A 220,827-nucleotide genomic window follows, 5' to 3' on the forward strand; every position below is an offset into this window, starting at 1 on the left:
TCACTTAAAAAGTTTATTAAAATCCGAAATTCAAATCGACTACACCCCCTTAGTTGTTTTACAAGTGCTCATGCACTGGACGTCTTGTGTTCGGTTTTTCTCCTTCAAGTATCATTTGTTTGAAAATAAATATTGCATTGAAGGTGCTGTGTTTGATTTTTCTTCTTCCAAGTTCAGTCCTTAATCTCTCCCACTGTTGGAAGTGATGCAGCGACACTTTGAGCAGTGTTGAGAAACCACAAGGAAAGAAATTCAAACTTCGGTTAGTCTAGAAGTACCAGAACAATATCATCGAAAGAAATTTCGTTTTAACGTTATACAAAGGTTTTATTATTCCAATTTTATAATAATTAGTAGCCATATCTAACCTTTCAACTTTGTAATTCTTATAAAACCAAAACAAAAGAAATCAATACCTACTAAGTGAAGTGCATATCTTATATATCCAGTTAAGAAATTATTGTTTTTTGGATTTTCAAATTAGGCCGAAAAATATGAAATGATAAATATAAAATATATTACCATATGTGGAAGCGGTATTATAGAAAGGAAAAAAAAAAACAATAAAACCTTATAAAAACAAATAAAATATGAGGTGGAGTATGCTTGTTGACATAGAGGTTAAGCCATTGAATTTAGTTTTAATTTTAGTTAAGATACTAATAATCTTTTTCGAAGATTATGATGAAGTTTTTTATTTTCTTTTAAAGTGTTGTCTTTTATAATCCACTCCACATTGAATAAATTGAAATCCCCGTTAGTAAAGGACAGATTCATTGTCTTAAATTCAGATTGACAACTTTTTTTTTTTTTTTTCCAATCAGATTGACAACTATGTAAGGCAATAAAATCAGATTCTAATATATCGCCAGAAGCAATATATTTTCTTGACGCTTTGCAGGAAGATTGACATTTCCCCTAGACACGAATGATTCCTATCAACATTGAAGTCGTATCCAAATTATTATCGACATGATTAATATATGGTTGATCGAGGAAAATGCTTACGGATTCGTTAAACCATTTGATGCCGAAGCAATGTTCGACAAAAATAATTATTTGAAAATAAATTCTAATGTGAACTTGCTTAATTGATTATAAGATGTAGACAGTTTGACAACATAAGCAACATAACAAGAGAATGTCACCACTTATAATAACACAAAATTAAACTCCAATTATATAAATAAAAGCCAGGGAGACTACATTGTTCAAATCGATTAACACGATCAAGAAACAAGTTTCACTCAAGAACAAGCAATCGTGGAGGATAGTAGCTTAAAATGAAATGCAGTATCCCAAACGTAGGTGAAATTGAGTTTATCACGGGCATAGATTGGATGGACATTTTGGAGGTCACACTGGCTACCAGATTTGCTCAAGATTTCAGGATCAATGCCTTCAACAGTTTTAAATCCACGGCAAGATAGCTTAGTGTACAATCGAGTACAATCACAGTCATTAGAGATCGTTACGTTCCACTGTTTCTTGTTTTTGACTAGCTTCCCCGTTGCAGACTGTTTAATTGAAAGGAACTTGTCCTCCCTGCAACGTTGGCTGTCACCTGCAATGTTATGGAACATATATATAAGAATAATGCTACATGAATTACAATCGTGGCCAGAGTATTAAAAGTAACTGGAACAATTAAAAAGTACGTTATTTTCTCCCCAAACTTGTAAGGAGCTACTAATTTCTTTCATGAACCTTAATTTCAACCATTTTTAACTTTAATTTTAATCGATTATCCCATAAACTTTTATAATAGACCAATTTTTTTCCTGTACCTTAATTTTATAATTGCAAAAAATTTATTAGTTTTATATTCCTAATATGGATGGTATATTGTTTTTCTTCCTCTTCCCTTCCGCCAGTTGATCACTCCATATACTTTTGTTTGAATTTTACGATTTAGGGGGAAATTAAAGTTCAGGGGAAAATTGTCCAATTATAAAAGTTCAAAGGAGTAATCGGCTAAATTAAAGTTCCGAAGGAAAATTGACAGCTCCATATAGTGAAAATTGAAGGGTTTGGATTGCATACAAAAAATTGAAAATTGAAAAATGCATAAATCATTCTAGATACTGATAACTGGCAGCTGGTTTATGCCTTAAGCAATATTTCAAAGAATTATAGTGAAAAATGTGGAAGTGGAGCTTTAGCTCCTACAATGAGACTGCAAATGAAAACCAGGCCGAGGATAGTAGCTGCCATTGGACTGGAGACAAACAAGAATGTTTTTTTATTTCTTGGCTGGCCTTGTTGTTTGATAAAAATGTTTCACAACAAAACCCAATTTATAAGAACTTGTATGGTAACAAAAAGGTAGAAAAATTAATGCATGGTAAGTTATATGGTAAAACCATTGTACCAAATAAAGAAGAAAATGCAAGAAGGGTTGTAATTAAGGCTCCACGATAAAATTTATTTCAAATTCATTGTCTAGAAGGGATGTACTTGTACATATAGAAGTAAAAGTATTTAATAGAATATCACTCCTAAATATCTTCTTGGATTCTCCCTGTTTAATTCAGATTTTAAATCTAAAATAACTCTTTTTTACCAGTATAAATACATCATTCTATTTATAGGTTCATCTATGGTAACGCAATTATTACATACTTTATTCTCTAGCCCACTAGTTGAGTCTTAAAAATTGCTTACTAACTTAACCGTCAGAGAGCCTTTGGTTGGTACCCCACTGGTGCCTAGGTTGTCTTACGATCGTTTGCTCTTTTACAGGTAATCAAGTTTGTGCATCTCCTCCACTCAGTGGTGCGCGAATATGGTTCCAACAATATTCCATATAAAATTCGTGTAGTCTACACATATTTTTAACATATTATTGAATAAATAAATAAATAATTGTAATAATTTTTCTTTTAAGATTATTAAAAATGGCCAAAATTTTCAAAGTATTTGTTTAGCAAAGTTGTTGGTCAATAATATACGTACATATTTTTCATGTACCACAACATTAACATCCGAATTTTACTAACTATATGGGTGTATCAAACATATAATGATAAATGTTAATGTATTTTACATGTACTATCGTATTTAATTAGACACATAACTAACGAGTTTGATGATCAATATTTTATTATAAGCGATATGACTATTCTAAACTATTCGAAGCTTAAACGCAATGAAGAAAATATAAACATCCAAAAATGCATTTGTAGAGAATGAGATTAAAGATGCATTTGCACCATTTTAATTACAAATTGAATAACTAAAGTGGGATAATCAATGGGTGTGAAACTAATGATCATTCTAAACGCAAAATGATCGATTTTTCTTCTCTCTGCCTTAATGGAGAGAGGTTGATTGGGCTCTCCATCTTTCTAGTGAATTCTCACTTGTTCATATGTTAGCATGCTAAGTGCTTAATTTCTCCTACTCCTTTGAGCTTAATTTTTCTTCACATGTTTACTTCCAGGTTTTATTTTTCTATACATCACCTGTTCAAATATTAGCATGCCAAGTGCTTACTGAGATTGCTTAATTTAGTTTTATTGTCAATTTCTAGTTCCCTTGATTTTCTTCGTTATTTTTATGTCCTGGGCTTGCCAAGACTTTGATAGGATTTTTCCCTTCCTCTATCAATTTTTTTTTTACAAAAAAACAATAAAGTGATTAGATTAATATAAACCAAAATATTATTAGATTACATTATCGAGCTCCAAAGAAATGAGTAGTTCTTTATGATTCATGAAGGAAATAAAGCATACTAAATCATTTTTTTTTTGTTTTTTGAACAAATGCATATAGTTTTTTTAGAACACATTGTGTTATTTTCTCTCACTCCTTGCGATAACCTCGAACCTTAGAACTCGGATCGGGCATGTTCCTTGAATACGAAGTCTTGGATCTCGAAACTAGATCTTGGACTCAAGGTCGAATACAAAATCCAAACACCAAACTTGGACCTCATACACTTAAACCTAGATTCAGGACTTCGAACTTGAAGCGATCCAAACCCAAACCCTGAATTCTTCTTTTGACTCCTAAACCCGAATCCCTAATGCTAGAGGTGGAGTCGTACTGAAGAACACTCTATCCTAAAGGGTTCGTCTAGTGGGGTAGATGAAATTGGATATTAGGGATATAATTGGATTGATAGGGATTTGTAAAACAGAACTTGTAACATATGTGTAAAGATGGGTTAGGTAACCCACTGTATTGCAAATTCATAACTCATAATGTCCAGTCTTATCCATCTCATATTTTGACACAATAAACAACATACTAATCTGTTTTAATTGGTTACAACTTATTCCATCCAACCTTTTGGGTTAGGACTTAATTATTGCTTATCCTTATCACACTTTTATTCTTGCATATGAAAGTTACTTATCTTGCGGCTCCTTTAATAAGAAAGATCCTCATTTTTCAAAAAAAATGAGAACACCATCTTGACTGTTAGATTTGACTTTAATAAAATTGTGTGGTTGAGATTGTGTGACCTGTGATTTAATCTCAACCACATAATTTCATTAAAGTCAATCCAACGGTCAAGAAAATATTCCTATTTTTTTTAAAAATAAGGATCCCTCTTGTTAAAAGATTTCTTTTACATCTAGTCAATAAACGCACTTTTAATTTGTTGAAATCTGAAATTTTACCTTGTCACAATCCAAATTTGAATGAAAAAAAACACCTTTTGATAAGCTACTCGATAAAGTCGTTAAAATGACTTTTTTTTAAAATATTTTTTGGAAAGAACATAGAAAGTGTTTCGTCATTCAGTACTATAGTTTGGTAGCATTCCTCTTTATTTAGAAGTGAGGTTTCGAATATCGTGGATGACAAATTTGATATCAAATTAAGTTACCTATTATGTGGATTAACCGAATTTTATTTTTCTTTAATATAAAAATATCGATGTACTTTAAAGAAAAAAAAAAACATAGAGGTGTTCCGCCACATAAATGATTCTGGGTCCCGAATCACTTTCCATATGGGTCAAGGCACTAACAATAATGATTGTACCTAGAACGTATATATTTTAAAATAATAGAAAGCCTTTGACCAAATAAGGGCTTACCCAGTTTCCACCCAAAAGATTGGAGGAGTACCTCCCCCGAAGACTACAAACACAATTGAGACCTGCCTTGGTTGCCTAGTGATCTTATAATTCAGACATTTGTCTTGGGTTTCTAATATTTTAATAGCAACTGAACATATAATAAATAAGGTACGAGCTACTTCGTTTGCATCCAGCAAATATATGCTGGTCTGTAGTTTCTTTTTACAATCTTTTATGGCAACAGTATTTTGGTTCATGTTCATTGAAGAAGCCAACTAGAGGTTTAGAACCATTATATTTTTGCTTTTATGATCTTTGATGAAACCAACTAGAGGTTTAGAAGTTAGAACCATCATATCTTAGAGAAAGTTGAAGTTTCACTATAAAAAAAAAATTGACAATATATGAAGTAACATAATTTCTTATAAACATATGAAATGTTACTCATTTCCTCAATGTAGGAATTCACTCTCAACACGCCCCTTCACACGTAGTGAACTTTCAAACTTAACATGTGGACAACATACAAATCGAGTGACATGGAGCACTTGTGACTGTTGGCTTTCACACAAGTGTAAACATGAGATTCTTGGCATGTCAAAATTAGGGTGAGTGCCACGTAAACCCTGACATATATGTGGGCTTCACACAAATTGAGTGACCTATGGTACGTTCCACGTAAGCCCTGACATGTCAAAATTTTAATTTGTTGATGAATATTTATTTATATTTATTTCGCCATAATTTACATGTCTGCAATGAGACAAGTTGCTCTAACACCATAAAGAATGTTGAGATTCCCATTAAACTAATTGATAATATGGAAAGTAATTCAACTAATTATTGGTGCATACAAGGTCTCTCATTTTTCCGATGCTAAATTCACTCTCAACAATTCTCTTCTAAACTACTTTAATTTATTCTACTTAAAAACTTTCTCGTAACTTAGAAGTAAGGGATCGAGTACGTTGTCTTATGTATGATATGTTGTAAGTAAGAACTTACACTAAATATTACGAAGGGTATATGCTAGTGTTAACATTTTGATATTCTTTTGGTCAAATGAGATAATTTAGTAAAAAGATGAAACAAAATTGGAAATACAATACAACAACAAAGAAAACACGAGAAAAAACCACAGAAAGGCCTAATAAAGAAGGATTGGAAGGTTTGGCTTTGTCTTTTCCATTGAGCCCTCCTCAATGGAATTGGATTGGCTTTTTGTGCGCAGAAAATGACTGGGAAGAAATTGGCATTGGGATTTCGTTTTTATGTAAGACGGCAAATGGGACAAGTGGTGAATAAAAATCCTTTCTGGCCTTTTGTACACAAGGCATTTTTAGTAGGTTTTGACATAGTCGTTCGATAATACTTGAAACTTATCTTGATATTTTTTGTTTGGGCAAATGCTATTCACAATCTCAGAACTCTCCGTTCTTTTGTGAATGTAACTAAATTGCGGGGGTGCATAACACATTTTTTATAGTTCATATTAACTGTTTTTGTGAATGTTTTACGATAATGAAATATTGAGTTTCGAATGCAGAATGACAAATTGAGTGTGCGAATAAGAATTAATTTTTGTTTTTAGCAGAGTTTAAATATCATAATTTCAGTCCAACTAATACTGAGACATTTTGTGATAAAATCTCATACCTATTGGATTGTGCATGTGATAATTAACAAGTTGAGGACGATATCGATGTTATTGGAAGCGGTAATTCGACATGGTATTAGAGCTAGAGAGCGGGCCAGCACTACCATATGATGGGTGGGTCACCTTGGCCTTGTGTGACGATGATGGGTCCCTTGGTCACGTGTGTTGTGTGAGTCCCCTTGGCTCCATGTGGTTGTCGATGTGTGGATCTCCCATGTGTGACCCACTAATGGGGTCCCATGAGGGGACGTGTTGAATTATCCCACATCGGGCAGAGACAGAGAAAAAGAAGAGTTTAGACATCTTAATCTCAGTCCAACTAGTATCGAGGCATTTGTGGTAAAACTCCACACATATCGAACTATTCATATGGTAATTAACAAGTTAGGGACATTATCGTTGTTATGATTCAACTAATGCTGAGACTTTTGTGAACTTCACACATATAGTACAATACAAGTGATAATTAACAAATTGAGGCAATACTAATATTATAAAAATGAGTCTTCTGTCGTCTCTCTCATAATTTGACTGTATCTTCTTGTAACATGGATTGCTTTTCAAGACTAAATTAAAGTGTGACACCATGAAAGCGAAAAGCACTCACTCACACGCAAGCTTCCCCAGTTGTTTCTTCTCGTCCATAATATTCTATCCACCCACTATCCCACAAACATCACAACCACATCTGATCCAACCCCATTATTAAAACCAAATCTGCAGAACTTGTAAGAGACTCCGACCCCATCATTAAAACCAATACAGAAACAAAGAAACTGCAGAGGAAACTTGTTTTTGTTTCTTGTTCATTTTCCATGTGTGAAGGTATGCCTTCTCTGGTGATTCTTTCATTGCTTTGCTATGGGCTGTACTGGGTAACTCACAGCCACGAGTCATCAATCTCAGTGGCTTCATTGAGCACCGAAGAAACCCTTTTTGTGAATAAAACAGCTGCAATTGGAGCTACAGATGATGACTTTATCTGTGCCACAATTGATTGGTGGCCTCCTCAGAAATGTGATTACGGAACTTGTAGTTGGGGCTCTGCTTCTCTTCTCAATCTGGTAAGCCTATTACATATCCTCCTTTTTTTTGTGCAATTTATGTCATGTGTAGTATACTATAGTTCGAAGTGCGTAGTAGTTAGCACTTTATTAACTTGCCAACCAGTCATTGCTTCAACTCTGCGTATCCAATAGAGGTCTCTGTTTTCTGTGTTCTGTATAGTTCAAAGTAGTAGTAGTTAGCATTGTATTAACTTACTAACCACAACAGTTAGTCAAATACTACCCATTTTGGTTTGAATCTCCTAATATTCATTTAACAGCTGCTGCACTATTAAAATTTAATTTGACGGTAGTTTTCCGCCGTACATTGATTGACGTTGTTGCTAAACCTTTTCCTGACAGTATTAAACCGCAATTTATCTAGAGAAAAAAAAAGTGTTGAACCAGCCAATGTTTGTAATGGCCTTCTCAGTTTGACCCTTAAAAGTTAGAGGATTATGATGTTAATACCTTTACTTTTTTTTTTAGTTTTACTTTATTAGGGAGATCAACGAGAGCAAAACTATTACAATAATATAAGAGTTAAAGAGTTTCGAATTCAGAATGCATGGTTAAAAATTTAATACTTATGATCACTACAAGTCTACAGTAACACTCATATTTTAGCTTTATTCTTTTTGGTTATGAGTCCAGATTCTCATCGGATCTTCTTTGTAATGATCTGGAGATTCGTGAATCATGTTCGTTCATTATACATCTTACGGTCAGAAATCATTTTAAATATTTTTATTTAAAAATAAACATAAACAGTACTTGATAAAAACTGACCGTACAATGTATGATAAATGGACACGATTTATAAATTTCCATGATCCTTACCAAAAAGATCCGGAGAGAGGATCCTGTTGGTTTGGTTATGATTTGTCAACTAGTACAACTGACCCACCCAAGATGCTGTTCTCATTTCTTAGCACGAAATTGCAACTTTCAGAAAAAGGTTATGCACGAAATTGCAACTTTCAGAAAAAGGTTAAGAAAAAGATGATGCTTATCAAGAATCATAATATCTCTTTTATTTTTTTGGGCAAAAGAAACAAAGAAGCATAATTCCCCCCCTTTACTATTACACATTTTTTATTCTTTTTATTTAATTAATTATTTCATAACTATATTATTTACTAATTCTAATATGTATTTTCTTGTTTTTCAATTGTTGGTAGGATCTTGACAATGCTATATTTTTAAATGCTATAAAAGGTAAACAAGTCATTGCTTCAACTTATACACACAAAGACAATATATATAGGGGTTGTGCTATCCACACACCATTTTTTATTTCCTACACACCCCTTATTGATTTCTGTATCTTGATTTTCTTCAATTTATTCGATTCGACGGTCGAAAATTAGAAGGGTATGTAAGAAGTAAAAAATGATGTGTGGATATCACATCCCTATATATATATTATAGATAATCCAAAACAGTCTTAACTAACAGAAGTGTTTAATTCCATTATTTTGTTGCAGCATTTTCACCCTTGAAAATTAGGTTGGGTGGCACTTTACAAGATAAAGTCACATACCTGACAGATGGAAGTCAACCACCTTCCACCTCATTTGTCAAAGATGGTTCACAATTGTTTGGTTTCTCTCAAGGTTACTTACCAATGCCTAGATGGGACCAACTAAACAGTTTCTTCAACAAAACTAGGTATAATTTCCCCCTTAGTTATACTTAAATCTTCTCATGAAACAATATCACTATATTAATTAACCATAACATGATATAATTTTTTTTTTTTGAAACAGGGCTATTATTATTTTTGGTTTAAATGCACTCATAGGTAGAAACATAGACTCTGATGGTGCTGCTACGGGTGCTTGGAATTCAACCAACGCAGAATCCTTAATAAGATATACAGTCGACAAGGGATACACAATTCATGGTTGGGAACTTGGTAAGAACTTTTACACATTTTATTTGGTTACTTGCGATATTCGACAGGGCTTAACTACTTTAAACCACTTGAGTTACAAGTCTTTTGCAAAATTTGTACACATTAATTGTCGGTACAAATGCGCAACTAAAGCTATACTTGGAATAAATTTCAGGAAATGAACTGAGTGGGAATGGAGTTGGAACAAAAGTTTCAGCAGACCAATATGCAGCAGACACACACACTCTCCATGAAATACTGCAGAAAATTTATGCAGATTATGGATCAAAGCCACTAGTCTTAGCACCAGGAGGCTTCTTTGATGCCAATTGGTTCACAGAATTTGTTCATAAAACTCCTCTTTCCCTTAAAGTAATCACTCACCACATATATAATCTTGGTCCAGGTATATTAATTAACATAGCTAATTAATCTGCGCTTTTCAAAATCACATTCCTTCTCTGGAAATTCAACTTGTGGAATGACAATTTGCCTTTTTCTTTGTCTCGTATTAACTAAGGTAGTGCTGGAGATCTCGTTGACAAGATCCTGGATCCAGATGTTCTCGATGGTATTTCGCAGACCTTCAGCAGCCTACAAAACCTTGTTGAGACATCAAACACTTCAGCAGTGGCATGGGTTGGTGAAGCCGGAGGTGCTTACAACAGTGGCCATAATCTCGTTACAAATGCTTTTGTGTTTAGTTTCTGGTAATCAAACTTGTCCTCGAAACTGATTTCTCCTTCTTTAGTCTTTACGTATGTGATGAAAATAGGTTACGTAATTTTTTTACCAACCAAACAGGTACCTAGACCAGCTTGGTTTGGCAGCATCTTATGACACCAAAACATATTGCAGACAGACATTGATTGGTGGAAATTATGGGCTCCTTGACACCAACACCTTTCAACCAAATCCTGATTATTACAGTGCTCTTCTTTGGCATCGTTTAATGGGAAACAAGGCCCTGTCCACAAGCTTCTCTGGGACGAAGAAGATACGTGCCTATGCTCATTGTTCAAAGAAGACAGTAAGCATTCATTAAACTGGACAAAATTTCACATAGATCAAACATAAAGGTTATGCTTAATTAGCTAGTCCGTTAAGCTAAGGTTATGCTATCACGTGGTTTTTTTTCCCTTCTGTTGTTTGATTCATTAATCGTTTCTCGCTAATAGTATCAGTTGTTAGGAGACTAACCTAATTAAGTAATTGATTTATGCAGAAAGGAATCACAGTGCTCCTCATCAACCTAGACAGTAACACTACGGTTCAAGTCCAAGTTTCGACTGATAGTACTGGCAGGCCTGTGAGTTCTGAAAGCCTTCAGAGTTCGAAAGATAGTGATGATGTAAGGGAAGAATACCATCTAACAGCTCAAGATGGGGACTTGCAGAGCAAAGTAATGCTACTAAATGGGAAAGCACTTAGTGTAGATTCATCTGGGGATATCCCACCCTTGGAACCGATAACAGTCAGGCTATCAGATCCAACTACCGTGGCGCCATTCTCTATTGTATTTGTTCACATTCCAAACACAACCATGCCGGCTTGTGCATAGAGGCTTTTGGTGAACAAAGGCTTGTAGATCTTTTTATTTTCATACAAAGAGATGAATAAATAAAAATAAAAGAATTTTAGAGGATGCAACCACGTTATAAATTAAAATTAAAAATTTATTGGTATATCCCCTGATGAATCTACAGAGAGTATGATGTTTATATAGAAGAGTTTGAAGCAATCATCTTCGCCGGCTTCGTTTTACACCTTCACTCCTTTTATGAAGTTCGGATGCACTCAAAGCAACTTATAACGCATTCTATCTTCAAAGCGATAAATGGTGGTGTACTGCACTGATTATATATGTTGATACATAGTGGTCACATGAGATGATGCGGATGAAGTAAGAAGGTTCTAGACGTCTCAGGCAACTGAATTTGAAATGAGAGAGCAAGGTAAATTAAAGCATTTCATGTAAAGGAAGTTGATCTTGATATATTAAAACATGACATGTTTCCGTGGACATGTCCTCGTCTTGGTATCCCTCCTCATTCTCCCCCTCTTCGACATCGGAGAGCTAAGATTTTACGGGGAGGATGAGCTTGGGGACTGGAAAGTGACACGGAATGGCAATGAGGTTGGAGAGTGCGTTGGGTGAGGTGGTTGAGAAGCGGATGAGAATCATGAGATGAACGTCTGTGCAAGTGTAAAGTAATTGCTCTCTGATTTTGGTTTGCAATGTAGGTGATCTATGTGATGTGGTTTGCAATGTAGGTGATCTATGTGACTTTTCCCATAAGATTTCTCTCTTTGGGTTAGGTTGCATTTGAGCTTTTTGACCTGAAAATAAAGCTAAAAACTCCAAATTGTACCGTACGTGTGGGGGTAGATGCAGGCAAATTGGTAAGTTTGAAATTCTCCCATTGTAAAGTTGTTTTTTTTTTTTAATTTTTTTCTTAATTATTACAAACGATATTCCTATTCTAAGTTACATTAAAAGAATGAGGGGAATTGAACCAAACGCGCTATGAATTGAAGAAGAAAACAATATCCACGAGAGCAATCTACTACTTCCACATAGTAAATATACTTAACCTATCATTTTTTTCTTTTCCTTCCAAAATTACTAAGTACACAAAACACATTTGCCAAGGAGAACAAAAAACCTCACAAACTTTCCTAGTTTTCAAAACGTGTAATTAGTTGTTGAGGAAAGCCGTAATCATGGAAGTTTCCCACGTAAACTAGGAACATATTAAAAGCATCCCTATATATAATAGATACCGATCGAAAAGGTTGATTATTTACAAGTTTACGAACCAAAATTAAGACCTCATGGCAAGCATGCTCTGTTCTCTTGCTCTCTTCGTCTGCATAGTCTGTTTTTCCGCTTTGATTCCGCAGGCCTCCCCCGCCCCATTCCTCTTCCCGGAAGCTCAATCCACCGTCCTCCCCGACCCTTCAACCTTCTTCGCCCCAAAACTTCTCTCAACTCCACTCCCCACCAACTACTCTTTCTTCCAAAACTTTGTCCTCAAAAATGGCGACCAACCCGAGTACATCCATCCCTACACCATCAAATCATCCAACTCCTCCCTATCTATCGCATACCCGTCTTTTTCCTACACATCTACCATCATATCCACAGCCCCGTTTGAACCCGATCTCACCATATCTGCCTCGAAAACAAACACCGGAAAAGCTCCAAACAACAACGACCACCATGTAATCTCTGACTTCAATGATCTCAGTGTGACATTGGACTTTCCCTCCTCCAACCTCCGCTTCTTCCTTGTCCGCGGCAGCCCCTTTCTTACCGGTTTTCTTTATCGCCCCTCTGCGCTTACTATATCAACTGCTCATACAATTGTCTCATCATCACCAACTAGTGGCTCAAAAACCAAGTTCATCATCAAGCTCGACAACAATCAGACATGGCTAATATACACATCCATTCCAACCGATTTCTCTGACAGCGGACCATCCACTCTAACTTTTAAAGCTTTTTCCGGGATTATTCGATTTGCTGTAATACCGGATCCTGACCCAAAATCAGAGGCAATTCTCGATCACTTTTGTTCTTGTTACCCAGTTTCTGGTGCAGCTGTGCTCCAAAACACCAATACTTTGACATATAAATGGGAAAAGGAAGGTGGAGATTTGCTTATGCTTGCTCATCCTCTCCATATTAAGCTTCTATCCAATGCTACTGTTTTGCAGGATTTTAGGTATAAAAGCATTGACGGCGATTTAGTTGGTGTTGTTGGCGATTCGTGGATGTTAGCATCGAAGCCTATTCCAGTCACTTGGAATTCTGTACGGGGTGTGCAAAAAGATTCGTTCCCCGAAATCATATCTGCACTTCGTCGAGATGTTGACGCTCTTAGTTCAACAGAAGCTTCTACTACATCTTCATATTTTTATGGGAAATTGGTTGCTAGAGCAGCAAGGCTGGCTGTGATAGCCAAGGAGGTAGCTTGTCCTGATGCGATCCCGGCGATCAGGACATTCTTGGAGGAGAAAATAGAGCCATGGTTGGATGGTAGCTTTAGTGGCAACGGATTTTTGCATGATAAAAAATGGGGTGGACTTGTTACCAAGCAAGGATTAACTGATCAGGGTGCCGATTTCGGGTTTGGCGTTTATGCTGATCACCATTACCATCTGGGGTACTTTATATATGGAATTTCCGTGTTAGCAAAGATTGATCCTGCATGGCGGCAGAAGTACAAGTCTCAAGCTTACTCGCTCGTGGAGGATTTTCTCAACAAGGATGAACGATCGAATCCAAATTACCCGCGTCTGAGATCCTTTGATCTCTATAAATTGCACTCGTGGGCAGGTGGGTTGACAGAATTCGCAGACGGGAGGAATCAAGAGAGCACGAGTGAGGCGGTCAATGCTTACTACGCAGCTGCTTTGATGGGAAAAGCCTATAAAGATGCGCAACTTGAGGCCACGGGATCGCTACTCACTGCCTTGGAAATACAGGCAGCTCAAATGTGGTGGCACGTAAGAGAGGGCGGAGAGAATCGAATTTACCCGGAAGCTTTCGCAAAGGAAAATCGAGTAGTGGGAGTTTTATGGGCGACCAAGAGAGACACCGGACTTTGGTTCGCTACCGCGGAGGCAAAAGAAATCAGACTCGGAATTCAAATGCTGCCTGTTTTGCCAGTCACCGAGGTTCTGTTCTCCGATGCAGGGTATGCCAACGAGCTCGTGAGTTGGGCATTGCCGGCGCTCAATAGAACAGAAGTCACCGAAGGATGGAAGGGATTTGTATATGCGTTACAAGGGATTTACGACACACAAGGCGCTTTGAAGAAGATTAGGAGCTTGAATAGTGTCGACGACGGAAACTCCCGGAGTAATATTTTGTGGTGGATTCACAGTCACAGTAGGTGATCAGCTTTGTTGCATGACATTTTTTTCCTGGGTTTAATTTTAGTATGTTTTTTGGGTTTTAGCTAGATTCAAGTTCTTTGTGTAACGAAATTGAATCAATTACAACTCATTGTTTATTTTCTTTTCGTACTTGCTGTCGTATTTTAACACGAGAATTGCAATGTTGTTCATTGTTGTTTCATCTGATTGCTGGAGATCATTTAAGAAGGCATACCAAATAGTATTAGACTAAAGTTAGCCATAATAATTAGATACATAATCTAACTCGTCCATTTATGTGAGTCGAACGTAAAAACTTTCACTTTGAAGTATTAAAGTATCGGTAGACTGTAGTGTTAGACCAAGTCCTCCAGCTCATGTTTAAACTCTAAAGTGCCTGCCATCATTACAACTATAGTGGACATGTGCTTGCTGCCCATGCTGCAACACATCAGAGCACATGAGGTCTGCTGTCAAGGAATATTGCAGCTAACGTGCAGTATTCCTTCTGTCCTTCCTTCTGTCCAGGTTACTGTCCTGATCTAAATAATTCACTCACACTTACAGCCTTACGGGAAGGCTTTGTTATATATCCTACAAAATGACAGTTAGATGTTTTATATACATCTTACACACACACACACACACAATAAACTAAAACTGGCGTGCTTGCTGCCCATGCTGCAACACATCAGAGCACATGAGGTCTGCTGTCAAGGAATATTGCAGCTAACGTGCAGTATTCCTTCTGTCCTTCCTTCTGTCTAGGTTACTGTCCTCCCTGCTGTCCATGAGTCAGCAATCACATGTCCACTATAGTTGTAATGATGGCAGGCACTTTAGAGTTTAAACATGAGCTGTGGAAATTCACGTGTGACCCATAAGTGGGGTCTCACGTGCGGGGGAGTGTTGGAACCCCCAGTCCCACATCGGACAGAGGGAGAAGAGAAGAGTGATTTAAATAGAAATACCCCTCTCTAATTAACACTGAGGCCTTTTGTGATAAAACCCCACACTTACAGCCTTACGGGAAGGCTTTGTTATATATCCTACAAAATGACAGTTAGATGTTTTATATACATCTTACACACACACACACACAATAAACTAAAACTGGCGTGCTTGCTGCCCATGCTGCAACACATCAGAGCACATGAGGTCTGCTGTCAAGGAATATTGCAGCTAACGTGCAGTATTCCTTCTGTCCTTCCTTCTGTCCAGGTTACTGTCCTCCACGTGAGACCCCACTTATGGGTCACACGTGAATTTCCACACATCGGCAACCACGTGGAGCCATGTCGGGACTCACCCAATCACGCGGGGCCAATGGGGACCCACCCAAACACGTGGCATCTTTGCCCTACGTGGACAATCACGCGGGGCCAATGGGGACCCACCCAATCACTTACAGCCTTACGGGAAGGCTTTGTTATATATCCTACAAAATGACAGTTAGATGTTTTATATACATCTTACACACACACACACACAATAAACTAAAACTGGCGTGCTTGCTGCCCATGCTGCAACACATCAGAGCACATGAGGTCTGCTGTCAAGGAATATTGCAGCTAACGTGCAGTATTCCTTCTGTCCTTCCTTCTGTCCAGGTTACTGTCCTCCCTGCTGTCCATGAGTCAGCAATCACATGTCCACTATAGTTGTAATGATGGCAGGCACTTTAGATCATTATTCAAAGACCTGTCAGCTTGCGGGGGGCTGTTAGACCAAGTCCTCCAGCTCATGTTTAAACTCTAAAGTGCCTGCCATCATTACAACTATAGTGGACATGTGATTGCTGACTCATGGACAGCAGGGAGGACAGTAACCTGGACAGAAGGAAGGACAGAAGGAATACTGCACGTTAGCTGCAATATTCCTTGACAGCAGACCTCATGTGCTCTGATGTGTTGCAGCATGGGCAGCAAGCACGCCAGTTTTAGTTTATTGTGTGTGTGTGTGTGTGTAAGATGTATATAAAACATCTAACTGTCATTTTGTAGGATATATAACAAAGCCTTCCCGTAAGGCTGTAAGTGTGAGTGAATTATTTAGATCAGAAATTCTATCATGTAGTACTAACCATAAGTGATGTAAAGAAAAGACTACGTTACATGCATCAAAGGGGTCAAACATACATATAAGTAGCCAAATATTTTTGTCACTTAAAAACTAAAGTTTAGTCATTCTTTTTTATTTCTAAGAGAAAAATGTTAGGTTCAAATTTCGTTAGTGATGAGTTAGATACCAATTATTATTTAATAATGTTATTCATACCATGTTTTTATACCATATTTCTATACCATCTTCGGTGGCATCTAATGTGGACAGCCATATCATTTGAAAAATTTGCAAAACCCAAGGAAATGAAGGAGAAAGACTCCTCGTATACCACAATCATCATTTAATTAACTATTTTTTCTTAATTATTAGTTTATTAAATAATGAACTAAATTTAAAAATCTGATTGATTCAAATGATGTAGCTGTCCATATCAAACATCACATAAGATGGTATGAAAATATGGTACAAAAACATGATATGAATAGCATTCCTCATTATTATTTGTCTTCATCTCTTGTATAAAAAAAAAAATAGGGTAATAAAATAAAAATAGCCCAAGTATTTGAGAAAATATATGAGGCAGAGCGATAGGAAGCCCAAAGACAGAAAGCTCGGGCCCAAACAAACTGGCCCGCTTATTCTTTGTAGATAAAGCGCTAACAGTCTCTCCCTCTCTCCCTCTCTCTCAGGGAACGTTAACTGACAGAGAGCAAAGATGGGTACTCTGCTCAAGTTCTACAGACCCTTGTTTCCATACTCGAGTCGGACGATTCAACTCGAAACGCAGCGTTTCCACAGATTATTCAAGCCCAATAGGAGAATTCGCTGCGTGGCTACTTCCAGCCACTCTCAGCCGTCTATTTTAGGCGGCGGCGGCAGTAAATTGGGGAGTCCAGAATCGTCGGAGCTATGGCTGCACAACACAATGAGCAGGAAGAAGGAGCTTTTCAGGCCCAAAATCGAAGGGAAGGTGGGCATGTATGTGTGCGGAGTCACAGCCTATGATCTCAGCCATATCGGCCATGCGCGCGTCTACGTCACATTCGATGTTCTCTACAGGTCCATTTCTATATGATTTGTTCAATTTCTCGATTTGGGTTTTTTTTTAAATGCTTATTTTAGTGACATTGTTTCGGGAAATAGGCAGATATCTTAGGCATTTGGGATATCAAGTCACATACGTTCGGAATTTCACAGATGTTGATGACAAAGTAAGTTTATTTTCCCAAATTTGAATATTTCCAGTTACGAAATATTCGGGCTTTGGTTATGGGTGTATTTGAATAGTTTGTTCGGAATTTAAAGTTTTCGACTGATATTACCTTTGGTATGTTTATGCATCCTGTTCACTTTGTTTTGTGTTACGGAAGTTGGATGCCAAGTACCGATTACTTTCCACATTGGTATTATTACAGGATAGCTGAGAATGCACTTTTCAAATTCTGTAGATAATTGCTAGAGCAAATGAGTTGAGTGAGGATCCTATCAGCTTGAGCAGGCGTTACTGCGAGGAGTTCAATCGAGATATGACCTGTCTGCATTGCCTGCCTCCTTCGGTGGAACCACGAGTGTCGGATCACATGCCACAGATCCTTGATATGATAAAGCAGGTATTCTTTTCCACCTATGCTTCAGAATCTATTAAAAGTGTCACGTTAGGCTTTTAGCATCTTGGTGGAGTTGTTACAAACTTATAATTGTATTTGTGTGCGTTATTAATTTTCGAAACAGGGTTCTCTTTCTCTTACCCCATTTCTTGATTTGCTTCCTGTGCAGATTATTGAAAATGGATATGGGTACACTGTTGATGGGGATGTTTACTTTAGTGTCGACAAGTTCCCAGATTATGGACGTCTATCTGGGCGAAAGTTAGAAGATAATCGAGCTGGTGAGCGGGTTGCTATTGATTCAAGGAAAAAACATCCTGGTGACTTTGCCATGTGGAAGGTAGTGTCTGTAGACTCACAGAAAGTGATGATAATGTATGCGCTTGCTGTATATGAGATGGCATCCTTATCATTTTATTTACATCGACAAGGCTGCCTTGTTCTTAGAAGTTTCATGTTCTTACTATAAAGCATTCATTTGCTTGTTCACACATGTACACATACTGTTGTAAAATATGTTAATATTATGACTGGGAAGGAATTAATCAGGTGAGGATTCTGAATGTTTGCAGTCTGCAAAGGAAGGAGAACCCTTCTGGGACAGTCCATGGGGCCCTGGTAGACCCGGCTGGCATATCGAGTGCAGTGCAATGAGTGCTGCTTATCTGGGTTACTCTTTCGACATACACGGTGGAGGGATGGACCTTGTGTTTCCCCACCATGAAAATGAAATTGCGCAGAGTTGTGCTGCGTGTAACCACAGTAACATAAGCTACTGGATACACAATGGTTTTGTCACCATTGACTCAGAGAAAATGTCCAAATCCCTTGGAAACTTCTTCACAATTCGGCAGGTAAAAAGCATTCCATACTGTTTACATTGGTCAGAACATTTTTTTTTCTCTGAGAATTTTTGCCACAACTTTTATACAGATCAGTACTCTAGCTTTTCGAATGAGTCTTTCTGATTACTTTTCTAATATATATTATTCTTCTTCCAGGTTATAGACCTCTACCATCCATTGGCTTTGCGACTTTTCTTGTTAGGGACCCACTATCAGTCTCCGATCAACTACTCTGATGCGCTGCTTGAAAGTGCTTCAGACCGGATTTTCTACATTTATCAGGTACCCTAGCATCCTACTTGTCTGGGTAAAGGATAGAAGAAACCTCTCTCTCTCTTTCCCTTTGTCCAACCCAAAATTGAATGCTGATTGAAACACCTGAACTTTGTAGATCACAGTTGATCTTTTGTCAGGTTCAGTCTGTAGTGCTTCTTCAGATGTAGTTGCATATTTGCGATAATGTGTTTTAGATGCCAACAGGATTTCGAAAGATGTTTAGAACTTTTACCTTTACAGATTTTTTAAAATTTGATGTTTGATGTCTACTTATCATCGATTAATGTGTTGATTTCATTTTGTTTTAATCAAATTTACTTTCCGTTGCAGGCATTACATGATTGTGAAAGTGCTCTGAGCCAGAATAATGGGGTAACCCTGAAAGATACCATCCCTCCTGATACACTGAACAGCGTCAACAACTTCTATAATGTTTCCTTAACGTCAATGTCAGATGATCTTCACACTCCTGTTGTTTTGGCTGCACTATCAGACCCATTAAAAACCATCAATGATCTGCTACATACTCGTAAGGTATGGATGATACACCCGTTAAGTTGCGATTGAAATTAATTGAATGTGAAACTCCTAATGTTTAGGATGCGGGTTTTGTTTGCGAATACAAATAATTTAGGTTTTCAGAATTACATATCAAATGAAAATTCAAAGCTTATTGAACCCGAGCTCCTATTTCTCACTAATGAGGTTAGCTGTTTCTCTCGCAAGTTTTCTTGATCTTTGTTTGTAATTTATAAATTCATACAGGGGAAGAAGCAAGAACTGCGGATGGAGTCGCTGGCGGCTTTGGGAACGATAATTAAGAATGTTTTGAGCGTTTTAGGTCTGATGCCTGCAAGTTACCCGGAGGTACAGAAGTCGGTGCCACAAGAAATCTAAACAGGGTTCTGTGACAAGCCCTGTATGCCGATGCTTCTATGAGTTGCTTGGGCTTATCGCAGAACACCTATCTTTTCTTTTGAATACGGTTTTTTTTCTTTCGACAATGCGTGAACTGTTTTTATGCTGCAGATTCTGCAGGAGCTGAAGGATAAAGCCTTGAAGCGTGCAAAGTTAACCGAAGATCAAGTATTGCAAAAAATCGAGGAAAGAAATGCAGCGAGGAAGAACAAAGAGTACGAAAGATCAGATACAATTAGAAAAGATTTAGCTGCTGTGGGGATTGCTCTTATGGACAGCCCAGATGGAACGACGTGGAGACCTGCCGTACCTCTTGCAATTCAAGAGCAGCAGGTTGCAACTACTTGAAGCAGATCCCGCTGTGAGCAGTGTCATAATTCTTTAGTATCATACCATGTAGAATTAGGGCATATACAATTTTCTCTCCAATGCAATTCTGAAAAAAGTAGGCTTTCACTTTCCGAATGGGAATTATACGATTAAGCATTCATTCAACAAAGTTTTCACCGTGAGGCGGTTCCCGATTTTTATAGCTTTATCAACGTTGTGAATTTCAAATACAAATTCAAGAAGGGTGAAGCTTTGATATTATTTACTAAGTAAAGAACGCATGAAGTTCATCCTACAAGGTATCTTATGCTATTTCCCACTGCAGTGGGCGGTTTAAAAATTCCAGCCGATGTTCACACATAGAAAGAATGATTCTGCACATCCTCTGCGACCCTCGCAGCACCCTCGGTTGAACATAAGTATGAACATGATGATTCAAACACCATTCTCATGTTCAAGCAAAAATTGCATGTCCAGATCAGTTTGTCTTCTACCGAAAGATTTATATCCGCTTTGATCAAGCCAAAGAACACACCTTATCTGGAAAGTTGAAAGAGTTCAATGGCAATTGTCAACACGATATGCATCCATCAAGTCAAAGATTGAAGCATATACTTTTATATCAATTTGAAGTGTCGTGTCCTTTGCTTTATCTTTTAATATTTTCTTTCAAGCAAGAAGACTGAAGGCCATCCATACTTTTATTATTTCCCCACAATCTATTTAAAACTAAAACTGAGGCAAGTTCAGGCAAGATAGGTGATATTTTTGTACAAAAAATAAAAAGAAACCAGAGGATGGAGTAAATTTACCTTGTCTAATGCTACCGCAGCAAAGGCGGTTGTCATCTATATAAGTGGCTTGGATACCCATCATCCATGAACCCACTGATACATCATCATGGGCATAAGTCTTCAATGATGCACTGCATACGAAAGGAAACAGAAATAAGTCCAACAAACTCACTCTCCCAAGCCACGTTGCAATAGAACCTAAGCATACTTGATAACATTGAGAGCCCTTTTCCCCAGCTATAGCACTCAGAACAAACCTGTTTATGTTTATATACTGAGCTAAGTTCTTGGATAGTATAATGAGGGAACCACCCGCATGTCGGAAGTACCTGAAAGGGAGAGAAATGGTAAGAATGATAAACCAAATCTACCAGTACATAGAACTGTCAAATTTAAACAAATATCTTCTTAGCCTCTCAGTATATTGTACATGTTTACCAGATATATACAGAATTGTCCAACTTGTCAATGTCTTTTAATATTAAGCATAACTCGCTCTTGGACAGTTATATTTCTTTCTCATGTCAGCATTAAAACAGTGAAACTGAGAATGTTTTATCCAGGACTAAAAGTCCAGACATGACATAATTCTACAAAAGATCACAGACAAAAACAATCTCTCTCTAGATATGCAGAGGCTCTAGTACGAAGCAAATCTTAGGCCATCAGATTTCTTTCCATCGTGACGATTAAAAAAAACACTCAAATGACCTCCTTGTGTTGGCGCTTTACTAGAGCCAAATCGTGGGTGTGTGCGCACACATCTGGATCAAGTAATCAACACATAACCAAGCATTAAATGCCCACTAGATGTTCTTCCATAGGTTCGATCACTTACGATTTCTGATCCCCAAATTTCCACCAGTCAGGTTCATACCAAGACTTTCCCCTGCATATCAAAACACTTGTATAACCTTACAGACCACAAGATCTACATATATAATTGGAAACAATATCAAGTTGCACGAAGGTATAGGATGGTAAAGTATATACTCTTCAGCAATCACATCTCCTGACTTCATGCATCCGATATAAGCACCATCTTGAGCACGACGATGTTCAAGAAGTCCAATCAGCCCCTCTGTGTTTGGTCAAGAAAAGATATTTTAAATGATGTATGAAAAGTTCTGATGATTAAGTTGATTCTAGTCTTGAATGTTCTATTAAGTTTATCAGAGATTCAGAATCGAAGTTCTACCAAGATCAAGATTGATATTGTCATCAACTTTGACATAAAACTCAGCATCCCAATTCTGAACCGCAGTACTGAAGAAGAACTTTGCTTTCTTGGGCATCTCTTCCTGAGCCTCCTCATGACCTTCCTAATATGATAATGTTACAGTTTGAAACTATGCATTTCTCTCGTCAATAAAATCTAAGTTATCAAATATACAAGAGGAATCCTACAACCATAATTAGATGCTGAACTATTAGTTATTACGCATTAACAAATATTCAACGTAAGAAGCCACTTAGTACTACGGTCTAGTGGTATTTTTCTTCACTTATTAGTGAGAGGTCTTAGGTTCGATTCTCGCCAAAGGCGAATTTGACCCACATTATTACTAGTCCATTGTGAGGCTAAACGCGCCCCCCCCCCCCCCCCTCTCTCTCCCTCCCTCCCTCCCTCTTAGTGTAGATAATATGGTTTGTTCAAAAAAAAATATATTCAACGTAATACAATAAAAGCCTAATCACAACATATGGACATAACTTCCACTATGCATCCAATAAACTGACTTCCAAAAATTTAGCTAAAGAATTTCCCCACATACATTTAATTGGCATCACAAGTTACAATTGTGTGGCTACTACAGTCTTGGTTAAAAGATTGAACAGATGTGTTTTAGTAACCCTGAGATTGTATTGCTTACAAGAATTAAGAAATCCTTCGTCGAACGACTTTCCTTATCAATATTCTGATCTAAGCTATCACCCCGATTGGCACTGCAAGTTAAAAGCACAACCACAGGTACAACACTTTAGTATAGTGACTCTACCAAGCAAATAAATGAATAATAAGAATCAGGAAAGCATAGTATTAATATTGAGATTAAAGTTCGAGGAAAAACCTCCGACCAATTACAAAGCGTATAACTACTCCTCTTTCTTCTAGCTTCCTCAAAGCATCACCTGCAAAGGCCAATAGGAATGTCCAATAGTTGTTAGTGAACAAGTTTAATTTTCCTTAAAATGACCGCAGTAATCACGAATCCACAATATCTACCACCTCAGCTACATACACGCAGGTGTTGTTGAACACCGGGTGTTTACCATGGTCAATTCAATTCAGTTAACCTGCATTTGCTGCCTGATATATCCCAATAACTACACCTAAATGATTGTCTTAGTATGCATATCTAACAGCTTTAACTTGATTCGTACCGTACAACTTATTCTAGCATCCGGTAGTCAAAATAGGCCAAGGGAGTGCCTGAATGAGCACTATGGGATTATGACAAATACCTTGACTTTCACAAAGAGACTACTTTAATAGGATGAAACTTAAAACTCAAACCAGAGGAGTCTAAGTAAAAAGATTGAGAATCAACACTTAATCTGAATTCAAGCGATGCCAGCATAAAGTTTAATCAGAGAAGGAACACATGGTAAATCTGTATAAATTGCCATCAGAAATTCCAACTGACCTTTGGGCATCCAAGACCCTCTAAACATATTTCGGTTTAAATGACTACCAAATCCAGTATAAACTCCAACAACAGCGAGCAATCGGCCAGAAGAAGACACCTTTTGTTGCAAGTGGTTCTTGAGGTACCCTTGACTCTTGGCCAGTGTCAAGTCCATCTCAGCTTCCACAATCCTCCTCTCCAGGTCCCTATAAATCAGTACCATTATTACCGACACTAAAACTAGGCACAACTCAAATAAACCGAATAAAGAGAAATGAAAAGTAGGAGCATACTTGCATCCAAGCACTGCTAACTTGTCTTCTACCGTAAGAACCTTTGGTCTCTGAAATATTACAGAAGTATTATCGAATTAAAGACAAAATTCACCAATTTTCACAATTTTTCATCTCGGCCGGTTGGATTAACTTGGGGATCAAAATCGAAAAATGTAAAAACTTTTACACTAAAGTTTGAAACAAAAGAGCAGCGTGCTCCACTCTACCCCCAAGTTCGAATCCCGCTCCCGTAGTTTATATTAAATAACTACAAAATATCGAATAAAAAAATTTCTGAAATCAAACCTGGCCCAAGTTCTTCTTTAGAAGATTAGAAAGCACAGTTCTGTTCTCCGCATCCTGCCACAACCTGCATTTCCCAAACAACAAGTCATCAACTTTGATAATTAATTACCATTAACTATTAACACGATATCGAACCACTAAATCGTATCAGATCAAACAGAAAGCTCAGGAATTTGAATTCGAATAGTAAATTTTGAAAATCAAGGCTGAAAGAGTCCAATTTTTGGAAACAATTTTGAAACGCACCGGCCGGCGACGTAGAGCCAAGCGACGCAGGAGAAGAATGCCATGAGAATGGATGGCTTGGAGGTCTGCAGGGGCTTCGATCGCCATCGCCGATCTGATTTCGTCGTCGTCGGCAAACCCTCCATCACCGATTCCGAATCAGCAGAGAGGAGACCGCGAAAAGACTAGAGCAATGATTTGGGCGAGATATTAGTGATTCGGACAGGGATTTATGAAACTGACGTATCAGATTATATACAGAATTTGGAAGGCATCTGAATGCTGAAATATAAATTTTGAAATTTCGGAGAGATAAAGAGACAGAGGTTTGGTTGGAAATTTGGAGCGGTTACCTTTTAGGGCCGATGACTTAGGTCTGGGCTTCTGAGTGGTCCAGTTCAGTTTAATGCTGGGCCTCCCAAATTTTATGAGTTCATTTTTTACAAGAAAATTCTAATTTTTTTTTATGTGTACGATATTCTACGCTTTACATTACGCGAAGGAGAGATGTTTGAACCCAGAATGCAATGGTTTGAATTTGAAGAGAGAAGTTTTAACCACTAAGTCAATTCACCATTTGCTATATCCTAAGTTATTTTAATTTACATGGAAATTGATCCAGACTTAGGATGGCAGGTACAGTCACACTGCCATGAACTCACATATCATATTGCGCTGGAGTGCTCAACATATGCAAGCCGGCCAAGAAGCGGTGTTTTTGGTGGCAAAAAATAAGCAAAGCGTAAGAACCTACCATTGGGAGTAAACAAGCCCTGATATTTCACATCTATTTCTGGTAAGTAAATGCGTCATAAAAGTAAAGAGTTTAACACCTAATGCGAGACTGGACGTCTGCCAAACTTTATTCTCATTGAATTGCAAGTGGAGTGAGCAAAAATTAATAACACTGTTAACTACGACCGGCTGGTTTGTCCGCAGCACAAGACTAAATCGTCAAAACGTTTATGGAATCAAAGACAACGCTAAAGCATCAAATACAGAAACAAAAATGTCTTACGAACATCACGGTCATAGCCAAAGGAGAAAAAATGTCAGACCAATTCGTAATATTTCTGGGAATTTCTTTCGTAACCATAAAGATACAGTCTCCCAGCTTCTGAACAAGAAAATATAAGTCCTCCATTGCAGAAAGGGTTCCTACTTCTCCATCTTTCTCTAACTCCTAGCGGCACCAGGTAACAAACTTGCCAGCGATGGAACCCCTTGGTTTCTCATTTCTTCTTGTGTTCGCCTCATTTCTTCAGGATCTGTGGTCAATATAAAAGATACTTATTGAGGAACTCTTACAAACGTATACTCTACCAAAGTATACTACCGTAAACAGGCATGACAAGACAAAAAAAGGGGATGAATATGAAGGGCATTTGTAATATCAACACAGATGGCATTCATTGGTATCATTGGACGAGATGAAACCACAAGCAATCCACATACAGAAGCAAAACAATCAGAAGTTAAAAGGTAACAATCAAGTACGTTTTAATTATGTACAGTCATCTAACGAGTAATAAGTCAAAATTTGAGTAAGATAAGAAAATATGTTTTAGCTATATGCCCTAGCTCTCAGAAAAGAATTCAGGCATGCGAGTCCATATGGATTATATTGATGAAAGTAAAATCTAAAGCAAATCAGAGCCTTAACCCCACGGATGGAATTTAAAAACCTATACCAAGCATAGATCACTTACCCATGTTCTCCACTAATTTCGGCATAAGAAACACGACAATTAGCATAAATCCAACCATCAGTCCCATGGGGCTCTTTACAAGAGCCATTATGGAGAAGGGTTCTCTTATCTGCAATGAAACAAACATGACATGAGGTGAAAATTTCATAACGATACAGAAATGTGGTGAAACATATAAAGAAGAATGAGAAAATCAAAACCAACCTCATAATACTGTTCCTCTCTCAATGGCTCCAAAACAAACTCATTCAGTGGCCTCCTATTCTCAGTCAGTGCTGCCTGAACCTTGCCTGGGTTTCTAGCACTAACATCAACTCGGACCTTAACATTTTTACAAAAATGAAAACATGGGGATATCAGATTTGTGATAATTTCATTTCAACAAGTATAAAAGAGGCGCTTATATAGAAGAGTCTCACTGGAGAAAAGAAATAGCCTATCGCAGACACTTCGATCAAATGAGTCCCCGCAGGCACATTATGGCTTTAAGAACACATGTTAAGGAAATATGGTATACATAATAATAAATATATCATGTCTTGATTTTCTCTTAGGGGATAAAATATCATACACATATACACAAGGCAAATACAAAGCATCAGAAACATACTTATCAAGATAACCAAATAGGATACAATGAAAAAAATCCATCAGGCCTCAGAAAGGTAACACTTTGACCACCATTTAGTATGACTTTGATATTTGATATCTTTCCGTAAGGTGCAAACCCTTTCACCCCGAGACCTGCATACAAAATTTGTGAGTTATACACACCAGAATGCAACGTAAAACAACTTTTTGCTTGGAAGAAATTAAAGTTCAATATCGGTAAGTTAAGTGTAGAGCGTAATTCAGACTACTAACTTTCCTAGAACTAACACAAATTTAGCTAGCAGTCCACACTGGAACCACTCATCCAAAATTAGGGTAAAAATCCTTAGCATCACAAACTACCTGAACCGATCAAATTAACACGAAACGAGTCCTATTCCACAAGCCCTAATCAGTTTACATCTATCTCCTCATCCCAATACAACAACAAAGCAATCAAATTTAAGACCTTTCACAGCCTAACCCTTCCTTTTGAATTAGGAATCAAATTTAAGACTTTTCACAAACTACCCGAACCGATCAAATGAATTTATTTGTTTCAATTAACACGAAAATTTCACCAAAAACTGCAATCTAAATCACAAATTTTCAAACTTTTCTGTAAAAACAAATGGGTAAAAAAATACAATCATCAGGAAGGTAAATTCAATTGAAAGACTTACTGGGTGGGATCTTTACTCGGCCATGAATGGTGTATCCATCGGCAGAGCTGCAACAGATAATTTAATTAGAAATTTGAAGAAAATTAATTTCGAAATCGTCGATGCATCGTAGTTAGTTTGGGTAAAGAGAAGAACTTTTCAATCGTACCCGGGAGAAATTGCGAGCGACGAAGAGATGAGCGAAAAGCACAACTGTAGGAAAAGCACGAGAACCACCAGATTGGATCTCCAGCTCCGCGCCATAACGAAACACTGAGAGAGCTTTTGCGAGAGTTTCAGAGTGTTTGTGTCACAGAGAGAGAGAGAGAGAGAGAGAGAGAGTTGAGAAGGATCTGGTGTGTTACGGAATTTGCTAAATTGTTGTAGCCGGCGAAATCAGGTCCGTACTTGTTTACTCTGATTGAATCCGTATTGTGCAGAGAGTTCTTCCAGATCGCAGCAATGACAACACGCCATGTTAATCACTCGAAATCCAACTTTTTTATTATTCTTTTTTGCTCAATGTAGGTGACATGGCAAAAATTGTACAAAAAAAAAATATATATATATATATATATATATATTATAAATACCCGAAATATTAAGCAGAGTGTGAATTATCCATAAAAAATTATGGCTCTGCTACTTAGTTGTACAAAATATGACAGGTAAAGACTTATAAGCAACAAATGAGATGAGTAAAGATAATATCCAGCATCCATCATTTTATTCACTAATAAAGTTTTACTCGTCTCGTTATGAAAAACTAATGTTAGTTACTCTTGTCAACTTTTCTTCTAATGTGCTTATCGATTTAGAATTGATAGATCCATTATAATAATGATCGACTGATTCAGGTAAGACTTTTTAGTAAATCAAACAGAGTCAATAAACCTAGATTATGACCTTGGACTTGTTTTTCAATTGTTCTTGCATTCAACTTGATATATTGAGGATGTAATTACTTGTTTTGTTCTTGAGAGTCGATCATGACTTTAGAAGAGCTTCAAAATCAAGCCTTTCGTTAACAGTTGACTTGCTAACAAGTGTTTCAAATTCGGGTTGGCCATTCTCCACCCGCTAGCAAACGCTTTGTTAACAGGTCCACCCGCGTTGATGGTGACCCGTTAACAACCCAACTAACCATTGGCAGTGCGCGTGAAATGAGATTTTATTTTGAACCCACAATGGTTTATTACACTTCAGGGCTCCACGCTCATTGCCCATGATGGTGAAAAACAAGTATGATAAAAAAATATATATTCAGTGCCTTCTCTCCCTCTCCACAAACCAACCGACCCATATTGAAGACAAACTTTCCTGCCCGTAAACTCAACAACTTGAAGTCCGTTCAGAACGGAAGAGAGAAAACGGCCCCATAAAAGAATCAGGCTTCCCAACAAATCAGTCTTCGATAAAATGCTATAATCCCAACTTTTTCGAGCACCAATCCGAAAGGTTAGCTATTACAAATCCTGCAAATACCTGCAACATGCCACAGAAGCAACAAAAAGAGTTCATAGATGCAACAGGACATAAGTTCGAATACATATATTGCTAGTGAGAGATCATTTTCTCCGAAGGTGAGTGTGAAATGCTGAAACCAAGCGCCTTCTGGAAAAAAGTTTTACAAAGGTACTTCACTAGTAACTACGGATGCTAAATAATTCAAAAATATAATGCTTATTCATGAAAGCATCATACCTGAGCAGAACCAAGTATGTAAACTACTGAATAATGACGGCCATGGATGAACATGTCAGCAACCATAGCAAGGGGGATGGTGAGCGACATGCCCAAGGTGGCAACGAGTGGAGTTGTCCACACAACACTTAGTGCCCTGTCAGAAGTTTTTACTTATTGGCCGAATAGAAAAGCGGAAGATTAAAACAAGAAGTCTGTGAAAACGCAAGTGTGAATCGCAGATTGAAAATTGATTGTTTAAACATACCAGAAGTAGTCGGAGAGTACACTTCCAATAAAGCCGTTGGCAATAACAACTTCTTCCAATTTAGCAGAGTGAGGAATCATAAACTTGGACTCAATGCCCAATGCTGTCAACGGCCAAACTGGAAAATAAAAGAAAAATTAGAGAAAATAATGATTCAATCAAAGAAGTGATGGATTGCCTTTCACTTTCATGTTTCCACCAAGCTAGCATTGTGCCTTGCTTGATTTCAGGAAATCAGAGTCCACAAGAGAAAAACTGAAAGGAATCATTAATACTTAAGCAACACTTACTAAGCCACCATAACGATACTAGTGTAAACAATCCAATATACCCAAACAACTTTTGCACGTCAACCCTTTCTCCTCCTTCGCCCGCAAACTTTTTAAGAAGAACTGTAGCATTGAGAGTAAAATGAATGTTAATATTATTGTCAAAATAATCTATGAAAAATTTGTGCCAAGGAGTAAATGAAAAAGGATATCTCCCAACCGGTGAATAGACCATATGACATGGCTGAGAGAAGACCAAACATATCTCCAACAAGAGAGCGTTTCCCGTTGCTGAACAAAAATATTGACTGTCAATCCCAAAACACGCATTACAAAGAGCAATTTGATATTATATAATGGCATTGTTATGTAAAAAGAGATATTTTTTTCTTCCATAAAAAAAGAGATAAATATAATGTAAGTTATGATAAATTTGACGTAGACAACAGATATTGACTGATTAAACGTACGCGGCACTCAGTTGTGACTCATCCGTAGCCCATGTTTTGCCCAGAGTTGTCATAGCTACACCAGCCATGCTAACAAAGACAGCGACCACCTTTGCCACATTTAAAGAATCTTCGCCCAAGAATGCACCTACAAAAAGAGTAAAGAGTCCTGACGTCGAGGATAATACTGTTGTACTTGCAACACTTGTACGCGCGAGAGCAGCATTTGAAAAATACTGAAACAATAAAAAATAATCAATAAGAATTTTCTTGACATCCTTCACAATAATTTTGAATTATCAATTCAAAGAAACATATCTCATTTCTTAAACACATCTTGGACTCAACATCACCTAAAAGTCAATGGAAGTATATTCTTGAACAAAGTAGCTTTAGGAAGTTCCTTACCTCCGTAATAAACCAGAGAGGGGCAATGTAAAACCCATAAGTAGCAATTTGCCTCGTAGTAACCTCTTTATCATGTTTCAGCACATTTAAATCATCTTTGTATTTAGAAACCAAAGCCTGTTCTTCCGCATGAGGTGAAAGGTCTGCATCACTGTCTTTTCTGGTCAAGGACCCATGAATTTCCAATTCAAAGTCTTTCACTCCATTGAGTTTTAGAGTAGAACTAAATCCAGCAGAAAACTCATTCATGCTGCTTTCTGCATTTTTACCACTTTTAGAGGAGCGGCGTTTTAGAAAATTACACAACCAATCCTTAATGAATGCTATTGGGATGTAAACTACCATAAGAGAAGCTCCAAGATATGTTACTGCAAATGGCTGCTTATAGTCCGTAAATATACCCTGCAGAAGTCACAATATTGGTCAGCTAGAACCAAACTGTGCACAGTATTATCAAATATATAGGTAAAGACAATGCGCCATATCAAAGAACTGTATAAAAAAATTTCTATAACGCGTGACAAATTTGCAGCTTAAAATCCGACTATTCAGGTAGATATGTGCGGAAAGGTTTCAGTTGAAGCAATTAGATGCACTCACAATCATCTGCTAAAGGGATTCAATTCACCACAGCTTTTAGGAAGCAGCTTGAATTTTGAGCTGCATTGATAAGTGCATTATTTCCTATATTTTTATGTCAATTATCCCTAGGTTTTGTTAAGAAATTGATTTTAAAAGAGCCTTATTACTTTCCTTTGCTTAATTTCAGCTGATCTGTGCACTTAGAACGTTTTTGGGGATAATTTGACTTTCCGGAGGAGTTTTGATGTAAGGCCAATTGGAGGAGAAAGCTAAGAAGCTGAAAATCGTTGTGTCCAACTTTCATATTTTTCCATGGAGCCAAACGCTCCAGTTTTGTAAATCATTCCCGCAGAAGTTGCATTCCCGTCAGAACTATGCAGTTGTGGGAGAATGAAAATTTGGAGGCTTTTCCGATTTTTCCTAGTGACGTGCAATATATGCTTGGAAAGCTTAAGACATAGAGCTATAATTTCCTATTTTTCCAGAATTTTCCAGAAGCTAAATTGAACCCAAAACTGGCGTGCAACATAGGTTACGTGCTTCCCAAAATTTCCTAGTTGGTGTCATTAATTGTTTAGGAATTTGATTTGTTTTAGGAGAGTTTCTACCAGATCTTTTAGGGTTTTTCTAGTATAAATAAGGCGTCATAAGCTCTCCCTATGTATGACCGCAACCACATACCCACCACTCACCATCACCGCAATTCACGAAGAAGAGTTTAGGGACGTGCCTTGCCATGGATTCCTCGTTCTATCTTTCTTTTATTTTTATTTATATGTGTAACTAAGTTATTTTCTAAAGTTTATGACGAAGCCATGACATGAATATTTGAGAAGTACTTTGTTAGTTGCTATTTGATTCTATGTCATAGTATATTCTTAATCTTTATGCATATTTTATTCTAGATTCAGATTTCTAATGATTGGTCACCATTAGGAATTTTGCATCTAGATACTTAGAAAAATCAATTAGGTTTACTGGAATTAAGATTAAGAAGAGTAGATAAACCAGAAAGGATAACCAATATCAAGCTAGTCCTACTTGGTTGACATAATTCTTCCATGGAGTTTTTATGTGTTTAATTATATGACTAACCAATAGGATTTAGTTATCATGTAGAGATACACAAGTTGATGTATGACCACAGGCTACCTTAGAAAGAACAACCTTTAACATTGGCATGGTAATGGGATAGTAGTTCGCTATAGGAAAAGTAAGTACGATTGTTGTTGGTTGATTCATAACTTACACTTCACTATTTCTCACATTATTTTTCTGTTGTGTGTTTATTTTAATTAATTGTCTTTTACTTTAATTGTTAATTTTAGTCTTAAACAATTATTCAATTCAATCTATCCTTTATTTATTTGATTAAGCCTAGTGTGATTAGTCAGTTAAATTAGTACTAAAGAAATCCATGTGGAATCGACCTCGCATTTGCATATCTTACTACAATTGATTCGTGCGCTTATGAGTTTAATTTGGTTTAAATTAATCTAGTATTTAGGTTAGTTTAAATGCACATCAAGCATCACTTCCCCCACGGTCAAAGATGATCAAATAGTCACAATTGTTTACTAATAGAATTGTATTTGGCCACCACATAAACACCAAGCTAAATTCAAGAACAAAAAAACAAAGTTTGGCTTACCAACTAATCAATCAAAACTTTCATTGCTAAGATTGAGATGAGAGCATGGAGACTCAAAACAGTTAAACATAGAATGTTTAGATTCAACTCAGTCTTAACCAACTAGGCCAAGGCACAAAACTCAAAAAAGGTTCAATCTTGGTGCGCATTTCGCGTCCTTCAGTCCCTAAGGCACCACAGATAACTGCGCTTATGCACTTGAATGCTCTTTCTGTTCTGTTCCAGAATATGCTATATTTAACATTTCTAACGGCTGTCCTCCAACAAAACCTTTGCTTTTCACTATGCTGGTTAAACCCAGAACCATTAGTTATACCCCATGGTTGCAATACATCAAGGGGACGAAAACGAAGGAAAAGAACAACCTTTACTTACTAATGTTTTGATCCCTACTAACTCATGAACAACTAAACTAATATCTTCCATATGTTTCCTCTATGGGTGAAGCACTACGACGTCGTCTTAAACAAGTTCAAGCTAACATTCAATCTTCTAATAAAGTTCATCACTTGGGTACAAATCCTTAACAAATTCCAATCATTTCCAACCCAAATAACTCACAAAACCCATCCGAAAAAGTCAAATCAGATACAAAATGCATTACCATGAATCAAATTTGACCCAAAACTCTAAAATTAAATTACTAAATTGCATATTTTCAAATTTGGAAAGAGTAAAAGAAAGGACAAACCTGGGTAACTTCTGCAGAGGTGACCCAAATGACAACAACAGCAGCAATTAGGAACAACCCAGCTCTGTACCTCCACCCCATCATAAACCCAGCAAAAGCCAGATGGACAAATCAGAGGAATTTCAAAGATCTGATCGGTTGGTTGGTCCTCCTCCTTAGATCTTTGATATTTTGGCCCTGTCACCGACCTATAAGTATTGAGAATTTGAGATCTTGAGTGCTGGGTGACAGGGTCTGGCGTGTATTTAGGTGAGGAGGAGAGAGAAAGGCCCGGATGGGGCGGGGCTGCTCGTTTTCTTGCAACAAAATGAAGAAATCCGGAAACTTTGGGAAGAAAAAGAAGGGAGAGGGAAGTTAACCAAAATAGAAATAAAACTGAAAACGTTTTGGTTGTTATATGTCCCGTTCTAAATTCAATTTTAATTAACTCCAAATTTTCATAATAATTAGCGGGGGGAAAAAAACGTTTTTCATACTAATTAACAAAAATTGAAATATTTTTGTTAATTAGTATAATCTTTAACAAAAATTAAAAAAATACTAATTAACAAAAATATTATTTTTTATACCACAATCTTTAAGAAAGTATCTGCGGAGGGGTTAATTTTGTTGAGGAAATTTATTAAAACTTAATTGGGTATTTTTGATAACTAAAAGATTTATACTACGTTCGCAACTTGTATGTTAAAAATGAAATTAGAAACCTATAAAATAATAAGGTTTCTTTTCCAATAATATTAACGTTATTATAATTATTTTAAAGTTGTTCATTGGTTGAGAATTTTATGCTCTTTAACTCTATTTCCATCTCTTCCTTTCTCACTTTCTCATGTCCAATCAAAAATAAACTTGAAAGCTATGGAGGACCCTCATGCTTTTAGGGTCTGTACGGTGGACTGGTTGTGTCACATCCCGGTCCGGGACGGATCACTTCTCGGGCCCGCTCCACCACCGTAACATGATATTGTCCGTTTTGGGCTTACCATTCCCTCACGGTTTTGTTTTTGGGAACTCACGAGCAACTTCCCAGTGGGTCACCCATCATGGGATTGCTCTAGCCCCCTTCTCGCTTAACTTCGAAGTTCCTACAGAACCCGAAGCCAGTGAGCTCCCAACAAGACTCGTGCTAGGTAGGGATGGGAATATACATTTAAGGATCACTTCACTGGACGATGTGGGATGTCACAGGTTGGATGGTTATGATCAATTACAATGGACTTAAGTCAAGTTCTTTATTTATTGTGTCAAAATATGAAATAAACAGATCAAATATAAGGGGTTATGAATTATTTGGGTTATCTAACCTATATTTATGCATAAATTACAAATCTTATCTTACGTGGTCCTACTAATCTAATATTATTCATAACTTCTAATCTCATTCAACCTATTAAACGGACCCTTTTTGCATATTCCTAGTTCCCATAGGATAGCTTCAACTAGAAGAATCTGATTTTTTCAACACAAATGGAAACAAATTAAATATATGGGCAGGACTCCATATAAAATGAAGACGAAAGATACTCAGCAACAAAATCATGTAAATAAAATAATGGCAACACTTTTTTGAATTTTGTAGGTAGAAAAGACAGTACGCATGACAAAATAAAATGGCATTTATAGAGAGAATGTTGTCATTTATAGAGAGAATATTGGCATTTTTAATAATGTTGCAGGCAGGAGAGAATATGAATATAAAATAGTAGACAAATATATTCTTCTTACCAATAATTTCAACGTGTACACAAATTTATCATGCATTTTTTACCTAGTAGATAAGTTACCAAGTAAAGTCAATTCCTCTTCACTTATTACCAGCTGATTTTGAAGTTTGGATCCTTTTAGAGTATCTTTAAAGGTGGAGTCAACAATTTTATATTAGCAATAACAGTAAAACAAACAGCATTAGTATTTTTCAATCAAATTTCATTCCTATGTAGCATGATATGGATTAATAGTAAAGGTAGTTGCTGTCAAATTTAACAACAATTTCAAATCTATTTTTAGCGATAAATAAATATTTTTGTCTTTATTATTTTTTTAATTCATATTACAATATTAAAAGTAATAATGTAATAATAATAATTCAAATTTGACATATCGCTTGATGAACAAAATTAAAAAAAAAAATCAAATTGTCACATAAGCATTCAAATTTAAATTTTATGTTTACAATTTGACATCTATTTTGGAGATGGTCTTATGTATTGTTGACTATCAAAATGAAAACACAAGGTTAGACAGTTTTGTTTCTCAATTATTCTAATTTGTTCCTACGGAACCAAGGTCGAAAAGCTTGAAAAAAATTAGTCATTCATAATCATTGGTGAAAATTTCCTCATAAAACTATAGTTCGTTTGGAAATATTTTTAAAATGACTGAAAGTGTTTTTGTAAAAGTGTTGTTAGAATCAATCCTTAGTAAAAACGTAACTGAATCCTGAAAAACACTTGAAGTGCTTCCTGGAAGAAGCACGTCTTCCAGGAAGCATATTAAGTGCTTTTGGAACATAAAAATATTTTCTTTAAAAGCGCTTTTAGTTATTTTGAAAGTATTTCCAAACAATCTCTTAAGAGTTAATAATTGTTTTTAGAAATCGAATAAATTCGATCTAATATACATAAAAGGATGAATACAATAGTAGTTACGGTAGCTTTTGCGGTAAGAAATGCCTTAAAAAATCAGTAACGTGTGGCACTTCGAGTTCCTTGCCTTCCAATCCATAGCAAGTCAACTTACCTAGTTTTGAATTTTTGAAATATATTTGAATCATTTTGTTACCTATATTCTAGCGAATTACAAGATTGAATAAATACGAAAATTATTTCCCAGGAATTCAATGTCTTAATAGTTTTCTCATGGGCTGGAGTTAACACTTTGAATTTTTGGGCATAAGCCTTTTTAGCCAAGTTTGATTTAAATATAATTTTTTTAGAAAAATAATAAAAAGGCCCTCATAAAATATTTTTTTAATTAAAAACTGTTAGACAACTTTCTTTACAGACAACAACGCTTGCGCAGATTGGGATCGTATGAGATCAAAGCTAGCACAGGGGAGTGGAATGTGGAGAGCACACAACATTGACTTATCGCTGGAAAAATAACGCAAAATTCGATGGCAGGTGGGAGACCGTGAGGCGAAATTTTTACAGAGAGAGGACGGGTGGTTATGGGGCGATTCATAGTGGTGGGAGTGTTAGCTTTGGAAGTCGGATGGAGTCAAGAATTGATAGATTATACGGATAAACTAATTAAACTGAATCTTTTGCTAATGATGCAGAAATAGAACAATATCCACTATGTTTTGCATCACCATTACACACAACCTCTGGAAATCTTTTCAAACGAGAACTTGACCCTTTAGGTGCTTCAGAAACCTTTCCGTCTACAAAGAATCCTTCTCTTTCATCATCAGTGTATGCATCGGCAGGAAGTTCGAGATCAAAGTTCTTCTGAAATTTCTTGCATTTGGATTCCAACAATTCAGAGTCTCCTGAACGGCCTTCAGATTGAGCTGGATAAGAGCATATCGGTATGTTCCTAACTCGAACAAAACATGAAGGTGACTGTATACTTTCAGCGGCTGAAACAGATATTTGAGTAGATGAGCTCCCACTCCCAGTAGCCAACAAGCCTCCGTCTTCAGCCGATGTTTCTCAAATTCATTCCTTCTTGTTTCATGCATTAATTTCCTTTGTCTTCCATAAAGCAGATGGAGGTCCTGAATCTGGATGGACGGAAGACATTTCTTTGGGTTCGTACCTCGCTAAAAATACGCTTATACAACGAGATTTTCGACCGTTGAATCGATGATCAAGAATTGACTGTTAAATCTTTGATCAAGAATTCAATAAACGAGATCTAAACTCTATACAATGATTTTCTACTACGGTACAAAATCCAACTTCAAGGTGATGAACCCCACAAAACCTCTGCAACAACAGAGGCAGCCTCTGCATCAGAAACAGAGGCCTCCCTCACTCTCCTCAATATTTCCATCTTAAACCCTCTTTTCTCACTCTGCTCCTCCAACCCGTGCCCAACCTCCACCAGCACTGCAAACCCCGCTACGCACCTCGAAAAAGGAAACTTCCCCTCTCCTTCCTCCATTTTTGTCTCCAACCTCTGTAAATTCATGAGCTTCTCGATCAAGTCCTCCCCAAGCATCAATTCGATCACTTCCTCTCTCCCCAGAAACGCAATTTCAAGAACGCAGTTCATCGCTGCCGCTCGAACCGCCATGTCATCCGCCCCCAGGAGGCTGATAATTCTTGGGATTTCTCCATTGATGTCATCCACCAAAGGAGTTCTGATGATTTTCACCAGCCAAGTGAGAACTTGAATCGAACAGCTCGAACCCATTTGAATTAAAGCTCGAACGATCGGACCCATTAAAACCAATCCAACAAAAACATCTTTGTTGAATTGAACCAGAGCGAGAACAGCGAGGGCAGCCCGGTCTCGAACCCGATTAGAAAAACTTGAATCACAAGTAATAAATTCAAGAATTGAAAATACCTTTGCTCTCAGAATTAGTTCTTGGTAATCTTTATCGAATCCCTGGTTCAATCTGTTCTCTAAAATCATCAATGCCTTAACTTTCCAATCGTCCTCCGAATCCTCCTCCATCGTTTTCACGAAACCCCAGACGTTCTTCCGATCGATGTGCGCCTGAACCTCCGCTTCCACGGCGTACCCAATTTGGGAAATCTTGTAATTGGTGACTTGGCGGTGGAGGAGGGACCGGAGGCCGTAACCCTGCAGCTTTTGGAGCTTTTCGAGAAGGGTTTTGAGGTTGCTGAGCAGCTGGTTGAGGGTGAAGAGACTTGGGTCGCCGGAGATGATGGGGTCGGCCTTGGTTCCGAGCTCGAGAAGTGCCTCAATGGCGGCGTTGATGTCGTAGTTGTTGTATATGATTGAAATAGGGTTGCTCTGTAGGTCTTTGGAAGCTTTCTTCAGAGATTCTAGCAGCGGATGAACGTGGTGGTTATCTTGCTCCTCCGCGGCGTCGGCCATGGTTTTGGTTTGCTTGGGTTTGAAGTTCTGTGAGTTACAGGTGTTGGTGAAAGAGCCTAGAACTACCAGTCTATGAAGGGCAGGAGCCGACCAACCGTTCAAACCACACATATGGGACTTTCATTAAATTTTGAGTGGAATTAATTACTACTTATTTCCGTGATTATTTTTCAGTAAAACCAATCTGGCTGTCCGATAAGACCAAATCAATCTGGCGGTGTAGGTTGTAAACTAAAAGGTTGGAATTAAACTGGAGTTTTAATTGAATGGAAATTAAAATATTAAAAAAAAAAAAAAAAAAAAAAAGGTCGGATGCGGGAGAGAGTGGAGTGAAAAAATGCAAAAAAATTTCTGTGCAAAATTTATTTAATGCTCATAATTTTATTTTTGGATATTTTTTCTTTCAATTATGCATGAAAGAGTATAATAATAATATTTTTTATTTTTGATTGATAAAAAGGGGAAAGGATGGTTTTTTTTTCTAGGAATCCGGAAGATTCCGTAATCGTGTCCGTTTATTTTACATCGTACGGTTAGAAATTATTTAAAATTTAAAATTTAAAATTAAATATAAATAGTACCTAATGAAAATTGACCGCACAATGTACAATGAACGGACAAGATCACGGGATCTTCCGGATCCATAAAAAAAAGATCCGTGCCAGATCATTTTCCGATAAAAAGAATTCTAATAACATATAATATAAATTATATGGAAATGACTAACTGTGAAGGTAAAGGAGGTTACCGAATTCAACCCACATGCCAGCAACTAGAGAGAGACGGTGGTGAAATGGGTGCATAATTGTATATGCTCCATGGGTCTCTCTCGTTTACATGGAATGAGAATAATAGACACAGAGATGCACACTATGTTGAACATGAGGTTTTCCCCATTAACTATGCCTTACAAGAAAACCAAGTGCTTGGCCCAAGGGTCAGTGGTATGTGTTCGCTAGTGTTCATAATTTGTCTACCATCAATTATTTTGGTTATTTTATGAAAAATCTTTGTCAACAAATGACCAAAATAACAAAAATATCCTCAATTTAGTAAACAATGGGTAAAAATAATTGACAGAAAAAAAGTGGTGGATATAATCACTAGCGAAGCTACAGAGGAGCAAGGAGGGGCGGGTGCCCCTCCGATCATCGGAAATCGCCACTAAGAGTGAGAATTTCGCCCCTTCAATCTTCTAAACCTGCTGATATAGGTGCGTTTCGCTACTGGGTTTTGGTTTCAAGGGAAAAAGACAACCTGGTCTTGTTTAGACAGCATCATTTACCTTTTATAAAACTCAGTGTTCCTTTTAATGAAACGGTTCAGTTCGGTGGGCTCCTTTAGTTTCTTTTTAATTTTTAATTTTATTGATGTGGTTTTCTTTCCCAACCGCACTACCAGCCCACCATTTTAATTCTCTTCCGTCTCTCTCATTTGTTTAGATTATTAAAAAACAAAGGTTGACGTTTGTAATTGTTCTTCTTTAATTCTTGTTATTATTTTCGGTATTTAAAATTATTTCATCTTATTTTCTTTTAATTCTTGAGAAATGGTGACTTTGAGGGCTTGTTTCAAATATACAAAAGTTTTGTAAGGAAAATATTATTAGTGTTCCTATTATGTGAGAGTGTTTTTGATATTACTGAGAGAGATGTTTACATTGCGAGAGATGTACAACAGTTGTGTGATAGCTTGATTGTTTATATTGAGAGGGATGCTTTTGTTTTTATTGACAATGAGTCTATTATGCGACATTTCATGACATGAAATCTTGCCAACAATAATTACAACTTGTTTGTATTGACAAACTGTGAACAACATTAAATTGTCTACTATCTAAAATGATTTGATTGTCTACATTTTTGTGGAACCTATTACGCTTTTAAATTTCGCCCCTCCTCCCGAAAATTTCTGGCTTCGCTACTGGCTGAAAATTTCTGGCTTCACTACTGGATATAATATGATTGATAAATATGCTACAAGTAAAATGAATGCAATTTATATAGCTAACTAATTTTTCTGTGCATTTACAATAGAAAGAACAAGGCCATTAAGTTATTAACAATTCGACATGTTAACAAATTAAATTGTAAATAATCTGAACTACATGTGACTTGTAAGATTTTCTTTTAGGTTTGACTGATAACTTAAATCTAATTTATATGTGCAAATAATGAATAATTTATTTGTTTTTTCTTATACTTTTTCGTGTAATATTCATGTGAAAAATATCACAACTTCAACTCAATAAAAAACAATGTAGGACGATACAAATCACGTATCACGGACTTTATGTTGTGCAACCCACTTGAGGTTCAAATAAATCCTTCCAGATTTAGCAATGTCTAGCTGATAACAGTCTTGATATTCCCCTTCCATCAACACCCTGGTTAGTGTCATGATAACTCTTCCTATTCTATCCTGCAAGAATAGAAGAATTTTTTTTCAATGTGAGCTTTACCCTGCATCGTGTTAGTACTAGTCTACTCGTGTTTATGAGACTTGTATATTTATTGATATTATGCTCTAAAGTATGAAATCAATGTTAACCATGTTATGATATGTAGATGAGTACCACTGTATGATGATGTTACAATCGTGTCTTATATATTAAACAGGTTAACACAATTAAACTAGTACGGAGAAACATTACCTTTCCAAAAGTGTCATGGTCCCAAACTTCAACCATTAACATTTCATGCAATGCATCCTCCACCATGAAGTCAAATGTTTGATTCCAAACTGGATTCAAATTGTTCATTACAACCTGAAAAACCATAAGACAATGATAAATTGAAATTAAGATACAATTCTGAATTAGAGGTTATTGACGGACTCCGTAGCGATTTCGGCATCTTTATCTGCCCTCTAAATGAATATTTTATGTTTTTTATATTCAGATGAGAAGTGCGAGAAGTTAAAAAGAGGTGTGAAAATCACGACCCAAATCATTACAAAGTCAAACAAATTTGGGAACTGAAATCTCACCCTAGTTTTGGCTTTGGCTTCAGATTTCTTCATAATAAGAACAACAAAAGGGTCGGCCTTCCCCATAAAATCCACAACTGGTAAGTCTTCTGCAGATATCACTGTGACAGATAGCACTCCTCTCACAAACACATCCTTCTTCTTCTGGGCGGCTGCTTTTTTCATTTTTTCTAAGTTATCTGCTCCACTGGGTTCAATCTTAAGAGCCTTTTCCAAAGAGGTCAACGCAAAGTCGTGGTCGAACGGGCCTACGATGTTACCGTCTGTACCAAAAGGACAGTATAACAGCTCCAAGTGCACCTAAGGCAAAGAACATATGTGCATTTTAGATTTATAAACTCTACTAACCCTAAACCCTAAATCCTAAACTCTAAACTGAATGCCGGTTTCCACTAAGTCAAGTAATTGGCTGGTTCCAGACACCGATCTAAAATACTTTTCACATAGTCGATATTACCAAACTTTGATCAAATATCAAATATCAGAAGATTACTGTAGATTGGTTATCGGTACCAACTAATCTCTTCATTTTTCGTATGCAGATTCGCTAATTATCAGTGGTTTGGAATTGCTGAACACCCCTAAAATGTACATTTTTTTATAGGGGAGTCATTAGCTAATAGCCAATATCAGTTACTAATCCACTATCTGCTACATTGTCGATTTGCCAAATTTGGACCAAATATCAACAAAGTATTGACAATATTGTAACATGTGTTGGGGATGAGTACTCAGTACTGAACAATCCTTTTCCATTCTTGTATGCATTTGAAAGTAAATCCCATTCTAACCTGACCCCTGTATTTAGCATCTCTCTGGATCTCCAAATCCTTCACCAACTTTAACCACAGATCCTTCACTTTACCAGGCTCAAGCTGACTCAGTTGCACTTGAGCACAGCCAATGAGCTCTGCAGCCTGAAGTCCTTCGTCGTCAAAAACTCTTATCGTCAAGTTTTGAGTCGATGTATCTTCAACAATGAACTCAAAGTGCTCATTCCAGATTGGATTCAAATCGTTGTCCTGTAGTATATGATAAATATTTTTACATATTCAGATAAGGGAAAATCATACATACTTTAGAGAAACATGAGCTGTCTTACAATGACTTTGCTGGTTTTCATTCTGTCACGAAGTGGACGTATGAATATCACAGCAAAAGGATCTGATTTTCCAACAAGGTCCTTGTTTGTCAACTCCTTAGCTTCCACAAGCTTCACATCTAACATTCCGACTGGCTTCAACTCCAAGGCACTGTCACATCAACAAATTTTTAGCCGAGGAATATAAACTAGCAGATGGAATCTGAAACTTTATGAATGAGAAATATGTTCAAGAAAAAATCTACAGTTTGAATTAAGTATACCTATAATCTCCAGGTATTATCGGTATAATATTACGTACTGGCCAAGTTATACAATCTTCAATAGCATCTCGTATCGTTTCCTGAAATAAAATGACAATTTCATTACATAGCAACGTCAGCATGCCACAATTTTTCATGCAGAATGTAGAAATCACGGGGGCCATTAAGGTTCTGATAGTAAGAGAAACTAGGATACACAAAGGAAAAAACTTGCTCAAACCTCAATAGCATCAGAAACGCCGGGAATAGATGATATATCACCACCAGAAATTTTAAACACAAAATCCAGCTTTTTCTGCAGGCATAGGCACAAGAAATATGATATCAAACGATAATACATGAACATAATGTCATAATAAAACTTAATAAATTGTCAGTATATGCTTTTCATTTCCAAATATGCATGACATCAAACTATAGTACAGAAACTTCGGTTCCCAAAAGTAAAAGTATGCCGCCTCAAGAAATTTTACAAAGCAATAGCAGTAACTTATCACACACCTTTTCTCTTAAGGAATAACAAACAGCTCCAAAACAAGGGAAGTCACCGACTAGTGGTTTGAAGATTAACCTGAAAACCCCAGTGAATCCAATATTTTTCACCTATATGAACAGTCCGAAAAAAAAGACGATAAGGCATACTTCAATTTCTAAGACATGCATGTCATGAAACCTTCAACTTCTCAGACATGTCATGAAACCGTATGTTTCATTTACCAAACAAACAAACCTAGATTTCACTGAAGAAAACTACACGAGAAACATTATTATATTTATTCTATTATAAAAGCAATATTAGGGAGGGGAGTCGAATGTATGATATCAGGAACAGGGTGAATACTCTTAATTACTTCTTGAGGTATAAATTTGATGAGCATTACCTGTACAGGTAGTGCAAGACCAACTCTGGTTTTAATATCAAGCACAATGTTTGGATTACCATCCCACTGAACCTCCAACTCCATAGTGATTCCTCCTGCCTCACTTTCACCTTCAACGATTGAAACTCCTAAGGGGTACCAACTACATGTATAAGCATCAACAACAAAATCTAATCGGCGTATAAGACCATCTTGTAAGCATGAACCCTACCTGTGAATTGTGGAGCCACTGTGCCAAGGGTCAGTTTAGAGAATTTGAGTGAAGACAAGACCATTGGCCTGTATTGTTCGAGTATCGGTTCTACATTGCTCCTTATCAGCTCTGATGCTGCCTACTCCATCAAAGTGCACCCAAACGAAGGAAGATTTTGACTATTAAAGAGGTGAAACAAAAAGTGTGCGTAAAAAAGAGCAGAAAAGAAAAATTACTTCATCAACGTATGGCCAAATCTTCTCAAGATGGTGGTTAAGCCAATTCAACTGTAATTCACAAAGATATTCTTGTTAGCATATAAAAATCTCATGATAGTTTGAGTTCTAATGATCATTTAATATGATATTAGAGGTTACAAGAGGTCCTTGTTCAAAACCATTTTTTTTCGTGAAATTGTGATATATATTCTCGATTGCTCTAATTTGTAACTTATAAAGAAGGGGATTCAACTTCGATGCAAGAGAACATGCACACAACCCTAGCTAACTGATCTAATCTACATATGCTTCGAAGTCTTTTGTTTCTCGTTAATTTATAAGACATGGAGTAAAAATGCACCTATGTCTTTTTCGCGCCCAACCCTGTCTTTCACCCACCTACCACCCATTCGTATTGAAGGACATACCCTACCATTGAATATATAGCAATTTGTCTCATACAAGCGATACCGAAAGAGGAGAACTGAACACCCAACCTATACTGGATGAGTAAATGAACCACTTAAGCTTACAAATTGAAACTAATATGCACAAAAGAAACTTGCCTTACAAAACCAACTTAGAATTATTTCCAAAGGATTAACATATTTTAAATTTTGAAATATGAGACGTGTGGTTCATGAGTCAGGACATGCAAACCCAAAAGGCAAACATGAAGAGAAACACAGAAGTTAAGGTTTGTGAAATAAACTCAACTTCTGGCGATTTGTGAAGACAAGCCAAGATGGATAATACTGAGGTGGAAGAAGCTTTCTGGAATCTTGCACTGTCATCCTTGCAAACGCAGCCACTGTCTTGGCCTAATAAAATAATAATCCACATTAACAAAAAAAAATAAACAAATAAACAAAAATTAAAACCAAACAAACATGCATAAATAACAAAGACATTTTATCAAAAACAATAATAACAACAATTTAATTGTGATTTAGTTTACCAAATCAGAACGAAATTTGGATCGGATTCTCTCTGCCCGAGCAAAAGCTACGATCAACCCAATGCCGATGGCAATGCCGATTATCAATCCAAAGAAGAATTCCATTATTTTCCTTTCTATTTCCGAGATTATGACGATGGAGCTTCTTCGGATTCAGAGAAGGGCCTTCTAAGAACGGAGTAAATAATTTGGTCCAACATGATTGGATTGGATTGGAAGTTGAATGATCAGAACATTAATAATTGAGTGATTAGTTTGATCTGGAAAGAAGGGAGTGATATGGTGTTTTCAATTTTTTTTTTCCACTTCTATTTTTTTTGGCCCCAAAAAATGAAAACTCTTCTAATAACCGCATCTTTTGCATTAACATCAATTAAGGTGTCAATTCATTTTCTAAATTTCGGAGCAAAAAACAGATAAATTCATTTCCCAAATTCACCATCCAAATTCTTTTTAATTTTGAAAAACAACGATATATTCATACTACTTAAATAAATATTTCAGTTAAGTCACACAATAAGTATGCATTAATAATTAAATTTCTATCAAACCCTTCAACTTCATGAGTCTAAACAAAGAAAGATTTTTCAATGTGCCCGAAACATGAGGCGAAACACAACATATCGTTATATTGTATGATAACAAGTGGTGTTCTGTCTCATGTATTAGGTACACTAAAAAATCTCTCATAAGTTCTTAACTAAAGACCTCCCACTTACACGTGGGAAATAATCTTAATAAATTCCTACCAAACTCTTCAACTGCATGAGTCTAAACAATGAGAGATTTTTCAGTATGCCCGAAACATGATGCAAAACACAACATATCATTATACTGTATGGTAACATGTGGTGTTCCGTCTCATGTACTGGGTACACTGAAAAATCTCTCATAAGTTCCTAACTAAGAACCTCCCACTTACACGTGGGAAAGAATCTGAATTTTTAAGTCAAATGGTATTATTCACTTCTAAATGAGATGTCTTAGATTCAATTTTTAACAAAAACGAATTTGAATCATATTATTGCTAGTTTATTGTGAGACTTATCTCACTTCCCCACCATTAATATAGATAACATCATTTGTTAAAAAAAAAAAGTCAAGATTTTTCTTTTTTATATTACAACAAAAAAAAGGTCAAAGGAGCTAGAAGTGCAGCGCCATGCCATCAAGAACGATGTGAAAAACTCATTTTAATTGCCAGCACAGGCGGATTTGGATCATCTCCTGAGCTAATGGAGAGGATCCTCATAACCAATCATCATGGATCATTGGATTTTTATTCAACGGTTACAAACAGAGAGGTCCCTTTAAAGTTATAATGATTGTAACCGTTGAATAAAAATCCAACGACCTACGATGATTGGTCATGAGGATCATTTCCATTAGCTCAGAAAGGATCCAAATCCAGCACAGGCTACCGCCCACGGACGAATAATCTTTTGTTGAAACTTTTGGAACGTCAATCTCCTTTTTGTTATTCGTCCTAATCGTGTAATATTAATCGGGACACTTGGCGTAACATGCATGCATGCACATACGTTACACAACAGGCAGCACCCTACTTTTTTGTTTTTCTTTTTCTAAGGAACTCGTATCGAATCTTCCTGACCATCTTGTGACGGATCTTAATTTAGTCGTAGAATTTATTCCTGTTTTCTTGTTTACATATTTATATATACTCTTAATATTTTAAAAAATATTAATTAGTACTACACTTTTATCTTTATTTTTTAATAATAAATCTTATGTTTAATTCTTATTAAAAACAAATCCAAACCAAATTATATTCTTGTGTTAGAAAAAACGCTTCCAAACAAAGTCGTCTTAGCACAAAGCAAGGTGTGAAATGAACTAATTAAAGGTACAAGTACCTAAAAAACGCCAATCGATTAATTTATTCACTAATTAAAGTTACAAGTTCTATTAATAATAATTGGACACGTGTTACAGCTCTACATTAACCTCTTCACACAAATTCAATTTAGTTTAACTATAACTGATTCGAAGTCTGGTAGACATCTCGGATTATGATGTATCACATATGTAGTTGTGACAGGTTGATTGTTTAATTTGTAGTATAGTGATGAGTGTATATCAAGCAAGCTCTAATACGAGATGAGGTCACATAAGTAAATTCACTTACAAATTTTCAAGAGAAATGTTAAGAAAGATCTTTCATAAATCGATATTTTATAGATTGTCTGTTGTTTCATATTTTTAGCACAATATCTTTTAATTATGAGATTTAAAAATTTCATAAAGTGTCCTGCTTGAGAAAGTCACGTACCAAATTTCAAAAAGAAGTTATAAATAAAAGCCTTTTCTCTTTCCGTCCAGAGAAATCGCACACTCGCGGAAAAATTCTCCGGTCTCTCTCTAATCACTCTCTGCTCCGTCATTGTCAGCAAATCACCATAACCGTCTCGCTCTCTCTCTCTCTCTCTCTCTCTCTCTCTATAATCTCCATATCTGTATATATAAAGCTGTGAGCAGAGCACTCTGTTTCAGGCTCTGTGTAGCCGATCAAGACCGTTGCAATGGCGGGAAACGACTGGGTGAACAGTTACTTGGAGGCGATCCTTGACGTCGGTCCGGGCCTCGACGACGCCAAATCGTCGCTGCTCCTCCGTGAACGCGGCCGTTTCAGTCCGACTCGTTACTTCGTCGAAGAGGTCATCACTCGCTACGATGAAACCGATCTCCACCGCTCCTGGGTTCGGGTATGATTTCTATTCACAACGCCGTTTCGATTGTTGATTCGATTCGGTTTTTTTGAAAGTCTCGATTTTCCGTAATTTTATTGATTAATTTTTGCTAATTCGGTGGTTTTGATTTCAGGCTGCGGCGACGGCGAGGAGTCCGGAGGAGAGGAACACCAGGTTGGAGAACATGTGCTGGCGGATTTGGAATTTGGCTCGCAAAAAGAAGCAGGTTCTTTTATATAATTTTATTTTTTTCTTTGGAAATAATTTGACTTTTTCTGTTGTTGAGTTCATTGTATTCAGCTGCTAAATGCTTCAATTGTGTGTTTGTTTGTTTGTTTGTTTGTTTTTTCATTCGTAACTGAGCAAATGAAAATAAAAATGGTAAAAAATATTAGAAGTAGGACGAAAATCGGATCATACAAAATCGGATTTTGCTGATTACATTGAATGAATTTTGTTCACAGTTAGGATTTTGCCTTATTGGAACGAATTGTGGGGAGGGTTTGAACCCAAGACACAAGAGGTTGAGGAAGAAGGCCCTAACCACTTGGGCAATCGATCGGTTTGCCTCCTTTGATTCATGTTAGAAAAGAAAATAGGAGTTGAAATCATTTCCTGTTGCTAACTATTGTTCCATTTATTGAAGGGAAGACTTGTGTTTGTGAAAAAGAATAAGTGATTACTAACAGGAAGTGAATTTATTTTATTATTTACTTTGAGGAGGGAGGTGGTTTAAGTTTTTGGCTTTAAAATGTTGGTGTTTGCTTTGCTAATTGTAATTGATCAGATTGAGGGAGAAGAAGCTCAGCGTGTGGCCAGACATCATCTTGAAAGGGAACGAGGCAGGAGAGAAGCGACTGAGGATATGTCAGAAGACTTGTCTGAGGGAGAGAAGGGAGACACGGTCGGTGACATTTCAGCTCATGGTGGTGATAGCACTAGAGGAGGAAGAATGAAAAGAATCAATTCTACTGATGCAGTGGAGAACTGGACTAGTCAACAAAAAGAACAGAAATTCTACATGGTGTTAATAAGGCATGAGCAGAACTTTTTTATGCATTTAAACTTTTAAACGTTGATTTCATCAACAAGAATTCTTCATGCAGCCTTCATGGCCTGATCCGTGGTGAGAACATGGAGCTTGGTCGTGATTCTGATACTGGTGGCCAGGTAACTTTTGGGAATATAAATTGTTATTTACAATATTGATCTTGACTCAGTCGATGACTATTGAAATCATTTATAAACTGGAATTAAAAAGCTTCCTTATTACTTGCTTTGGAGTATAAAGGTTTTCATCATTATCAGGTCAAGTACGTAGTAGAACTTGCCAGGGCCTTAGGTTCAATGCCTGGAGTTTATCGGGTTGATTTGCTAACAAGACAAGTGGCAGCTCCAGATGTGGATTGGAGTTATGGGGAACCAACTGAAATGCTGAATCCATTACACACTGAGAATTCAAAGGAGGAGCTTGGGGAGAGTAGTGGAGCTTATATAGTCCGGATACCATTTGGCCCAAGAGATAAATATGTTCCAAAAGAACTCCTTTGGCCTCACATACCTGAGTTTGTTGATGGTGCACTTACCCACATTCTACAGATGTCTAAAGCTCTGGGAGAGCAAATTGGAGGTGGGCAACCAGTTTGGCCCGTCGCAATTCATGGACATTATGCAGATGCAGGTGATTCTGCTGCTCTTTTATCTGGTGCCTTGAATGTCCCAATGGTATTTACTGGTCACTCACTTGGACGAGATAAGCTTGAACAACTTTTGAAACAAGGACGTCAATCAAGAGAAGAAATAAATACAACGTACAAAATAATGAGACGGATAGAAGCAGAGGAGTTAACCCTAGATGCCTCTGAGATTGTTATCACAAGCACTAGACAGGAGATAGACTCACAATGGCGCTTGTATGATGGCTTTGATCCAATACTAGAACGCAAACTAAGAGCAAGAATCAAAAGGGGTGTAAGCTGTCATGGCAGGTTTATGCCTCGCATGGTTGTAAGTATCTCATATTTTTCTCTTCATAGTATTTTTATCAAAATTTTGGCCTTTTTTTCTCTAAAAGGACAAATATTAAGTGATAGAAATGTTATTCTTACTAACTATCAGTTCCCCCCTGTTTTGGTCAGGTAATACCTCCAGGAATGGAGTTTCATCATATTATTCCACATGATGGCGACGGGGATGGTGAAGGGGAAAGACATGATGATAGTTCTACTTCTCCTGACCCGCCAATTTGGTCGGAGGTTATAACTTTTCTTTCTTCTCATATCCTCCTTGCTTGGATTTTAATTTATGATGCTCCTTTTCTGTATGGTTGTTCATAACAATTAATCGATTGAGATACTTGTTTTTCTTGCAGTATATATTTGGTTATGATGTTAAAACTAATGATTTTGTATCGGCAGATCATGCGTTTCTTTACCAATCCACGGAAGCCTATGATACTTGCCCTTGCCAGGGCAGACCCTAAAAAGAATATTACGACCTTAGTCAAAGCATTTGGAGAGTGTCGCCCACTGAGGGAACTTGCAAACCTTGTATGTTCAAATTCCTTAACTGCACCTTCTTACCGGTTATTTCATAAGTCTGCTGACAGCAAGTATATCTGTATATGAGGCTTCCTTTGTTCACGTTTTGTAAATAAAAAATTGTGCTTTATATATGTGTTGTTCAGATACTTATACATTCTGTCATTACAGACATTGATAATGGGAAACCGTGATGACATTGATGAAATGTCCAGCACAAATGCATCTGTGCTTCTTTCCATTCTTAAGCTGATTGACAGATACGATCTTTACGGTCATGTGGCATATCCGAAACACCACAAGCAGTCTGATGTTCCTGACATTTATCGTCTGGCAGCAAAGACAAAGGTACTTTTATCTTTTATTAGCAGTATTACAACTAGATTAACCACCTAAAAGGTGCATGCAGTTTGCTTGTAGGTATATAATTTTCCCTGAGCTTCTGGATGTTTATGCACAGTCAGGTTTACAGTTGTACTAAATTTGGCTAGGCATGCTTCTAGAGATCACTTCTTTGAGTTATAAACTTATAAATTATACTGAGTGCATCAGAGGGAGGGGAATGCATTGCATACTGAATATCTTGGTTATAAACTTATAAATTATAATGAGTTTTTGTTGTATGGCGTAAATGTCACAGGATAAGAACTTTGCAGTTTCAATAATTTTACATGATATTCAGTTGTTATACCAAGAAAGTTATATGGCTCAGTTAACAGTGATGTTGTTGATTTCTTGGCAGGGTGTTTTCATCAATCCAGCTTTCATTGAGCCATTTGGACTTACTTTAATTGAGGTACATGTCTCTACATTATCAAAGGAATACATTTCAGATGTTAATTTATATAAAACCAAACAGAAGATTCTTTGTTGAATAGGCAGCAGCTCACGGCTTACCTATTGTTGCCACACAAAATGGGGGTCCTGTTGATATTCATCGGGTATGTCTACCTGGAAAACATTCCTATTCCATTGAAAGATTTTCTATTTTGCTTTTGGAGCTGTGTTGAGTTAAGTTATCGATACTTTTATCAATACTAATTACCGAGTTCGGACAACTGAATTGTGACAGGTTCTTGACAATGGTCTACTAGTTGACCCCCATGATCAGCAGTCAATAGCGGATGCCCTTCTGAAGCTTGTTTCGGACAAGCAACTTTGGGCAAGATGCAGGCAGAATGGACTGAAAAACATTCACCTTTTCTCATGGCCAGAGCATTGTAAGACATACTTAACTCGCATAACCAGTTGCAAACCAAGGCAGCCACAGTGGCAAAGAAATGAAGCTGACTTTGACAATTCACAACACGATTCACCTAGTGATTCTTTGAGGGATATACAAGATATATCTTTGAACTTGAAACTCTCACTGGATGGCGACAAAACTGAAGGGAGTGCTGCTCTTGATAATGCTTTAGAGACTGAAGACCGTGCTGCTGGAGGGAAGATTAAGGAGCAAAATGCGGTTTTGACATTGTCAAAAGGTGTTTGTGAAAAGGCTGGTTCCACAGAGAAAGCAGACAACAGTTCTGGGGCTGGTAAATTTCCAGCATTCAGGAAAAGGAAGTATGTTTATGTAATTGCTGTGGATTGTGATACAACCTCAGAGTTTACTGAGATCATTGAGAAGGTTACTGAGGCAGCAGAGAAGAACAAAGATGCAGGACCTATCGGATTTATACTATCAACAGCATTGGGCATATCTGAGATACATACTCTTTTGGTCTCAGGAGGTTTGAGTCCTTCACAGTTTGATGCTTTTATCTGTAACAGCGGTGCTGAGCTCTACTATCCATCTTCAAGTTCTGAGGATAGTCCTTCTGGGCTTCCCTTTGTGGTGGACTTAGATTACCGTTCACACATTGAATACCGCTGGGGAGCAGAAGGTTTGAGAAAGACGTTGGTTCGTTGGGTTGCTAATTTCAACGAAAAGCTAGGAAGCGAAACTGTTACAGAAGATGTATCAGCGTCAACTAACCATTGCTATGCGTATAAAGTGAAAGATCCAGCACTGGTAATATCTCTTGTGTGTGTCTCTGTTACGGATTCATTTTTATACTTTTTTGGTATTTAGTGTTGCAAATTGCATATGACTACATTAATCCTTTTGGAGGTCACTGCTTCAGAAGAATTTTGGCGTTTTTGACGTCGCTTATGTCATGACAGATTCCCCCTGTTACGGAACTCCGGAGACTCATGAGAATTCAGGCTCTCCGTTGCCACGTTATATATTCCCAAAATGGCACCAGGCTAAATGTTATCCCTGTGTTGGCTTCTAGATCACAAGCTCTCAGGTATATAAATGCATCCCTAAGAACCCGTGAGATCCTATTTTTCTTTTGTTTTGTACACTGCCAAGTCTTTTTAAGGATTAAATAGCATCTATAGTGTCTTCGTCTTCTTCGTATAACTGACATTTAGTCTCCAGGTACCTGTATGTCCGCTGGGGCTTGAACTTGTCAACTGCTGTTGTCTTCGTGGGAGAAAGTGGTGACACGGATTATGAAGGCTTGCTTGGTGGGCTACACAAAACTGTGATACTGAAGGGGGTTAACAGTGGCGCTCGTAAGCTTCATGCCAACAGAAACTATCCTTTAGAACATGTCTTTCCAGACGACAGTCCCAATATGGCTCAAAGTGAAGGATGCTCCCAAAATGACATAAGAGCATCATTGGTGAAACTAGGGGTTCTTAAGCGGTAGAAAACCCCGAATCATGCACTCTTGTGTTCGATTCCATATTCTCTATACCTTTCCTTTTTGAACTGCAAATCACACATCCCTCTAAAATTCTTATCGATATTACTTGTATTGTCGTTGGCATTTTTACTCTAGCAATTCGGATGCCGGTTTTCAGCGCAAACCCTCCTCTGCTACAATGTGAACCGCTTATACAATTTTCTAGTTTTGTTCAACATCAGAGGAAGTTGTGCTGTTATCTGGTTTTGTTAAGCATGTATAAACATGTTGATGTTGGATTTTCTTGGTTACTAAAATGTTTGTGTGTAGACGTCTGCATATCTTTTGAATAAATTGTTAACCAAGCTTGAACATATACAGAAGAAGAAGATAACAGACTTAGAGAGGGGGAGACAGAGAGAGAATACTTGGAGAAGAAGTAATCTGTTTGTTTTGATTCTTTTTCATTAACTGTTTACATCATCCTTATAGTATATATACAACTAATGTTGCTTACACTATAAGCTAACTGTTTAACAAACTACTAACTACTTGTCTAATCTTATGACACTTGTCAAGAGTATAGCCCTTAGATTGATTACTCCTTACATAAATGTTCCCACAATTCATCTCTTATTGGTTTCTTTGCACCAGAGATTTCATGTTGGCTTGACGGTATTTTAAATCAATTCCTACATAACACTACATGATTTTATAAATACGTGATTGACTTGAAATAGCATGGTACTGTAACTGCATATGAGTTTTCTCATCATGAATGCCTAGTGTGCAGAGCAATCCAGCCATTTGATTATTCTAGTACAGGCTCTATTTTTAGGCTTGGGCCAGCAAACTAGGTTTCCTTTTGGTCCCTAATCCCTATTGATCTTGTCGAGTTCGTTGCAGGCATGGCCACGCGGTTTGGCTGTTTGCATGGGCATGTCTAGGATTTCCATCACTTCATTCTTTGACATTACTTTAAAAAAGATAATAATTGTTCAAAATCTCAATAAAGATAAAAATCGATGTATTTAGAACACAATCAAATAATTTTTTTTTTTTTCAAACGATATATTTTGTTATATTAGCTAATGATGGGTTGAATCAAAATCGTCATGTACGAGTTAAACTCTTTTCCACCACTATAGTAAAATGTCACTTGCCAGTCAAATAATATTATTCTTTCACCTAAACCATAACATGCGTATTTGTTTTTTTATATAATGATATATTGACACTATGAAGTATGAAAAATACATTGATATCGAACTCATTATTTACAATATTCGAACTCTAATACACATACTAAAATGAAACATATCAATCCCGTCAACCACTCATATTATAATGTATACAGAAACATATATTAAAAAAGGGAATCATTCTTCTATTAATAATAATAGCAAGTTGAGAAAATATATGAGGAAAAAATCATATTAATTATCCTACATGTGAAACCAAACTAATTACCAAGACTTTAGTCATTGCCTATAGGACTCACAGTCTTTCACTCAACTTCCACTTCTTCTTTCTTCTCCTCCTCATTCCACCATTGCTATCCTACCAAAACCTAATGACTTAACTCAAAATTTCCTTCTCTTTTCTCATTTTCTTTCAAAAGAGAACATTATTTAAAGGCGGGCAGTGTGTACGGCCAGATTGTTTGGCCATGGCTGGCTCTGGTTACAACAGCACTTGCTTGCTATACCCTTCTCTTTTTCTCATCATTTTCTTCTCTTTCATGAACCACCATTTCCACTATTTCCCAATTCCTCACAACTCCACAGTTTCAAACCACAAACGAGTCTCCGGCAAGTACTGCAACAACGATCTCCAAAATGCCAGCAGAAATAGTACTGCTCTTGATCATGGGCCTACTGTAAGTTGGACAACCTATATATATATATATATGTATGTATATATATATTCAGAAAGCTAGCCAGTGAACACATTCCTTGTGTGTGTGTCTGTCGGTTTTTCTCTAATGCGGGATAAATCTTCCGATATGTAAGTAGCAGGTCGATCGCTGTGTGATTCTGCTCATTCTGCAATTATCCAGCAAGATATTTATATGCATTGAGAGAATTTCTGAAACATATATATGTATGATTCTACTCCATTGGTCTTATCACATAGAGAACCAAAAAAAAAGATCTACAGAAAGTATATAAGATCAATATACATTGATAATTTTATTTTTCACTTAGAAAATGTAGTGATATCGTTTATATGACATGGTTCTAGTCTTTGTTGAGTCTCTTGGCCAAAAAATGAAAGGAAAAAAATAAAGAAAAATGGTGGGTTTTACAATTTTGTTTTGTGCATACATACAGATGCAAGTGAAGAAGAACCAGTTTGAGAAAATAGAAGATGGGATGGCAAGAGCAAGAGCCGCGATACGAGAAGCTGCTCGATCAAGAAGCTATACGTCATACAAAAACGAGGATTTTGTTCCAAGAGGATCGGTTTACATCAACCCTTATTCCTTTCATCAGTTAAGATTTTCGCCTTCTCTTTTGTTAGACTTGGTCTTTGGGTTTAACCACTTTGGGTAAAATTCATCCAAGATTCTTAGTCAAACCGGAGCAAATAGCCTCCTAATCAGTCGCTATAAAAATGCTTCATTTGTTTTTTCCCCCCCTAAAATGTTCCACTAGCCAAGGAGATACGGAAAATTGAACAAAACCCCTAAGTAAGAATCCACTAGCAATCTGAAAATCCATTAGCAATTGAGAAAATTTCTCAGTTTGATGTTTGAATGATAATAAAATAAAAAACCTTGCACCATGAAGTTAAGGATGTTTTTATAATGTATCACAACTCTACTTGCTAGGAAACCTAACTCAACTCGGAAATAACAAAATACCAAAAGTATCCTTGAATCTTTGAATGTTGGCAGTTATAGTAAACGAAGGAATTCAATTGGACAAAAATGCCCATATGTCACGGCTATGTGGTGAGTTCAACTTGTAATACCGTTCTCTCTGAAGCGATTGGTCACATGCCTAACTCAGTCACTTGAGCCTATAAATTGCAATGCATGAGCCTTGCCCTCGGTTTTATACATATTAGCTGTTCCTTTGATCCGTTAACCATCTGTTCTAAATTCAGAAACATTAAGCTGGTTCCCAATTAATTCATAAAATTTGAAAATACCCATTCTGTTTTTTGGCGCATGATGACCTGGGTAGGGCTTATGAATTACAGATGCACCGGTCACTTGGTAAAATTTGGAGTTTGTGTATAAATTAAGAGGCTAAAAAAGTAAGATGAGAGTTGATCATTTTTCGGGTTTTCCCTAGGTGTGCCATTATTAGGGTGTGCAGAAACATAGCATGGGTGTTGTAGTGGTGCACCATAGGCATTAACTGAATGAGCTTTGCCTCTTTTGTGCTTACACAGTTCTGGCTCAATTTCTCACAGACTGAAATCTTGCCCTATTTTGTATAAGGAATAAATGTTTTGGATTTACAAATGTTGTACTTAGATGTGGACTTACGAGCTGCAATTTTTCATCTGTCACAACCTTAAATTCTTCGGTCTAGTTCTGATCGACTTGTATACTGTATAGGATTCTGATTTACAGAGGTCCCCCATTCTGCTAGGCCTTTAAGAATAGTTTTTTGCAATGCATGCCTGCATGTGACATTGCATGCAGAAACATAAGCATGCATAATTTGCAGTTGCAGACTCTCCATGGATTCTAGGGCGGGCATCAAAGTGGCAAAATGCTTTTCTAAATTTGCCTTGTTTTCAAATTGTTATTTACTTAGTAGGTCGATCCTTCTTCAAGGATAGTTGACATTACATTCTGAAATTCCAAAGAATAATCGAACCACTTTTTAAACTTATATGTTAATTACCATAATTTTTCTTTCTTTCTATAATGTGGTTAACCACATTTTTTTTTAAAGGCGGGCTTGTCATTGATATTTTTGACACCAAACACTTGTCGATATGTCACCAATAAACTTGATTGCAAGTGTAGTTCACTTCAAGTCACCGCACTGTAGAATGATTGAAATTATAAATTTCTACAATTGATTCAAATCCATGCGTGCACGTTCACAATTACGAACAAGGTGTTGGCAGACTGGCAACAATGTTGGTCATTTGTAAAGTTTATTGAAATTCAAGCAGTAAACTAACTACATTGGTTTTGCACTTAGAATTTGAGTTTAAAATCTAGGATCTTGGGCGTAGCCAAAAACCCTAAGCACCAAATGGTGATCTTACACCATAAGGTAATCAATTTTGTTAAATGGGATTAGAAATGATATAATTCACCATATATATGGACAAGCATAGGGATTGTATGTGCAATATTGAAGCTTTTTTCGAATTGATGCGTATAGTTTTTCTTGCAGTTATATCAGGTGCTACATATAGTGTACTGTTTATTATTTACTTAGACTCTTAAGCATATATCATCAATTAATATCTATAAATTGATTCATTATCGTTTTGTATGTATGATATGATCTTTTAGGAGCCACATAGAGATGGAGAAAAGATTTCGAATTTGGTCGTACAAGGAAGGAGAGCCACCACTCTTCCACCAAGGACCGATGAACGACATTTACTCCATTGAAGGCCAGTTCATGGATGAAGTTGAGTTGAGTGGGAATAGCCCGTTTGTGGCGAAAGACCCTGATGAGGCCATCGCGTTTTTTCTTCCCATCAGTGTTGTCAACATTGTGAGATACGTCTACAGGCCTTACACCAGCTACTCTCGTGTCCGGCTCCAGAACATTGTCGAGGACTACATCAGAATCATATCGAAGAAATATCCATACTGGAATAGAAGCAATGGAGCTGACCATTTTCTGGTCTCTTGTCATGATTGGGTATGCCACTCTTTCTTTCCACCTTTTCAGTTTGATTTTATAGTGATACCACCAAAACTTTAATTGTGATTCAGATTTCATCTCATGTCTCTTAACCCTAATCAATAAAACTATTTGCACCATATTTACTGATGATTGCATCTACCCAAAAGGAAAAACTCAATTATGTACGTGAGTTTCACATGATTCTTGTACGTGTATCGCCGTGATTAATGATCAGTAAATTTGGTAAATATAATATCACTCAAACGTGAATACTAACACATTTGAATTTGAAGACTTTATTAGTTAACGATACTCATAATTCGATTGCATTTTCAGGCACCTGATATTTCGGCTGGACACCCTAAAATTTTGAAGAACTTAATTAGAGTACTCTGCAATGCGAATTGTTCAGAAGGTTTCCAACCAGTCCGAGATGTCCCCCTCCCCGAAATCAAAATCCCGTTTGGAAAGTTAGGCTCTCCCCTCCTTACCCATCCCCCTAAGAACCGTTCAATCTTTGCTTTCTTTGCCGGCGGTGATCATGGAGACGTAAGAAAGATACTATTCAAGCACTGGAAAAACAAAGACAAGGAAATCCAAGTCCATGACTACCTCCCCAAAACCTTAAACTACACACATATAATGGCGCAGACCAAGTTTTGCATGTGCCCTAGCGGGTATGAAGTTGCAAGCCCTAGAGTGGTTGAGGCCATATATGCAGGCTGTGTCCCAGTGATCATTTCTGATTCCTATGCGTTGCCGTTCAGTGATGTGCTTGATTGGTCTAAGTTTTCGGTTCATGTTCCGGTGGCAAGGATACCAGAACTGAAGGAAATTTTGCAATCAGTTTCTGAGCATGAATATGTGAGAAAGCAAAAGCGGGTCATGCAAGTGCAGCGCCATTTTGTGATCAATAGACCTGCTAAGCCATTTGATATGTTGCATATGGTGATGCATTCAGTGTGGATTCGGAGGCTTAATCTGAGGCTGTTGAAGTGATGCCAATTAAGTTTTTTTTTTGGGGGGGGAGGGGGTGGTGGTGGTGGTGGGAGTATTGTACAATTATGCTAGAATTTGTACAATTGTGTTTTTGAGTAAATAAAGTTTGTACTATCTCGCAAACAACTGCGCTGCATTAGTTATTTAAATTTTTTTTTTAGAGAATATTAGTTATTTAATTAGCAACGTGGAAAAACAAGAAATATTGATCACAAAATTTGTTATAGGCAACCAACAATTTTTGCGGAAAATTGAAAAGTTATTGCAACACCGTACGTGCATTTGTACGTTTTAGGTCATGTACCTTCAATTGATTACCATACTTTCGATGATTACATTTCACTATGGGCTCTCATATTTTGTAGGTAAGTGTGAACTAGATATAAGTTTAATCTCGTCGAAGTTAAAAGTTATAAAATTATATATTTGACTTGAAATTTGTCGGTGAAGGTTGTACTAACTCTAATACATTATGGAAGGATTGAATAAATGAGCTTTTTTTCTTTTCTTTTCCCCCACGTAAGGCCTTCATCATAAGGTTAGACTTTAGAAAAAAAAAACTTAGTACCTTAGAAATTCAATGACTTAAGTTGTAATGAATAAAAGGCACCAAAAACAAAAAAACTTGTATGAAATATGGCCCAAACGGAAAACCCAGGACCCAATCCTATTATCAAGCTATCTGTAAACAATGAGGAATCCTATTCAATTAGGTTGTCCCTAAACAAAAAGGAATCCCAGACTCTTTCCTTTTGCTCTTGTCCTTTGTATCAAGAGATCAGAGTTCTCTAACTGAAACGTTATAGTACAAAGTTTCTTGCCTTTTCGTCAGCCTTCAGCCATATACTATGTCCTCTGGAAACTACGCACCGGAGAAACGACCCACACTAATAGAATGGCTACTCCTCTCACTCTTCGCCGTCTTCATATGTTTTTTAATCTTGGCCATACCCCTTGAATTTTTAGCTTCGGTGGAAAATCCCAAATATAGCGTCTCTGACCGAGTTCAACTACACAACTGCCACCAACAACACTCTGTACTACAACCTTAACCTCGGCATCACAATCAGAAACCCTGACAAACGGGCTACGTAGACTACCTTGGCATCCAAGTAATTAACTGCACACTACCAAGAGACGACGTTTTCGGTTTCGACTTTGAGCAGCTCAATAGTACCGTTTCATCAGGGCCACAAGAACACCACCATCTGTTTGGGCCCAAAATAGCTTAGTTTATAGTTGTTCTCGGTCCTGTAACATTCATCTAAAATCTTGACATGGGCTGTCTAGTTAAGGTTGGCCGAATCTTATTACGAAAAGGACTGGTTTAGATAAGGGTGAGGTAGTCAAACCCTAGTGCAACAAGAAGTCTTAAAGTTAAGGATGCTTAGAATTAGAGCAACTCCAACGTTGTAAAGGCCCCCTAGGGCTATTCACTATTGAATCCACCCAGTGAACAATAACTGCCCTTACTGAACAGTAACTATCTTTTGCATCTCCACCCCTACACTGAATAGCTTTGGCAATAGGCAACAAAATATTAGTATTTTTTTTAATTAAATAATCGATCTTTCACCAATTCTTACATTAATTCAAATGGGAAGTGTGAAAGTTTCAAGTTTTAACATTAATCTATCAAGTCAACCAAGAAAAACCCGTTAGTCTTAATTTTCAGAAGAAAAAAAAAATCAGAAAGGCAACAATCCCAACAAATAAAATAGCAAAAGGGTTCGTCAAGCTGATTGATTTCGCTTCAAGGGTTTGTCGAATTTGATATGCTTTCCGCATGATTTAGCTGTTTTCTTAGCTGGGTCGTCATTTTTTCTTCTAAATTCTGTTGGGGTTTTGTAAAGTTTGGAAATTTCAGGGATTTTGGTGGGTTGTGTCGATGGCGGATAGAGGCGATTCTGGGTGGTTCTGCATGGGTGGGAAAGTGGTGGGTTTGGGTGTTTGATGGTATTTGGATTTGATTGTTTTAGGGTTTGTGAGAAATGGGTTTGAAAGCTGAGGATGGTAAAATGGAGGCCTGGGACATCTACAAATCGAAGGTGAGGAGGAAGAAGAAGCAGAAAGCTAATAGGGATGAGCTAACGTCGCCCTGACGTCATCCTTGCATAATACCCACTCCGGGCTCTCGGGCCAGCGATTCTCCACGGGCCCTATCGGGCTCAATCGCCAGCTTGGGCTAGACCTTCTTACTCGGGCGTTTTGGCACTGTTTGATAGCCAGTCTATTGGGCTATCAGCTCCGATGGAGCTGCTCTTAGGGGATGAATCTGGTTCGTTAAGGAGTTTGGTTCAAAGTCCTATAGGGGTTAGGATTAGCCGAAACCTGATCAGATTGGGCTGGGGAGTTCTAATCCAAGTAAATTTCTAGCTCGACCATAAGGGGGTTCGCTGCTATAAATAGAGAGGGGAGTGCGTCATTCAGGGTCTCTTGAAATCAATACATAAATTGCCTTGCATAAAGCTTCTCAACAACCTTGAGATTTTTTCTTCTTCCCTTTCTTTTTGCTAACACATCTTCAGTTTGGATAAACAACACTGTGAAGGTAACCGGTGACATCTTCAGTTTGGATAAATAGCACTGGAGCCGTAGAATTAGCCGACTAAGGAGCTCTTTCAGTTTGGATAGACATCACTGCTTCGAGATCGAATGGTTATTTATCCAAGTCTAGGTCAACAAGGATTTTCGAGTCTTTATTGGTAGAAGTCATCTCATCAGCCTTCTCGGCGAACTGAGGTATTACCAGCTTACTAGGCTCGGCACATTGAAAGTCGAGTTTTATTTTATGATTGGATATTCGCAAGTATATTTAGAGTTCAGCATTCTGACAGTCGAACCACATTTATAATCAAGACATTTATCTCTTTTGAGTATTTGTGTCTATACAGTCTGGTACTAGTTCCGTGTACTTATATTCTCATGAATATAATTACCGAGATCGTACCCGGCATCGACGATTTGTGACTTCAGGCTCTAGAACCCGAAGGCAGAGACGTGTTCCTTCCTCGGCCGCAGTCGTGAGATCAAGAAGTTAGCAGTGCGCCCAACGCCACATCAACATAATTATTCCCTGGTTGACGAGTTGGCACGCCCCACACACAACCGAATGACGCACGCAGGCTTGGTATTTTTTAGAGTCAACACCATCTTACAGAATATAATCATTCGGGGGCAGCAATATTTTGTAGGGTTCGGGGAACGTGATCGGCTTTCCAAGTTTAAATCCGAGACTACTGCCGACGTGTTTAGTATTCACTTGCAGCTTGCTATTCAGGCCAAATTATTTAAGTTCTTCCTTGGTGAGAGACCTTACACTACAAATTTGGACTGCATGTTAATGGTTCCTTTGATGACAAGATCTTTTTCAATGCGAACATCTGTTGGTCGTGGTAATTTCAATGCTACAAAATGCTTCGATTCGTCCTCTTGATAGCCTTTACAAATGTAATTTTTATTCTATTTCTTCTTGTTTAAATTTTTTGTGGATAAAGAGAGTTTTATTTTCTGATGTATGGATGATCAAGGTTTTCTCATTTATTGTGGGGTAATGCTATTATTACCATATTATTATATATAGACTGTCTTTGAGATTTCAGGGCCTCTGTTGAAAAATTTATAAAGGGGCCCTTCTTAAGATTGTCTTCCAAAATATTTTTACAATATATTGATGCTAGAAATCAATAACTAAAACTGAAACAAAATTTAAAACTCACGCTAATTATCACTTCTAAATATTATTATCACTACTAATTAATAAAACACAATTTTGTTTAGAGACCCCTTAAATTTTAGACCCTGTTCGGCCGATCGCTCCCCACCAAAATCGTCTCGGATTATGCCATGACTTTTATACCACACTTATTCTTTCACACTTCATTCTCCACGCCATCTCCTTTCTCCTCCCATTCACACACAATCTCCTCCTTCATTCCACTCTGCAATCTCCATTTTTTTTTGAAATTTTATTTGGCTTCTAGTTGACAATATTTTTTCCCTTCTCACTGTTATAAAATGAAAGTTTTAGGAAGGTAATCATACATAATGTATGTATGATGAAATAATATTTGAAATCAACCAAGTAAAAAAATCACAAGACACATTTTAATTGATTTTAAATTAAAGTGCATGAAAAATCAGTAAGTAAAAAATTAAAAATTTCTCAATAAAACACAAGAATAACAAACTGATTTTTTTTGAAGATAAAAAATGGCTCTCTTCACTCAGGGTTGCTAAAAATGTTTGCTCTCAAATGATGCTTGATGCAGCAAAAACAACCAAAACCCTTATCCAATTCATACCATATTGTTGTACCATATTTTCATACCACTTTAGGTGGCATTTGATGTGGACAACCACATCATTTGAATTAATCAGATTTTTAATTAGGTTCATTATTTAATAAACTAATAATTAAGAAAAACTAGTTAATTAATTGATGATTGTGGTATATGAGGAGTATTTCTCCTTCCTTTTCTTAGATTTTGCAAATTTGTCAAATGATGTGGTTGTCCATATCAAATGCCACGTAAGGTGGTATAGAAATGTGATATAAAAATATGATATGAATAGTATTACTATAACATCCCACATCGACCAACGGAGAGGGGGTGATGTGCCTTATATGTACATGCCCACCTCCATATAGCACGATGCCTTTTGGGAACTCATTGGCTTTGGGTTCCATCGGAACTCTGAAGTTAACGAGTTCGAGTGAGAGCAATCCCATGATGGGTGACCCATTGGGAAATTTTCGCCTGAGTTCTTAGAAACAAAACTGCGAGGGCATGGTCGGGGCTTAAAGCGGATAATATCGTGCTACTGCGGAGCCGATCTGGGATATGACATAATAGTATCAAAGCCATTATGTCGTTCAGTGCGAGTGTGCGGACGAAGACGTTGGGCCCCTGAGGGGGGTGGATTGTAACATTCCACATCGACCAACGGAGAGGGTGTGATGTACCTTATATGTACATGCCCACTTCTGTATAGCACGAGACCTTTTGGGAGCTTCATTGGAACTTCGAAGTTAAGCGAGTTCGGGCGAGAGCAATCTCAGGATGGGTGACCCACTGGGAAGTTCTCGTGTGAGTTTTCAGAAACAAAATTGTGAGGGTGATGTGCCTTATATGTACATACCCACCTCCATATAGCACGAGGCCTTTTGGGAACTCACTGGCTTCGGGTTTTATCGGAACTCCGAAGTTAAGCGAGTTCGGACGAGAGCAATCCCAGGATGGGTGACCTACTGGGAAGTTCTCGGGTGAGTTCCCAGGAATAAAACCGTGAGGGCGTGGCCAGGGTCCAAAGCGGACAATATCGTGCTACGGCGGAGTTGGGACTAGAATGTGACAGAATGGTATCAGAGTCACTCTGCCGTTCGGTGAGAGTGTGCCGGCGAGGATGTCGGGCTCCTAAGGGGAGTGGATTGTAACATCCCACATCAACCAACGAAAACGGGGTGATGTTCCTTATATGTACATGTCCACCTCCATATAGCCGAGGCCTTTTGGGAGCTCACTGGCTTCGGGTTTCATTGAAACTCCAAAGTTAAGCGAGTTCGGGCGAGAGTAATCTCAGGATGCGTGACCTACTGGGAAGTTCTCGTGTGAGTTCCTAAAAACAAAATCATGAGGGCGTGGTCGAGGCCCAAAGCGAATAATATCGTGCTACGACGGAGTCAAGATTAGGATGTGACAGAATGGTATCAGAGTCAGTTTTCCGTGTGGTGCGAATGTGCCGACGAGGACGTCGGGTCTCTAAGAGGGGTGAATTGTAACATCCCACATCGATCAACAGAGAGGGGGTGATATGCCTTATATGTACATGCCCACCTCCATATAGCATGAGGCCTTTTGGGAGCTCACTGGCTTTGGGTTCTATCGGAACTTCGAAGTTAAGTGAGTTCGGGCGAGAGCAATTCCAGGATGGGTGACCTACTGGGAAGTTCTCGCGTGAATTCCCAGAAACAAAACCGTAAGGACGTGGTTGAGGCGTAAAGCAGATAATATCGTACTACGGCGAAACCGATCTGGGATGTAAAAATTACTCCAAAAATAATGAAGAAAGATATGATTTCTTTCCTTCTAATGCGCTGCTAGTTTTGCCGACTAATATCACTCGTGCATGCAAGGACGGTATGCGGCCGCATCCCTGAAAGACCTCTAAAAACACTATTTATAATTTTATATACAACAACTAGAAGACTTCAAACTAACTTTAAATTCCAAAGAATTTAGATGACTTGAATAAAAAAACAAACGATTTGAATTTTAATTAAGTAAAACGTGCAAACTTGCATGATTCATGCCAAAGCCTAGCTGACCCCAACTTTTATTTTCAAACTAAATATTTGGCATTGTTTACATCTTATAGTGTTCCATGTGTAAATATGTTAAGTGAATTAACAAATGAAAAACAAGTTACCATATAAGAAAGTACTAATTACAAAATCTCACTAGATTAAATTGTACTTACACTAGTAGAGCAATTTAGATAAAACAGGTCCACCGATCAACGTACACTGTAGTGTCTGACCCAATAATGTATTATTATCTAAAAAAAAACTGACACGTGACAATATATTATTACACCATAAAATATGTGAACCATAAAATATCACATGATGGTAAACCGTTATATATAAGTCGTTTTCCGTCCTTCTCTTAGAGGGAACCATTGATCTAATGGGTCCCACAATGTGGGCTCAATCCATCAACGGTCTTTCCCATACTTGGCTGATTTGGGAAGGAAAGTAGAAGCAAAATCATTAACTCCACAAAGTTGGAAATTTGGAGGGAAAAATTAGTTATGAAGCGTTCGAACCAACCATGACTTTTACACTTCTAGTCACGTGCACGGTCAACCCGCCAGCAGATGATCGGCTTCTCTCTCTTTACCGTCGAGGGCTAAATCCGTAAAATTCTACGCTCGTACACTTCACGTTCTTCCCTTCCTCTCCTTCAAATATTCAAAGAGCCACAAACAGAAAGAGAGAAAGAAAGCGCGAGAAATATCAATATTTTCTCGGAAAATAAAAATTCTTGGCATCCAAACAGTCGATTCAATTCCTCTAGAGAGAGAGTCAAAATAGAGAAGCACTTGATACTAATTGAGATGAAGAGCTTCCATGCGATGTACTCCTCTGCGTCCGTACTGCTTTGTTTTTGCATTTCGTCGATCATCGCCGTCGTGGTGATCTGCGGCCACCATTTCGATTCTCCGGTGATAATATCCGACTCCAAACAAGATCGGTACACTCCTTTATGGATTCCGGTGGTGCAGCTCCGAAGCAAGCTCAAGGGAGCGTATCATCGCCTCGCCATCTCGGATGATCCATCCAGTACTATTCAACGATTTCACAGCAACGACTTCGTAAATCAGACGTCACTAGTAAGTTTCGTCAATTTATCGTCCAGTCAAGAATTTGAACCGCCATTGAATCAGGTTTTTCTCCTAACTTTTGCATTGTAATTTTCTGTAGTTTTTAGCTAGCTCAATTTTCTGCTTCCGACATTAAAACTGTTATTTCTGAAACTTTGAAATCAGTAATTTAATTTTATTTTTTGTTACTCTCTGAAACGATCGATCACAGAGACACAAAATCCCCAAAAGGAAAGCGAGCGGAGAGCAAAAGCTGGAGCAGGGACTCGCCCGAGCGCGAGCTTCGATTCGCAGAGCAGCTTCGAGTCCGAACAGTTCGTCAACACCAAACGACGACGTACTATTTCCCGGTGGATCAGTCGTGTATCGTAATCCCGGCGCGTTTTATCAGTAAGCTAGCCTAAGCCGCCTTCTTAATTCGTTTCATAATTTCCTTTTCCGATCAAATTAGTAATTAAAATAAAAAGAAAAAACTGAACATCTCTGGAAAATTGATCGTCGTATTAATTAAATATAAAGCTGTTAAACTGCATGCTTTGCTTGAAAGGCACCTTTTGGGTAGCTATAGGGTGCGGCATAGGGGTGTGGAGTGCGCACTCATTTGTGTTCTGCATCGTACCACATACTCACTCCCCCGTATACTCGATTGCTGCTGAAAAAGAGGGGAGTCATGAACTGGAGATAAATTTTTCTGGGTTCCGTGTTCCCCACAAATAAAGGATTAACAAGTTCTGCGAAGCCGAAACGTATTAACTAAGATAATTTTTCTTTTTGCCAGGTGTTGGATGATGATTAGTTATGACCACGTGTTAATCCTTTATTTGTGGGTGAACACCAGCTCGCCAGTGTTTCCGGAACCTAGAAAAATTTATCCTGGACTAGGCGAGTATATATGTGGGCTTTCCTTTTATATTTATTCATTTGCTAATGGGTAATGTTAAAGAAATTAAATTTGAAAAATTAAATGATGTATCATCAATAGGAATAAGCACGTTTATTAACATTTAAGTAATAAACCAACCATCAACTTTTATATCTTTTAGTTTTCAAAATTTTGTCTACAAATTTAGTCTCCCTAGCATTACTCTTTGCTAATTGAAATTTAACTCTTCCATCCAATCAAATTTGGTTGACTTTATCTTCATACATGTAATTTATAGTTAGTGTACTATTTTTTAGTACAAGTTAGTGTATTGTTAGAGAAATCAACTCATTCAATTTTGGTTGAATTTAGTATATTATGTGAATAAATATAGTCTAAAGCGTGATGTGCACAGTCACATCAGTTAGTATTTTGAAAGTTAATCTAAAAAGTTCGGTGTCTCTAACATTAATTTACTTGTAAAATTTATTAACATCTATGAGTTATAATTGGTGTAATCGATAAAAGCATTTATGATTATGCCATGATTCATAATTAGGAGTAGGATTTAAATAATGTTGATGTTACATGTTCCGTCAATGATTCCGCAATAAATGTAGGATTATGACTTTTAAACTATGGTTTAATTAAGTACCCAATTTAAATTAAGGAAGTTAATAGCTTAAGCTACCTTCATATCATGTGCATTCATGGAATCATGGAAGAATGTGAATTGACGCATCTACCCTTCAAAGTTTTTTGTATTTCAACGCATGCATTTGGACTGCAGGAGCTACACGGAAATGGAGAAAAAATTCAAAGTGTACGTGTACCCGGAGGGGGACCCACCGATGACCCACGACGGCCCATGCAAGGACATATATTCCATCGAAGGGCGGTTCATACACGAAATGGAGAATGGGGCAGCGGGCAGGAGGTTCAAGACCGAGAACCCGCAGAGGGCGCATGTTTACTTCATGCCCTTTAGCGTGACTTGGATGGTGAAATACCTATACAAGCCCTTAACCTACGACCTCACCCCTCTGAGGAACTTTGTGTCCGATTATGTAAGGATGGTTTCTGTGAGGCACCCCTTTTGGAATAGGACTCTTGGGGCGGACCACTTCATGCTCGCCTGTCATGATTGGGTTAGTTTCTCTCTCTCTCTCTCTCTCTCTCTCTCTCTCTCTCTCTCTCTCTCTTTCTCTCTCTCATGCCTTTAATTGATTTGTTTTGCTTCTGTGATATGCTTTGGTGATGAGAACTTTCTTGGCATGCTTGGATATATAGTTATGGGGTAGGAAGGATGTAAATGACGTTTTGGTTTGAAGTTTCTGTGGCTACAACTTGAGGCATGGGGCAGTATAAAAGTGGAATGGTCATCTAATTAGTAGTGCTCTGCAATGGGGCTGAAAAGTCTTGGGACCTTAAGGAAGTTTCTAAATTTGGGCAATATAGATATCATCACACAACGGAGAAAAAGAAACAAAAAAGAAGGTCCTATTTGGTATGGAGGGGTCCTATTTGGCATGGCCCCTTCCATATTATCTTTAAACTTACTGAAAATAAATTAACCAAAATTGTTTGAAACTAAGAAAAAAGAAATCGGTATACCACTCTCATATTATCATAAATAATTTTTTGAGAAAGATCATAATTAGTAATTACGTAGTGAAGAATATTATATTTATACATTCAACGCCATTGTTTTATTTTTTTCTCAATATTGCCTTTATAAAAATAAGAAATGTTGGTAAATTTGGTAGTTGATAATAAGGGTGATGCTAGAAAAGCATCTTGTTAATTTATATTTTGTAAGACATATAAAGTGGCTGTTGATGGGTGTATTTCAATATTAATGATTTAAAGAATTTTAAAAAGTTGACCAACCATCAACAATCACATTTTGTGGTTTACAAAGCGTGGTTTAAAAAGATAGTATCTCTAACGTTACTCAGTTAAAAATTGTCAATTGATATCTAAAATAATCATCACGTACTCACATCCTTATCATTAATTATTAGAAATTGCGCCAATGAGAAGACAAAGTGCATGAGGACTAGCTTAAGAGGACAATTTACATATAACGGGTTCACAGACAATTGTGGTGTTTTAGTCTAATAATGACTTTTTATGTGGAGTGAAACTTACACATAGTAATGCATTATTGGACCGAAACATCACGTTGCCGGTGAAATGGCTTCATATAAGTCCATCTCTTATCTTAGAGTCATAGTTTTTCCATTTTGATTTTGATGATTGATATGCAAAGTTATGTAACAAATAAAAACTGAAATATTTGATTAATTGGGTCAAGATAAAAAATGAAATCAAACCGAAGATAAAAAACTTGGAGGGGGAAGGGAGGCATAAAGTATTTGCTAGTTTTCATGATAAAGTGAATTGTTTTTTATTTTACAAGAGATTAAATGAAATTTTTCCAACTAAATATTCTCAGGCACCCCGTGCGTCAGAAGGAAACCCACTTCTCTTCAACACATCAATCCGAGTCCTCTGCAACGCCAACACCTCCGAAGGCTTCAACCCTCAAAAGGACGTTTCCCTCCCTGAAATCCACCTCTACGGCGGCACAGTCTCCTCCAAGCTCATCTCACCGCCACCGCCCAACACCCTGCGTCCCTACCTTGCCTTCTTCGCCGGCGGCCTCCACGGCCCGATAAGGCCCATCCTCCTGGCTCACTGGAAAAACCGCGACAAAGACCTTCAAATTCATGAATACCTCCCCAAAGGCCTAGACTACGACTCTATGGTGCTCAAGTCCAAGTTTTGCCTGTGCCCTAGCGGGTATGAAGTGGCCAGCCCTAGAATTGTTGAGGCCATTTATGCCGAGTGCGTGCCGGTGATTCTATCGGAGCACTATGCGCTTCCGTTTAGCGACGTGCTGAGGTGGGAGGCGTTTTCGGTTAAGGTTGAGGTTTCGGAGATTTCGCGGCTGAAGGAGGTGCTGATGGGTGTTCCGGAGGAGAAGTATGGGAGGCTGGTGGAGAATTTGAGGGTTGTGAGGAAACATTTTGAGTTGAACCAACCGGCTAAGAGGTTTGATGTGTTTCATATGATACTGCACTCCGTTTGGCTTAGGAGAATTAACCTTAGAATTGCCTAGGTAATTATCTTCTTTTGTTTATATTTAGGATAGTGCTATCCACAGACCTATTTTTACCTTCATACACCTTGTTAATTTATACATACAGAAATGAGTGCAACTTTTAATCAGTATTACTATCACATTGTACATCTCATCTGATCTCGTAAAATTGAGCTTCGTACTCACCTCACAAACCCGACGCTCTATATAGCAGCCTCTAAGTACACAAGGCATCCCCGTCGATGTGTCGAATAAAATACTTGGATGGAAACAACAATTCCTTAGTTAATTAGTCTCCATTAACAATCACAATGTGATCAATTTACAAATAAAAGACAGAGTTCAAGTGCACAGGGTATACGAAACTATTGAACTACATTTATCAACCACAATATTGCTGATTACTTTTCTAGTTGAAGTCAGACACAACCACTTTTAGCAAACCAGTTGTCGGCGAAGACGGTTCGTAAATGTGGTACAAATAGCAGCATTTGCTTCTCATGAATAGTGATGGTATGCATTTACTGAAAGGCATAACCTTCTTGGGCACTAGCAGAAGCATGGAAACTTACATACTGCATGTCAATGAGAGTGCACACAGTATCAAACATGAGCCTCGGGCCGATCCTTGCACTCTATAGTCACCATTGAATACCCTTTTCCTTACAACTCTCAATCCAAACCACCGTCTTCCTACTCTCCTACTCACTATCTAACCCCAACAGTGTCCTTTGGGAGCTTGCAAGCCCCAAAGTAAGGTCCATTAAAGTTCCTAAAGCAGGAGCTGGTGCAACCTGCGCTCCACATTAGTACGCATGGTGCCCTGATGAATATTGTACTTATTATCTTGGCCTCCTCCCATAAGCCCAGATGTCTTCACTTCTTGTTGGTATTTGGGTTATTTTCCGAACGGGCTGAGGGCGGTGGTGGCACGGAGGACGGTAATGAGGTGGTCTTCAACGGTGGCAAGGTTTTGGGAGCCATCGATTGTGCTGTCAGTTGATTGATCAGAGACTTCAGCAACACATGCCAGGCGGGCATTGTGGCTCCAGGCATGGCCTTCTACTTTGTTGCACTGGAGATCCGCCAGTGCGAGGTCTCCGAGAACAGACCCGGCGGTCTGTCCCGGTCATTTCAATGGTGGTGCGCTCGCTAGGGTTTACAATGGTGTGTTCAATGTTGGAATCCCACATCGATGGGTGCAAAAGAAAATAATGGGTTTAAATATGATTGTTCAACTCTAATTAATATCGAGGTCTTCTGTGATAAAATCTCACATGATAGATTGGGCAGATGATAAAATTAAGAATAGTATCGGTTCGAACAAATTAGGGCTGTTGTTGGCATATCGCTTGGCCGACACGTTGAGAAGCCAAATGAGATTTATCAAGTTATCTTTGTTTCCCTTATGTCTTCTTCCAAGTTCATGCATATAGACTTAGTTAATTTCCACGTAGTTTCCTACGGTCTTCGATCCCTTTTTGCGCATGGGAACCGTCAAATAACCGACTCGCGTCAAAAAAAATCAAGCCAAATGAGATTTATCAAGTTATCTTTGTTTCCCTTATGTCTTCTTCCAAGTTCATGCATATAGACTTAGTTAATTTCCACGTAGTTTCCTGCGGTCTTCGATCCCTTTTTGCGCATGGGAACCGTCAAATAACCGACTCACGTCAAAAAAAATCAGGCAAAAATAACTCATTTTTGTCTTTTGATAAACTTTAAACTAGCTTATTCCAGGATAATACTAGTTATATACACACGCTAATGAGATATCTCAACTAGATGTAACACGTTATTTGACAATTATATATAAATGTTTACATGCGGTAGGCGCAAATATAGTTGACACACGTAACCAAATTATGTTGCAAGAATCTCTCATTTCCACTTTTGATACACTTCAAGCTACCTCATTATCAGATAATATCACATTTGCCATCTATTATCCCAACTATTATCCGTCGTTTGTTAATATGTATTTCTTTTCATCTAGCATCAACCCTAAGGCCTATGGTTTAAACATACTACTATACATTTGCGAATATGATATCCATAAATCAAATTTGCAGAAAATGTAGATAGTTGTAAAATGTGGTGAAGAATATTTGCATATTTGCGCCGTAATTACTAATTATATAGTTAATAACGTGTATAACTAAAGCACTTTTAACCAAAGTTGGGCTCGTTTGGTAGTGCTTTTAAATGATTGAAAAAACTTTTAAATAAAACATTTTTGGGTTCCAAAAGTACTTAAAGTGCTTCCTAGAAGAAGCATCAGTTATGTTCTACTTCCAGAAGCAAAGTGTGTTTTTTTTTTTTTTTTTTTGAAGGATCCACTTCCATTTTTACTAAGGATTGGTTCCAAAAACATTTTCACCAAAAACGTTCAATCATTTTAAAAGCACTTCCAAACGAATCATTAACCAGCCGTAATTAACCAAATTTTCTAATTAAGGTAACCTAATTTATCTACCTTTTGATCATTGTGGCAAACTGTCTTACTCATTTGTCTACCTTTCAAACCTGTTTCCTAACCCTCACAGTACGCTAGCAATTTAGTCAAAATAACGCAATTCGAAACCATAGCCGCTGATTACTGACGTTTAGATGGAATACTAAGTCTCAAAAAATTTAAGATATAAATTAGTTACAAATAAACTACAATATACTAGAGAGAGAGAGAGAGAGAGAGAGAGACTTGTTGAGAGACTTCATTCGAAAATAGCCTAAAAGCGCTTCTAGATCATAAAAGAAATTGCTTCAGAAGCATTGAAACACTTTTGACAATTTCTGGAAGAGTAATAATATTTGGCTCAGTTCATCATATTCGGTTATCGGTTATCTTGTGGTCAGAAATTAGTTTGAATTTTTTATTTAAAATTGAAACATAAACAATGAAAACTAATCGCACGATGTACGATAAATGATTAAAATGAATTGATCCCTAAGATCCTCACAAAGAGAATCCAAAAAGATCTTTATCCGAAATATTTGAACGCATATTTCTGATTACATTCCTAATGAAGGTTCAGTCTGATTACATTACTTATGCGTGTCAGACCTTGGAACATGGTCCGGTTCAGTCGGCCTAGCCTGCAATAAAGAACCGAACTAAATATTTGATTTAACTTCAAGTTCTATCAGTTTTGTTCAACTCCGAAAAGAGAGAAACTAATAAGAGGAATGTTTACCCAAAAAAATGAAAAAGGGAAACTAAGAGGAAAAAATAAACGAGGAAGAGGTGAAAGGGAAGAAGTGAAAATAAGAGGTAGGAAGGGAGAACATAGGAAGAGATCAACAGCGAATAAATCCACAAGTATTAGAAAATGATCGCCAATGTATTTAGTAAACGTATTAGAAAATGATCAACAACATAATCAGTAAATGTGATTGTCACTATTCTAGCAAAAACGCTTGCAAAGAGATGGATAAACCAGTTGATTTGCCTAAACAGAACTGCACCACATCCAGAGAGAGAGAGAGAGAGAGAGAGCTTGGGAAAATAAATTGAACACCGGAATATCAAAAAATTTAACGGGAGCAAAAGCCTATAATTGACTTCAAGGGGAGCAAAATGGGGGTAAATGATAAATGAGGGAGTACTGGCATTTGCAACTGTATTGGATTCTCTTCCTCACTTTTACTTACTTAAACCCTAAACCTAGCTTTTATCATCTTATTCCTTTTTTTTTCCTTTTTCTTTCTCTTTTCAACTCGGTTCCAACAGTTCAAACAGCCTAAATGTCATAAAAACCCGACTAGCAGTTTCACCCGATTCCGCTGGGCCAACCAATGCCGACATTGGCACAAAAGACAGCTACGAGTCTAGGACCCAGGCATCTACGAATGGTTGAACCATGGTCCAACATTACCATTCACATGCCCATTGCTGTGGATTCCGACACCATTTGGGATGAGCGAAGGAGGCATTCCAACGGCCATCTGGGGTGGCGTTGAAGGATATAAGCCATGATTGTGTTGGAGGGCGTGAGGGCTCACAAGAGGACTGCCGGATGGACTGCCTTTACGCTGCTGCTGAAGGGTATGGATCTGCCTGAGGCCTTCTTCATGGATGCGTGAAAGTGTTTCCAACTCCTTCATTGATAGAGCTTCCAAACCCGCCCCATACAGAGGAGCATGTCGGGACATTTCTTCCTGAAGTGATGCCTCGAGGGTGTGAATATATTGCTGCATGAGATAAGGAGACGCATTAATCAAACAACAGTCTGGCATTATCCCGAATAGAAGATAAACCAAATATGAAACTTAATAAGCACCGAAGCTAGCTTCTTCTGGTGATATACAAATAATTAGGAGAAGGGAATATTAAGGTGATCATGAAAAAGAAAATGAAGGGAAAAAAAAGAGCATTGGCTATTTTGAGGGCAAAAACCTGGCAGGCCTGCAATTTTGATTCCATCCCATCAATATACGCCTCACACAGAGCAACCTGCTCTTCTTTCTCCCGTTTCTCTCCTTCTGTTTGCCCCACTGTTTGTGTCAATCGCCGTACTTCATCTTCGAGAGACTGTCGAATTTCCTCTCGGGTTACATTCTCTGTGGCATACCGTTTAAGTTCTTCATCAAATCTTTTACGTGCACCTTCAGCGCTCTTCAACCTTTCAGCAAGAGCATTTTTCTCCTTCACCAATTTCTGTCACATTCATCCATTGCAGTTAGAAAAGGGTATGTCTTGGTAGAAAAGCAAAAGACAAAAACATCAAATCAAGAAATTATCATAAACAAGGGTCAATCCAAATGTCATCAAATAATTACGCCTACTAATATTTTCTGTGAGTTCAAAATGAATGAATACTCGCAAGACTTTGGCATGAAAAACATTTAAACACGCAGCTTCCATAGACGAAATCCCTATTGCACGATCCAAAATCATCATTCATATCAAGATGTCAACTCAAATGGCATGCAGACAAAAAATGAGCCCATAACATAATAAAAACAAATATATGCTTAAAAATTAAAAGCTAAACCCAACTTCTGAAGCATCAAATAACCTGATATGAGAAAGAGAAAGCCTTTTGAGAAACTATTAAATACAGAAGAACACCTGCTTGGATAAAAGGCTGTGAGGTCATTTGAGATGACAAGACAAAAAAGCAAATTTGATACCTTCAATTCATCACGTTTTCGGGACTTCAATTGAGAGAGTTGTGTCTCCGCATCATGAAGGCGATCCTGAAGCACTTTCCTCTCTGTAGTGAGCTTTCTGATTTCATCATCTCGCTCAGAGCGGTGCCACTCAAGCTGACTCTCAACTTCTTGTATTTGTTCGGATAGTTCCTTCTTTTCTCGAGCAAAGCGATCAATCTCAGCCTTCATTTCAGACTGCCACATCATGACATGCATCAATTCTAATATTCTCCGGAAAAGAATAAACAAGATGCAATAATCGTAGCCATATCACCTAAGACAACAAGTACCTTAAGACGAGTGTTAGTGGCCTCAGATTCACTCAGTTTTTGCGATATGACAGCTTTTTCTTTAACCATAGTAGCATTTTCGGCTTTCTTTTCTTCACGCATGCGAATTATTTCATCTTCACTAGCACATAACTGGTGCCACAGAGCAGCACGATCAACATTTGCAAGTTCAGCAACCTCCCGCATCATACTCAGAACTGGTCTGATAATTTCTTGTTCTTCAGAAGCCAGCATCACCAAGATATCCAAATCTAGATCAACTTCACGGTTACTATCTGTAGTGCTAGTGGCTCGATCTACAAGTCTCTTCAGCATTCTCCCTCGATAAGTCTCGTCAGCATACCATTTCAATAATAATGTATACAGCATCTTCACAAATCCCTTAACACAAGGATCTCTAGAGAGGGCCAATGCCTCAGCAAGACCAAGAACTGAAGTAAAATCGTCTCGTTGGACTCTCAGCTGTTCATTGGCATCTCCCTCTGCTGCAACATCGGTCCGCTGAAAATTATCCCCAACAAATCTACCATCAAGATTCAATCTTTGAGCAAGGCGCCTTTCCAAAACCATGGCCACAGAATGAGCCACAATGGCACCACGAGCTACAGCTCTCTCAAATGTTTGAGAGGCTTCAACTGCCAAACAAGGTATGGATAACATCTCAATCAAGATGTAAATGTCAGAAAAGAGACAACTCGAGCGGAAAGCCTGCTCATCCACCGGATGAAACCGTTCAGAAATCGGTCCATGTTCACCAAACAAGAAAAGACCAGAATTCAATGTCGAGCAAGTGTCACTAAATTCATCATCACAATCAATATCTCTAAGTATGGTTTCAGCAACATCTCCCCAGCTATTTACAGTTCTACTCAAAAATTCAAGAACACAAGGAGAAATGTTGACACCCAAATTCTTTAGCCTAACACGGACAGATCTGACCTACAATAGAGAACAAAGAAGGTTACGCATGCGAAGAGAAAGGAATGCAAAAGTAAATACAATAATATAAGTGGATTTTTTTTTTCCTTAGAATAATGTAGTTAGGTAATTATTCAATCAAGAATACGTTATACACATACGGCTTCAGGGAGGTGTTGGCACTGGGATGCAGCTTTAAATATAAAATCTATGGTTGCAACAAGAGGCTCATCATTTGAATCCAGCAAAAACTCAAAAGATTGAGATAAAACTCGTTCCCACACTTCACTGCCACAGTCCAGTTGACTCAGAGCACCAAAAACCTGAGAATTACGATAAAGATAACTTAAAAGAAGAACAATGTAGCAATAGACTTGTGCAAAGGTGCACATGCTAGCTAGATTGCTTTCCATAATATATGTAAGATGCTTTGTATTAAATAGATATAAAAACACATCTGGGGAAAGCAAAATATCTTTGAACGACAATAAGTAAATAAATCTTACAGGTGTCCGCAAAGCAGGTTCTGCATCTGGCTTTTGAAGTCGTTCTATAAGTGCAAAAGCAGCAAGTGGATGCTCTGAGTGCTCAACCAACTTGGGCACCAAAGCAACAAGATCAGACTGCAAATGCTTTGGCGCTTTATCCAGTACAAGAGCGATCTTTTGTGCCGACTGAGGCCGACGTCTTGGTTCAGGACAGCCTTGTGGAACAGCTCCATCTAGAGCTCGCAACGAGTTTACAATCAATCCTAAGAGCTCCTCTGATTGCTCTGGCCACTTGGTCTGAAATTCAATTTGTTAAAACAGGTCAGTACTATCACTTAAGCTGCATATCAAATACTAGATCAACAATGTAATGCACCTTTGAGCGAAGGGTCACATTTTCCAACACCCCGGCGGATGTTTCTGGAGGACAAATTGGTTTTCCAAGAACAGTTTTTCTAGGTACACCAATCCCAGTCACGTCAGAGCTTTGAACAGCCGAAGAGCTGCTGCTAGTTTCATCAGCGCCAGTATCCAATCTTTCACATACAGATTCTGTAGCTCCATTTTCTCTATCGGGTTGCAACGGACTAGCAGCTCCGCTTCCATCTGGAGACTTTGAGTTTGTATCAGACAAGTCACCATTAGAAGTCCCTTCTGTAGGTTGGCAACACTCAACCATAATGTCCAAAAGTAAATCAATGATAGCCTGCTGCAGAACTTTGACTCCCATAAGCAAATTCATCAAACTAGGGGAAGATTCATCATTCTTTTTGACCTTCATCCCATCACTGCTACCAGAAAGCTTGGTCGGAAGAAGCAGGCGTTTTACTTTAGCAGGGTCATCAAGATAAACACGGAGCCCAGTCAGAAAACCAGCAATAGCACCAGCATCCATCAGAAGTTTTTCTCGTAAAGTGACCTGTGGCTGTGAAGGATTATCTCCGTATGTGAGGTGAAATCCAGCTCTAGAAAGTAGGTTTCTAAAGATATCTTCTTCATCACCACCAATTCCTTCACTGTCTTCAGAATCAACAAGCTCATCAGGATCTGTTGTCAATGCATCCTGATCATCCTCCGAAGCAAAAACCTGACAGGCAAAATGCATACCAGTAGGCAACCACCATAAAAGAGTAGAAGGGGAAGACCATTCTTAGTCAAATTGTATTGCTACAGTGGCAAGCTAAAAGATAGTGAGACGTATAAACTGACTGCTTAAGTTAAATGGAAATTTTATTGCTCAAGGCAGAGACATTAACAAGGTTAAAACAAAAGGAAAACTAATGAAAGGGGTTTGAAAACTTTGAGTTTTAACGATAAGGACAGAATAAAGGGTAAAGTGAATAGTACCAGGATTGACTTTTTACTGTAAAAATGTGGTTTTTCGTTAAAGTGAACAGTACCGTGAGCTTTTCGTTAAAACTCCCTAAAACAAATGTACCCTTGTTCTAAATTAAATGTTACGCCGACAGATGAAGCAGGCAAACTAACATCAACCATCCCATGATAACAACATAAATATATCTCAAACCATGTTAGAGAAGACGTGTAAAAATTAAAGAACCAAACAAATCTTCCCAGAAAATTAAAAAAATCGGTATCAGCACTTAAGAATCAACAAACTTGAACATCAGACAGACAGTATAAATACAACCATGATTAGCAGGCTGTCTATAACTGAAATATGCATGTAAACACTAACCTCGAGATCTGAAAACTCAAACCAAGGACAGCAGTCCAATATTTCGCAAACAAAAACAACAGTATCACGAACAAGAAACCCTGCATCTGCTTCCAACATATCCGACACCTTCATGAATTGTAAAACAGAATTGTTCCAAGTCTTTGTACATATAGATGACTCCTTCCACACAGTTTTAGCAGGGTTCTTTTGATTCACAACAGCCATCCTGTATCTAACCCAAAAGTTTTTATCCAGATCACTACCAACTGACTGGTCACTCTCCAAATAAATACATATGGTGTCAAAGGACTCATATACACCTGCATCACGGAAAACAAATGTCGGTAAAATTAAGAAATGCAAATAAATGAGACCGCCTTTTTAGTGGAGAATATGTGTGACTGCTGCATACCAATTCGAAGTTCACATCCACCAGCTTGGAAGAATTTGCTAAAGATTTTTCGGGTCTCCATTATTTCCTTAAAAGACAGGAAATTCTCCACCTTCCATGTGAAGGAACTTCTTTTTCCGTTCTTATCAATCTGCGAACCAGCATTGCTTGACTCAGTATCCTGATCAGTAAACTCTTGCATTATTGATGTCTCTTTCAATATAAGGACCTCCGCTGAGAATACAACAGTGTCCAGAATAAGAAACCCTGAATCTTGATCAAAGAGACTAGTAAGCGTCACAAATTCACGCCAGCCCCAGTCCTTTGCAGCTTTGGAGTAGCGATTCTGAGACTCCTTCGTGACAGACTTCTCCTCCATCCTCTGGTTAACAACAGACAAACGATGGCTCACAAAACAACTCCAGTCACTAGAAGTGTTCCGTGAATCAGTAACTTCCAGAAACACTGAAAGGTGGCATGGTGGTTGAGACTGCCCTGATACCACCAAAAATATGGAAAATTTTCATCAGTTCACTCTCTGAAGCACAAGCTGGATAGGTTTTATGTTGTCTACCACATTAACAAAATTTTATCATTCCACCATATGGCATTTCAAACTTTTCATGACATCCACAATCCTAAGAACTAAATAAGCATAGCATAGCTCAAGTAACATCGAGGCTTCGAGCACAACGATCAGAGTAGCAGAGTATAAACAATATATGCAAATTACGGTGGTTTATGCTATCTTAGATAGCATTAATACATACCATATTTGCAGTGGCCCATGATGCCAAGTAACTACAGATGCAGCTCCATACGTTCAAGTGGTGGGATAATAGGGAAGGACATGTAAAATCATTTTCAAATAGGATGAATAAGGTACTACTAATCCTCAAATATCTGTATGAGAATGTATCACATGGTTTCATAGCTTTGCAACATATTAATTCACAAAAAGAAAGAGTTATTGATTGTTACAACAAATTATTGAGAATAAAACAGAGAATTCTCTTGTGCATTAGCGAAGCATACCTCGGGGATAAACAATGAGCCGACAGTCCCGATTTCCAATCTGAAACCTCCTGCTCTTGATGCAAAGACCCGTTATCTTCCTCTTCTTTAAAAGATCCTTCAACCTAGTGAAGTTGTCAATCCTCCAATTGAATTTCCCCATGTGACCATCCAACTTCCTTGCCCCACTACCACTCCTCCCCATAATTAATCCTCCATTCTTCGAAAAGCTACTAAATTCCTTTATCACATGAAACGATGTACTAAACACCGCAGTATCATCCAATAAAAACCCCGACTCAGTCCCAACAAAATCCGACATCTTCATATAATCATTCCACCCCAAACTAGTGTTATCCCCACTCTTATTATCAGCAGCAAACCTCCCATACGAGTCCCTATGCATGTGATTAGTCCCAGGCTTCTGGTTCAACACCGACATTCGAAACAAACACCAACAACTCCTATCAGACAACACAACCGTCTTGTCCGTGTCCTTGCTCTCCAAACACATTGACAAAAACTCCACGCCGTTCACCGAGCTCTGGTACACACTAATCCTCAAATTACACTCTCCAGCAGGAAACACCGGGCTCATTATCTTCTGAGTCTTAATCATCTCCTTAAACAAACTAAAGTTTTGAACTTTCCAAGTGAACTTGCCACTCAACACATCAGAAACCGGTCCGGCCACCGCAGAACCTGACATCATCGAGCCGGTGGACGATTGGAGCTCATTGTTATTGTTATTACTATCTCGCGTAAAATTAACGGACTCATTCAATATCAAGATGTCGGCGGTAATCAAAACGGAGTCGGTATTGAACAAATAACCTAATTTCGAATCAAAGACAGTAGAAGAAGGCGTAAAATCGCACCAACCGTGAGATTTCTTCTTGCTCGAGAACCGATGCCAAGAATCGCGATGAATGGTCTTAGAATCGTCGGCGAGGTTGACGATGGCGAGCCGATAACTCGCGAAACAGTCCCATTTGGACGACGAGGTGCCCCGCGGGTCCATGATTTGGAGGTATATCGAGATGTACCCCGGCAGCGCCTGTGAGTCACCCTTAGGGTATATTAGCAACCGGCAATCGTATCCCCCTACCTCGAAGTACTTGCTCCACAGTGCCCTAGCCTTGATTCTCGGAAAATTCTGGACCGTCCATCGGCAGACCGTCGAGTACTCGCCCCGCCGATCGACGGTCACGCTCTCCTGTGCCCCCCCGCCGTCCCTGGACCCCACGGAAAGGTCCTCCAGCGCCGCCGCCGGTATCGACGGAAGCTTTTCGGAGGCTCCCGAATTAGGCGATGAGGTGGCGGGCTGCGAATGGTCCGCCGAAGTGGATGCGGCGGAGGAGCAGGAGGACGACGACGACGATACCGCCTCGGACGATGATGAGCTCTGCTGCTGCTTCATTAGGGGTTTCGTTTCGTTTCGTTTCGTTTCGTTCGCGTTTCTCTCTCTCCTCACTCTCTGGTTTTTGTATTTTTTTATTTTTATTTTTGATCAATTTTAGGGAGGAGGAGAGGATGGTGTGTGTGGTGAGAGCCTTGAGAGGGTACAAAAAGAAGAGGAAGAAGGGAGGGCACTTTGGACACAAAGCGGCGCATTGTAGTTAACCTGCGCCGTCCCTCTGCTTCCCTCTGCTTCTCTTTACTCTTTTTGTATTTTTTTTTTATTTTTTTTATTTTTTCCTAATTTTTTGCCTCTCTGAGGTTTGGCTAGTTGTGATCCTCTACGTCCAAGTTTCATTTCGCTACGTTAGAAGACCGTTGATCTGGTGGCTATTTGCACGTGCGATGGGGCCCACGTGGGTCATGGGGCCAATCGGGGGCTATGACTGCACGTGCTTCGGGAAGATCCGCTGGTGCCCGGGGCTGTTTTTTCTTTTCCAGCTGCATGGGGCCACGTCATCGTTTCTAATACTTTTTGGACCGGTAATATACTCTTGGATTTTGCCTTTTTTTTTTTAGCTTTATTTTCACTACTTGAGAATTTGGTGCGGCGACCTTTTATGTTTATTTATTATCGAAAATGTTATTTTCAATCCAACACAAAAAAATTTTGTTTTTTTTTTTTTTTAACAAATATCTCATTAATTGATAAAGAGGCATTTTAAATACATATCATTTCTTCAAAAAAAAAAAAAAATACAAATCATGAAAAATTCAATTTCAAAAAGATTCTTGCAAACCATATCTAAAACTATTATTATAAAGTATCACTAATCGTCATGTAAGGAGTAAACAGCAAAGCACTTGTCTAAATTCATCGAGAACCGTGCAACTACACAAATTAATAAAATTATTAAACTTTGTGTCATAGAAGATAAAAAAAGAAAAAATTGTTAACAAAACTAAAAACAAATCCTCGTATATACTTTTTTGTTTGATTATATTGAACTAAAATGTTAAACATAAAAAGGTAAAAAAGACCTCCCATATTTTTTTGGTCAAATAAAAAAAGACCTTCCATCGTCCCATGTCTTTCGTCACACACTGATGTCTGATGTCGACTCTCCTCATCTTCGACCAGTGCATATGGTGAAGGCATTGGACAGTCGTAAGAGGAAATTTTCCCTTTCATATTTTGTATTGTATTTATGAATTTTGTTACGTTCTAATCTCAATATTACATTTATGAATTTTGTTACATTCCAATCTTGATACACACTAAGGATCAATACTTGACCATCCTATGAACCGATTGAAAATCAAACCAAGACCAAAAAGACTAAAACATAACCAAATAAGATATAAATTAATATTTTTGTTTATTTATGTTGGGTATATTCAAAGCCCAATTATAAGTCTACTATTAACCCAAAGGTTAAGTAAACCCAACTTCAGGCCTAAATATGTTGAAAGCCTTATTTCTTAGATTTTTTTTTTCACCTATTCATTTGTAGGTTAGAAAAATATATATTAAAAAAATTGAACCAAATTGAACCGAATCGAACCAAATCAAATAATAATTTTGATTTGGATTTCAGTTTTCTCAAAAAGTCTAATCGAATGAAACCGAACCCATCCTTTCATTGCACAAATGTGAGACAAAAAATTGAATATGAAAAGCTGAAAATTGACAAATTTCAAGTGGGAAAATGAAAATATTCAAAAGCATAGAAAATTTGAAATGAAAAAGCCCTAGTTGCGCTAAAAATAAAACCCTGGGGAGAGATAAATAATATAAAATAACACTAGGTAGATTAAATTTTAGATCAAATATACTAATTATATGATGTGTCACCAATAAGTTGATTTCTCTAGCATTACTCAACAGTATAAGAGAATATTTTTGCTCACCACCATAAGCTATCGTGTATGCTCACCAAATCATTTGCCGCATGTTCTTTCACTTAACATTGGTTAATTTTTTTTAATTAAAAAAATAACATTTAGTGCAAAAGTTAACTAGAGCTACGTGAAAGGACACATAACAAATTATTAGATGTATAATGAGTATACACCATACTTATTGGGGGTGAGCAAAAATGCTCCCACAATATAATAGCGTTTAAGCCACGTGTCAGCGCACAGGGTCGATAGATTTGTGAAAGCTCTGTAATCCCAAGTGTGACTCGCACATTTCCTTCACCAGCATCTAACTCGGAGCCCTGACTCAGCCCCAATTCCTCCGAGTCTCTGACAGTTGATTTCCCGCCTCGCCGAGTCCGACCCGGTGAACCACTGTAAGATCGCCTAAATTCTCGCTCTATTACTCTAATTTTCTGTGTGTTTAGCATTTAGCCATGAGATTAAGTGGATCGTTTTGACCTTGGACTTGGATTATTATAACTGTTTGGATGCCGAGAAAAGTTGGGAACGTGAAAGAAAGTTAAATTGTGTGTTTAATCTGTATGTTAGGGTTAGATTAAGAAAATTCAACGGCAAAGAGCGGCTTTCAAGTTCTTTATTTCTTAATTTTGGGGTTGTCGATTGTGCATTTGTCTGTGAAATTGTGAGTTTGTAAAGATTTTTGTTTTTTTATAGGAAAACTATAATTTGCTCAAGGTGTGATATTTCAGCACTGCCTACTAAAATTACACGTTTTGATACAATCACCATCTCGATGGTCCGATGGTGAGTGTATATATATTCACATAATTATATCTGGCCGTCGAGATGGTGATTGCATTAAATACACAGTAGAGTCAAATCTGATATTTTCACTCTTTTACAATTTTGATTTTACTACTGAGTTTACAAAAATGGATGTTTTAAGATTTTTGTGTTGTATGCAAAATAGATTATGGTTTCTATGGTGGCCTTTTGGCAACTGGGTAGTGTTACTTTTCAGTGATTCCGTTGTGCCTTAGCTTGAAAAGGGAGGAGGGTTGTGTTAGGCGCGACGGAATCCTAACAGAACCCTCCTCCCTTTTGTTGTTATATCACATATGTGTTAGACATGGATCCTGAAAACAAAAATTTCATCACATTTTTGTTGTTGTATAGGCAACTGGGCGCTCTGCCGGTATTTGACGAAGATGTTTTCTTTAGGTTTAATGGTGCCTAAAAAGATTATGCTTTTATGATTGTGATTTCAGATGGAAGAAGTTTCTCTCAACACCGAGCCAGTCTTTGACGAAGGGGATGACTATGAATTGGAGGGAGATTTTACCGAGCATGATCATGGAACTGGGGAAACAAACAGAAAAAAGGACCCCGGAGAACCTACGGTGGGTTTGGAGTTCGATTCATTTGATGAAGCATATGATTTTTACAATCTCTATGGTAAAGAACAGGGCTTTGGCATCAGAGTAAGCAATTCATGGTTCAGATCAAAGAAAAAAGAGCGGTATCGAGCAAAGCTAAGCTGCAGCAGTGCAGGTTTCAAGAAAAAGAGTGAAGCCAATAATCCAAGACCCGAAACAAGAACTGGTTGTCCTGCAATGGTCATTATCAGGCTGGTGGACTCCAAAAGGTGGAGAATAGTCGAATTAGAGCTTGAACACAATCATCAGGTGAGTCCACAAATCAAAAGGTTTTACAAGTCGCATAAGAAAATGATTCTTGCTGCCAAAAGTGCTCAACCGCCCCCAGAGCCCGTTACAGAAGTTCATACTATCAAGCTGTATCGAACACCTGTTATGGACGTTGGGTGCAGTGGATACTCAAATTTTAGTGAAACTGAAGGTTTGAATTCGATTGATCTCTCTAAGCACTTGGAACTTAAAGAAGGAGACACTCATGCAGTTTATAACTACTTTTGTCGAATGAAACTGACGAACCCTAATTTCTATTATTTAATGGATCTTGACGACGATGGACGCCTGAGGAATGTGTTTTGGGCTGATGCCAGGTCCAGGGCTGCATATGGCTACTTCTGCGACACGGTCGCAGTAGATACAACATGCTTGGCAAACAAATACGAAATCCCCCTGATTTCATTTGTTGGCGTAAATCACCATGGACAATCGGTTTTGTTGGGCTGCGGCTTCCTTGGGCAAGAGTTGGAGGAAAATTTTGTTTGGATGCTCAGGGCATGGCTCAAATGCATGCTAGGGCGCCCTCCACAAGTTTTCATTACTGATCAATGTAAGCCCTTGCAAAGTGCAGTGTCGGAGGTTATCCCGAACGCTCACCATTGCTATTGTTTGTGGTATATCATGCAGAGAGTTCCAGAGAAATTGGGAGGACTGAGGGGATACGACGAAATCAAGAGACAATTGCACAAAGCAGTCTATAATTCCTTGAAGATAGCTGAGTTTGAAACTTCATGGGCAGAAATGATCAAGCGGCACGAACTAGGGGATAATAGATGGCTTCAGACATTGTACGAAGATCGGCAGATGTGGGTTCCGGTGTACTTGAAAGACACATTTCTTGCAGGAATGATCCCTATCCGAGAACATGAGAGCTCGACTGCATTTTTTGATGGTTATGTGCATAAGCATACGTCTTTCAAGGAATTTGTCGATAAGTACGATCTAGCTCTACATCGGAAGCGCATGAAAGAGGTGGCGGCGGATGTGGAGTCGAGGAGTTCAAGCTTTGAACTAAGAACGAGATGTAATTTCGAGGAACAGCTACGTAAGGTGTATACGAAGGAAATTTTCAGGAGGTTCCAGTTGGAGGTTGAGGGCATGTACGCCTGCTTCAACACAAGACAGGTGAATGTGACTGGGTCTATACTAACCTACATTGTCAAGGAACGGGTTGAAGTTGAAGGAAACGAGAAGGAAGTCCGATGCTACGAGGTTTTGTACGAATCAACACAAGTTGATGTACGATGCATCTGCAGTTTGTTCAACTACAAAGGTTATCTATGCAGGCATGCATTGAACGTTCTTAATTACAACGGCGTAGAAGAAGTCCCTTCGCGCTATATTCTGCCACGGTGGAGTAAAGATTTCAAGTGCAGGTATCTTCTCCATCACAGCTCGAGTGATATAGACGTGTATAACCCAGTGTACTGGTATAATCATCTCTATAAACTTGCCCTTCCCGTTGCGGAAGAAGGGGCACAATCGGAAGAAAATTATAAGACTACCTTACTAGCATTGGAGGAGTTATTAAACAAGTTTCATCTTGTAGAGGATAACCAAGTGTAACAAAGAACGGTATATGATAGTACTGTATGCAAATATCCTCTTGAAAGATGACTCTGCTGCTTCTTTTGAACTGCATTCATACGCTCACTCACTCCTACACACAGAAACTTGGGCAATACCAGAGCAGTTAGGGAGTCTTTCTAGTGCCTGCGGCAATTGCTATTTTGTAGTGTATATAATGTGCAAAATAGGCAAAACCCATGAGTTTCACAAAGTTACGTTTTGCTGATGAACACGAACTAAGCTCTTCGGTCTATTAATCAAAATCACAATACAAGAAACAACTAGATAAAATATGACCAGCCATAAATATAATAAACTCATCAAGCTATGTTTTCAAGAAACACACAACCTAGCGGCCAAAAGATAAACAAGAAAATACAACCTGAACCAGTTCAAAACTCCCACAGGCTACACACACAAATGAGCAATTTGAAATCACATAAACACAAGAATCTGACAACTTACGTCTGTGGAAGTTTAAATAGAAGAATCCCATATACCCAGAAGAGGAAGAAAACGAAGCAAAAGCACGTTCCAATTTCACTTGTTTGTCATGCTCACTACTTCAAGCAGGAGGGTAGTGCGAGGCCATGGCAAACGAAAGCCAGCACAACATAAATTACTACTAGCACAAGGAATATCAATGCAACCCTGCAAGATTCAAAGCACTTGGTAAGTGGGGGCAGACAAATAATGCATTTACATGAATGAAAAATACTCTTGCCATAAAATTTACGATAAACTGAGTTTGAATATATAGTCAAATTGACTTGACAGTCAAGCAATCTAATATGCCAGAGTATCTGATAGAAAACATTACCATTACACAAAAGTATAAAACGCTCTTGCTAGACAATATAACACAAGCTGTGGTATCTATACATAGCTGAATTGACAGTCTAGTCTAGCAACATAATATTCCATACTGACAGACATAAAAACATCACCGTTGCATAAAACACTCGTGCCAGACAATCTAGCACAAACTGTGGGTTGAATACGTAGTTGAATTGACAGTCTAGCAACGTAACATGCTGGACACGCTAGCTTTGTAACTTTACCATTACATAAAACACTCTTGCCAGATAATCAAACACAAACTGTGGATTGAATACGTAGATGAACCGACAGTTTAGTAATGTGACCGTCTGACATGAAAACGTAACACATTGCATAAAGTACATACAACTCTTTAAATCATAAGATGAAAAGAAAAGAAAAATTGATAATTTCGACGTTTCTGTAGCTATTGAATTGAGCTTTGAGTTTAGAAAACATACGTGAGCTTAACATTTTTCCACCACACACTGGTTCTGAAACGGCGAGCTTGCTTTCTGAACCGGAAGGTATTGTCTTGCATATTAGCAGTTTTATCAACCAGCAACTCCAAGCGATCCCCTCTATCCAAAACTTTGTCAATGTTCTCAATCATCACATTTCGCACCTACAAATCCGAAAACTCAATAAGAAATCAAACCACAATCGATAAGAAAAAGAATGAACAAACTGGATCCACATTCCACGATTAAACTTGGTCAATTGGTGACAAAATTGACATCTTTCTACCTGGCTCATTTCGCCTTTGAGTCGATTGATCCTATCGGCATTAGGATCATTGGAGTAATACTCCATCTGCTGGCTCAAAACCCTAGAAAACTCATCGTTCATGCCGTAAGCCTGAGCCGAATGAACAGCGCGACCGTAGGTCCTCACGAATCTCTGATGGATGTCCTCCAGAAAAGCGAACGGCATTCTCCCTGCACCAAAAATCGAACAAAATTAAAAAATAAAATAAAATAATTGAAAATTGGGGGAGGGAAACTGTGCGAAATTGTGAATTGGGTCAAACAAAACGACGACGTACGGGCGGCGGTCTCGTCGGCCATACAGAGGACGGTGAGGCCATCGGTGCGCTTGACGTGGAAGATGTAGCGATCTTGAGAGTAGGAGACGTGGGTGTCGCTGTCGCCGGGGATTTTCTCGAGGATTTGTCTGGAGATTGTGCTCGCGTTCGTCGCCGTGCCGCTGAACTCCGCTAGCACCACCGATCCCCGTGCTACCAGCGCGTACAGTATCGCCATCTCCCCGCCACCACAACCACCGCCAAGATCAGCTCAAATCTTTCTCTCTGTCTCTCTCTCTCTCTCTCTCTAGTCTCTCTCTCCAAGAAATTACAGTAAGCTACCGACGGCGACCGACTCTCTCTTTCTTCTCGGTAAGATTAGCTCAAATCAGCCATTTTTGGTGTTCAAAAATCGAAAATGAAAGGTTTCACTCTCTCGCTTTCTCTCTCCATCGCCCTGTTAACTCGCTTTCTCTCTCCATCGCCCTGTTAACTCGCTTTTATTTTTTATTTTATTTGATTTGGCAGAAATTGCTGAAATTGTGGATTATTGAATTATTCATAAAACAGAAAATACAGCAAATGACATGTGGACTATTGATTGATTGAAATATAAATCAACGGTCTAAAGTCATCTGAAAAAGATTTGCTAAACATAGTAGTTGTAGTTTTCATTCTTACGTGGATAATTCAGTACCGTTGATTGAAGTGAGTTGTACAGTATATAGAAGGTTCTCGCATGACCTCACGATGAGGAGAAAAACTTATGTAGTGTCACTCAGCAAAATTCAGTGACAAGACAAGTTCAGCATAAGTTTTTCTCCACAATGAGATAAAAGGTGTATATTTGCTCAGGTTTCACATTATTGATTATCGCTAGGTAAGTGTGATTTTAATCAACATAATTTTTAAAGTTCATACTTATTTAATGATAATCAAGAAAACGAGTACAAATTCTCATATGATAAGAGTGCGTGTGACAATCACGATTCATGCTAATAACACTTTCCAATGACCAAATCACTTACGAAAACAGTCAACATAAAAATTAAAGTTCTTATTTGTTAAAAAAAGTAGTTTTTATGCATTATTGAGTGGTTTTCCACAAAACAATTCGAACTTTTTTATTTAACATTTTGAAGTCTTTATACTAAAAACACTTATATCCAAAATGACAATATTGCTTCCGAATTAGGATTGAGAGCCTCGTATGAATCAATAATGGATCGGCTAAGATAGAAATCAGTCTAGTTCAGTTCAAAATTTAAGCAAATGAATTCTTATTGTTAATTCTTGTGAAGTTCATCCATTTAGTGAAAATTAGCTCATATATATCCCTTCAACAACAAAACAAAACAAATTAATCATATTCATTAAACAACAACAAAAAAAAAAATATTTATATTGATATATTTTTGGTATAATGAAGGCGTACGGGCGGCCAGCTCATGGAATGGATGGCCTCAATTCAAGCAGAAAGGCGGGTTTTTGGATGGTCCCATGCTTTTGAAAGTGTCATGTGCCGGCCTTTATATTTCAGTTTTCCTTCTCAAATAACCAGCGTGCGCCCGCCCCCACCCCAAAAAACATCCAAAAGGTCCTTGGATATTTTATGGAAGATGATTTTTTTTTTTTTTTTTTTCTGTTTGAAATTGGCTTTGGTAACTTTTATGTGTTATCCGTCTTATGGTCGACATGTATATAAAAAAAGTAAATAAATACTTGATAAAACCCCCATGGGAGGACGATTCCAGCTTTCTAGTTTCTTTTCTCAGATGCCTTTGTTTCATTTTACAAGTTCTACTGCCATCTGTCGCATTCTCGTCTTTCTTTGTAGATATATTTGCATTTATATTATGTTCTATCACGCGTTATTTCTACGTCTATATGTGTGACTATTTCGCTCAAAGTGTTTTAAATAATAACCGCTGCATTTTTTTTTCTTTTTTTCTTTTTGTTTTGATAAATGATATTATTTTCACTTTCATCTTACTGTGGAGTTTTGAATATTACCGTAAAACTTTCCGTTGAGATTCTTGAGTTTTGAACCCCATTTGACAATGTTGTGGGTCTCACTACTATATTTTTTCACTTATTGTTTTAGTTTTCGGCTTAAATATCTACTGAGTATACATTTGTTGCTCAATAAACTGTAAAATTGCTTCCAAATTCCTAAAAAAGTTTAACTTAATGCTCAAGAAAAATATTTTTGCGAAAATAAAAAAAAATTGAACTTTTGTCAAAACACACAAGCGTTGGGAGGGCTCGACTCATGCAAAACGAGGCAAACTCAACTCACCAAAACGAGACAAACCATGGCACAAAACAAGGCAGGTTCCGCTTACAGAAAATAGGGTGGGCTTCTAGGACGCAAAACAAGGCGAACTCTGCGCATGGAAAACGAGGCAGGATACGTTGCACAAATCGAGGCTAGCCTTGTGCATGGAAGACAAGGCTGGTTCCATGCACGTCAAAACAATGCGGCCTCTGTGGACTCAAAAAGGGGCAGGCTTTTGGCACACAAAATGATGTGGACACCTCACGTGCAGAACAACGCAAATCCAAGCACACAAGACGAGGCGGCTCCGCGCACATAGAATGAGGCAAACTCCCGGGTGCTCATAAAACGAGTCGGGCTCCATGTTCTTCAAAATATATTTTTCCGTGCAAAATCTATTATAATTTGTATTTAAACACTTGTAATCAACAATTTAAAACCTAAATTTAAAGATATTTGAACCTTTGTTTTTGGTAATTTTTCTTTTATCTAAATCTGAACTACATATTAATAAAACCCTTTTTGTCAACCAAAAAATGGTGAAAGACTATTTAACAAAATAAAATTTTGTCATTTTTTGTTTAAGCTTCAACTACATGTGATTTTACAAAAACCTTTACAAAAATGTTTCGAGAAAATAAAAAAATTGCAATTATTTACAAAAACGTGGATTTACACTCAATGTTTTCAGTCGGTTTTGCAAATTCATACATAAATCACCGTTCAATCTATTTATTTTCACCTTCGCCTCACTGTGATGTTTTGAAAAATAAGGTCAGACTTTCCGTTGAGATTCTTGAGTATAGAACCCTAATTGACTATTTTACGGGCCTCACTACTATATTTTTTTTTAGTTTTCGGCTTAAATATTCTATTAAATATAAATTTGTTGCTCAATAAACTGTAAAATTGCTTCCAAATTCCTTTAAAAGTTTAACTTAATGCTCAAGAAAAATATTTTATGAAAATAAAAAATTTGCATTTTGTCAAAAAGCATGAGTGTTAGGCGGGTTTGACGCATGCAAAACGAGACAAACTCAACTCACGCAAAACGAGACAAACTATGGCACGCAAGACAAGGCAAGCTCCGTTCACCAAAAATGGGGTAGACTTTTGGCACGCAAACAAGGCAAGCTCTGGGCATGAAAAACAAGGAAGAAGATGAATGTTGGAAGGAAGCTGAGTTTTCCAAGGCGATATTTGACCCGCCTGATTCGTTTCATTTTCTTTTTATCTTTACGTTATGCAGGTGGAGAGGGAGGCAAAAAGGGAGGGGGGAGAGACATGAAATAAAAGGGGGTATATACTTGATGCATGTCAAAAAATTTGAGTTTTTTTTTTTTTTTGTTGTCAAATTGTAGATAACATTGACAAAACAAGTCCAACAAAAACAAATTATAACTATATAGCTCTAGAAAGGACTAGCATACAGAAATAAGACGCCACATATGCAACTAAAACATGAGTAAATAAAACATGAATAAAGGTTTTTCCCTATAGCAATTACATGTGGATTTTTTATTTTTGATTGAAATTTGAGTTGTTGGATTTATTCTAGTTTCATGAAAATTAGTGCAGTTTATATGCCGATTTACACAGTACCAACAACATAAATTGGTTAAACTGTGATAAGGTAGAAAAAATTAAGACACGAATTAGAAGCAGGAAAAATAGGAACTAATACTTATACTTAATTCTAAAATAAAGAAGAAGATAGTCCACTTGAAGTAGTATTTTTATTAAAAATTTCGACGTACTTTTTAATAAAAACACTTTTGAGCCGATGTTCTTTTCAATAACAATGTCCAGAGGGCTTTTAGGTCCTTCGACACAATTAATTGGGCCTCAGGCAAACATTTAAAGGTCCAAATGGACAAGCCCTTCATTTTCGGGCCTCAAATTTTCTTTTCAATTCTTTTATACCTCCAAAAGAAAAGAAAAAAAGAATCCTCTCAATTTCTTGATAAAAATAAATAAATAAGTAAATAATTAGAAAAACCTCAATTTTATGCCCAGAACAAGGGGCGGGCTTTTGGCGCAAAAAATGATGTGGACACCTCATGTGTAGAACAAGGTAAATATGGGCACACAAGACGAGGCGTCTCTGTGCACATAGAATGAGGCAAACTCTCGGGTAGGCCTGGCAATTTCTGACACGACCCGATAACCCGACACGACACGACACGAAATTAACAGGTGTTTGGGTCGACACGATAACGAATCGGGTCTTATCGGGTAACCCGATAAGCACCTGTTAAGATAACGGGTTGGGTCGGGTATACACGATACACGATAAGCAGAATATTATTTTTATAATTTTATAACCCTAAAAAAATACTGTAATAATTATATACATTAATTTTACAATTTTATACCCCTAAAAATTATAATATATATATATATATATATATATATTAAATTAACTATAAAATTTATAATAATTATAATTATTATATATACTATAATAATTATACCCCCAAAATATTAAGTCTATCTATACTAATTATATATATATATATATTAAATTTTATAAAAACTATAATGCATATTAATTAATAATTTAATATGCATGAATCATGATCATGCATTTGCCAACTTGCCGTCCTTTTTGAAAAAAAAAAAATGGAGGGAAAATGAAAATGTTAAGAAAAGTTGAAAATAAAACAAAAAAGTGAGGGAATTAGGGAAAGATGTTGAAGGGAAAAGTGAAAATGATAAGAAAAAGTTGAAAAGGAAACAAAAAAAAGAGGGAAAAATGAAAATTAATATAAGTGGTGAGAAATTTTTTTTTTTTTTAAGTTATTAACTTTTTATCACACACATGACTGTCATGACATATCTCACTATTTTTATAATGACACACGTGACACGTGATGTATGTACTATTTCGTGTACCAGTCAATTATAATTTATACGTACAAAATAAATAGATTTAAATCTACTTAATAAATATATATATATACACACACACACACGGAACTTGATTGATGGCATACGAATTCTCCAAAACTAATTTCAACGATCCCAACCGTCAAACTTGTTTGTATATGCTTTGAGATCACATCAACAAAAAATCATAAAAAATAAACATTCAGAGATCAAGTAACGGGACAAAGCTTTTCAACGGTTATAAACGAAAAATCACGATTTAACGGTTATTTTAACTCTGATTTTGATGATTTTTTATAACTACACTCCTTGACCCTATATGAATACAATGAATGAATTCGATCTTCACTTTAAAATATTTACACAAGCGGATACCACAAAATCTTTTGTTATACTTAATGAAAGTATAAATAAACTCTAAGTGTTAGTCAATCTATCGTTTTACGAATTCTCCAAAACTAATTTCAACGATCCAAACCGTCAAAATTGTTTGTATATGCTTGGAGATCACATCAGCAAAAAATCACAAAAAAAAAACATTCAAAGATCAAGTAACGGGACAAAGCTTTTCAACGGTTATAAACGAAAAATCACGATTTAACGGTTATTTTAACTCTGATTTTGATGATTTTTTATAACTACACTCCTTGACCCTATATGAATACAATGAATGAATTCGATCTTCACTTTAAAATATTTACACAAGTGGATACTACAAAATCTTTTGTTATACTTAATGAAAGTATAAATAAACTCTAAGTGTTAGTCAATCTATCGTTTTACGAATTCTCCAAAACTAATTTCAACGATCCAAACCGTCAAAATTGTTTGTATATGCTTGGAGATCACATCAGCAAAAAATCACAAAAAAAAAACATTCAAAGATCAAGTAACGGGACAAAGCTTTTCAACGGTTATAAACGAAAAATCACGATTTAACGGTTATTTTAACTCCGATTTTGATGATTTTTTATAACTACACTCCTTGACCCTATATGAATACAATGAATGAATTCGATCTTCAATTTAAAATATTTACACAAGTGGATACCACAAAATCTTATGTTATACTTAATAAAAGTATAAATAAACTCTAAGTGTTAGTCAATCTATCGTTTTACGAATTCTCCAAAACTAATTTCAACGATCCAAACCGTCAAAATTGTTTGTATATGCTTGGAGATCACATCAGCAAAAAATCACAAAAAAAAAAACATTCAAAGATCAAGTAACGGGACAAAGCTTTTCAACGGTTATAAACGAAAAATCACGATTTAACGGTTATTTTAACTCCGATTTTGATGATTTTTTATAACTACACTCCTTGACCCTATATGAATACAATGAATGAATTCGATCTTCAATTTAAAATATTTACACAAGTGGATACCACAAAATCTTATGTTATACTTAATGAAAGTATAAATAAACTCTAAGTGTTAGTCAATCTATCGTTTTACGAATTCTCCAAAACTAATTTCAACGATCCAAACCGTCAAAATTGTTTGTATATGCTTGGAGATCACATCAGCAAAAAATCACAAAAAAAAAACATTCAGATATCAAGTAACGGGACAAAGCTTTTCAACGGTTATAAACGAAAAATCACGATTTAACGGTTATTTTAACTCCGATTTTGATGATTTTTTATAACTACACTCCTTGACCCTATATGAATACAATGAATGAATTTGATCTTCAATTTAAAATATTTACACAAGTGGATACCACAAAATCTTATGTTATACTTAATGAAAGTATAAATAAACTCTAAGTGTTAGTCAATCTATCGTTTTACGAATTCTCCAAAACTAATTTCAACGATCCAAACCGTCAAAATTGTTTGTATATGCTTGGAGATCACATCAGCAAAAAATCACAAAAAAAAAACATTCAGAGATCAAGTAACGGGACAAAGCTTTTCGACGGTTATAAACGAAAAATCAAGATTTAACGGTTATTTTAACTCTGATTTTGATGAATTTTAACAGCTACACTCCTTGACCCTATATGAATACAAAGAATGAATTTGATCTTCAATTTAAAATATTTACACTAGTGGAATTTATATACTTAATAAAAGTATGAATCAACTATAATATGAATAATTATATACATTTAATATTTGTAATAGATTAGCAGTGTATGTATTATTTTTTTTATTAGGCTTTCATTTTCGAGTGTAGATATAGTACTTGAACGAGAAATGTTTTAATGTTTTCAAGTAATATTTATGTCGCAATGTGTGGTATGTGCAAATTGTAAAAATATATATATTTTTCTTAACGGGTCATAACGGGTCGGGTCACTTTACCCGTTGGGTAAAGTGACACGACCTGTTAAGGACCCGTTAAGATAACGGGTGTGACACGACACGACCCGTTAAGATAACAGGTGTTACACGAAAACGACACGAACACGACAGACACGACCCGTTTGCCAGGCCTACTCTCGGGTGCTCATAAAACAAGGCGGGCTCCATGTTCTTCAAAATATATTTTTCCGTGCAAAATCTATTACAATTCGTATTTAAACACTTGTAATCAACAATTTAAAATCTAAATTTAAAGATATTTGAACCCTTTTTTTTTGGTAATTTTTCTTTTATCTAAATCTGAACTACATATTAATAAAATTCTTTTTGTCAACCAAAAAATGGTGAAAGGCTAGTTAACAAAATAAAATTTTGTCTTTTTTTGTTTAAGCCTCAACTATATGTGATTTTAACATCTCTAATTTTTAGAAAGAAAAAATTAAAAAATATACACTAAATATAAATTTTAGCAACTGACACACCCCGACCCAGAATGTCCACTAGGACTCCGAATCGAGCTGTGCTAGCCGACACCTAGAAGGTGATGAAGTCATAAAGTGTAGTGATGTGGAAAAAAAGAAAAGTGAATAAATTAAACTAAACTAGAACTAATTAAAATTAAATAGTGAAAGAGTGTGCGGCCCTGGGAACACATCCCAGTCTCGACTCCATCTTAGCACAATATTGTCCACTTTGGGCTTACCATTCCCTCACAGATTTGTTTTTGGGAACTCAGACGAGAACTTCTTAGTGGGTCACCCATCCTAGGATTACTCTCGCCCGAACTCGCTTAACTTCGGAATTCCGATGGAATCTAAAGCCAGTGAGTTCCCAAAAGGCCTCATGATATAGAGAGGGGAGCATGTACATATAAGGTACATCACCCCCTCTCCGTTGGTCGATGTGGGATCTTACAACATCTCTATTATTTTTCCCTTATTTTATTTTTTTACTTTTCAGCTTAAAAATATTCTACTAAATCTACCTTGTTGCTCAATAAATCGTTCATCTGCTTCCAATATATTATAAAGATTTCCTTAATGCTCGCGGAAAATGTTTCGAGAAAATAAAAAAATTTCAATTATTTACAAAAAACATGGATTTACACACAATGTTTTCAGTCAGTTTTGTAAATTCATATGTAAATCACCGTTCAATCTATTTATTTTCACCTTCGCCTCACTGTGATGTTTTGAAAATTAAGGTGAGACTTTCCGTTGAGATTCTTAAGTGTAAAACCCCAGTTGATTATGTTATGGGTCTCACCACTATATTTTTTCACTTATTTTTTGTTAGTTTTCGGCTTAAATATTCTATTAAATATAAATTTGTTGCTTAATAAACTGTAAAATTGCTTCCAAATTCCTTTAAAAGTTTAACTTAATGCTCAGGAAAAATATTTTACCAAAATAAAAAATTTGCATTTTGTCAAAAAGTATGAGTGTTAGGCGGGCTTGACGCATGCAAAACGAGGCAGACTCAACTCACGCAGAATGAGACAAACTATGGCATGCAAGACAAGACGGGCTCCGTTCACTAAAAATGGGGCAAACTTCTGACACGCAAACGAGGTGAGCTCTGAGCATGAAGAATAAGGCGGAATACGTCGCTCAAAAATATACCAAAATGATTCAAATTATTGCTGGTGGCACAAAGTGAGCGTGACTTTCCAAGTGGCAATAACTGTTGTTTCTTATATGTCTACGTTTTTCATTCTTAGCTCATTCTTTCCATTTACACAAGAAAAATCTACCCTAGAACTCTAAAACTCATTTTGCTTCTTCAACCCCTAAACGTATTGACTCGGAAAATTATGGGGAGAAGTACGTTTTAATGATACAAGCGAAAGTCTAAACTTCTTTAAGCCACAAGGAGGGGATTCAAACTCCAGCGCAAGAGGACGGGCATACTAACGTGCCAATTGGACTAAGTAACGTCTGCTTGTAGAAACAGATGTTAATGTCATAGCTAAATAACGGTTAAAAGAATAGTTTTTTTTTCTGAAGAAGGAAAGCACCTTTCTTGTGGTGCAAGCCCGCAAGGGTAGTAACCGTACAGTATGGTAGTAAGAAGAAGGCTCAAACAGCCAGATTTTGAAAGTTCATATGGTATGGTAACCGAACCGATACCTATAAATTGAAAAATTGGAACAAAACAGGAGTTTTGAAACAGAAGGTAAATGTAAAACGATTGGAACAACAATGTATAAGGTTACATACTGTGTATTTCTAGGTGAAAAGAAATCAAATTGTATCCAACCAAGAATCAAAATCATCCACTTCTTTAGACTTTGTTCCGGAAATAGACGATGATTGAAAATCATGGACAGCCCTTTGTTCTTGAGGTTGAGACAGACCGCCTTGGTTAATCAGTATCGATGTTTCATTTATCAACTCATCAAGCTCATCATCAATGGTAGCAGATGAATCCGGGACTTTTCTTTGAGGTTGAATCGGCATCAGGGAAGCATCTACTTGTACAGAAAAAGTATTACGAGGCTTGAAAGCAGTTGAATCATTTATCTTGGTCTCACCAAATGAATCAAGAAGCAGATCCAGTTCCAGTTCCGCCTCTGCAGTTGATGGCTCAAATGATTTTACGCTGACTTGTGTTTCTGACTCTGGTAATTTGTGTTCATACTCCGATTTGCCAAGTTTAGGATCAGTAGGAGAATCAGATACCATAATCTCAATATCATGGTCAGGAACCTGAACCTCCTCCGAAAAATCACTGCGGGGTGATTCTTCAGGCAATCTTCGGGCTGCTTCCTCATCACATGTTGTTTGCTCCGCATACAGCTCCGGTGGCAATAGATCCGCTTCAATGAAAAGCCTCTGCGGTAAGTCAATCTTTTCCAATTGCTCTGCAAGAGAATGCAAATTCAAGGAGAGAAATGACACCTCATGAGGTGCAGCAGCATTCTTATCCTCCACAACAAAATTATCATCTCCAATCCGTGATAGAACGCTCTCCCCCCTGACCGAAAGCATAGTTTCTATCCCCTTATTCCATTCCCCGAGCAGATCATTCTCCAAACCAGGAAATGTATCCGAATACGCGATTGACTGAGACTGAGACCGCGCCTCATCTATCAGATGACAAAAGTCTGCACCCTTACTCTTTGGAACAACTACATCAGAGGCTCGATTCGAACCATCACCTGCTGGAACTGGATCTTCTGAATCTAAATCTAACTCTTCCTCGTAACGATCCCAATTTGATGGGAGGGCAGACGCACCCTTAGTAGGGTGAGTTTTCTCTTGAACTTCCTTTCCCAGCGGATTCCTTGCGGTTCCAGCCTCATTTCCCTTGCCGCCCCCGACGGCTGAGGATTTTGCTTTCGGCTTTGGATGGTACTTCTTGCTATGGTGCTCGGAGTGTGCCCTCTTCGATTTTGCTAAAGCCTTGGCGTCCATTGCCAGATAACTGGTTTACATTTACCAGAGCGAAAAAAATGAACTAATGTGAGGTTGTATTGCTATTATCTAACATATCGCGTGCGCAATTTCGACGCAAACACTAACGGAATTGGCTAAAAGGACCGATGCTCCACATTAAATCGAATTCAGATAACAAGTGTCGCGGATTTTTAATTTAAGGACGAAAGCTCCAATTCGGTCTTAGTTTAGGACTATTTCTCCAATTTTTGCATGATAAATTCTTAATAAATTAGGAAAGATAATAACAAATTCTTAGGATGTTATGGAATCTGGAACGTTTAGATACCTGGAGAGTAGAAGAGCCGCAGTCGACAGAGCAAGTAAAGGAGCGGTTTGTAGGTTTTGGGCCGCCGGAAGAGGTTGTACGGACACGGAGGGGGAGCCCCTAAAGTGAGAAGGTCGAGGCGGAGGACCGCGAGATCGTTCGTAGGTTCTACTTTCGCACAGAGAGGGGGAGAGATGAGGAAGACGCAAGAGGGGCTTTTTCCTTTCTTTCCGGCTTCATGCCACATGGGCTTTTGGGTAGCAAGTGGAAAAAGGGTTTGCGCATCACGTGGGCTTCAAAAACCGGAAGGTAGTGGGCTTGTTCAATATTTGGGAAGAGAACAATATAAGAACCTCTAGTCGGTCTGATTCAGTTTGGACGGGACCTAAAAGGCATGAACCGGAATTTTTTTGTCAAACGATAGATTTTATTAGATTAGATGTTAGATTAGCCATCGACGAAGTTCGAACCTATGCCGTCATGCAAGAGCTCAACACCTTTCCACAACCGGAATTTGATTTGGTATTTTCCGCTTGATTTTCCTTTTTTTAAAGAAAGACTTGGCTCTTCAATAACAGAGAATGAACTCCTCTTTAAAAACATCGTGGTTTTTTCACAAAATTTCGTATTTATGATCGGAACAGTTCATATTATAAATCACTATATAAAGATCATTTCTGCAAAAAAATCAATTAAAATTAAGATTGTCTAGTCATCGAACTGTATAAGAATATATGGACGAACTTGGCAAAAGAATTACGAATCATCCATCTATTTGCTACAATTGGTTTGCTAAACAATCTTAGTTTTAATTGATTTTTTTTTGCAAAGATGATATTCACAAAGTGATTTATAATATGAACGATTTGGTCATAAACACGAAATTATATAAATAGGCAGATATGTATAATAGGATTTCAATTTTGATCACGTATTATATAATGACATATGATGCACAGTCTTGTGACTCGGATACATCGGAAAATATCCCACTTTTGTGATGTTGCCTTTGAGCTTGATGCGAAAGGGGTGGAGGACATGATCAGCTCACCTGAGCAATTGTCAAGGAACGTTTCTTTTCATGTTATATACCCTTCAATATGACTCAAAGCAGTAGTCCCCAGCCTCCGACAATTTTTTCCAATCCCATGTGAACCAAACGATCCAAGTCGCAGCTAGACCACATTACTGTCAATTATTGGCATAAGAATATCCCGATCCCAAACAAAATTACAAGGAAATCAAACGCCAAATTACAAAAGTCCTTTCCCATATCTTTATCACCCACAAGCTGGAATCCATTTCATTAATGATGATGATGTATCCCACTCCAGTTGCTTTCAAATACCATAACTTGTAGTAATTTTTCTGCAGCACCCCAATATGGTTCTTGCTTAAACTTGTTTCATAACCCGAAAGCTTTTGTTCGTAGTCTCTTGTTCGAGGATCTGTGTCAGGCCTTGAGATCCATATTAGTGCGATTGCATTGCTTTTTTTTCGTTTAGGGTTCGGTCATGTTTTCGTTGCCAATTGCTTTTTGGTTGAATGCTCTAATTCTGACAGGATATCAGGATGGGCTATTCACGTGTTGGGCTAAGTGGTCACGCTCGTTCCAACGTCAGTCAATGTACATTGTTCGTATTGGGTTTTGTACACCAACACATTAGCACTTTGAAATTGCCAGAATGGAGCTTATGGAGTTAGAGTACTTTGTTGGGCTTCAAACCTTTAAAATAGACCTTTGCTGGGGAAGATTTTACAGAGGTCATATGATTTGTTACCAGAAAAGCATTGTACATGTAACATGCATCACTGATTCATTGCCATGAAAAATTGTCGTGTTAAAAGTGATTGCGGTGAAAATAGGCACAAGAAATCTGAAAATTAAACAAGTTATCGGCCTTGGCATTTTCATTTCATGCAAATCAATCATCTCAGAGATGATACTAGTGGATTAACGAAGAAACAAATTATTTGACTTGTTGTCAGCCCCACACCCCCACCCCCACCCCCCCACAAACATACAAAATACCTCCGCTGTACATTATCATCCATTTTCACTTCTCTTCCACTCAATCAGTTTCTCAAACAGCAGCCTCGCAATCTGCCTTTAAAATAGAGTGCAATCCCTCCCCTTCAATGAGGCACCCCAAGTTCCAATAACCCTAAAAAAACCACTCCAACCATGCCTTCTACCAAGCAGCTCTCAGCAACCCTCCTCATCTTCTCAATCCTTTTCTACTCATCCACATTCTCCATTGCTTGCTGCTCATGCAAGAATGCCCCAGCGCCCGCGCCTATGGCTGAAACCTGCCCTAAAGACACACTGAAGCTAGGGGCATGTGTGGACCTTCTAGGACTTATCAACCTCCAAAATGGAAGCCCGCCTACGAGTGGTTGCTGTGCGTTGCTTGAAGGGTTGGCCGATTTGGAGGCTGCTATTTGCCTCTGCACTGTGATCAAGGCCAATGCGGCAGGGCTTGTCAACTTGGAAGTGCCAGTAGCTTTGAGCTTGCTTGTTAGTGCCTGCCAGAAAACAGTCCCTCCTGGCTTCAAATGTGAATGAGATTTGGGAGCTAATCACAAACTCTTTGATGTGAGGAGTACAAAGTTGTTCTTGTGTGATGATAATGTTGCTAGTGTTGGTTGTTTATGCTCTTTCTTTTGCCATGGTTGTTCCTATTTACAGGCAAGCATGTTTGCCTATATGAATATATAATTATGAAAAGTTGTTGTTGATGTAATTTGGTGCTATGAATTAATGGATTTAGCTCATGCTTTAAATCTCATGGCATGTTATTTTATAAATTAATTAGTTTATATTTTTTACGGTTTAGATTAATTAGTTCGGTAGCTGAGTGCTAAACTAATTTACGGTTTAGATTAATTAGTTCGGTAGCTGAGTGCTAAACTAATTTACGGTTTAGATTAATTAGTTCAGTAGCTGAGCATTACTTACATCGGGAAGCTACTTTTATTGTCAATGTCTTAGTTTCTAACTTTTTATGGGCATCCATTTTCCAAATTTAGTGGTGGAGCCAAGATTTTAAGTTAGGAGTGGCTTCTCACAACTGTACAGAATACACTACAACGCCACCAATAATGGCAGCTCTACAACACGATTGCAAATCCCGCTCACACGCTTGCAAATCCCGCTCACACGCTTGCGAATCCATCTCTCAACCAGCGTCTCATCCATCATCTGAAATCCAAGTATTGATCCTTCTTCTTCTCTCTGCTTGCCTCTCTCAAAGTCGTGCTCTCTCTTTCTCTCCCTCTCTCCCTCCCTCCATCTCTATGGTTCTTTCCCTCTCTCAAATTTTCTTGCAAATTTATATTTAATTCATTGCATCAGTTTTGTGATTTAATGGCCTTTGATTGCACGTTTTAGTTTTTAATTGGAGGCTTGTTTTGAACATTGGGGTAGACGGAATTGGATCCTCTCCGAGGCAAATCCTCGCGATCCTCCTGATCCAATGACATGGGCCGTTGGATTTTAATCCAACAGCTACAAACAAGGGGCCCCTCTAAAAGTTATAATAATTTTAGCCGTTTGATCAAAATCTAACGTCCCGTATTAGTGGGTCAAGAGAATCATGAGGCTTTGCCTCCTAGAGGATCCAATTCCGGGATAGACATCAATCTATTTTAGCCACTACTTTGACGCTCAAGATTTTTGGTCTGATTTTGATGTTTCTTTGCTAGGTGATGATGGTGGTGATTTTTCAGTTCCACTCCATTTCATCAGTATGTTTCAATCAGTTGGGAGCCGTGTTAATTGACAAGGAAAACAACCTAATAGAAAGGCTAACGAGAATGAAAATTGCACATGGATGCAAGTAGAATTCAAGCTTGTCAACGACCACTAGCACCATGTGAAAAAAATTAAACATGATTTTAAACATTCTCGAAAATCACTTTAAACCATGTGAAAAAGAATAATCATTTTAAATAAGTAATGTCTAAACCATGTGAAAAAAAATTATACTGTTTAAACTTTCAGGTTTTAGAGAAACCAGTAATATGCTACATGACGAGATCCATGGGAAGCATTCTCGAAAGAACTCTTAAATGGCCAAATTGATCAAGCAAAAGCGAAATCCACCTTTTGTGGAAATTTTGCATGAAATGAGGAAAAAATAGATATTGCATTTAGTGCTAAAGTTTTAGGTATGCCACTTTCGTGCATCCTTTTCTAGCTGATGGCACATAGAAATAGAGTTATGGAGAGAGATCTGGTATTGAAAATTCAACCTGCAAAATTGATCACAAAAACTTCATCCAAAAGCGCTTCCACCCTAACCCCTGCTTTTGATTTAAGCAATGGCTAAAACGGCAATGCCAAGTGGTGGGTCCAAATCGTGTGCTGGTGCTGATGTGCTGAAATTTGATTGGTTGATCATCAGAAAATGCTGACCATCTTGTTCTATAAATAACCTCCCAATTCATCAAATCTCCTACATGCCTCATCAGTTTCTTTCCCCTTTAAAAATAATCAGTGCACATACAGATGATCCTCCCTGTAATTTTCCACGGCTTTCTTGAACTGTGCAGTTTCCAGAAGAATTAAACTGGCAGAAATTTTTCATGCAGATACAAAAACAGTTCAAGAAAGCTGTGAAAAACCACCAGCAGGATCTGAGTTGTTCATAAAAAGATTCTGATTGTCTCCTTCAAGCTTCTATGCCCTCCCATGGCTACTGGTTTTCTTCTGCAGTACTTTTGCAGGAATATCCTCATTCCAGCTCTATATAACACATACGCTTTTGTGTTTATGATGTGTTTTAGCCTTTTTCTCTCCTTATGTATCTTTGTAGGGTTGTGATTTCCGCACTCACTTTTTCTCCCCGTGTACTCTTTCATGTTTTTATTATAGGGTTTGGATTGAATAAGTCATGGAGAATCAAGGAAAAGAATGAAGGTGTACAGAAGGAGAAAACGCAAGCGTGAAATTGCAAGGTTTTCAAAAGTTCTCTACAAAGTTTATGTATTTTTTCTTCTTCTTAGGGTTGGTAATAAACTTCATGTAGATTCATGACTAAAAGCTTGCAATTCTTGTATTTTTTCTACAGATTAAACCCTCAAATTCTTGACAAGAAATACTTGCACATGAATAGTAGGTTGATCGACAACACAATTAAAGGTCAACAGTCTTGAATTCGACGGGCGTACACTCAAATTAATCAGTGTATTATAGTACCAAAATAGGCGGTTGAGTCATTTACAAAGTGCTTTTCCCCAGCTTGATTCCTCTTGAAGAAAAAAGGCACCTATGTCTATGTGAATGCGACATTCATCAAGGCAGACTATAGGCACTGAATCATCAGCTTCAAGCTTGTCATGTCCTTCCTATAGGGGCTATGGGAAAAATATGAGTCCTTTTCCATATAAGAAGGTCAATATTATTAATAGGCCGGTTTAGGGCAGATACTAGGCCTGGTTTTAGGCTGTTAGGTCTGTAGCTCTACCCAGGCATCCACTTTTTGTCATGTTTCATTTTCTTTTTGGACGCGGGTTCATGCTCTTCACGGACTCTTGCGTATGATGCATCATTGTAAAGCGTTGAAAATTAAAGTACAGATGAATGAAAATAACACCTTCCTTTTTTATCCAGATAATTACGTTTGCAAATAACACTTTTGGATTTAAACTATAAATCCTAACATTCAATAGTAAAGTTTGTGAGTCGTCACTTGATTTTATATAAATTATACGTCTAAAGAGAAGCGTTATCCGTTTGGGTCTAAAACCAAGTTACGACTCCAAAACATCCCACTCGGGCATTAGGGTTTAGAATTTAGAGTTTAGGGTAAAACAATAAGGGCAAAGGAACCATGATTCCGGGATGTCAATCCCGATCACACTTCTCCCACGGTGCAAGGAATGCGTGTGAGCTAGGTTGCATAAACAACTGAACACACAGCAGAAGGGTGTGAAGTCCTTTTGCTGAAGCTCAGGAGACATGGGGTCTTTTCTTGCCTCCTCTTCTTTTTAGAGATCAGTAATGAGTCTATCATGACTCAAGCCACCTCATATTTAGTTTTGATTTATACGAGTACGAAGAATTGTGCAAGATCAATCTGCTTAGTGACATTCGATCTTTACTTAGTTGAAAATTGTATCATTTTTGACAATTACTTTTGATTAGAATGAGTATGAAAATTTTTGCTTGACTAGTATGTTTAGTAACACTAAATCGATCTCTGCTTAGTCAAAAAATTTCTCATATTCGACAATTACTTTGGAATAACATGTGTACGAAATTTTTTAGATGACTGGTCCACCTAATGACATCCGATCTCTACTTTGTTAAAGAATATCTCATATTTGACTTACTTGACGGAAAAATGATGTGAAAAATTCAAACTTTCCATCAAAACCATTCAATTCATTATTGATCTACCCAAAATAGCCAAACTTCTGAGATTTTTTTGGATCTTGTGTAAAAATCTCATTTTGGGAAAGGAAGGTGAGTCACATGACAAAGAGTGGAAGGGCGGTCTCTTTTTGCCATCTATAGTTGACAATAAAAGGTAAGCATGCACAATATTTTGGGATTTTTTATTTGTCACTTTGACAACGTTATTTCACTTGTATTGTTGTACTTTAAAATTTGTTTTTTCATAAAAAATAGAAATTTTGATTAGGGCATTAATACTTATTATCTCACAATTATTTGCATAATAAAATGTTCTAAACAAAACAACTCTTACCTTTCCTTGCTAGCATGCACACAATTGGCAACATGCACAAACAAGAGATTGGTTCAACTAATGGTTAACAAGAGAGACTTGGCATGCTTAAGGGCACTCACTTAATTATTTAGGAAACTTTATGAGATTTGGAAATGCAACAAACAAGAGATTAATTAGAAGCTCACAAAAACTTTATGAGATTTGGTAATGCAACAATCATATTAAGTGGTTTTCTTTTTTTGTCGTTTAGTGTCTCATATTGTATTGGATAATTCACTATACCTCATGTATGTTAAAAGAACAAATGAAGAAAATTTGTTCAACTTTAAGGTAAAAGACGGATTACACATTAAGAAAATGTATCCCTTCTAATCTCCACAAAATGGTATGGTAATAAGAGCTAAGTTTCCTCATGTCTAATCCCTTCTCATCTCCCAAAAAAAATCATTCATCTCTATCACATATTCGTTGAGGATGTGTTTATTTACTGTATAAGTAATGAGAATGTCATCCTTGATTGTTCAAGTATGAGATAAACGAGCCTCTAAGTGATCATAACATTCAAGTTTGAGAATGATATCGATACATGAACAATTAGGTATGATTCTTATTCACGGCTTCTCCTATTTTACATAAGTAATGTCTTCGGTGTTAAGTCAATTTCTTTTAATCTGTTGTTAATGAAAACCATGGACTTCTAATTTGTTGTTTAATAGAGCCATTTTCTTCACCAAACTATACCCCAAGAACGGACAAGCCCATGCCAACTATTGGGATCAAAATATCAAAAGAAAACGACTCAACTTGGGCTATAAAGCCCATATTAATATAAAACTGGCCTAACCACAAAAACCAAAAACCTGTATATTGGATTGTGTTGGTTCGAAACACCATCAACTCCGGTCGGTTGGGTTGATGAGTTGAACTCCAACCCAAGGGCCCAAACTAGTGTTAATCTTAAACGATTCACAAAAGAGCAATTTGCAAATACGTACGCTTATAAGATAATTGCTACATAAGAAAACGTAGTTTCGTGATCTAAAACAAGTCACCCCTAATATTAACTACTTAGGGGTGGAAATACGGGTCTTTGGGCCCGTGGATCTAGAACTTATTACTCGGCTCTATGTAAAAGCATCCGGTTTTTATTTTTGATCTTTAAAATGGTCCAAGTTGGACCCGGCTTGTTAAAAACAAGTCCATATTTTTTATGTGTGGGTAACCCGACCAGACCGTTTAAGGGTTGTTAGGACACTTGTCATTTTATTAGTAGTCCACAATGAAACCCATGATCCATAATTTCATATCTATCAAACGCTAAAAAATAAAACAACGATCAAACTTCTTCAAACAAAGAGTCAGAAGAGTCCCTTAAGAACATTTGGTGTTCTTGATTTTGTTAGATGTAATTTTTTTTCGTGACAAAAATATTTAGAGATTATTTTATACTTTGTTTTGTTATACGACATATAATTGAAAACAGATCCGTTCCACTAATAAAAGTACATAAAATCGAACCGACTTAGACTCGTTTAAAAAGAAATAATTCGTGTGTATCCAACCAAAATGAACCCGGCTCCACCCCTAGAACTGCTTGTTGGTTATAGTAATATTAATCTTCTTAATGCCGAAAGTTTCACGTTCAGAATCTCCTCTTAATCAAAATAATACTCCACAAAACTTTAGGCTTTAGCTAGACATAGCAATGCGGTCGTGGTTTTACAGGTGCACATTCTGTGGTTTTGGTCCACAATGAAAATTAGCTCAATTTAAACACAAAACAACACGACTTGCAAATTTTAACCATTAACACAACACAACTTGTCCCCTTCCTTTTTAAACGCAATAATAAATTAATAATGGGTTCAACTGTTATCAACACGACCGTCGAGGCGCAATCCCAAACACTCGACTTTTTGTGCGTGTGTTCGTATCGTGTTATCAAAAGGTGTGCAGAATTTCGCCGACTCTAGTGTAGCGATACGGGCCACTAGTAATTATGGGCCATGAGGCCCATGATGACAAACCTTTATGCCGAAGCAAATGGTCCAAAATAGGCGTCCGATGCTTTCTCTGTCCCCGCCGTGAAGCTCAATGCAACCGCAAATGGAGACAGTTAGGTAAGACTGTTTAATATTACCCAAAAAAACAATTAAAAATATTTTTTTTTAATTTCCAGACAACAATTAAAATTAAATTAAATTAAAAGAAAAAAGGGAGAGTGCGTGGGATCGGTGGAAACGAATACTGACAGACTCGGAGAAAAAAGAGAGAAGACTTGGCGATTGGGAATTTTTGCTACACAGCTGCAGAGGTGACACGCAACGCAACGCAACGCCCGCCCTCCGCCGGCTCTGGTTAGCCGCATAGTCCATTCACCTGCTAACGTACGCCATCGCTTTTGGACTGACGACGAAGCAAAACAATGGAGGCTCTGCGGACGCCACCTGTCCGTTATGTTTTGTGAACGAGCATCGATTCTCCTCGGCTGGTTCGCCGATCCGATCGCCAAAACCCTAGCTTTCTCTCTCTCGCCTTTCCCCATTTGTTGAGAGAGAGTGGGCGATGATCGATTTCGATTCTTAGAGAGAGAAACAGATAGGGAGTTTTAGAGAGAGAGAGAGCATTATAGGAAGATCGGAAAATGCAGAGACGGAGTCCTCCGAGGCACAGACACGATGGGACTTCGCCGCTGCCGCTTGGGATGGATTGGAGTCCTCCTCCTCGGAAATGGGTTCGTCTGCTTCCGCTCTTTCTCTCAATTCCAATTATTTCAAGTTACTAACTTTGAAAATTGTGTAATTGAAGATCATTACTTTCTAATTTAAGCTTGTATTTATAATTAGTTCGATTGTGATTTTCGTATAATCCATCAGTTAATCAGTTATGGAGGTTAGATTCACTTCCTAGGGTTTAGCTCAGTTTCAGCATGCACTCACATCAACTGTTTTTACTCTTTAATAATCTCTTGTTAATTGCAACTTGTACCTTATAAAATTACGATTTTACTTTGTCAGCAAGTAATTTTATTTTTTTCGCGATTGGCTTAAGATGATCTTATAACCACTAGGAATGATAAAAATATAATCTGCAAGCAGAAGTTAAGACGGATCTACTCTTCAGTCACCATGTTACCGAAAGAAGAAAATACATTTTCGGATTAGCAACCTCTTCAATGAAAAGATCAAATTTGACCTTTTTTTTATTAACAATTCGCATTTTTGTTCTCATTTGCGGATAAGCTTGTTGCATTGTTCTTTCCTGCCACAGTGACTTTATAATTTATATAAATATATTGCCAATCATTGTTACAAATACTCATTGGGTATCTGTCTAATCCAAAAGGCTGATGTTCCTATTGCAGAATGGACGGGACACAGTTTGGCCACATGATCCTCGCACAGGATGGAGTTATTGTGTCACTATTCCTTCGTGGGTTGTCCTTCCAAAGTCAAGAAATTCAGATCCCGTAGTGGTACTCAAATTGAACGATTCTCCAGTGTTTATCTATTCCCAGGGTTAGATGTTGTTTTATATTATCTTTTAGGACTAAGTACAATTAGGAAATCTGTATCCATGGTTGAACTTTTCATGTGTGAATTTTTCAGTATCTCCTGCTGTTGCCTCGGTCCACAAGTAAATTAAATATGTTATTGGAACGTTATGGTCTTTAGGGTTCTGCAATGTTATTGGTTGCTATTATGGTCAGTTTGGTGAATAGAATGTTAAAGGTGATCCTGTAGGTGCCTTGTCGTTTCTTGTGGGACATAGCAAGTCTTCCTTATATTACAGTAAAATGTTTCTACTATGCAATGTAATCACTTGGTAATCTATGATTGTGACAAACTTGATGTCATTCGATTATAATATAGATATTCTTTGTTGCAGTCAAGATTAAGATTTATATTTGGATGAATCCAACTTTTTTTCTGTTGGATTTGTGTAACATATAGATAATAGATTGATCATATCTTTTGGTGAAATAAACATTTATACTACCTACATGCGCAATGGTTTTTTCAAGCTCATTGTATTTCGCATTTGTTCACTACCAGTCTTTTGCATGGGTTCTATTATAACATTTTAAGGGACAGTTCTACAGGGTTGAGGTTGGTGTACAATCACCAGAAGGTATTACAACTACAAATGGAGTGTTAAGAAGATTTAATGATTTTCTGAAGTTATTTAGTGATGTAAGTACTGACTTTGGATTGTCTGTAAAATAGGTATTTACTTTATGTTACTATGGTAATTCATATGAAACGACAACTTGGTTGTTCTCTAAGCACTACTTTAGGAAACGCACTGTTGATTATCCCTTTGTTAAACTAATCAAAGGACATTCTTAATATTTGTTTATTGGCTGTTACTTGTAGCTTAAAAAGGCATTTCCCAAGAAAAATCTCCCACCAACTCCACCCAAGGGACTTTTGCGGATGAAGAGCCGGGAACTGTTGGAAGAGGTAGGTAACATGAGTGTCATTCAATGGAGGACAATAAACTCACTCTAGTTTAGTTCATATTCTTAACAAGGGGGGATTACTCTTAACTGGAAAGTGTAATATTCAATTTCAACCTTCGAACATGTGTGTACTCGTACACATCTAAAAGGGTGATTAATATTCTTAAGAAGTTTCAGTTTTGTTGCAGAGAAGGTGTTCGTTGGAGGCTTGGATGACAAAGCTGCTATCGGATATTGATATATCAAGAAGCGTTGCAGTGGCGTCCTTTCTTGAACTAGAGTCTGCAGCTAGGTCTTGTATGTGACTATCTTGTGCATGAGTGCTGTGACACAACCCTTTTTTTTTGTTACACAGATTCCTTTTATAGAGTTTTAATGTATTAGTTCCTTGTCATAATACATTTCAGCGTTCCAAGATGCAAGCCAAAACACTTCAGACGCGAGTTCGCTTCAATCACCTTCCTATTCTACCTTACCTGCCATTGTAGGGAGTTCATCAATCACACCAGATTATGGAAGTGATACTGCTTATGAGACATCTGAGCTAGGAACACCAAGGCTAGGAAGGAATGACAGTTCTGACATTGGTCTCGAAGATCTGGTATTGGATGAAGATTTAACAAGCCCAATAGAAAAGCTTGTGAAGTATGGCATGACCAATATTGATGAGGGACTATTCATGGGACAAACAATACTAGAGGAGTTGGAAGGCCTTCCTAAGCATAAAGTGAATGCTAGACATGTCAATAATGTTGTAGGGAAGGATACATATAATGGAAATGCTTCTAAATCTTCAATTCTAGCTCGTAATGGAATGGAACTTTTCTCTGAGCCAGAGCGTAGTAAAGTATTCAACCATGCTCGCAAGCTCTCAAATGAAAGTGTGGGAAGTGATGCCAGTTCTCTAAGAGGTAGTGAAATGTCCAACTCTGGTGTTCCAAACTCATCTGGTGATGGTTCTCTTGACCATCTTGGAGGTACTGAGGTTTCAAGCATTATGGAAATGCTGGGCAACACAGAGTTACAACCTTCAGGTGGCACTCAAATAGTTCTCCCATTAGATCAGCGAAACAAATTGAACAGGGTTCTCTTGACCATGCAGCGAAGACTAGTCACAGCAAAAACAGACATGGAAGATCTAATATCTAGACTCAATCAAGAAATAGCAGTGAAAGATTACCTTGCAACAAAGGTATGTCAAATTAAGTTAACCATGCTCTTCATGATTTCAATTGCTAGACTTATATTTGTTTGGGATGGAGAACTTCTTGATTGTATCTAATTTGGTTATTTGTAACATGACATTTTTAAAGGACACAAATAAGTACATTTTCAATTTAAGGATATCTAATAGGAGAAATAAGCCATTATAAATAACCTGGAAGAAAGTTTGTCCCGTGCCAAGACCACTTGGAAGCTTGTCATAAGTTCTTGTTCCAAACTTTTCACTATGAAATAAATATCCAGTAATTTTGCAGTGACATAGTGTCTAACATGTTTCATATATAGATTACCTCGCCCTCACCTCCGGGGCCAAACCCTTACAGTTGCATTTCCAAGGCTTAATTGACAAAAATATTTGTTTTCCCCCTCAATGAAAACGAAAATCCATGAAATTTAAATTGTATACTTAGTTTTTATGCTTGCTTTACATAGACCTAATTATGAATTGCTGCACAAATAAATTGTTGATAAAAACTATACATAGACCCAATAGCTGTGACACTTATGATGTTATAGATTTTTACAAAATCCAGTTACAGTCTGTCGGCTGAAAGAATTGGTACACCATTTGATTTCACAGAGGGAGTTCATAGACTAATTGATTGGGTCCTACAGGTCAAGGATTTGGAAGTTGAACTTGAAACTACTAGACAGAAGAGTAAAGAGAACCTGCAGCAAGCTATTTTAACTGAGAGGGAAAGGTTTACCAAAATGCAGTGGGATATGGAGGAACTCCGGCGGAAGTCATTGGAGATGGAGTTGAAGTTGAAGTCGGAACAGGTTATTGTTCTTAAAGTTTGTCTTTTCGACTTTTATGTCTTTTCATTTTTTTGGGGTCAGTCTGTGGCCATCCTTTTTATGATCTGGATAGTTATACGATATATTCAAACGCTGCCAGGACAAGAAGTCATGTGCAGAGTCAACAAAAGATTCATCTGGTCGAGAGAAAGAGATATTGCCGCAGGAGTTGGATCCTTACAAGGAGCAGCTTGAGAATTTGTCAAAGCAATATGAAGAGCTAGAAGCAAAATCTAAAGCAGATATTAAAGTTCTTGTTAAAGAAGTTAAATCCTTGCGCAATTCTCAAGCAGGACTGAAGCATGAACTAAGTAAATCACTGACGGAGAAATCTGAAGCTGAGGTATTTTGTCACTCTTCCAATAGTATTGTTGCATTCTAACTTTTTCAAACTAGTTCTTCTTAGGTTGTTGGGTTAAATTGGTTCTGCTTTCTGTTATTGATCCAGATAATTGGCGTCCTTCCTTTTGATTATTACTTCCCTTATATTCCGCAATACCCTGGAAGCTTTATGTTTTGGTCCTAAGACAGATGCATTGATAGAACAACATGGCACATTTTCATCTTGCTTTCAGAAACAAATTAAAATTTTAATTGATATGTAGCTGACGAGCCAGAGAGTAATCTATTAGTTAGGTTTGATGTTTTTCTTGTTTTCATTTATTTTTCTATTTTTCAGAAGCTCCGCCAACAGGAAAAACAAATGAGCAAGCTTGCAGGAACTGCTAGAAAAAAATTGTTGCATGAATGCAAAGTTCTTCATCAGCAGCTTCAAGAATGCAATATCAATTTTCCTGTTGATGATTCTTCAATTCTACCAGAGGCTTCAGAATTGTTGGATGCTTCAGACAACCGTATCAGTCTCTTACTTTCAGAGGTACTTTCTACTTATTTCCCAAGTTTCTTTCGTTTGCCAACTTTTATTTTCTGGCATATGGTCACATTACAACACTTCCAAATTTGGCCCATCTTCAACAAATTAAAATTAAATTTGTTTGTATGAGAAACATAATGTGCTGCACGTTTATATGTTTCTTGCTTCAACAATCAGTTGTAAACATTCGTAACGTATGGATGGCAGCATATTAACCGTTAAATTATACTTTACCTAAATGGCTCTATATTTGACATAGTGCAATTCCATTTGAGTTTGAAGTAACTTTAAAGCATACTGATTTTTGGCTTAAGCATTGTTCCCATTCTCGTAAACCATGTCTGAAGTAACTTTGCAATAATTGATCAGGCACAACTCTTAGCTCAAGACAGTGTAGCTACTAGTGAAGTTGACAACCTCAATGATGATACGAGGACAACAGACAATGAGTTAAGGAAGATTCTGGCAGAAATTTTTTCAGAAAATGCTAGATTACGGAAACAGGTGAACTGTCTCATACGTCGTGCTCACAAAACGGATGTCCAATCTATGAAAGACGAGGTCCTTGAAGACGAACTTCACTGACGAGTAAGTAGGAAGGTGTCAGGATGAATATTGTAAATTTTGTCCGTCTTCAAAAGAAAGAAAAAAAAGGAATAATTTGGCCACTCGCATCGTCTCTTGTTGCATGTATTTCTTGCTACACGACACTTAAAGCTTGTGGTTACACGTATACGAGTCTCAAGAAAGTTTGTGCAATCTCTGGTTTACCAGAGTGTTGTATTCTTTTTTTCTGCGATGGCACCAATAAACGAAAGAGATGAATGGAAATTATTAGTGACAAACGTTTTTCTCTTCTGTTTTGGCTTAGAAATTTGAAAGTAGCTCTGCTCTTTTCCGTTGTATGCGCGTATAAGCGAATCATAATTTTGTCAAACTTTTCGGATGCCAGTCTTTCGTTTATAAACATGAACCCTACGATGTTGCTGTTTGTCTTTTGGTACTGCTGCCTTTTGCAATCGTAGTTGCAGCTTTCCTTTCATTTTCCTCGGTTAAAAATTGACATTCTGGGTTGTGACATAAATTCTTCATCGATTTGTTAAAATATCCGACTTTAGGTATTCATGACACGAGTGAACGAATTAGGGAGATGATTTCAACACTCCATATATCACTTCCCGCACTCACTCTCAAGCGGGAGGAGTGCGGAACTGAAGTGCCAAAATCATCACCCTTGGATAAATCTCCACCTCTGAATGCCTTGAATTATGAAGAATGCCTGTCGAATGCAAGCATGTACAACTAGCCTGAAGTAATGAGCTTTCCTTTTTCTAATACAAGGGAAAGAGGATTTCAAACACAAGCTCGAGTGTATGCACAAATGCTTCTAACCACGTGAGCAAAGCTGCTTTCGATTTCTTTGGTTGGCATGACGAAGCCCCACCCCTATCTACCAAATGTACTTAACGCAATCGAGCAAGAGAAACCAAAATATGTTTTGGAGCCTCTTTGCTTAGCAAAATAAATGAGCATTAGAGATTTAATTTGAATAATTTGCCATAATGCAGCAACGAAGTTTCCCATTTTAAGAATAAATCGATCTCTCGAAAACAACATTCGTCCATGAATTTTGTTCGAAATGGCTAATGTTCCTTAGTAATCTACACGAGACGGAGACAAGGGAATGGCGAGCATTGTGCAGCGGAACTCAGTCACCCTAAACATTCACGGCCATTTGCCCAAGTGAAGCGTGTCATTGTTTCTGCAGTCAACCCAAGCACAACTCCAACAGAACTGCATGAATGAAAAGAATTAAACAACTAACTTGGGAGAACTTGTAGGAGACCAGCACACTTGATGACCTAGCGAATACTTGTCTGAACCATTAGACCAACATATCACTCTTGATCTAACAGTTCAGACAGTGCTGTGCGTCAAATTTCCCATGTGAAAAGGGCTTACTTCAGCTCACAATCGAAGGCAAAGGGAAATCGCAGGGACAACAAAATTTGAATCGAAATTAAGGAGAACAGTGGGAAGTACTAGAACTACCTCAACAGCAGTTATCTAACTCGCGTGGCTCCACAAGGATGTAGAGTGGCTTTCCATTAAGCCTGCACTGTCCCTGAAATGTCACAATCATCATTCATCAAGAGCAGCTCAACTGCATAGCACTTGAGATATCAAAAGACTTACGAGTAGCATGCACTCAATACACAACAATGCTTTCGAATCTGAATATCCCTGAAGTTTTAGGTCAAATTATGATGCCGGTCCTTAGAGTTTGGTACCCGTAGGTTCGTCTTTCGCAATTTTAGATTTTAGTCTGAATTTTTAGGTCAAATTATGATGTTGGTCCCTAGAGTTTGGTACCTGTAGTTTCGTCTTTCGCAATTTTAGTGCCCTATTTATCAAGGGTTGCAACCCAAGGACAATAATCTACCTTGACATTAGCCACTCACGTAGGTCACTCGTTGAAAAATTGCAGCAATGACAAATGACAGGCCTAAAATCGCGAAAATTGAAACTAGAGGTACCAAAGTGGAACTTCTGCCAAACTACACGGACTAGAATCGTACTTTAGCCCGATTTTTAAGTTAATAAATGCGTAAACATTACCTTAACCTCAGGCAACCCAATAACGCATCCACATTCGACCACTTCAGCCCCAACACGTTCTAGAAACACAGAAATTTGTTTTGGGATGATGTGAATTTCAAGGAGGGTACCCAAGCAGTATAAGGAAGAAGATGAACAAGAAATATCAAAGGCCTCAACAGCAACCACTCACCAAGAAGTCTTATTGCTGCTGATAAGGTCCCACCGGTAGCTATTAGATCATCAATTACCAATGCACGTTCACCGGGCTGAGCAGCACCAACATGCATTTCCAGGCAGTCGGTTCCATACTCGAGCTCATACGCTTCTGAAATTACTTCTCCTGAACAAGCAGCATTGTTAAGTGAAGATTCGCGTACAGCGAAAATGAAAAATGCAAGGTACAAAATAGACGCTACATCAACAACCAAGACCTCACTTCCAAACATCCCACTGGAGTAAATTTTGCCTAAAACCGGTTGTCTATCACGTGACGAGAGAGAGAGACACAGGTTCTATATTGTGGTAAAAAAGAAAAATAGCCAACAGCAACGTCGCCCTAGTAAGAAAGGCCTTATCCTAAATGAAACTAAGCACTAAACAATAGATAAAAAGCATATTACCAGACATTAAAACTACGGCTAATTGTAAAACTTAGCGCGCTGACTGCTTAAACGATGGGGGGCAGTACTTTAACAGCCAAATCCAATAGTCCTTTCAAAGGCTCAAAGGACACTAGCTTTATATAACTACTTCGAAAGTTGATTAAGGAGTACTGAGTGCATGATTAAAAAGGTAATTAGCTCCTGGACATAAAAAATTAAAAAAAATAAAACTAAGCAAATCAAGCTAATTACAGTTGAGCGTACCCGGCAACTTTCTAGGTTTACGTAAAGGGACGAACTTGGCACCAATTGCTAAAGCAACTGAAGGACCAAACATGAACCCTCTGGCTTCCACTCCTGCAGATTAATCATAAAGACAAGGAAGTATGAAAAGCAGACCACGTAAGAATTAATTATTTAATAAAATTTATAATTAGGGTTGTCGTTATCATGCTACTATTTGGTAAACGATATCACCAACTTGAAGAAAACAGTGACTGATTAAGGCCAATAATTGGGACGGTACAACGTTCAAAACATCCTTCTTTTTAGCACTGACTGTTCATCTGCCATGAGGACAGCAAAATGTTGATGAACATCCACTCGGAGTTAACCATCCACATCAATATCTAGCTTTCTTCACTTACGTAAAGTGCCGACAGGAAAGCAAAGGTTTCAAGGAGCAAAAAGATTGATCTGTGAGAAATTAGTGCTTATCCTTTAACTCGGGAGACTTTCTCTTGCAGTAATGACCGATACAAGAATGCTATCCTTACCGCATTTGTACCGACTCTCCAATAGAGGTGGGACCCACCTCTATTGGAGAGTGGGTACAAACGTATTAAGTGTAGCATTAATCGAAACCAAAATGATGATATCTGAAAGATTGACTTTTTGTGGAATAGTAATGGTATCAGGTTGGTAATTAACATGATGGTCACACAATCAGCAGCAACAGAAATTTCTCAATTGTTTGAGAATGCATTTGAGGTTAATAGTTTTATTAATCAAAATAGACGAACAAAATCGTAGAATTTCACAAAAAAAAATCCTTAAAAATCAGAAAGAACGCATCGACAGAATTGTTTGTGAAGTGGGAAATGAATCTTCTATGTGTCCAAGCAACCAGAAAAATGCAGCCGTGCAGAAGAATGCAATCAGCTTAAGGAAATTATACAGAAAAATGAAGAAATCTGCTCTGTTTTGAGCTTGTGATCCCACTGCATTAGCCATAGATATAATTATTGAGGGGAAGAAATTCGGAAAACTATTCCACATTAACAAAAGTGGTCAAATTAGAAAATCATTCATCTGTAAAAGTGCATAAAAACAAAATAGGAAAAATTATAAACTAATTTGGCTAAGATTAATGATGTATGATACCAAAAAACAAGCCTTTTTAAGATATGGAAAATCTTCAAGGGCATCAGCAAGGATTGCAACTCCACAAATTTATTTCTCAAAACAATCGAAGTGGGGAAAAACCAGTAAAACCCAAGAGCCAAAAGACAAAGTTCCAGGCAGCAACTCATAAATTAACTAATTAAGCTCACATTTTAATATTCACAACATTAACAAACCTTAAAAAATACTTCAAAAAATTGTACATATATACAGCTGTAATATATATATATATATATATATATATATATTGAGAGAGAGAGAGAGAGGTGAGAGGGGGAGAGTACCGGCGACAACAGAGATGTCCATGTCTCTGTAGCGATCAACAAAAATGTCGACAACATGCTTGAAGGCCTTGTGATCAAGCAACAATGTTGTTATGTCTTGAAACATTATCCCTGCATACATACATAATAAATAATAAACAAATAACCACACAAATCATCAAACTTCACAAAAAAACACTGACAATCTACTTAAAAAAAAAAAACAACAAATTAAAAAATAACCCAACAAAATAAACAACTAAAAAAATGGAACCTGGTTTCGGAAAGTGAGGCACAACCCTGATGGCTTCTGATATGGCTTGGAGCCTTGGGTCTCCTTTCAGTCCATTTTCTGCTGCAAACATTCTCTCTCTCTCTCTCTCTCTCTCTCTGGTTTTTCTCTCTTTCTCTCTCTACAAATACTCGAAAGGAATGGATTCTGCTCTCTGGGTTTTGAAAATTTATGGGTTGAAATATATGTCAAATGGGTTTTGGGTTTTTGGGTTTTCGGATTTTCCCTCCTAAAATCTGAACAGAAAAGCTCAAATCTTTGTTCTTTCTTCTCTCTCTCTCTCTCGGTGAGTGTTCGGAGTAATTGCTGGCTAGTGGTTCTTTGTTTTCTTCATTTATTATGTTGGCCAAACCACAGCACTTTGGAAGATACGTAGGGGAAGTTTGATGGTGACGCGGTTTAACTGCACGTGTACTGCACGCTGCATGCCTTTTGCTGTAACGATGCACTCTCCAATCCGACGGCCACGATCCTCCTCAAATCCCACCCTCCTCGATCAATCCAGCGTAACAGTAAAATAACACCACCGGCAACGCACACTGTAACTTTGCCCCGTTTTTCCCTGCATGCACTTTTGTGTATAACGAGGTAGAGGGCATTATCGTCATTCCACATTCATTGACGGCTAACTATTGGCAGAGAATCCAGCCGCAGGAGATTTTGCAGATTTTGGATGTGGTCCCTAGGTGGTCCTGCACGCCCATCCCCTTTAACACATGCTTACCTGGCTTCGTCCAATCTTATTCCGCCCTACACGTGGCATGATCGTCCGAGATACACGCTACATCAGCGACGCATTAGTTTGTCGTTTCCTTCTATTGACCATATATTGTTACTTTATTTCTGTGGGCCCTCGTAGTGGATACGATGAGGTCACGGCTCTCAACTAGGGGAAAACATGCCCAACGCTCAATAGGGCGCGTGCTAGACAAACTATCGTGAAAAACTGTTGTTCTAACCTGTGATAGAAACGCATTAGGGACGCAAGTGGGGGGCAACACACGGAAGGAGATTGGCCCCGCGAATTCAAATCAACGGACAGGATCGCTGTTCATGTGCACGCGAGTGTACCCTCAATACAACATGATAACATGATCATTAAGCTCTTCCCTTTTCATCCACGGACCGCTCTATAGCCTACACAAACTCTCTCCCTCCCAAAGTGTCCCAAAACTCAAATCTCTCCTTCTTTTTTATTTCATTATGTTATCAAACAATATATTTTATTAGATTAAATATTAATTTAGTCATCGATAAATTTTTAACTCACTTTGTTATACAAAGGCTCAACACCTTTTCATCACTGCAGTAAAGGACCATAGTAATATCGCATTGATATCATGATTTTACGTTTTATAATGAGCAGACGTTTTTTAATACATCTCTCGTATAAGATGTATTCAGAAGAGAAATGTTAAGAACATCTCCAATTAAGGAATCAAAAAGTTCACACCAACAATAATATTTTAAAAAAAGACAACATTAGTGTTTTTAACCGAAATACTAGTGTCATGATGCGATTGACAGCAAAAGTGGTTGATGTCAAATTTGACATCAACTTTAAATCTAGTTAAAGTGATTAATAAATGTTTTTCATTATTATTATTATTATTTTAAATACTTATTATAATTATGAAAAGTAATTAGTGTAATCTCTAAAATAATAGCTTACATTTGTCATATGGGTGAAGACAAAATTAAAAAAAAAAAAAAAAAAAAAAAAAAAGTGCTACAAGCTTTCAAATTTAGACTTTATATTTAAAATTTGACATCTCATTAATTTAAATTTGACATCTCATTAATTTAAATTTTATATTTAAAATTTGACATCTCATTTGGAGATGTTCTAAGGGAACTCTCCATGAACTCTCTGTCACCTCAAGTTTTTGCCACAATGTTTTATAATGTTGGCACAAAAATTGGCGTTAAATTGTGAGATATCAAATAGTCCACAAAAAGTTCCACTTTGAGAAGTCTTGTTAGCATTTCTCTTAATGAGAAAATAAATACACATATCATAATTTTTTTTAAACAAATCATATTATCTACACTAAAGAGAAGATGATGAGCTTAATTTCATAATGGACTAGTAATAATGTAATTCAAATTATAATTGAATAATTACATTACATAACAATGGTATGGATACACTTTAAATTCATTCCCATTTCAAACCAATTTCACATGTTTTCCTCCCTCTTTACATCTTTATGATGTCTCCTCGTACGGTGCTTTTGGATGGTGGAGATCCACCGCCGTAGTCTGAGATCACATCATGGCCGTCAAAATCAAATATCGGCTTAGGGTATGATGCAAGATCTTTGCCTTTTCTGGTTTATAAGCAAAGTCAAATGCAAGGGTAAAAGGGTAAAGTGAAGAAGAAGGTCCACACGCTCCTAACCTATGGACTTGACGACCCTAATTTCCCCATGCACCAATCGTTGATGTTGTTGGTGTTCAATTGCACCCGGTCTTCCACAAACATGACGTGGAACATGTTAAACGTGAGTTCCAAATGCATATAACTTTGATATATATTGTTGGCAAATCGTCTACCAGTGAAGTTTTAGAATCAATTGTTATGTAACATCGTACCGTATGTGCTTTTTTTTATTTGTTTCAAACAACTATGAGTTTGATCTAGTTCCACATTTCTTTGTTGGTTTTGCAAAGTTATACTTGGTTCAACTCTAACTCTTGAACCAGAGGAAGGACCTACCGACCGATTTTGAGAGCTGTTTATAGTTCTAAATTGCCAGTTGACCGAGGAAGACCACACTTATAGGAGATTTTTTCCCAATTTAAAGAAATTAATATCGATTCTCCCCTCCTCATTTGAAGCTACAAAAATCCTTAGTCCAAGAGTTTTTAAAAACATTATTGATGTAAAAAAATGTGAATTAAAGATTCCACTAAATTGAACATTTCAATGGCTCAATGGATAAGCTAAGGATTTTTTTTTTTTTTTTTTTTTTTTGGTTTCAGAATAAGGTTAACCAACATGTTAATTAATCAATTACGATAAATTGAATCAGAATTTATATGCATGGCTACTTTTTTGGTGATATACATAATTACTCACTTTGTAATAATGATTGTTGACAACATAGTACTCACCTGAAGCTACGAAAAACCTTAGTCCAAGAGTTTTATAAAACGTTATTGATGGAAAAAAAAAAAGTGAATTAAAGATCCATTAAATTAAACTTTTTAATTTCTCAATAGATAATTTGATAAGCCAATGGTAAATTTTTTACGTGTTTTAGAACACGGTTAATCAACATGTTAACTAATCAATTACCATAACTTGGATCCGAAATGATATACACGACTAATTTTTTTAGTGATATAAATAGTTACTCACTCTGTAATAACTAACACTTTTACAAGTACTGATTGGCTAACCACAACATAATCTTTTACATATCTTTTGTTTCAAAAACTAAGAATTGAGTAATTAAGTAGCAAAATCTTTCTTTGGATATCAAGAATCATAGTTCTCGGACCTCTATTCCAAATTTTGTGGCTGAGAATCTTGACATTAAATGACATCCTTTTTGGATTGGGGACCTACAAACGTTGCGCATGATTTAGTTTATAATTAATTAATGAACAACTCGTGGACAAAGAACCATGAGGTTATAATGATGAAGCTTATCTTATGGCGTCACATCGTCTCAAAACCTAACCTCAACCAAATCTTCAACCTTAATTATAGTACATAATCAAGTAGATCAAGATACTGACCAGCTGTGTATTTCACTTCTAGAGATATAATAATTCGTCAAATCAGAAAATCTGTACCGTTAAAAATTGATCCAACAGCTGAAGTTATTATAACTTTTAAAGTGAGCCCCTGTTTATAGTTGTTGGATCAATTTTCAATGGCACGGATTCCTAATTTGGTAGATTAGGAGGAAGAGATCTAGAAAATATCTCTTTCCTATAAAACACATGGCTTGTTTGTTTGTTTGTATGAAATTAAAGCCTCTTCTGGTGCTTATAATTGAACTAAATTGATAATTAAACACTTGTGTTTAGTCATTATTTTCGTTTGATTTATTTAATTTGATAGTCAGTAATCAAGAGGCATGTGTTAAAAAACACCTCTCTATGTTAAAATGATAAATAAAAAAAACCGTGTCCAGCTATATACGGTAAAAGGATAAACTACTAATTGTATCTAACTGTATAAAGTAAAAGTAAAAATTATAGTAGACAATTTTCCTTCATGTGTTTCTTTTTGGCTTTTTGAAAGTTTAGAGAACATTAGTTATTCTCGCCACCAGCGTTAGGCAATACCCATAATCTTGAGATAGAAGAACTTATGCATGGCATATAACTAACACCTGCCACTGATATGGATTTATGTAAAATTTACAGATCGCACACTAATGATGATTGCTGACAACAAAACTCAAATTTTAGTGGGTTAGCACCCAAGACAGATACTTTACCAATTGAGCCAACCATTGTTGGCATTCATGTGTTTTGTCCCCTCCTAATTCCTTCAGTATGCAAAAAACATTCACTTTTAACCTGAGTATATCCTTGAACACAATAAATTATCTAATCTAATTTAGTCATGGATACGTAACGAGACGTATGTAATAAGATCATCCACCAAGCATATTTAAAAATTTATAATCAGCTACTTGAGTAAGTCACATCACACACCTAGTCCTAGACTCATAGCTAACAAAAAACAATGATCATTTCTTGTTTAGATATCACATCAAAGAAATCCCTTTTCGTTTGTTTATAATTATCCTTTCTTTCTGCGGCAACGAAATATATGGGCTTGTCCACAGCATCTTAATATATTCTTTTTTTCTTTTTTCGCTACATCTTTGAGTACGTTTTAGGAAAAGGTGTCTATTTTATTAGGGAATAGTTTAATCTTTATTAACTATTGAAGACCGAGGACAAAAAAGGGAGATCAGCTCGTGGATTTGTTAATTATGAGTGTGATTTATCCATAGAGCTCGATCTCCATGTACGAAGTGGAAGATTTGTGGGTTAGGGTTTGTTGATACATGTGATCACCTTTAACCAATCATGTGGGTTTTGGAGCTTCTACTTGCCTTCTAAATTATTAGCCATCTTGATTACGACAATGAGAGATTAAGAAAGTCATTTGCCGCAGGAAAAGTTGAGGACACGAAGTTTGGACAAGTCTCCTATCAAATAAAATGGGTGTTTAATGCTTTGCTCTAATATTATTCTCCGAGAGATATTTTGGGTCTACGAATTGTCCAACGTAATTCTAGACTTATTATTGGTGATGGTTTTCATGTTTAATAGTAAATTATTATCCTCTTTGTACTTGATTTTGGAGAAACAAATCTCTAGTTTCAAGCAAAAATAACCCTTAAACTAATGAGCTCCTAACTAAAATTTAGGAAAGGATTAAAAAAAATTAAAAAATAAAAAATCGACTCAGGTCATGTTCTGTATCCACAGAGAATCATCTAGGAGATCCTAAATATAGGGAGTGAGAAATGAGCTTCTAGTGGCTCTCTATAACTAATGCTTACTGTTTCAATATTATTTTAAATAATTAATTAATTTCTATTGGCTAATTATTGTCTCATAGTCATTATGGCTCTAAAGTAGGGGTATAGTTCGAGTACAACTTTTTTACAGAGCTCCTAAAATAACTTTTTGATAGATTAATTAAAACTTTGAAGTATAAAATAGAGGGCATAACTGTAGATTTTCTAACTATCTCACCTACAAGCTATTCAAAGTCTTATAGAGTTTATAATATATTTTTCATCCGAACAACAAAAACATGTTAAATACATATATAAATGTGGGTTCAAACCGGCACCACATTTGTCGAAGTTATCCCTTCACAGACATTCTCGTAAATAAAATACCTATTTGATTTATTTTATTTTATTTTTAAAAGAACAAATCTTGCATGCATCAGCACATGTAGAGAGTCTAGTATAACATAGGCAGGTTTAAAACTAAAAGGATTCCAGCAAGTGGCCTAGTGGTAAGGGCGCGGCCTGGGGTTCCCCAATAAACAAAAAAATATAGGAGGATGTTGGTTTGATGCTCTGAGCTGGTGAGTTTGCTTGAATGTGGTCATGGGTAGGGTGAAATTCCCAATAGCCTATTCGGGGGCAGAAGAGTTGGATAATCATGACTTGCCATCAACAGTTCCCTTTTTTATATTAAAAAAAAAAAAAAAAAAAAAAAAAAAACACTTTTTAGTGACCCTTGAATCAATAGCATAGATTAGGGGAGCATTAGACGAGCCGGGGCAAATGGGGCTAAATCAGTTGGGGCCGAGGCTTTGAACCTTAACTCAACCCTTACCCATCAATCTAACAGGCCCAATAGTTTAGGCCTAGAGTAAAGGTTGGGCCGGGATTTGACCCTTCAAGCCTCTTTATCCAATCTTTTAATTAAGTCGGTATCCCATCCAAAACCTTTTGACCTTATATGTCATGCAACTCGTGTACATCCCTCATGGTTCGAATTCATCACACGCGTCACGCCATCGCGCTTCCACGACCTATCCATTTGGGGGACCACACAAGGAGAGCAGTAGCGCCCTGCTCCTATTGCCAAATGGCGGGCAACCACAGGGTCCAACACGACGTCGCTCACACGTAAGATTGACTCTATCCAAAAGCCCCCAGGAGTCGGCGATGCCAAAGTAGAAGGATAGCGACCTTGGTCTCACTGGCATATGCTATCGTGCGCCCAAGGCCTTCTGTTTCCCTCTGCGGAAGCTTCGCCCCCCATCTTCTTCTTCCTTCTTAGATTCTCCGATCGATTTTTTTGTCTGAAAATTTGAATTATCGAGTTCTGAGGAGATCAGAAATGGTTCCAACGGTGATGGCGGAGCCCTGATGTGCTCGGCAGTTGAATAGCCATGGCCTTCTCTGCCGCCGCCGCCCGCTTCAATCTCCGGACCTCCTCTTCTCAACCCTACTGCAAGGTACTCTCTCTCTCTCTCTCTCTCTCTCTCTCTCTCAGGTTTGAATAACTGCTGCATCTTGTGTTTGGTTTCCGAGAAAATAGAAGAAAGTAGGGAAATTAGGGGGAGACTAAAATTTGGGCATGTACTGTGTAAGCTGACTAATCGTATGCTGTTAATTAGATTCAATCAATGTGATAATCTAGGGTTTATAAGTTTTGTTTCAGATATTCTTTTTAGGGCACCGAGGTGAAATTTGTTGAAATCTGGTAGCATTTTGCAGAATTGTAAGATTGCAGGGATTGATGTCAATGTGGATAAAGTCGAATTATTTAGAATTTCATGTGATTTTGTCGCTTGGGTCTAATTTTGTTTTGGGATTTGTTGCATTGCCATGCTGTTTGATTTCGATTTTGCGCATTTCATTGCATATAGTTTTTCGTAGAACCGATAATAACACAATCATTTACGAATTTTGATTGTAAATGCTGCTTGTAATTTTGGCTTTGGTTTCTAATCGAACAAGTATTTACTTATATGGGTACAACATTTCTGCAGTTGTGCTCGCTTAGGTTCAGCACAAAGCAGAACAAAGTAGCTTTTAGAGCTACCACGGAAAGGAAAGGCTCTTCCTTGAGGGTTGTTCGATCAGTCTTGAATAACAGGAAGTCGAGCATTAGTGACAATGGAGCTTCTGAACCTGCAAGGATTCTTCTCGAGAGGTTGTTTGCACAGACACAGAAACTGGAAGAGCAGATGAACAGAAATTCTCGTCATCCTCAGGATGTCCAGCTAGGATTTAACCTTGAAATCCTTGAGTCTGATCTTCACGCTGCATTGGCAGCACTGAAGAAGAAGGAAGAAGATTTGCAGGATGCCGAAAGAAAAGTTTTCTTTGAGCACTGTGCATTGCACCGCACAAAGGAGGAGCTGGAGCAACGGGAGAAAGAAATTGCTGCAGCTTCTTGCAGGTATGAAAAAATAGGGGAGGAATTGAAGCAGGCTAATCTTCGCTTATCTTCTCAGGCCTGGCATATAGAGGACCTAAAGCTTCAGCTTAGAGAGAGAGATCAGGAAAATGCGGCTGCACAGTTGGCACTTTCTTTGAAAGAAGAGGAATTGGAACAAATGAGAAATGAATTGCTGAAAAAGAGTGAAGAAGCTGCTAAGTCCAAGTCTGAACTTGAATCCAAGGCTCACCTGCTGAATGAAGCCAATGAAGTTGTCAAAAAACAAGAAGTTGAGATTCAAGGACTTCGGAAATCTCTGCATGAGAAAGAAGCAGAATTGGAAGTTTTTCAAATGCAGAGGAAGCATCAAGCGGAGAAACTAAAAGTTGCAGAGGACAAATTAGAGAAGCGGACAATGGAGTGGTTATTGGCACAGGAAGAACTTAACAAATTAGCAGAGGAAGCATCCAGACACGCACGAGAAACTAATGAAACTTTAGAGGATTTCAGAAGAGTGAAGAAAGTTCTTGCCGACGTGAGGTCAGAGTTGGTTTCATCTCAGAAATCTCTGGCATCTTCTAGACAGAAAATGGAAGATCAAGAGAAGCTTTTGGAAAACCAATGGGAAGAACTTGAAGAACAGAAGGGAAGCATTACGTCTTACTTAACAACTCTGAAAGATGCCCAAATAGAATTACAGAGTGAAAGATCAAAGCTTAGGATTGCAGAGGCTCAAAAGAGTGCGCTTGAACGTGACTTATCCATGGAAAAGGAGCTTATGGAAGATTTACAGGAGGTGTTGAAGAAAGAGAGGTACTCTCTGCATCAGGCTATCAACGGGATTTCTTCTCTCCAAAATAAGCTAGACAAGAAAAACGCTGAATTTGGGAAAATGCGCAATCTTCTGCAGGATAAAGAGTCGGAAATGGTGGAGGCTAAGCTCGCAATTCAGCATTTGAAATCTGAGCGGGATACCTTACAGGTTATTTTGGATGAGAAGGATTTGGAACTTTTGAATGCAAGGAATAAGCTTGAGGAAGTAAATAATGAAGTTGCAGAGCTAAAGATGCTACTGAACAGTAAAGAGGACCAGCTTATTCAAGCAACTACTCTGCTCAAGGAGAAAGACGAACATGTAAACATGATGCAAAATGAGTTGAACGATACGAAGCTCAAATATTCAGAAGCTGAAACTGTGGTAGAACGGATTGTAGAACTTTCTAACAAGTTGGTTATATCCATCAAGGATGATGAGTCGCTTGATGACATGAGCCACGAGTTACTGCAGCAACTATGGGAGAAACCAGCTGATGATGGTTTTGGGTTGCAAATAAAACAGCTTCAAACTGAGCTTGAATCAGCAAGGGACAGCTTAAGAATAAAAGAAATGGAAGTTCTAGCTTCTCAGAGGGACCTTACGCTCAAAGACGAGGAGCTTAAGATGGTTCTCGGGAGACTAGAAACAAAAGAAAAAGAAGTAAAGCAATTGAAAGAAGAGGTAGAAGACGCTAATGATCTGAGAAAGCTATATGCATTGGCGCAAGAGAGACTGGGGGAGAAGACCTTTGGAGACTTCGCAATCGAGAAGCTTCAACTTGAGGCAGCCCAACTAGAAGTTGAAGCTGCAACCAGTGCACTCCACAAACTTACAGAAATGAGTGGGGAACTTTTACACAATGCCAGCTTGAGCATTGAGGCTGACGGAAGTATATTCTTTCCAAATGGTTACGATCCTAGCATAAGTATGGTGGAGAACAATGAATGTTTAACGGAGGTGACAGCGGAAGTTGCCCGGATTTCAGCTTTGACTGATAAGCTTGTGAAAGAGGCTGGTGTTGTAAGTGCAGGGCCTGCTGCAGGTCAGTAGGGGTAATTTATGAGCTGGTGAGCTTATATCGTGTACAGATATGCCACTGATCTATTGTCCTAGAATTGGTGAAGTAATTGTCTGCAGTACTCACCATAAGGCATCTAATATGCAGGTGCCAAACCTATATAAACGTTGTACAGTGTGTGATTCATAAGTGATTAATGGTGTTTTTAGTTCTTAAATATTGCGTACCTTAACCTCTTTATCTGTTTTCACCTCCTTGCGTTGGACACAGCTTGGCTTCTTTCTGCGAACCGCAGTTTGACGTATGCAGGAGAACAACCTACGGAACATGGCTACGCTGTCACATTATGTCCCATGCCAAAGAAACAAAGATATATGGCAAAGAATCTTACAACTGTCGCAGGAACGCTACCGTGGCAGTATATATGTGCCATGTAAGTCCTCTCTCCTTGTTAGACTAGGGTGTAGCTAAGTTTGACTAAAAATAATGTACTTAAAAGATAAAGATGACCAGATATTCCTATTTTCTTTGTTTATATTCGATTCCGTTGTGCTACAACTTGATTTTCTTGTACTTGAAGTTATTTTCACATGGAGATTTCGTGGAGAACATTAAGGGAGTGAGACCTAAGATAATTGAAGGTCTCGTGTTTACATGTGATTTATGTTTTGTTTCTCAATTAACGAGTGAAGAGAACAAAGAGTGAAATGCGTGTTAAGGCAAGACTCTCATAGCAACCAAAAACCACATGGCAAGCATCTATTGGATAGGCGACGCACTTTTGGACACATAAGAAACACCTTGGGACGGTGATGCCACTAAAGCCACCGAAAGCTACGTCCCAAGTGCAAGAGAGAACCTCTCAGGCTCGATTGTCAGGTTGTCCTTCACCGGTTTCCCGGAAATAACCTCCATAAAATTATGGATATAAGCTTCCAAGTTTATATTAAAATACGGTAGAGATGATCAACACAAATGAGTCAATTAAAATATATACATTTATATATACATATAGAGCGAATATGTTTGCCCTGAATTCGACAGTGGTCCGGTTTGTAACGCCGTTCTCCAGCTTAAGTTAAAGAGTAAAATGCCCTAGTGATACCCAACAAACTAGTTACAGCATATACGCATGGTTGAACTTAAAACTAGTTCTGGGCAGATGAACTGTGCATGAAACTACCGAGCAGGACCGGTGGTAACACCTTCTCTGAAAAGGATATTTTTCATATTAGGAGGAATCCACGCCGGGTTTCCAGAATTCTGACCATCGGTATGCTGAATCTCATTCGGTGTAGCACCGCTCTGTTGTTTCTTCACCCTGGACCTCCCCACCTTTGTTCCAACATAAATGCCTAGCTTCATGGCTGTAAATATGCCCAATGCAACCAGAAGTGGCCTCACTGCCCAATGAAAATCCTCAAGATGTTGGTACTTCTTCACTATTCCTGGACAAGTATCAAACGTAACCAATTCCACTTCAGCAGGATCAGCTACAAAGGTTGAGTTCTCTTCCCCAAAGGTCAGCATTCCCGGGAACTTGACCACAAGGCACCCATTTGGTAGGATCCACGTTATTTTCCCGGTGGCCCACGCCCCCTTCCTCTTACGTGGCCATTCAAATCGAGGGCTCAATACATTAGCTTTCAGCTTGACAAACTCACCCACACAGTAGGACTCTGCCATCTGAAACTCTGAAGAATTTCCCTTCCAGAGAGTTTCCAGCCCTATAAATCCAACAGCTACATTACCATCACGATTGATGGAATGAAGAATACCTACTGGTGAGTGTTTCTTGTCTTCTTTCTTCAAGCGTACCCAATCACCAGCTGCCAAGCCAAAAGTGACTCGCTCCAGTGTTGAAACATGAACCCTCAGTGGGTCATGGATGCCATGGACTCTCACCAAAACAAACCCATCTTGATCTGCGTCATGTTCGACACCCACTACTGTGCCTTCTGGAATATGCATGTTTTCAGGTTTGCAGCAGTTTGGTGGCTTTCTGGAACGCACCGTGTCACCCACTTGCAGTTGATCCTTTGACAGGAACCACTCAGTGTAACCAACGCTACTCGATTTTTCCTTGATTGTTCTTATCCCAAGACCTGTCCAGTCTCCATCACTGGAGATTGTACTCTGCAAGCTGCTAGTGTGGTAGCAGTTAATATCAAATATGTAAAAGTGGTGAACGGAACTTCTCTTTATGCAATGGTTTCTTTAAAACACAACTGAGCAGAGATAACGCTACATGCATCTTCTCATATCAATTATGAAAATTGAAATGTTGCCGTCAGTCGGAAACTATTGTTGTGAAATGTTTTTTTTTCTTTCCAATTTTTACTTCCTATACAATTACAGTAAGTAGTTCATAAGGTAAAATTGCTTCCACAACCATGTAATAATCACATCATAAGTACTTAAATTAAGCAAAGATATCTATTGGAGAATAGGATCCCACATTGGGCATATGACAAAAAAAAAAAAAAAAATGCAATTAATATATTGGAGATTCCACCCCTAATATCACCGAGGCCTTTTATGATAAACCCCACACCTGATGCTAGATGATTAAGTGGGGACAATATCGATGATATTGGTGGTGGACCATGCTGGGCCTATAAAGTTTATCAATATCAAAAAGCTTGAATAGTTTAATCTGACTTGCCACAAGAACCATCAAGATTTTGTTTGTACTTTGTAAAATGCAAGCGTATTATCTAGATGAGGATGCTGTTTATGGTGGACCTAAAAGATTGCTTATACTGAGAAAAGGTGTCTAAGTTTACAGAAGTATTGATCCTACACTAGGCATAATGAAGTGACCTGCTTCTTATGCATTAATTCTTATTTGGGTTAGTAAGAAGAATGACATTATTATATGAAAAGAAGAGGAACTCCTCTTCTCAAAGACTCAGAACAAAATTATAAACATAGTAGAGGAACCATACCTTTTGAATAAAGTCAATATGTCCGTTATTAAAGGGCGACTCCTCAAATCGTACTCAAAGCAACCAAGAAGAATATTCTCTATTGCAGGAGGAAGGCCACTTGGTATGTCTGGTTTTTCTTGCTTCCCAACAACTAAATAAGATATTTCATCAACAGATTTTCCGCCCCAAGGACGGACACCAGTCAACATTTCCACAATGCTGCACCCAAAACCCCACGAGTCGGTCTCAAAAGATATTGGACCTCTTACTTCTGGTTGCCATTGTTCAGGTGCCATGTAGTTTGGGGTTCCAATCCTCCGAGTCATATCTGAGCTTATCAATGGTACGCCAAGCAATAGATAAGGAATACCAAAATCACCAAGAATTGCTTGGTCCTTTTCATTCAGAAGAACATTTGAAGGTTTAAGATTAAGAACCAAGATGCCCTTGGAGTGTAGTTCAAGAATCCCCGCAGCCAAACCAATCCCATACCTGTAAGTTGTAACCAATAGCACAAGTAAAAACCGAGCACTAAAATCTTTGGGAAATAATAAAATTAAGCATTGCTAATGGTCTAATCAGGACCCAACTAACCTCAAAACATCAGGAAGTGAGAGCTTCCCTCCTCTGAGTTGTGCCATTTTGTCACCGACGGATCCCTCATATAATCTCATGATGATGCATATCTGAGTGCACAAACCCAAATTGCTTTTAGCAAGCTAGAAATCATACAGGCAGGACCGAAATCTCCTTATAGTGCATGAAATACAAAAAAGCGACTCACCTTTCCATTGATGATTGAAGTTCCATATAGCCAACAAACACCGCCAACTCCTTGACATTTGTGAAAAATATCTTTGAGTTTATCCAACACAGTCCTCATGTTGTCTTCTTTGATTGGATGGAACATCTTGATAGCCACCTCATGATACTCATCATAATCTTCTGTTGACTGATGATGGGTTGCTAACCAAACATCACCAAAGGGTCCCCTCCCAATTCTGTGTCTAAGTTTCAATTTTACAGGTTCAATCCAAGGACTTGTCTGTTCTGAAGAGGCTCCAACAGTTCTCAGGCCATCAGAATCACGATCTAAAATCTCGTACTCAAATGAAGCAGACGGTTGGTTAGCAACAACTTGTTTAGCCATTTCTCGACCTGAATGCAAAATATTGCATAGACGTCACCGTCACAAATAAAAATTAACACAAAATCATATAAATACATAAATACACAAAAACTCCTATGATCTTCTCATCGCAAGACAGCAGAGAGTTTTTGTAAACAGAGCTATGCCACTCATTCACTGAACCAAGGGCGAAGAAGCACACTCAGATATTGCAAACTACAAGCGTATGTTAATCAAATTATTTGGGACTATATCAGGTCCCTTTCTTTCTTTCTTTCTTTCTTCATCTAGCCTACATCGATAGAGGACTCATGTTCAAAGGGACTACAAATGAACCGAATGCGAACGAAAATACACGCAATAGATGCACACACAAAGCAATTCAAACGCTGAAGAAATCAAAGGAAATGGGATGCATAAAATATATGATCACAGACGTTGTATTTAGGATTTTCATAACCAGAAAACCCAGAGAGCTAAAATCCTCACACTTCATAACTGAGCATTAATCAGTTTTCTTCCTTCATCTGTTCTTTTGACCAAAAAAAGCATCAAACTTTATCTCCCTTCAGATTCTTCAATTTTCCCAGAAAGCAGACCGACTCTGTTTGGTTACTGGGAAAATTTAACTCCACCGATTCACCTTTTCACAATTTTTTGGTAACCCATTAACGCAAAAGTTAATTGGGTTCCACCGATTTGATCATTCCCATGACAAACTAATCAAACAAGAGGCATATAGCACAATGAAAAAATTTCAACGGAACAAACAGAGACTAAAAGCTAAAAAGAATACCATAAATCCAAAAAATAGAAAGAAAGGAAGAATTAATGGAGACTAATAAATACTCACTGAAACTTGGTGATGAGCTCCAGATGAGTTTGATATGTCGACGAATTTAGAGTGAAATTTACATACGTAACACACTCAGTCTGGGAGAGAGGTCTGGAATCTGAGAGAGCTTCAGAGAGAATAAAAGAGAGAGAGAGAGAGAGAGAGAGAGAGAGTAATAATAGTATATACAACAAACGAAATGAGAACTACTTCAAGTCTCAAAACTCCTAGTTGGGCTAGAATCGGTGAAGCTGCTGGGCCCCCTCTTAATTCTCTTTTATTATCCTTTTCCTTTTTCTTTGCCTTTTGCTTTTCCGGTTTGATTCTAAGTCAAATTCCCAACAAACGAGATAAAAGAGCAGTCAGTTCTCACGAAAGCAATTTACATAAAACAAGTTTATTATCGGATAATATTTTAATTAGCGTAAAAAAAATTTACATGTAAAACTAAGTTATTAAAATAAAATAATAAAGTAGCAGAAAACCAATTCCATGTAAGTACTTTACTCAAAGATTTGTCTTTAACAATCCAGACTATTATATAATCTGATTTATATGAATTAGATTAATAAGTAAGTAAAAATAATATTTTCACAATTAAATCTTAACCGTTTATTTTCAGGGCAATTGCGATTGTGCCTTTTGCTGCACGCAAAAGAAGTTTTGACCAATTTTGTTATTCAATCAATCTTGAAGTTGCGGGAAAGAAGCGGAGGAGGAGTTTAAGAAGCAACTAATCACATTCAATTATTGGATGTTGCATTCAGAAACAAGATGACGGCAAGAAAATAAAAGATAAAAAATATTAAAAGCGAGGAAGAATTGTTGTTCGTTGGATTGTTTCGTTGGGATACACCTGTCCCACTTGTATTTTAATAAACGGTGCTGATGACTGATGGGTAAATTAGTTGTCAGACAAGGGTAAACCTTTGGAAGTGACAATAATGGTGAAAATGTTACTTTCATTTCCTTCTTCCCTGCCTTATTATAATTTGATTAAATAAAGAGACGGGTTATTGACACTTCAAAATTTTCATTCTACACTTTTCACAAATGTATTTTTCTTTATAAATATAGAAAGTTTGGAGTGTAGAATGAGAATTTTGAAGTGCTGATAACAATTCTCTAAATAAATACGAAAATACTTTATATTTTTTTAAATGTAATTTACCCATTTGTCTATTTAACTACCAACCATACATATGTATACACATGGCATATGTGTAACTGTATTATTGTATAGGGCTTACGTGCAAAACAAGATGGTTAAAACTTGTTAGTGTTGTGATTGAACACAACTGTGTGATGTTGTTGGGTAAATCTGTCGCATTACACATGCGTGATGACAAGGATAATTTATTTTTTTTTTAACTTTAAAAGAAGATAACGGGTGGTAAGTTACGATTATTTACCTATTATGGAGAAGACTCACATAAATATTTTAACCTTTTCCTGACTACGAGCCTAACTTCCACACCAACAGCAGGATAATTAATGTTTGTCACTCGATGCAACTCGGGTTCACGTTCACCTCGTCAATTTGATTAATTAAAATATTACTACTTTAATCTAGTCTACATTAAAGAAATAGATGAAATTTGTATCTCGAATAGTGACTTGAAGAAGAATACTATATCTATCAGAGCAATTCATCCCTTTTCATGACAATAAATATATTTCTAGGCTTATTGTGCGCCTTATTTATATTCAATAAATAAGATTTTGACATGTGCACAACGACGCATCGGCGAATAGATATAGGGAAAGCTGAATTTTCTACGATTAATTTTGTCTTGATACAAGCGGTAATAGAAGAACAACCGCAAATCACATGCAGCAATAAAATCCAAAGGTACATATTGCCCTTGTACCGAAGCCCTGTTCCTTTGGGCTTAAGAAAATGTTGAAACCCATAGTGATGCATCTTTGCTTAATTTTGGGCCCAATGAATAATATTATTTTCATGTACCAAATTACACATTATGCATGTATCTCTTCTGTGCACAGTATTCACAGGTATCGGAATAACAAAAATTTTATGATGCTTCAATGTAAAGGATATTCCGAACCTTTTAAAAAATTTGATTCTTAAATTTTTGTTTTTAACGATAAATACCCTAAGTATCCGATCTGCTAGAGCACATAAAAAATCACCTTGAAACAATTTCGATATTAGCATTTAGGTAAACAAAACTACCACTAATTTCTTAAAATGGACAATGGGAAAGGTGCAAGGAGTAGAGCTGACGGGTGAGTAACACATAAGAACATGCCCTTGGGAGGGAAACAACAGCTGAAAACGGCTGCTAATACCCGGTAGGCTAAGGAGCAAAAGGAGGAATCCGCCGGATAAAAAAATTCAAGGTAGCAAACATTCTCTAGAATTTCTCTTAGATTCGAACCCACAGCTGACAATACGAGCTGCAAGGTTCATTCGTCAAATTTTAAAGAATGGTTCTATCACTCACTGCTCTATTCTCCTCACCTAACACATCCAACCTGATACTTACTTATATGGATCGGGTTCACTGCCACCGAAAATCCTCTCCAACACTGTACGAATCCCATGAATCCTTTCTTCCCTCGGTTATTCAAATTACACATCCACAAAATATTGAACCAGAACAAGAAAAAAAACAGTAATTTCATTCATTTAACATACAAATATTATTATTACAATTATATAATCATTGACACAGCAATCCGATTTCCCATTTGCCCCCATTCCAATTCACACCTTACGCGAAAAACAAACCCAAGAAACTCAAAGAGGAAGGACCTTCTTCACAATCTGGTCACTGAGATTGGCAATCTGTGAGTCAAGCGACTTCATGGTCTCCTCCTTCTGCTCCTCCAACTTCGCCAACGCCTCCTGCAGCTCCGCCTCCACCTTCTTCCTCCCCTCCGCCAACTTCTGCTCCACCTCCCCCTGCGTCTCCTTCTTCATCTTCGTCAGTGCCGCGGATATCTCCGCCCTCGCCGCCCTCATGATGGCGATGCCTTGCTCCTCAAGCTGCTTCACCTCCTCCGACGTGTCCTTCACGCTCCCCAGCTTCTCCCTGATGGCCGCGTCCCTCTCGTCCATGAACTTCCCCAGTGGGCTGTAGTAGAGCTTGTCAAGCGCCACCATCAGCAGCAGGAACTGCACCATCTGGATGGGGAGGGTCAGGTCGAAGTCGAACAGGGCCGCCTTCTCGAATTCCTCCGCCAGGGACGGTGGCGCCAATGCGAGCGAGGCGGCCGCGATGGCGGAGAGGGAGGAGGATAGGGATACCAATTGGGGCTTTGTGAGCTTTGGGAGGTTTGCTGGCATTTTGGGGATGGAGATTTGGAGTGGGATTCTGGGTTTTGGGATTGGGGTAGAAGGGGAGGAGGAGATGGGGACTTTGGAGGAAGCCATGATCATGTTGGCCATGGCGGAGGGCTCTGCTGGTTTCTGTGCTGTTCTCTGGATTTTTGGGGTTTTGAGAGTTCTTTGGGATTTTTGGATTTGGGGATTTGAGGGGTTGTGAATTTGTGAGGGTAAATCTTTGGGGAGAGGGCTATCTCAACTCCTTGCCACACATTTATGAGGATTTTATGGATTCAAAGGGGGAAAGGAGTTTGTGGTGAGTGATGAGTGGTACCGTGACAGTCCCACATGAGGACCCAAAAAGTTGGCACCTTGGCCACAAATATGAAATAGCCCATCATCCAAACCTAGTCCAGGCCCAAGTAGGTTTTGAATCCCAATTATGGAGAAATTGGAGTCCATGTGGAAAACAACTTACATGCACTTGAAATATCACAATGATGACATTGCAAGTCAAATCACACTTATATATGGGAAAGCAAAAACATATAACATTGCATGATTAATTTTAAGCTGTGTAACTATGGCATCCTTGGTGTAGGTAAGTTTCTCTTGTCACGAAACTTCGAAAAGAAAATCCCTCTTTATGTACATTGACTTGGCTCAAAATCTTTACAGCTACACTTTTCAGGTGTTGAGAATTGGAGCAGTAGAAAATGAAATTTATATAAGCGGGCAAATGACTAGAGTGTAAGGCCATATGTAATTTTAATCATACTATCTAATCAATTTAGGCCCGTAGGGATAGAAACCATACTGTAGCGCTAATCTGTTCTCCAGGTATCCCTTCTACTATACCGTTTTTCGCGTTTTTCGAAACAAAACCCGAATATCTTCCTAAACCCAAGCAACAACCCACTGGCTATGCTTGGCGCACAAGTTCTTTTAGATGTTGTTCCAACAGCTGACAGTTTGGAGTATGGAAACCATTCTCCCAATAAGAAGGGCAGCCTGCTCTCATTGTGTTGGATAGAAACTTCGTCATCACAATGCGGGGACTTTGGATTCTTGATGTCATCAGAATCATAACATAACTCGTCATTCTGTTCTACGTCTTTGCCATTCTCTTCTTTCTCAATGTCAGTCGGATCTTCCTCTTGAAAGCTCAATGACCGCGACAATGACCTGCACATATTGAATTGACAAGTACACAGCACAATTGAAAAATAAAAGACCAGCAGAGAAACGCGGTTAAGAAGCAGGGCCTGGCAACAATGGTTATTATCTGTGTAGGGAACTGCAGAAATTTCATGTTTTTGTGCTGAAAATTCTTGTAAAAGAGAAATGGCAATAGGGAGAGCCTCACATCGTGTTTTGTTTTAAAGCAAGGAACCCTTTCTTTGATGATTGGCTCTTTGTCATGCTGTAGTTGATTGAAACATGCCGGACAAAATGCAGCTGCACATACCAAACAACACCAGTTGACATACATGAAGACAACACAATGTTATCAGACTCTAAGTAAAAGACATGCAGACATGGGGGAGGACGCGGGATAGAGGAAGTGAACTTGGAGTGGCAAAAACCAATTAAACAACCCAAATTACCAATGATCAATTTCAGGGACACCACACCAAGCATAATAGTAGCCAACTGGATAAATGATCAATTTCAGAAACTCAAGGGATCTGCCGCATACCTGATCACCGTCTTTGATGCCATAAAGTTTGATATGATCAGTTTCAACAAGTAGCTTCTGATTATCGTAGCACAAGCAGAAATGACCCCACACATGTGGCCTCCATGAACCATATTTAAACAAGGAACATCGTTAATGATACGAATACGGCTGTGTAATGAAATTACCAACTCAAAAGTATAAAAACTGCTAAGCTTCACATCTGAATGCTAACAAAGATAAATTTCTGTGATTATATGGTTTTGCAGCTTTTGCTTCTCATCCAAAATATTTAAATGGATGAAGTGAACATACCATGAAATTTTTCCTGGTCCCCTCTGTGGCATGTGACTGAAAACAGCCTCCACTGCCTGCTTTAATTCCAAAATAGTGGCTGTCATGGAAACTTGAATATCTGTGAAAGGGAAGATTTTAGTTCATGGAACTCGCCAGGAAAAGAAAAAAAAAAGGAAAGAAAGAAAAACATCTCGATTCATGCAATTCTCAATCAGAAAAACAAATAAATGAACCTTAAGCACAATGTACATATAATGAATTAGATATGAAGAAATCAAATCAAATGAAATCAATCATACATTGGCCCTGAAATTTTGTGCGGCGCAAATTTGTCTTTCAAAACCAAAGGAACCTTAAGAACAATGTACATAAAATGACCTCCTACATTCTCAAAATTTTCTCAGCAACCAAGCAGGCAGCAACGGGATTAACCATCGTGACAGAGAATTACAGACATGCTTAGAAAATGAAATTAGAAATTAATAGGCGCAATGCACAACAGCAACGGGAAAATTTCAAATTCCTTCCTAGGATTAGAATCAAATTGTAACTCAGAAGAGAAAATACAAAAAAATTTAGTCAGTTTTCCAAAACTTTCTCAGCAACCAAACAAGCCACCAACAATGCACCATAGATTTTCAGAAACGAGAAGAGAGAGAGAGAGTACCGAAGCAAGAGCCATCCAATTTGAGAACGGAGAGCCGGAGAGGCTCCTGAGGAAGCGCGGAGTACGACAAGCTCTTGCGGGAGAAGCCATCGACGAGCAGCAACGGCACAAACGGCAGAGAATTGGAGCGGCGAGGCCGTTCGATCGACGACCGCCCAACTGGGACAAAATCATCATCGTCAATTCTCAGCGCGCTATACGACATAATAACTCTACGAATTTCTCCCGGACAAACCCCTCAACCATCGCCTTACACACACAAAAAAAGGAGCTCCAAATTCACTAAAAAAGGACTCAAAAGTTATAAGAAAAATAAAGAGGGATTAGATTCTTAGGGAAGAAGAACACGCATTGTAAGATTAGGGTTTCGGAGCTTCTGTCGGAGGCAATTCCAGACAGAGAGAGAGAGGGAGGAAGGAGAGGGAAAGCGAGCGAGAGGGAGCTATTGCCCTCTACTTTTTTCTTTTTTTATTATTTTTTTTTTTTTTGTAACAACCAATACATCTATGATCTTAGACAACCAATACCTAAATGATCAAAAGATAATCCAACGGTCATCTTCTGCTGCCAGAATTTGAGGTGCACGAGTTTGATTCCGTAACAACTTTTGTTAAGACTAAGAATCACATGGAAAAAAAACCTTACGTTTTCTCGGAATTGGTATTGTGTGTTGTGCCTTAACAGAAACACGAGATCGGGCCACTCATTACTACGATTTGGTGATATTTCTTTTCATTTGAAAGTAAGAGATTTTAAGTTCGAACTTTGTAGATGTCGAATTCGATACCAAATTAGATTACCTATTGTGTGATTTTGCCGAACTTCCCCTCCCCTTAGTACAAAAATATCAATGTACTAATAAAAAAAACCAAAACACGAGCTTGCATACACGCACAATTAATATAGTTCCAACAAAAAACTACGATCAACAGTATATATGAAACTACATTTTGCGTTTACCGTCGCTTCAAAATTTGAGCATATGTGGCCGAAATATTGGAAGAAGGGAATATTCATGGTATACAATGACAAAGCCCAAACAAACTACATCAGCAAGCAGCTTGCCAATGCCAACTTGTGCAGCCGTTGTTTCTAACACCTGCTGGTTGGTATAGAAGAATACATAACACTCCGTTTCCAGTTAACGGTTAAACCCACCACTGAGCGGATGTCTCCGGTCTTAATACTGCACATCTCACTCCAAGAGCCTCATAATCGCAAAATCAAATTTGGTGGTGGTGTAAACAAGGGCAGCAATGAATCGTCTTCAGGTGAGAGAACTAGACATTTGTTGAATATGTTACTTCCCTATGAGCTTATAGTAGGCATACAACCCAGAGCCAATGAAACCAAGAGATTGACCGATAACATTCAACTACCAAATAAAAAAGTTAAAAACGCGTCAATTTCTAAATCAAATAGTGAAAGAGTGATTTTATTAGAGCGGAGAATAGTTTGCACTTACAATATCAAATGGAAGGCCGCCGAATAGCATCCAGCCAAGTCCAACGGTAAAAAAATCCTATAGCAGTTTAGTGACCAGAAAATGTAAGAGAGATGAAATGTTACGTTAATGAAGATATCTGTTCAATATCAGAGTCGCATATATAAACAATGTACCTTTATTCATTTATTTTCTGAATTAAAGTAACTTTCATATCATTTGATCCATTTACGACATTAAGAAAGCTCAATCAAATGAGCCATAACATAGCTACCTCAATCGCCTTACGTTTTCAAATTTCAAATTATTCACATGCATAAAAGTATGGCCACACCACCTGGAGAAATTCATAGAGGCTGCTAACTTATGTTGTTAACACATCTAAGAGACAGAAATATAGGCTACACAAACCTTCAAGTTACCGCAAATTGTCTGCGTAAGAGCTGAATTCAGAGTTGTGTTAAGGAATATGCTGTAATTCAAGAAGAAGGCTAGTATACAGGAACAAAGCAAGACCGCCTGCCAAAAGGAGGAAGAAAAATAGGAAACAACAGTGGATCTCAATCAAAACCACAGGAGTTACTTGGAAGTTGTATTTAAGTAATGCAAGAAGAATAGGCTTATTATACTTGAGTAATTGATGTCAATTGAATTCTATGAAATGCCAAAAAACCCGGAGGGAAGATGTAAAATGCTACATAGAGAAAACCTTGAAACTCATTCCGGATGTTCTCAAAACTTAAACAAACATGATGCAACAATTGCAAGTCCAAACACGTCACTTCCACCATGTATCAACTATATAACACTAATTCATGTAGGCCACATAGACAGCTGGGGGCGAAAAAATTCAATGAAGTTCTACATGAAACATGGAAGATTTATCTTGAGTTATCAAATAACAACATGAAATCAAGTATCACGTTAGAACAATATTATACTCATGGAACCCACGAACCAAACTGCAGGTAACATTACTTTAAAAGAAAACTGGAAAATATCAATAAACTAAACCACCTTTCGACAACGATGCAATAAAAGGGAATAACTGTACCAATCAATAACATATTTAAATAAGTATAGCTTATAACTTATAAGCTACCAAGACACAAAGCCATGCAAAAAATACAGAAAAAGAGCATTTCAGGAGTTGGAAGCCCGCTTTTGGACTATTAAGTGTGTATGCATTAGCAGAGAAGAGTGGCATTGGTGAAGAATGTACCATAAAACCAGGTGAAAGAAGATGAGGAAACTCGATTGTTGCCTTCAAGTCACCACTAATAAAAGTCAAAAACAGCAAAATCGGTCCGCATGTGAATCCTATCATAGAGAAACAATACCATATGTGTCACAGCTTGATTCAATTAAATGAAAATATCTATTTTTCCACAAGTTAAAAAAACCCGAAAGGGCACAAGTTGAGTCGGGATGTTTTAGCGTACCGTTACACCACATGAGGCCAAAACTATTAAGGCCACTGGATTTCCCTGACAAAAAGAAACTAACAGTCAATATCTTAGAAACCTGTCAACCAGCAAAGTGGAATCCACTGGATTTCTCCAAAGATAAAATGTTAAAGTATTACCAATACGGGCTATGGTTGCAAGATATACTGCTGTCGTGATGTTGGATAAGAAAACAACACCATAGCCATAGGCATCAAATGATAAATCCCGAGATCCGGCAACAAATGCACCAAGAACAATCAGGCCGACACTGATAACAACCTTAAAATATTCAGTTAAATGAGAAAATCAGGTAGATGGCCAATAAAGTAAAACACATAATGTAGAACCATTCTTCATCACATTCGCTCATGGGATAATACAAAACTCTCTCACTCGACCAATTCATGAGCACAAACAAAAGTGCCAACAGGTCAGTGTTCAGAACTTTCATCCAATCAAAATGTATATAATTCTTTACGTATATTTAGAAGAGCAGATTCTATACATATTATCATCAGCATATACAGAATAAGTTACATACAAAGGGCCACTTACCTTCGAACAATGGGAGATGTATATCTCTGCCCAGCCAAAACATACTCCATAACCATTGTAAATACCACGGTAGTTCTTCTGAGGGTGGTGTACATGGGAACATTTACTCCACGGACAGACTCCATGGTGGCTAGCTTTCAAGGAGAAATAAATGAACGCGCAAACATGAATCACAAATACAAGAAAGCTACTGATCAACACTAGATTACAAAATGCGTACCATGTACAGCAAATAAGCTCCTGCAAGAGGAAGGGTTTTCTTCAATGTCTTTAATGGTACAAGTGTTGTGGTGTTGTTGTCAGAAATAATCGAAGATTCACCTACTGTGAAAGAAATCATCTTCCAGCGTCTCAAGGTGTAGAGAAAACCACATGAACATATCATCTGCAGTAGAAACCATGAAAAAGGATTATCATTAGCTATTCAATATGCAGAGCAAACCATGAAGTTACGCACGAAAAGCATTCAAAACAAGGCCCACAACACCATGAGATTAGACTGTGTCTTAATTTTGATTAAAGAAATGAACTTTACACAAGAACAGCACAAGAAAGCAGGCAGCAGACTTAAATTCCGACCAAAAGACGAAAGATTAATGTAGGATACGTTTGGGAAAATACCTGAAAAAGTGTGATAACGTTTGCACTTGGAAATTTATAAGACGAGAGAGCTGCCTTGTTGAACATCACCAACATCACTACACAACAAAATGGGAACAATTAACTAAATTCACATTCTTTAAAAATTTCACACCCGTTTGGGATTGCAAATAACTTCTAACCATAAGTGCTTCTGCTAGAAGTGCTTTTATTATAAACACTTTAAAATAATTTATCTAAGTTTTTCTACAGAACGCTTTTAGCCAATCCCAACTAGGAATACAAAAAACCCAAATTCATATAAAAACAATCTCGCCCATTAAAGCTTCCAATCTCCTTCAAATATTTTGATATCCAATTTCAATTTCTTTGGAAGTTTGAAACTTTAATTTCTGGGAATCAAAAGCTTTGAAAATTACAGGATAACAGGATTAAAGGGGCGTGTAATTTACCTGCACAAGCCATGTACGAGATTGCAGCGTAGGCTCCACGTCTGGTCATGGCGGATCCTCTGAAGAGCTTCTCATCGTCGCCAGCTCCGATGAGTCTCTCTCTCTCCTGGTCCCTCGGAGGATCCGACACCGGCAATATCGTATTCTTGACCGAACCCGACATCTCTAATCTCTCTGTCGGAGTCTGTGTCTGTGATCAGAGAGAGTTCAACGTTAGGGAAAGGAATGGGACAAGAATTCAGTTCAAACGGGAGAGTCGAGGCTCGTCTGGGGCGGGTTCGAATTGGCCAGGTCAATTGGTCCCAACCCAGCGGGTCAATTGGGCTTAGTTTTTTTTTATTATTTTGGTCAAGGGAGTTTTCCTAATTTAATGAAGTTGTACTGGTTTGATACTAACATATTTTTATAAAAAGTTGGTATTTAATAAAAAATAAATTGAACTTAAAATGATGTTTGGGAAACACTTAAAATAACTTATTTTCACAGTTTTTGGTGAAAAAAACTGAAAACATGAAGCAACAAAAATGAGTTTATTCTCACAATACATCAGAATCATTTTTTTTTTCCAAAGTACAGCAATACCAAACTAGCTGCAAATGCTGCTTTCTACAACAGCTACTATTTAATCTTCATAGGAAGTTTCTTGAAGTCGTCACCCGACTCACAACAGTGCCGTCCTAGGAAAATGTTCATATCATCGGGAAAATCAAATATTCAGTAATTTGGATGGGCTGAGTATCTATTATTTTTTCGACAAAAAAAATAAGTACGTATCATTTAGTGAAATTTTTCTTTAATTCATAAGTTGAATTTTTTAAGGTTGACTTGACGAAGTGTTAATACAGTATTAATTCATGATGCTAGATTATTGTGTGACTTAACTCATATCTTATGTTATTGTTGATTTTGAAATGTTAATTTTCTTGTGATGAATAATTTTTAGCTATACACAATTGTGACTCACTTGTATTTATTTTTTTTGCTATGCAATGCAATTGGTATATAACTTTTTTTCAAATTTTATTATTATTAAGGAGATGAGAGAGTTCGAAAATATGACAATAATCTAAGAAAATGAATTCAAAACCCGAAACGTATGGATGAACTAAACACCCTATTTATTGTGATATTGGCTTACATGCTAGACCTGTCACGTAACTCTAATTGCAATATAAACAATAATGAAGTTTAAGCATCCTTAGGGGTAACTTCAAACCTCTAATAATATTGTTGAACACAATACTTCAAAGAAAGATAAGGTTTAAAACCCTTTCACATGTCTTGAAAAGTTTTAAGAGTAAAGATAACTAAGATTATGCGTAAGTTACTTAGGCCATCTCCAACCGAGGGTTGGCCAGATGGTTCATTTTAGCCCTCTAGTCCTCCAAGAAATTAATATTTTAATAAATAGTACATGGTCATATTTGCCTCCGTCTCTAACCGAGGGTCAAAGGGCCATAGGGCCAAACATAATTTATTATTTAAAAACTACAACTTAAATTCAAATCCAACGGCTAAGTGACGTCAGCTAGCCGTTGGATTTGAATTTTTCTTTTGCTATAAATAGGGTGGATATGGCTATAATTCACACAACTTTGAATTCAATCTATTTTAATTCAATCTCTTTCTATTCAATCTTTTTCAATTCAAGTTTGCAATGAATTCCAACTTTGGATCCTCTTCGAATTCCAACTTTGGATCCTCTTGGATCCTCTTCGAATTCCAACTGGGGATCCTCTTTGGATTCCAAATTGGAAGCAAAATGGGCGCAAATGAGACGAGAAGATGAGCAGTTTGATGAAGAAGTTCAAGTAAGGTGCAACAAACAAAACAGAGCAGCATCCATGGTGTGTCAGCCAACTAAGGAACAACCTCAATAGGGTGGCTCTATTGCTGGTCGCTCTTACAAACCACGAAACAGAGCGATGTCGCATGCCAATCTAATGAACAACTACTTTAAAAAAAATATGAAACAAATTTTGTGAAATAGAAGTTACAGGAAAAAAAATAGAATTTAAAATAAAATGAAACAAATTTTGTGAAATAGAAGTTATAGGAAAAATTTTGTAAATAAAAAATAATAATAAAACTATAAAAATAAAATAAAAAACAAATGCAACGCCTAGCTGACGTCAGTTAGCCATTGCATTTGAATTTTAACTTAAGGATTCATGTCGGTTATAATGATTTTTCTGGTCAGCCCTTTCAGATTCTATGGGGCCCTCTTAGATTTTACGAGCCATCTGGCCTAGCCCTCGTTGGAGACGGCTTTCGAGCTATTTTCGGCCCTCTGGACCTTTCGGTTGGAGATGGCCTTAACCCCAAATGATGTATAAAAGAAAAACAAGGTTTCTTTCTTGGTGCCCCAACTTCCCCTCATTGAAATGACATTTTTTGACTCTTTGCAAGATATAATTAAACTTGATCATTAGCAAACGAATATAATTACAAAGTACAAGTTCAAACGACAAAACTAATTATTAATCGATGGACTTCAACTTAAAGTTAAAGAGAAAAATCAAACAAAATTCCAAGCAATTATCTCATATATTCTATGTGTTGGGTTCTATTAAAAAGATAATGTCGTTATTTGAAAATTAATTTTATGCGTCTGTAACAAAAAATTTAGCTGATTTCTTTCAGATTTTGAGTTCAGCTATCATGGTTTTATGTTCTAGTTAAAGAGAAATGTTTATTTATCCGATATCAATATTAAACATTAATTATATTAATTTTGTATATAAATGTGCGATCAAATTCAAATCTAACACATCATTCATTGTGAAATCACAGGAGGAGGAACCTTGGACTCTTGACATTTTGATTGAAATGGACAAAGTTGGTTGGCTTGTTTGCTACTACACGAATCTTCGAGGAAACCAAGTTGGTGGTAGTGATCCTAATGCCCTCATCCTACATAGATCTTCGATTAGTTAGATTGAACGTCATGAAAAGGACATGATCAAAATATCAGTACTTTGAACAGAGAGTTATGGGTCTCTATAATTGAGAAGAGTGGCAGATTTAGAGAGGGAATATATGGGGGCGGCTGCCCCCACTCAACAATTTGTGGTTCCATTGTTCTTCCCAAATGCTAAGGTGGGGGCAAAATGTTCGTTAAATTTTCTCAAGGAGGTTGGACAAAACAAGCAAATGGTAGTTGAGTAATGTGTGTTTGCATCTTGTCTTAGCAAGAAAAACAAATTATGGGGACATATTTAGGATATCAAACTGCGTTAGGCTAAATTTATTTTACGTACAAATTTATCAGAAAACTTGATGATGACTTTCACATTCTTGTTCTTTCATACTTAGTAACTTTCACGTTCTTACTCAATAGTAGTCTCTGTTCCTAAAATTTTTAAATCCTCCGCTACTTCAAGGACATTTTTGTCCACAATGGAAGCACCTTGGATGTCCCTAAATTAGGTGATAGTTTTTGGTGCCTATATATGAGGGGACCTCTCAAAAAGATAAGAACATGAATAATAGTGTAAACTACTCCCACTTTTACTTGCCTTCAAAGTTCAAACTTCAAAGGCATATATGAATGTGATGCGCATGTGGGTTCTTAACATTATTTTTGTAAGGGTTGAACCAGACAGACTTTGCAAATAACATGCGATCGAGGTAAGTGACTGCTTTCTGGTTGTTTGATTAAGCAACCCTAAACTCACGTTTAGCGTGCTAAAGCACGTTTGGCTTCTTCGGGGTAAGCTAAGGTTCGAGAATATTTGGATATCTAAGTCTTCAATTCCATAATTTTTGGTCCCCTGTTCTGGTGGGAGTATGTTGGCCCCGTCTAGGTGTAGGAAATCTAGGTCAAATTAATTAAACTTTGGCCTAAGTAATTACGAATCAAAGTCCGGCTACTGGACTCTCACCATCTAGGGTGTGGCACTCCACCGCTTCGTCTAGCAGCACAATACTTGCATTGCTCTCTGGGATGTCGTACATATAATATATTACTAACACTACAATTTAGTAGTATTTCTGATTACTTATAATTAGTAGTGAAATGTCTCAAATTCGACTCTTATGAGACTACGAATAGTGAATTTGTTATCTAATTAATGAATTAATCATTATCTGATTTCTATATCTTCTACATATATGCCTTAGGTTCTTTTAGATGAGATTTTGGTCCGGTTAAATAAGGGATAGGCTGGACTTGCATAAAAAGTTTAACTTGTAATTAACAAGACGCGTCTTGTTAAGAAGTGTTCTTGAAAAAAACCCTTGTTTATCAAACGCCATTTGTATTAGAACGTATACAAATTATCATGGACTTTTATAATCCATGAACACTTTTTAGTAAAACGCCGCTTTTAAAAATCAGAACAACTGATTATTTGGAGACAGATTGTTCTGTCACATCCCAGCCCGGGCCTCTACCACATTCCGGGCATGCTCTTCCACCGTAGCACGATATTGCTTTGGCCCCCGATCACGTCCTCACGGTTTTATTTCTGGGAACTCAGACGAAAACTTCTCAGTGGATCACCCATCATGGGAGTGCTCTCACGCGCTACTCGCTTAACTTCGAAGTTCCCATGAAACTCGAAGCTAGTGAACTCCCAAAAGACCTAGTGCTAGGTAAGGATGAAAATATACATATAAAGATCATTCCCCTAGATCATGCAGTAATATATATTCATCTACTGATCACACTACTTGTGTTATTGGATTTTGGAGCCAACATATATACCAAAAATCTGTTGATCTCGATTAATATTCTTTCAGTTCCCACATTATTAGATAATTTATATTTAAGGTTTACATGTAAAACTCCGACACAGGGAATCCTTATTTTTTTAATAGATGAAGCTATATACAGCTAGAGGATCTTTGTACTTAGTAGTTAATAAAATAATTTGAATGATTAACAAGGTCAAGGGGATTGTTTGAATCATTCATGCATGCATCAACATGTGTTTGATGGTTTTTTTCCCGACATGTATATGTATAAGTTATCAAAAAGTATTAACTAATTAAACTCATGTGCATGAACTATTTAAAAAGAGTTATTATTTATTTATTTTATTATTATGATCAAATGTAGATTTTGTTATATTAGATGTTAGATTAACCACCAAATGAGGTTCGAATCTACGGCGTCATACAAGAACTCAACCTATTTCCATCACTGTGATGAAGGATCACTTGCGAACTATTTAAAAAAAGTTGCCGCTGGCCATGGTTTGTAACTTTGTTCGTATGTTGGACTTGAGTGCCCAAAAGGGTTCACTTGCTTGGCGAATATCCATAACTCGCATATGTTTTACTGTCATCTTTTATGTTACGAGTCGCATTTCTTTTAATCACTTGATATATTTGATATTTATAGATGACTTATGATATTTTTAAGAAAATTGTTAATTTATTTAATACATGTGGTGGAGTCGGGATGACTATTGATCTCTAATATGATTAAAATTTTGTAAATATGTCTTGAATAATATTTTAGAAAATAAGCTGTTTAATCATGACATTTGTACAATCAAATATGGGTTCACAATGAGGTATACAATGTACCCATGGCACAGACACACAAGTTTTGTTGATTTTGTAATATTGAAAAACGTCTCAAGTTCGAATTCATCATTGCCAAAGTTTAAAACTTCAAAAAAAAAAAAAAAAAAAAAAAAAAAAAAGAAGAAGAAGAAGGAAATTACGTTTGGATTTTGGGATTAGCCCATCAAACAAAAATCCATTTCATAAAGTTGTGGCCCGTTGTCACAGCCCTCGCGAACCAACTGATGATTAAGAAGCCCATATCCAAATCCAAAGCCACGTAAAAGCTTCTTCCATGTAGATTTCCTCAAGCAACACGAACGTCCTTCACCAACTATAGGTCCACAAAGTCATTAGCCTAAATTCCTAATACTAATTTTACCATTCCAACATCATCAAATATAATTTGTGAAGATAAAGACCAAATAAACATTGGTAGTTTGCAGTTGCGTTCACATTACAGATTCAATTCTCTCTTTTAACTTATTTTTAGGTTGTAGACGCATAAGTAGTCATATTGGTTAGAGCCTAGAGCGGATACCTTTATGCATCTAAGTTTAAATCTCTTCCTGCAATTTAGATTAGTTTAAGTAGAATATCACTCCGATAAAAGAGAGCATTGGTAAAATCTTTCAAGACAAACGTGTAGAACACAATCATGGACACCCATTTCTTGTGGGAGGAAGGCACTTGCTGCATTCCATGCTCATCAAGGTTCTCATAATCTTCTGCATTTTCAACAACAGAGAAGCTTTTACATACAACGGCTTTTTTACACAACGCTCCTGATTGCGCGTTCAAATTAAAAGAGCACTGTGTATGCTCGTTGCATGCAAAGATTTCTCGAGTTGTGCTTAATCTGTTCATTGTTTTGTGAAACATATTGTTGAAGTCTCCAGTGTTGGCTCCTCTGGGGAACGTAACAGGAAGCGTGTTAGGAGGATCGCGGGAATCTCAATTGGAAGTGCAGCTGCTGTGATGATACATAACATTGTCCAACTCCGTGCATTATAAAAGTCTCCAGACGTGTCACAAAACTAAATACTTACAGCACCATTTGATACCAAGACCAGAACAAACTATATTGACTAAGCAGGTCAGATCGTTGAGTCGAAGCTCCGATAGCTTACACTTTCTTGCTATTCATTGGATCCACAGGCTCCTTCCTCTCTTCTCGATCCGCTGTATGAAATGTGAACAAAATCATCTTCGTCCCTATTTTCCTCATCTATTGCAGACATCAAGGTATCTAAAAACAATGCAAGAATTATTACAACCACAACTTTGGGAGCAACATATGTTTGGATTAGGGCCTACAACAAAAAAGAAATGAGCTGAGGGGGGCTCACCAGTGGAAGGTTTAGTGTTCTTGAAATAGACGTATATTGGCTTTTTTTCTGTTGAGCCTGATCCTTGGCCTCATATAATCAATGATTTCTCCGATAGAATTATCAAAATGGAACAAGTATCTGCGGTCAAGAGAACCCGTTTATAAGAGACAAGCAATGAATGCAAATGAAATCGAGCGTATGAAAATCACTTATAAAGTAAAAATGTTAGCCTTATGTGCATGTATCTTCTTATTATTTTTCATTCCCAACACCACCCCCCAAATAAAAAAAAAAAATTCAAAACATATATCAAAGCACAATAAAAAAAAAGAGGAATTTATTACACGGTAGCAATAAAAATAAATCTCTTGTTTTGAGCAAAGCAAAAACAAACATTCAAATCCGGAAGTGATACTATGTGTTGTCTGTACCAATCAAAAACTTCCAAAAAAGTTAAAAGAAATTAAAAAAATCAATCGATCACGGTGGGACTCGAACCCACAATCTCCCGCTCCGGAGGCGAGCGCCTTATCCATTAGGCCACGCGACCTTCTTATCAGTTGCTCCACTTATTTACTTATATAGAAACAAAAACCAAAAGTAAAACGCTGAATAAAGAACTCGTTTTGATTTTGGAGTTTAAGAAATAAAATCCCTGTATATTTTCCTTACATCCATTAATTCATAAATTAAGCTCAAGCCTTTCCTTTTGAATGGAACGTTTAATTGGACGTTTGTCATAGCTTTATAAAATAAAATAAAAGTACTTAAAATAAAACTCTAATTGTTAGATGTCTTGTAATTTTCAAGAAAAAGAAAGACCACTAAATTTGTTTTTATTCTTTTTCTTATTATAACAAAAGCACAATCAAGATTTCGAAAATAAAAAACATTTAACTAACCACAAAAGAAGGTTAGTTGTCCACCAATATCAACTTATATTTATTAATTAATCAGGACGCCACATCTGCGACTAACTCATTATATTTAATATTACCCTATAATTCTCATTTTAATACTTTAATTATCAGCATAACATAAACACAACTTTTGTTTTTAAGAAACATAAAGGTAATTTTTTTTTTTTAACAAATGATATTATTTACACAAAATAAGAGAGGGTGATAATTCTCTTTACTTAAAAGTGAGAGGTTTTAGATTCAACTTTAGCCAAAAAAGAATTTGAATATAAAAGCAATTTAAACCTTAAGTCATAACAAAATCGTAAACGAAATATTTATTTGGATTAGTGAGTAAAAAATGGAAAATATAGGGTAAATGAGGGAATGTATTTGGAGGAAACTTGATATAGATCCAATTTTATGAGCCACAATTGGAAATAGTCTGTGAAATAGGTCCGGTGACTAGGATTACACATATGCATTGTTACTTTTGCATATCAATATACCCTTAAGATTATAAATTATTATATATGTAAATGCACATAATCACTTAACTTTAGGATTAATAGTTGGACGGATTCCTTAATTATAGGATTTGAACTAATCCGTTAATAACTTAAAACTCTCTCATAAGAATTATAGGTTGGGTGATTTTGGGGTGATTACGAGGGATGAGAAGGTGATCCGAATGCCACACTTGGTTTTGTTGGTGTTTATCTACCTGTATTATAGGATTTTTTATTTATAGGAAACTTCATTTTAATCATTGGCAAAGATGATTGCAGACTAAAACCATAGTAAGATCAAAATCTTATTTTAGTCCCTTGACACATTAATCACCTCATTTATTAATTATATTTTGATGTTTTAACTATTTCTCTTTTTCTTCCTAATTTTAATGTCTTAATTATATTTCATTATAGTTCTAATTTTTATTGCATTCATCGTAATATATTTTGTTGTAAACATTAGATAAACTAGTTTTTGTTATACAATATATTTCGATGTATTTTGTCTTCTTCATTTAGGTATATTAAATTCATAATGCATACATTTAGGTGCACATTTAAGTACACATATTTCGGTACATACATTTCAATACAAACATTTAGGTACATTAATTCAATATAATACATTTCGGTATTAAATTTTGGTACGTTAATTCAACATAATACATTTCGATACTAACCTTTCGGTATTAACATTTAGGTACCCTATTTGAGTTTTTCAAGTTTGAAGAATGCTAAATAAAACTAATAAATTAAAATAAAAAAAGGGGCAAAAAATAAATTAAAATATGTGTATTAATGAATTTAAATATTTAATGGGAGACATTGAATAAAAAACACATTAATTATTTTGAATTAAGGATACATCAAGGGACTATAATCAATATGTAATCTAACATCAGGTTTGTCACATCCCCGCTCGGGGTGTATCACTTCCCCGGTCCGTTCCACCACCGTAACACGATATTGTCCGCTTTGGGCTTACCATTCCCTCACAGTTTTGTTTTTTGGAACTCACGAGCAGAACTCATGAGCAACTTCCCAGTGGGTCACCCATTATGGGATTGCTCTAGCCCCCTTCTCGCTTAACTTCGGAGTTCCTACGGAACTCGAAGTCAGTGAGCTCCCAAAAGGCCTCGTGCTAGGTAGAGATGAGAATATACATTTAAGGATCATTCCCCTGGGCGATGTGGGATGTCACAATCCACCCCCCTTAGGGGCCCAACGTCCTTGTCGGCACACCACGACCAGGGTTAAGCTCTGATACCAAATTGTCACATCCCGGCTCGGGACGGATCACTTCCCGGCCCCGCTCCACCACCGTAGCACGATATTGTCCGCTTTGGGCTTACCATTCCCTCATGGTTTTGTTTTTGGGAACTCACGAGCAACTTCCCAATGGGTCACCCATCATGAGATTGCTCTAACCCTCTTCTCGCTTAACTTTGGAGTTCCTACGGAACCCGAAGCCAGTGAGCTCTCAAAAGGCCTTGTGCTAGGTAGAGATGACAATATACATTTAAGGATCACTCCCCTGGGCAATGTGGGATGTCACAAGGTTTTTATCAAATTTCAATCTTCTTGAAGGACTAAAGTTAAAAAACCCTTTTTTTTATTTTAATTTTTTTATATACTCTCTATATTATAGATTAATACTAATTTATCTACCTATATCACATGTTTATAATAATTTATCTCAAATTAAATGTTTATCAACTTGTACCAGAGGTTTTTGCTCATAGTTTGTAGAGTATATCTGCTTTCTAAGTATAAAGTATTTGCCTTCCTATATCATAGGTATACATGGAGGTAGACAATACTTTTGCATATCTACCTATATAATAGGTTTTTGTTTATAACCTACCTCACATGTTTTTCTTCTTTATGATATACCTATAGTATAGATCCTTAATTATATATCAATATCACAGGTTCCTTACCTCCCAGAATTTTTAATTTTTGATAAACTTATCATATTTGTAGTATATAGTTTTTAAAATATTTGTTATTAGGAAGTGGGTAGATAAAGCCATATAAAAATTTAAATCGATTTTTATTTTTACTTTAAAGGACAAAATGGGTATAATAACAAATTAAATAAAACTGGACTTGATTTGAAACAATCGGATTTTTTGGACTTGAATATAAGTGTGGAAATGGATCCTCTCGAATTCATTCTATTAAATCTGTCTAATCAATTAATCAATTTGAATATTTGAAATTTGATTCAACCTTACAACAGAAAATCTATGTAAAAATTATAATAATTTTAATCTTTAAATTAAATTTTAAAAATCTAAATTAAGTGGTTGGATGAATTTAGTGGAAGGAAGAGGATCCTTTCCCAAGTTTACACATTTTTGAAGGTAAATATTTATTAGTTTACTTTAGGAAGTCTGTATCAATCAAGTAGGTATCTCCGTAACCCGTACGCTCAGTCGCGCCTCCTTTTACTAAAATAGGTCGTGCTCCACCCCATCCGAACCCATTCATACAAACACGCTCACACGTGTCATAATTTTTTCAGACACGCCGCCCGACACTACCGCCAGTCTCTCCCAGGTTCCCATCTAGATCCCAGATCTCAGATATAATCGACGGCTTCCCGCCCTCCACGTCACTGACTCCAATCCACTATTTAAATTCAACTTTTTCTCACTCTCTCTCTTGTTCCAGACAAACAGAGAGCAAACAAATCCAACCAAAAAACACGAGAAATTTGATTGGTCGTCGGCTGCTCCGAGATCCGACTCGCCGGACTGTCCACGCCGCAGATCTAGAGACTCCGACGTCGACGGTAAATAACCAAAATGTACTCCCCTTTCTATTTTTAGAAACTCAACCTTCCTCCAGATTAATTCAACCAAGTGAACCGTTTCGTCATTTCCATTGAATCTCAGCCCGCGCGGTATATTAAATCGGAAGCGAATCAGATCGACGGCGGGGATGGCGCCGAGCACGATCCGGAAAGCAATCGGAGCCGTCAAGGATCAGACGAGCATCGGCATCGCCAAGGTCGCCAGCAACTTGGCCCCGGACCTCGAGGTCGCCATCGTCAAAGCGACGTCGCACGAGGACGAGCCGGCCAGCGAGAAGCACGTCCGCGAGATACTGATGCTGACTTCGTCGTCCAGGGGTTACGTCCACGCGTGCGTGTCGGCGGTGTCGAAGCGTCTGGGGAAGACGCGCGACTGGATCGTGGCGCTCAAGGCGTTGATGCTGGTCCACCGCCTCCTGAACGACGGCGACCCGGTGCTCGGGGACGAGATCGTGTACGCGACTCGGAGGGGGACCCGCCTCCTGAACCTATCGGATTTCAGGGACGAGGCGCACTCGAGCTCGTGGGACCACTCTGCCTTTGTGAGGACTTATGCTCTGTACTTGGATCAGAGGCTCGAGATGATGCTGTTCGAGAGGAAGAGCGGCGGCGGAGGCGGCGGTCTTGGTGCGGGAGATCGACAGAGCTCTGGTGGTTCGTATGGCGGGGCTTCGAATTTCAGGTCTCCGCCGCCGAGAAATTACGAGTATGAGTACGGAGGAGAGCGAGATCGCGATTATGAAAATGGAGGAGGGATGAGGAGGTCGAGGTCGTACGGCGATATGAATGACTCGGTGAGTCGAAACGGGCGAGATGAGAAGAGAATTGTGAGCGTGACCCCATTGAGGGAGATGAAGCCGGAGCGAATTTTCGCGAAAATGGGTCATTTGCAGAGGCTGTTGGATCGGTTCTTGGCGACGCGGCCCACCGGGTTGGCTAAGAGCAGTCGGTTGGTTCTGGTGGCGGTTTACCCGGTGGTGAAGGAGAGCTTTCAGCTGTATGCTGACATTTGTGAGGTTTTGGCGGTTTTGCTGGATAAGTTTTTTGATATGGAGTATCCGGATTGCGTTAAGGCTTTTGATGCTTATGCAAGTGCGGCGAAGCAGATTGATGAGCTGGTTGGGTTCTATGGTTGGTGTAAGGATTTGGGTTTGGCGCGGTCGTCGGAGTATCCGGAGGTGCAAAGGATTGGGAGCAAGTTGCTGGAGACATTGGAGGAGTTTGTGAGGGACAGGTCCAAGGGAACCAAGAGTCCGGAGAGGAAGGTGGAGCCTGCTCCTGTGGCTCCAGTTGAGGAGGAGCCCCAACCCGATATGAATGAGATTAAGGCTCTGCCCGCGCCGGAGAGTTTCACTCCACCGCCGCCACCTGAGGTTGTGGAGAAGGCGGAGGTGAAGCAGGAAGTGGTAGGGGATTTGGTGGATTTGAGGGATAATGGGGTTTCAGCTGATGCGCAGGGTAATCAGTTGGCTTTGGCCCTGTTTGCCGGTCCTGGTGGTGGTGGAAGTGCTAATGGATCCTGGGAAGCTTTCCCATCAGACGGGCAGCCCCAAGTCACCTCGGCTTGGCAGACTCCAGCTGCAGAACCTGGGAAGGCGGATTGGGAACTGGCGTTGGTGGAAACAGCGAGTAATTTATCTAGGCAGAAGCAAAATCTTGGTGGTGGGATGGATCCATTGTTGTTGGACGGTATGTATGATCAGGGCATCGTGAGGCAGCATGTGAGTACTGCCCAATTGACTGGTGGTAGTGCCAGTAGTGTAGCATTGCCTGGGCCGGGCAAGAGCGCAACACAGGTGTTAGCTCTTCCCGCCCCAGACGGGACAGTCCAGGCGGTGAATCAGGACCCATTCGCTGCATCATTAACCGTTCCGCCACCATCCTATGTGCAAATGGCGGATCTGGAGAAGAAGCAGCATTTGCTTATGCAGGAGCAGCAGCTGTGGAATCAGTATGCCAAGGAAGGAATGCAGGGGCAAGGCAGCTTACAGAAAATCAGCGGGACCGGATACTACGGAGCAGCTCCTATGGCAATGCAACCCTACGGAATGCCTCCGGTGAATGGAATGGGGATGCCGCCACCGGCCGGGTACTACTACGCTCCATACTGATTTTTGTGATCCTCATTTGCCTGCCTATAAAATGACTCCTCTTTGTTAATTCTGTATGCTATTTTCTGGCTTTCTTTAATATCTTGCTTGAATGTACTAAACCTGTTGTGCATTGATGGTGGGGGAGGAGTGGGACTGAAATTATGAGATCAGTCATTTGTTGGCGGGGACTTTGAATGCTCGGATATACATAAAATCGATTTGTGATCTTTTTTTGTTTTGTAATAGTAGATTTTCTGGACTTTTTTTTTATTTTTTATTTTTTTTACCATGAACAAGATATCTTTGATATTTGTTTTGAGAACAAAATTTAATTCATTCGATTTGATAACAATATGTATATGATGCAAAGCATGTTTGGTCGTCTATTTAACATCACAAGGCTATAGTTGTTTGATTCTTAAGTTGCTTGGATCGTTGGAATGTTACGGTCCTTTTTAGGTTTGTGAGTTATGTTTTCTCAGACAGACAAATCACAGTTTGACGGGGGTGCGTAAGCTTTTCCTTGTGATTATGATAGGTTAGTTTTGCATATGTGTCAGTTTGTCATTAGCTTGTAAGGAGCAAAGAAATACTCGTATGTATATAGATGAATAAAACACAAAATATGCGTACTTAATAGTCGCTTGTTTTCCTCCAAACTGAATCGTGTCCACTCCTACTTAGGTTGAGTACAGTTTTGGTTTGTATGCTTTCTCATGTTATTTCCAACCATTTTTAACGCGGATCCAAATTTGGACATAGTTGGACTTATAATCTAAGATAAAAGAAAGTTCGAGATTGTAAGGATGATTAAGTCGTGGATAAGCAAGACCTGCGACATATACGATAGACAATAGTCCAAACAAGCTTGGAGGTGTCAAAAGAAAGCAACGAGAATTAACTGAAAACGACCTCCCATGCCACTTTTGACGACTCTTTTATGCAAGTACGGACTAGGAGAGAGAAATACAAAAATGTCGTAAACCCATGGCTTAAATTTTCTTTTGTTAAGTGATTCCATAAAATATATTGAGATTGAATTTTACATTCGAAAAAAATGGGACTTTGCATATACTTGCAAGCAGTTGGGTTATTCATCAAATTGTCATTTGGTTTTACGGTGAATTCTTAGAGCAACTCCAGCGTTGGAGCCCTCCCCTGGCAATGCACTATTCAATCCACCTAATGAACAGTAATTACCCTTAATGAACAGTAAGTAGCCTTGGCAATAGAATTTGCATCTCCACCGTTACACTTCAATAGCCCTGACAATAGTCAATAAAATATTAGTATTTTATTTATTTATAAAATAATACAAAATAATTTTAATTGTAATATCGGATAAGATTTTTAATTGTTCTCGTTGCGTCACGTATCATTATCCGAAGTATTATTAAATAATACAAAATAATACAATTATTGGTGATGGATTTCTGATAAGATTATTAACCAATCACGTCGCGCCACGTGTCATAATCTATTCACAATTCTTTGAGGATAGATTTCCATCAGATTTTTAACGAATGACGGCATACCACGTGTCATAATCTGTTCACAATCTTTGAGGATAGATTTTCATCAGATTTGTAATGAATGACGGCATGCCACGTGACATTATGCACAACCTAATCCTTTCTGAATCCTCTATATAATCCATCATCCATCCTCACAAATCTCACACCAAAATTCTCAAGATCTCTATCATTATTCATAGTTTCTGTTTCCTTATTCACAAAAATCTGTATCATTATTCATAGTTTCTGTTTCTTTCTTACAATGTCTTCTTCTTCTTCCTCAAGGATGATGTGGGAATTCAATCAGGAAGAGGAAGAATTGTTTAACGAATCAGAAGCAATGTTCAATCATCAGGGGGTAAGAAATGAGAGGGAAGAGGATGAGGAGCGTCAAATGAGAAATGACGAAGTAAGAAAGGGCAGAGCCTCACATTCCCGTCGAGTCATCCAAGTTGCGACTCAGATCTGCAGACCCAGCCGTTTCGGAAACCTTGATAGAAGCAAGCAACGACGAGGTATGGAACTCTTGGATGATTATTTTGTTCCTAATAGTGCATTCCCTGATACGTACTTTAGACGTCGTTTTAGAATGGAACGACATTTGTTCAACAAAATCATGATTGCTGTTTGCAACCATGATTCTTATTTTGTGCAAAAAAAAGATGCTTTTGGTGTTATGGGTCTACTGCCTGAGCAAAAAATTACCGCTGCCTTGCGGATGCTTGCATATGGAGCATCTGCAGACCAAGTGGATGAGATAACGAGGATGGGGAAATCAACCACTCTTGAGTCCCTGATGAGGTTTTGCGGAGCAATCGAATCTATCTACACCGCTGAGTACCTCTGCAAACCTACACACATGGACTTGGAGCGACTGTTGAAGAAGGCGGAGATGCGTGGCTTTCCTGGGATGATTGGAAGCATTGATTGTATGCACTGGACGTGGAAAAATTGTCCAAGTGCATGGCAAGGCGCTTACAGGGACAGAAAATGAGCAAAAAGTATCATTCTGGAGGCGGTGGCATCTTTTGATACATGGATTTGACACGCCTTTTTTGGATATTACTACTAGCTTGTGCCAAGGCGTCTCTCCACGTACTAAACGATTGGCTAAGTAATTTCCAACGACTGGATATCGATTCTTTGGTTCTTTTCCCACCAATTTTCTTAAGAAAATTGGTATGAATAAGACTCCACATTTCTCACAACTGCATCTCATTACCCGTAAGCGAACTATGAGTAACTTCAACCCAGCTAGTACACAACGCAACATCTTCAATAAGCGACCAATTCGTACCTGCACCAGTGGTCATTTTGTTGAAAAAAAATGGATTCAAACTTTGAGACAAAGAAAGGAATGTGATTGAAAGTAGTTGAGAAAATATGAAATTGTTGTGTAAGGTAGATGATAATGAGAAGGTATTTATAGAAAAGTAAAAACAATTTTTTTTACAATTTTTTTCAGATTTTCCAGATATTTTTTTGAATTTTTTTTGAATTTTTTACAATTTTTTTAAATTTTTATTCAATTAATTAATCTCTGCCGTTGGATATAAAAAAATTTGAATTCCAACACTCCAGATTGTGCCACGTGTCACAACGGTAACTTTTCAGATTTTTAAAACTATTTTTTCATTTATTTTTTAATTTATAAAGCATTTTAATATCCACCGTTGATCTCAGATCGAGCGGTGGATATTAAATCTGACTTAATTTTTTTTTTTCCGTTGAGATCTAACGGTCCACATTAAGTGACCGTTAAGATCTAACGCACCGTGGGAAGCCACGTGGCTTCCCAACGGTAACTGACAGATTTTTTTTTTTTCTGATTTTTGTGTCGGCGACGCGCCCCCACGCGCGGGTGGGGTGCACGCGCCTGACACAAAAAAAAATAAATATTGCGCTGACGCCACCCTGGCGTCATCCTGACGTCACGCCCACCTCGGGCTCTCGGGCTGGCAATCCCCCACGGGCCCGGAGCTCGGGCCTCCCCCTTCCATCGGGCTAGCCCTCGCTGGAGCGACGCCACCGGCCCTCGGGCCCTTGTTTTGGACCCTGTCCCCCGAGCAAAACCCAACGGTGGGAATGCTCTTAACTTCAAAACATGCAACCAAGGGCAGAGGTACACTATGGCTAGGGTGGGCTGTGGCCTAGGGTGAGTTCCGCCATTGCAAACACCCATTCTTTGTTGCTAAATTGACTATTTCATGCTGTTGATATTACGTAATGTTTGTGATATGCTTTTTACTTGTAAGTATAAAATTTCAAGTGAGACTCAATTTGACAAATTTATTGTGTGGTTCAATCCAAATCTTGTTACGTAATTAAAAAAAAATTGGGGATTCCTCTCATTGTTTTCTTTGTTGAGAAAAATATGAATGTGATATGCATTAACACAAATAATCATACTTATGAAGCATCGCATGCTTGCTTTTTAGTCTTCTAGTTGTAGACAATGGTGAGGAAAAAGAACAATATTGTCTTCTTTAGGTTTGTGGACAAACTGTCAATTGGAAGGGAGCCCACAGGTTCCTTTCCTCCTCTATGATATGTGGATCCACCACCACCACCACCAATTATTCGTGAATCTGGCACCAAGTAATATGTGACTCATGACCCACCTCCCACACATACACATACAGTCTCTTTCAGAAATTTTGTGCTTTTTCAACTTTTAACCTTTCACTTTTGTTTTTGTTTGATAAACGCTAGTCTCCAACTTTTTATGCCTAATTGACATTTGGGATCCTCTTATTGATTGGATTCTACCTGAACCTTCTGGCCAATCCCACTAAGCAACGTTGGCATGGTTTATCCAAAGCAAATGTTATTCTCATTCTCAGTTTGTCACTATAGTACTCGTAGATTATAAATAGGGGATCATAGCGTAATCGTATGACATGAATATTGGACTCAATAGACGAGTTTGATCGTAAAAACGAAAATGCTTGACCCTAAACGGCGCATGTGGTGTGATTGAATTGAACACGAACCTTCTAGCTAATCCTACCATGCAAACCAATTATTCACTCTCTTTGTTCGTCATTATGCGTTACAAAATAAAAGTATTGAGAATTAAAGTGTAAAATGAAAAACTCAAAAATTAGAATAAATTGAGTTTTAGAGATAATGATAAACGCCCCTGCCTCGACAATAAATAAAAAAAACTTAAATAAAGATGTCCGAACATCTCATTCATAAAGTATCTCGTCTGGAAACAGAAGAAAAAAGAGTCCGTATAATATTGGCAGTGTCGGTGGGGAGATATTTTACTATTGACAACTGGCTTTGGTCATTCCTTTGACATTTCACGAATTTGGCGCCCATAATGGGTCGGTGGGTGGGTCCTGGTAATAACAAGCTGCACTTGCATAATTGCATGTGTGTATTGCTTGTTAGTTTATATGCAATTGTAGGGGCTTATTAGGAAACAAGTACAAATTAGTTGAACTAATTCATTAACTAACTCAATTTTGATTAATTACAAACCCAACTGCAACCTAAAAAATAATTAGTTTTACCTAAAATGGTTGGCCAATCCAAACCAACACTGAGAGGTCAACTGCAGGAGAGCTCTGGAGAGTCCTACTGTATAACTATGCATATTTGTGTATATTGTACTTATACACAACGATATGGATTGGAGTAAATCACACAATAGGTCAGCTTGATAAATTAGTATCAGATTTGTAATCTACGAGAATTAACAACTTCAGATTTCTCACTTATACAAGTGAAAATGGAAGACCATAAACTATAGCACTAATGACACTATACATTGCCTTCCAAGTAAATCATATCCACCTGTTAAATTTTTTTTCAAACTTTTCAGCGTAAATTTATCCGTTAAATTCCACAATAGATGTTATGCATTTTGTTAGTAGAGCGAAAGCATTAGTTGGTTTAATAATTATTTATTATGGGTGAGGAAATCGATGGAGATTGAATCTGCACCAAAGTACATAAACATGATTATTTTCTACCGTTTGTTTCCACTTTCTGCATATTGGGAAGCTGGAGATGAAGATAGGTCGTTAAACTCTTGGTAATGAGGGAGTGGAGGACCACATGAATGATATAAACCCTAATTTCTGCACTCTGCAGTATTATTTGTACCATTATTTCTGCAGTTGAACCAACTCTGCCCGTGACCTGATAGCTGAGCTGATTGTGATTTTGCAGTTTGGCATTGTTCAACTCTGGGGCCAGATGGGACCAAATTTGTCTATGAGGCTCATAAGTATCATCGTTGGATAATTGGAGTTTCACTCTTAAATTCATTGACAACGAAAAGTAATCAAAATTTTATAAGTTTATATACGATTTCTAAATTTTTTAACGTGAGACAACTCTTTACATTGCCATATGTTTCTCTCACGTGATGTGAGAGAGACAATAAAAAGATATATATGCGGTTACAAGGACAATTTTTTTATGCATAGAGTTGTGGCTTCCAACCCGTAATGCATGTGAAATCCGTAGTACATTATAGTTGTGAGTTATTCATGTAAGATAAATATGATCTATAGAAGTCGATGAAAAAGCCATGATCTTCAAAGTTGACCTTCTCATCTCTGCCAGATTCCCAATTCTAATGCAACAATAGATTTTAGTTTAATAATGAGCGTTCAAATTATGTGAGAGCATATGTCACTTTCCTATAGACAAATAATTCTTAAAATTCTTCTATTTGAATCATTGTACAAACCAAAATTGTCTTCAAATTATGTGGACCACTAATAATGCGGTTCAAATTCGTATTTGGTGAGATTCAAACTTTAGACTTCTCACTTAAAGTTACAGGTGAATAGAAATATCAGTATATCGTATTACTAAGTAACACAAAGTTTGGAATTCAAGAGAGATCATAAACATTAGAAACAAAATAAATATTACGAGCCCTTATATTCTGAAGACCTTTAAAGAGACATTGGTTTGGGCCTAATGGATCTCCTATGAATTTTCTCAAGTGTACATCAAAAGTTCACATTTAAGTTTCATATATGAATAAGATCTGTTAGATCTAATTTGGTTAAATGATTTAACTGCTCATGTATAACTCTTGATGTGCATTAGAGAAAGCATCTCCACTTCTATAATCTTGTACATACTTTACGTCGATGAACAAATTTAGATCCACACGCTTGCGGATCCACTACTCCTAAAAAAATTTGGATCCAACGTACCAAAACAAATTTAGATCCACCACTCCCTATATTTATCTTTCTTTTCTTAGTTCATGTGGTTGGATGACAAATAACACTTCATCGTAATGATGAAAAACAATATGCTAATAAATTCTGGTACGAGTTCGATCTCTATCAACTTTTTTCCCTTAACAATAGATTGTCTAACCCGCCAACGTTATCTTTATACTAAAGTAGAAAATGATAGCATTATTTTCAAGAAAAAGAGAAAAATCTTCGCAAGAGAACATCCGGTACATACAAAAGCTTTCGTATTACATACTGATGGGAAAGTTTGTCTATATATATATAATTGTGTCTTTTGCAATGGGCCTAGCTACCTGCACGTGACATTCTAACGACTCTTTTGACATAATACTTTATAGATGAGAAATTAAGCACAAATCATAAAACAAACCGTACAGCTCTTATTAGCAAGAGGGTTTACAAATGTCTACAACACAAACATGCATGAATCTCACTATGGAACAACGAGACGAAAATATAAAACAAGCAAATACTACGTAAAGGATAAGGAGAAAACGGCGAATTAAGGAGACTTACTGTCGATATACTTAACTAATTAATGACAGAGATGATAGTACACACTGTTTGTATGATGGTGAGTACGATGAGAAAACCAGCTGCAAAGACAGAAATCATTGCCCAAGGTGTGTTGAAATACTTTTGTTTCAAGCTTGCCTTTGATTTGTTCCACGGCTTTCCACAGTAGTTGCTCAGCTCCTTGGAAAGATCAGCAAAGTAGTAGTTTTCGTTGTTCGAAGAAACCCCAACGCAAAGTTTGTTAATCAGAATAGAAACCTTATTGTTGTCGCCGAGCGTATTCACAAAAATTCCGTACTCAACAAGGAGATCTACATCCATTGGGGTGTTTACAAAACCATCCATGATGCGAAGATAATCACTTATGTGATTCTCCATGCAATGGCATTGTTCGAATACAAGGAGATTTCGGAGTGTAAGCTCCGTGTAATCGTGTATTTCTACTTGTGGAATTTCCAGAATACCTTTATCAATATTGAATGATATATCAAACAAATTTTTGCTTGAACTGACCTGAAACTTGACTCCAGCCTGGTGTAGTTTCTTAGCGTATGGTGTATTTAGGGTACTTTCGAGTGGCTTTTCAGTTTGTGACCTCTTCAAAGATGGTAGATGTAAAGTTCTTATCAAATACTTCCAATCTAGAAGAAATTATGTTCTTCAAGTAGTCTTCATTCCCCTGTAAATGCACCGTCTTCTGGAAGAACTTGTAAGAAAGCTCTACTAGTGAAGGCAGGTCCTCAGCATTATCCCGGTTAGAAGTGACATCTGCGAAAAGATCTTCAAGAATGAAAAATGGCAGCTGATTTTCAAGTAAAATCATGTCAGGCGCTATATTTTGCAACATCCATGGTTTTTTGAATATCCAGTCATTATCATCCTCCAAACGCTTAAAGTTCCTCAATAGGAGCTCAATGATGAAGGCGGCATCAACCAAAATGATACTTACAAATTTGTCACTCCTAAACTCAGTGGCTTCTCCTTCATAACAACCACGCAGTTGTTTTTCATGGCCCATTATTTTCTTCACATAAACCTCCAATTCTTTCTCAGTACGATCTAGAAAATGCTGTAGGTACCTCTGTTTGTGTTCTTCCATGTATAACAAGTCTTTGTTTTCATGGTGGAGTGGGCCTATTGAGACTGCTTGCGGTGTGTAGGCCTTCTTCCTCACGCACCGTAGTCGCTCAGGAACTTTGCTGATCCAACAGTGACGGGACAGGGGTGACAGGTCATTCAAATCCTTTGTTATCGAATTCACTGCTGAGATGCGGGCCTTTTCTATGTCATCTGGAGCTTGAGTGCGGCTAAATTTCACTTTCTTCTTGACCATTGTTCTGATTTTAATAGATGAGGTTGAATTGATGAGGATTATAGATCACTGGCACCATAATCAAAAAATATTTCATTCAATAGGTTGACGTGAGTCCCTATTCGAATAGGAATGTAATTATTGATTGGAGATTTGTTGTGCAATGAAAGCGGATTGATTGCGGTATAGTCGGTAAAGATGATATGGGCAAATTAAAGCAAAGATAAACAGAGAAAATAACAATGCAAGAAATTTAACGTGGTTCGACAACTTGCCTACGTACACGTGGGAGGGAGATCTCACTTTCCACTAATAAGGCAACAAGTGGAATACAAAAGGAACACTCTTTAACTCTCAACCTCACTTCCCAATAAAATCCCAAATACACCCTTGTTGGTTTTACTCTAAAAGCCAAAAAAATGCTTTGCTTCTTTCTTGTTGCTTTGCTTCATATATGATTTTGAGATATTTGATACTTTGATGGAGAAGTCTATTTATAGGCTTTGAGAATAATCACCATCATAATTTTTTCCCAGCCGGGCACCATTATTTGTGGCCTAACTTATGGCCTAATTTTCTCACTTAATACAATATTAAAAATTGAAGTGTGCTTGCCTCATCATTGCAAGAGATTTTTCAGTGTGACCCATACACGGGGTGATACACGATGTGTCTCTGTACAAATTGTGAGATATGTGTGTTAAAAAGTTAATAACTTAAAAAATAAAAGCAAAGCAACAAGAAAGAAGCAACGCAATTTGCCTACGTCCACAGGAGGGAGATCTCACTTTTCACTAACAAGGTAACAAGTGGAATACAAGAGGAACACTCTTTAACTCTCAACCTCATTTCCCAATAAAATCCCAAATACACCCTTGTTGGTTTTACTCACAAACTAGAGTACAAAACCAAACCGCTCACCTGTTCAAGCAAAACCTTATTTCTTGAAACAAACCAAGAAAACTAGAGAAGCCAAAAAAATGCTTTGCTTCTTTCTTGTTACTTTGATTCGAATATGATTTTGGGATATTTGATACTTTGCTTCAAATTATGCCATCTCCAAGGGTATTTCTTCTGATACCCTTCATGCACCCATTTTCATAGGTAGAGGTGCGCCGCACCGCTTCTCAATATGAGGTGATTCATAGTAAGTTCAAGCAACGTCTGAACTTCTCAGTGAAATTGGCTTGGTCATCATGTTAGTTGCATTCTCATCTGTGTGGACTTTCGACAAACAAATTTCTTTAGAGTTGATCCACTCTCTAATCTTGTGATATTGGATATCTATATGTTTTGACCTCGCATGAAATACTTGATTCTTGGCAAAAAATTATAGCACTTTGACTATCACACTGCAGCTGAACAACATCCTGTTTAAAACCAACCTCTTCAACCAAACCTTTCAACCACAAAGCTTCTTTCGCTGCTTCGGTGGTCGTCATGTATTCCGCTTCTGTAGTGGACAATGCAACAATTGTCTGTAGGATAGACTTCCATGAAATCAATCATTCACCTAATGTGAAAGCATAGTCAGTCATGGATCTTCTTTATCTAGATCTCCTTCATGGTCATAATCAACATATCCAGCTACCTTGCTTGAAGCTGTATTTTGGTCATACAATAACCCACAATCAATTGTGCCAGCAAGATATCTGAAAGTCCACTTTACCGCATTCCAATGCTCATTTCCTGGATTTGCCATGTATTGGCTGACTACATGAGAAATATCTGGTCGCGTGCACACCATAACATACATGAGACATCCTATAGCATTTGCGTAAGGAACTGAAGCCATGTACTCTACCTCATCTTCTGTTGTTGGGCAAAGTTCCGAAAACAACTGCTAATGGAATCTTGCATTGAGCATACTAAACCTTTCCAGAACTTTCTTCACATAGCTCATTTGAGTAAGGCACAAATTGCTAGCTTTCCTGTCCATGTAGATCTCTATGCCAAGGATCTTTTTAGCAGCTCTAAGATCATTCATCTCGAATTCACTGCTCAACATATCGTTGACATAAAGATTTAAATAAATGAAAGAACCATCATCCATTTTTCTGGAATAAACACTATCATGCCCTAATCCCAACATATGTCCAGGATCGACACGTGACGTCACCAAATACCTGTATCTCAACACACCCCGCCTCCGGGATATGGCAAATCTTGACTCAAGAATCTAATTGCATAGTAATTTTTCGTATACTTTATGGCTGCATCTAACCTCCCGTTAGACTGCCTACGTACCCTAACCAGGGATCAAGACATTCATAGTTCACCGCTTCACTACACTCAAACATTCATCCTATAAATCACTATGTCTCAACAATATACCATAATGCATATCATGCGATCTCAGCGAACAAACGACAAAGCACAATCATATTCTCTAGCCATATTGATCAACAAGTCTAATTATAATACCAACATCATTCCATAACCACATCATCAATAACACATACAATACACCGAAATGCAGGGCTAGAACGACACAGTTCGACTGAAGCCTACATCTCTGAAGCTGAAATCAAATACAGGGAACTAACAAGTCAAATGATGCGATTTCAGACCACTCAATGAAATCCATCAACATTGGGTTCCAAACCATTCAACGGAACCAAAACACCAAATGGGATTTCGGACCACTCAATGGAATCCAAACCAAGATACGATTTCAGAGCACTCAACGGAATTGCAAAATAAAAGGGATTTTGGACCTCTCAACAGAATTCGAGTGGATACGATTTCGGACCACTCAACGGAATCACAAAGTACAATGCATATCTAACCACTCAATAATATCTAAGCTGGATACGATTTCAGACCACTCAACAGAATCGCGGATCACAAGAGATTTCAGATCTCTTAACGGAATCCAGACGGAGCAGGGAACCAGACCACTCAATGGAACCCCGGCGGATACTCAGTTTTGGATCACTCAACGGGGTCGAGCGGAGGGCCAAAAATATGACAACAGTTCGAGGAAACGATACATGAACCAAGTACACAATTTAGAAGGGCTGAACGAAATGAAACAAAACACAAGTATTAAATGTAGAACAGCTCAAGGAAATGAGAAATGAAATAATGATATGATATGTGAAACAAGTCTCGAAGCAACAAACCCCATGGTAATGGGTTGACGGTCCACTACTAGCCCTCACATTTCATCACAGCATGCCAAGCATACAATTCAAACCACCCATTCCACAACAAGTTCAATACACAAGTCAAATCACATAAAATAAACAAGCATATCACCACATAATGCCATCATTACGTAAATCGAGGAGACACGTTATCACGATAAGCCAATCAAGCTCCATAAAATCTCAGTCGCCCTCTAAGATTAGCAACACACTAGAAGAACTCATGCTAGTTGACTGAAAAGTCAACCATAAAAAAATAATATAAAATCTCAATATCTTCTTTCACGAAATTGAACCCAAAAGCTCTCAAATTTGAGCTAAGATGGTAGATAGGGGGTTATGAAATAGGTTATAGGTGATGGAAGGGTGAATTTCGACTGAAAAATGGTAGAAATTGGCCGGAATCAAACCAGGTCATTGCCGGTTACATGGATTGGCGGGTGAGCCCATTTCCCTTTTTTCTTTTTTCTTTTTTTAATATCATTTCCCCTCATTTCCCTCTTTCTGATTGGTCATCATCCCTATCATTTCCCTCATTTCTCTTCTTTTCTTTCCATCACAACCATTAATCTCTCTCATTTATTTTCTTTTCCCTTCATCCCAGCCACACACGTGGCACATTCCTTTGCTCCAAAAAATCTGGAACCTTCTAAATGAGGGTCAAATTACAAAAATATCCCTAACTTTAAATGTTAATAACTCTCTCGTTATAACTCCGTTTCACGAACGGTTTGCGTTTACATGTTCGTGATATCGGGCTCTATTCGAACATATAAGTGACCATGGAAGTTTTAAGGATTTTAAATAATTAATTTTCAAACTTCACTCTTGGTAGATTGGAACAATGAAATTTAGGAACGGGATTTCACAAACACAACAATCAAACTCACATCGGGTGTATCCACAAGATACCATGAATGTATCGAACCGCTTGTACCACTGTCTGGGCGATTGCTTCAAGCCGTACAAGGACTTCATTAATCTGCAAACTAGTCCTTCTTTTCCTAGTTATTTTAATCCTTCTAGATGCTGCATGTAAATCTGTTTGTCTAGTTCTCCAAGTAGGAAAGTTGTTTTCACATCTAGTTGTTCTAACTCCAGATTGTACATTGCTACAATCGATAAAATCACTCGTATCGAGGTATATTTGATACTGGAGAGAAAATTTTGTTGTAGTCTACACATTCTTTCTGCGAGTATCCTTTGACAACTAGTCGGGCTTTAAACTTCTCTCCATCATTTGTTGTGACTGCTTCCTTCTCCCGGTAAACCCATTTGGACCTAATAGCCTTCTTTCCCTTGGGCAATTCCACCAATTCCTAAGTTTGATTCTTCCTGAGCAATTCCATCTCTTCTGCCATTGAGCTTCATACACCGATCTCTTTCTAGCACTGTTCTATTCATTCTTTCAGCAACTCTATTCTGTTGAGGAGTCTTCTTAACTGTAAAGTGTCGAGCAACACCTTCATTCTTGCAGTATTCTAGAAAAGTGTTTTCCTTGTATTCAGTCCCATTGTCACCTTTGATGCACTTCAACTTTTTGCCAGTCTGGTTTTCGACTTCAGCTTTCCATTGTCTGAAAACATTAAACACCTCATATTTGTGCTTCATGAAGTACACCCAGACCTTTCTGGAATAATCATCGATGAAACTGACAAAATATGTGGAACTTCCATGTGATGCAATCAGAGAGGGTCCCCACATATCAATATGAACATAATCAAGAACTCCTTTACTGGTGTGGGACGAGGTGCTGAAACTGACCATTTTCTGCTTTCCCATGACACAAAACTTGCAAAATTCCAGTTTGTATCCTTTTACGCCTTTTAGTAGATTCTTCTTGTGCAACTCGTTCAGCCCGCGCTCACTGAGATGGCCTAGACACATATGCCATAAATCAATGTTGTCATTTTTGGGTTCTATATCAGTGGCAGCAGTAGCAGCTTCACCTAAAACGATACCTTCGAGCAGCTTGTATAGGTTTCTAACTTTCTCTCCATTCATCACAACGAGAGCTCATTTGCAGACTTCCAGCAATCCGCCCTTGGTCGAGAAACCACAACCCAGAAAATCTAACGTTGTTAAAGAGATCAAATTCTTCTTTAACTCAGGAATATGTCGGACATTGCCCAGTGTTCTGACAATTCCGTCATGCATTTTGATCTTCAATGTACCAATTCCGATAATTTTGCAGCTAGCATCATTACCCATCAGAACGATATCGACTTCGCAGTGCTCGTAGGTGTAGAACCATTCCTTATGTAGACACATATGATATGTGCACCCAGAGTCAAGTATCCATCAGTTTGTCAGAGATCCTCCATTCATCGATGCCAGCAACTTCATCTTCATTGGCTTTGTTGTTGATGACATTTGCTTGTGTTGGCTTTTGATTCTTCCTTTCTTCCAAATCTCTTTTCAACTCGTGACAGAATCGTCTGATATGTCCCTTCTTGTGGTAGTAATAACACTCCACATCTTTCCTTGGACGTGACTTGGAACGATCGTTTTGGCCAATTCTTCCACGAGATTTACTTCTACCACGCTTTGATTTCGTCTTGTTATCTTCTTTCACAGCAAGACTTTCAGCTTGAGAAGAACTGCTTGGCTTTTTGATCTTCTCCATCTCCTAGAAGGCAGTTGTCACTTCATCCACCATCAGAGTTTACTTCCCAACAAGCAACGTGGTCACCAAAGTCTCATACGATTTTGGCAAAGAGGCCAACAGAATAATGGCTTGCTCTTGTTCATTAATTTCAATCTCAACACTAAGAAGTTAAGTGATGCACTTGTTGAACTTGTTGATGTGGCTTGAGACGTCTGAGCCTTCCTGCATCTTCAACTCAAACAACTCATTCTTCAAGCATAACCTATTTGTCAAAGACTTTGACATATATAGGTTCTCCAATTTCTCCCACAGCTTCACCGAAGAAGTCTCATTCAACACCGTGTACTTGATTTCTGGAACAAGACTAAGTCGTATCGTGCTCACTATCTTCGCTTGTAATTCCTTCCAATCATCATTTTTCATATTGTCAGGCTTTTTGTCAAGCAAAGCCTTATACAGCCCATGTTGTACCAACGCATCTTTGACAGTAATTTGCCAAACACTGAAGTTGGTTTTTCCATCAAAAGGCACCAAGTCAAACTTTGCACTCACCATAGCTCTGATACCAATTGTTGCACAACGGGAGACTACGGTACCATCGGTAGGGTGGGTTCGGTTTCAATCGGTTCGATTTTTTGCCAAAATAAAAACCAAACTGAAATTTTGGTTCAGTTCAATTTTTTTTCAACTTTTATTCGGTTCCTTTTTTTTTTGGCTTGATTTCTGTTTGGTTAGGTTTTTTTATAAAACCTTTTTTTTTTTAATTTGAAAAATGGTCTATGCTCTACAACTTTGCTTACAGTTTTTCCATTTCAAAGAAAGTAAAGAAAGAAAAATAAAAAATAAAAAAATAAAAAAAGAAAGAGAAAGAAGATGCAAGAAGAAACAAAGAGAAAGAAGATGCAAGAAGAAACAAAGAGAAAGAAGATGCAGGGCGATTAGGGTGGGGAAAAAAATGAAAAAAGCAGAAGGTTGGATTGGGAGAAAAAATGGAAGAAAGAAGAGCGTTGGGTGGGGAAAAGAAAAAGGTCTTGGATCATGGGTTAATGGTTGGCCTAAAATAAAAGCTTAAAACTTGGGTCTAAACTTAAATTGGGCTTGGAATATAAACACTCAAATATTAAATAAATAAATAAACTTAATTATATTTAATTGGGTTTGGTTTGGTTTTTGAATCATTGAAACCAAAACCGAACCAATAACTTTCGGTTCGATTTGATTTTCTTACTTCGGTTCGGTTCGGTTTTTTCGATTTTAGGTTTTTCCAAACCATCCCTAACTGTCGGTAAACATGATATGGGAAAATTAAAGCAAAGATAAACAGAGAAAATAACAACATAAGAAATTTAGCGTGGTTCGGCAATTTGCCTACATCCACAGGAGGGAGATCTCACTTTTCACTAACAAGGTAACAAGTGGAATACAAGAGGAATACTTTTTAACTCTCAACCTCACTTCCCAATAAAATCCCAATACACCCTTGTTGGTTTTACTCACAAACTAGAGTTCAAAACCAAACCACCCACTCACTAAAGCAAAACCTTATTTTTTGAAACAAACCAAGGAAACTAGAGAAGCCAAAAAAATGTTTTGCTTCTTTCTTGTTGTTTTGCTTCGAATGTGATTTTGGGATATTTGATACTTTGATGGAGAAGCCTATTTATAGGCTTTGAGAATGAATCACCACCACAATTTTTTCTCAGTTGAGCACCATTATTTGTGGCCTAACTTATGGCCTAATTTTCCCACTTAATACAATATTAAAAATTGAAGTGTGCTTGCCTCATCATTGCCCAAAATGAGAAAAAAATTGTTTAATCAATAATGAGATTATTGGAAGCCAACTGTCTAACAAGATTTTATTGTATTTCCTAGTCAGTCGTTAGTCTAGGATTCGTTTACTATTCTTGTACCGCAAGAGATGCGGCTTCTATATCTATGTTTCCTTCGAGAGGGAGATGAATAACAAGACAGAAGTTAAAACCGTAATACACATGTCACTTAGTACTACGATTTAGTAGTATTTTTTTTTCACTGATAAGTGAGAGGTCTTAGGTTCGATTTCACCAAAGACAAATTTGAACCACATTATTGCTAGCCCATTGCGAGGCTTAGCCCACTCCCCTAACCCTTTAGTATAAATAACATCGTTTATTCAAAAAAATAAATATATAAAAACAAAGAAACCCTATTACACTTTTATGTCAATATGATGTTAGGACATATATCTATAGGAAGCCTTTAAGGGAGGGATCCCCTTATAAAAAGTGATTAATTGTAGGGCTTACACCACATCGAACTTTAACGATCTAAACTCTCTATTTTTCAAGTTGTACCTCATAAATCATCCTCACAAAATATTAGTCAAATAGATAATATTTGAGGCATCGAATTGAGTTCAAAAAAATTGACGAACACTTGGTTATCTAAGAAAAATTGAAATTTCATTGGATAATTAATTAGGCAAATGATTTATGATTGAATCGAACTTTTGCAAGAATAATCTATGAATCGAGACTTACAAAAAAAAATTGTTCAAATTATTGAAGTTCAAAGTGGAGTGAGTACCACAACTAATTCTTATTTTTTTGAAAATTTCTTCCCTTAAATGACCTTATTATATATATGTATATTTATTTTTATAAAAAACCACAAAATCAATCTCACCACTATCATGGGGGAAGTGACTAACCCAAACAATACGGAAGGTTGATAAAATCCACAAACCGGAAATACCTTCAATTTTTTGATGACTAACTAAAGCCCAACCACGGTAGGCAAAGTCTGTACACCCCTTGGTACGCTATTGTAGCATCTTGACCTGTCATGAGCCATTATGTGTTTTAATTTTTTTACACGATGCATGACCTATCATGAGAAACTACGCAATTGCGAAAGACCATGGTTCTTTGATTTTTTTACAACAACAAAAAGAAATAATACAACCCAATAAAACTAACAATTTTCGACAATTAAAAACTTTTTTAATTGAAATCATGTTTATCAAACAACTACAATTATTATAACTTTTAGAAAGACCTCCTGTTTGTAACCGTTTGGATAAAATTTAAACAATCCAATAAACCTGATCAGGAGGATCCTCACCATTTGTTTAAGAGACCAAGCTGACGTGACGTGGCCTTGGAATTGTGACATAACCCTTTGATTCATCACCGACTGCTCAAGTGGATATGAATTCTACATGGGGAAGTACATCAATAATCTTATATCTAAATTTAAGTAGTTCACACCTGTATATATGCGGAGTCTTTTGCTAATAATATAATAATATCCAATTGTTAAGATTCGTCAAGCACGATACAATTCATATAGTAGACGGAAGTGATTAATTGAAAACAATATCGGTGCATTGTTGTACTTAATATTGGACACTTATAAGGCTTAAACACATACGTAGTCAAACAATTCAACTAAAAGATATTAATAAGAAAGCTGCAGCATTCCCTTAACCGGTAAATATGAAACTAAAAGCTTCAAAATAATGGATATGTGCAAACATAGCAATGGAGAAGAAACAAGCCAGATGAAGGATTATAAATTGAAAAGTGAGTTGATATTGGTACTAAAAATAAGTCTAAATGTTATGAAGTGAAAATTACTTTTTGAGAATAAGTGCGTCATAATTTTTTAAAATGTCAATAACAATACTTTTTATCAACAACGAAAATAAATTAAACGAATTTGCACATGCTTTATACACGAGAAGACAAGCAAGTTTGTACATTTAATCTGCATCCTGTAGGTCACCAAGAAATCTCAAGACATATTACTTGCTCTCTTCTGGTAGATGAAAATAAATTTTCTTTTAACAAACACAATGATGGGCTGGCTATATATAAGCATTTTTATTCAATATGTTTTCAAAGAAGGGGTTTAATTGGCCAGATAAAATTAATGTAGTACCCCATGTAGTTACCTACCCTGATCATTCCTTGACTATAAACACATAAAGGGGTATATACTAGTGCTCCAATAATGTGGTGACAGGGACAGTCTGACGGAATGTGGATCTGGAAAAGTCTCGATATTGTGCTGGCCAAATTTGTCTCACTTACTGTGCTCAGTTAATTTAGTCTCCTCGTAACTGATACTGTTAATGAGATAAGTGTTTAAACGACTCAAGAATGGAAGAAGAAAAATAATTCCTTCACTTATAGCGCAATACAAATTGAGATAGGATCCTCACCGGATTTTCTTTGTGAAGATCTCTAGATCTTTTAATTATGTTCTTTCATCGTACATCGTGCAGTTAAAAATATTTAAAATTATAATATTTAAAATTAAACATAAATAGTACCTGACAAAAACTAACCGTACAATTTACGATAAATAAACATAATTAAAAGATCTCTGAAATCTTCATAAAGATGGGCGGGAATCTTATCTCATACTAATTGCCGCGAGATGGGTTTACTGGCCTTTTGGGGATGAGAGCGATAAGAGCAACTCCAGTCAACAGGATTTGGCCTATACAATGTTTGAGGTGGGATGGACGAGCAACCTCAATTTGGCTTGCAAAGACAACCGTGTAATTGCAAGGGTACTTTAGGCATTTCATATCCTCCACTTCTATTATTGACAATATTTAAAATTTCTTCGATAAAATAGATGTTTCCGTGGAAACATCAGAAAAATCAAAGAAAGATATGGAAATGAAGTGAAGTCTAAACTTCAAAAAATAATGGAGAAACTCTTAAATTTCGGATAAAATCGATAGATTTCATTGATATTTTCGACATATCAGTTAAATATCGACAAACTACCATATGACATTTCCTAAAGTTTTATTTTAAATGTCCACATTTTTAGAAAATTTCCATTAAAAGCAACCGAAATCAATACATTTATCAATATTTTCATGAATTTATATATTGATATTTCTATAATTTAACGTAGTACTGCTAGTGTTAGATTAATTTAATCAAACCATAAACAGTCAACAAGTTCTCAAATTGTGTACAAATTGAAGGAATGTGATATTCATTACAAGTAACCAATCCGTAAGGTTTTGGAGTGGTTGGAAAACTATATGTGTTGGAAGATCTTTGGTTTTGGGTTTCTAACCATCAATAAAAAAGTGACATCACCAAGGTTACATCGCCTGACAATAATGATCTGTTCACGTGGAGATAGATGAACTTTCATTTAATTGACATATATACCTGAGGGCCATGAGGCCAATAATTGTAGAACGGAGGCATACTATTCAAACATAAAAAACTACAATCTTCAAGAAATAAAAAATGCATCCCTCTTTAATTCCGTTTCTTCTTTTTTGAATCGTCCAAAGATTAGAATTAACAAACATGAGTATTCAAGGAAAGAAAAAGCATACGTAGAAATCACTTCGTAGAAAGTATGAAAAGTATTGAACTTCTATTCAAAATAAAGTGAAATTCGCATCTACTCTTATGGTAGATGAAAAGTAAATCAACTTTTTTTTTAAAAGTAGTGTTACACTTACCATTTATTTCTACTATTATTTATATTATTTCCTTAACAGATGTAGGGTCCACTAACACATGTACATGTCCACTCGTTTAAGACGAAGGTAAGGGCGATTATTATTCACAAATATATATGTTTTAATATTTTTGACCTTATCATTCACGTGTCATTATTACTTTATATCTTCAATGAGATTTACAACTATTCTCGTCGCGCTACGTGTCATTATCCATAAATAATATACGCTCAAACTTTTGTTAAGATTCTCTACCTTTCATGTAGGCTATGTGTCCTTCTCCAATCTTTTGATTTTCTCATATTTCTCAATTGTGAGTTTGTTTGATCAATTGTGCATAAATTTTCTCCCACGTATTGCACCCTCATCTTATGTCATATGACCAGATCACGAGTAACAAGCACCCAAGCTTGAAGCAAAGCAATGTCTTTCCCAATCAACCAATTTGATTTCTAACTCATTTTTTTGTGCTAACAAAAGGATATGGGAAGCAGAAAACCAATACAGGAGATTGTATTAAAACTAAATATTGGATCGTATTGTGTGGAATGAAAAAGATAGTTGGGTATTTTTTGGAATTTTATTTGATTATTTTTTGGATTTTTAAGACTTTTTACTTCTAGATTAATCCTGGCTGAAAATCCAACGATTGTCAGCCTAGGAAAGCGAGTGGGTGGCTCAGGTGGGTGCCTGTGGGGTGGAGTTCGGCCTTCTGCTGCGTGACGTCATACTGCCACCAGGCACAAGGCTCGGCAGTTTTTGTCTGGCAATCCAACGGGTTGCTGCTCTTGGCCCAACAGCCCTCCACTTTTTGGTTCGGTGGAGTTGAATTTGTTGCGTTGATGGCAATTCAACCCAAATGCCAAAGCACAAAAAGGCCTTGTTGACCTGCTCTAAAGAAGATATATACATGTGGTTACATGGCCCAATTTCTCATGCTTCGGGTCGGCTGGGTAACATCGGACCCATAAAAGCTGGTGAAGAAGCTATGGAGCCATGATCTTCAAAGTTGACCCTTTCCTCTCTGCCAGATTTTAATATGAGTGAGTAACTTAGAATCAATTCCCAGTTTCAATCATATAAATCTAGGACGTCCAAACATTTTTCAATAAGACTTATAAACCAAATTGGACTCAAACATCCGGCCAAAATACACCCTCACTGATGCACATATTCTAACAACCTATGCATGCCTAGGCGATTGATTCTAGCATTTGTGTCCTTTTTTATACAAGCCACATTGGAAGAGGGAGATACTGAACCTAGAACATCAAGTACATCAATACTGCCCTTAACTACTTCAGTTAAAAGCCCTCTACATCATTCTTCTTGATTGTATGCATGAGATGAGATGAAGGCAAATCTTTGTGATTCAACTAATTAATAAATTGGACACTTTTTGCAAGTGGTGGATTGCCCCGGTGAATAGGGCATTCTCTTCAATCCACCTCGGGTTCAAATCCTTCCCATCTCCTTTGTCTAACTTCGAGTAGTAACATCTTTTGTAAAATAGATAAATAAATAAATTGGACACTTTATTTCCAATGGAAAGAAAGAGGACACTTTGGGTGTTAGATTTGGGTCTAATCACAAAGCCCAATATTCGAAAAGGTTTCCATTTATGCATTGTTGGGTTGGGCTAAATTTCCTTGTGCTTGGATAGTCAATAGTGATGATGATTCAACATTGAATGGAGGGCCGGTGGCACAAATATGAAGCATCAAATCGAAGCCCTAGACTTGTATTCAAATAATTTCCCTCCCAAGAAAAAGAAAAAAAAAAAAAAAAAAAAAGGTGACAAAACAAACATCGATGTAGTAGTGTATACAGGCTCCTAACATTTCTGAATCTTCAGCACTTATGAAAGCAGCTTATGCTACATATTGGAATTGCTATAATTTTGTTTGTGGTCCCACGCTGAACGTGGGGTTGACCTGTCATACGATTAAGAGTATTATCTTCTTAAATTTTCTGTGTTCAGTTTTCATATTTTTATTATCGTTTGTATAAAAAGAGAACGAGTTGTAGATCCTAAATAAGATGTAACAAATCAAAGGTGTATTTGAATGAGCGGGATTGTCTCGTCTTTGAGCTTTAGTTTGTTATATTGGGTCTCGTCTTTGTAAATCTATTAAAAATTGACGTGGGTATAGTTTATGAAGTGTTTTTTTGTTAAGATTGTGTTTAACTTTCTTATGGTAATGACATATTTCCTAGGGCAATAAAGCTATTCTATAATGCATTTCAACGATTAAGATTGCTGAATCATCATTTGAAGGTCATTTGTTGAAAATCATCCACATTCAAAGTATTTGGTCATCTAAATTGTGGAAATTTTAATTAATTCAATAAGGTTAAGCAAAAAAATTGGCAAATATGACAGGTGGATATTTCATAATCTAAATTATGGGTTTGCTGATGGAATGTTCTCTTTTTCGTCAAATAAAAAAATTTGAGTGTTTCCACGTTTTGTATCAATATATTGATGCCATGCATTTTTTTCTCAAATATGAACTACCCCATCAGATTAGTGTACTGAAAAATTGTTAATCGCACATAACGTGTTGTGATTAAAAAATAATTTTTCTCACTTGCGTTGACAATGAAGCAATCAATGCCGCTATATAACATTCAAAATTCAACAGGTGTTTTCTGCTCCAAATTGCAATTACATTTTTACCACAATCGCACTTGTGAGTGTACGAGGAGGATCCCCCAATTGACAATTCCTTAACTTAGCCAAATATTTTATTAAAAGTTGATTATTCTTCTGAACAGCCAATTAATTAATTGTTAGACACTTTTGGCAGAAAATCCCAACCTTATGTAAATCCAGGTAATTCCCCGCCTTAATTTACTAGCTACCTGTCCCTAACTACCCCAATTCATTTTCCATCTGACAAAGTGACACATCGCTTCTTATAAGTCGGTCAAATGAATCGTGTTTATCCAAAAAAATCCCTGTCGGATCCTTTTTCATATTTATCGTATCATACCAATTATTTTATTGGATTGTGTTGTGTCAAGCGTGTTATTTTGTTATTTTATTAAATTATGTTATATCAAACATATTATCTTAACAAATTCTTATATATTGATCATATAATTATCATGCAATAAATTACCATGCCTAACTTTCCATTTTAGTCATATCCTATAGCAAATGGCACGCAAGCACAAAACAAAAAGTTGCCCAAGAATTATCCGACCGCTTGGCTGGCAGAATGGAGCGTTCAAACACATTCTAAATCTCCCCGTTCTGTCACACACACACGTGGTATGTTTTAACATACTAGTGCATGTCACGAAAACAAAAGCGAGCCAAAATTTGAGTAATTTTACTGAAGGACAAAAGATATTTTAGGACTTAAAGGCTAAATACCTTGATTGTTTGTCCACCATGCCAAACAAAACTCATTGAAGATCGCTTGTTTGGAATCTTCAAAGTTTAAAAAGCTAAAAAAAAAAAAAAGTGAAGGTATCCCTTTGATTTCACGAATCACATTTTTTCACTTTGAAAAAATCAATTAAAACAACCCAAAATAAATTATAAAAATACTTGAAAAGGAAAATTATATAGAATTACTCCTCAAACAACCCACCGGGTTTGTCCCGATTTCGTTTTCTTAATAAGTTATCTGTAAATTACAAAAAAAGAAAAAATGGAAAATATCACAAATGTACGCCATTCATCCTAATCTTTGAAGATGACGTCACTGGCCATACTCATCAACGACCCGATCGCATCCGGCGGGAACTTCCTCGCGAACAGAAACGGGTCCCGCGGTTCCCTCACCGTCAAAACAGTGTCGTTCCCGCTCTCCTCCTCGTCGCCGTACCTCGGCCTGTAGTTCCTCAGCGATTGTATCAACTCGGGCCCCACCTCGGAGGCGTTGTACGTGCGGGGGTGGCCGTCGAACCTCCCCCGCCAGTCCACGTGCGTCAGCGTGGCAGGCACTAGCCCGCCGGGGTCTCGCATGTTGAGGAGGGTAGGAAAGTAATTTTCCTCGGGGTAACACGTGTACCAACGCTCGCACGGTAGCTTGAACTTGGACCAAAGCCGGTGGTCGCCCACCACCATCCTCGCGTGCTTCCGCTTCAGAACCCAAAACTGGGACCCGATCCGAAACTCCTCCAGCTTCACCTGCGGCAACATCGCGTCCGCCCCACGCGCCGCCCATCTATCGTACGCCCCGATCTCGTTATCCAGAACCTCGATGAAACTCTTCTTCGATCGGGCGAGCGTCCGGTACGTGAAGTTGAAGGAGTGGAGGGGGATGCACGAGGGAGAAATGAGCGCGAACATGGCGTTCGTTTTGTCGCCGAGAAGCGCGTGGGCGAGCAAGCGGCGCGCGGCCGAAATGAGAGTGGAGGTGAACCGCTGGGCAGGTTTGGAGGGGATGACGCGGTGCGCGAACACGCCGGAGAACGGCGGGTCGTAGGGGAATCGCGGGTCGGCGTGGACGTAAATGGAGAAATGGGTTTTGGGGATTTTGTTGAAGAAGAGCTCCCAGAGAGGGGAGAAGGGGAGAGGGGTGGTGGTGAGGAAGAGGAAGGCGATTTTGGGGCGGGCGGATCGCGGGGGGCGCGAGTTGACCCGAGCGGCGAGGCGCAAGAGGCAGTCTTCATCTAAAGGGAGGGACTTTGGCGGTGAAATTGGGTTAAAGTCTGTTAGGGGTTTGGAGGGTTTTGTGATTTGGGAGGGGGAAATGGTGGCGGCGGTTTTTGTGGCCGTTGGGCTGTTGATGGTGAAGATCACGGTGAGAGGGAGACACAGAAGAACGGCGCAGATGAGAGATAAAGGCGTTGGGGAGAGCATGGTTAATGGTTTTCGTTTAGAGAGAGAAGGAGAGAGGACAGAGGAGAGAGAGACAGTGACTGGTGGGATTTTTAGTAAAATGGAGAGTGAGATTTGGTGGAAGAAGAAGAAGAAACGGCGGGGATGAGATTGATGACAACCCAAAAGCGTTAATTTATTTTATTTTCTTAATAATTTATTTTCTTAATTTTTTGTTTGGAGGGAATTAAGGGGATTTAATATTAAATGACGTGATTTATGTGTGAAACCTGATTAGACTCCATTTAAACCTGGATAGATTCCTTACAATCCTTAATCCTCGATATTTTTTTATTAATTTGAAAGCGTGCATGACATAGTAATCATAATAAAGCATGCATGGTGGGGGTATTTGTGTTTCGGTGATGAAGAATGGATAATACACATAAATAAAAATTATTTATATTAAAACATATAGTGGAACAGGTCGTATTTTAATATATTAAAAAATTTTCATAGTGATTTAGGATGAATTCCAAACCAGTTTTTTACCGAGCGAATCACATGGTGGCGGTAAGAAAAAAACTGAATTACTCTACGAGTCTTTTTAGGAAAATTTTATTTGAACCCATAAAACTTCGTTCTACACCCAACTTAAACTTTAAATGTGAATTGTCATTTTTTATCCTATTGTATAATTACCACTAACTACAAAATCAAACTAACAACAAACTAAAATTTATCATTAAACCCACATCTAATAATCAAACCCTACCATCATGGAATCTTTATCCTACATTCATTCTAACTAAAACCTAAGACGTTTTCCTAGAGAAAAACAAGCTCTTTTTGAACGATGGATGATGATTTAAAAGTTTTGAATCCTCCAACTAAAGTATGAATCGATTTTTGCAAGTTTTTTTTTTCTTTTGATTTCAATTTTATTAGGATTTAGGAACAAAATCAGCACATTTTTTAAAGCATAATTACTAGCAGAAACATATATATGGGATTTAAAAATTTAAAGTCTAGCAACTTGTGCGAATGTCACGCTTTCTTCTCCTTTCATTTGTGAGGGGTGGAGGCTATACTTTGCTTGTAGTCTTGATGGCAGTGCATAGCAGCACTATAGCTATTGTTCTTGAATTTAAAGGTGTTGAGATGCTTCTATCTGGTGAAACAAATGTATGTAGTCTCCAAAAGCTTCTCCTTCTTTCTCTTGTTTCAATCAATATTGGTTTTCATAATTAATTCGGTTGTTTGGATGTCAAAAATGTTTTGATTTCATTCAAATATAGAAACGTGAGGTTCAAGTAGGTTCATAGCATGAAAAAATATGCCCGCAAATTTACAGTTGATTTTTTTATCTTGATTATGATAATTAAAACATAATCTTGTTTTGATTACGAAATTATTAAGTACCCTTATTGTCATTTAATGGGAAGAAATTGTGCCTCTACTTCTATGCAAATTAGTGTAGGCCTTGCAATTACCCCTCAGCATTGCAAGAACGTGACTTTATGAAATGCTTAGAGTGAAGGCAAAGAGTTTAAGATAATCTTTGTCTCTTTCGGTTGTGGTGAGGTAAAAAATGAACACTTCAAGTGCATGCCATGGCTGACATTGAATGAATGCTATTTTTCATAAAAGATTGAGTGACATCTACCGTATAGAATGAGTTGTAGAACGTTGATTTGGGGTCTTTATTTTCTAAATGGATGTAAAGATAAATTTATATATTGAATTGGTTTGTGAGGGTAGTTTAGGTAGTAAGTTGAGTTTAAATAGATTTTGAGAATTTAATTAAAAGTAATGTTGATGTAGAAAGTAAGTTAGATGTATAAAAAAACTATATAGAATTTCATCTTTTTATCTCCGAAAGGAGATATTTATGCCGTAACGAAGCGAACAAGTAGTCCTTTTAATGCCAAAAGGTTGTCTGAAAAATCAGAGCCGTTCGATTGGGACGATGACGGAGGGTGTTCAAAGGCTTGGATCACAGAAGTTGTCAGTTTTATTTTTTGGGGGGGGGGGGGGGGGGGGGGTGGGGGATAGTCTTGGATACCATGGCGGATATGCACGTGACCAGCATGCAAGTGATGTGGACCCCCTCTTGTAAGTGGGAGAGGTTATGATCACTGGGCCCCCACAATGATGTTCGGTGGTAGGGACTTGGAAGATAAAAATACACGCAAATATCCAAGTTTTGCTTATTTTTTAAGAAAAATTAATGAAAAATATTTGAAAATTTTGAATTTTAATGATAAAGATAAAATAAATCGTAAAATAAATAGTATTAAGGTTGATTTTAGCTTAAAAATATAATTTTTTGTTAAAGTTCATATTTTTCGTTAAAATTCACATTTTTCTAAGCATTGAAGCCACACTTGAACCTATAAGGAGCTCTTTGAAAGAACAACTTATATTTGAGGCACACCAAAAGTTATATATATATATATTTTTATTTTTATTTTTTTTAATAAAAATAATTGTTAACAAGTCACGTTATTTATTATTTTTAGGCTCATAGGGTTTATAAAGAATGTGACCTAACATGTGGCGTACACCAAAATATATATATATATATATATTTTTTTTTTAAAGAATAATTAGTGGCAGGATACGAATATTCATTTTTTTGGTGTCCGAAAAGGTGATGGAAATCTTCACTTTGCTCGTGATTGCAATTGTAAGAAGAATTGAATTTCACACCAAAGCTTCGTTTTGTGTCAACAATTTGATTTTGATATTGAGATGATATGATATTCGAGCTCAAAACTTTTGGTTTTAAGAAAAATATTATTAATTAACTTAGTTATAAATTCTGCGCGTGTCAAATATTGGGTTGGAGAGACAACAAAAATGGCTATATCCTCTTATTCATGCAACAAGTTATGCTAATATCTCTACTAATAGAATGCCAAAAGTGAGTTTTGGTGTCTCAATGCTTCACCAAAAATAAATGGACACAAAAACTGTCACATCCCTGCCCGGGGCGGATCACTTCCCGGACCCGCTCCACCACTGTAACACGATATTGTCCGCTTTGGGCTTACCATTCCCTCACGGTTTTGTTTTTGGGAACTCACGAGCAACTTCCCAGTGGGTCACCCATCATGGGATTGCTCTAGCCCCCTTCTCGCTTAACTTCGGAGTTCCCATGGAACCCGAAGCCAATGAGCTCCCAAAAGGCCTCGTGCTAGGTAGGGATGAGAATATACATTTAAGGATCACTTCCCTGGGCGATGTGGGATGTCACAATCCATCCCCCTCAGGGGCCCGACGTCCTCGTCGGCACACACGCGGCCATGGTTAGGCTCTGATACCAATTTGTCACATCCCGGCCCAGGACGGATCACTTCTCGGGCCCGCTCCACCATTGTAACACGATATTGTCCGCTTTGGGCTTACCATTCCCTCACAGTTTTGTTTTTGGGAACTCACGAGCAACTTCCCAGTGGGTCACCCATCATGGGATTGCTCTAGCCCCTTTCTCGCTTAACTTCGGAGTTCCCATGGAACCCGAAGCCAGTGAGCTCCCAAAAGACCTCGTGCTAGGTAGGGATGAGAATATACATTTAAGGATCACTTCCCTGGGCGATGTGGGATGTCACAAAAACCCTTGAAACAAAAAAAACTTAACTCATGCAATAAATTATACATAAATTTAATAAGGGATAAAAAGGTAAAAACATTAACTACATAATTTGAAACATGAATGGAAAGTGAAAAAGAATAGACAGTTGCCAATTCAATTATCAGTTATATTTCAACTTTCCACTATCGAAACCATAGAGTTTGATGATATTCCCACAATCTGAGTTCAATTGAAGGTTCAAACTACCACATACCACCGCTATATACAGATGAATAATCGAACGGCGTGTTTACGTATCAAGTAGTTGAATTCCGATTACGGAGTATTGAAGCGTTTACCAAACCTGAGGGAATCAAAAAAATCGTGGGACCCACACAAAATCAAGAATCCAACTCCCCAAATTGGAGGAATTGGACTCCTTAGATGAGTGAGGTATTTGGATTCCGGGTGAGTGAGGGAATCAGGAATGTATTTTTTATACCTGTTATGAGCCTCTCATTATTTCTAAAATTTCAAGTCTGCCACTCAACCCACCAGCCCACCACTCCCTGCGCACCCTGCTTTCATGCGTCTGCGCCTCACTTTCCAATTGCCACCTCCCTGTGTGATCGTGCTTCACTTCCCATCCCACCAACTTAAGAACCCTAGCCATGTATCTCGCAAATCGGATTCAAAATCAACCACCCAAACCCAAAAAAATAAACAATTCAAATCCAAACCCACAAATACGTGGAAGCAATCCCCATAAATCATGAAATACTTCGCAGGTGGAAGAGGTGGTGGCTATGGGGTAGGGTGCATGGGGAAGGTGGAGGTGAGGGTCAGGAAATGAATGGTATGCAGACTTGCACAGAGAGGAGAAGTGTTCTATACTTCTATTCAACTGGGTATGAATAAGAGTATTATTAAATTGTTTAATATTTTAATATTGGTAATTCAATAAATTTGTATACAATTTTAATTTTTTGGAATAAAGGCTTGAAATAAAACAAATTAAAATGTTATTAAAAATAAATATACGGATGAAATAAAACAAAATAGAACAAGGGTATTTTAGTAATCATATTGATTTTTATGCCGATTCAAATGAATTAGTAAACAACTTATATGGACTCAACATCATTGTTACTCCGATTTCAGACAGTTTTAGTAAACAACTTCAACAGGAATCTGATTCTGATTCCAACTCATTTCAATTCCTCTTCAATCTAATTCATTCTCAATTCAATTCTTCTCAATATGATTATGGATTAGTAAACGTGCCCGAAAAGAGCCCATCTTTCGGAACCAGACTCCGGGACGCGTCTTGGAACCCATCCTTCTTCACATCTTCGATCCCGGGCGCTCATTTTTAGGAGCCCAATCTCCGGGCCGTGTTCCTCCACCTACACCACCGCTGCCTTCATTGCCATCTTCTCCAGGTACCCAACTTCCCAATTTAAAAAACAAGGGTTTTTTTTTTTTTTTTCTTTTTTTTTTTCTTGTCGTTAATTTGTGTATGTTAAAAAAGATTGGGCATCTACATAGCCACGGAAAATCCCCAAGTCCAATTCTGATTTTTCTCTCGTATCATTTTCTTTGTTCCTTGCAGATTAGTGAAAAGGATTGGGACTAGAAAGTCGAAGCTTTGAAAAATGAAAAATTCTATGGATCACAAAAAGGGAGCAGCAGAGTACCTTTGCTGTTGTTGGTGCAATGCAACTAATCAGGTATGACTCTTAATTATTTTGGGTTGTCATACTTTGCTTTATCGAGTTTTTCTTTCATTTGGATTAGTCAATTTATTGCTATATTTTAGGTCGGTTTGTTCTTCATAGAGTTTGGAAATATATTCATACTATTGGATGGTCTAAGGCGTGTGTGCAAATCTGGTGCTCTTGGGAAAGGAATCTAGAAGAAACAAAGGAACAATAGCTTTTTGGAGTGTCATGGAACTTTTCAATACATGTTTTACGTTTATATGCCGCAAAAATCTTGATTGTGGATCACTCAATGATTCGACTTATGGTTGCATAGATTTAAGGTTTCTAATATGATTTTCTGTCTTCCTTCTCCTTATGCTAAGGCTTCTCAACCAACTGGATGGATATATGTTGGATTGTGTGGGTGAAGCCGGTTTCCTTTCTCCACTTTTTATTGATTTCATTTAAGTTTATCTATGCCATATAATTGTTTTGGGAGTTTATCGGAATTTAATTCAATTCCTCTGTGTTTCATTTTTTTGGTTTCTCTTTGGCACACTACCCACGTATCAAATTGGTATGGTCAGATTTTTCGGGGAAAACCTTTTCTCTTCATCCCCTGCTCTATATTTTCATGTTTTTATCGTCTCTTTTATTCCCAATTCTCAACCTCAATCATTTTGGTCGTGTCAAGCTTAAGTAGGGATTACAAACTTGGACGTGCATATATGTATACTTACCATAATTCATTTTGTGTTTCATTTTGACAAGCTTAAATAGGGACTACAAACTTGAACTATTAATCGGCAGTGGGTATATATGCGTTTCATTTAGTGGTTTGCATTACTAATATCAATTCCTTATGTATACATTCACCTCATTTCTTTTTGGTTAAATAGGTTTTGGTGCAATGAATTAGTGGAGCATTCAAACAAAAGTACGTGGATCACAAAAAGGGAGCAGCAGAGTAATTGATCACGGTCTTTTTCGTTCTTCATTTACGTGGTTGCATCGCTTGAAAATATTCTCATTTGTTGCTTGGACTTTTGATCAGCGACTATTTTTTTCTGCATATTTTGTAATGAGTAGTTGGTGGAGGGACGTTGGTCTCTCTTTTGTTTATTTGAGTATTACGTTCGATTGTATTGCACTCAGTTTCTTGGTACCAGACTTCTGATGAAACTTACAGTTTATGAATTTATTGTGGGTTAATATGATGTTTTCTTAATTTCTAAAATTATAGAATTGGGTAATGTCATTACATTTACGTGTTGAAATTTCAAAAAAATAAAATAAAATAAAATAAAACAGACTGAGGATGAATATATGAGGCAACCTGAAGTTCTTGGATAGTTTTTTTATTTTTTTTATTTAGCTTTTAGTTGCAATAAATTATAAGGATCTTTTCTGTTACACATTTTTTTTTTTTTTTTACATATTATAGATAAAGTACTTTAAATTCCTACATGTAATATTAGAGATGATAATTACCTTTATTTTATGTTTCTATACATTGAACCAATAAACTCCTATAAAAACTTGGTTATAATTAGTATAAATACTTTTGTCTGTAAGTAATTATTATGCATATTAATTTAGTCTTGTTTTCTATAAATAAATATTTTATACTAAATATATTTAAACTACAAAGATTTGAATACAAAATCTCAAATATAAAGACGAATCTTTTAACCAACTGAGCTACGAAATATTTACTTAATCCAGTATTCTTCTAAGCCATGCAAGATTGTATTACAAATTTACAACTATTTTTTGAGTTATTTTTCTTTTCCTTCTACGTTGGCCCTCCCGAGTGGCCATATTGAGGAGGCTTTGGTGAAGAGTTAGGTTCTTTAGTAGGTGTTTGGATGCATCAAACGACTTATATTCACGTTTTTTTATATAACAATCGGTTGTAATAACACTTTTTTTTAACAACCGTAACTGTTTACACAAACGGAGTGGAGAATGGGCTAAACCTCATAGACTAACAATAATGTAATTCAAATTTTCTTTTGACGGAAATCAAAGCTAAGATTTTTACTTACTAGTGAAGCGAAAGACCATTAAACAATTGAGCCCATTCTTAAAAACCTAAAACATCAACCTCATTTGCAAAAAAAAAAAAAAAATTGTATAAAACTAAGTGCGCTGCCGTGATTGTCCCAGCAGTTAAGCCAATTTTTTTTTAAACTTATTACGTCATAAAACTTGATCCTGATTAAAATAATAATATCGTTTATATTGAAAAAAAATTCCCCTCAATAATATATAAACGTTTCACTGGCCCATGTTGTGTGGGATTGGGTCTCCCGTTGTTTTTCCCTGGGCAGCTTTGCCGTTGTTCTGTTGCGGGCCATTTTGTTTTTGGGCTCGTTGGTCGTCTAATTTGTTCGGTCCTTTGCTTTTTTTTTTTCTTTTTTTTTTTTGTTATTTTGTTTGATTAGATACTTGATTAGTTACCGACATGTTTGAACTCACACAGTCATGTAAGGGTACAATTCATTTCTATCATTGTGGTAAATGGACATTTGATGTTCGGTCCTTTGCTTTAGGAGGTGATTGTTGGAAGCAAAGTGCAATTACAAATTACAATTGAAGAAAGAAAATAATAATAATAATAATAATAAGAACCCTATAATGCTCAAGTCGTTAGACTTGTTACGTGCAGTGATAGACATGAAGCGGTATACTAATGCGTCGAAATTTATTTTCCATCTTCACTTAGGTGGTCGTGTCTCATAACACATCATATGTTGTTATTTATTTTGTCTAATATACCAAATAGAAGAAATGGATGTAACACACATGTATCACTCTTACTAATTAGTCTAATCGCTATTGACAAACACGTTATAACATGTTTTAATTTTTTTTCACATAGTATCGAGGACATAATCACGTCACAATATAAGTTGATTGTTTTTTCTATTTTCTCATTCCACTTTGAAGGATTGAACTTTTTAATTTTGTTTCAATTCATTTTTATTGGGTAAAGTAACAAGATTTAAATTCATGATGAGTTGTTAGCGACTAGAGAGAGTAGAGTAGGTTTTTCGGAATTGGATTGGAAAGGATGGACGGCCATTGTTAGCAACTGTGTGAGGTTTGGGGTTGCTTAATTAAAGGCGACGACCGACACTGACAAATACTTATCAGAAACTCTCAACTCATGAATGGATACACCTAAACACAGACAGGGACATGAGAAAGGGAGAGAGAGAGAAAGGGGGGGGGGGGGGGGGAGAGAGAGAGAGGGGGACACCTGGGGTGAGGGGAAGCAGGCATGTGGATGAGTGGGGGACACACCCAAACCCCCCACCTCCCTCAATTCAATTTCAAACCCCAACCCTACTCTCCCTTTGAAATTATTGAGTCTACAGAAAAACCCCAACCAAAAATAATAAAGAAAGCAATACAAACAAAACTCTCTCTCTCTCTCTCGCTCTCTTCTTTCTCTCTCCTCAGTAGTCTTAGTGGAACTGCATTTTGGGTCAGTCAGTGTCCTTGAAAAGGAGAAGTCTTTGAGGGAGAGTCTCAGAGTCTAGCAAGAAAAGTCACAACCAGAAGCTGCCTCAAGTTCCCAACTTCCCACAGAAGCTGCTTGACTTTTACTTCTCTCTCTGAAGTCTAAACCCAACTCTCTCTTTCGCTCTCTAGAATTGGTTAGAGAGGATGCCAAGATCAGGGCCAAGACCATATGAATGTGTGAGAAGAGCTTGGCACCGTGAGAGGCACCAACCCATGAGAGGTTCTCTCATCAAAGAAATCTTCAGGTTCCCCCCAACTCTCAATTTTTGCATGTCTAATTTTTTGGTTTTTTTATTATTTTCTTTTCTATGGGGTTTTGAAATGTTTAACTTATTCAGTAATCACTTATAAGTGCTTTTGCTTAATTAGGGTTGTGAACGGGATCCATAGCTCAACTACTAAGAAGAACAAAGAATGGCAAGAGAAGCTCCCAATTGTTGTTCTCAAAGCTGAAGAAATTATGTACTCCAAAGCCAATTCTGAGGTAATCTTTTTCACTTTTTACTTTTTAATCTAAATACTAATTAGGTTGAGATTAAAAGTTAGATTTTTTCTTTATTTCTACTTTCTGCATTCTCTGAGTGGGAGAAACTGAGCTGCGTTGTATAATACTGGATTTTTACTTATTTGGTTCTTTTAAAGTGTTGTGCTTTGCAATTTATATTGTTTTATAGGCAGAATACATGGACCTTAAAACCCTTTGGGACAGAACAAATGATGCCATTAACACGATAATTCGGCGTGATGAGACTACTGAAACTGGAGAGTTTCTTCAGCCTTGTATTGAAGGTATCTACAACAAATTTGGATTGCATAATTTCTTGCTATTGTTTAGTATTTGTTTCGGAATGTGCATATGTAGTTCTCCACTTAATAAACTGTTAGTTCCCATTGTGTATAAAGTATAAACATCTGTGTTGACCTCTCAATTTTTTTTGTAAAACAACCCAGCTGCTCTCATTTTGGGGTGCATACCGAGAAGAGCTACGAGGAGTCAACGGAATACTAACCCAAGGTGTTATCTGATGCCCGTGACTTCGCATGTCCCTAGCATTTCTCCTAGTGTGGTAGAGGATGCTAATAAAAAAGATTACACGTCCAATTTGCAGTATAGGCCACATTGTTCAAATTTTGTTAACCCCAAAACCACTAATTCAACCCCTCTTGTTTTTGAACCTAGATGCCCTGTTGCCCAATATAACGATTGCAATACTATGAAGTTCATGGTTGCATCCGAAAATGTTCCTCCTTTGGGTTATGACCAATGTTTCTCTAGGGAAAATCTGGCAACATCTAATTTTCCTAAATACCCTCTGTACTATGGAAATCTTCCTCAGTTCAAAGAACCGAAACCAGGTTTTGCTGTCCTTCCCAAACCAGTTTCCGACCCCTTAGAACCTGCCAAGATAGGAGTTATCCCAAACCTGCCCTGTAATGGAGATAAATCAAATAATAACACACAAACAGAAAGAAGGGACTACCATGAGAACCCATGTTTGATTGGCTGTGATTTGTCTCTGCGGTTAGGCCCGCACTCTAATCAACTCCCAAGCGGTGAGAACAGTCAGCCCCAGGAGTGCAAAGATGTTGGCGTTGAGGAACGGTTGAAGTGTCGTGATCAGTCACCGCAATTTGATAAACAGTTTTATCTCACTCCTAAGGGTAGTGAGTATGGACCAACAGACTCATGGGGTAGGTTGAGTTTTGAGGGCGAAGATTTATATGTCCAAGCAGCAATGAGAAAGCGGAAGGCAGCTTTTAATCACCCAACAGAGGATTCAAAATTTTGTAGGCAGCCGGAGCTTCCTTTCAGCCACTTTAATGGAAGCATGAGGAATGGAGGTTTGTAGACTAACTGTTGCTTTAGTAAAGTTAGTTTTTCATTATCTTGACATTGGCTTAGCGAATATGTTTTGCCAAAAGCTTTTTTATGCAATCTCGATGTACTTCCTAGCTCCTAGATTGGTAATGAACTGAGCTGCTGATGTAGCGTTTTAAGAGACAAAATGTAAATTGTGAATTAAAGCAGAGACTAGATGAGTGAATGGACTTCTGATCTGCAATGTACAATTAGTGGTATGCCATACGTGTTGCTTTTGAGAACATAGAACTTTACGTACCGTACGGTGTTAAAACATCACAAAACTTTGGGTTTGGGGTTACCCTTCCCCTAAACCCTATTCTGATGTTGTGAGTTAGAGATCCATTGGAATGTTCTGGATATGCACTCGTTGCATGAAACAGTTGTCTCACATTTGGTAGCTTAGACGGACGTTCCATTGGTTCTTAGTTTTGGGGCTGAAAAAGCTCGTCAATCCAAATGAGTCTTTCTTCTTTGTTATGTGCCGCTTACATGATGTAGCAAATGTGAGACCCGTTTAATGCACCGGTGCAAGGACGTTTTTCCCGTTCGGGTTGTGTTTGGAGATCAGGTATGGGATCTATGTGAAAGGGAGGACACTCACCCTCAAACCTAAACTTTTAATCTTTGAATCATTAGTCATCACAGATAAGGGTATGGACCCACCTTCTGATTTTGAGTAAGAAAGAAGGGATGGGGATCTTGTTTGTGTGAGTGAGTGGGGGACAAGAAATTTGTCTCTTTAATACTTGTATTATCTCAAGTAATTATTCTTTGTTTGCAACTGCCGCTTTGTACAAGTGGTGGCTAATCTTTTGTGTCCCCTCCCTTCAGTCATTTGGTGGGGTCAAAACATATGCAATTCTTTCTTTGTTTCAGTATATTGGCATATTCTCTAAGGACGCTAGGGTGACAGCATCTTAAGTTTATCACGTCTTATCATGTGTTTAAATGAATTAGTTTATAATACCGTCATCTTGACTTTCTTGTTGTATGTAAGTTCTTCTCAAGATTATGCCACGAAGTGGGAGTCTCATTGAAATTTCTACCTAGTCTCAATAGTATCATTAAATGCTAATAATCAAACCCTTCTATACAATTCTGCTACTTGATTTCTAGTCTTCACCTGATGAGAGAGAGTAAGTGGAAGAAGTAGCAGAGGTCGACAAAGAAGAGGAGAAGGAGGAGGAGGAGGAGGAGGAGGAGGAGGAGGGGCAGGAGGTGTAGTGGAACTCGATCTGCAAATGCCGGTGAAGAGGTAAAATAGGAACTGCACTCTTTTCCTCTTCCTCCTCAAGCTCCTTCAGTGGTATGGCAGCAAGAAATCTTTTAATGAACTGTCTACAACATTCTTTTCCACTGCATATTACTTCTAATCTTTCCTCTGAATCATCCTCTGCTTTCTCTGTTTTCCCATGCATGATGCTCGAATTGTCGAATTTTAGTATGTATGCCTGGTTACACCCCTCAAAGAGCCTCTCACCCAAAGAGTCAATGATATAGTATGCATCGGCTTCAACCTTCAGCACGAAAAAGTGGTCGTTCCAACTTACTATGTATATCCTCGGTTCGTAAAGCTCTCTGTTTTTATCTATCTCATTCCATATGTCGTCGAATGACATGAGTCCCTTCAAGCTCTCGAACTTCTCCGGGCTGAAGAATCCGATAAAGGATTTCTCAGGCGAGACACCAAGAGGTCTAAGATCAGCTTCCAAAACCGTTTCAAGGTCGAAGTGTTTGTTGGGAAATAGGTTTATGTAGGTCTCGTTGCTGCAGAGTTTTTGCCACTCTGAGGAACCTTGTGTGATGAGGCTGTCGAATTTGGATCTTGTAGGCATTGAGTGTTGGTGCGAATGCAGCCAGTGTGCGATGACCGCAACAAGGGCTGTGCAGGCACTCTCTCCGGCGGCCTTTTCGCTCCGTTGATCAAAGGACGCAAAAAACGCATTGGTTTTGAGCTTTGCTTGCCCATCTCTGCTTTCTACTTCCCTTTCTTCCCAGCAATTTGTGGTGCATTTTCCATGCTCATGATCTGATTGTGAAGAACGTTCAGCAGTACAATTTGATATCTGCAGAAAAGTAAACCCAAATGAGCCTTCTATCTTATTAGTAAGAATCATTGAAAAGGCTGGAAGTGTATTCTGAAAACCGTAAGTGCTTTTCAGGATGTTAGGCCAAAAAAATCTAAAAGTGCTTATGAGTCTTAGATGTGATTTTTTGAGAACTGCACTGGTCTTTTGAGCAAAAGAACTTGACGTTCTTCTAATAAAAACACTTCTAACAAAAGTGTTTATGAGCAAAAACGCTTCCTACAAAAACAATTCGAAATGGACTTAATACCTTTATAGAATCACTGAGATTGTTGTCAACGGAAATTTGCACTGCATTGTCCCTACTAGTCTTCTCAACAAAGGGCTCCACTTTTCTCCTAGGTGGTCTTCCATTCAACCACTTCCTCTTCCTCGAGAGCCAACTCTTCTGCCCCGAGTCAAACCGAGTTTCATGACTCGGGAACGATCCTGACTCTGCCTTTGAACTCAAATCTGCATTGACACCACCGTTAACGAGTCCATTCCCCGGTGACCCTTCTGAGTCGGACAAGAATGACTCGTCCCGGTCACTCATGCCTCGGTCCTCACGACTCTTCCTCTCATTGCTTGACTTCCTAAAGCTCCTGAAGTAGCTTACTCTTCGAACCAACTTGCCCTTGTCTGACTCGGTCGAGTCTTGACCGAGTGCTGCCGAGTCATGCAAGTTTCTCACCTCAGCAAAGCTTAGACAAACCTGCGGGCACCATCAAACATTGAAAGTCCATAAGCTTACAAAGAAATAAAATGAGGCGCTTATTAATTTAAGGATAATATTTGCATTCTTCCGAATACGTATTTTGGCAGTATAATTTATAATCGAAACCTTCAATCAATATACGTTTTTCGCAAGTAAGGGAATATGTGCATTCCCTATGTGTTATGGTGTTATGTGGTGTTACCAATAGTGAAACGAAAAGATGAAGAAAAAAATGAAGGTAAAAATAATTCTGGTTATTAATATTACCCAATTAAGAACAGATGATGTAATAAACTGGCATTGCCTTAAATTGGATTTAAAACAGCTAATTAAGCATATAGCTTTCATGTTCCAATAAAAGCGGCTGATCCCATTCATTTACGCTTAAGAAATGCAACTTTGTATGTTTGGGTAAAATTAGACATGACTAAATAACTGAAAACACCATTAATCTTGTCTGTAAATTTGCAATTAATTAACTTGAGTAAATAAAAAAATTTGAGAAAAATAAAAAAAATGAAGTTAATTTACCGAAAGGGTAGCTTCGCTGGGAGTCGTCCCCTCCATTTTCAAAGTAACAGAGAGCTTCCTCTGAATCTGAGACTCCATTGTCGATGCCAATTCTGCTATGTTCAACGAAACCGTCCCAAAAACCGCCATATTACTCTTTTGCTCCGCACTCTCTCCCTGAAAATCACAAACGCAGAAGAATAATCAATGTCAAATATTCAACAACCAGAAGCAGAACCAAATCCGATTGAGCGGATGCGCTCAACCTGTACACCCGAATTCGAATAGTTTAAAGTAGAACATCGCTTATATAAAAAAAAAAAAAAAAAAAAAAAACAAACACAAACCCATTAATGCTAAAAGATCAAAGATTAGAAACTTACGTGTAACAGGGTAAAAGTCAAATCCCAGGGACTAAAGTTCCCACCTTGCTTCGACCCAAAATTACAGAGGCTCTGAAATTCATCATCCCATTCAATGACTTGACGACTCAAAAATCTCTGGCTGGTGTAGTTTTTCGGCTGCCTCGACGATCTTCTTCCATAGAATGGAACCAAAACTCCAGGCCCTCCAGGCTTAGACCCTTTCCATTTCACCTCAATCACACCAACACTATCCTTCTCCTTCTCAAAATTAAACCCTTGCAGCTTCAGCTGGCTCACCTTCACTTGAAACCTCTTAGTTCCGCCTGACGGCCACGGCGACCACTTCATCTTGTGCCGGTAATTATGATACGCTGATTCAACCAGACGTCAGTCGAATTCAAAACCTGATGAACTATAGTCGTATGTATTACAAAGCCAACAAGTTACAAGGCGACCGGCGACGGATTCAGCTTCTTCAATGAATTCATGTGATGAAAAGGTACGAATATTTATGAATTGAGTTGTAAAGGAAATTAAAGAAATGGGAGTCTTTCTTTATAGGGTCACAACGACAGCTGTGGTTTTCAATAAGCTTTATGCATGGCCGAGTCTCTCAAGAGATCCCCAAACGACTCCCAACCCCGCGTTTTAAACGACTCCGTGTGAGCGACCCAATTGGCCCACTTCACACGTTTTCGGATATCCACGTGAGTATCACGTGAATATACCACTTGGATTATCTGGCAAGTTGTGACAGGTGTGGGGTTGGAGGCAGGGGATCGGAGCTTCGGGAATGGGGAGGGGTTTTGGCGTCATCGAGGGTGTTCGGGTGGTGACACGTCAACGGAGGACAGGTAATACCGCACGTGGGATTTGTTGTTGGGATTAAGTTATATGGATGGATTTGGACGAATGAATAAGGCGTGTGTGAATGGGGGCCAATCACATTGCGTAGTGGATGATCTTCTGAGAAGAAACGTTGTTAATTTCTTCATATATTGCCACGTGCACTTGGACATACGATGCTGTAGAAAATGCTGAGGGGAAAATTACGTGCAAACTTGTAAAAATTACGAGGCCATAATCGGACAGTTGGAGTCTAGAATTCGCAATTACATTGCGTAGGAAAGATTAAGATAAGTTTCAAGTTATACTTCGTCCAGCACAAAAAATATAATTTATGTACTATGGTATAGAAATCTAGTCTATAATATTACTTCAAAAAAAACAAGACTATTTTCTTTTCTTTTGATAAAACGATGTATAATGCTATACACGGAGAAGAAGATACGAACTTGATTGTAAGAAACTAGACCACTGTCGTGACTAACTAGCGTAACTTTTGTAATTACATCAAGATCTTTGATTCATGTAGATTATTCTTTGTATTCATTTGAAACCTTGACCATTTTCGTGACCAACTAGCGTAACCTCTGCAAATACTAGATCATTTCTTGGACCTATTCTTTCCTTTCTTGTCATCTATTTCAAATTATTTAAGTTTTTAAAACCAAATGTCATGTACTGAGTGTATGATAATCTAAGCATAGAACCAGAAAAACATAAAGAAATTAGAGAAAGGTAAGCTCCAGCCTCCAATTTTGTTGTTGTAGTATACATCATTTTGCACGAGAGTTTGTCTTGTTCGGGGAATTTGGTTAATTAGAGGTTAGCTGTCCTAAAACATTGGGAAGCCTCCAAGAGATAAAAGTTAAGCTGCTATATAATCCTGTTAAGTACTTAATATTAGTGCACGAGTAGCTTTCGGTCCTTTAGTTTAGTTAATATTAGATGGCTACATGCCACCTATGTGAGGTTAACTTCTTAATTTGGCCTACTTGAATATGACAGACATGGTTTTAGGGCTTTTTGGGGTGGAAGTAGAGAGAGAGAGAGAGAGAGAGACGATCGCATCATATACAATATCATACCTAAATTTATACATGTGTTGTGTTATAGTCATAATCTATCTGATTTTTATTGTTGTATCACGATTTACATATGCAACTGATTGTATCAATTTTTTGTACTTTTATGTTCAATGTTTCAAGTTCAATTATCCTGTCCTTCATTTTAAGAAAAACCAAGCAAAATGTTCAATACAAAGAAGATGAAAGAAAAATCCTAGAACTAATGTTGGGCCGTCATAAGGCCTTACCTAAATAGAAGGTAGGCTTAGGATTGGCTTGATGGGAAATATAGCCCTCCCATATCTTTTGTGTTATAGAAATGGAGGGCTTGGATTTAATTGCGACCGGGTCATGCGCACATGATCCGCACAACCCATATGTGCAGCAGAGAAAATCTACAGTTTCATTTCGGTTGCTTTGCCTTGCTTCCCCAAGCCCATATCTTTATGAAGGACATTGGTAATCTGCATTTGGAAATAAGAAAGTTCCATTCACACATTTATTTATTTTTACTTTACATATATTTTTGTTAATTTTTTACCATTAGTCTTCTTTAATTCATTCAATCCGACAGTCAGAAAAAGAGGGTTTAAGAAGTAAAAATGGGTGTGCAAGACATCACTACCCTTGAAAATATTATAAGATGGATTCAAACTTCACTTGGGGCAATTCTTGAGTCATATAAAGTCTCACATTATAAACCACACGAAATTCAGTCCCGCTTATATTAAACGGTTTAACTACTAATTGCAACGATGTCTATTACATAAAATTACATATTTATTGAACTGTACACGTAGTTAAGCATAAGATAATTTTAATGTTGATCAACAAGTGGGTCGATGGACCAACTATGAAACCTTTCTATTAGTTCACCCATATTCTACAAATGAGAAGAGTAGCAAAATATGGCCACTAGAGAGGAGAAAGCTTTAGATGTAACCGCTTAATTGATTGCATATGAGATGAGTGTTGTACACATTAAAATATATATATGCAACTGAGTGTATATAAAATTTATCGACTAAGTGGGTAAGCAACATGAACCAAGGCAAGTGAAGGTTCCACTACTTGTTTTTCTGCTTAGTTGAAATTAAAAAGGCTTTCATATTATTAATGGTATCTAATTCATATTTTATTTGCAACGAATTTGAAAGTAGCCATGCATGTTTTTCAAAATTTGCAAGTTGATGCATGTTTTTCATAAACTGCTCACATCTTTAACTTTAAGACAGTGGTTGAATAAGGTACATATTTCTTCGCATCTGGAAGTGAAAACCCCTTTTCGTGCCTAACACCACGACCTAGGTTCATATATTATCAATATCATTTTAAAAAATCATCTGTATTTTCTCCTTAAACTTTTTCTTACCTATAAATTAATAACAATTTGCTTGACTTTCTTCCCTTAATTATGAGTTTTATAATTATATTTTTACACGACTAGGACTAATGCGCACTTGGTGTTTAATTCATTAATATGTTACAATATGAATAGACGATAAGTATTTTTTTAAGGACAATATTAATAATTAAATCATATGTTATACCATAAATAAAATAATGTGTTTCGTTGATATATAATGTTTTTTTCTCCTTTTCATATGACACATGCTTTCTAGAGTTCTTGCACGATGACTGTGTATCCTATTATTAAAAGGCAATGAAGTATAATTCATGACTCATTAAGCTTCTATAAGAATTCGATCACTCCAAAATATACTATTCAGATGTTGAGATCTTCAAGCTCGAGAAAATAAAGATATGCGAAAGCCATAGTTGCTGCACCAAGATTTGTGGTTGGTAGTTGTGTTCAAGTACTATTGGTTGATATCATTTATTGATTAATTCATTATAATATATATGATATATGATTTAGCATGTTTGTAGTCTCTATTAAGATCTGGAAAATGCTGAGACATGAATTTAAATAATTTAAATTTTTGAATGAATCGAGATTATTTTCGTTTCAATGAATGTAACGCGAGGTCATATTTAAATTTAACAATAATGACAATAATAATCAAGCCTTATATCACTAAATAAAGTCGATTATATAAATCTTAGAACACAACTGTATTTGGTTTTGCGCATAGTCTTCCGTGAAATCCAAGTAGTACTCTATATATTTTCTTTTAGTCTCTTTCAAAGTCTTCCTAGGCCTTATTCTATCCCTTTTGCCCTAAGCCTCAATTCCATAGTCTCATTTTCTAACCGGAGCACTTGTAGGTTTTCGGTTTACGTGTCCAAACCATCTTAATCAATTTTCTACTTTACCTCATATATCCTTATTCTTAATTATATCTTTTCTCGTTAGCCCACACATACCATGAGGCATATTTAGCTCTAAATTGATAAAATTAGTTTCCAACCAAAAGGCTAAAGGAATCGGGCTAAAAAAATAATGCTAAATTTGACCTAAAAGTAATAATGTGAAGGATGATAAAATATAAATCTGCATAATTAGAAAAATTAACCCTAAAATAGTCTTTAAAATAGGCTTATTATATTAACATTCCACAAATTATTGAATAAACCACACATACTTAATACACCTCGCATTTGGTTTTTCAATGAAAAATTATCTTAATACACCTCACATACTTCCCCATAATACCCTCACACTTCACATTCTCAATATACACATTACATTTTCTATATGCACCCCATATTTTCGATACATCCTACATTTCTCAAACATTATAAAGCTTTTAATTTGGACAAAAAATGCCAACTGGAATTTTGACAAAAGATGTCGTCTGGGATTTAAAGTATATGTGGGTTTTTTTCAATTCCACCATTAAAACCTATGTCGTCTGTTTTTAATATTTGGTGGTAATTTTAGGTGTTTAATTCTTTATGTAATCCTTGTGATCCCTAAAAAATGAATATGAGCATAGAAGCTTGAATAACGCAGTAAAAAACAAGATTAAATAATTATCGATGTTGTCAATATCACTAAAACAATAAAAAAATATGTAGTCTTACCTCATGTAAAGCTTCCGAACATTGATTTTGTGTTTCATTCGTTAAAAATAATTTTTCTCAATCAACATGTTTGTAGTTTCATTGGTTAGAGTTTTGTTCAACAATGGAGGGTTAAAGGATTTTGATAGTTGAAGAAGATAAATAATAGGGGTGTGATATCCACACATCCTTTTTTACTTCTCCCACACTTTTTTAGTTTTCAACTGTCAGATCGGATGAATTGAAGAAGATCAACAGATATAAATTAACAAGGGGTGTGTGAGAAGTAAAAAGGGGTGTGGATAGCACACCCCTAAATATTATGTTAAAAGTGATTTGTGGTGTATTTAGAATTTTTTTTTTTTAACCTGATAAGGTCAAAATTATCATTGCATAATAGGGTAAATAAGTCATTTAATATTAAATTTTAATATGAAGTGCATTCAATATTTTATGGGATCCTAATATAAAAAACCTTAAAATATTAGTTTAAGAAATCTTAAACATAATCAAGGATTACGTTTCCATGACTGGAGATGGCCTGAGATTACCTTAGCAAATGGGAATCGGTGACAACTGACAACTCTGAGTTGTATGTGATACGAGTCCATGTGATAATTCCATCAATTGTCCCTCTCATTAAATGTTGTAAAATCCTATCCAAATATTTGGTCATCAATGTTTAGAAACAAAAAGGCAAAAAAAAAAAAAAGAAAAACTCGTGGGTTAATCTTTAATTATTGTTATTATTATTTTGTGTTCAGTTTGGGAGGAAATAAAATAATTAGGCCAACGATCTATCTCGAGGCTCAATTTTTAGCCTTGTATACTCTTTTTGTGTTGAAAGAAGAAAAGATTGTAAAATATTGAGTTGAAAGATTGTAAATTGTTCTCATCGTGATAGTTGTATAATAGTGAGATATCAAAAGAAGGAACATGAAGTACCAATGTGAGTACCCTTTCAAAGGATGCCTCGATGGAATGAATAGTCATGAGTTTTTGCTTCTTAAGGATTTAATTACCAAGAAAGTTCTTGGAATAGGGGTTCGTTCCTTAATATCTGTGGTTTAACTTTTCTTTTCTTAATACCCAACTTTTCTTAATTACCAAGAAAGGTCTTGGAATGGATTTCGTTCCTTAACATCTGTCGTTTAACTTTTCTTAATAACCAACTTTTTGTACGACGAACTTAAATTTTCTGTGAAATTTGATGAACAATGCCAACCATAAAATAAAATAAAAATCAAGATTTAACCTAAAAAGCTTGAAATATTAACTGACCATCAGATCCAGATATATCCAGAAAACTTAGTAGTATAATGCACAAGCAAATGGGTAGCAGTTTCATGATCATTTAAACAACCTTCACAACTTACAAATAAAACGGTTTCACATTAGTGAAACTATTTATGCACATTCTTTCCTTCTTTTGCACGTTCATGTTTATTTTGACGTTTCCATCGAATAAAGCGAGGAGAACAATCAACCAGGGATAGAATTAATGGATTGGAGGCCTTTTAATTATTTTCTTGATTTCTGTAGAACAAATGACTCTATATATGTGTGTATGCGTGTGCGTGCGTGTGAATCAGAATTTGAGGATCTTGTCAAGCTGTCGAACTGCTTAATTCTTATACCTGTTTCCCCATGTCTTATATATGCTTAGCAGTAGTACGGTTCGATATATGAGCTAGCAAGCTGCATCTGCATGGCGGTATTTCTTAGACCAAAAAAAGTTTTAGGGTTTCACAGCACATGGTTTTGCTGTTCCCACCATCACTGCTCCAGCCTGTACAGCTTTGCTGAAATTAAGTTTTCCTGTAACAATATTATAGGCACCATGTCTTTGTCGATTAGTTCTAATTGCATTCCATCCATCCAGTCTAGGTCATTTATCCTTAATCATATTCGGGTTTTGGCTATTTTTCCAATTTTACCCCTATGAGTGAAAGAAACTGATCAATAATTTCTTTTGAATAAAGAAAACTTCTAACTTCCTATTACTTCTCTGAATTCTCATGTCCAAGTAACGATCAATTCAAATTTATTAATTTCGTGTTAAATTTTAATCATATTGTCATATCGTGTAAAAAATATACATAAACTATGCACCATGTATTATAAAATTGGGTAAAGATAAGATCACGATTCAAGTTGAGGAAAAATTAGAAAGGAAATTATACATTTTCCATTGGTTACTAGTTACTACTAGGTACCTAATAGTAGCACGTTGGTCATTTGAGAGTTAAGTTTATGATCAAAACTTTGAAAATAAAACTGGAACCTTGCGTCGTGACGTTCCACTTGTAGTAAAATAATGCTGCCACTTGCATTATTAAAAGAGCTTGGTTGGGACCCATCATGAAATTGCAAGAACATCCTGCCTGCCCCCGCTATCTCCTCTCAGTCAACCAAACCAATGAGCTGTCCCATTTTTTGCATTCAAGTTGAAAGGTTGGGAATTAGATCCGTTTCGGACCTTAGTATCTGGAATTTAAGGATCAATTTATCTGGGTCGCATAAATTGAATCTAATGATTTTGATTAACTTATTTTTTTTATACATCAATCAGCGATCCAGATGAATTGATCTCTTGGCTTCAAACATTAAGGTCCGAAACGGATCCAATTCCGAAACGTTGAACCATTGGGGACCCATCTACCATCCTCCACGTCACATACGCAAAACCAAAAAGATCCCAACCCTCCGATTCGACCACCATTATTTTCATAATTTCATGCCAATCTAGGAAAAACAAATTCAAATTAAATCAAATAAAGGTTAGTAGAGAAAGAATTGGACATGCTTGAAGGTTGAACCACAAAACCTCCCATTTTGATTATGTCGTTTTCTTGCCACTAATGACTAAGCAAAATATAATTTGCTTAGAAGTTGAACAACACTCAACCAAAAATAAATAAATCCAACTCTATCTCTTTGTAATTTAAAACCACTTTTTGTACCGTCTATTTATACTCTTAATTAACTCTCTGTTTAACTCACTTGTGAGATTTGAACACAGTATCCTATTTAGAAGAGTGATAGACTAATTTCATTAAGTTAGTAACGATATATTGTGACATCATTATATAACTCATTATGTCTACAACACTCATCCAATATCTTATGATGAGTGTTGTAAACAATGTTTTAGAGGCGTGACAATTGCACACCTTGAGGCAAGGCTCGAAAGGCTTATGCTTTGCCTTGTGAGACTTTGACGGCTCTAATTTTACGCTTTCAACCTTGAAAACATTGATTGTAAACATAATATATATGTGGAGATTCAATGCATAATAGTAATTTGTCTTCTTTATTTTCCCTTTTTTAAAAAGAGAAGCAGAAATTCGTCCCAACCACTGAACCACTCTATGGTGATTAGTAGTATTTCTTCGATTTTATGTTTTTTAAACACATTGAAAAAATCTCACAGAACTCAATTTTCTTTAACCTAGATTAAATTTAGAACTTAATCAAACATCTTAATGAATATATCGAAGTTAAATAAATTGATAGAAATGAAATTTTCTCGAGATATAATGCTTGTTTTTTATGCCGCCGATATTAGAAGAAGGGAATCGAACTTAACGAATTCGAAACTCTTACAAAAGGTGAGGTTTTGAGAAAAAAAGAACAGCATGGGGAGATATTTATGTCCATGTTAGCAGGCAACTATTTACAAATCAAATCCTTTATTTCATTTGCTTACCTTTTGCGAGCCAAATGTTTTGCCCTGCAGTAAAACAGCGGAAAATAGCAGAGCTCTGTAGTTGTAGTTGTAGTCGTCAAATGAACAAAAGTAGTCGGCGTCGGCGGTTGAAAATTTGAAATGAAAAATGAATAAAATAGTCATCTCTTCAATAAATTATTGGGATCTGTCATCTGTTTCAATACAAAATACCTTCTCTTTTGACAGTTTCTCAACCACATTTTAAAAAAAGAAACGAAAAGCCTTTACCTCAGATCTCTCAAACTTGTGACAGAAGCACCCAAAGTTCCAAACGGATTTAGGAAAATGCCAGACACCCATCCCATGCCGCAATTTCACTTCTCGTTTCTGACTGCTCCCTATGCTTCTCTCCAACTAAGTGAGAGGTGAGAGCTCCCTCTCTCTCTCTCTCTCTCTCTCTCTCTCTCTCTCTCTCTCTCTCTCCTGGATTTATCCTTTTCCGTTCCATAGTTTTTTAATTGATGCTCTGTATCTGATTCCCTTCACATAAATCTTAGTTTCTCTGCAACCTGCTGGCCAATTGAGAACTACCCTTTGGTTATTAAGCATGATTTTCTTCTTCTCTCGCATAAAGTTTGTCTTTTTTATTTTTTTGGTGATTGGAGAAGTACCCATCATTTGACATTGCCAAAGTCTCTTGATTTCACATCTTTAAGTTCACACGTGAACTGGGTTTTTGTCAAATTTGGTGCTTTTGAACTCTGAAAGTTAGAATTGTATGAGATTACTGCCACCCAGCTTACCATGTTACTCTATTTGGGTTTTTTTAGCTGTATTCAATGCATTAAATTAAGGATTTAGGGGTAGTTGGTGGGTAAGAAAAAGTTAAGCAGTTGAATGCTTTTCGCCAATTCACATAAGTGCCTTCATCTTGATCCTTTTCTGGGTCAAAGTTGTCTGCGTTTCTCCTGCTGGCCAGCTCTCTTCCACTTCCCTGGTACTTCTCACCTCTCTCTCTCTCTCTCTCTCTCTCTCTCTCTCAATTCAGCTTGACATGTGAAGTTCTATGCTTCCTTTGGTGTTGTAAATCAGTTTTTGTTCTGCCTTGACTTTTGATCATATTTTGGGATTATGCTTACAAGGCTAATTTGGTAGATTCTGTGATTGGTTACCTCATAGTTGAAAGTGTTTTTTTTTTTTTTTTTTCTAGGCATCCTCCTTTCCTTTAGGGTCCTTTGTATTGTAAAGATGTTTTGCGTCTTCTCTGGTTAGTTCTATTGTTCTTCTTCAATCCTCCATTTTTTGAAATCTTAGTGAAGTACCGGTTTTCATTTGGCCATGGGGGATATGAATTTCATTCATTTCATGGGGTTCATATTTCTGTCTGTTCTTCTCTCTTCTGAAACCTGCCTGGCTAGTGTTCGAAATTTTGGTACGATTAATTCGTCGTTTCAATGGGCTCAAATGGACTGGATTGACAATGATGGGTTGTTTCTGTTATCTAACAAGTCCGAGTTTGGTTTTGGCTTCCAGACTACTCCCAATGACGTCACATTGTTTCTGCTGGTTGTTTTCCACATGGACAGTTCTACGGTAGTCTGGACTGCGAATAGGGGTTCCCCGGTTTCAAATTCTGATAAAATTGTGTTTGATGCTAAGAGTGGTGCGTCTTTGCAAAAAGGTGGAAGTGTGGTTTGGTCTGCGGATACTGGTGGTAAAAGCGTATCTGCAATGGAATTGCAGGACTCGGGAAATTTGGTTTTGCGTGGAGATGACAATGGAGTAGTTTGGCAGAGTTTTAGCCATCCAACTGATACCCTATTATGGAATCAGGAATTTTCAGAAGGAATGAAGCTTGTAAGCAATCCTAGCTCTAACAACTTGACTTATATTCTTCAAATCAAGTCCGGGGACTTGGTTCTTTCTGCAGGTTTCAAAACACCACAGCCGTATTGGTCTATGGCGAAGGAAAGCGGGAAAACAATCAACAAAGATGGTGGTGTAGTCACTTCAGCAACTATCAGTGAAAATTCATGGAAGTTCTTTGATCGATCCAAAGCGTTGCTATGGCAATTTATTTTCTCGAGCAATATTGATGCAAATGCCACATGGATTGCAGTTTTAGGAAGTGATGGATTTATCTCTTTCTACAATCTTCAGAATGGAGGGTCAAGTGGTCCTTCAGAAACAAAAATACCAAGCGATTCGTGCAGCACACCAGAGCCTTGTGATTCATACTTTGAATGTTATAGTAACAACAAGTGTCAGTGCCCTTCAGGTCTCAGCTCGCGTACTAATTGCAAGGCGGGGGTTGTCTCCTCTTGTGATCCTTTGGAGGGTTCTACAGAGCTTGTAAATGCTGGGGACGGGCTCTATTATTTTGCATTGGGATATATTCCACCTTCTTCGAAAACTGATTTGAATGGTTGCCAAACGTCTTGCCTTGGCAACTGTTCGTGTGTTGCTATGTTCTTCCAAAACAGTACAAGAAATTGTTTTCTGTTTGACAGATTAGGTAGCTTCCAAAATTCTGACAAGGGCTCCGGCTTTGTTTCTTACATTAAGGTCTTGAGGGATGGAAGCAGTGGGAGGAGCGGAAACAAGAAGAAACACTTCCCTTATGTTGTGATCATAGCCATCTCGACAGTACTTGTTATTTGTGGCCTACTTTTTATGGGATACCGGTACTACAGGAGGAAGGGAAGATCACCAGAATCTCCTACAGGGACCTCAGACGAGGAAAATTTCTTTGAAAATATGACTGGGATGCCCATTCGTTTCAGTTACAGAGATCTCCAAACTGCAACAAATAACTACTCGGTGAAACTAGGGCAAGGAGGTTTTGGCTCGGTTTACCAAGGGAGTCTCCCAGATGGGACTCAACTGGCTGTGAAGAAGTTGGAAGGCATTGGTCAGGGAAAGAAAGAGTTTCGAGCTGAAGTTAGCATCATTGGCAGCATCCATCATCTGCACTTGGTCCGGCTCAGGGGCTTCTGTGCAGAAGGAAGTCATCGACTTCTGGTTTACGATTACATGGCAAATGGGTCTCTTGATAAATGGATTTTCAAGAAAAACAACGGAGAATTCCTATTGGATTGGGAGACAAGATTCAATATAGCATTGGGTACGGCTAAAGGGCTAGCATATCTCCACGAAGATTGTGATGTGAAGATTGTTCACTGTGACATAAAGCCTGAAAATGTTCTCCTCGACACTAATTACCTTGCCAAAGTCTCAGATTTTGGTTTGGCAAAGCTAATGACCAGGGAACAGAGCCATGTTTTCACAACGCTAAGAGGAACCCGAGGGTACCTTGCACCGGAGTGGATCACCAACTACGCAATATCAGAGAAGAGTGATGTGTACAGCTATGGAATGCTCTTGCTAGAGATCATTGGTGGGAGAAAGAATTACGACCCGACAGAAACTTCAGAAAAATCCCATCTTCCATCTTATGCCTTCAAAATGTTGGAAGAAGGCAAAATGAGGGACATCCTGGACACAATGCTAGGGAAAGATGAAGCCGACGAGAGGGTACACACAGCCATTATGGTTGCACTGTGGTGCATACAGGAGGATATGTCTGTGAGACCATCAATGACGAAGGTTGTCCAAATGCTTGAAGGCCTGTATCCCGTTCCCCAGCCTCCAACCTCCAACTCAATGGGGTCTCGCCTTTATTCGAATTTCTTCAGATCAGTCAGCGGGGAGGGGACTTCCTCTGGACCATCAGACTGCAACAGCGTTTCTGCAGTGCGCCTCTCCGGCCCAAGATAACATTTGCTGAAGATGAGAGAGATGTACACATTGTTTACTACCATATTTCTGTATATTTTTCTCCGTTTACGCAAATTTTGTAACCCTAGCCGTTACTTTTATTTTAGCTCAAGTTATTTATATTTTTCTATTTTTCTTGGCATTGCTTGTTCAGTAAATAATGAGTGTTCAATAGTTGAATATGTCCCCAAAATAAAATACTCCGAGAGACAAAAGGTGCAACTTTCTTGCTCTCCCGCTTTGATTCCCGGCCCGTTGCCATCTCCGATGCGACATAAGGATTCTCCATTACGTTTTGTCGGTCCAGCACGGGCCAGTAATGGACCTACTAACTAACTCTTCGTCTAATGATACTTTTCTTGTTAATGTTAAAAGGAGAGACGGGCGTTGAATTTCCTTGCTCCTTGTCGGATGATACATCCCTCGTTAATGTTAGAAGACATCTTAAGTTTGCGCTGACGGCTACTCGTTAATTAAATTGCGGGTAGGATTTCCTCTGGACTTGGACCCCATGGGATGCGGTCCTTTTCCTGCACAGACATCTCATCTTCAAATGCCCACAAACCCATTTCTCATTATCTCATCCGTCCGTTAGAAATGGCGCCAATTACCTCCACCGCCGCCCTCCTCTGCTCCTCAACCCCGTCCATCTCTACCCCCTCTTACTCCACAACATTCCCGTTCAACTTCAGCTTTCCCGCCAAATCCCTCTCAACGGTCAATTTTCGCGCCAATCCTCTTCCCGCCGTCAATGCCGCCACTTCACGTAAAAGCTAACAAAACCCTAAATTCTCTGTTTGGTTGCTTGGAGGTAAAAGGAAACGCAATTCTATAAATTGATGCACCAGATGTTGAAAATCGCAGGTAAAGATCACGTCTTGGGCAGAAGAGGACTGGTGCTTGCACTTACTGCCACACTGCCATGGATGCTTCCGTTCTCTGAATGCACGGCGGCGAAGGCGGCTGAGTGAGTTGAACAAAATCTCCGTTCTTTTCGTTTATTAAAGTATTTAAATATGTGCATAGTAATTACCGGGTTTTGTATTTGACATTTGGAAGGTCGGATGGAAGTGAATATGAGCTTATGAAGGAGGAGATCAGGAAGGTGGTGACGAAGGGAAAGGCGGCCGGCGTGCTTCGTTTGGTGTTTCATGATGCCGGGACCTATCAAATTGATGACAATTCAGGTACCGATATCTATATGCATTGACCATGCTTCTTACTCATTTCCACTACTCCGTTGAATTTTCGAAGTTGGAGTAATTTCAATTGGAGTTAATATTCCTATAATTCCTGTAATACCTGGTCTTGTGGGTCGAGGATGTGCGAGTGGTTGACGTATGTTGCATTGTACAGTCAATTTTCTACGCATATGTTTCAGGTTGAATTGGATCCATTGTCTATTTCTTTCAAATTGGGACAAGTGCTCTACTATTACTACAATGCATCTTCATTGCTGTTGTTAACTATTGCAGGTGGTATGGATGGTTCTATCGTTTATGAACTTGATAGACCGGAAAACAAAGGTCTTAAAACTCCTTTCAAGGCAAGCCCCTTCTAAACTCTATATCTATATGTGTGTCGATTCAATCTTTTGGTTTCCATCGGGTTCCCAATTCTTAATCTTTTGCATAATGATTGAGTAAACAAATTATTCATACAATCTTTTATCAGCTAACTCTTCAGTGGATTGAATTGTTGGTTAGATTCTAGAGAAAGCAAAGAGTGAGGTGGAAGCAGTACACCCAGGTTTTCTATCTAGTGAGATACAGTTGACTAGGTTTTAGTAGTGCCGAGTGCTGTGCTAACATGTGGGTGTTTCCAAAACTAGTGTCCTGGGCAGACATGATTGCTGTGGCTGGAGCAGAAGCAGTTTCAATATGTGGAGGTCCAACAATCCAAGTTCCGTTAGGCAGACTAGATTCAAAGTAAGATGCATCAAGGTGGAAAAAACCAACATGATGCTTGAACCTTTCAATAATTCAGTTGCCAAGTATTGCTAGTGTTAACGCAAACCCTTAAAAGAGAAAAAATAGTTTCTAATTCTTGTAGGAGCATCTATCTAGTGCTACCAAAAGCTGATAATTCCTATTTTTAGAAATGATGCTGCGAATAGCTATATCTCTCTACCTCTCATCTTTTCTTCTTTTTTCATTTATTTATTTATTAGGGAGCCTGATCCCGAAGGAAAACTTCCTGAAGAAACTCTGGATGCTTCTGGTCTGAAGCAAAGCTTTCAAACAAAAGGCTTCTCGTAAGTTCATATATGCTAAACGTTTGCAATATTTGGTGGCCGAGGGTGTGGTTGTTGTTTATATCTAAAATAAACTGGATATGCATGAAGATTAAAGTCCTCGAGATATCAATGGACATTTTATTGATAGATTTGCTTAGTTTCTGCATTTAATTGATTTCTGTTCTAGTTATATGTTTATAGTGACTTGACTTGCTATGGGTTTGAACCATGTATTTTTTTTTTTTTTCAGTACTCAGGAACTTGTTGCTCTGTCAGGAGCCCATACTATTGGAAATAAAGGTTTCGGGAACCCAACGGTTTTTGACAATACATACTTCAAAATTCTTCTTGAGAAACCATCTTCAGGTAAATAACAGTAACATGGATATAAGGTGCATAATAAAATAGGCTTAAGAAAAACTCGGGATCTCCCTCAAACTCCCGCTATTGGGGAATTTGTGTTACAGCTTGATAACTGAGCAACAATAGAAAAATAGGAATGCAATGGAGTAATGATGCTCTATTTTTAGAGTGAGTCAATTTTCACATTTCTGTTTGATCTTCAATGAATGTGTGTGTGTGTGTGTGTATATTTATTTTGATGCACACGTATGCTTTGATCAATTTGCTTGGGCAACATAGACATTTGTTTTGTTCAATGAATGCATCTATCATGATATTCACGATATAGCCGAAACAAAGTATTGTGACTTATCTATGTAGCATCTAAAATCAATGACTTGATAGAAAATTATTTTCTCGTTTTGGTTGTGCGATTTCTGATTCTATTCTTTGCATTCAGGTAGCATGATTGGCCTTCCCTCAGACCGTGCACTTGCCAAGGATGATGAATGCTTAAGGTCCATTTCCTTGTAGAAACTTTAATCTGTGTACTTTTCTCTGTTCTGTCATGTGTTGCTGGCCATTTAAGCCAGTCGACTACTCTACTCAGTTTATTCATAGAATATTAAAATGAATATAATCTGGTCAGAAGACTTGAAAAAAAAGAGCCAACGATTTAAACAGGAGTTATGCTAGAAAAATCTAAATTTGATGAAAATCAATCCACAAGTTCCTCAAAGTGGTTGAGATAATTGTGATCGTTCACAATTTCTTTTATGCAAGGGTTCATGTTAGGAAATGAATTAAAGATTTTGTCACGGTGAGTTGACGCTACAGTTGTGAACATTTTAGAACGATGGCCTCCTTCTTTAATTACTTTGATCTTACACATTTCTCATAAATGCTTGATATGTCATGCTCTAGTGGTCAGAAATTAGAAAAATGACAGTATCTAATGTTCCATTTTTATGTACATGTAGTAGTTGTTCCTTATTCATATCCAACTGAAGAGAAGCTTGTTTCCTGCACAGCTGGATCACAAAGTATGCCGAGGACCAGAATCTGTTCTTCGAAGATTTCAAGATGGCTTATCTCAAACTAGTGAATTCGGGAGCCAGGTGGAAGAGCTTGTGAAGTAATTGCAGAAGCGAGCAAACTTGACGTTTATCACGCAAAGAGATCAAGAAGTGAAGCGTTGGCAATAACAGCTGAGTCTTGCTAGAATGAAGAATTAATTAGGTATATGTCATGAATTCATGGATTAGCTGAAAGCTTTAATTGAATGATTAGCTGACAGATAAGGTGAGACCCCAAGCAAGACTTATCTTGTACAATGAACATTATATCAAATAATTCAGCCTATTCAGATATGAAATAATGAAGTTTTGGACTACAAGTATATAGCTTTAGCCCATATGATGTGAGAAAGCCTAGGTTATTAGAGCAATCATAATTTTTCTGGTACTAATTCAACCCATCAAGGGTTTCTAACTTTACAATGTCTCTAATGGTGGGGTGGGGGATTTCCCATCCTCAGCTGTCACTGAGTTAGAACTTTCCAAATTCCAAATAATATGATGGATGTGGATTGAAAGTTGAAACTATGGGCCTAAGCAACTGCAGATATTTGTTTTGGGTACAAAGAAAACATGGCCCACTTCCATACTTCCACGTGGAGGCTGCAACGTATTTCATCATCGAATACATGACTCATTTCCTTTTGAATGAGTATTGTTATTTGTACTGCATTTACTTACCGGTGTTTTATCTTAACAAAACCTTGAGTGTAACTGAAGATATATCGCCTTATCTCTTTCTCAACATGTGACTTAGAAGGATAAATATTGGGTGGTGTTATCCACACACTTTTTTTCACCTCTCATACATCCCTTATTAATTTTTTTCCTTTGATCTTTTTTAATTCATTTCATCCAATGACAAAAAAATTGAGAGGAGTGTATGGAAGGTAAAAGAGGTGTGTTAGTAGCATCATCCTAAATATTTCGATTATAAGATAGAATCGCTCTTCTCTATTCTATCGGAGGTGGAACCAACACATGTGAGACTCATGCGTGGCATTCAAATCTAGTTGAATGTCCTACACGAGGTTGCTCTATTCAGTTCATGCACATTGAGCTAGGGCCTACATGCGTGACCCACATTCAGGTTCCATCTAATGTGAGATAGCTACCATATACAATAGTCAATGCATTTTAACTTTTCTACATGACAACACGTGATTGAATTAAAAAGTCAGAAATATCCATGTTGTACATAAATCCTCCTACACGGCTACACAAGACTCTGCAACATGACTATAGTTGATTTCTCAACGAACACCAAAACAAAGAAACTAAAGAGTGATTATATTAAGCGGAGTTCTTATCCAATAACATATGTCCAAAAGTATGCTTGTCTACTTGTGGGTCAAGCAACTCTTAAGGGTCATAATACAAGAATTCATGGATAATAAAAGGACATCTCAACTCCACCTTCTTCTTTTATTTGATTTTGTTAATTTGGCTAGCTCTTATCTTTGTGGTCGCCAGTGGTTCTTGTTGGTGGGAACCAACGGAAGCATCTGCCAAGAAAAATATTATTGAAAATAATAAAATATTTATTGGATTGTGTATCTGAAAAAATGCCATTATGCATTTTTTATTTATAAAAATATGCATAAAAGAGTGCAATATAATATTTTTAGAGTGCTAATAACAATTTCAATAAAAAACATGTTAAGCATAATGATCAATGTTTAGACCATTAAAGTGAAATTTTAAGCATCAACCCATTTTTGAACTTAGAAGATAAACATATAAAGAAATAACTTATTAATAACACACATTAAAAAACCATTTACGTCTCAAACTGTAATTTACATATAAGAAAAAATGACTCGTTCTAAAAAAAGAGCACATATTTTGACACATTTTTTTCTTTCTTCTTTCCCGTCCAAGACTACACAAGAACAGTGCAGAGGAACAGAGGGTCCCCCTGCTGCCCGACTGGACTGTATGTAGTGTATTATTATTCAGTGTATTTATGTATGTATCCTTCTGTAATTAAAATAATCAAACCCTAATCCGTTAATTTAATCAATTACTTAAAAAATACTAGGTATGTTATAAATGGGTTCTCTAATTTGAATCTTCATCACATGTCTCTGCAAGTGCAACCAGCTTATCTTAAGTAATACAAATATACGTACTTAAGAATCTATATTATTTTATCTGATTAAACCAAATATATCACAGTAAACAGGCTTTCACAATATTAATGTATGTATTTATCCAAAAAAGAAATGTGAGTATAAAGATCTATACATGTACATGCCAGATTAGTATATTTCACCCATTTGTGGTCACAAAGGATTACATATTAAACTGTTTCATTTTCTTAAATTAATCGACTTGTATGTTACTGTTAGTTATTTATTCAACGCATGTTATGACACACCCCGACCGAGATCAGGGCGTGCTGGCCGCCACGCGGAGGTGACGTAACCATGTGCACGTGCGGAAGCTAATAAAATAGTAATAAAAGTACGAATAATTAAAAACTAGCATACAAAGTACTCAAAACAAGTGCTAGCGTAAGTGAGACACAAGTTCAGAGCAATGAGTCTACAGCAGTCCAAAAGAAAGTGATACGACAATAGTACACCCGAAGGTGATCCTACGCTGGTGAGTGTCTGTCAGAAAATGCCGGGACAGCCCTCTGGGAAACCACCGAACCTGCTAGACAACTAGAACCTGGAAGGGCGCAAAACAAAAGCGTGAGTGGGCAAAAACAAAGCTTTTCGAAAACCATTTAGTAAAATACATTCTAACCCCTCGCCGTAAAACCTGTATACTTCCCAAAAAATAAATATACGTATAATATATATACCAAACATTCTCAATAATATGCCATGTCGAAACCTCATACTGATATGCAAGTGCTCAGGTATAAATCATATCAATAACAAATAATCTGGCAGCCGGAGTCACCTAACGTGACCTGTACGGCTGCATGTAGAGCTCAAATCTCAAACTCAATAACTGAACCTGCCCACGAGTCGGAACCACCTAAAGTGGTCTGTACGACAGGCCTGGGTGTAACATATATATACGCTCAAGTGCTACGATCACGTGAAGGCTGTGCGAATAATCGCGGGTCACCTACGAGTCGGAACTACCTAATGTGGTATGTACGACAAGACTGTGCACCTAACTTGGATCCAAGCTGAGTGTGTGGTGCGGGAGGTGAACATCAAATGAAGGACTGTGCCCTACTCTGGGCGGGAGCACTAACACCGGGGGTGCAGGTTATGAGCTCTCTAAGCATCTCAAACCACTACTGAATGTAAACATGAATAACACTTACCTGGCACTCACCTGTGCGTTCACAGCACCCGATATGCATATGTATATATATGCAACTAATAATGTACTAACAATGCACAACCAACGATAATATAATGCATGGCATATAACTAATAAACATTTAAATCAATTCTGGGAAAATATAGTATATAGGTATATACGGAAAACCAAAAGCCCACTCACTGGTATGTGGAAGGGTCGTAGCCCCCCTACCTCGAGTGACCACACTCGTCCTCGGGATACGTATCACCTATATGCGAAACAACTATAAAAACGTAAGTTTTAAAGCACATAACCAACTTCTCATAATAACTTCTCATACATTGCTCAAATTGGACAAATGAATATACCAACGTGCTCTACACAACCTCAGGATCACACCCAAATTTTTAGAAAAAATTTCCACCGCCGCACGCGCCCCCACGCGCAGGCACGTGCCTGGCACGCTGATGGCGTCACCTGACGTCGTTAGGAATATTCCGTCAGTTTTGACAGATTTCGTTAACGACGTTAGGAATATTCCGTCAGACTTGACGGAATATTCCGTCTCCTTCTCCGGCGAGACTCCGGCGCCGTCGCCGGCGCCGGAAAACTGGAAAAACTTCAAACGTTGATATCTCGTCCGTTTTTCACCCAAATTTCACGATTTTTACACCAAAATGAAGCTTAGACCTAGGAGAACATAAATATACCACTTTTAAGGGTTAAAAACCACGAGATCTCACTTGTCACCACACTCCAATTCCGCCCAACTTCGAACACGGCGATTCCAACGTCCAATTCCTTCAAACGAACTACTCCGAGACTCCTTGGGACCCCACCAAGCTACCTACAAGCTTCATTTTCCCTAAAACGTGAGGATTTACGTTTTCATGAATAGTACCTCAAAACTGACTTCGTGAAATCGACGTGAAAATGGTACATCTGCACTCCTCTTAGCCTCACGAGCTCGACTGTGGTCTTGGTTCCCTCGATCTGTTGAGATTTGGTATGCTTGTGTGTGTGTCCGTACGTATATGGTGAAAGGGAAGGGAAATGGGGCTCTCAGGGCAGTCACAGGAAGAAGAGGAAAGGGACAGAGGGTTAGGGAGAGTGACAGTGTGAGTGTGTGGCCCAACACATGCCAACACCACACAAAACAACCAATAAACGTAAAAGAAACGAACTAGGGGCAAAATTATCATTTCACACGTACGTTTTCGATATTTTCGGGACGGGATGTCACATGTTATGCATGCATCAAATTTGAATTCATAAGATTGACTTCAACCTAGTTTGTTATAAGTTGTAACAAGAATTTTTATAGGTAGTTAAAACACAAGTCACGTAGTTTTTCATTCTACGTAGTACATATTACAATAAGAGTCGATAACATAGTTGATTCCACTTCTAAGGTATATATAATAATTAAAAATATAAATCCATGTATAATAACGTTGAATGACTATATTTCAAGTATACCGAGAAATTGCTTAATTTGAACCTCTAAGTTACAATACTCTGAATTATTCTTTTTTTATTTTATTTTCAATTTATGTTTATATATCCTTTATATTAATATATATATATTGTTCAAATATCAAAGGTAGTGCTCAAGTCAAGTAGTATTCCTAAAGTCGGCCTAAGATTTTCTTTTGTTTTATTTAGAAAAATATAGTTTCCATTTTCATATTCCCGTCTTTTTCAATCATAATCCAAGAAAAAGAAAAAGAAAAAAATTTCTTTAACGTGAATGATGATGAATGAGAAATTTGATTTTGCAGTACTATAACAAGTTTCATATCAGATATTTATTAGCTCCGAGTAAGTTGTACAGAAATTCTATCATCAAGTAGCCTTATCTGAAGCTCTCTAGTAAAAAGAGACAAACAAAGAAATTTCCTCGTTGAAATTTAGCTAATTTGTAATTATTTTGTAGCTTTGATATACATTGATGGCTCATTTTCTGACTACTTAAGCTTTTGAGGCAAGTTGTTGTCTAATAGACTAATATAGTCACAAGGAAATTTTTTTTTTTTTCAAATTGTTTGGAATGCGGTTTTCATTTCTTATTCCTTTGTTGGTTCATATGGTCGGGGTTACACTTATATTATATGTTTGTCCCTATCTACTCTATTGTTATGCAGTCTCTCTCTTTCTTATCGATATGCCTATCCACCACATGCAAGAATAAACATGCATGTACGTATGTGAGAGAAGACATAAACTTAGTATACATTGTTGGTTACCATCCTTATTCTCTCTCTCCCCCCCCCCTATAATGCTGTCCACCACATGCAAGAATAGGCATGCATGCACATACGTGAGACAATACATAAACTTTGTATACATCGTTAGTTCATTCTCTAATGCGCATCTAATAATATGAATGTAGAAAACATGTCTTGAATGGCTTGTAAACAATGCCATGATCATATATCTTGTTCTTTGTTGACTACTACATGATTCAAACATAATACAAAACTAGGAGGAAAAAAAAGGTGAAAAGGGTAGTGGGGTGGGCAAGATAAGCACAAAGAAAATGTGGGTTTTCTGTATTCCGAGTCAATTAATCATGCAAATATATACCTTTTTTGAATACAATTGCAAGGAGAAGAGAAGAGAAGAGAAGAGAAGAAAAGAGTGACATATCTGATGACCTCTGTGCGCAAGAAATAAGAAATTAGTGGGACACAGAGCACAGGTGGAAATGATATAGAATGTCGTGGAGGGTTAGAAATCGGAGGGGCCATGCATTGGCAGCTCCCGTGTACCTCTGCTTCCTTGTGTCTCTCCACTCTACTCTCTCTCGATCGCTACATGTATAAGCCACAAATATCGTTCACCTATACAGTGCCATTTAATTTATCTGCAATTTTTCACGTATTCCCACATTCTGAAAAAATATTTTTTTGGTCAAAATTTCTGAAAACATATGAACATACATAAATATAGGAATCTAAATTTGCATGAATTTGAACTTTGAAGGTAATAAATTATTACCACTAATAATAAAACTCGAAATTATGGTCGTTTCAACATGAATCGATCACTATATAATTAAAATACTCTAATAATTTTTTCGCCCTTGGATTACATCCGATGGTGGTTGACCAAGAATTTCCTGGTCACCATGGATCAGAAAAACGGTATTGCTATTTTATGTATATTATGGGACATCGATTGAGACTATCTCACTTATACTTAATTTTATTCAATTTTGATCTGTTATTCATTGATAAATGTAATTATTTTAGGTGTATACAATGACATCGTTGGAGCTTCATTTAGGTTTGAAGTATTGATTTTGAGCTTAAAACTTAAAACCTAAGCGATTAACAAATTCGAGATGGAAAACCTAAAGTCTAATTCCTAAATGGTAATTCTCCATTCTAGAAAATTAAAAAAAAATCACTGAACAAAAATAGAAAATAAGTGCAACAATTTTCTTGTTAGAAATTGATTGATTTAATTTTCTTGAGGGGACATAACAATGGAAAATGAATTTAAATCTCAGATGCATGGTTGGTGACAAGTATATGATAAGATCACAAAACTGCATGACATCATCCTAATTTTATTTTCGGTAATGGACATCGACCCATCCTCAGAGTTAGTATATATGCACAAGGGTGTCCAGAGCTTGACAAAAAACACCACCATTTGGAACAAATCTTTTCTTTCAAGCCAACTTGGCTTAAAAGCTAAAACAGCCGATTAAGCAAAAGCAAAAGCAAGTTATTAATGAACAAAGGGTTCCATCAGTCTCATCACAATGCTTTGTTAAAACAAGTGGTTGATTTCAATTGTAGGCCCGAGTTTGTTTGCCTAATTCTCCTTTTTTCCTTTGTTATAACCTCATTATAAACTTAATCGTGTTTATATATCAGTGTTAGTTGTTTGTATGTAAAACCAATTTGACCTGTTATATATGTCTTTGCTCGGTCTGAATTGATTTATGCGTTATATATCAATGTTAGTTGTTTGTACGTAAAACCAATTTAACCTGTTATACATGTCTTTACTCAGATCTGATTTGACAAGAGAACGTTACAACTCTACATATATTTTCTCCTCAATTTTTTTCCTTCTCAGTTAAACAATTAGACTAGGTTTGTTTCTAGTGTTGTTTGATGGAATCAGAATAGAATATTGTTCATCATAAATAGAAAGATCATCTGACCTAGGACTCAAAAAATAAAATAAACCCAGACCTATTTCTTCTTTTTTATTCTTTGGCATTAAATTAAATTATAAAATATAGGTTTTGATATGGCAAAAATGATAGAGATCGCCATATCCATGCATGCGCATGGTTTATATTTAAGTCTGAAAACACAGAAGCAGCATATATAAATTAGCAACCCTAAAAAAGGCTAAACAGTAACATAGAGAGAGAGTAGTTGAGTTACGATCGAGTGGTGGCCCGAGAAGAATAGTGTTGGTTGCATGCAGCTCTTTACACACCCGACAACTTAGCTGAAATTGGTCGGTTTGTCACGACGTCATCTCTCTCTTACTACATCTTCACCCATGAAAATTCAAGAAAAAATTAGGGTTCCAGACACCCGCGGATATAGGTAAATTTAAGAAGAATTCGGGTTTGGACTGCGGGGGCCAGCAAGACAACTCAAAATATTAAGGTCTTGAGACCATTTTAGACAAAGTTTATCAACTTGTAATTCTTATGCGATGAATGTATTGAAGCAAGTTTTGACGTAAAGATTTTCCAAAGGTCTTGAACTTGGAGTCAAACTAAGCTGGTAATTCGATTATCGTAGTGGAGATCTTTATAATGCTTAGTTTAGGAGATAACATTTATGACTTCAATGTTAACAAAGGGGTTTAGAACTCTGTCTTGGGCTTAAGCTTACTTAACTCCGAGTTTGTTTACTCCAAAATGATTGTCAGATTAGACTACATTCTATGTTAAGGAGTAAATGATGAATTTTTTAAAAATATTTACTCTAATAAGCTTAAGGACTTGAGTAAGATAAATTTGGCAAGATATCTCCTAAGGCATTTAAATCCTTCCAGGGTGAAGCAACATAGGCGCATTCTGCCCTGCATCTAGCTTTTCAGCTATGCATTTGGAACTTTGACCACGGTCTACAATATGGTTTAGAACTTAGAAATCAGATCTTTGAGAAACAAACAAGCAGGGTTAGCCGGACTTGGCTAGCTCCGAATAAACGAGAAATTTTGAAGCTCGTTTCGA

At 37.5% G+C, this 220,827-nt stretch overlaps 28 protein-coding genes, 2 long non-coding RNA genes, 1 other non-coding gene and 3 pseudogenes across 51 annotated transcripts; 16 read left to right on the forward strand and 18 right to left on the reverse strand.

The window, feature by feature from the left end:
- Window positions 1-7,366: 7,366 nt before the first annotated feature.
- LOC137716524 (heparanase-like protein 3) lies at window positions 7,367-11,282 on the forward strand. The gene is made up of 9 exons (XM_088685045.1): window positions 7,367-7,753; window positions 8,507-8,725; window positions 8,917-8,953; window positions 9,223-9,406; window positions 9,505-9,653; window positions 9,808-10,038; window positions 10,153-10,342; window positions 10,437-10,662; window positions 10,858-11,282. Exons 1-9 carry the CDS (start codon window positions 7,505-7,507, stop codon window positions 11,191-11,193), a joined length of 1,821 nt encoding a protein of 606 aa, XP_088541171.1. The 5' UTR covers window positions 7,367-7,504; the 3' UTR covers window positions 11,194-11,282.
- A 629-nt stretch (window positions 11,283-11,911) lies between these two features.
- Window positions 11,912-14,662, forward strand: LOC137739472 (glucan endo-1,3-beta-D-glucosidase-like). The gene has a single exon (XM_068479050.2). It carries the CDS (start codon window positions 12,468-12,470, stop codon window positions 14,535-14,537), a length of 2,070 nt encoding a protein of 689 aa, XP_068335151.2. The 5' UTR covers window positions 11,912-12,467; the 3' UTR covers window positions 14,538-14,662.
- Window positions 14,663-17,181: 2,519 nt separating this feature from the next.
- LOC137739482 (Cysteinyl-tRNA synthetase, class Ia family protein) lies at window positions 17,182-20,750 on the forward strand. Of its 2 annotated transcripts, none has more exons than XM_068479064.2 (9): window positions 17,182-17,639; window positions 17,728-17,791; window positions 18,029-18,190; window positions 18,357-18,527; window positions 18,760-19,041; window positions 19,189-19,314; window positions 19,639-19,842; window positions 20,074-20,175; window positions 20,338-20,750. In XM_068479064.2, the coding sequence occupies exons 1-9, from the start codon at window positions 17,296-17,298 to the stop codon at window positions 20,572-20,574; spliced, it is 1,692 nt and encodes a 563-aa protein (XP_068335165.2). In that variant the 5' UTR covers window positions 17,182-17,295; the 3' UTR covers window positions 20,575-20,750. The 2 variants fall into 2 exon arrangements, with proteins under 2 accessions (XP_068335165.2, XP_068335173.2); XM_068479072.2 differs by having other exon boundaries at window positions 17,268-17,639; window positions 17,724-17,791.
- Window positions 20,717-25,116, reverse strand: LOC137739505 (hydroxyproline O-galactosyltransferase HPGT3). Its single transcript, XM_068479100.2, has 12 exons — window positions 24,808-25,116; window positions 24,562-24,625; window positions 24,274-24,323; window positions 23,999-24,186; window positions 23,423-23,483; window positions 23,225-23,297; window positions 22,549-22,672; window positions 22,344-22,431; window positions 22,189-22,239; window positions 21,608-21,679; window positions 21,369-21,481; window positions 20,717-21,096 (listed from the first exon to the last, which is right to left on the reverse strand). Exons 1-12 carry the CDS (start codon window positions 24,930-24,932, stop codon window positions 21,074-21,076), a joined length of 1,032 nt encoding a protein of 343 aa, XP_068335201.2. The 5' UTR covers window positions 24,933-25,116; the 3' UTR covers window positions 20,717-21,073.
- Window positions 25,117-25,637: 521 nt separating this feature from the next.
- LOC137744876 (ER membrane protein complex subunit 7 homolog) lies at window positions 25,638-28,278 on the reverse strand. The gene is made up of 7 exons (XM_068484689.2): window positions 27,918-28,278; window positions 27,770-27,816; window positions 27,131-27,239; window positions 26,915-26,978; window positions 26,700-26,816; window positions 26,496-26,604; window positions 25,638-26,054 (listed from the first exon to the last, which is right to left on the reverse strand). Exons 1-7 carry the CDS (start codon window positions 28,010-28,012, stop codon window positions 25,963-25,965), a joined length of 633 nt encoding a protein of 210 aa, XP_068340790.1. The 5' UTR covers window positions 28,013-28,278; the 3' UTR covers window positions 25,638-25,962.
- A 626-nt stretch (window positions 28,279-28,904) lies between these two features.
- LOC137747685 (putative transporter C405.03c) lies at window positions 28,905-34,141 on the reverse strand. 3 transcript variants are annotated; one of them, XM_068487859.2, is made up of 9 exons: window positions 33,750-34,120; window positions 31,168-31,227; window positions 30,826-31,082; window positions 30,439-30,653; window positions 30,189-30,259; window positions 29,990-30,091; window positions 29,700-29,817; window positions 29,453-29,588; window positions 28,905-29,233 (listed from the first exon to the last, which is right to left on the reverse strand). In XM_068487859.2, the coding sequence occupies exons 3-9, from the start codon at window positions 31,072-31,074 to the stop codon at window positions 29,171-29,173; spliced, it is 954 nt and encodes a 317-aa protein (XP_068343960.2). In that variant the 5' UTR covers window positions 31,075-31,082; window positions 31,168-31,227; window positions 33,750-34,120; the 3' UTR covers window positions 28,905-29,170. The 3 variants fall into 3 exon arrangements, 2 of the variants coding, with proteins under 2 accessions (XP_068343960.2, XP_068343945.2); XR_015957304.1 differs by having other exon boundaries at window positions 29,453-29,604; window positions 30,826-31,227; window positions 33,750-34,141; XM_068487844.2 differs by having other exon boundaries at window positions 30,826-31,227; window positions 33,750-34,141.
- A 2,822-nt stretch (window positions 34,142-36,963) lies between these two features.
- Window positions 36,964-39,065, reverse strand: LOC148690917 (uncharacterized). The gene has a single exon (XM_088686931.1). It carries the CDS (start codon window positions 38,874-38,876, stop codon window positions 37,656-37,658), a length of 1,221 nt encoding a protein of 406 aa, XP_088543057.1. The 5' UTR covers window positions 38,877-39,065; the 3' UTR covers window positions 36,964-37,655.
- Window positions 39,066-40,939: 1,874 nt separating this feature from the next.
- On the reverse strand, window positions 40,940-45,819 carry LOC137717300 (synaptotagmin-5). Of its 2 annotated transcripts, none has more exons than XM_088684870.1 (13): window positions 45,369-45,819; window positions 45,128-45,231; window positions 44,429-44,479; window positions 44,211-44,331; window positions 44,000-44,127; window positions 43,620-43,721; window positions 43,339-43,413; window positions 43,119-43,198; window positions 42,856-43,006; window positions 42,545-42,775; window positions 41,754-42,053; window positions 41,419-41,532; window positions 40,940-41,186 (listed from the first exon to the last, which is right to left on the reverse strand). In XM_088684870.1, exons 4-13 carry the CDS (start codon window positions 44,272-44,274, stop codon window positions 41,040-41,042), a joined length of 1,392 nt encoding a protein of 463 aa, XP_088540996.1. In that variant the 5' UTR covers window positions 44,275-44,331; window positions 44,429-44,479; window positions 45,128-45,231; window positions 45,369-45,819; the 3' UTR covers window positions 40,940-41,039. The 2 variants fall into 2 exon arrangements, with proteins under 2 accessions (XP_088540996.1, XP_088540995.1); XM_088684869.1 differs by having other exon boundaries at window positions 44,429-44,475; window positions 45,123-45,231; window positions 45,369-45,708.
- Window positions 45,820-47,632: 1,813 nt separating this feature from the next.
- On the forward strand, window positions 47,633-53,611 carry LOC137734649 (putative sucrose-phosphate synthase 1). The gene is made up of 13 exons (XM_068473906.2): window positions 47,633-48,091; window positions 48,210-48,302; window positions 48,864-49,111; window positions 49,183-49,246; window positions 49,385-50,083; window positions 50,215-50,331; window positions 50,494-50,625; window positions 50,788-50,964; window positions 51,359-51,412; window positions 51,495-51,557; window positions 51,689-52,630; window positions 52,783-52,910; window positions 53,045-53,611. Exons 1-13 carry the CDS (start codon window positions 47,909-47,911, stop codon window positions 53,316-53,318), a joined length of 3,174 nt encoding a protein of 1,057 aa, XP_068330007.2. The 5' UTR covers window positions 47,633-47,908; the 3' UTR covers window positions 53,319-53,611.
- LOC137724483 (putative glycosyltransferase At5g11130) lies at window positions 53,601-59,135 on the forward strand. Of its 3 annotated transcripts, none has more exons than XM_088685593.1 (5): window positions 53,601-53,733; window positions 55,628-55,788; window positions 56,194-56,250; window positions 57,784-58,141; window positions 58,463-59,135. In XM_088685593.1, exons 2-5 carry the CDS (start codon window positions 55,628-55,630, stop codon window positions 59,123-59,125), a joined length of 1,239 nt encoding a protein of 412 aa, XP_088541719.1. In that variant the 5' UTR covers window positions 53,601-53,733; the 3' UTR covers window positions 59,126-59,135. The 3 variants fall into 3 exon arrangements, with proteins under 3 accessions (XP_088541719.1, XP_088541718.1, XP_068319354.2); XM_088685592.1 differs by lacking the exon at window positions 53,601-53,733 and adding an exon at window positions 53,743-55,173; XM_068463253.2 differs by lacking the exons at window positions 53,601-53,733; window positions 56,194-56,250 and adding an exon at window positions 53,743-55,173.
- Window positions 59,136-66,108: 6,973 nt separating this feature from the next.
- Window positions 66,109-70,619, forward strand: LOC137744690 (putative glycosyltransferase At5g25310). Its single transcript, XM_068484830.2, has 4 exons — window positions 66,109-66,574; window positions 66,723-66,901; window positions 68,164-68,521; window positions 69,832-70,619. The coding sequence occupies exons 1-4, from the start codon at window positions 66,245-66,247 to the stop codon at window positions 70,495-70,497; spliced, it is 1,533 nt and encodes a 510-aa protein (XP_068340931.2). The 5' UTR covers window positions 66,109-66,244; the 3' UTR covers window positions 70,498-70,619.
- Window positions 70,620-70,760: 141 nt separating this feature from the next.
- On the reverse strand, window positions 70,761-71,810 carry LOC137734785 (ACT domain-containing protein ACR2 pseudogene; annotated as a pseudogene).
- Window positions 71,811-73,976: 2,166 nt separating this feature from the next.
- On the reverse strand, window positions 73,977-82,074 carry LOC137735356 (uncharacterized). The gene is made up of 10 exons (XM_068474782.2): window positions 80,437-82,074; window positions 79,423-79,896; window positions 79,029-79,330; window positions 77,706-78,416; window positions 77,348-77,626; window positions 77,003-77,164; window positions 75,924-76,862; window positions 75,613-75,828; window positions 74,876-75,136; window positions 73,977-74,670 (listed from the first exon to the last, which is right to left on the reverse strand). The coding sequence occupies exons 1-10, from the start codon at window positions 81,833-81,835 to the stop codon at window positions 74,323-74,325; spliced, it is 5,091 nt and encodes a 1,696-aa protein (XP_068330883.2). The 5' UTR covers window positions 81,836-82,074; the 3' UTR covers window positions 73,977-74,322.
- A 1,892-nt stretch (window positions 82,075-83,966) lies between these two features.
- LOC137744296 (protein FAR1-RELATED SEQUENCE 6) lies at window positions 83,967-87,047 on the forward strand. Of its 2 annotated transcripts, none has more exons than XM_068484145.2 (2): window positions 83,967-84,110; window positions 84,966-87,047. In XM_068484145.2, the coding sequence occupies exon 2, from the start codon at window positions 84,966-84,968 to the stop codon at window positions 86,970-86,972; it is 2,007 nt and encodes a 668-aa protein (XP_068340246.2). In that variant the 5' UTR covers window positions 83,967-84,110; the 3' UTR covers window positions 86,973-87,047. The 2 variants fall into 2 exon arrangements, with proteins under 2 accessions (XP_068340246.2, XP_088542339.1); XM_088686213.1 differs by having other exon boundaries at window positions 84,002-84,100.
- A 145-nt stretch (window positions 87,048-87,192) lies between these two features.
- LOC137744307 (vesicle-associated membrane protein 711) lies at window positions 87,193-89,341 on the reverse strand. The gene is made up of 4 exons (XM_068484149.2): window positions 88,840-89,341; window positions 88,542-88,732; window positions 88,256-88,419; window positions 87,193-87,626 (listed from the first exon to the last, which is right to left on the reverse strand). The coding sequence occupies exons 1-4, from the start codon at window positions 89,054-89,056 to the stop codon at window positions 87,536-87,538; spliced, it is 663 nt and encodes a 220-aa protein (XP_068340250.1). The 5' UTR covers window positions 89,057-89,341; the 3' UTR covers window positions 87,193-87,535.
- Window positions 89,342-98,390: 9,049 nt separating this feature from the next.
- Window positions 98,391-100,260, reverse strand: LOC137714551 (phosphorelay protein). The gene is made up of 2 exons (XM_068453746.2): window positions 100,026-100,260; window positions 98,391-99,725 (listed from the first exon to the last, which is right to left on the reverse strand). Exon 2 carries the CDS (start codon window positions 99,713-99,715, stop codon window positions 98,543-98,545), a length of 1,173 nt encoding a protein of 390 aa, XP_068309847.2. The 5' UTR covers window positions 99,716-99,725; window positions 100,026-100,260; the 3' UTR covers window positions 98,391-98,542.
- A 1,820-nt stretch (window positions 100,261-102,080) lies between these two features.
- Window positions 102,081-102,812, forward strand: LOC148690918 (putative lipid-binding protein AIR1 pseudogene; annotated as a pseudogene). Its single transcript, XR_015956151.1, has one exon. The product of XR_015956151.1 is annotated as a putative lipid-binding protein AIR1 pseudogene (transcript).
- Window positions 102,813-104,043: 1,231 nt separating this feature from the next.
- LOC148690919 (uncharacterized) lies at window positions 104,044-105,622 on the forward strand. Its single transcript, XR_015956596.1, has 2 exons — window positions 104,044-104,963; window positions 105,077-105,622. It is a non-coding gene; the product is annotated as an uncharacterized LOC148690919 (long non-coding RNA).
- A 3,291-nt stretch (window positions 105,623-108,913) lies between these two features.
- On the forward strand, window positions 108,914-114,902 carry LOC137710539 (PX domain-containing protein EREL1). 8 transcript variants are annotated; one of them, XM_068449591.2, is made up of 10 exons: window positions 108,914-109,433; window positions 110,064-110,174; window positions 110,794-110,892; window positions 111,076-111,162; window positions 111,350-111,458; window positions 111,569-112,353; window positions 113,001-113,165; window positions 113,284-113,526; window positions 113,863-114,060; window positions 114,427-114,902. In XM_068449591.2, the coding sequence occupies exons 1-10, from the start codon at window positions 109,344-109,346 to the stop codon at window positions 114,640-114,642; spliced, it is 2,103 nt and encodes a 700-aa protein (XP_068305692.2). In that variant the 5' UTR covers window positions 108,914-109,343; the 3' UTR covers window positions 114,643-114,902. The 8 variants fall into 8 exon arrangements, with proteins under 8 accessions (XP_068305692.2, XP_088541697.1, XP_088541698.1 ...); XM_088685571.1 differs by having other exon boundaries at window positions 108,915-109,433; window positions 110,064-110,217; window positions 110,802-110,892; XM_088685572.1 differs by having other exon boundaries at window positions 108,915-109,433; window positions 110,802-110,892.
- Window positions 114,903-115,596: 694 nt separating this feature from the next.
- LOC137746545 (adenine phosphoribosyltransferase 5-like) lies at window positions 115,597-119,530 on the reverse strand. Its single transcript, XM_088685098.1, has 7 exons — window positions 119,202-119,530; window positions 118,949-119,059; window positions 117,525-117,617; window positions 116,849-116,998; window positions 116,677-116,735; window positions 116,110-116,182; window positions 115,597-115,851 (listed from the first exon to the last, which is right to left on the reverse strand). The coding sequence occupies exons 1-6, from the start codon at window positions 119,290-119,292 to the stop codon at window positions 116,111-116,113; spliced, it is 576 nt and encodes a 191-aa protein (XP_088541224.1). The 5' UTR covers window positions 119,293-119,530; the 3' UTR covers window positions 115,597-115,851; window position 116,110.
- Window positions 119,531-125,831: 6,301 nt separating this feature from the next.
- LOC137746514 (protein involved in starch initiation 1) lies at window positions 125,832-129,601 on the forward strand. 2 transcript variants are annotated; one of them, XM_088685097.1, is made up of 3 exons: window positions 125,832-126,177; window positions 126,715-128,965; window positions 129,212-129,601. In XM_088685097.1, the coding sequence occupies exons 1-3, from the start codon at window positions 126,112-126,114 to the stop codon at window positions 129,376-129,378; spliced, it is 2,484 nt and encodes an 827-aa protein (XP_088541223.1). In that variant the 5' UTR covers window positions 125,832-126,111; the 3' UTR covers window positions 129,379-129,601. The 2 variants fall into 2 exon arrangements, with proteins under 2 accessions (XP_088541223.1, XP_068342642.2); XM_068486541.2 differs by lacking the exon at window positions 129,212-129,601 and having other exon boundaries at window positions 126,715-129,158.
- Window positions 129,602-129,860: 259 nt separating this feature from the next.
- Window positions 129,861-134,082, reverse strand: LOC137746525 (Protein kinase superfamily protein). 2 transcript variants are annotated; one of them, XM_068486556.2, is made up of 5 exons: window positions 133,854-134,082; window positions 132,656-133,029; window positions 132,466-132,557; window positions 131,890-132,363; window positions 129,861-131,084 (listed from the first exon to the last, which is right to left on the reverse strand). In XM_068486556.2, the coding sequence occupies exons 2-5, from the start codon at window positions 133,019-133,021 to the stop codon at window positions 130,121-130,123; spliced, it is 1,896 nt and encodes a 631-aa protein (XP_068342657.2). In that variant the 5' UTR covers window positions 133,022-133,029; window positions 133,854-134,082; the 3' UTR covers window positions 129,861-130,120. The 2 variants fall into 2 exon arrangements, with proteins under 2 accessions (XP_068342657.2, XP_068342650.2); XM_068486549.2 differs by lacking the exon at window positions 133,854-134,082 and adding an exon at window positions 133,490-133,606.
- Window positions 134,083-136,462: 2,380 nt separating this feature from the next.
- PDE334 (ATPase, F0 complex, subunit B/B', bacterial/chloroplast) lies at window positions 136,463-138,468 on the reverse strand. The gene has a single exon (XM_068469528.2). The coding sequence runs from the start codon at window positions 137,248-137,250 to the stop codon at window positions 136,600-136,602; it is 651 nt and encodes a 216-aa protein (XP_068325629.2). The 5' UTR covers window positions 137,251-138,468; the 3' UTR covers window positions 136,463-136,599.
- LOC137730522 (uncharacterized) lies at window positions 136,463-140,249 on the reverse strand. Its single transcript, XM_068469517.2, has 5 exons — window positions 139,770-140,249; window positions 139,121-139,220; window positions 138,827-138,926; window positions 138,494-138,585; window positions 136,463-138,312 (listed from the first exon to the last, which is right to left on the reverse strand). Exons 1-5 carry the CDS (start codon window positions 139,972-139,974, stop codon window positions 137,952-137,954), a joined length of 858 nt encoding a protein of 285 aa, XP_068325618.2. The 5' UTR covers window positions 139,975-140,249; the 3' UTR covers window positions 136,463-137,951.
- Window positions 140,250-140,666: 417 nt separating this feature from the next.
- Window positions 140,667-144,609, reverse strand: LOC137743772 (UDP-N-acetylglucosamine transporter UGNT1). The gene is made up of 10 exons (XM_068483715.2): window positions 144,269-144,609; window positions 143,838-143,914; window positions 143,437-143,601; window positions 143,217-143,350; window positions 142,799-142,929; window positions 142,656-142,700; window positions 142,436-142,533; window positions 141,625-141,732; window positions 141,235-141,291; window positions 140,667-141,144 (listed from the first exon to the last, which is right to left on the reverse strand). Exons 1-10 carry the CDS (start codon window positions 144,429-144,431, stop codon window positions 141,070-141,072), a joined length of 1,053 nt encoding a protein of 350 aa, XP_068339816.1. The 5' UTR covers window positions 144,432-144,609; the 3' UTR covers window positions 140,667-141,069.
- A 6,981-nt stretch (window positions 144,610-151,590) lies between these two features.
- TRNAR-CCG (transfer RNA arginine (anticodon CCG)) lies at window positions 151,591-151,663 on the reverse strand. Its single transcript has one exon. It is a non-coding gene; the product is annotated as a tRNA-Arg (tRNA).
- Window positions 151,664-155,011: 3,348 nt separating this feature from the next.
- On the forward strand, window positions 155,012-157,662 carry LOC137733792 (putative clathrin assembly protein At4g32285). Of its 2 annotated transcripts, none has more exons than XM_068472980.2 (2): window positions 155,012-155,336; window positions 155,425-157,662. In XM_068472980.2, the coding sequence occupies exon 2, from the start codon at window positions 155,471-155,473 to the stop codon at window positions 157,451-157,453; it is 1,983 nt and encodes a 660-aa protein (XP_068329081.2). In that variant the 5' UTR covers window positions 155,012-155,336; window positions 155,425-155,470; the 3' UTR covers window positions 157,454-157,662. The 2 variants fall into 2 exon arrangements, with proteins under 2 accessions (XP_068329081.2, XP_068329087.2); XM_068472986.2 differs by having other exon boundaries at window positions 155,015-155,321.
- Window positions 157,663-164,543: 6,881 nt separating this feature from the next.
- On the reverse strand, window positions 164,544-166,381 carry LOC137734695 (UPF0481 protein At3g47200-like; annotated as a pseudogene).
- Window positions 166,382-180,809: 14,428 nt separating this feature from the next.
- On the reverse strand, window positions 180,810-182,313 carry LOC137716732 (Core-2/I-branching beta-1,6-N-acetylglucosaminyltransferase family protein). Its single transcript, XM_068456114.2, has one exon. It carries the CDS (start codon window positions 182,070-182,072, stop codon window positions 180,948-180,950), a length of 1,125 nt encoding a protein of 374 aa, XP_068312215.2. The 5' UTR covers window positions 182,073-182,313; the 3' UTR covers window positions 180,810-180,947.
- A 4,582-nt stretch (window positions 182,314-186,895) lies between these two features.
- Window positions 186,896-187,481, forward strand: LOC148690920 (uncharacterized). Its single transcript, XR_015957234.1, has 2 exons — window positions 186,896-187,049; window positions 187,220-187,481. It is a non-coding gene; the product is annotated as an uncharacterized LOC148690920 (long non-coding RNA).
- A 3,193-nt stretch (window positions 187,482-190,674) lies between these two features.
- LOC137729852 (uncharacterized) lies at window positions 190,675-192,911 on the forward strand. The gene is made up of 4 exons (XM_068468901.2): window positions 190,675-191,086; window positions 191,211-191,325; window positions 191,516-191,630; window positions 191,793-192,911. Exons 1-4 carry the CDS (start codon window positions 190,986-190,988, stop codon window positions 192,689-192,691), a joined length of 1,230 nt encoding a protein of 409 aa, XP_068325002.2. The 5' UTR covers window positions 190,675-190,985; the 3' UTR covers window positions 192,692-192,911.
- Window positions 192,912-193,714: 803 nt separating this feature from the next.
- On the reverse strand, window positions 193,715-196,931 carry LOC137743803 (uncharacterized). Its single transcript, XM_068483744.2, has 4 exons — window positions 196,383-196,931; window positions 196,021-196,176; window positions 195,043-195,486; window positions 193,715-194,771 (listed from the first exon to the last, which is right to left on the reverse strand). The coding sequence occupies exons 1-4, from the start codon at window positions 196,710-196,712 to the stop codon at window positions 193,818-193,820; spliced, it is 1,884 nt and encodes a 627-aa protein (XP_068339845.2). The 5' UTR covers window positions 196,713-196,931; the 3' UTR covers window positions 193,715-193,817.
- A 7,882-nt stretch (window positions 196,932-204,813) lies between these two features.
- On the forward strand, window positions 204,814-208,825 carry SD2-5 (S-domain-2 5). Of its 2 annotated transcripts, XM_088686013.1 has the most exons (2): window positions 205,164-205,908; window positions 206,445-208,825. In XM_088686013.1, exon 2 carries the CDS (start codon window positions 206,490-206,492, stop codon window positions 208,686-208,688), a length of 2,199 nt encoding a protein of 732 aa, XP_088542139.1. In that variant the 5' UTR covers window positions 205,164-205,908; window positions 206,445-206,489; the 3' UTR covers window positions 208,689-208,825. The 2 variants fall into 2 exon arrangements, with proteins under 2 accessions (XP_068343339.2, XP_088542139.1); XM_068487238.2 differs by having other exon boundaries at window positions 204,814-208,825.
- Window positions 208,826-209,093: 268 nt separating this feature from the next.
- Window positions 209,094-212,665, forward strand: LOC137749518 (putative L-ascorbate peroxidase 6). Of its 2 annotated transcripts, none has more exons than XM_068489625.2 (10): window positions 209,094-209,454; window positions 209,559-209,655; window positions 209,748-209,875; window positions 210,164-210,234; window positions 210,395-210,437; window positions 210,520-210,616; window positions 210,859-210,942; window positions 211,175-211,290; window positions 211,727-211,784; window positions 212,298-212,665. In XM_068489625.2, the coding sequence occupies exons 1-10, from the start codon at window positions 209,205-209,207 to the stop codon at window positions 212,398-212,400; spliced, it is 1,047 nt and encodes a 348-aa protein (XP_068345726.2). In that variant the 5' UTR covers window positions 209,094-209,204; the 3' UTR covers window positions 212,401-212,665. The 2 variants fall into 2 exon arrangements, with proteins under 2 accessions (XP_068345726.2, XP_068345735.2); XM_068489634.2 differs by having other exon boundaries at window positions 212,247-212,415.
- Window positions 212,666-220,827: the final 8,162 nt, after the last annotated feature.

The sequence above is a fragment of the Pyrus communis genome, chromosome 15, assembly GCF_041283825.1.
Source record: "Pyrus communis isolate YQ-2024b chromosome 15, ASM4128382v1, whole genome shotgun sequence".
Classification (NCBI taxonomy): domain Eukaryota; kingdom Viridiplantae; phylum Streptophyta; class Magnoliopsida; order Rosales; family Rosaceae; genus Pyrus; species Pyrus communis.

Excerpts from the sequence above, each read along its gene's own strand:
- LOC137716524 (XM_088685045.1), top strand. The coding sequence starts at position 7,505 with ATGTGTGAAGGTATGCCTTCTCTGGTGATTCTTTCATTGCTTTGCTAT. Across the intron at positions 8,726-8,916 it reads ATTGCAACTTTCAGAAAAAG|GATCTTGACAATGCTATATT; the intron begins GTTAAGAAAAAG and ends AATTGTTGGTAG. Across the intron at positions 10,343-10,436 it reads GCTTTTGTGTTTAGTTTCTG|GTACCTAGACCAGCTTGGTT; the intron begins GTAATCAAACTT and ends CCAACCAAACAG.
- LOC137739472 (XM_068479050.2), top strand. The coding sequence starts at position 12,468 with ATGGCAAGCATGCTCTGTTCTCTTGCTCTCTTCGTCTGCATAGTCTGT.
- LOC137739482 (XM_068479064.2), top strand. The coding sequence starts at position 17,296 with ATGGGTACTCTGCTCAAGTTCTACAGACCCTTGTTTCCATACTCGAGT. Across the intron at positions 17,792-18,028 it reads TCACAGATGTTGATGACAAA|ATAATTGCTAGAGCAAATGA; the intron begins GTAAGTTTATTT and ends CAAATTCTGTAG. Across the intron at positions 19,843-20,073 it reads ATCTGCTACATACTCGTAAG|GGGAAGAAGCAAGAACTGCG; the intron begins GTATGGATGATA and ends AAATTCATACAG.
- LOC137739505 (XM_068479100.2), bottom strand. The coding sequence starts at position 24,932 with ATGGAGGGTTTGCCGACGACGACGAAATCAGATCGGCGATGGCGATCG. Across the intron at positions 24,324-24,561 it reads TAAAGAAGAACTTGGGCCAG|AGACCAAAGGTTCTTACGGT; the intron begins GTTTGATTTCAG and ends GTAATATTTCAG. Across the intron at positions 24,187-24,273 it reads TTAGCAGTGCTTGGATGCAA|GGACCTGGAGAGGAGGATTG; the intron begins GTATGCTCCTAC and ends ACTGATTTATAG.
- LOC137744876 (XM_068484689.2), bottom strand. The coding sequence starts at position 28,012 with ATGGCGCGGAGCTGGAGATCCAATCTGGTGGTTCTCGTGCTTTTCCTA. Across the intron at positions 26,979-27,130 it reads CCTGATGGATTTTTTTCATT|CCATAATGTGCCTGCGGGGA; the intron begins GTATCCTATTTG and ends GTGTTCTTAAAG. Across the intron at positions 26,817-26,914 it reads TAGGCTATTTCTTTTCTCCA|GTCCGAGTTGATGTTAGTGC; the intron begins GTGAGACTCTTC and ends AAAAATGTTAAG.
- LOC137747685 (XM_068487844.2), bottom strand. The coding sequence starts at position 33,833 with ATGATGGGGTGGAGGTACAGAGCTGGGTTGTTCCTAATTGCTGCTGTT. Across the intron at positions 30,092-30,188 it reads GTCATATGGTCTATTCACCG|TTCTTCTTAAAAAGTTTGCG; the intron begins GTTGGGAGATAT and ends TCAATGCTACAG. Across the intron at positions 29,818-29,989 it reads AGTATCGTTATGGTGGCTTA|TTTGGCCGTTGACAGCATTG; the intron begins GTAAGTGTTGCT and ends TTTATTTTCCAG.
- LOC148690917 (XM_088686931.1), bottom strand. The coding sequence starts at position 38,876 with ATGTGTGGTTTGAACGGTTGGTCGGCTCCTGCCCTTCATAGACTGGTA.
- LOC137717300 (XM_088684869.1), bottom strand. The coding sequence starts at position 45,473 with ATGGAATTCTTCTTTGGATTGATAATCGGCATTGCCATCGGCATTGGG. Across the intron at positions 45,232-45,368 it reads CCAAATTTCGTTCTGATTTG|GCCAAGACAGTGGCTGCGTT; the intron begins GTAAACTAAATC and ends TTATTTTATTAG. Across the intron at positions 44,128-44,210 it reads AGTGGCTCCACAATTCACAG|GAGTTTCAATCGTTGAAGGT; the intron begins GTAGGGTTCATG and ends GGTACCCCTTAG.
- LOC137734649 (XM_068473906.2), top strand. The coding sequence starts at position 47,909 with ATGGCGGGAAACGACTGGGTGAACAGTTACTTGGAGGCGATCCTTGAC. Across the intron at positions 49,112-49,182 it reads TTCTACATGGTGTTAATAAG|CCTTCATGGCCTGATCCGTG; the intron begins GCATGAGCAGAA and ends TTCTTCATGCAG. Across the intron at positions 51,558-51,688 it reads GTCCTGTTGATATTCATCGG|GTTCTTGACAATGGTCTACT; the intron begins GTATGTCTACCT and ends GAATTGTGACAG.
- LOC137724483 (XM_088685592.1), top strand. The coding sequence starts at position 54,964 with ATGGCTGGCTCTGGTTACAACAGCACTTGCTTGCTATACCCTTCTCTT. Across the intron at positions 55,789-56,193 it reads AACCCTTATTCCTTTCATCA|TTATAGTAAACGAAGGAATT; the intron begins GTTAAGATTTTC and ends GAATGTTGGCAG. Across the intron at positions 56,251-57,783 it reads CCATATGTCACGGCTATGTG|GAGCCACATAGAGATGGAGA; the intron begins GTGAGTTCAACT and ends ATGATCTTTTAG.
- LOC137744690 (XM_068484830.2), top strand. The coding sequence starts at position 66,245 with ATGAAGAGCTTCCATGCGATGTACTCCTCTGCGTCCGTACTGCTTTGT. Across the intron at positions 66,902-68,163 it reads AATCCCGGCGCGTTTTATCA|GAGCTACACGGAAATGGAGA; the intron begins GTAAGCTAGCCT and ends TTTGGACTGCAG. Across the intron at positions 68,522-69,831 it reads TGCTCGCCTGTCATGATTGG|GCACCCCGTGCGTCAGAAGG; the intron begins GTTAGTTTCTCT and ends AAATATTCTCAG.
- LOC137735356 (XM_068474782.2), bottom strand. The coding sequence starts at position 81,835 with ATGAAGCAGCAGCAGAGCTCATCATCGTCCGAGGCGGTATCGTCGTCG. Across the intron at positions 79,897-80,436 it reads GCTCATTGTTTATCCCCGAG|GGCAGTCTCAACCACCATGC; the intron begins GTATGCTTCGCT and ends TGGTGGTATCAG. Across the intron at positions 79,331-79,422 it reads TGGATGTGAACTTCGAATTG|GTGTATATGAGTCCTTTGAC; the intron begins GTATGCAGCAGT and ends TCCGTGATGCAG.
- LOC137744296 (XM_068484145.2), top strand. The coding sequence starts at position 84,966 with ATGGAAGAAGTTTCTCTCAACACCGAGCCAGTCTTTGACGAAGGGGAT.
- LOC137744307 (XM_068484149.2), bottom strand. The coding sequence starts at position 89,056 with ATGGCGATACTGTACGCGCTGGTAGCACGGGGATCGGTGGTGCTAGCG. Across the intron at positions 88,733-88,839 it reads GGCCGACGAGACCGCCGCCC|GGAGAATGCCGTTCGCTTTT; the intron begins GTACGTCGTCGT and ends TTTTTGGTGCAG. Across the intron at positions 87,627-88,255 it reads TGGAAAAATGTTAAGCTCAC|GGTTGCATTGATATTCCTTG; the intron begins GTATGTTTTCTA and ends TGAATCTTGCAG.
- LOC137714551 (XM_068453746.2), bottom strand. The coding sequence starts at position 99,715 with ATGGACGCCAAGGCTTTAGCAAAATCGAAGAGGGCACACTCCGAGCAC.
- LOC137710539 (XM_068449591.2), top strand. The coding sequence starts at position 109,344 with ATGCAGAGACGGAGTCCTCCGAGGCACAGACACGATGGGACTTCGCCG. Across the intron at positions 109,434-110,063 it reads GTCCTCCTCCTCGGAAATGG|AATGGACGGGACACAGTTTG; the intron begins GTTCGTCTGCTT and ends TTCCTATTGCAG. Across the intron at positions 110,175-110,793 it reads GAAATTCAGATCCCGTAGTG|TTCTACAGGGTTGAGGTTGG; the intron begins GTACTCAAATTG and ends TTTAAGGGACAG.
- LOC137746545 (XM_088685098.1), bottom strand. The coding sequence starts at position 119,292 with ATGTTTGCAGCAGAAAATGGACTGAAAGGAGACCCAAGGCTCCAAGCC. Across the intron at positions 119,060-119,201 it reads GCCTCACTTTCCGAAACCAG|GGATAATGTTTCAAGACATA; the intron begins GTTCCATTTTTT and ends GTATGTATGCAG. Across the intron at positions 116,183-116,676 it reads TTGGGTTGCCTGAGGTTAAG|GGACAGTGCAGGCTTAATGG; the intron begins GTAATGTTTACG and ends GTGACATTTCAG.
- LOC137746514 (XM_088685097.1), top strand. The coding sequence starts at position 126,112 with ATGGCCTTCTCTGCCGCCGCCGCCCGCTTCAATCTCCGGACCTCCTCT. Across the intron at positions 126,178-126,714 it reads CTTCTCAACCCTACTGCAAG|TTGTGCTCGCTTAGGTTCAG; the intron begins GTACTCTCTCTC and ends ACATTTCTGCAG. Across the intron at positions 128,966-129,211 it reads AAGTGCAGGGCCTGCTGCAG|CTTGGCTTCTTTCTGCGAAC; the intron begins GTCAGTAGGGGT and ends CGTTGGACACAG.
- LOC137746525 (XM_068486549.2), bottom strand. Across the intron at positions 132,558-132,655 it reads CTTCAATCATCAATGGAAAG|ATATGCATCATCATGAGATT; the intron begins GTGAGTCGCTTT and ends TTGTGCACTCAG. Across the intron at positions 132,364-132,465 it reads TCACTTCCTGATGTTTTGAG|GTATGGGATTGGTTTGGCTG; the intron begins GTTAGTTGGGTC and ends TACAACTTACAG.
- PDE334 (XM_068469528.2), bottom strand. The coding sequence starts at position 137,250 with ATGGCCAACATGATCATGGCTTCCTCCAAAGTCCCCATCTCCTCCTCC.
- LOC137730522 (XM_068469517.2), bottom strand. The coding sequence starts at position 139,974 with ATGTCGTATAGCGCGCTGAGAATTGACGATGATGATTTTGTCCCAGTT. Across the intron at positions 138,927-139,120 it reads GGACCAGGAAAAATTTCATG|GCCACATGTGTGGGGTCATT; the intron begins GTATGTTCACTT and ends TGGTTCATGGAG. Across the intron at positions 138,586-138,826 it reads GCATCAAAGACGGTGATCAG|CTGCATTTTGTCCGGCATGT; the intron begins GTATGCGGCAGA and ends TGGTATGTGCAG.
- LOC137743772 (XM_068483715.2), bottom strand. The coding sequence starts at position 144,431 with ATGTCGGGTTCGGTCAAGAATACGATATTGCCGGTGTCGGATCCTCCG. Across the intron at positions 141,292-141,624 it reads CAATTTGCGGTAACTTGAAG|GATTTTTTTACCGTTGGACT; the intron begins GTTTGTGTAGCC and ends AAACTGCTATAG. Across the intron at positions 141,145-141,234 it reads GCGGCCTTCCATTTGATATT|TTGAATGTTATCGGTCAATC; the intron begins GTAAGTGCAAAC and ends TTTATTTGGTAG.
- LOC137733792 (XM_068472980.2), top strand. The coding sequence starts at position 155,471 with ATGGCGCCGAGCACGATCCGGAAAGCAATCGGAGCCGTCAAGGATCAG.
- LOC137716732 (XM_068456114.2), bottom strand. The coding sequence starts at position 182,072 with ATGCTCTCCCCAACGCCTTTATCTCTCATCTGCGCCGTTCTTCTGTGT.
- LOC137729852 (XM_068468901.2), top strand. The coding sequence starts at position 190,986 with ATGCCAAGATCAGGGCCAAGACCATATGAATGTGTGAGAAGAGCTTGG. Across the intron at positions 191,087-191,210 it reads CTCATCAAAGAAATCTTCAG|GGTTGTGAACGGGATCCATA; the intron begins GTTCCCCCCAAC and ends TTGCTTAATTAG. Across the intron at positions 191,326-191,515 it reads ACTCCAAAGCCAATTCTGAG|GCAGAATACATGGACCTTAA; the intron begins GTAATCTTTTTC and ends ATTGTTTTATAG.
- LOC137743803 (XM_068483744.2), bottom strand. The coding sequence starts at position 196,712 with ATGAAGTGGTCGCCGTGGCCGTCAGGCGGAACTAAGAGGTTTCAAGTG. Across the intron at positions 196,177-196,382 it reads TGACTTTTACCCTGTTACAC|GGAGAGAGTGCGGAGCAAAA; the intron begins GTAAGTTTCTAA and ends TGTGATTTTCAG. Across the intron at positions 194,772-195,042 it reads ATCTCAGTGATTCTATAAAG|ATATCAAATTGTACTGCTGA; the intron begins GTATTAAGTCCA and ends ACTTTTCTGCAG.
- SD2-5 (XM_068487238.2), top strand. The coding sequence starts at position 206,250 with ATGGGGGATATGAATTTCATTCATTTCATGGGGTTCATATTTCTGTCT.
- LOC137749518 (XM_068489625.2), top strand. The coding sequence starts at position 209,205 with ATGCGGTCCTTTTCCTGCACAGACATCTCATCTTCAAATGCCCACAAA. Across the intron at positions 210,235-210,394 it reads GTCTTAAAACTCCTTTCAAG|ATTCTAGAGAAAGCAAAGAG; the intron begins GCAAGCCCCTTC and ends ATTGTTGGTTAG. Across the intron at positions 211,291-211,726 it reads TCTTGAGAAACCATCTTCAG|GTAGCATGATTGGCCTTCCC; the intron begins GTAAATAACAGT and ends CTTTGCATTCAG.